This window comes from Oncorhynchus mykiss, chromosome 9 (genome assembly GCF_013265735.2).
Source record: "Oncorhynchus mykiss isolate Arlee chromosome 9, USDA_OmykA_1.1, whole genome shotgun sequence".
In the NCBI taxonomy this organism is placed as follows: Eukaryota; Metazoa; Chordata; class Actinopteri; order Salmoniformes; family Salmonidae; genus Oncorhynchus; species Oncorhynchus mykiss.
The window spans coordinates 44,876,423-45,164,780 of NC_048573.1; the positions used below are offsets into that span (position 1 = coordinate 44,876,423).

Consider the following 288,358-nt stretch of genomic DNA (forward strand, 5'->3'; position numbering starts at 1 on the left):
AAATGTAATACATTTCAACTCTATATCTGACATGTTACAGGTGTCTACTTTTTGAAGCCCATAACCATGTGTGTGAGTTGTATACTTTTGTTTCAAAGTCGATGTATTTAAGACTACCAAGAATCACTGTGGGTTAGGGTTTTACCCCACTGCAGTAAAAGGTTTAAATGTTGCATTATGCATCATATTGCTTTATGTCAAACAGACAATCTAGACATCCATCCTAAATCAACGTTGTTTTATCACCAGGTGGTGCATGGGAAACGGTGTATCAGACATCCGCTTGCTTCAGGGAAAAATATCTGTTTGATTACGCATGGCAGTTTACGGTGACATGGGTCTGGTCCATTAGCAATACCTTGTCCCAGTGATAACAGCTATATCATAGCCCACATGTCATTTAGTAACTGGAATACAAATACTGCTGTATCACTGTAATTTATTGGTTGCTGAGGTGTGGGGGCTTGGAGGCGGGTGGAAGGGAGGGGTCAAGTACAGTAAGAGAGGTAAACTTCCTTTAATAAACGTCCTTATCCTACCTGGAATTTGTGTGTTTGCCCATAAATATGTTGCGAGGCAGGAAAATGTGTGACTGAAAGGAAGATAAGCGTCAACGCACACAGCCACCAATAAGAAAGAAGGCTGTTTTATCCATTGGTTGCTAGAGGTAGCTGGTGCCCCCATGTGAGTGGACAGTTATGGTTGATGGTTACTGAAACTCATCCTGAAACTCATCCAACCGTTTAAATACTTTAAAGCAATAGCCGTGTGTGGTCAACTATAATTTCAGCATAGTTCTGATTGGGACAGTGTTAGCGCACTTCTTTAAGACAAGCGTGGGGACTCATGATAAATGATAAATCAATCAATGTCCAATTTTTTTTCTCACATAATCTAGGTTTTGATATTTGGTTACAATTAGGCAGAGAAAATGTTAGCCAAATTGAGATGAGTGCTCATGGTGATAATCTTTAGTCTAGTTTGCTAATCTAACAGTGTTCTCAGAACATTTAGCTAGCATGTTAGCTAGCTATGTAGCCTATGCTAGCCTAGCATAACAGGTGGGTTATTTTTCTCTTCACTCGCGTAGTAGTCTAAGCTATAACCAGACCTTGACTTGTCTGATGATCAATCAATGTGATTTTGTTTCACTGAATCTCCGTCTGTATATTTGGTTATTTGATCTCAGCCTGGGCAAATAAGTGGAGGGGGCAGCTCATCTATTTGTTTGCTAATATCTGATCAGACACATTTAGCATGCTATGTAGCATAAATCAAGTACATTATTTTGCTATCAAGCATAGGCAACTCGAAAAGCCTGTAGAGCTTATGAAACATGAACACTAGACTCACCATTTTGAAAATATGTATATTATTTTCTGTGCATGTCATGAAAGAACAATCCCATTTTAACACCTTACGCCAGCTCCCTACTGGGTGTAGGGTCTACGCCCAGGTGTAGGTCATTGAAGGGCCAGGCGGGTGCAACCAGCCCCTGGAGAGGGCAATAAAACAATATTATGTTTACTGTCTACATGGCCGTTTACTCTGGGCCTGTTGGAGAATTTTCTTAAAGCAAGATAGGAAGGAAGCGATTTGGTTTCAGTTATCACAAGTCACAAGTGTCTTGTAAAATATTGTCGTGTTAGTTTTTTAAAGCCAATTTTGGTGGGATACACTGGGGCATTCAACTTAGTTTGAGTGCTTCAAGATCTGTATATTTAAAATATGAAATATGCCTTGCTACAAATACAAGAAGCGTCACGGTAAGTCAATCAGTCATGACTATTTCTGTGTATTTTATAGTTATCCAGGAATGCATGGGTCATTAATACTCAGTCAATGCAGCATGTGATTAAATTAGCCAGCGCTGTCAACCGAGGGATTTGATGGTCAATGTATTACTAAACTCTGAACTGCTCAACTCAAAAAGCACCCAGGCTACCATTTATACTGAACAGCATTTCTCTGAATTGATAGAGTCCAACAGATCAGAGGTGGAAAGAAAATCATACTCTTTAAGGGCATTTCTTCTCCACCCTCCATTAACCAGCAGCTACCTGTCTTTGGTCTTTGCCCCACCTCCCCCCCCCCTCCCCTCAGTCCACGGTTCAGCACACACCATGAATAGATTAAACCATTCCAGTAACAACTAAACTATAAAACCCTGGCACTGAATCATGGGCCACTGACAAGGGAAACCACAGATACAATGCATCTCAATTCAAAGACGTTGTTTATTTTTTTACAGCGCTTCCTGGGCCTGTGAATGGAGCTAACAGATTATTTTAGTACAGTGAAGGCCAACGCAGTGGTCCTATTCTTCTATTCCATGTATCTCTGATGCAATGAACGAGACTCTCCGAGATGTAAGTGCCAATCCGAAGTTCCACTTGCTTATGTTGCATTTTCCCTCCAATGTAATGGACTGACGTCAATGGGAAGTTAGAATTCAACCCTTATTGAATAGCATATTAAACATACTAATTAACTATTATTTAAAATATTCTGAATTTTCTCATGTAAGCCTATATTTTTGCACTCAAACATTTGGTAACACTTAACTTGACACAGTGTTATAACACGGTCATAATCATGTCATAATATGTCATAACCCGCTGACATAACGTGTCATAACCTGTCATAATATGGTCTTAACACTGTCATGACCCATATATTTACACCTGTTGTAACATATGACGAGACAGCTTACAGGAGAAGGTGAGGGCCCTGGCAGAGTGGTGCCAGGAAAATAACCTCTCCTTCAACGTCAACGAAACAAAGGAGCTGATCGTGGAATTCAGGGGACAGCAGAGAGAGCACCCCCCATCCACATCGACGGAGCATCTGTGGAGGTGTAAAGCTTCAAGTTCCTCGGCGTACACATCACTGACAACCTGAAATGGTCCACCCACACAGACAGCGTAGTGAAGAAGGCGCAACAGATCCTCTTCAACATCAGGAGGCTGAAGATATTTGGCTTGGCCCCAAAGACCCTAACAAACTTTTACAGATGAACCATTGAGAGTATCCTGTCGGGGTGTATCACCGACTGGTATGGCAACTGCACCAACCACAACCGCAGAGCTCTCCAGAGGGTGGTGCGGTCTGCCCAACACATCTCCAGCGGCACACTGCCTGCCCTCCAGGACATCTACAGCACCCGATGTCACAGGAAGGCCAAAAAGATCAACAAGGACATCAACCACCCGAGGCATGGCCTGTTCACCCTGCTAGGCGAGGTCAGTACAGGTGCATCAAATCTGGGACTGAGAGACTGAAAAACAGCTTTTGTCACTAGCTGGCTTCCACCCTGCTACTCAACCCTGCACCTTAGAGGCTGCTGCCCTATGCACATAGACATGGAATCACGGTTCACTTTAATAATGTTTACAAACTGCTTTACTCATTTCATTTGTATATACTGTATTCTAGCCAATGCCATCCTATTCCGCTATTGCTGTGTATAGACTATTCTATACTACGTATTATACAGCTATACAAAATATTCTATCCACAAACTGTCCATAATGTCTCTACATCCCATACACATACTGTGTGTGTGTGTGTGTGTGTGTGTGTGTGTAACGGATGTGAAACAGCTAGCTTAGTTAGCGGTGCGCGCTAAATAGCGTTTCAATCAGTGACGTCACTTGCTCTGAGACCTTGAAGTAGTAGTTCCCCTTGCTCTGCAAGGGCCACGGTTTTTGTGGAGCAATGGGTAACGAAGCTTCGTGGGTGACTGTTGTTGATGTGTGCAGAGGGTCCCTGGTTCGCGCCCGGGTATGGGCGAGGGGACAGTCTAAAGTTATACTGTTACATATATATATATATATATATATACACTGCTCAAAAAAATAAAGGGAACACTAAAATAACACATCCTAGATCTGAATGAATGAAATATTCTTATTAAATACTTTTTTCTTTACATAGTTGAATGTGCTGACAACAAAATCACACAAAAATTATCAAAACCCACACTTAAACAACACAATGTAACTCCAAGTCAATCACACTTCTGTGAAATCAAACTGTCCACTTAGGAAGCAACACTGATTGACAATAAATTGCACATGCTGTTGTGCAAATGGAATAGACAACAGGTGGAAATTATAGGCAATTAGCAAGACACCCCCAATAAAGGAGTGGTTCTGCAGGTGGGGACCACAGACCACTTCTCAGTTCCTATGCTTCCTGGCTGATGTCCAGATATCCTCATGACATGGTACAAATGGAGGGGTGGGGCCTTTCGTTCTCTATTGCTTCTCTATTGTTCCTCAAGCAAGGGGGGGCGATGACATCAGTTGGGCACAATCAGAACAGCTCCTTGAATGGCCTACTCCATGAAGTTTTCACTTGTCTAAAAAACACTATTTTGCTCAAAACAAGTGTGTTTACATTACTGTATTTATACCTGGGATACTGTTTTTCAACAGGAAACATTCCAAAATAGCTGGAGTGCATCTTTAAGTCAGAGGTCAAATGAAGCAACAACACTGACCAAGGTGTTTACTGACCACCGAGGCTATATGGGGTGTCGCTTGTCAGGTCAAACTGGTTCTCTTTTCAAAAGATAAACAATGACTCCGAAAGAAGATAGGTTTACTACCAACAATTACAACGTTTTCTCTAAACAGAATTTGATCAAACTCATATGGGTTGTTCTTGAATTACAGTGGCATTGGCGTCCCTTGGCTTTGCAACCATGAAAACACTTTAAAATGACAAATAGTAATACATCATTTTTGTTTATATTGAACTATTTATCAATGATAAAACATAATGCAAGTCATTTATACTGCAAAACTTATTATTTATTTTTTTACCCCCTTTTCTCCCCGATTTCGTGATATCTAATTGGAAGTTACAGTCTTGTCCCGTACAGACTGGGAGAGGTGAAGGTCGAGAGCCATGCATCCTCCGAAACACAACCCTGCCAAGGCGCACTGCTTCTTGACCCGGAAGCCTGCCGCACCAATGTGTCGGAGGAAACACCGTACAACTGGCTACTATGTCAGCATGCCTGCACCCGGCCCGTCACAGGAGTCACTAGAGTGTGATGGGACAAGGGAATCCCGGCCGGCCAAACACTCCCCTATCCCGGACAACGGTGGGCCAATTGTGTGCCGCCTCGTGGGTCCAATGTCCAGCCCAGGATCGAACCCAGGTCTGTAGTGACGCCTCAAGCACTGCGATGAAGTGCCTTAGACTGCTCCGCCAATCGGGAGGCATTCTGCAAAACCTTAACCTTTCTGTGATGTTACCACCTTGAAAATCACTCATTACAAAGATATACAAGGACCTTGAGCATTTCCTCCAATGGCAAACTGTTATCGGGGGAGGCGTCTCTAGATATATTTTTAAATAGCTTGTAGTATGTCATACATTTGAGGATTCCATTGACCTTTAGTGTGTCTAAATACAAAGTGTCACTTGGTGTTATTCAATTTAAAGAAAGGTCAATTACATTGTGAGCTAAATTATTAAGCATAACTTGAGTAAATTCTTTTTTGTGTTAATGATCTTAAATTTAAACATATGTGAAAATCCTCAATAACCTAAAATGTCTCAATGGTGTTACCATCATTGGTGTTATCCGAATGGTAAACCTTTTTTTAAAGTCATTAACCTGCAATAATGAATTAGTTGACTTGGAATGGGATGATACCCAAACACATTTAAATAAAACCAATCTAGAAAAACATGACTTTTTTCCCAAAATGCCACCGCAATACAAGAACTATCTATATCTTTATTGCTGCCAACTGGTAAAATGGTCATTGCAAATAATCTTTGCCCACAGAAACGTGCTTGTCAAAATGGACGCCGCTTTAAGGGGCCTTCACATAGAAAAATTATTATTTTTCATAGAGCCCTTTTTTTGTTAACAAGCCAACGTCATGTTTGAGTGATGCGCGCATCCCTGAACCAAAAACCATTGTTGCAGGATAGCTGTAGTGGCTAAAATGTCCGATATAATTGTCCCAATACAATTTATATTCTAATCCTTTAGCCACAAAAGAGAGTGGTGAAATCTTCATCTTGACGCAAACTGTACATATCCAATGTCCAGAGTTTGATTCAAGTTGAAAAAGAATAATACATTTATATGTTGTTTTTCTGGATACATCCATTGGCCTGTAGAGGGGGTATACACACTTGATGCATTTAACACAGCAAATTTGAGGAAAACGCTACTGAAGTTCTATCAACACATTGACTGTAGTACTCGCGCTGCTAAAACACTCAACCACTGCTACTCCAACTTCCGGGATGCCTACAAGACCATCCCCAACCCTCCCTTCGGCAAATGTGATCACAACTCCATTTTGCTCCTCCCTTCCTATAGGCAGAAACTACCCGTTCTAAGGACTTCAACGTTGGTCAATGTTCGTCTGACCAATCGGAATCCACGCTTCAAGATTGTTTTGACCACGTGGACTGGGATATGTTCCAGATAGCCTCTGAGAATAACATTGGCAAATACACTGATACGGTGACTGAGTTTATCAGGAAGTGTATAGAATATGTACCCACTGTGACTATTAAAACCTACCCCAACCAGAAACCAGGGATAGATCAAATCAAAGTTTATCACGTGCACCTAATACAACAGGTGTAGACCTTACTGTGAAATGCTTACTAACCAATAGTGCAAAAAAGGTATTAGGTGAACAATAGGTAAGTAAAGAAATAAAAACAACAGGGAAAAAACAGTAGTGAGGCTATATACAGTAGCAAGGCTATAAAAGTAGCGAGGCTACATACAGACACCGGTTAGTCAGGCTGATTGAGGTAGTATGTATATGTAGATATGGTTAAAGTGACTATGCATATATGATAAACAGAGAGTAGCGGCAGTGTAAAAGAGGGGTTGGGGGGGCACACAATGCAGATAGTCCGGGTAGCCATTTCATTACCTGTTCAGGAGTCTTATGGCTTGGGGGTAAAAACGGTTTAGAAGCCTTTATGTCCTAGACTTGGCACTCCGGTACCGCTTACCATGTGGTAGTAGAGAGAACAGTCTATGACTGGGGTGGCTGGGGTCTTTGACAATTTTTAGGGCCTTCCTCTGACACCGACTGGTGTAGAGGTCCTGGATGGCAGGCAGCTTAGCCCCAGTGATGTACTGGGCCGTACGCACTACCCTCTGTAGTGCCTTGCGGTCGGAGGCTGAGCAATTGCCGTACCAGGCAGTGATGCAACCAGTCAGGATGCTCTCGATGTTGCAGCTGTAGAACCTTTTGAGGATCACAGGACCCATGCCAAATCTTTTTAGTTTCCTGAGGGGGAATAGGCTTTGTCGTTCCCTCTTCCTGACTGTTTTGGTGTGTTTGGACCATTCTAGTATGTTGTTGATGTGGACACCAAGGAACTTGAAGCTCTCAACCTGCTCCACGACAGCCCCGTCGATGAGAATTGGGGCATGCTCGGTCCTCCTTTTCCTGTAGTCCACAATCATCTCCTTAGTCTTGGTTACGTTGAGGGATAGGTTGTTATTCTGGCACCACCCGGCCAGGTCTCTGACCTCCTCCCTATAGGCTGTCTCATCGTTGTCAGTGATCAGGCCTACCGCTGTTGTGTCGTCTGCAAACTTAATGATGGTATTGGAGTCGTACCTGGCCATGCAGTCATGGGTGAACAGGGAGTACAGGAGGGGACTGAGCATGCACCCCTGGGGGGCTCCAGTGTTGAGGATCAGCATGGCAGATGTGTTGCTACCTACCCTCACCACCTGGGGGCGGCTCGTCAGGAAGTCCAGGATCCAGTTGCAGAGGGAGGTGTTTAGTCCCAGGATCCTTAGCTTAATGATGAGCTTTGAGGGTAATATGGTGTTGAACGCTGAGCTGTAGTCAATGAATAGCATTCTCACATAGGTGTTCCTTTTGTCCAGGTGGGAAAGGGCAACGTGGAGTGCAATAGAGATGGCATCATCTGTGTTGATGTGAGCCCTTACCAGCCTTTCAAAGCACTTCATGGCTACAGAAGTGAGTGCTACGGGTCTGTAGTCATTTAGGCAGGTTGCCTTTGTGTTTTTGGGCACTTGGACTATGGTGGTCTGCTTGAAACATGTTGGTATTACAGACTCAATCAGGGACATGTTGAAAATGTCAGTGAAGACACTTGCCAGTTGGTCAGCACATGCCCGGAGCACACGTTCTGGTAATCCGTCTGGCCCTGCAGCCTTGTGAATGTTGACCTGTTTAAAGGTCTTACTCACGTCGGCTATGGAGAGCGCAATCACACAGTCGTCCGGAACAGCTGATGCTCTGATGCATGTCTCAGTGTTGCTTGCCTCGAAGCGAGCATAGAAGTGATTTAGCTCGTCTGGTAGGCTCATGTCACTGGGCAGCTCTCGGCTGTGCTTCCCTTTGTAGTCTGTAATAGTTTGCAGCCACATAAGACGAGCGTCAGAGCCGGTGTAGTATGATTCAATCTTAGCCGTCTATTGACGCTTTGCCTGTTTGATGGTTCGTCACAGGGCATAGCAGGATTTCTTATAAGATTCCGGGTTAGAGTCCCGCAGCTTGAAAGCGGCAGCTCTACCCTTTAGCTCAGTGCGAATGTTGCCTGTAATCCATGGCTTCTGATTGGGGTATGTATTAGAGGTCGACCGATTAATCGGAATGGCCAATTAATTAGGGCCGATTTCAAGTTTTCATAACAATCGGAAATCGGTATAAATGTTATTTATTTATTTATTTTACTTTTTTTTTATAGCTTTATTTAACTAGGCAAGTCAGTTAAGAACACATTCTTATTTTCAATGACGGCCTAGGAACGGTGTGTTAACTGCCTTGTTCAGGGACAGAACGACAGATTTTCACATTGTCAGCTCGGGGGATCCAATCTTGCAACCTTACAGTTAACTAGTCCAACGCAATAACGACCTGCCTCTCTCTCGTTGCACTCCACAGGGAGACTGCCTGTTACGCGAATGCAGAAAGCCAAGGTAAGTTGCTAGCTAGCATTAAACTTATAAAAAACAATCAATCATAATCACTAGTTAACTACACATGGTTGATGTTATTACTAGATATTATCTAGCGTGTCCTGCGTTGCATATAATCTGACTGAGCATACAAGTATCTAAGTATCTGACTGAGCAGTGGTAGGCAGAAGCAGGCGCGTAAACATTCATTAAAACAGCACTTTCGTGTGTTTTACCAGCAGGTCTTCGTTGTGCGTCAAGCATTGCACTGTTTATGACTTCAACCTATCAACTCCCGAGATGAGGCTGGTGTAACCGAAGTGAAATGGCTAGCTAGTTAGCGCGCGCTAATAGCGTTTCAAACGTCACTCGCTCTGAGCCTTCTAGTAGTTGTTCCCCTTGCTCTGCATGGGTAACGCTGCTTCGATGGTGGCTGTTGTCGTTGTGTTCCTGGTTCGAGCCCAGGGATGAGCGAGGAGAGGGACTGAAGCTATACTGTTACACTGGCAATACTAAAGTTCCTATAAGAACATCCAATAGTCAAAGGTTAATGAAATACAAATGGTATAGAGGGAAACAGTCCTATAATTCCTATAATAACTACAACCTAAAACTTCTTACCTGGGAATATTGAAGACTCATGTTAAAAGGAACCACCAGCTTTCATATGTTCTCATGTTCTGAGCAAGGAACTGAAACAAGCTTTCTTACATAGCACATATTGCACTTTCACTTTCTTCTCCAACACTTTTTTTGTCGGTATCAGCTTTTTTGGTCCACCAATAATCGGTATCGGCATTGAAAAATCATAATCGGTCGACCTCTAGTATGTATGTACAGTCACTGTGGGGACGACGTCCTCGATGCACTTATTGATAAAGCCAGTGACTGATGTGGTGTGCTCCTCAATGCTGACAGAGATGGCAGCATTTGCGCAATACTGAAATTGCGAACCTCCAACATGTAATTCAGGAAACAGCAGAAGGAGCACGGGGATAAGGGATTGGCTGTTGACCTGGGCACACAGAGCTGTCGTCGCTGAACATCCAGGTATTTCTCGCACTACCCAATCCATCTCTGAGAAGTACTGGTGGCCCACCTTGGCGCAGGACGCCACTCTCTACGTCAACTCCTGTTCCGTATGTGCCCAAACCAAATCCCCCCAGAAAGCTCCAGCAGGGAAACTCTTTCCCCTTCCCATGCCTCAGCATCCCTGGTCCCATCTATCCATTGACTTTGTTACTGATCTCCCCTCCTCTGATGGCTTCACCACCATTTTGGTGGTTGTGGATAGATTTTCAAAATCCTGTTGTTTAATCCCTCTTTCTGGTCTCCCTACTGCTCTCCAGGTTGCTGAGGCACTATTCCAGCAGGTCTTCCGGCATTATGGCCCCCAATCCACATCACAGGTATGGAGAGCCTTTATGGAGAAGCTTGGGGTCACGGTCAGCCTCACTTCTGGGTATAGGCCTCAGTCCAAAGGGCAGATGGAGAGGAGGAACCAGGAGCTGGGGAGGTTCCTGAGGAGTCACTTCAGGACCGGCAGGGAGAGTGGGCTCGATTCCTTCCATGGGCGGAGTACGTTCAGAACTTGCTACATCACTCCTCCACTGGGTTGACCCCCTCTTCCAGTGTGTTCTGGGTTGTCAGCCGGCCCTGGCTCCATGGACCCCAGGCCAGATCGAAGCTCCTGCGATTGATGAGTGGTTCAGGCATGCAGAAGAAGTCTGGAGTGATGCTCACGTGAGACTCCAGCACACCGTCCACCGTCAAAAGGGGCTGGCAGACCGCCAACACAGTGCGACTCCCGTGTACCACCCTACCACACTTCAATCAGTGCAGGGAAGGAGACTGGTTAAAGAAGGATTTTTAAGCCATGAGACAATTGAGACATTGACTGTGTATGTGTGCCATTCAGAGGTTGAATTGGCAAGACCAAAGATTGAAGTGCCTTTGAACGGGGTATGGTAGTAGATGCAGGACGGACTGGTTTTTGTCAAGAACTGCAACGCTGCTGGGGTTTTCATGTTCAACAGTTTCCTGTGTGTATCCAGAATAGTTTACCACCCAAAGAACATCCAGCCAACTTGACACAACTGTGGGAATCATTGGAGTCAACATGGGCCAGCATCCCTGTGGAACGCTTTCGACAACTTACAGAGTCAATACCCCAAACGAATTGAGGCTGTTCTGAGGGCCAAAAGCGGTGGGTGGGATGGGGGGAGTACTCTGGACAATGCAATTTATTTTATGTTGCATGTGTAAACATAATCCCTAAAAACCATGGTTGGAATAAAGAAAGGTCTGAATGTGAGAGATTGTTTCAACTAATTGGTTGGCATTTTTGATTGTTCAGCAGTTTAGCTAGTGTCCTTTGCAGCTGCTCTGGAAAGTTAAACTTTTCCTCTGCAGTGAAAAACACACATTGTTCAGAAATCACATCCAGGGCTGGTTCTAGGAGGGTGCTGGATTGGGCTTTGCCCACCCTAAATTGAATTTTATTTAAACGTAAACCATAAAGCAGACGAGCAAGATGTTGGTAAAGATATTGTCCTTAATGTGACACATACTGTATTTCAGTATTTTACAACTTGAGGTTAGATGGTTCCTTATCGTAAAAGTAGTCTATGGGCCATGATTAGTTTTTTCTTAAAACAGCCATTAAAAACTTCAGCCTCCTTTTGCCACTGTTAGCAAAACATGCAATGTAAAGTGCAATGTAAATAAACCAGTTTTTTTTACGTTTTCTTTTTTCCCCCCAGGCAAATAATTGAAAGTGAATGACAATATCAATCAATCAATCAAATGTATTTATAAAGCCCTTCTTACATCAGCTGATGTCACAATGTGCTGTAAAGAAACCCAGCCTAAAACCCTAAACCGCAAGCAATGCAGATGTAGAAGCACGGTGGCTAGAAAAAACTCCCTAGAAAGGCCAGAACCTAGGAAGAAACCTAAAAAAGAACCAGGCTATGAGGGGTGGCCAGTCCTCTTCTGGCTGTGCCGGGTGGAGATAACAGAATATGGCCAGGATGTTCAAATGTTCAATGATGACCAGCAGGGTCAAATAATAGTAATCACAGTGGTTGTAGAGGGTGCAACAGGTCAACACCTCAGGAGTAAATGTCATTTGGCTTTTCATATCCGATCATTCAGAGTATCTCTACCTGTCTTGCTGTTTCGTATACGTATGTAAGGCAGGACCAAATCGGAAAGATAAGTAGGAGCAAACCCATGTAAAGCTTTGTAGTTTAGCAGTAAAACCTTGAAATCAGCCCTAACCTTAACAGGAAGCCAGTGTAGAGAGGCTAGCACTGGGGTAATACGATCAAATTGGTTGGATCTGATCAAGATTCTAGCAGCCGTGTTTAGCACTGACTGAAGTTTATTTAGTGCTTTATCCGGTTAGCCGGAAAGTAGAGCTTTGCCGTAGTCTAACCTTGTGATAACGTGCGCCTATGTGAGAGGTGTAGGAGTCAGGCGCAGGAGAGCAGGGATGTCGGAGAAGCGTGTTTAATCAGACAGTCCACCAACACAAAAATGACACAGTCGAAAATACAAACTACGCTCTCGATACTGAGAACTCGTGCAAACGCACCGAGGAGCAAACACAGTTCCGACACTCAAATACACGTGCGTAACCGTGAAAACAACAAACTGTAAATACAAATCTAATCCCGCACAAACTAAGGCAAGCAACAGGTTACCCTTATTCACACAGAAATTAACGCAAATGAAACCAGGTGTGAAACTTAATCACAGACAAAACAAACAAAAAAGGGATCGGTGGTGGCCAGTAAACCAGCGACGCCGACCGCCGAGCGCCGCCCGAACGGAGAGGGGTTACCTTCGGTAGAAGAATTCGTGACAAAAGCATGGATGAATTTTTCTGCATCATTACTGAGAGAACACTGCACTTCTCCTTTAAGGAGACAGGGCCTTCCATTAGGTTGCTGCAGTACACTTACAAGAGGGATTCTTATCATAAATCAGTAGGACTGTAGTTATTGCACCTGACCCACATGTCTTGTGCTATAAAACCTCTTGGTTTTTTTTATACCCCAATCCAAATAATTGAAAGTGAATGAGAATACTGAACTTCTCCTTTAAGGAGACAGGGCCTTCCATTATGTTGCTGCAGTACACTTACAAGAGGGATTCTTATCATAGGTCAGTAGGACAGTAGTTATTGCACCTGACCCACATGTCTTGTGCTATAAAACCTCTTTTTTTTTTTTTTTTTTACCCCAACCCAAATAATTGAAAGTGAATGAGAATACTGAGAGAATACTGAACTTCTCCTTTAAGGAGACAGGGCCTTCCATTATGTTGCTGCAGGACAGTACAAGAGGGATTCTTATCACAAGTCAGTAGGACAGTAGTTATTGCACCCAACCCACATGTCCTGTGCTATAAAACCTCTTGTAGTTAACGTTTGTGGTTTGGTATTTCTGGAAAAACATGAAATGCATCCTAAAGTGCCCCATTGTAAGCATGAGCAGTCAATTAATTATCTTGCCAATCTCCAACAGTATTTGGGGATAGATTGTGCCTTTTACCACTGTTTAATTCTGGTAAATGACTGGTGTAGTTATTTGATTTGTTTAATAACATCGATAAAGATTCTGGAAATAATATCTAATCAATAATCATAGTAGAGCTTACAAAATCCCAATCAGTATGTTCTAGTGAATAAAGAGCTCCTCTACCAATCCTCTTACATCACCACACAACCTATGGTGACATCGCCCTCCCGTGGTCCACTATGCAACATACACATATGTGTATGACATCATGGTTTCGAGGCCCATTTATTCCCATTATCGTTCCTTCTACAACAATAACCAGTTCTGAGAAGAGACATTCATTGGAGCTGAACATCAGTTTGATACTTCAGTTCACCTCAGGCCCAACTTGAATACACGTTGATCCTCTTCTTATGTGGTTTAACCTCTGGCAAAAATGTTCGACAAAATCATTCCTTGTTAGGTTCTACTTTTAGCTGGTGGGTAACACTGGAAAAACGTTATACAATATGTTGCTGCTTTTAGGGTTGAGGCATTTTATTTTTATTAGCTTTTATATACAAATACATAGTTATATATAATACAGTATGTATGTTTTTCCAGTTGGTGCCTTTAGGGTTATAAATATTATAACCCTAAAAGCGCCAATTTGGGTAATATATTTAAAAGAAATCACACATTTTTTGTCAAAGTTCATGTTTAAAAACATATGTTTTTGTATATTTTTCATGTTTGGTACAGTTATTTTGATCAATTTCATCCATAGCAATTTGTATAAAATTGTTGTTATTTTTATTACATCACAGAAACACAAGTGTTGTGTTTCTGTGATACTCAGAGGCTGTACTGTACTGTAGAATACTATACTACACAATGTAGTATCCCTCATTCATTTGCAGTACTTAGTATATCATTTTGTAGCATAATGTAAAATACTATAGTAAATACTACAGTATACTACAGACTGCAAAAACACTACAGTAAATATTACTGTAATGTCCGCAAAAACACTACAGTCCGCAAAAACACTGCATATTACTATATTATATACCAGGGGTACTCAACTCTTACCTTACAAGGTCCGGAGCCTGCTGATTTTCTGTTCTACCTGATCATTTATTGCACACACCAGGTGTCCCAGGTCTAATTCAGTCTCTAATTAGAGGGGAACAATGAAAAAATGCAGTGGAAATGGCTTGAGGTCCAGAGTTGAGTTTGAGGGGTATATACTACAGTATTTAATTTGCATAAACCCTGCCCATTCCCCTCTCCCATATCCCAATTTGTGCCACTGTCACGACTCCCACCGAAGGTGGCTCCTCTTCCTGTTCGGGCGGCGCTCGGCAGTCGTCGTTGCCGGTCTACTAGCTGCCACCGATCCCCTTTTCCTTTTCTGTTTGTTTTGTCTTATTGGTTGCACCTGTCTCTTATTTTGTTTTTGATTCAGGACTATTTATTAAGCCTGTTAGGCCCGCCTGTTTTTCTGCGGGTTTGTTTTCTGTTAGTCATGGTTGTGCGTGTAGTGTTCCTGAACGTTTGTGCTCTGTGTTGGGTTGGACATTTTTGTGATTATTTCGCCTGTTGGTTTGGGCAATTAGCATTGGAAAGCGAAATAAAGTCCAGTTTCCCCAGTATCCTCTGCTCTCTGCGTTTGACTCCGCACCCACCACTCCAGGCGTTGTGACACCCACCCATAAGTGAGAAACCTACATGTCATGTATAGACCATACACAGTAACCCTGCAGTTTATAGAAAAGAGCAGAAGCTCTGAACTACTGTACCAGTTCAAACCTCAGTCCTTCCTTCCTACCTACAGGTTACGGTAAATTTGCTCATTGAGTATTTTGTCCAGTAGGTTTCCTCAAGGAGAAAGCCCCCACTGCCCTTACAAAAAAATAGTAGTCAGGGTGCAGTGTAACTGCAGCACACTGTAGTTAGAGTGCAGTACAACTATTCTGTTATTGCAGTTATTCTGCAATTACTGTGTACAAAATATCATAGTCGACTTCAATTGCTGCACTTTTACTGCAGTTTCAAAACTGTAATATTTTTTTGTAAGGGTGCAATGTCAAAGATAATAAAACAAAAACACTATAGTAAATACCACAGTAATGTCTGGAAAAACACTACAGTAAATACTACAGTATACTAGTCTGCAAAAACACTACAGTAATTACTATACTGTATGTATATTATAGTAAACTGTACTACAGTCATGTCCGCAAAAACACTGCAGTTAATACTATTTATAACATAGTTATCATGGCTCAGGAGAAGACAAAGATGCAGATAGTTCAAAGTAACACATTTTATGACAAAAACAGGGGGCAGGCAAATGACAGGTCAAGGGCAGGCAGAGGTCACTAATCCAGAGCAGAGTCCGAAAGGTACAGAACGGCTGGCAGGGCCAGGGCAAGCAGAATAGTCAAAACCGGGAAAACAGGGACTAGAAAAAAAACAGGAGTACGGGAAAAACGCTGGTAGGCTTGACGAGACAAGATGAACTGGCAACAGACAAACAGAGAGCACAGGTATAAATACACTGGGGATCATGGGGAAGATGGGCGACACCTAGAGGGGGGTGGAGACAAGCCAAAGACAGGTGAAACAGATCAGGGGATGACAATAGTGTACTATAGTATTTTTTTATGTGGGGATCTGCTCAAACAGAGGGCATGATCACTCATTTGACTAATTGCATCCTTTTTTTTTTTTTACATTTTAACACTTTTTCTCCCCAATTTCGTAGTATCCAATTGTTGTAGTAGCTACTATCTTGTCTCATCGCTACAACTCCCGTACGGGCTCGGGAGAGACGAAGGTTGAAAGTCATGCGTCCTCCGATACACAACCAACCAAGCCGCTGCTTCTTTAACACAGCGCACATCCAACCCGGAAGCCAGCCGCACCAATGCGCCGGAGGAAACACCGTGCACCTGGCCACCTTGGTTAGCGTACACTGCGCCCAGCCCGCCACAGGAGTCGCTGGTGCGCAATGAGACAAGGACACCCCTACCGACCAAGCCCTCCCTAACCCGGGCGACGCTAGGCCAATTGTGCGTCGCCCCACGGACCTCCCGGTCGCGGCCGGTTACGACAGAGCCTGGGCGCAAACCCAGGGACTCTGATGGCACAGCTGGCGCTGTAATTGCATCCTTTTGAGTGAAATGTACATAATATATCATAATGAGGGCAGATTCAATGTCAAGTAATGGGCCACAAAGACCAGTAATTTCACCAAGCATGCTCTTAGGTGTACTGTATATCCTTTCTGTGTCCTTCTTGCTGTGTGCAAATAAAACTATTTTCCACCAGCAATACATTCCATATTTTGAGTGTCCTATAAAAAAAATTCAGGGTCCTGATAATTCAATCGGATTTCCAGATTCAAAATGTATGAGAGCATGAGAGTGACCATAGATTAAATAATGTGTAACTTTGTTACTGGCGTGAGTAGTCTGTCATGTATTGTCATGTTGTGTCTTGTTTCTGTCCTTTCCCTTCACCCTGTCTCCCTCTGCTGGTCGTTATTAGGTTACCTTTTCTCCCCCTCTTTCCCCCAGCTGTTCCTTGTCTCCTCCTAACTACCTCGTCACCCCTTTTCCCACCTGTTCCCTTTTTCCCTCTGATTAGTCCTCTATATCTCTCTCTGTTTTTGTTCCTGTCTTTGTCGGATTCTTGTTTGTGTTTTTCATGCCTGAACCAGACTATCGTCATGTTTGCTGCAACCTTGTCCTGTCCTGTCGGAATCTGCCGGTCCATCTGAGCCTACCTATGTTTTGTTATTAAAGAAGTTCTGTTTACGTTAATTCGCTTTTGGGTCCTCATTCACGCACCGTAACAGAAGAATCCGACCAAGAATGGACCCAGCGACTTCGGATCCTCTCCACTCAGCCGTCGAGATCCAGGGAGCGATGCTAGGCAGACACGAGCAGGAATTGTCTGCTGCTCGACATGCCGTTGAGACCCTGGCCACCCAAGTCTCCAACCTCACAGAACAGGTTCACCATCTCCGCCTCGATCCACCGGCCACTTCCAGGGCTTTCGAATCTCCGGAGCCCAGAATCAATAACCCGCCGTGTTACTCTGGGGAGCCCACTGAATGCCGCTCGTTCCTCACCCAGTGTGATATTGTGTTTTCTCTCCAGCCCAACACTTACTCCAGGAGCACTGCTCGTGTCGCCTACGTCATATCTCTCCTTACTGGACGGGCTCGTGAGTGGGGCACGGCAATCTGGGAGGCAAGGGCTGAGTGTACTAACCAGTATCAGGACTTTAAGGAGGAGATGATACGGGTTTTTGATCGATCTGTTTTTGGGGAGGAGGCTTCCAGGGCCCTGTCTTCCCTATGTCAAGGTAATCGATCCATAACAGACTACTCTATTGAGTTTCGCACTCTTGCTGCCTCCAGTGGCTGGAACGAGCCGGCTTTGCTCGCTCGTTTTCTGGAGGGTCTCCGCGCAGAGGTAAAGGATGAGATTCTCTCCCGGGAGGTTCCTTCCAGCGTGGATTCCTTGATTGAACTCGCTATTCGCATTGAGCGACGGGTTGATCTTCGTCACCGAGCTCGTGGAAAGGAGCTCGCGTTCTCCGTTGCCCCCCTCTCCGCATCACTACCATCTTCCTCTGCCGGCTCGGGTGCTGAGCCTATGCAGCTGGGAGGTATCCGCATCTCGACTAAGGAGAGGGAACGGAGAATCACCAACCGCCTCTGTCTCTATTGCGGTTCTGCTGGTCATTTTGTCACTTCATGTCCAGTAAAAGCCAGAGCTCATCAGTAAGCGGAGGGCTACTGGTGAGCGCTACTACTCCTGTCTCTCCTTCAAGATCCTGCACTACCTTGTCGGTCCATCTACGCTGGACCGGTTCGTCAGCTTCCTGCAGTGCCTTAATAGACTCTGGGGCGGAGGGCTGTTTTATGGACGAGACCTGGGCTCGGGAACATGACATTCCTCTCAGACAGTTAAGGGAGTCCACGGCCTTGTTCGCCCTGGATGGTAGTCCTCTCCCCAGGATTCAGCGTGAGACGCTACCTTTAACCCTCACTGTTTCTGGTAATCATAGCGAAACCATTTCTTTTTTAATTTTTCGTTCACCTTTTACACCTGTTGTTTTGGGCCATCCCTGGCTAGTTTGTCATAATCCTTCCATTAATTGGTCTAGTAATTCTATCCTCTCCTGGAACGTCTCTTGTCATGTGAAATGTTTAATGTCTGCTATCCCTCCTGTTTCCTCTGTCTCTTCTTCACAGGAGGAGCCTGGTGATTTGACAGGGGTGCCGGAGGAATATCACGATCTGCGCACGGTGTTCAGTCGGTCCAGGGCCACCTCTCTTCCTCCACACCGGTCGTATGATTGTAGTATTGATCTCCTTCCGGGAACCACTCCCCCCCGGGGTAGACTATACTCTCTGTCGGCTCCCGAACGTAAGGCTCTCAAAGATTATTTGTCTGTAGCTCTTGCCGCCGGTACCATAGTCCCCTCCTCCTCTCCCGCCGGAGCGGGGTTTTTTTTTGTTAAGAAGAAGGACGGGTCCCTGCGCCCCTGCATAGATTATCGAGGGCTGAATGACATAACAGTGAAGAATCGTTATCCTCTTATGTCTTCAGCCTTCGAGATCCTGCAGGGAGCCAGGTTTTTCACTAAGTTGGACCTTCGTAACGCTTACCATCTCGTGCGCATCAGGGAGGGGGACGAGTGGAAGACGGCGTTTAACACTCCGTTAGGGCACTTTGAATACCGGGTTCTTCCTTTCGGCCTCGCTAACGCTCCAGCTGTCTTTCAGGCATTAGTCAATGATGTCCTGAGAGACATGCTGAACATCTTTGTTTTCGTTTACCTTGACGATATCCTGATTTTTTCACCGTCACTCCAGATTCATGTTCAGCACGTTCGACGTGTCCTCCAGCGCCTTTTAGAGAATTGTCTTTTTGTGAAGGCTGAGAAGTGCTCTTTTCATGCCTCCTCCGTCACATTTCTCGGTTCTGTTATTTCCACTGAAGGCATTAAGATGGATCCCGCTAAGGTCCAAGCTGTCATTGATTGGCCCGTCCCTAGGTCACGCGTCGAGCTGCAGCGCTTTCTCGGCTTCGCAAACTTCTATCGTCGTTTCATCCGTAATTTCGGTCAGGTGGCAGCCCCTCTCACAGCCCTTACTTCTGTCAAGACGTGCTTTAAGTGGTTCGTTTCCGCCCAGGGAGCTTTTGATCTCCTCAAGAATCGTTTTACATCTGCACCTATCCTTGTTACACCTGACGTCACTAGACAGTTCGTTGTCGAGGTTGACGCGTCAGAGGTGGGCGTGGGAGCCATTCTTTCTCAGCGCTCCCTCTCTGACGACAAGGTCCACCCTTGCGCGTATTTTTCTCATCGCCTGTCGCCGTCGGAACGTAACTATGATGTGGGAAACCGCGAACTGCTCGCCATCCGCTTAGCCCTAGGCGAATGGCGACAGTGGTTGGAGGGGGCGACCGTTCCTTTTGTCGTTTGGACTGACCATAGGAACCTTGAGTATATCCGTTCTGCCAAACGACTTAATGCGCGTCAGGCGCGCTGGGCGCTGTTTTTCGCTCGTTTCGAGTTCGTGATTTCTTATCGTCCGGGCTCTAAGAACACCAAGCCTGATGCTTTATCTCGTCTCTTCAGTTCTTCAGTAGCCTCCACTGACCCCGAGGGGATTCTCCCTGAGGGGCGTGTTGTCGGGTTGACTGTCTGGGGAATTGAGAGGCAGGTAAAACAAGCACTCACTCAAACTCCGTCGCCGCGCGCTTGTCCCAGGAACCTTCTTTTCGTTCCCGTTCCTACTCGTCTGGCCGTTCTTCAGTGGGCTCACTCTGCCAAGTTAGCCGGCCACCCTGGCGTTCGGGGTACGCTTGCTTCCATTCGCCAGCGTTTTTGGTGGCCCACCCGGGAGCATGACACGCGTCGCTTCGTGGCTGCTTGTTCGGTCTGCGCGCAGACTAAGTCCGGTAACTCCCCTCCTGCCGGCCGTCTCAGGCCGCTTCCCATTCCCTCTCGACCGTGGTCTCACATCGCCTTAGATTTTGTCACCGGACTGCCTTCGTCAGCGGGGAAGACTGTTATTCTTACGGTTGTCGACAGGTTCTCTAAGGCGGCTCATTTTATTCCCCTTGCTAAGCTTCCTTCTGCTAAAGAGACGGCACAAATCATCATCGAGAATGTTTTCAGAATTCATGGCCTTCCGTCAGACGTCGTTTCGGACAGAGGTCCGCAATTCACGTCTCAATTTTGGAGGGAGTTTTGCCGTTTGATTGGGGCTTCCGTCAGTCTCTCTTCCGGCTTTCACCCCCAGTCTAACGGTCAAGCAGAACGGGCCAATCAGACTATTGGTCGCATCTTACGCAGTCTTTCTTTTCGCAACCCTGCGTCTTGGTCAGAACAGCTCCCCTGGGCAGAATACGCCCACAACTCGCTTCCTTCGTCTGCGACCGGGCTATCTCCTTTTCAGAGTAGCCTCGGGTACCAGCCTCCGCTGTTCTCATCTCAGTTCGCCGAATCCAGCGTCCCCTCCGCTCAGGCTTTTGTCCAACGTTGCGAGCGCACCTGGAAGAGGGTCAGGTCTGCACTTTGCCGTTATAGGGCGCAGACTGTGAGAGCTGCTAATAAGCGTAGAACTAAGAGTCCTAGATATTGTCGCTGTCAGAGAGTTTGGCTCTCCACTCAGAACCTTCCCCTTAAGACCGCTTCTCGCAAGTTGACCCCGCGGTTCATTGGTCCGTTCCGTATTTCTCGGATCATTAATCCTGTCGCAGTGCGACTTCTTCTTCCGCGATATCTTCGTCGCGTCCACCCGGTCTTCCATGTCTCCTGTGTCAAGCCCGTTCTTCGCGCCCCCGCTCGTCTTCCCCCCCCCCCATCCTTGTCGAGGGCGCACCCATCTACAGGGTCCGTAGGATTTTGGACATGCGTCCTCGGGGCCGTGGTCATCAGTACCTAGTAGATTGGGAGGGGTACGGTCCTGAGGAGAGGAGTTGGGTTCCCTCTCGGGACGTGCTGGACCGTGCGCTGATCGATGATTTCCTCCGTTGCCGCCAGGTTTCCTCCTCGAGTGCGCCAGGAGGCGCTCGGTGAGTGGGGGGGTACTGTCATGTATTGTCATGTTGTGTCTTGTTTCTGTCCTTTCCCTTCACCCTGTCTCCCTCTGCTGGTCGTTATTAGGTTACCTTTTCTCCCCCTCTTTCCCCCAGCTGTTCCTTGTCTCCTCCTAACTACCTCGTCACCCCTTTTCCCACCTGTTCCCTTTTTCCCTCTGATTAGTCCTCTATATCTCTCTCTGTTTTTGTTCCTGTCTTTGTCGGATTCTTGTTTGTGTTTTTCATGCCTGAACCAGACTATCGTCATGTTTGCTGCAACCTTGTCCTGTCCTGTCGGAATCTGCCGGTCCATCTGAGCCTACCTATGTTTTGTTATTAAAGAAGTTCTGTTTACGTTAATTCGCTTTTGGGTCCTCATTCACGCACCGTAACATAGTCAGTCTGTCAGACAAGATAGTAGTCAGACATCTGTCATTGGAGAGAAAGTTACAGTAATTCTCAACGGACACAGACAAAGTTGCCGTGACCTTCTCCTCACAAACGTTACTGGTAAGGGCAAGGAATGATGATTACAACAAATACAAATCAGTATGTGCTATACATTGGATAGAGAGAATACAATGTAAATGAACATACATGAAAACAATGTGCACCATTTTTCCAACAACGATATATATTTATTTCAGAGAGCAAGAAGAATATGAACATCTACTGAATAACTTGCAGCTGAGAGCGAGAACATAGAGAACACTCATAGTGGCTGGCATTGTAAGTAATGACAAGTGTATTTAATAACACACTGAGAACATCTTACAATCACATGACAGATTATATCTCAATAAAATGATTCATAACCATTTTGTCTCCAATGAATTACATGTGGCGTAAAGCATCCATGTGCTGTACTTCCTGGAGGTAATCACTGATCTCTAAGTGGATGAGTGTAGACATGGTGTCCATGTCATTGCTCTCACCAATCATACAATGGCAGATCAGTGATTTCTTTGACAAAAGAAAGAAGCAGGGGTCAAATTCTTAAGTACTCAAACTTAGTCCCCCTGGACTAATTCACTCTGTGTGATTGATAGGAGAAATTACCAATTCGGCTGTGTTTTTATCAGAACTATAAACACCAGGGCTGAAGTATGGATAGAGCTTCTCAGTGGCTGCGTTTCAAAATCATAAAAGACACACCCTCGTCCACTTACCCTTGCCTTATGCCCTTGGGGGAATCCCATATTTGTTGTCGGTTCAAATGATTAGCCAAGCAAGGGAAGTTTGCAACGAAAGCCCCTTAATTTTATAGCTATCATACAGTAGGCATATATTAATAATTATATACTTAATATAAGTAGACATGCAATCGTAATTGACTGTAGTGCATATAAAGCACCCATAAGCTACCGGTGGCTGAAAACACAATCATCACGGCATGAACAAGTGACAAGACTCCGGGCAAGGGCGGTCCATTTAAAAATCATTCCTTCCTCCCTCGCCCCTTGCTCTGCAAGTGTATACTCGTCAGACGTATTGATACGTCATCAGAAGTGTCCACTTAATTTGAGGGCTGAGGGGATAGGGTGTGTCTGTTAAGTGTTTGGAATGCAGCCAATGAAGGCTTAGCCTGTGAAAGAGTAAATATGAGACCTGGCCTTCACATCATAAAAGGAGTTTCAAGTTTCAAGTTTTATTGTCAAGTGCACAAGTACAGTGAAATGCCTTTCTCGCAAGCTCTTTCCCAGTAATGCAGTAATCAATATCAGTAGTACTATCAAATAAAGTAAAGTAGAACAAAAACACACAATAAATATAAATAAGACCATGAGAATATATGTAAGCTACACAGTGCCTTCAGAAAATATTCATACCCCTTGACTTATCCCAGATTTTGTCGTGTTACAGCCTGAATTTAAAATCGGTTAAATATGATTTTTTTTTCAAACGACAAAGTAAAAACATGTTTTTAGAAATTTTAGCAATTGTATTGAAAATTAAATAAGAAATATCCAATTTAAATAATGTAAGAATATTTTTAAATAAATACACAATGCAGAGGACGAGCGGTCAATAGATGATCAATGGAAATAGTGTTTTTTCTGTAATAGGGAAGTATTGATCAATGGGTCAGAGACATAGGAGGAATTTCAGTCCGGGACTCATAGCTACATGGCAAGTTCTCATTGGTCCAAATTGTTTATACAGTACATTGAACCTGAAATAGGATACTTGTTATTTGGCCATTGGCCCAGTTTTATTGCAAGGAATTCTAATTGGTCAACCACAGGCTAGGGCTGGGTTATAAAACTACATTCTGTCCCATTGTTCTGTGGAGAGAATCACTGAGGACAGGGGAGCATGAACATCTACCATCTATGTCACGTGTGCTCCCTCTCCAGCCTCTAGGTCATCAGGCTGCTCATTATCCTGCACACCTGTCATCATCGTCACACACGTTTTAATTTTAATAGTCAGAATAAAGATGTCGCGTCCGGGAGCCGTTACAGGCTCTCATGTCTCAGCCAGATCGCCAGGCTCCCCTGCCGGATCGTTGTGCTTTCATGTCTCCGCCGGATCACCTGGCTTCCCTACCTCAGCCAGATCGCCAGGCTCCCCTGCCGGATCGTTGGGCTTGCATGTCTCCGCCGGATCGCCTGGCTTCCCTACCTCAGCCAGATCGCCAAGCTCCCCTGACGGATCGTTGGGCTTTCATGTCTCCGCCGGTTCGCCTGGCTTCCCTACCTCAGCCAGATCGCCAGGCTCCCCTGCCGGATCGTTGGGCTTTCATGTCTCCGCCGGATCGCCTGGCTTCCCTACCTCAGCCAGATCGCCAGGCTCCCCTGCCGGATCGTTGGGCTTTCATGTCTCCGCCGGCTCGCCTGGCTTCCCTACCTCAGCCAGATCGCCAGGCTCCCCTGCCGGATCGTTGGGCTTTCATGTCTCCGCCGGATCGCCTGGCTTCCCTACCTCAGCCAGATCGCCAGGCTCCCCTGCCGGATCGTTGGGCTTCCCTACCTCAGCCAGATCGTCAGGCTCCCCTGCTGGATCGTTGTGCTTTCATGTCTCCGCCGGATCGCCTGGCTTCCCTACCTCAGCCAGATCGCCAGGCTCCCCTGCCGGATCATTGGGCTTTCATGTCTTTCATGGTTCTTGTTTTGTATTATGTTCTGTTTATTTATTAAAACATTCACTCCCTCTACTTGCTTCCCGACTCTCAGTGCACATCGTTACATAGTTACAATCTACCTCCCCACATGATTTGTTCTCTTTGAATTAAACCTATTTTTCCCCCCCTGACCTGCTTTGGGATCTGTGTTATTGAAGAGTAACATCAACTGCTAACATTTGGTGCCGTGACCTGGAAGAATTGGTCTGAACAACAACAAACAACTCAACTGTATGTTGATCCAGAAGAAAGAGAGAAGGCTGAGCGCAACCCACTTTGGGGAGTCAACTCTTAATCTCCGGATTGACGGCATAAATGCTGGGTGAGTCTAGACCAATGTAATTTTAAAAGAAACAAATCAGGTTAACATTAGTGCATGCAATGAGTGATACGCATCTGTGATGTATAAGGATCAAGTCCTTTGTTTTCTATAACAGGCGTTCAAGTCCTATATTAAAAGGTTTGAGTCCTTTCTTTTTGTGAAACCTTCTTGTTGCATAGAAGTGAATTGCTAGTTGAGTTGCAATTTTTACACTTGTGGTTAATGTAAGTCTTCAACAAGCTTTTTGAAGTGAACACAGATTTTATGAGAAGCCAGGCCCTACAAAGACAATGTGTGTTCTAGAAGAGGTCTGAGTACTCAAAAGGGGTTATACATACACTACCATTAAAACATTTGGGGTCACTCAGAAATCTCCTTGTTTTTGAAAGAAAACCCTTTTTTTGTCAATTTAAATAACATCAAATTGATCAGAAATACAGTGTAGACATTGTTAATGTTGTAAATGACTATTGTAGCTGGAAACGGCTGATTTTTTAATGGAATATCTACATAGGTGTACAGAGGCCCATTATCAGCAACCATCACTCCTGTGTTCCAATGGCAAGTTTTTTTTATTTTTTTTATTTATTTCACCTTTATTTAACCAGGTAGGCTAGTTGAGAACAAGTTCTCATTTGCAACTGCGACCTGGCCAAGATAAAGCATAGCAGTATGAGCAGACAACACAGAGTTACACATGGAGTAAACAATTAACAAGTCAATAACACAGTAGAAAACAAAGGGGGAGTCTATATACAATGTGTGCAAAAGGCATGAGGTAGGCGAATAATTACAATTTTGCAGATTAACACTGGAGTGATAAATGATCAGATGGTCATGTACAGGTAGAGATATTGGTGTGCAAAAGAGCAGAAAAATAAATAAATAAAAACAGTATGGGGATGAGGTAGGTGAAAATGGGTGGGCTATTTACCAATAGACTATGTACAGCTGCAGCGATCGGTTAGCTGCTCAGATAGCTGATGTTTGAAGTTGGTGAGGGAGATAAAAGTCTCCAACTTCAGCGATTTTTGCAATTCGTTCCAGTCACAGGCAGCAGAGTACTGGAACGAAAGGCGGCCAAATGAGGTGTTGGCTTTAGGGATGATCAGTGAGATACACCTGCTGGAGCGCGTGCTACGGATGGGTGTTGCCATCGTGACCAGTGAGCTGAGATAAGGCGGAGCTTTACCTAGCATGGACTTGTAGATGACCTGGAGCCAGTGGGTCTGGCGACGAATATGTAGCGAGGGCCAGCCGACTAGCGCATACAAGTCGCAGTGGTGGGTGGTATAAGGTGCTTTAGTGACAAAACGGATGGCACTGTGATAGACTGCATCCAGTTTGCTGAGTAGAGTGTTGGAAGCCATTTTGTAGATGACATTGCCGAAGTCGAGGATCGGTAGGATAGTCAGTTTTACTAGGGTAAGCTTGGCGGCGTGAGTGAAGGAGGCTTTGTTGCGGAATAGAAAGCCGACTCTTGATTTGATTTTCGATTGGAGATGTTTGATATGAGTCTGGAAGGAGAGTTTGCAGTCTAGCCAGACACCTAGGTACTTATAGATGTCCACATATTCTAGGTCGGAACCATCCAGGGTGGTGATGCTAGGCGGGCATGCGGGTGCAGGCAGCGATCGGTTGAAAAGCATGCATTTGGTTTTACTAGCGTTTAAGAGCAGTCGGAGGCCACGGAAGGAGTGTTGTATGGCATTGAAGCTTGTTTGGAGGTTAGATAGCACAGATAGCACAAAGTTGTGTTAGCTAATCCAAGTTTATAATTTTAAAAGGCTAATTGATCATTAGAAAACCCTTTTGCAATTATGTTAGCACAGCTGAAAACTGTTGTCCTGATTAAAGAAGCAATAAAACTGGTCATCTTCAGACTAGTTGAGTATCTGGAGCATCCGCATTTGTGGGTTCAATTACAGGCTCAAAATGGCCAGAAACAAAGACCTTTCTTCTGAAACTCGTCCGTCTATTCTTGGCAAGAAACTGAAGATCTCGTATCCGGGATGCTGGCCTTCTAGGCAGAGTTCTTCTGTCCAGTTTCTGTGTTCTTTTGCCTGTCTTAATATTTTATTTTTATTGGCCAGTCTGGGATATGGCTTTTTCTTTGCAACTCTGCCTAGAAGGCCAGCATCCCAGAGTTTTGCTATTACATTCCAAATTGAGATCAGGTATATACAATTTCTTTTGATCATCCTAGAGATGTCACTACAACTTGATTGGAGTCCACCTGTGGCCAATTCAATTGTTTGGACATGATTTAGAAAGAAACACACCTGTCTATATGTAACTGATGTGAAATGGCTAGCTAGTTAGCGGTGGTGCGCACTAATAGCGTTTCAATCGGTGATGTCACTCACTCTGAGACCTGAAGTAGTTGTTCCCCTTCCTCTGCAAGGGCCCCGGCTTTTGTGGCACTATGGGTAACAATGCTTCGCGGGTGTCAGTTGTTGATGTGTGCAGAGGGTCCCTGGTTCGAGCCCAGGTTGGGGTGAGGAGAGGGACGGAAGCAAAACTGTTACATACTGTATATAAGGTCCCACAGTTGACAAGTCCAAGAAACTGTCCGCAGATCGCCGAGGTAGAATTGTGATGAGGCATGCATCTGGGGAAGGGCATAAAACAATTTCTAGAGGATTGAAAACATTCTGTAGTCTGATGAGGAAAAAATGTAAACATTTCTCCTGAATGCAAAGCGCTACAGTGCCTTGCGAAAGTATTCGGCCCCCTTGAACTTTGCGACCTTTTGCCACATTTCAGGCTTCAAACATAAAGATATAAAACTGTATTTTTTTGTGAAGAATCAACAACAAGTGGGACACAATCATGAAGTGGAACGACATTTATTGGATATTTCAAACTTTTTTAACAAATCAAAAACTGAAATATTGGGCGTGCAAAATTATTCAGCCCCTTTACTTTCAGTGCAGCAAACTCTCTCCAGAAGTTCAGTGAGGATCTCTGAATGATCCAATGTTGACCTAAATGACTAATGATGATAAATACAATCCACCTGTGTGTAATCAAGTCTCCGTATAAATGCACCTGCACTGTGATAGTCTCAGAGGTCCGTTAAAAGCGCAGAGAGCATCGTGAAGAACAAGGAACACACCAGGCAGGTCCGAGATACTGTTGTGAAGAAGTTTAAAGCCGGATTTGGATACAAAACGATTTCCCAAGCTTTAAACATCCCAAGGAGCACTGTGCAAGCGATAATATTGAAATGGAAGGAGTATCAGACCACTCCAAATCTACCAAGACCTGGCCGTCCCTCTAAACTTTCAGCTCATACAAGGAGAAGACTGATCAGAGATGCAGCCAAGAGGCCCATGATCACTCTGTATGAACTGCAGAGATCTACAGCTGAGGTGGGAGACTCTGTCCATAGGACAACAATCAGTCGTATATTGCACAAATCTGGCCTTTATGGAAGAGTGGCAAGAAGAAAGCCATTTCTTAAAGATATCCATAAAAAGTGTTGTTTAAAGTTTGCCACAAGCCACCTGGGAGACACACCAAACATGTGGAAGAAGGTGCTCTGGTCAGATGAAACCAAAATTGAACTTTTTGGCAACAATGCAAAACGTTATGTTTGGCGTAAAAGCAACACAGCTGAACACACCATCCCCACTTCAAACATGGTGGTGGCAGCATCATGGATGGGCCTGCTTTTCTTCAGCTGTGACAGGGAAGATGGTTAAAATTGATGGGAAGATGGATGGAGCCAAATACAGGACCATTCTGGAAGAAAACCTGATGGAGTCTGCAAAAGACCTGAGACTGGGACGGAGATTTGTCTTCCAACAAGACAATGATCCAAAACATAAAGCAAAATCTACAATGGAATGGTTCAAAAATAAACATATCCAGGTGTCAGAATGGCCAAGTCAAAGTCCAGACCTGAATCCAATCGGGAATCTGTGGAAAGAACTGAAAACTGCTGTTCACAAATGCTCTCCATCCAACCTCACTGAGCTCGAGCTGTTTTGCAAGGAGGAATGGGAAAAAATTTCAGTCTCTCGATGTGCAAAACTGATAGAGACATACCCCAAGCGACTTACAGCTGTAATTGCAGCAAAAGGTGGCGCTACAAAGTATTAACTTAAGGGGGCTGAATAATTTTGCACGCCCAATTTTTCAGTTTTTGATTTGTTAAAAAAGTTTGAAATATCCAATAAATGTCGTTCCACTTCATGATTGTGTCCCACTTGTTGTTGATTCTTCACAAAAAAATACAGTTTTATATCTTTATGTTTGAAGCCTGAAATGTGGCAAAAGGTCACAAAGTTCAAGGGGGCCGAATACTTTCGCAAGGCACTGTATGTCTGGAGAAAACCAGGCACAGCTCATCACCTGTCTAACACCATCCCTACTGTAAAGCATAGTGGTGGCAGCATCATGCTATGGGGATGCTTTTTGGCAGGGACTGGGAGACTGATAAGAATTGAGGGAACATTGAATGGAGCCAAATACAGGCACATCCTTGATGAGAACCTGCTTCAGAGTGCAAGCGACCTAAGACTGGGGGTGAAGATTTGTGTTTCAACAGGACAACGACCCCAAGCATACAGCCAAAGCAATGCTGGAATGGCTTTAGAACAAGAATGTGAAAGTCCTTGAGTGGCCCAGCCAAAGACCAGACTGGAATCCCATGTAAAGACTTGAAGATTACTGTATACCGGCGCTCCCCATCTAACTTAACAGAGCTTGAGAAAATCTGCAGGGAAGAATTGTCGAAAATCCCCAGATCCTGATGTGCAAAGCTGATACAGACATACCCAAGACGACTCAAAGCTGTAATCACCACCAAAGGTGCTTCTACAAAGTATTGACTCAGGGGTGTGAATACTTATGTAAATGACATGTTTCTGTATTTCCTTTTCAATACATTTGCAAAAATTTCTAAAAATATGTTTTCACTTTGTCATTATAGGGTATCGTGTGTAAATGGGTGAGAAAGAAAAAATACATGTTATCCATTTTGAATTCAGGCTGTAACGTAACAAAATGTGGAGTAGGTCAAGGGGTATGAATACTTTCTGAAGGCACGGTATTTACAGGATTAGTAACAGGGTCAGTGCCAATAGCATATTTACAATGTCCAGGGATACTTGAGTGGTAGGGGTAAGGTGACTAGGCATCAGGATATATGATAAACAGAGTAACAGCAGCATATATGATGATTGTATGTGAGTGTGTGAATGCATGAGTGTGTGTAGAGTCAGTATGAATGTGTGTGCGTATTATGTGTGTGTGTGTCAGTGCGAGTAAGTCTGCATAGGCAGTGCCATTTTGTTAGCTAGGGTGGGTGGAGTCTTTAACAATTTTCCGGGCCTTCCTTTCACACCGCCTGAAATAGGATGGCAGGGAGCTCGGCCCCAGTGATGTACTGGGCTGTCCGCAACACCCTCTAGCACCATGTGATTTAGGACTTTATCGCCCCTAGTGGCGTGAGGAGACGTGTTGATGGAAGTTGGGCATTACGTGTCTTAACGACTCGGAATTAAAATCACCGGCAACAAGAAAAGCAGCCTCCAGGTGCATGGTTTCCTGCTTGATTATAGCCTCGTACAATTTGTTAATGGCCAGATTGTTGTTTTTCTTCTCCTGAGATAGAATATAAACAGTAATTATGATAACAGCTGAAAACTCTCTCGGGAGATAGAAGGGTCGGCATTTGGCCATCATGTATTCCAAGATAGGTGAACAATGGATAGAGACTTACGCTGTGCTAGTTAGCACACCATTTGCTGTTGATGAAGAGGCATAACCCTCCCCTTCTCGATTTACCTGAATCCAATGTCCTGTCCGCCCTGTTTTCCCTTGGCCCTAATCTTGCCAGGACCCCCCTCTCCTGCCTCTTATTTGCAGGCTTTTCCTCTTGGGTAGCCCGGAAATTGGGTGGGAATTACAGTAAGAGAAAGGAGAAAAGGAGACCATACCCTTCTCATAATCCACAAACACCCTCACCTTCACCACAGTCACCCTTTTCTTGACGAAGCCCCAGAAGTGTTGGCCTCACACGTATCCCCATCCAGCCGACTGCAGAGTCATTTTCAGCCGGGTACCTTTTTAATTTTGTTTATCTAGGCTACATTTTCAATTCGGTAGTCAGAAAAAATTCCTCTCCCGCTAGAATGAACGATATGCATCTTCTAGCAATCTATTGATAGGACAGGCGCCTGTCAGTCACAAAGTGAGCAATGACAGGGAAACACTGCTGGGTTGACAGTCTGCTGTCTGTCCCGGCTCTCGGTAACTGGGTATTTGTGTTGTGTGCTACGGTTGTTGAGGAGTATTTTTCTCTACTTTCATAATAAAGGTCTAGTCCACTATTTTTTTGTCCAAGGAACTGCACCCTCAGGACCTCTACTTTCCATGGCTATGCTATTTTTCTTGGCTAGCCTAATGTAGCCATGTCATATCTCTTTTGGAAAGTTTGTCTTAAATGCGCAGCATACTATTTTACAATATTCTCAAAATGACATACTTCAGAAACAAAAAATTAATGCAATTAATACAATGCTATTAATACAATAGAGTAATGACTTACATTGCTAAATTAATTATATTACACAGCTTTTTAATACATATCATAATAACCAAATGTAGCCTATTAATAGCTGAACATAGAGAGAAAGCATGCCAACCAATAGGCCCTGTGTAAACCCAATGCATTTAAGAACTACACCATGTCTGGGCCAGTAAAATTTGGTTCGGACCAGTAGATTTTTGTCCAACTTGCCCGACCGGACCAGTGAGAAAAAAAGTTTACATTGGACCCTGGAGGTTTTCATATACTGTACTATTTACTGTGTTTTAATTTACGAAGAGCAAGCTTGATTATGTTATAAAAGGTGTCGAACTGACTAAATAAAGTCAAATCTCATATCTTTGACATTCATAAATCATACAACGTAGTTATATGTCCATAGTTTCACATCGGGATAATTAAACTAAAGAGCTTGTTTGTATTTTTGATATGAAGTCCATTAGGACTGCCTCTCAGTGACATTAAAATGTGTGACTTGTCAGTAGCCTTCCGAATCGCATCGGTAAGGGAGCTGTTAATTCGATTCCCTAATTTACATACTGTTAGGCTTTTTAGCCATTATCTGTAGATAAATTATGAAAACATTCAATGAAGATGGTGAATCATCCTCACTGCAGGGACAATAGGTAGGCTCGTGGAGTGAAAGCCTCACTCTGGTCCAAAATATGATAAAATAAAACAGGTTGAATTGTTATGTAAGATAATGATACTTACATGGTATTTTCAAAGACATTGATCTAGGTCTAGAGATTTAATCAAAGTGTTAACAATGGAGCAGTCAACTGCTGCTTTCTGTGTAGCAAAGCCCATGATTAACACCAGCTTCTTTAAAGGCCCAGTGCAGTGACAATTATGTTGTGTTTTATATCAAACTGTACAACAGCTCTTGAAACTAACACTGTAAAAGTGTGAACATATTTGATAAGTGTTATTTCCTAATAGTTGCTGGTTGAAAATACAATCTAGCATTACAATGTACCAGAGACCAAAAAAAATAATCACACCACCCAAGCCCGGGGGAGCCTGTCTGGCTACTTTTTCTTGTGCTTGTGGAAAGCACTGCCATCACTCAATCTCACAGTCCAGCATCACACACTCAGGGATCAGTAAAACAAAAAAAAAAAGCAGGTTGATTTTGGCCACTCCTAACCTCCATACACTTTCCCCTTCACCTGCACCTCATAGTAGTATCTCCCCGAGGAGAAAGTAAGCCATCTTTTCCCAGGACAGACAGTTAACATTTAATTATCTTTGGGTTGTCAGGGAATTCCTTCTGTGTGTTTCCATTTCTCACTTGTTTTCTGTCCTCAGACAGGATGAGATAATAATTTGCTGTGTCAGGGTTCAGAGCCACATCCACTGACCACTGCTGAATCCACTTCAGCTCAGGATCATCACACAACTTCTCAACTTCTCTATATCTTTATGAAGAGTCTCCTCCAGCAGAGAAAGACCCTGCCTCACTCTCCTCTCATTCAGACTTCCGTGAATCCTGATCTCAGACCAGTCCTCGTGTGTGGAAGGGTACAGAGGGATGGGGAACTCGGGAGGACGTGGAGGAGGTACTCAGTGTCTGTGAGCTGCTGCAGCTCAGTGTGCCTCCTCAGTTTGTCAGTGATTTCCATCTCCAGCTCTTTGATGATCCCTTCAGACTGCCTCTAATGCTTTCTGCTTCTCCTCAACCATTTTAATGAATTCACTCTGGATTCTCTCAATGGGCCACAGCAGAGCAGTGAAGACCTGCACACTGTCTGCTAGCTTTCTCTCTGCGTCTTTCTTGCTGTTCTTTTCTGAGTGTTGGATCTCCTACACTTTCTGCAGTCAATCCTGGATCATCTGCTGCGCTTGTGCCTTCCTATCTCGGCACTGTTCCTATAGTAGAGGGACATGGTGGTGAGTCCTGTGGTCCGTCACAGTGCAGAACTGACACACACACATCTGGTTTGTCTCACAGAACAGCTCCACAAATATGTTGTGCTTCTTACACATCCGGTCTCCCAGTTTCTCCACAGGGTGTATCAGATATGTGTCTTTTCAGGACAGGGGCTATCTCATGAGGCTGCAGGTGAGTCTCAAAGTAAGAGGTGAGACATTGCAGGCAAGACTTTAGGGCCTTAAGCTTCCTCACTGTGCAGACTTCACAGACCACTTCTCCGGGCTCGGTAGGGGACTGATCTCTATCTCTCATCTTCTTAAAATGATCTAAAAGATCTCTGAATGCTGTAATGAGTTTTAGCTCTGGTATTCTGTAGAATGCCTGCTTACACAGTGGACATTGACACAGGTCAGTGGTATCCCAGTATCTGCTGATACAGACCATACAAAAGTTGTGTCCACATGCAGTGGAGACTGGCTCATTGAACACATCCAGACAAAGGAACTGATCTACAGACAGAAGACTACTGGGGGGCTCCATTTCTGAAACACAATAAAATAGAATCCATGAAATTACTTCAGGAATGAGTCAGCTTTAATAAGAGTCATGTCATGAGTCAGTGTAATCAGGGAGAAAGAGGTGAAGCGAGAGGGTCCACTCCCATCAAAATCTGTCCACATTGGAATACAGCGATAAGCAGACCACGTGCCTCCCAGCCTTTGGGAAAATGACTCCCATTGTTATTATTATATCTCGTCATTTATATACAGTATCTCTGGTATAATTCACTTTGAAAACCACATGTATCATGATTTCTAGAGCCATTTAAATGATTCCTCACGAAACCCAGACAAAAAAGAAAATGTAATCTACGAAATGTAATCTATAGAATAGTCCTTCGGAGGTAGGATTGTTGACATTGATATTTGACATTTGTATCTGATAGCATTACTGATAAATAATTGAGCAAAGTTAGCATATTTATTACATTTTGACCTTACCCAGGCCTCCTTTAACACTCCATAGTGTTTCATTTGTAGGTGCTACAAAGCAAACATTGGTGTCACATGAAGCTTTACTGCTTGCTCTGGTAATATGAGTAGTATTTTGATTTCTCCCCAAAGAATTGACATTCATTTATGAATATTGAAAAATGGAAACATGAATATTCAAAATATAAATGTTTTAATTTAGGTCGTTTTTCAATAGATTGTTGAACATAATATACTCTAAGGTACATCAAAGTTCCACTGGGATCTCTGCTACTTTTAGAGTTATGATCCAATTTCCAAGCATTATCAACAGTGAATGTGTAATTGGATCCAAAATCGTCGCCCTCTGCTGGTGATTTGTAAGATGTGCAATGATACAAGTAAAAGCAGAGCTCTGATTGGTGATTGTGATTCTATGCCAATTTCTCTGTATAAAATAGGCCATAACCTTAAAACTAGCAGAGATCCCACTCTGGAACTTTGATATGCCCGTAGATTATATTATGTTCAACAGTATATTGGAAGATTTGCCAAATAAAATATTCCATATCCCCCCATCACTCTACTCACCTGAGTAGTTACTCTGTCTCGGTGTGGTCTCGACACTCTGTAGATGTGTTGTTATCTTTACAAAGAGCGAGTTTGTTCTGCATGCAGTTCCAACTGCACTGAACAAAAATATATACAAAACATGCAACAGTTTCACAGATTTTACTGAGTTACATTTCAGATAAGGAAATCACTCAACTGAAATAAATTCATGAGGCCCTAATCTATGGAATTCACATGACTGGGAATACAGATATGCATCTGTTGGTCACAGATACCTTAAAAAAAAAGTAGGGGGGCGTGGATCAGAAAATCAGCAGTATCTGGTGTGACCACCATTTCCCTCATGCAGCGCAAGACAACTTCTTTGCATAGAGTTGATCAGGCTGATGATTTTGACCTGTAGAATGTTGTCCCACTCCTCTTCAAAGGCTGTGCAAAGTTGCTGGATATTGGCGGGAACTGGGACACACTGTCGTACAAATCGATCCAGAGCATCCAAACAGGCTCAATGGGTGAGATGATCGAGGACTACAGGAAAAGCAGGGCTGAGCACGCCTCCATTCTCATCGATGGGGCTGTAATGGAGCAGGTTGAGAGCTTCAAGTTCCTTGGTGTCCACATCACCAATGAACTAGAATGGTCCAAACACACCAAGACAGTCGTGAAGAGGGCACGACAAAGCCTATTCCCCCTCAGGAAACTAAAAAGATTTGGCATGGGTCCTCAGATCCTCAAAAAGTTATACAGCTGCACCATCGAGAGCACTGGTTGCATCACTGCCTGGTACGGCAACTGCTCGGCCTCTGACCGCAAGGCACTACAGAGGATAGTGCGTTTGGCCCAGTAAATCCCTGGGGCCAAGCTTCCTGCCATCCAGGACCTCTATACCAGGCAGTGTCAGATGAAGGCCCTAAAAATGGTCAAAGACTCCAGCCACCCTAGTCATAGACTGTTCTCTCTGCTACCGCACTGCAAGTGGTACCGGAGCGCCAAGTCCAGGTCCAAAAGTCTTCTTAACAGCTTCTACCCCCAAGCCATAAGACTCCTGAACAGCTAATCAAATGGCTACCCATTTTTACGCTGTTGCTACTCTCTGTTTGTTATCCCTTTACCTCTACCTACATGTAAATATTATCTCAATTACCGGTACCCCCTGTATATAGCCTTGTTACTGTTATTTTATTGTTGCTCTTTAATTATTTGTTAATTTTTTAACATTAACATCCAATTCACTGGTGGACATTCCTGCAGTCAGCTTACCAGGTAAATTGACTATTTCAGCTCATGAAACATGGGACCAACCCTTTTATGTTGCATTTATATTTTTGTCCAGTGTAGTTTAGGCCTATATATTTTATTCACCTGTGAAGTTCCTAAACACACTATTATTTGTGGGGTGGGCATCTACCATTATGTGTGTGTGCCGTCATCTGCACCTATCTTGGATGACAGCCATTTAACTTGGAAGTTGCTTAGACCACATTGTTCTCAGCGCAGGGAAAGTTCACAAGGAATGAAGCCACTCGTTGTCCATGTGGACAACCTGTTTTCGACTTCCCCACATGGGGCGCTCATTCAACATCGTCTTCCTCCGGTTGCCAATGACAGCAGTCAGCTGAGGATTTTGCATTACTTGATTCAGTGTAGCCGAAGCAGCACCGTAGTCCTCTAGCCTTGACATTGTTGGAGAATGCCTAAATTGGGATAGCTGGTGTTGTGAAGACAAGTCACCTTGTTATGAAAACCATTTTCCTTGGAGCAGGTAAATGCAAAATTCCCGTAGCTTGCTTCAATTGATCGAGCAATACGTAACTTAGCTAGCTTGCTACCGCTAACGTTAGCTAGCATTAACAGTAGGTAACTGGTGCTCTTTCAGTAAATGCTAAATTAGCTTACCCTTTACGGGAATTCGTTAGCTGGTAAACATGAATAAGCTGGTAAGATTTGATTATTTGGTTACCGTCACAACGAATTGGTTAGCTAGGTAAATGGCAGTGCTATCAGCTAGCCGTTAGCGGTTAGTATTATTATTATTGATGAGCGGAATAGAGAGGTTAGCTAGCTAGCGTTGCAGATGCTTCCTGGTTTGAGTTGCTACGGTGGGGTTAGCTCAGGTTAACCAGTTAGCTAGCTAGCTAGCATGCTGTGTTTCCATAACGTTTCAAGTATGAACCATAACGTTACCTAGCTATCTACGCGTATGCTAATATTTAGTTGGCTGGGTCTTAACTGTGTAGGTAACGTTAGCTAGTAACGTTAAGGTTAATGCATGTATTTTCTCCATGATACAGGTAGTTATTTATCTCTAACGGGTATTGACGTCCACTTTTCACTGTCTACCTTTTAGCTTGCTAGTTATGGCTGGAGTCAAATTATGAATAGTGTAAGGTCTTGTACTGCCTTGCACCTACCAATTCCTTCTCCTCACACAAAGGCAAAATGACAGTCATGCAACATCTTCACCATATTACTGGGAACCTAGCTAATGAGCTATATTTATGCTCATTGATTGTGCAGGTGGAAACAGTAGAGTGGAGCCGCTACACAATGTACTCAGACTGGCGCTCGCTGCACCTAATGGTGCAGAGTGACCAGGGCCACCTCAGTGTCCTTCACACGTATCCTGGAGGCGTGGGGTTGGAGGTGGCCAACGCAGTGGTCAAACCCCTGGGGACGGCCGCCATCCCCATGGCCACCGAGAACATCCTCAAGACGGACAAAGAGGTGAGGGATGGACAGAGAGCATTGTCATTGATGTGGGGTAGAGTTAATGGGGCCTTTCTGCATGAGGCTAGCCTGGGTGACGTCTGTCTGTTTCTGCCTTAGCCAACTTGTTGTTGTCTTGCCAAGCATAGGTAGCATTGTTGGATGCAGAAACAGTTATTCGACCCCAATTTGTCACATTAGCAGTGTCAAGTGGATCAGAGGGTAGTAGATGCCTCATGACCATTTCACACTACAGAGCTGAGCCGAGCTGTACTGTGCTGGCCCGGGATACACTTCCTGAAACCGTTTTGCATTGGACACTGAAAATAAAATATGTGAGCCATCACAGTACGGTTTGGGTTGGCTCACTAGCGTGAAGGGTAGCCTATAATACCTGATTCACACTTGGGCTGATCTGAACCGTACTCTGCTGGCTCAAATGTTTTCTTTACGCTGTCCATTGCAGCACAGTAAGCACAACTATGGTGGATACGTTACCAGGCCAGCCCAGTACACTTGGGTTTGGCTCGTTTTGGAGCTATAGTGTGAATCGGGCAGAACTGTCTCTTTGACTGTGGTTCCAGGTGAAGTGGACCATGGAGGTACTGTGCTATGGCCTAACTCTTCCCCTGGAGGGGGACACGGTGAAGCTGTGTGTGGACGTATACACAGACTGGATGATGGCCCTGGTGATGCCCCGGGACTCCATTCCACAGCCGGTGGTGAAGGAGCCCAACCTGTACGTCCAGACCATCCTCAAACACCTCTACAACGTCTTCTTACCCAGGTACAGCCACAGTTGAGCTGAGCATGCACACAAAACACACACACATAAGGGTTTCCGTTATGAAAATGTATCTCCGGTCATTTGACCGGCAGCATTTTAATTTACCGGACGTTTGAGAAATGTACCGGACCCATATGCATTGGGTGCGTAATCTGATTAGGGCGTCCACCCACGGTGCTCAGAATGACTGAAATCACATTTCGATGATGGTAATTAATCTTAACAGAACATGCAAGTAGAGGATATAATGACTTGTGTCCTTACCGTACACTTTGAAGATGTTAGATAACCTGTCCACATTTAATTTTCCTCAGCCAACAAGACGAGTAACGAAAAGCAACTATGTCTTTGGGGAAGCACATTTTCACCATTAAAAAGGCACCTTTATAATAAAGCATTACATGCATCATCGCGATTTATGTAAAATAGCATACTATTCATAATGTGATGACTCGATTGGATCATCATTTAGGCGAATAATATAACTTAATCACTGGTCGCAAAAAAAGATGGCTGAGCGCGTGTCGTGTAGAGGCCTCGGCTGTATCAGATACGTTTCTGCTTTCTTTGTACTGGAAAAACACATTTTCATGCAATTCTACCACACTTTATATGACTGGAGATATTAGCAGAATCTTTTTTAATATGACAAATTACAGGGTAGCCTACTCTGCCAACACTGACATACAATCAATAAAAAATAAATTGTACATTTTATAGGCCTACGAGAAAGGGAGACACAAATAGAATATGATGTCCATCTAAACCGGAGGAGGAAATGATTGTCCAAAAACAAACTTAAGTAGAACTGACCCAACATTGTTAAAGAGTGAATATGCACAGTGTGCACTCACCTGGGATATGGCCGATGCTCTCCGCTGATGCCAATAGGACAGGCTATAGGTTTTCTGTTGTTCGCTCAATTAAGTTGAGAATTTTGTTAATTTAAAGACAGATGAGTCTTTTCATTGTCTTCTCTTTACAGCAATAGCCATTTGCTTTCCAAACTACACTACATAACCAAAAGTATGTGGACACCTGCTCGTCAAACATCTCATTCCAAAGTGATGGGCGTTAATATGGAGTTGGTCCCCCCCTTTGCTTCTATAACAGCACCCACGCTTCTGGGAAGGCTTTCTGTTATATGTTGGAACATTGCTGCGGGGACTTGCTTAAGCTGCATTAGTGAGGTCGGGCACTGATGTTGGGCAATTAGGCCTGGCTCGCAGTCGGTTTTTCAATTAACTTCAAAGGTGTTTGATGGGGTTGAGGTCAGGGCTCTGTGCAGGCCTGTCAAGTTCTTCCACACCGATCTCGACAAACCATTTCTGTATGGATCTCTCTTTGTGCACAGGGGCATTGTCATGCTGAAACAGGAAAGGTCATTCCCCAAATTGTTGCCACAAAGTTGGAAGCACAGAATTGTCTAAAATGTAATTGTCATGAATATCATTAAAATGTCCCTTCACTGGAACTAAGGAGCCTGAACCATGAAAACATCTCCAGACCATTATTCCTCCTCCACCAAACTTTACAGTTGGCACTATGCATTTGGGCAGGTAGTGTTCTCCTGGCATCTGCTAAACTGAGATTCGTCTGTCGGACTGCCAGACATCACTCCAGAGAACGCATTTCCACTGCTCCAGAGGCCAATGGTGGCGAGCTTTACACCACTCCAGCTGACACTTGGCATTGCGTATGGTTATCTTAGGCTTGTGTGCGGCTGCTCGGCCATGGAAACCCATTTCATGAAGCTCCCAATTAACAATTATTGTGCTGACATTGCTTCCAAAGCTAGTTTGGAACTCGGTAGTGAGTGTTGCAAACAAGGACCGCTTTAGCACGCGGCAGCCCTGTTCTGTCTGTTCTGTGCGCTTGTGTGGCCTTCCACTTCATGGTTGAGCCGTTGTTGCTCCAAGACGTTTCCACTTCACAATAACAGCACTTACAGTTTGCCCGGAGCAGCTCAAGCAGGGCAGAAATTTGATGATCTGACTTGTTGGATCCAATGACGGTGCCACGTTGAAAGTCACTGAGCTCTTCAATAAGGCCATTCTACTGTCAATGTTTGTCTATGGAGATTGCATGGCGGTGTGCTCAATTTTAAACATCTGTCAGCAACGGGTGTGGCTGAAATATCCAAATCCACTCATTTGAAGTGGTGTCCACATACTTTTGTATAGTAAATGCCTGGCTGGGCCTCTACAGTCGCAACTGAACAATCATCTATTTTGTATCGGACAATGAATGAAAGTTAATAACCAATAGAACATGAGAGAAATAGGCTACTGGTTTCAATGGCATCTGGAAGTCTAAAACAATTGCGTCCGGATATGGTAGAATTTTTCCTGAGCTACTTTGAAGCCTAGGAAAAATATATGTAATAAAACGTTCAGGTTTCAAATAATTAAGTAGCTATATGTTTTCAAAATGCATACTGCCTCCATCTCATTGCAAAGTGGTGTGACGCACTGATGAAGCCTGTTCTTTCCTTGCCTATGCATTTGACTGGCAAATGGGAAGTGCACTTCAATTACCAGTTGAGAAATACAAATATTAGCTATTTTTAATCGTGGCCAAAAAACTATTTTTAACATAAGATTACATTTAGAATTGTTGTGCAATGATTGGGCTTATAAAGGGCCTGTCTGACAGATTTTCCGCTAAATGCATTGTGTATATATTATATATACATTTATTTCCACAAAATTATTCAAATTAACCCCATAGATAAGCATGACCGGTTAAATGTTTTTCAACAAATGAATAGCATAAAAAGCATTATTTCGCCATGGAATGTTTTTTGGGTGACAATGGGCCAGTACCAATTTTATTTATCAGCTTTTTTAACAGATTTAAAAAAAAAATTTTAAAAAAAAAAATTACATCCAAAAGCCGGCTATTACCGGTTAACTGAAACCCTGACACTCACACATGAAACGCGTACACACTCACTCCCTCAAACACTCTCCTCTTTTTTTCTTCTACCACATCCCCCTTCTCATACCCCCACACACCCTTTCTTCCCTCTCCCTCAGGCCGGAGCAGTACAGTCTGAGCCACATCCGGCTGTGCCAGCAGGTGCTGACGGCAGTACAGAAGCTGGCCAGGGAGTCCGTCTCCATGGTGAGAGAGACCTGGGAGGTACTGCTGCTCTTCCTGCTCCGGATCAACGACACGCTGCTGGCCCCGCCCACCATTGGAGGTCAGCCCCGTCTCCTCACCACACCACAACTCACTGGGTTTCCCAGGGTCATGTTCATTAGGGCACACAATGTTTTAAAACATTTTGTAACAGAAAATGAATTTTTCTTGTAGGACAAGTCCAGGTAGTCCCTCCCTGTTTCTGTTTGTTTTCTTACGTTTGGTACTTTTATCAGATTGTTCACATCTTATCACTTTTAGAACTTTGGAATAGATGGTCTAAACATGGCCCCAGTAAAGGCGTAGTATAGCAGGGGTTTGACTGACTCTAGAATTAGACATCTGTTCCACTGCATAACATGATTTATCTGTGTACTGAAAGTCCCACATTACACTACTTTTCAGTTTAACCGCTGACTGCATCTGTTGAGCGAATTGATTAAGTGTATCCGATTTGAAATGGCTAGCTACAGAGCCATCAGAAAGTATTCACACCCCTTGACTTATTCCACATCTTGTGTTACAGCCTGAATTTTAAAATGGATAACATTTAGATTTTTATGTTCACTTGCCTACACACAATACCCATAATGTCAGTGGAATTATACATTTTTACAAATTAATTAAAAATGAAAAGCTGAAATGTCTTGAGTCGATAGGTATTCAACCCCTTTGTTATGGCAAGCCTAAATAAGTTCAGGAGTAAAAAAATGCTGAACAAGTCACACACAATAAGTTGCATGGACTCACTCTTTGTGCAATAATAGTGGTTAACATGACTACCTCATCTCTGTATCCCACACATAAAATTATCTGTAAGGTACTTCAGTCAAGCAGTGAATTTCAAACACAGATTCAACCACAAAGACCAGGGAGTTTTTCCAATGCCTCGCAAAGAAGGGCACCTATTGGTAGATGGGTAAATTAAAAATTAAAAAGCAGACAGATATCCCTTTGATCACGGGGAAGTTATGAATTAAGCTTTGGATGGTGATCAATACACCCAGTCACTAAAAAGATAGACGTCCTTCCTAACTCAGTTGCCAGAAAGGCAGAAAACCGCTCAGGGATTTCACCACGAGGCCAATGGTGCCTTTAAAACAGTTACACAGTTTAATGGCTGTGATAGGAGAAAACTGAGGATGGATCAACAACATTGTGGTTACTCTACATTACTAAACCAATTGACAGAGTGAAAAGATATAGAACAGAATGAAAATATTCTAAAACATGCACCCGGTTTGCAACAAGGCACTAAAGTAATACTGCAATTGTTTGTTGTCTTGAATACAAAGTGTTATGTTTGTGGCAAATCCAATACAACACATTACTGAGTACCACGTTTCTAATTTTCAAGCATAGTGGTGGCTGCATCATGTTATGGGTATGCTTTTATTCGTTAAGGACTGGGGAGTTTTTCAGGATAAAAAATAAATGAAATGGAGCTAAGCACGGGCAAAGTCCTAGAGGAAAACCTGGTTCAGTCTGCTTTCCACCAGAAACTCAAAGATTAATTCACCTTTCAGCAATACAATAACCTAAAACACAACGGCAAATCTACACTGCAGTTGCTAACCAAGAAGACAGTGAATGTTCCTGAGTGGCTGAGTTACAGTTTTGACTTAAATCAGCTTGAAATTCTATGGCGACTTAAAAAGGGTTGACTAGCAAAGATCAACATCCAATTTGACAGCCCTTTAAAGAATTTAAAAAATAATAATGGGCAAATATTGTACAATCCAGGTGTGCAAATCTCTTAGAGACTTAACCCAAAAAGACTCGGCTGTAATCGCTGCCAAAGGGGATTCTAACATGTACTGACTCGGGTGTGAATACTTATTTAAATGAGATTTTTGTATTTCATTTTCAATACATTTGCAAAAAATGTTCACTTTGTTATTATGGAGTATTCTGTGTAGATGGGTGAGAAACAATCTGTTTTTAACCTATTTTGAATTCAGGCTGTAACAACAAAATGTGGAATAAGTCAATGGGTATGAATACTTTCTGAAAGCGCTGTAATTACCTGCGCTAGTATTGTTCAATTGGTGACGTCACTCTCTGAGACCTAGAAGTAGCTCTGCAATTCAACGTCAGTAAGACCAAGGAGCTTATTGTGGACTACAGGAAACCGGGGGTGAGCACGCCCCCATTCACATCGACGGGGCTGCAGTGGAGCGGGTCGAGAGCTTCAAATTCCTCCGTGTCCAAATCACTAAGAACTTAAATGGCCCACATGCGTACAGTCGTGAAGAAGGCATGTCAGCGCCCCCCGGAGGATGAAAAGGTTTGGCATGGGCTCTCAAATCCTCCAAAAGTTATACAGCTGTACCATAGAGCCAGTCAAAATCTCTCAATCACTGCTTGTTATGGCAAAACCGCCCTCGATCGCATGGAGCTACAGAGTGTGGTGCAGACAGCCCAGTTCATGTATTTTATTCTTATTTTTGCTCTGTCTCTATGCACACTCAGGGCTCTACACGCTACGCACGCTGATGCTCCAACACACATACAAATGTGCCAGGCACTTAACCCTAATTATTCCAGTGTCACATTTGATAATGGCTGATCCTGGCCATGATCCACACTTCAAGGGTGTCTCAGGGGGAGGTGGGATAAACAAACAATACATTTCCATTTCACACATGCGTATAATACACACTTATACATGTGTGAAACAGGACTAATATAAGTTATTGATGTGTTCAGAGGGTCCCTGGTTCGAGCCCAGTTTTGGGTAAGCCAATTGACAGAAGCAATACTTCTAGTATTCATTTGATTTATTTGAGTAACTAGAAATAGATGGCCTTGATTTTCATTTTGAGTATTTAAACATAAATGACTCTCAGCATCCTGTTAACCTTTGACCCTCTCCCACTTTTGCCCCCATGCCTAGTGGGTGTGGCAGAGAAGCTGGCGGAGAAGCTGATGGCGGTGCTTTTTGAGGTGTGGCTGCTGGCGTGCGCCCGCTGCTTCCCCACGCCGCCCTACTGGAAGACTGCTCAGGAGATGCTGGCCAACTGGAGGCACCACCCACCCGTGGTGGAGCAGTGGAGCAGGGTGGCCTGCGCCCTCACCTCCAGGTGACTGACTTATCCTGATTGGGAGAGTGATGTAACCTGCTCTTAGATCTGTTTGTGCTCTTGCAAACTCCATTGCTGTCATTGCAATGTTTGGCATGACAATTCCTTAAGGAGTTGGCTGGAGGGGAGAAACAGACTGGCACCCAAGCTTAGAGGGTTGAGGTTCACAAACCGAAGGGCCCGGTTGCGCCAGCATTGCTAAGGAAAACCAACGCTAGCAGGTGACTGACCCACCCACTTTGGGGGGGGCGCATGGAACGTGGGGATTCTTTTCATTCCCACTTTCTGAAGAAGAGCTTATGTGTTGTGTTCCTTTGTTGGTATTTATTTAGACACTCAAAAAATACAAAACTTGAGTACCATTCTGTTCAATTAGTTTGGATTAAAGACAAAGACCGTTTTGTTCGGTGAGCACTATAGTATAGGTGTCGTTCGACGAAATGATTCGTTTTGATATTGTAAGTAGAAATTGTGCACCAATATAGAATTTTAAAAGCCTGTTAAATTAAAAGAAGGGCCTTTTTAATTTAGACCACACGGAAAATTCAATACATCTGCAATAAAGACTTGCTAAAGTGCCAAGATTCAGCTTTTTGACATGTCCCTCTGACTTTTAGAAGGATTTTAACCCACTTAACCCCAACATTTCGAGTTTTCACCGTCAGTGTAAAGCCGTAGTAATTTTGTCTCTTTGACAGTCATTTCTGAAGATAATTTCTGAAGTCAAAAAAGCTTGTCCCTTCTTTTTAAGGTCAACCCTGTTACGTGAACTGAACTCTCGTTTTAATATGGTAAAAACATTCCATTCAAGATAAACATTCAACATTTTAATAGTCAAATCATAGTGTAAAAGCAGGTGACCTGGTTCTGCTTTTTTAGAAAATGTTCAGGTAGTTGAAAACTGAATGGGTCCAGCATAACACGTCAACCCTGTGTACAAAACATTAGGGACACCTTCCTAATATTGAGTTGCACCCACCCTTTTGCCCTCAGAACAGCCTCAATCCGTCAGGGCATGTCGAGTGTTCCACAGGAATGGTAGCCCATGTGGACTCCAATGCTTCCTTCAGTTGTGTCAAGTTGGCTGGATGTCCCTTGGGTGGTGGACCATTCTTGATACACGGGGGAAACCGTTGAGTGTGAAAAACCCAGCAATGTTGCAGTTCTTGACACAAACCGGTGCACCTGCTAACATACCCTGTTCAAAGACACCCCCTGAAAGGCACATGTACACAATCTGTGTCTCAATTGTCTAAAGGCCTAAAAATCCTTCTTTAACCTGTCTCCTCCCCTTGATCTACACTGATTGGAGTGGATTTAATAAGTGACAACTGTAAGGGATCATAGCTTTCACCTGGATTCACCTTGTCAGTCTGTCATGGAAAGAGCAGGTGTCCTTAATGTTTTGTACACTCAGCGTATAGGCAGGCTAGAAATGTTTTAACATTTTTGTGAAGTTTTGGGGGGGAATTTCCCCTCCATGTTGCACTCAACAAGCTTCCATTCCCCCTGTCACAAGGGGATTTATGGTTGATTTAAGATTATTTTCAATCCTGTTACTTTATTTGGTGCTTAAAGATGCATTATACAGAAATTGCTTCACCATTTCCTGGTTGCTACAATTCTAATAGTTTGCCTAGTTTCAGTTTGTGACAAAACAAGCAAGTATAGTGTAGATAATACTTTTACCATTTAAACTACAGTGTAACATCTTTTCAATATCCAATAATATTGTATTTTCAGCTGTTTGAAGCTGGTGTACAGAAGCGAAAGTAAAAGACGGCTAAAATGAAACTTCAGAATGGGAAGCATAGAAATGGCACACAAGAACAGATCTACCACTTCTTAGACTTGTTTTCAATGAGAATGACAGATCTATGTCACATTTCTATGTGAATTTGGTTGGGTCGCCCAAAAAGTTAGATATTGCAGGTTGTATCTTTTTTTAAATTCACTTATAATTTTTTTTTTTTTTTAATTTGAGATTGAAAAACAAGTTGAGCATGTGCTCTTCACAACAGAATGTAAAAATATGTATGTATATACAGTACCAGTCAAAAGTTTGAACACACCTACTCATTCAAGGATTTTTATTTTTACTATTTTCTACATTGTAGATGTAGAATAATAGTGAAGACATCAAAACTATGAAACAACACATATGGAATCATGTAGTAACCAAAAAAGTGTTAAACAAATCAAAATAGATTTGAATGTCTTCAAAGTGGCCACCTTTTAACTTGATGACAGCTTTGTACACTCTTGCCTTTCTCTCAAGCAGCTTCATGAGATAGTCACTTGGACTGCATTTCAATTAACAGGTGTGCCTTGTTAAAAGTGAATTTGTGGAATGTCTTTCCTTAATGCGTTTGAGCCAATCAGTTGTGTTGTTTTAACTAGGCTAGTCAGTTAAGAACAAGTTCTTAGTTACAATGACGGCCTACCCCGGGGCAAACCCGGACGATGCTGGGCCAATTGTACGCAGCTCTATGGAACTCCTATCACGGCCGGTTGTGATACAGTCTGAAATCGAACCAGTGTCTGTAGTCACGCCTCTAGCACTGAGAAGCAGTGCCTTAGACCGCTGCGCCACTCGGGAGCCTGGTAGGGGTGGTATATAGAAGATAGCCCTATTTGGTAAACGACCTAGCCCATATTATGGCAAAAACAGCTCAAATAAGCAGAGAGGAACGACAGTCCGTCATTACTTTAAGACATAGTCAGTCAATCCTTTGAAAGTTTCTTCAAGTGCAGTTGCAAAAACCATCAAGCGCCATGATGAAACTGGCTCTCATGAGGACCGCCACAAGAAAGGAAGACCCAGAGTTACCTCTGCTGCAGAGGATAAGTTCATTAGAGTTAATTGCACTTCAGATTGCAGCCCAAATAAATGCTTCACATAGTTCAAGTAACAGACACATTTCAACTGTTTATTTTATTTATTTATTTTACCTTTATTTAACCAGGTAGGCAAGTTGAGAACAAGTTCTCATTTACAATTGCGACCTGGCCAAGATAAAGCAAAGCAGTTCGACAGATACAACAACACAGAGTTACACATGGAGTAAAACAAACATACAGTCAATAATAAAGTATAAACAAGTCTATATACAATGTGAGCAAATGAGGTGAGAAGGGAGGTAAAGGCAAAAAAGGCCTTGGTGGCAAGGTAAATACAATATAGCAAGTAAAACACTGGGATGGTAGTTTTGCAATGGAAGAATGTGCAAAGTAGAAATAAAAATAATGGGGTGCAAAGGAGCAAAATGAATTAAATACAGTTGGGAAAGAGGTAGTTGATAGGGCTAAATTATAGGTGGGCTATGTACAGGTGCAGTAATCTGTGAGCTGCTCTGACAGTTGGTGCTTAAAGCTAGTGAGGGAGATAAGTGTTTCCAGTTTCAGAGATTTTTGTAGTTCGTTCCAGTCATTGGCAGCAGAGAACTGGAAAGAGAGGCGGCCAAAGAAAGAATTGGTTTTGGGGGTGACTAGAGAGATATACCTGCTGGAGCGTGTGCTACAGGTGGGAGATGCTATGGTGACCAGCGAGCTGAGATAAGGGGGGACTTTACCTAGCAGGGTCTTGTAGATGACATGGAGCCAGTGGGTTTGGCGACGAGTATGAAGCGAGGGCCAGCCAACGAGAGTGTACAGGTCGCAATGGTGGGTAGTATATGGGGCTTTGGTGACAAAACAGATTGCACTGTGATAGACTGCATCCAATTTATTGAGTAGGGTATTGGAGGCTATTTTGTAAATTACATCGCCAAAGTCGAGGATTGGTAGGATGGTCAGTTTTACAAGGGTATGTTTGGCAGCATGAGTGAAGGATGCTTTGTTGCGAAATAGGAAGCCAATTCTAGATTTAACTTTGGATTGGAGATGTTTGATATGGGTCTGGAAGGAGAGTTTACAGTCTAACCAGACACCTAAGTATTTGTAGTTGTCCAAGTCAGAGCCGTCCAGAGTAGTGATGTTGGACAGGCGGATAGGTGCAGGTAGCGATCGGTTGAAGAGCATGCATTTAGTTTTACTTGTATTTAAGAGCAATTGGAGGCCACGGAAGGAGAGTTGTATGGCATTGAAGCTTGCCTGGAGGGTTGTTAACACAGTGTCCAAAGAAGGGCCGGAAGTATACAGAATGGTGTCGTCTGCGTAGAGGTGGATCAGAGACTCACCAGCAGCAAGAGCGACCTCATTGATGTATACAGAGAAGAGAGTCGGTCCAAGAATTGAACCCTGTGGCACCCCCATAGAGACTGCCAGAGGTCCGGACAACAGACCCTCCGATTTGACACACTGAACTCTATCAGAGAAGTAGTTGGTGAACCAGGCGAGGCAATCATTTGAGAAACCAAGGCTATCGATGAGGATGTGGTGATTGACAGAGTCGAAAGCCTTGGCCAGATCAATGAATACGGCTGCACAGTAATGTTTCTTATCGATGGCGGTTAAGATATCGTTTAGGACCTTGAGCGTGGCTGAGGTGCACCCATGACCAGCTCTGAAACCAGATTGCATAGCAGAGAAGGTATGGTGAGATTCAAAATGGTCGGTAATCTGTTTGTTGACTTGGCTTTCGAAGACCTTAGAAAGGCATGGTAGGATAGATATAGGTCTGTAGCAGTTTGGGTCAAGAGTGTCCCCCCCTTTGAAGAGGGGGATGACCGCAGCTGCTTTCCAATCTTTGGGAATCTCAGACGACACGAAAGAGAGGTTGAACAGGCTAGTAATAGGGGTGGCAACAATTTCGGCAGATAATTTTAGAAAGAAAGGATCCAGATTGTCTAGCCTGGCTGATTTGTAGGGGTCCAGATTTTGCAGCTCTTTCAGAACATCAGCTGAATGGATTTGGGAGAAGGAGAAATGGGGAAGGCTTGGGCGAGTTGCTGTTGGGGGTGCAGTGCTGTTGACAGGGGTAGTAGTAGCCAGGTGGAAAGCATGGCCAGCAGTAGAAAAATGCTTATTGAAATTTTCAGTTATCAGTGGTGACAGTGTTTCCTATCTTCAGTGCAGTGGGCAGCTGGGAGGAGGTGTTCTTATTCTCCATGGACTTTACAGTGTCCCAGAACTTTTTTGAGTTAGTGTTGCAAGAAGCAAATTTCTGCTTGAAAAAGCTAGCCTTGGCTTTTCTAACTGCCTGTGTATAATGGTTTCTAGCTTCCCTGAACAGCTGCATATCACGGGGGCTGTTCGATGCTAATGCAGAACGCCATAGGATGTTTTTGTGTTGGTTAAGGGCAGTCAGGTCTGGGGAGAACCAAGGGCTATATCTGTTCCTGGTTCTAAATTTCTTGAATGGGGCATGTTTATTTAAGATGGTTAGGAAGGCATTTAAAAAAAATATCCAGGCATCCTCTACTGACGGGATGAGGTCAATATCCTTCCAGGATACCCCGGCCAGGTCGATTAGAAAGGCCTGCTCGCTGAAGTGTTTCAGGGAGCGTTTTACAGTGATGAGAGGAGGTCGTTTGACCGCTGACCCATTACGGATGCAGGCAATGAGGCAGTGATCGCTGAGATCTTGGTTGAAGACAGCAGAGGTGTATTTAGAGGGGAAGTTGGTTAGGATGATATCTATGAGGGTGCCCGTGTTTAAGGCTTTGGGGAGGTACCTGGTAGGTTCATTGATAATTTGTGTGAGATTGAGGGCATCAAGTTTAGATTGTAGGATGGCTGGGGTGTTAAGCATGTTCCAGTTTAGGTCGCCTAGCAGCACGAGCTCTGAAGATAGATGGGAGGCAATCAGTTCACATATGGTGTCCAGAGCACAGCTGGGGGCAGAGGGTGGTCTATAGCAGGCGGCAACGGTGAGAGACTTGTTTTTAGAGAGGTGGATTTTTAAAAGTAGAAGTTCAAATTGTTTGGGTACAGACCTGGATAGTAGGACAGAACTCTGCAGGCTATCTTTGCAGTAGATTGCAACACCGCCCCCTTTGGCAGTTCTATCTTGTCTGAAAATGTTGTAGTTTGGAATTAAAATGTCTGAATTTTTGGTGGTCTTCCTAAGCCAGGATTCAGACACAGCTAGAACATCTGGGTTGGCAGAGTGTGCTAAAGCAGTGAATAGAACAAACTTAGGGAGGATGCTTCTAATGTTAATATGCATGAAACCAAGGCTATTACGGTTACAGAAGTCATCAAAAGAGAGCGCCTGGGGAATAGGAGTGGAGCTAGGCACTGCAGGGCCCGGATTCACCTCTACATCGCCAGAGGAACATAGGAGGAGTAGAATAAGGGTGCGGCTAAAAGCAATGAGAATTGGTCGTCTAGAACGTCTGGAACAGAGAGTAAAAGGAGGTTTCTGGGGGCGATAAAATAGCATCAAGGTATAATGTACAGACAAAGGTAAGGTAGGATGTGAATACAGTGGAGGTAAACCTAGGTATTGAGTGATGAAGAGAGAGATATTGTCTCTAGAAACATCATTGAAACCAGGAGATGTCATTGCATGTGTGGGTGGTGGAACTAATAGGTTGGATAAGGTATAGTGAGCAGGACTAGAGGCTCTACAGTGAAATAAGGAGACTGTTCAGAGGAGACTGTGTGAATCAGGCCTTCATGGTTGAATTGCTGCAAAGAAACCACTACTAAAGGACACCAATAAGAAGAGACTTTCTTGGGCCAAGAAACACGAGCAATGGACATTAGACCGGTGGAAATCTGTCCTTTGGTCTGATGAGTCCAAATTTGAGATTTTTGGTTCCAACCACCGTGTCTTTGTGAGACGCAGAGTAAGTGAACTGATGATCTCCGCATGTGTCATTCCCACCGTGAAGCATGGGGGTGTAATGGTGTGGGGGTGCGTTGCTGGTGACACTGTCAGTGATTTATTTAGAATTCAAGGCACACTTAGCCAGCATGGCTACTGCAGCATTCTGCAGCGATACACCATCACGTCTGGTTTGTGCTTAGTGGGACTATCAGTTGTTTTTCAACGGGACAGTGGCCCAACACACCTCCAGGCTGTGTAAGGGCTATTTGACCAAGAAGGAGAGTGATGGAGTGCTGCATCAGATGACCTGGCCTCCACAATCACCTGACCTCAACCCAATTGAGATGGTTTGGGATGTGTTCGACTGCAGAATGAAGGAAAAGCAGCCAAGAGTATGCCAGGAGTGCAAAGCTGTCATCAAGTCAAAGGGTGGCTACTTTGAAGAATCATTTGAATTTGTTTTACACTTTTTTTGGTTATTACATCATTCCATATGTTTTATTAAATAGTTTTGATGTAGAAAATAGTAAAGATAAAGAAACTCTTGAATGAGTAGGTGTGTCCAAGCTTTAGACTGGTTCTGTATTATATTTTTACACTTGCCAAAACGTTACACTACCCAAAAGGGACGGTTTCATGAAACGACCCATAGGGCGACTTAATTCAATTTAATTTTAGTCGCCCTCTTTGGTGGTATTATTTTAGCAGTTTTCCAATTCCACTCTCCTGGCTTATTGTGTGGGTGCTCTGGTGTTGACTTAGTAGTTGTTCTAAAAGCTACTATCTAGACATCTTGTCCCTTGATTTGCATATCTAGTGAGTCAATTTGACTATTGGATTACTGTCTGGCATTGTACTTTCCCTGTAATGTAGCTAACCAGTGGTGGAAAAAGTACCCAATTGTCATACTTGAGTAAAAGTAAAGATACCTCAATAGACAATGACTCAAGTAAAATTGAGTCCCCTGGTAAAATACTACTTGAGTAAAAGTCTAAGTATTTGGTTTTAAATATACTTAAGTATCAAAGGGAAATGTAGTTACAAAAATATACTTAGCATCAAAAGTATGAATAATTTGAAATTGCTTATATTAAGCAAACCAAAAGGAAATTATATATATTTTTTATGGACAGACAGGGGCACATTCCAACACGCATTTGTGCTTAGTGAGTCCACGAGATCAGCGGTAGTAGGGATGACCAGGGAGGTTCTCTTCATAAGTGCGTGAATTGGACCATTTTCCTTTACTGTTAAAAATAAAAAATGTGAAGAGTACTTTTGCGTGTCAGGATAAATGCATGTAAAAAGTACATAATTGTCTTTAGAAATGTACTGAAGTAAGAGTTTGAAATATAAATAGTAAAGTACAGATATCCCAAAAAACTACTTAAGTAGTACTTTAAAGTATTTTTACTTAAGTACTTCACACCACTGTAGCTAACCTCTGAAGTTTTCAGTTGGTTCAAAAAGAACTGTGAGAGCAGAGAAACAGTATCTGCTATTTCATTTTGCAGGAAGTACCACTATCAATTTAAAACATCATGACAGAGAGGAGGAAATGGGCATACTAAATTGTGTGTGTATGTGTGTCTGCATGTGCGTCTTGTCTGTGTGTTGACTTTTCACCCAGGCTGTTACGGTTCACCCATGGCCCCTCGTTCCCCCCGTTTAAAGTCCCTGATGAGGATGCCAACCTGATTCCAGTAGAGATGGACAACGACTGTGTTGCCCAGACCTGGTTCCGCTTCCTCCACATGCTGAGGTAGAGAAGTTCTGGGCCTATATCCACAAAGCATCTCAGAGTAGGAGTGCTGATCTAGGATTTTTCCACACAATCTTATTCATTGTGATCTAAAATTCAAAACTGATACTAGATCAGCACCCCACCTTTTGAGACGCTTTGTAGATACGTGCCCTGGTGATGTCCTTACATGCCCTCTTTTCCTCATCTACTTTATTTCTTGGCCACATAATATTGGGTCGTATTAATTATGCACCAAATGGAAGAAATCGAACTGAAACATTGAGGGAACTGGACCAATAAGAACTTTAATTAAAAAAATATATATATTTTTTTTTTAGCAAAAATGTTGTCTTTTGCCTAATGACTACAACCCCCTTTTTTTGCTGTGGCTAATGCCATTCAATGTTCTAGACATATTTTCCCAGCACATTGTCAACCCCACCCATTAATACAGGTCTGTGTCAGTGAATGAGGCCCTCAGTGTGTGTCAATCCATCCTCACTTCTCTCTCCTGTCCCTTGTGGTTTCCGCAGCAACCCCGTGGATCTGAGCAACCCGACATTGGTTAGCACCACACCCAAGTTCCAGGAGCAGTTCCTCAACTCGAGCGGCATCCCCCATGAGGTAGTGCTGCACCCCTGCCTCAAGCAGCTTCCCCAGATCTTCTTCAGGGCCATGCGGGGGGTCAGCTGCCTGGTGGACGCCTTCCTGGGTGAGAAGACGACCTCCGTCACTCAGGGTCAAGTGGTGGTGCAACACGGTGCACCTCTAGTCTGAATCCGCGTTGGGGTCAACAAAAATCCGCGTTGGGGTTAACAAATTCCAATTACACTTTGCTTTCCTCATTGAAAGGCAATTAGGAAAGTTGTAATTGGAATTCAGTTTACTCCCTGAAATGGATTTGACCCCAACCCTGGTCTGAATTTGTTTGCATACAGTATTTGTCAGCAGTTTGAACTTATAAAAGTGTCAATTTGTCCTTAAAGGGATAGTTCACCCAAATTACAAAATGACATGTTGTTTTCCTTACCTTATAAGAAGTCTATGGACAAGGTATGACATCAATCTATGCTTTGTTTTAATTTTGTCACTGTTTCCACATGCTAATGTGCACATTAGCATTTGTGGAACAAATCCCATTCAAGTCATGGGACTAATTTTAGCATTTTTCGTGCATGTTCAAAACACCTGCAAGTGATTTTGTTGAGCTTCACAATCGGTTTTTGCTTGCTAATATCGGTACCATGACTTGAATGGGGTTTGCGCCACAAATGCTAAAACGTTAGAATTTGTAAACCGTGCCAGGGAAACTAAACCAAAGCATGGATTGCATACTGGGTAAGCCCAGTAAACGGGATGTCCTGAGGACATTCAGCGACGTTCCCATTAGGTTCCTTAAGGGGTTCTGCGCGACGGTATCCCACTGACGTTCTAAGAACGTTGCTTGATGGTCCCATGGGAATGTTCTCTGGGGGCCCTTTGTCTATTTACCTCTATTTACAAGACGACATTGAGGAACATGTAGGGCCTTTTTAGGACAATCTTAGGACTTTAATTTTACTGGGCCTTAGAACGTTGCATGATGGTCCCAAGGGAACCTTTTTTATAGTTCCAGGGATGTTCTTGGGACGTTGTGTCATGGTCCCCTGAAGGTCACCTTAACATTCTTTGGACATTGTGTCGTCGTCCCCTGGAGTTTTTTTTTCTAGTACCCGATTTGTCCCGAGGATGTTTTTAGGCCGTTCTGTCATGGTCCTCTGGAGGTATTGGCAAGTCAAACTGGGCTGAAGGGCTCGCTATTACACTCAAATGGGCTGTTTCGGTTGATTTGATGGTTCAAATGGTTTATAAAGAGCTGCAAGTTGTGACTTGTACTAGTCAATGACAGCCAGTTCAACAACTGATACCACAGTAGCATTGTTCTGTTGTTTGGGCATAAGTTAATTGATACCCCCTAATAGTCTTATGTTTTAAGTGTGTCAATGAGTCCTGAAAAAGCACAGGCACAAGTAATATCTCTATAATCTGCCTATTAACACCTATTGGCTGTGCGGTTGGACAAACATGGGGTTAACACAATCCTGTTTACATGGGATGTTGCTTTCTTACCTCTTAAGAAGTCTTGAAGTTTTAACCTGAAGGGAAACCAGAAAGAGGTATTCTAAAATGTGCACTTTTTTTCTCTTCCATTTCCTTGAGGTAATCACTGATCTGATCACTTGAATTAGGGAAGGCGATAGGGTGGAAACAATTCCTTTGCAAACAGATCAGTGATAACCTCAAGGAAGGAAGGGAGAATCAATGGCATTTCAAAGGTATTGGAACAGAGGCTTGTTTTTCCACTGTAATAGAGGACATTCTATCAGAGGCAGGACACGCCACAACCGCTGGTTATTCAGACTATTGGGTGTGTCTTGTTTTGGCACCTGCCCCCTTCTCCTCTGCAGGCATATCACGGCCCAGGGTCGACAGTGCCCCGCCCACACCGGTCAACAGACTGAGCATGTCCCCTCCCTCCTCCAACAACACCACGCCCCCACACAGCCGCAAGCAGCGACACACCGTGGTCACCAAAACCGCCAGCAAGAGTTTAACGGTAAGTCAACTGTATAGCCTACAAATCATGTGCATACGTCATCTTGGCCTGTGTACTGTGCTTACATCAGCAGACCTGGTTTCAAACCGAATTTGTTTTCTTTCAAGTACTTTGAGTGTTCAATCTCGCTTGTCTGGAGTGCCGGACAGGGTGGGGTTTACACTTTCGTCGACTACTCCATTGGTTCAATCTCGCCAGATCAAGCTCAATGCAGTGGCGCTAAAGTATTTGAAATAAAAAATTGTTAGTGGCCCGGATTTGATTGCCTGTGCTCTAACTCAGACTAAACCCTCCCCTTACAGGGCAGTGCAGCCCAGCCAGCCAAAGTGTCCGCGTCCCAGCAGCTGTCGTCGTCACCCACCATGCTGGCCAGCCCCACCCAGAGCAGTTGGGAGATGCAGCCGCTGCCCGCCCCAGCCAGGCCTAAGGTCAACAGCATCCTCAACCTCTTCGGTCAGTGGCTGTTTGACGCGGCGCTAGTGCACTGCAAGCTCCACAGCGGCCTCAGCCGAGACCCCAGCATGACTGGTAAGCAATGACTGATCTGACTGACTGACTGATTGCCTGCCTGACTGGATGGACAAGCTTCTACCATTTGTGTGTGTGGGGGAGGTTGGGTTGGATGCATGTCTTTGTGTTGGGTTAAGGGTTGGACTTGTGTGCGTTTTGGGTGGAGTGGGCTGGGGTCAGAGGACTGTGGTTTTTCTTTTTTCTCTCGCACTACTTTTCACATCTGCTAAAGCACTGTGTGGAGACCACTGATATCAGTTAGTCTAATTGACATTCCACTCCACTGAACACTGTAGGATGGAGAATTCAATCTAGATGCGCCTTTGCGCATTTCCCCAGTCAGTACATTCAATGTCTCCATCTGCAGTGTTTTATTGCAGTGGTCACAAGATTTTGCTGTCAGAAAAACACAATGAACTTCTGCATGTGTCTGTGTAGTTCCGTCTTGTGCCTTATGATTGTAGGAGATGACGGCACTATTGTAGGGTTGATTGTCAATCCTGCTCCTGGAGAGCCATAAGCTCAGTAGTGATCTGCCCGATTCGGCTCATCAAGGGCAAGAAGAGATCAGTTGATTTAAGGGTGGTATTCATTAGGGCTCTCAGTCGCACAATGTTTTGCTAAAAATGGAAATGGGTGTTTCTTATTGGACAAGTTCAGGTAGTCAGTCCCTGTTTCAGTCCATTTTCTTCAGTTTGGTGCCAAATAAATGCGACCCTGGTGTGATGGCACTAAGCTGGGAGAAAGTCCTGCAATACGGCGGTTCTTCAAGAACAGGATTGGGGAACACTGATTAAGCACATGTAAAAAGGTAGAAAAGGATCATTATGTCGAGGACTGTCTCTTATCTTGTGTTTTGGTGCTTGTGTCTGTCCTGCATGCTGACTCGTGTCTACCATGTCTGATGTTTCAACAGTTTCAGGATGAAAGGTCATCCATTGAGGAGTAAAAACACAATTCATGCATTTAGAATGAATTGAGAGAATATTGATATGCTTTGATTTCTCTCTCCACTATTTCTGTTATCTTGCAGCCTCTTTTATCCAAATTCTCCTTTCTTATAAATCTTGTAAGTAGGAGCTGCGGCTTTTCTCTTGACTCGCAGTCAGTTCTTTGAATCCTGCTTTGGTTTAATTTCTCCATGGTCATCATCGCCCATCATCGTTACCTTTTACCCCCACCACCGTCATTTGAGCTTTGCGCCAACGTTCTCTCAATGTTCTGCGGGTTGGAAATGGAATGGGAGCACACAGCCTCGCCACTGTCCCGACATAGCGTTGCCAGTTTGTGACCACACCACCATATTCCATTGACTTTATATCTATCGTGGCACTAATGCTTTTTGGTTTGCCCTGAATTCAGCGCATTGTTCTCATATTGTTTCCCCTTGTGTTGTCAGTTCACTTATACGTTTATAGAATTTTGGTTTGGTGCCTCAATGCATGAAGTAAATGTCTGTACCTTGAGTGACGTCATCATAATGCAAGTACAAGGGAGCTGAGCTGACAGAGATTTTGTGCCGACGTCTTCTCACAACTTGTGTTGGGAAAAGATGTTCACGTAAAAGTTTCAAACCTTTAATTCCATTCACTTAGCCCATGATAAAGACAACACTTTTTATGGCAAACTCTGTGTCAGACGTCCCTCTTTGTGCGCCTGCTGATTTACGTTCGTACGCGTAAATGTGTGTGTGAGTCTGTGCGTTTTGTAGCCATTTAGGTTTGTTTTCCTTGTCTCATTTTGTGTCTGCACAGTTTGTGTACAGTATTTACCTCAGTTTGTGTACTTTTAATGTGTATGTGTGTTTGGTCACTTTTCAATGTGTTGTACGTGTGTTTATGTCTTCGTTTCTATTTGTGTGTTTCTATCTGTTTTCACGCGTTCACGTGTGAGGATGTCCCATTCCGGGCTCCTTTCACTCCTGTGTCTCCTTCTGTCCCCTCAACAGCCATAGCCACTCAGGTGGGTCTGGAGCTGAGAAGGAAGGGATCCCAGATGTCCACCGACTCCATGGTGTCAAACCCCATGTTCGACACCAACGAGTTCCCCGAGAGCTACGAGGCGGGCCGTGCCGAGGCCTGCGGCACCCTGTGCCGCATCTTCTGCAGTAAGAAGACTGGAGAGGACATTCTCCCAGTCTACCTGTCCAGGTAAAACGGCAGTTTCATCCTAGCGTGCTGCGCTGCTGTACAGTGGGGCAAAAAGTATTTAGTCAGCCACCAATTGTGCAAGTTCTCCCACGTAAAAGATGAGAGAGGCCTGTAATTTTCATCATAGGTACACTTCAACTATGACAGACAAAAAGGAGGGAAAAAAATCCAGAAAATCACATTGTAGGATTTTTAATGAATTTATTTGCAAATTATGGTGGAAAATAAGTATTTGGTCAATAACAAAAGTTTATCTCAATACTTTGTCATTGCCAACAAAGGGTATATACCAGAGGTCAAACGTTTTCTGTAAGTCTTCACAAGGTTTTCACACACTGTTGTTGGTATTTTGGCCCATTCCTCCATGCAGATCTCCTCTAGAGCAGTGATGTTTTGGGGCTGTTGCTGGGCAACACGGACTTTCAACTGCCTCCAAAGATTTTCTATGGGGTTGAGATCTGGAGACTGGCTAGGCCACTCCAGGACCTTGAAATGCTTCTTACGAAGCCACTCCTTCGTTGCCCGGGCGGTGTGTTTGGGATCATTGTCATGCTGAAAGACCCAGCCACGTTTCATCTTCAATGCCCTTGCTGATGGAAGGAGGTTTTCACTCAAAATCTCACGATACATGGCCCCATTCATTCTTTCCTTTACACGGATCAGTCGTCCTGGTCCCTTTGCAGAAAAACAGCCCCAAAGCATGATGTTTTCACCCCCATGCTTCACAGTAGGTATGGTGTTCTTTGGATGCAAGTCAGCATTCTTTGTCCTCCAAACATGCCAAGTTGAGTTTTTACCAAAAAGTTATATTTTGGTTTCATCTGACCATATGACATTCTCCCAATCTTCTTCTGGATCATCCAAATGCTCTCTAGCAAACTTCAGACGGGCCTGGACATGTACTGGCTTAAGCAGGGGGACACGTCTGGCACTGCAAGATTTGAGTCCCTGCGGCGTAATGTGTTACTGATGGTAGGCTTTGTTACTTTGGTCCCAGCTCTCTGCAGGTCATTTACTAGATCCCCCCGTGTGGTTCTGGGATTTTTGCTCACCGTTCTTGTGATCATTTTGACCCCACGGGGTGAGATCTTGCGTGGAGCCCCAGATCGCGGGAGATTATCAGTGGTCTTGTATGTCTTCCATTTCCTAATAATTGCTCCCACAGTTGATTTCTTCAAACCAAGCCGCTTACCTATTGCAGATTCAGTCTTCCCAGCCTGGTGCAGGTCTACAATTTTGTTTCTGGTGTCCTTTGACAGCTCTTTGGTCTTGGCCATAGTGGAGTTTGGAGTGTGACTGTTTGAGGTTGTGGACAGGTGTCTTTTATACTGATAACAAGTTCAAACAGGTACCATTAATACAGGTGGAGGACAGAGGAGCCTCTTAAAGAAGAAGTTACAGGTCTGTGAGAACCAGAAATCTTGCTTGTTTGTAGGTGACCAAATACTTATTTTCCACCATAATTTGCAAATAAATTCATTAAAAATCCTACAATGTGATTTTCTGCATTTTTTTTTCTCATTTTGTCTTTCATAGTTGAAGTGTACCTATGATGAAAATTACAGGCCTCATCTTTTTAAGTGGGAGAACTTTCACAATTGGTGGCTGACTAAATACTTTTTTGCCCCACTGTATGTGGGCCTATGTGTGGAGGTATCTTAACTCTGCATTTGTGTTACCTTTCAATTATTCACTATTTGTTAGTCTTGAATCTGTCAGGCTCCTCATATAGCTACCCAAATTAATATTTTGACCCGCTGCAAGTTCAAGCGCTATGGTTCCTATTTTGATCTGATGAAACCTCTGTCTTTTCCCCTCAGGTTCTACATGGTTCTGATCCAGGGCCTCCAGATCTCTGACTTCATCTGCAGGCCCGTGCTTTCCAGCATCATCCTCAACTCCTCCTCTCTGTTCTGCTCTGACCTGAAGGGCGTCAACGTGGTGGTCCCCTACTTCATCTCAGCTCTGGAGACCATTCTGCCAGACAGGTGACAATACAATATCTATTGAAACAGACCCAATAGTATATTTTAAATAAAACCTGACTTTATTTGTCAGGTGAACAGGATATAGCAGATGTAAAACGGTACAGAGAAATGCTTACTTGAACGCTTTTCCTAACAAATGCGAAAGCTAAGTCAGATTAAAAAAATAATAATCACGCATGAATAAACAATTTAGCTGTTTAATAATTTGGGTACAATGACCAAAAACCAGACCATTCTGGTGCTGTGACCATCTGAATGCCATGGAAGTTGTCCCAGGGCTAATAATATCTGTAATGTTAGCTAATGCTATTTAATGGGTATTCCTTGAGCAACCATAGCAAAACAATTCAGATCATTTCTATGCTCTAGAAATTATAATTATAGGGTACTGTCCCCCTCTGCTACAGGGAGCTGTCTAAATTCAAGCTGTACGTGAACCCCACTGACCTGAGGAGGGCTTCTATCCACATCCTACTGGCCATGCTGCCACTCCCACACCACTTTGGCAACGTCAAGTCCGAGGTATGGAAATTGTTACAACCTTGGCTTTTTTTTAAGTGTCTGGTGACTACATTACATCATCTAGTCTAGTAAAAATGCTTTTTAATATATATTATTTCCCAATACACTTTGATAAGAGTGATACCAGGGCGGCAGGTCAGAGCATTGGTCAGAGCATTGGGCCAGTAACCAAATAGGAATTTGTTCTTAGCTGACTTGCATTGTTAAATATAATGTGGTGGACACCAGTTCTGTTAACTTCAGTTGTAGTAATGCTAGCTTGATTTTGTGTTGTGGGTAAGATCAATAGGATTGACTGATTTGATTGATGTGTAGGTTCTTCTGGAGGGGAAGTTCAGTGATGATGATGGGGCACTCCACGACCAGTCCCTTTCCTTCCTGTCCCTGAGGCTACGTCTTGTCAACGTCCTCATCGGAGCCCTGCAGACAGAGACGGACCCCAACAACACCCAGCTCATCCTAGGTCTGCCACTCAGTACCATTCTCTCTCTCTCCCTCTTGCTCTCTCTTGATTTCTTGTCTCTTTTTTTTTGTCCCTTACATGTATTTAATCTATACATTTTCATCCTTTCAGGTGCAATGCTTAATATTGTTCAAGACTCTGCTCTGTTGGAGTCCATAGGTGCACAAACTGAAACGGTAAGGCCTTTATGATTTCGGTCGGTGTTGATATAAACCAAACTACCGTCATTGACTCAAACAAACAAATGGCTCAATGGAGTTGAGTTTGGAGGCTTTGCTAACGCGCTCTGTCTCCCTGTGTTTGTACGGTACCAGGGCAGTGTGGATGGGAGCCACGCGGGGCTGAAGGGCCACAGCCGCACCAGCAGTAGCTTCAGCTTTACTAGCGGGGGCAGCACTGGCACTGAGGCCACCAGCCCAGACTCAGAGCGCCCGGCCCAGGCGCTACTTCGGGACTATGGTAAAGCTAGTCCTTTAAATTATAACTAGCTTTCTTTAGTACGATAACCATTACTATGATAACTGATTGTAGCCACGTCCCAGACTACAATAAGGACTTACTACATGCTAACTAGCTAGCAATAGCACAATTGCTATATATACTGTTACTATGATAACCGATTGTAACCAATAGCCATTTTCACAAGCAGGCTGTGGTAAGGTCAGACTAGGCATGCTATGTATTGTTTAGCACGATAGCCATGCTACAATAATTTTATTTAGCGTATTCATTTCACTCAGATGTTGAATGTTGTTGCTGTTTCCATTCACAAGTACTGACACCTGGTCAATGTTCTAGAAATGCAACTGTCTCAATTAACATCACTGTATTTGTCCATAGCCAACGTGGTGAAAGTGATATACAGAGTTAAAAAGCGCTGGGTAAAAATGATCTGTATGTGATGCAAGTACTACACTTGTTTGCTGTGATGCTGTGCTACTGGTCTTGAACTGGAAAAGACTATCCTTCAACACTATATTTGTTATAACTTTATCGCTCTCTAGGCAGTTATCTTAAATTCATTTTTTTGCTACTGTGTGAATTCTGTTTTCACCTGTTGAGTTTAACGCTTACTTCCGGTTTCTCACTGCATCTGATATTTCACATGATTAGTGTATCTTCTGTGTGCTGTGTTATGGAGGGCTACCACATGATCAGATCTTATTGAGGTCATTATTCAGATAACGAGTCATGGGGTGGTCCATCTGTGGTGGTGGTGTTTCGGGGTTTATATCCTCTAGCTTTTACAGATACTGCGGCGGGCCTCCTGGTGCGCAGCATACATCTGGTCACCCAGAGGCTCAACTCCCAGTGGAGGTCCGACATGAGCATCTCATTGGCCGCCCTGGAGCTGCTGGCTGGCCTGGCCAAGGTGACACCACAACAACGCATGCTAGACCTAACTACACTACACTAAACCTAACTACTGTACACTATCCTAACACAAGCTAGACCTTACTTCGAGATGAGGTTGGACTTTAATATATTCCAACTTTTCTTTCCCACCCCATCTCTAACCTAAGTACCCAAACACATCCCAGCTTTAACATGACCGGCCCCATGACCATACACCGGCCCCAACTTCACCCCAACACACAACCTACCTTCATTACGTATAAATCCATTATATTTTTATTATCACCACTGCACATGCTGAGACTTAACACCAGTCCACCACACCAGACCCAGCCACTACCCAACTTCCACCCAGCTGTAAAACACTCTTCTGCAAGGGATAACCCTCAATAAAAAGATAACACATTGAAAAGGAGGTCTAAGGTTTAGCATCCACCCAACCCACTGTACATGCACATTTAAAGTGTGTTTCTGGCTCTGTGTCCTCAGGTGAAGGCGTGTGTGGACTCTGCGGACCGTAAGCGTGCCGTCAGCTCAGTGTGTGGTTACATCGTGTACCAATGCAGCCGGCCAGCCCCCCTTCACTCCAGAGACCTCCACTCCATGATCGTAGCAGCCTTCCAGTGTCTGTGTGTGTGGCTGACCGAGCACCCAGACATGCTGGATGAGAAGGTCGGTCACCTCAGTCTAGACTGGATTCCAAACCAGATTGTAAAAGTAAAATGATTCAGCAGATGGCCATATGCCATCTGGACAGTAGGGTGGAAAAAAGTCCTCGTGTTTTCTTGCGCTCACACCTGCACATGTTTTCTTCCTGGCACTGATTCTGCTGATAGCAGCTATTTTAAAGGAGGGTCTCCTTGTGTTATGAAACTAATATGTAGCTTGCTAATATTGATACCCTCGCCAATTCTAGGGGTCCGTAACCTGATTTAAGGTGTGTATGTGAGAAATCAGTGTATGAGGACTGTGTTGTATGTACCCAGGAGACTGCAACCTTACCTCAGGTCCAGAGCCAGCTAGCCCAAGCGTATTATTGTTTAATCAAAATGGTGACCGATATACATATACAGTTGAATTCGGAAGTGTACATACACTTAGGCTGGAGTCATTAAAACTTGTTTTTCAAGCACTCCACAAATTTCTTGTTAACAAACTATAGTTTTGGCAAGTCGGTTAGGACATCTACTTTGTGCATGACACAAGTAATTTTTCCAACAATTGTTTACAGATATTATTTCACTTATAATTCACTGTATCACAATTCCAGTGGGTCAGAAGTTTACCCACGCTAAGTTGACTGTGCCTTTAAACAGCTTGGAAAATTCCAGAAAATGATGTCATGGCTTTAGAAGCTTCTGATAGGCTAATTGACATAATTTGAGTCAATTGGAGGTGAACCTGTGGATGTATTTCAAGGACTACCTTCAAACTCAGTGCCTCTTTGCTTGACATCATGGGAAAATCAAAAGAAATCAGCAATCAAAATTGTCTGGTTCATCCTTGGGAGCAATTTCCAAACGCCTGAAGGTACCACGTTAATCTTTACAAACAATAGTACGCAAGTATAAACACCATGGGAACACGCAGCCATCATACCCCTGAGGAAGGAGATGCGTTCTGTCTCCTAGAGATGAACGTACTTTGGTGCAGAAAAGTGCAAATCAATCCCAGAACAGCAGCAAAGGACCTTGTGAAGATGCTGGAGGAAACCGTTACAAAAGTATCTATATCCACAGTAAAACAAGTCCTATATCAACATAACCTGAAAGGCCGCTCAGCAAGGAAGAAGCCACTGCTCCAAAGCTGCCATAAAATAACCAGACTATGGTTTGCAACTGCACATGGGGACAAAGAGGGTACTTTTTGGAGAAATGTCCTCTGGTCTGATGAAACAAAAATAGAACTGTTTAGCCATAATGACCATCGTTATGTTTGGAGAAAAAAGGAGGAGGCTTGCAAGCCGAAGAACACCATCCCAGCATCGTGGCAGCATCATGTTGTGGGGGTGCTTTGCTGCAGGAGGGACTGGTGCACTTCACAAAACAGATGGCATCGTGAGGTAGGAAAATTATGTGGATATGTTGAAGCAACATCTAAAGACATCAGTCGGCAAGTTAAAGCTTGGTCGCAAATGGGTATTCCAAATGGACAATGACCCCAGGCATACTTCTAAAATTGTGGCAAAATGGCTTAAGGACAACAAAGTCAAGGTATTGGAGTGGCCATCACAAAGCCCTGACCTCAATCCTATAGAAAATGTGTGGGCAGAACTGAAAAAGCGTGTGCGAGCGAGGAGGCCTACAAACCTGACTCAGTTACACCAGCTCTGTCAGGAGGAATGGGCCAAAATTCACCCAACTTATTGTGGGAAGCTTATGGAAGGCTACCTGAAACATTTGATAATGTTAATAAGGCTTAACACCCGCCACTGACCCGGTTGGTGCTGCCACCTGGGTATGGTGTGTGGAAGTGTATCCTGGTAGTGTGTTGCCTAACTGTGCTAACACTAAACTACCCACCATATCATAAGTATAACACTTGCAATAACTGAGATATGTGGTTGTTTTCCCCCTGCTTAACCTAGTGGGATGCACTTACTGCAAGTAGCTCTGGATAAGAGGTTCTGCTAAATGACTAATGACAAATGTGTCATAACTGAACTTTTACACAGTAAAATGGCTTTGGCAGTAGGTCTATACTAAGTCCATTGTGTTTTATTCAACAGCAATGTGCCAAATTGCAATATGCTTTGTGTTACAGTGGATTTTAGAGTAGACTAACATTTTGTATACACTACCGTTCAAAAGTTTGGGGTCACTTAGAAATGTCCTTGTTTTCCATGAAAACATACATGAAATGAGTTGAAAAATGAAGAGGAAATATAGTCAAGATGTTGACATGGTTGTAAATAATGATTTTTAATTGAAATAATAGTGTCCTTAAAACTTTGCTTTCGTCAAAGAATCCTCCATTTGCAGCAATTACAGCCTTGCAGACCTTTTGGCATTCTAGTTTTCAATTTGTTGAGCTATTCTGAAGAGATTTCATCCCATGCTTCCTAAAGCCCCTACCACAAGTTGGATTGGCTTGATGGACACTTATACAGTCAAGCTGTTCCCACAACAGCTCAATAGGGTTGAGACCCGGTGACTGTGCTGGCTACTCCATTATAGACAGAATACCAGCTGACTTCTTCTTCCCTAAATAGTTCTTGCATAGTTTGAAGCTGTGCTTTGGGTCATTGTCCTATTGTAGGAGGGAATTGGCTCCAATTAAGCGCCGTCCACAGGGTATGACATGGCGTTGCAAAATGGAGCGATAGCCTTCCTTCTTCAAGATCCCTTTTACCCTGTACAAATCTCCCACTTTAACACCACCAAAGCACCCCCAGACCATCACATTGGTTCCACCATGCTTGACATTTCTGCGTCTCACAAATGTTTTTCTTTGTGATCCGAACACCTCAAACTTAGATTTGTCTGTCCGTAACACTTTTATCCAATCTTCCTCTGTCCAGTGTCTGTGTTCTTTTTCCCATCTGCTGCCATTTGAGGACTTGTGAGGCGTCTGTTTCTCAAACTAGACACTAATGTACTTGTCCTCTTGCTCAGTTGTGCACTGGGTCCTCCCGCTCCTCTTTCTATTCTGGTTAGAGACAGTTTGCGCTGTTCTGTGAAGGGAGTAGTACACAGAGTTGCAATTTCTCGCATGGAATAGCCTTCATTTTTCAGAACAAGAATAGACTAATGAGTTTCAGAAGAAAGTTATTTTGTTTCTGGACATTTTTTTTGCCTGTAATCGAACCCACAAATGCTGATGCTCCAGATACTCAATTAGTCTAAAGAAGGCCAGTTTTATTGGTTCTTTAATCAGAACAACAGTTTTCAGCTGTGCTAACATAATTGCAAAAGGGTTTTCTAATGATCAATTAGCCTTTTAAAATGATACACTTGGATTAGCTAAACATGCCATTGGAACACAGGAGTTCCATTAAATATCTGCCGTTTCCAGCTACAATAGTCATTTACAACATTAACAATGTCTACACTGTATTTCTGATCATTTTGATGTTATTTTAATGGACAAAGAATGTGCTTTTCTTTCAAAAACCAGGACATTTCTAAGTGACCCCAAACTTTTCAACGGTAGTGTATGTGGAGTTAAATATGTGTAGCGTGATGCCTGTGTTTGACGTGCGTCTCTGTCAGGACTGTCTGATGGAGGTATTGGAAATTGTAGAGCTGGGTATCTCAGGCAGCAAGTCCAAACAGGAGCAGGAGGTGAGACACAAGGGAGAGAAGGAGCACAACCCCGCCTCCATGAGGGTCAAGGATGCAGCAGAGGCCACCCTCTCCTGGTGAGGCTCTAAATCCAGCACAATGCACTAAACACCTTGGATGTGTTCATTAGACACCAACTGGAAGGAAAGTGGTTGATACAGGGTGGGACTACCCATACTTGTCCAATAAGAAATGCTGATTTTTGTTCTGATTCCAAAGGTTTTGCTACAGTGTGCTCTAAAATAAATGACTGCATTTATGCTCAGAATTACACATGGTCCATTAATAACTAATCAAACAAATAATTAATGTTTGTTGGTCCCATCTGGGGATCAGTCTAGACTCTTTGAAACCACTATCAGTCCCTCCCCTTCCTCTCTTGTTGTTGTCCAGTATTATGCAGGTCCTGGGGGCCTTCCCATCCCCAAGCGGCCCGGCCTCTACCTGCAGCCTGCTAAACGAGGACACTCTGATCCGCTACGCCCGGCTCAGCGCCACGGGCCCCAGCAACTTCCGCTACTTTGTCCTGGACAACTCGGTCATCCTGGCCATGCTGGAGCAGCCACTGGGCAATGAGCAGAGTGAGTGTGGTGCGTGTCAAACCGTTTTCTAAAGCAATAATTCATTTTGGTTATGATTTACTGTGGTACTAGCACGGCTGTGGTGGTAGACGGTACGAGGCGAAAACCGCACCGCAGCCTTGTTTATAACCACAATAATTCCCACTCATGTATTATTGCTTTAGTAACGTTGTCCTTTATGGTATTGATGATTCTTGTCGTTCTTTATATTTATTTACAGTTTGTAATATTGTTGTATTTGATGTTTGTGTTACTCAATTTGACTCATCTTGTAAAGTGAACAGTACTGAGACTGATACATAAATGCAAATAGGATAGTGTCGTATGACAGTGAGTAAGCATCTCAGTGGCAGGTGGCTAGTCAGGCGGCAATTTTGGCTCAAACTAGTAGTTGGTTTCCACTTTCACTGGGAGCCCGGTGTAACTGCTTCTGCTGTCTTCTCAGACCCCAGCCCGTCAGTGACGGTCCTAATCCGGGGCATGGCCGGCCGACACGCTTGGACTATGCAACTCTTCCACCAGCCCAGAGGAGCACGGGCCAACCAGAGGGTGAGAGGAGTTGGCCCACTGTGCCACCTTGGTCTGCCAGTTTTACACACTCACTCCGTACTGTGAGTGTGCTAGCATACTAAACTAATGGAGCCAACTCCAGCAACACCATCCAACAGCAGAATAGAGGCCTTCACCAAGAGCAGGCACCATCTGAAGCTGTCAAGATTAGACTACTCTCCTTCTTTTTTTTTTTTTTGTATAGACTTTTTTGTCTATACACTGCATGCTGTGAATGTGTTCAAGACAGCCTAACTAATTTTATTATTATTATTTATATATATATATATATATATATATACATACATACATACATACATACACACACACACACACACACACACACACACACACACACACACACACACACACACACACACACACACACACACACACACACACACACACACACACACACACACACAGAGTGCCTTGCAAAAGTATTCATCCCCCTTGGCGTTTTTCTTATTTTGATGCATTACAACCTGTAATTTAAATTGATTTTTACTTGGATTTCATGTAATGGACATACACAAAATTGTCCAAATTGGTGAAGTGAAATGCTCCAGAGTCTGCAACACCACTAAGTAAGGGGCTCCACCAAGCAAGTGGCACCATGAAGACCAAGGAGCTCTCCAAACAGGTCAGGGACAAAGTTGTGGAGAGTTGTACAGATCAGGGTTGGGCTATAAAACAAATTCAGAAACTTTGAAGGTCCCACGGAGCACCATTAAATCCATTATTAAAAAATTGAAAGAATGTGGCACCACAACAAACCTGCCAAGAGAGGGCAGCCCACCAAAACTCACAGACCAGGTGCAAGGAGGGCATTAATCAGAGCGGCAACAAAGAGACCAAAGATAATCCTGAAGGAGCTGCAAAGATTGGAGTATCGGTCCATAGGACCACTTTACGCCATACACTCCACAGAGCTGGGCTTTATGGAAGAGTGGCAAGAAAATAGCCATTGCTTAAAGAACAAAATAAGCAAACACACTTGGTGTTTGCTAAAAGGCATGTGGGAGACTCCCCAAACATATGGAAGAAGGTACTCTGGTCAGATGATACTAAATTTGAGCTTTTTGGCCATCAAGAAAAACACTGTCTGGCACAAACCCAACACCTCTCATCACCCCGAGAACACCATCCCCACAGTGAAGCATGGTGGTGGCAGCATCATGCTGTGGGGATGTTTTTCATCAGCAGGGACTGGGAAACTAGTCAGAATTGAAGGAATGATGGATGGCGCTAAATACAGAGAAATTGAGGGAAACCTGTTTCAGTCTTCCAGAGATTTGAGACTGGGATGGAGATACACCTTCCAGCAGGACAATGAGCCTAAGCATACTGCTAAAGCAGCATACCCCAATAGACTTGCAGCTATAATTGCTGCAAAAAGTGGCTGTACAAAGTATTGTCGTTGGGGGGGTGAATACTTAAGGTTTCTTGTTTTTTTTTGTCTTATTTCTTGTTTTTCACAAAAAATATTTTGCATCTTCAAACTTCAAATCTTCATCTTTACACATGTTGTGTAAATCAAAAAATATATTTTAATTCCAGGTTGTAAGGCAACAAAATAGGAAAAATGCCAAGGGGGTTCATACTTTCGCAAGCCACTTTGTGTGTGTGTATATATATAATCTCAGCAAAAAAAGAAACGTCCTCTCACTGTCAACTGCGTTTATTTTCAGGAAACTTAACATGTGTAAATATTTGTATGAACATAAGATTCAACAACTGAGACATAAACTGAACAAGTTCCAAAGACATGTGACTAACAGAAATTGAATAATGTGTCCCTGAACAAAGAGGGGGAGGTCAAAATCAAAAGTAAAAATCAGTATCTGGTGTACCAGTACCAGCTACCAGCTCCTCCTCGTGGACTGCAACAGATTTGCTAGTTCTTGCCTTCCACCAAGGCACCTGCAAGTTCCCGGACATTTCTGGGGGGAATGGCCCTAGCCCTCACCCTCCGATCCAACCGGTCCCAGACGTGCTCAATGGGATTGAGATCCTGGCTCTTCGCTGGCCATGGCAGAACACTGACATTCCTGTCTTACAGGAAATCACGCACAGAACGAGCAGTATGGCTGGTGGCATTGTCATGCTGGAGGGTCATGTCAGGATGAGCCTGCAGGAAGGGTACCACATGAGGGAGGAGGATGACATCCCTGTAACGCACAGCGTTGAGATTGCCTGCAATGACAACAAGCTCAGTCCGATGATGCTGTGACACACCGCCCCAGACCATGACGTACCCTGCACCTCCGAAACGATCCCGGTCCAGAGTACAGCCCTCTGTGTAACGCTCATTCCTTTGACGATAAATGCGAATCCGACCATCACCCTTGGTGAGACAAAACTGCGACTCGTCAGTGAAGAGCACATTTTGCCAGTCCTGTCTGGTGCAGCGACATTGTTGCCGGAGATGTCTGGTGAGGACCTGCATTACAACAGGCCTACAAGCCCTCAATCCAGCCTCTCTCAGCCTATTGCGGACAGTCTGAGCACTGATGGAGGGATTGTGCGTTCCTGGTGTTACTCGGGCAGTTGTTGTTGCCATCCTGTACCTGTCCTGCAGGTGTGATGTTCGGATGTACCGATCCTGTGCAGATGTTGTTACACCTGGTCTGCCACTGCGAGGACGATCAGCTGTCCGTCCAGTCTCCCTGTAGTGCTGTCTTAGGCGTCTCACAGTACGGACATGGCAATTTATTGCCCTGGCCACATCTGCATCCTCATGCCTCCTTGCAGCATGCCTAAGGCACGTTCACACAGATGAGCAGGGACCCTGGGCATCTTATTTTTGGTGTTTTTCAGAGTCAGTAGAAAGGCCTCTTTAGTGTCCTTAGTTTTCATAACTGTGACCTTAATTGCCTACCGTCTGTAAGCTGTTAGTGTCTTAACTACCGTTCCACAAATGCATGTTCATTAATTGTTTTTGTTTTTTTGAACAAGCATGGGAAACAGTGTTTAAACCCTTTACAATGAAGATCTGTGACGTTATTTGGATTTTTATGAATTATCTTTGAAGGACAGGGTCTTGAAAAGGGATCTTTTTTTTTTGCTGAGTTTTTATTTATTTATATATATATATATATATATATATATATATATATATATATACACACACACACACACACACACACACACACACACACACACACACACACACACACACACACACCCCATCTTTTTGGTAGATGTTTACACCAGCAGTTAATACTAATACTAAACAGTAAAGAATACACCACTGTTATTAAAATTAACGCAACTGTATATAATAATTCCTTGCTCTCCTACAGCAGGTGTTTGTCCCTGAGGGCCGCCCAGCGCCTAACAATGACGTGGGGATTCGCTACACTGTCAAGCAGAGGCCCTTCCCTGAGGAGGTGGACAAGATCCCCCTGGTCAAAGCCGACGTCAGCATCCCAGACCTGGACGACATCGTTAACAAAGAGGTGAGATGGACCGAACCGCACCACGACCCCAATAGTTAGGATACCATAGGGTAAAGTGCCAAAACTCTTGATAATCCTACTTTTCTTATCCTCTCCTTCACGACTAACAATTTGAAAGTACCTTGATAGGTTTTCATGTTAGTTCTTTCACCTATCCAGTTCTTTCAACTATCCATGGTCATGAAGGAAGGAAAGAATGCAAGTAGAGGAGGGTAGGTGAGTGTATTTGAACACAGTCCTTATCAGTGCTAAAATGTAGTGCAATATAAGCTATTTCTAAAGTGAATGACTTTTTAAGAGAAAATTTGGCACAGAGCATAAAGAGAGTAAAATGTGTTTATGGAGACTTAATATTATTTGGGTATATTGTTGTTGTGGAGTCAAGTGTCTTCTATGAACTGACAGGATGAAGCGAGTGTGACATACACACTGAAGAATAATCACCCACATGTGAGTTGTCCCATCTTTCAGGAGTCTGAGGCACGTCAAAGGTTAACCAGATCACTGATGGGTGGAAAATGGAGAATACTCACATTATGTTACTCCCTAACTATCTAATCTGGGTTACTGGGGGCTCTATTATATCAAAGCCAGAACACTGTTGTTTTGCCTTAATTATGCCACTCAGATATTAATAGAGCCCTTAGACTAACATTGATCTGTTCTTGATTTCAGTGGTTTTGGTAGAGGTATGGTTGTGGCAGAACTTGGTTTACTTGCATTGTTTAAGATTATAGGGTGGGTACAGTTTCAGGTACATACACTAATATATTTACAACCCTTATACAATGTGAGGTTTGAGTGTGTGTCAGGATTGGGGTCAATTTCATTTACATTGTGACTCACCACCTGGATTCGGTTTTATGTTGCAACATTTTACATTTTGTTTTTTACATTGGATAAAAGTAGAGACTGCTACAAAATGGTATATCACACTGCATTTTTGAGGAACAATGGGAAAGTAATTCTGCTTTGAATGTTGATAAACTTGTAAACTCACTTTTAAGAAAATGGCCTTTGAATGTTTTGGTATCTAGTGAAGAGCTCTTTGTCTACACCCATTCAGCATTGTTCACACCCTCTTAAGCTTTAGCCCCACCCATCTCGTTTCGCTCGCGGAGAGTTTTTAGAGTGCAAACTTGATGCTCTGGCGGATGATTTGTTTACCTCTGGATAAAATGAAAACAGCCTGAGCAGCTCTGCTAGCAACAATTTCATTACGCTTTTTTGCGACGTTTACTGACACCGGCCATATTCATCGGGTGTTGTACACTTTATTTTATTTATTTAACCTTTATTTAACTAGGCAAGTCAGTTAAGAACAAATTCTTATTTTCAATGACGGCCTAGGAACAGTGGGTTAACTGCTTGTTCAGGGGCAGAACGACAGAACAACAGAACAGATTTGTACCTTGTCAGCTCGGGGGTTTGAACTTGAAACCTTCCGGTTACTAGTCCAACACTCTGACCCTAGCTTAAGATATGTACAGTGGGGCAAAAAAGTATTTAGTCAGCCACCAATTGTGCAATAATTTGCAAATAAATTCATTAAAAATCCTACAATGTGATTTTCTGGATTTTTTTTTCTCATTTTGTCTGTCATAGTTGAAGTGTACCTATGATGAAAATTACAGTCTCATCTTTTTAAGTGGGAGAACTTGCACAATTGGTGGCTGACTAAATACTTTTTTCCCCCACTGTAGCTAGCTAGCTAGGTAAACAATGAACCTTGCTAGGTAAACAACGTGTAAGATCACACACATCACGTAACGTTAGCTAATGACTGCTAAGGTTAGCTAGTTAAACAACAATTAACACAGTGGCAAATCATGCCGTTACTACCCTGCATGAAAATGCTGGGAGCTAACCAACCAGGTTGAATGTTATCTAGCTAACATTAGGCTCTAACTAGAAAAGCAAACGGCTCTGGGATACGAATAATATCAGATAGGCAGCCAGCTAATGTTAGCTAGCTAGCTAACAAACTTTAGCTTGAATTAAAACCACTTCCTGTCAAAATGAGAAACGTGTAACATCTGAGAAATTAGCTAGCTAATGCTAGCCTATCTTACCTGTATACATCATCATGCGTGATGGATGCGTTTCCCTGTCACGAATGCCATGCCACAATTGCCCTTAGTTTGAAGATGTAATCCGGAGGCAGATAGGTATCATTAGGTATCATATCTTTAGGTATCATACTCTAATTCTGCAGATTTCAAAACGTAATCCTCCAGAAAGTGGAGAGAAACACTTATGCAGCTCCACTACACACTACATTAAAAAAAGGCTGCATTCGACAGGATTACCAACACAGACCGACCAGCTCAAATAGACAGAACCTTTTCTATATGGCAGATCAATCCTCTCTCCTCTCTCTGCATGTCCAGCCCGCTCATTACCTCAGCCAATCATGGCTGGTGGGAAAGTTGTCTTTTTCTGTGGCTTAACCAACAAGGCTCATAATTTAAATATTGTTATTCATATTTACAGATGACATACAAGTTTGTTATTAAGGCACATCAAAGTTCACATGTTCGAGAAGGCATTTCTGCTAAAAACCACATTTTTCATTTTTTTTTACCGTCTCCTGTGAAGTCGTGACCTGCGACATACGCCTAGTTTCCTGAATCGGGTCACAATTCAGTTAAGACATTTTGTTTCATAGGAATTTCAGTTTACTTCCTGAATTTAAATCCAATTTAACCTAACCCTGGTGAGTGCTTTGCATCCTTATAGTTGCCTCCAGTCACACAAACTTGACCTTGTCCGACCTCCTCTCAGCTGGGGATGCAGCATGATAGGCTGCGCAGCATGATGACCAAGCAGATTGAGTATGAGTGTTCCCTGGAGCGCCACAGCGAGGACGTCTGGAGTTCCAAGTCATTCCCAGACCCCCTGACTGACTGCAAACCCCCTCTGCCCGCCCAGGAGTTCCAGACAGCCCGCCTCTTCCTCTCTCACTTCGGCTTCCTATCTCTAGAGGCACTGAAGGTTTGGAACTGTAGTTTCATAGTGTTCAGAACTGAAGTTTATGTCAGTGGTTGGGAACTGTAGTTTGTCAGTGGTTGGCCACTGTTGTTTATGGAAAATGTTATAATTTATCTCAATTCTATGTTTGGTCTCTCTGCCTAGCCTTCTGTCAGCTACCGTCTTGCCTTCACCTATCGCAAAATCCAGTTTCTGGGTTTGATTGAAAAGGGGCCATAGCTCTAAAGCATGACCTGTTCACGTTGTACTGACTCTCTTACTTCAGGAACCGGGCAACAGCCGTTTACCCCCTCACCTCATCGGACTGGAGTCCTCAATGCCAGGGTTCTTTGATGACATCGCCTACTTGGACCTGTTGCCATGCCGACCTTTTGACACTGTCTTTGTGTTTTACGTGAGGGCGGGACAGAAAACCAGCCACGAGGTGAGAACTTATTACTTTTGATTAATTTTCTCATGCCAGTTTACACTGTTTGTATTGATCCACTGTGTTATGCATTGTGATTGGTAGATCCTGATCCACTGTGTGAATGATACATTGTAATTGGTAGATCCTGAGGAACGTGGAGACGTCGTCCAGTGTCCAGCCCCACTTCCTGGAGTTCCTGCTGTCTCTGGGCTGGCCTGTGGATGTGGGCCGGCACCCCGGCTGGACCGGACACCTGGACACCAGCTGGTCCCTTAACTCCTGCAGCAGCGACAACGACTCACAACAGATAGGTGTGCCACTCACCACGCTATAGATACAGCATAACAAAGATTATTATTGTAATTCTATGTCTCGGTCAGGGTGAATAGGTAATGCTTCATAAAGCCAGGGTGATAGCCAAAAGATGTCTTGGTTAGCCCGAGCCATAGTACACATTTTCTTATTCTAATTCTATATCTCAGACGAGGTAAGTATGTAATATTTCATATTTTGCTCTGTCGCCATAGAGGAGGCAGCTCCACCGGGGGACACGGGAGGTTCTGTATTCAACGGGGAGAAGAAGGTGCTCTACTACGCCGACGCTCTGACTGAGATCGCCTTTGTCGTTCCATCGCTGACAGACTCCGGTCAGCATTTACAAATGCTTGTATTTTGTATTTAAATTGTCATTTTATTTTGTCTTAAAGGGACATTACATTAAGGTTTGTCAGATGTTTTCAGACCTCGAAAGTACTCTGTCAAGATGAGTCCACTTACCTATTCCATTAATTTTGGATTGTGGCAGAACAGATGGCCTGGGACGTGGTCTTATGTTAATGGTAGATCCCTTTTGAAGTGTAAAACATCTGACAAACTTTGATGTTGTTGTTGTGTAATGTCTTTTTAATGCAGCCTATGTGAAGATACAGTTTTGCCCATCCCTGGGTGGCTGATAGCTGTTTTTGTGTTTACAGAGGATTCCTCGGTGCACAGTGACTCTACAGTGGAGGCGGACACACACACAGACCTGCCTAGTTTAGTAAAACAACCCAAGCTAACACTGGAGCTCTTCCCCAACCACTCAGACAACCTAGCAGCTTCCCAAAGGGTAATTAACCCACAATCCTACATTAATAATAATATATACCATTTAGCAGGCACTTTTATCCAAAGCAACTTAGTCATCTGTGCATACGTTTTACGCCATGCTCTACCAACTGAGAGGACTGATTCAACAGGGTTTTTGTAGTGGCATGAACCATCAAGTCTAAGATTTGTCAGTTTTTTTCTGTTCTTGATATATATATATATATACATACATACATACATACATACACACACACACACACACACACACACACACACACACACACACACACACACACACACACACACACACACACACACACACACACACACACACACACACACACACTCTCCAGGCTTCAAACATAAAGATATAAAACTGTATTTTTTTGTGAAGAATCAACAACAAGTGGGACACAATCATGAAGTGGAACGGCATTTATTGGATATTTCAAACTTTTTTAACAAATCAAAAACTGAAAAATTGGGCGTGCAAAATTATTCAGCCCCTTTACTTTCAGTGCAGCAAACTCTCTCCAGAAGTTCAGTGAGGATCTCTGAATGATCCAATGTTGACCTAAATGACTAATGATGATAAATACAATCCACCTGTGTGTAATCAAGTCTCCGTATAAATGCACCTGCACTGTGATAGTCTGAGGTCCGTTAAAAGCGCAGAGAGCATCATGAAGAACAAGGAACACACCAGGCAGGTCCGAGATACTGTTGTGAAGAAGTTTTTAAAGCCGGATTTGGATACAAAACGATTTCCCAAGCTTTAAACATCCCAAGGAGCACTGTGCAAGCGATAATATTGAAATGGAAGGAGTATCAGACCACTGCAAATCTACCAAGACCTGGCCGTCCCTCTAAACTTTCAGCTCATACAAGGAGAAGACTGATCAGAGATGCAGCCAAGAGGCCCATGATCACTCTGGATGAACTGCAGAGATCTACAGCTAAGGTGGGAGACTCTGTCCATAGGACAACAATCAGTCAGTCGTATATTGCACAAATCTGGCCTTTATGGAAGAGTGGCAAGAAGAAAGCCATTTCTTAAAGATATCCATAAAAAGTGTTGTTTAAAGTTTGCCACAAGCCACCTGGGAGACACACCAAACATGTGGAAGAAGGTGCTCTGGTCAGATGAAACCAAAATTTAACTTTTTGGCAACAATGCAAAACGTTATGTTTGGCGTAAAAGCAACACAGCTGAACACACCATCCCCACTGTCAAACATGGTGGTGGCAGCATCATGGTTTGGGCCTGCTTTTCTTCAGCAGGGACAGGGAAGATGGTTAAAATTGATGGGAAGATGGATGGAGCCAAATACAGGACCATTCTGGAAGAAAACCTGATGGAGTCTGCAAAAGACCTGAGACTGGGACGGAGATTTGTCTTCCAACAAGACAATGATCCAAAACATAAAGCAAAATCTACAATGGAATGGTTCAAAAATAAACATATCCAGGTGTTAGAATGGCCAAGTCAAAGTCCAGACCTGAATCCAATCGAGAATCTGTGGAAAGAACTGAAAACTGCTGTTCACAAATGCTCTCCATCCAACCTCACTGAGCTCGAGCTGTTTTGCAAGGAGGAATGGGAAAAAATGTCAGTCTCTCGATGTGCGAAACTGATAGAGACATACCCCAAGCAACTTACAGCTGTAGTCGCAGCAAAAGGTGGCGCTACAAAGTATTAACTTAAGGGGGCTGAATAATTTTGCACGCCCAATTTTCCAGTTTTTGATTTGTTAAAAAAGTTTGAAATATCCAATAAATGTCGTTCCACTTCATGATTGTGTCCCACTTGTTGTTGATTCTTCACAAAAAAATAAAGTTTTATATCTTTATGTTTGAAGCCTGAAATGTGGCAAAAGGTCGCAAAGTTCAAGGGGGCCGAATACTTTCGCAAGGCACTGTATATATAAAAATTTGTTGGCCTATATAGCCAAAAAATATTTCAAGACTTAAAGGCCCAATGCAGTCAAAAATGTGTTTTTTTTCGGTGTTTTATATATATTTCTACACCGTGATTGCAATAATACTGTGTAATTGGGAAAATTATGATGAGCTGTTTGAAAAAAAATCCCACCTGTTTTGGTGGGATTGAGTTTTGGCATGCCTGGCATTAAAGGAGATAATAGACTGATGAGAAAGAGCTCCAAACCTCTCTGCCAATAACAGTTAGTTTTCAGTTTTTCCCTCACCGCTTAGACCACTCCCAGACAGTCCTAGCAAAATTCTTGCTTGAGAAATGGCTCTTTGCAAGGAATACATTTTTGTTTCCTTTTTGACCATTTGAATTGAAAACAATAACATTAAGGTACTTAATTGTTACCTAGAAATTATTTGATATTGAAATAAAAATGGCTGCATTGGCCCTTTTTAAACTAATGCATTGGATACAGTTTACATATTTGAATGCTGGTTTCTTGCATTCTTTTGAGGAATAGATTAAATCTCACGGTGTCTTGACAACCCTATGCCTGTGTATTTATATCTCTCTCCTCTAGCATAATTCTATGGTGAAGACTAAGAGGTCCTCCACAGGAAAGACTGCCCCTCCCCTGGGGCCTGAGACTAAGGTGCTAGTGGTCTGGGTGGAGCGCTACGATGACATCGGTAAACAACCTCCGATAACTTCCCCTAAAAACCATTGTGCGTCCCCTAGTACAGTTTCACTTTACGTCATCATGGCTCTGTGTCATTTCTGATGTCTGTCCTTGTACAATGTTATGAGACCACTCATGATTTTTTTTACTGTTCCGTTAGGACCTGCCTTTTGAAAGTGAGAAACCAAAGTGAGAAACTGTTGAAGGTGTTTCCCCTCAAATGGCCCCGTTATTGTTTTTCCTCTAGAGAACTTCCCTCTGTCTGATCTCTTGGCGGAAACCGGTACTGGTTTGGAGGCGAACAACAGCACTTCCTGCAGGTAGGCTACTAAGACCCACGCCCAACCAAACACTAACCCTAAACACTTACCAAAAACTATTGTAAATTAAGCTTGAGTAAGTGTTTCAATATTGTGTCAAATTAAAGTTAGGCCACTCTAAAATCCACTGTCACATTTTCAGTAGGTTAGTTTACATCACACTGTGATAGTGAAGACCAAGTCTCATATTTCCTGTTGAATAGAATGGAAATGTCATGTCTTTCTTCAAACCCCACCGGCCTCTCTCTGCACCTCTTTCCCTCCTCCACTTCAACTCTCCCCCTCTTCAGGTCTGGGCTCCTGGAGAAGGACATGCCCCTGATCTTCATCCACCCCCTAAAGACGGGTCTGTTCCGGGTCAGGCTCCACGGGGCCATGGGCAAGTTCAACATGGTCATCCCCCTGGTGGACGGCATGGTGGTCAGCCGCAGAGCACTAGGTGACCAAATCATCTCTTTTTCTCTAATCTCTCATTTCTCTGTTTCTCTCTCTCTTTCTACCTCTAGATTAATTTCAACGGTCTCTCTCTGGCTTAGTCATTTATGTTATGCTTCCTTCTCTACCCATTGCCGTGTTGCCGGTTTTGTCATCCTGCCCCTGGGATATTACAAACTACAAATATGACTAAATTCCACTCCTATTTTGTTTGGCTCATTGTCACATTCTACTTGCTGTTTTCACCCAGGGTTCCTGGTGCGCCAAACGGTCATCAACGTGTGCCGGCGGAAGCGACTGGAGAGCGAGACGTACAGCCCGCCGCACGTGCGGCGCAAGCAGAAGATTGCAGACGTCGTGCACCGCTACCGCAACAAGCAGCTGGAGCCCGAGTTCTACACCTCACTCTTCCAAGACGTGGGGGAGGGGAGGCCAGTTCACCTTTGACCTCTCCCCTCCCTTTGAAAAACACTAACAGACACACACTCTCACACACACACACACACACACAGCCCCAGATTCTCTATATTTATACAGTTCTATTTTGTTATTTATGTCAAACGCTGCCATTGACGTCGAGAGCAGTGTCAAAAAAATTGTTACCAGGTGCAAGCAGTACATTTGTAGTACGAACACATCTGAGCCTGTCTTTTTGGTGGCTATTAAGCCCCAGTTATGCTCGGGACACTTGGCATTGAAAATATACTGCACATCCTTATCAGTCTACTCTATGCTTTGTGGCACCAGTTTCTGACACTATAATTTGCAATAGGATAATCTAATTTTGGTCTTTTTTTAATATTATGATGAAGAGTGGACAACGTTATTGGCCTTTTAATTCTCCATTTTAGAGTTTCTGTTTTTAATGAAGATGTAGCCTCAATGTAGATGGACCAGACTCCTAGTATAGGGTTACTTGATCATTTTACATGTATCATATCAATACAGATGGGGAGAGGAAGGAGAGACTCTGGGATTTGGATGCAAATCTGGGATTTGGGCCGATAACGTGCGGGTGGTTGTGGTGAGAGATTTGGTGAACTGCAGTTGGATCAAGACATTTTACGCGAAGGATCCATATATTACTTTGAAAGTGTTTACATCTTATCTATAAACGATCGTTTAAAAAAAAAAAGCATTCTCCTCTCATGTATCTGTCCAAAGTCTTCCATGTCATTGAGAAAATGGAGTTGAACATTGCAGCAATATTAGGCATTGGTCAGCTTACTTACTGAGTCTCAAAACATGGAAAAATAAGCAAAGACATTTAAAGGGGTACTTCACCCCCTTATCTAAATTCTTCTGTTTTCATACCAGTTTTAGGGTGTAGTGGTGAACTATCCCTTTAATGTTGGTCAGCTGCTAACTGAGAGATTGCATAGATATTGTTCTTACAATGAAGTAGACCAGTGTTATTCGTTCCAGCACTGAACCATTTTGACATATAGGTCATATTGCACTGTTTGTGTGAGACTGCAGATGTCAACATTGCATCTGAGGTGTTTCTGGTCTCGTCTGCAAGTCTAATCAGATCAGTCACTCCATCCCACGCAACGGCATGTCTATACTGGATGCGTGATGCAACACATGGAAGTGATGGAAGATGAGCATACGGTTCTTCTCCTTTCTGCTGATGGCACATGGTACTTCTCCATTCTGAAGAAGGCACACTTTTTGTCAGATGTGTCTAGGCATTGCTCTTCTTTATCAGAAATGCATCTCCTTGTGTACGGAGAAACGGTGTTGGTCTCTTTGAATGTGTGAGATTGTCTCAAGATCTATTATGTTTTTTGTTGTATCTTCTAAAAGAAAACGTTATGTGAAAATACACTTTGTTTCATTGGATGGCAAGTTGACTGATAGGCTAGTTGTATTAAGGAAAGGTCAAGTACATGTGATTAGGAATCAGAAAATGATTAGAATTAACAGATTTTCATATTCACTGCAAATTAACAGTTTTATTCCATCTATACAATCGTGAGTTTACTTTGCGTATTGCAATTGGTTTACCGATTTTTGTTTACTTACTGTGCTTTTAAAAGCCCTGAAGCGAACCCTTTACTGTCTGCCTGTAATAATGTGCATTTATTTATGGCAATGATTGAAAAGGATAAACCTCCATACATATTTATTTGATCTTTAGTCTTTATGCACTGAGCACATTTTTATATAGATTTTTTTTTAACTTACTATTTTTTTTTTTTTTTACAGTGGTCTGCAGTTTGGAAATATACTCAAGGAATAGTTTTATCTTGTGAAATGTAAATGACGAAAAGACTTAGGGTCTATTTTAACAAACCTAACGCAATGGGGCGGTAGCACTATAGGTCCAGGGGTGTGTCAGAAATATTTTAGCTATTTTCACAGTGGGAATTATGGGTACAGTAGCTGGCGGTGGTGCGAAAAGGCTGGGTTTTGATGAATAAATAAGTTCTAGATGTGTTGAGGTGCTCCCTGGCTAAATATGTGGTTGCTTCAAGTTGTGTATTTCCTTTATTTTGTTATCCAATCCAATTGGACATGCCAGATGTTGTCAAAAAGCAACATTCAATTTACTATTGATAAGACCCCCAAAAAAACAGTGAATAATTCTCGTCAAATTCGAATAAAAACAAAACTTGTTTGTAATAGGCTACATCTAAATCCAGTTACAGGCACCAATTACTCCCCGTGGGCATATAATATTCAGACAATGTAGACAATGGAGGGTTTTACACACACTTTTCACAGGAGCTGGAAAAAATTTGAATAGATATTTATTTGTCTGAAATAGACCCCTTAGTCTATGACATGTTTAATCTATCATTGAATTAGATTGTCTTACTTTTTGACGGTTTTATGAATGTATGTGCTTTTGCACATAGCCTACCTTTTTTTTGTTAAGGAAAAAAGTATGGAATATTAATTAATCAAAGCAATTGCATACAATCAATAGCTAATCTTATCCTGAATTACTTATTTGTTGTTTGGTAATATTTAAGAACTTGTGTTGTACAGAAAGGAATAATTATATGTAAAATATAAGAAATGGTGAGGTTTGTCTGTTGCATTCCTCTTTTAAAAAGGCAAAAACAATATGTATGTATGTATGCAACTGTCTGGGAGAATCACAGTGGAACATGAATGTAACCTGCATTGATTAAAACTTATCTTTTCATTTAATCCTTTTGATCCCCAACCTTTGTTTACATGGTGTCTGAGGAATAAAGTTGAATCACACTTTTTAATGTTCTCTGCATGAGTGGATTGTTTGAGTTTGATGCTGTGCTACGAATGAGTCCACAAGAGGTCCCCTTGCGCTGACATTTATAAATCGGACACTGCTGCTGTTGGCGTTCAACTACAGTGCTCGAGTCCGTAGGAACTTGGTGGTAGCAAATTGTTTCTCAGACCCTCTTCATAATAATGACAGTCCTCTAAAATATTAAATTGAATCCATAAAACAGTCGACTTCATTTGCAGCCTGTTCCATTGACTTGCCCATCAATTTGTTCAATAGGCCTGGTTTGTGCCATGCATAAAGTAAAAATAAGTAGGCAGCCTTATTGAAAGAATGACTGGGCATATGTAATTAAGAGGTGCAGAATTAATTATTTGATGTTGAACTTAATTAAATTCGCAATGTTAACGTAAAGACAGTCCCTACACTGCTGCACTTCTGAAAGCGACCACTGGCACGTTGTTGCATTGCTCTCATTCCCCACAGAAGCCAAGAGGACAACAAGCGCTTTTCAGACTGCCTTCTGAGAGTCTGTGAAATTACTGCTGCCTGCATCATGTGCTGTCGTCTCCTCAAAACTTATGTTGACACACAACTAACCATCTCGAGAACATGTGATTTAGCAATCCTCAGCCTTTAATGTGAGCTGTACATTCTCAGCTGAAGTTATTTTCTTGTCGCAGAATCGGATCTCGCAAATCGATCAGCAGTCATTCGTCGTTTATTGCAGTGTCTCTGTCTTTTCTAGAGAGAAAAAAATCAGAATAAAGACGCATGTTTTTGTTACTTTTGTTGAAGTTTATACGCATTGCGCATCATTGCATTGGGGTTTGAAGATACGGTGTTGAAAATGGACTTAAACTGCAACTAACTCGGAATACTTTTGCAGTGAACCAAGTATAAATAATAATTGAACGTGTTATTTTCCTACTCTTTGGATAAATATAAATTATGGAAGAAGACGGGCAACATGATAACGGCGGTGTTCACGGCACCAAAGATTCGGACCGCCAGCAACGCTTGAGGCTCTGTGTTTTAAATGAAATTTTGAACACCGAGAGGGATTACGTTCGGGTATTGCTTTTCCTTCAATCGGTAAGTTTTTGATCGCTCTTTCTTTGCCTCAATTGAACCCATGGCTACTTGCCAGACAGGATATTTATATTGTTCAGCTGTTGGCAAGCAGTTGTATCATTGTATCACAAATTGCTGGCAACAAACACCCTTGCAGAAAGTGAAGTCATGGCCAGCTTTCTACAGCTGCTGCTGGCTGAATCACATTCCAATTTTTGGTCTTAATGTGTAGCGACAGTTCACCATTCTGTTGATGGCAGCCTGTAGAGTGGTGTCCATAATAATGATTAGCTGCATTTTATAGTTTCCGTTGGGGGAACGGGGACTTCACAGGCTTGGGCTAGTACAACACCGTTGATTTTGGAACGTCTTCCGCCATCATTCATCAGTCTGTTCATCTTGTAAGTTCTGATAAAACCCCAGTAGAAACCGTGAATTTAATAGAAGCGCAATTCAAATGATGTAGCCTGGTTTCCCGCTGATTCGCGACAGTAATGGTGTGCATTTATTCATTGATAATTGCGAGCCAATGTATCACTTCATAGTAAGTGTTAGGTATCACGTTTTCTATAATCACATCTGAATAATGAATGGGCTCATTTTTCACGCGTCACCCGAGAACACACCGCTGTGCCCGAAGCTCGAGTCTAGACCAGCTGCAGGTGGCAATTCAATTTGTCACCTCTCCTTGTCATCTCTTTGTTTCCAGTCTCCTGTGTTGTCTCCTCCCATTATCCGGGCCGTCGTCTCTATGCACAGTGCAGGTGGCCTCATTGATGGATGATGACAGCCTAACCTTGAACCATGGCTATTGCAAACTGCTATATGACAGGGTTTCCCAAACTCGGTCCTGCCCCCCCCCCCCCCCCCCTTGGGTGCACGTTTTGGTTTTTGTCCTAGCACTACACAACTGATTCAAATAATCCAAACTTGATGATGTTGAGTTGGTTATTTGAATCAGATATGTTGTAAGATACAAATGACCACATGTGATTGATAAGCATCCAAGGGCTGGAAAGAATGATGACATGTGCCCAATGGATTTGACACATTTGAAAAGAGGGCTGTCAGTCAATAGGCATTCTGTGCTGGGGTGAACTCAATATTTTGTCCTCTTACACACTTCCCATGGAGAGCCTGAACATGGAAGGGGGCTATGCATGAACATGAAGGTGGGGTTGTTCTATGGGAATAGTGTATGAAAGTAGAGTAAGTAATGAACAAGCATTAAACTAATCAACTGTTCATTTTTAGACCTGTATGACTCTTCACGTTTAATCCCCAATACTCTTCACGTTTAATCCCCAATACTCTTCACGTTTAATCCCCAATACTCTTCATGTTTAATCCCCAATACTCTTCACGTTTAATCCCCAATTTATTATTCACTTTATGTGGAGCAGCGTTGCATAACGGTCAACAAACCTCATTAACTGGTGTAAAGCAACCGGGGACTAAACACACACCATGACTCCCAACTTCTATGTATTTCTAAAACATACAGGCAATGTCTGAATCTCATCCTCCTACTTCCCCTCACGGCAGCCTCTTGCCTCCCATTACATCATGTAACATCTCTTAATTTAACCCATGCTTGCTCAGGTGAAGATGGGGCCAGGGGGTGGATAGCCCCAACAGCAGCACACTGCTGTCCACTTAACTAACCCGTTCACGTCACTCCAGGGGTTAGACTCTAGAGACTTACGTTTATGGACAATTGCAGAATCAACTGTCTGCTGTTGTAATGATAAGGCTGATAATACTATTTACAACTGTTGTAAAACTCATTTTCATGGCACCCGGGTTTTGTGTGAGTGCATGTGGCAGTGCATGTGGCTATATATGTGTGTCTGTGTATGATCTTGTGTGCTTCGCATGCTACCCAAAGTCCATTGATCTAGTGACGGCCATGGCGTGGCATCAATGGCTCAGCGGATTGTGGAAAGTCTCCAACACATCCATAAAATCAGTTTCGCTCCAATCCTGGCTAATCCGATAATGCTATGCTACTCCCTTCTCCCCTCCCTGCCGGGAATCCAAGCTTTTGTCGTCAAACAGCCAATCTGGTGTTGATAAGGACTGTCTGGCTGGGGGTTAGATGGGCCAGGACTGAGGCCATATGTTTTTAGTAAAGATAGCCCCAGTCTCTCTCTATCCCCCCATTGAAGACACCTGAGCCGATAGATGGGGAGTCAGTGATCACCTTGGGGGAGATTGAGAGTGTAATCTGATACTGTACTGACCACTAAGCCTCACAGCTTTTCCTCTTTGAGAGACACTTGGTCGGTCGGTTGGTTGTTTGTTCATAATCTACGCTGGTTATGAGAGAGGCTGGGGTGAAATGGAGGCGCAGCGGTTGATGAAAGAATACCCCCCCCCCCCCCCCCCCCCCCCCATTGCTCTCGCCATCGATTCTGTTTCCTCCACCTTTTGTGTTGCAACTAGTCTGCATCAAACACACAATCGATACACGTACGAGCGGAATGACACTCAGAAATGTTTATCGAGCTTTTGACATCTCTAACCCACGTCCCTTATCTCTTGGCAATTACCGAAGCCAGCGAGCATATCAAATTGGCTGGGTGGGGATAACAGGATTCGTTTTGCGCCACAATGTCATTCCAGATCTCCGGTCCCATTTTTGGGGGGGACTAGTAGAACCGATGCTTTGCATTTGGACAGCTCACTTTAATTTAATTTCAGTCTTTGGTGGTAACTGGTATCTACTCATGTTTGTTAAATGGTACGGTGCTTTATTTGCGTTGATCAGCTCTCTGAAGAATTGGAGTGCGGCGCTAGTTTTTTCTGCTCACATCAGCTCGGATTTTCCCGACATTATCCTACAAAATGTAGGATATGGCATGAATATGGTTAGTGACATCATCCTGTGTGGATGTGGTGTGGGATTTCCACAACATTTAAGCAAACCTTAGAAAAAAGGAGATGCAACTTTTACAACGATTGGTGTTTTTGTAAATGAGATGTCTTTTTGCATCCTGACCACTCGTCACAACATTGGAGCCTTGCAAAAAACAAATTGGCCATAATATCCACCCAAACCTCGACACGCTTCTCCCACAAACCTCCACCCGACCTGGGTTGTGTTCAGTAGGGAGAGAACGTTTTTAGACAAAGTTTAACGAATATTTACCATCTAGGACTTGTCCAATTAGAACACTTATTTGGTTTTCCGTTTCAAAGCATTTTGCTACGGTCTCCAACTTAACTCAACCCTGGACATCTACATGGCCTTAAAACTCTGTATTATCGTAATGTTCTGATTAGCTGGGTGATAACCTCTGTCATAACCACTGTCTGTCATGTGCGCATGTGGAAAAGATGGAAGTGGTTCAGGGATGACTTTGAAACATTTGATACTCCATAACCTATAATAGGAAACATCTGGAGATGTGCAGCCCTTTGTAACCCGCCCCTGGCCACACACACACACACACACACACACACACTAGATAACTTACTCGTAAGGGGGTTCATCTGATTTGTGTGTGTGCTTGAGTGTTCCTTCCCATGCCAGTGAGTATATGACCGAGGATATGTCTGTGGTTTCCTCCTTAAAGGTGAAACCTTCAAATCCTCTTTATTTCCCCTTGCTGCCAAGCTGGTGTTGACTCCTGTGGCCAATCCAGCTGTGGTGGGGCCAATGACAAGCCTGGTTGAACAAACAGGATGACCCACAAGGCTGTGCTCATTACCTTGGAAGACACACAGGAAGTCAGCCTTGAGCTTCCTCTCTAAGCTGCTCTCTCCATCATCCCGCCATCTCTCCACACTAGGATACACCAGCATCAGGTTTCTCTGCCCTGGTGTCTACTACTATAAATAGGTCCGTTTATAACTCCCGCCTGCTGCGCCGGTGGCTTCAACTCTGTAACCCCAACTCCAGGGCTCTAACTAACAAACCAGACTCTACTCTGCAAAAGGGAAAACGCCCCGTCGTGTCTTTATGGAAGGGTCTGGAATAGAAGCGCTGGGGGGTTGCTGCTGGGTCCCGACTCCTGCCAAGTAGTTTGTTTCTGGCCCTTTTAAATACGCTTCTTAATAAGACTTCAAAGGCCTGACACGAAAGCTCATCATGTGCCTCAACTTGATGAGTGACCAATAAGGAGCCAAAGGCCCAATATCTTTACCTGTCTACTCACCCTGAATTTATTCCCGCTGCTCTATTGATCGTTTCATACAACCAGTCTGAAACTTCCATCTTTGAAGTCGTTTGTGTTACTTGAAAATGAGAGGAGTTGTACAAAACAAATGTATCAGTGATTGGATCGTCTCTAATCAATCAGAGTATCAAAGTTGATAACGTCATCATGTAGGCCGGCTCTGGCCCAACCCATCGGTTTCTGGGACCAATCAGAGTGGTCGGAATGTGTTCGCGTTCTAGAACTCATTGGGGAGGGAGGCCAATCCAAACTCATCGTGGAGAAGAAACGTCAGTTGGCCAGAGCGATGTGGATGGGTAGCCAGGCAGCCAATATCTTGTAGAGTCTGACGAACAGCAGTCCTTCTACACTATGAAAATGTGCTTACATATCCAGTTGTTTCTTTAGATTCTACGTGGTAAGCATTGTTTTATTGATCTAAAATAGTCCAAATACACATTTCAGTCTTACCCTTGAAACTGGCTCAAGGTTTTGATTGAATAAAATCTTAAGTCTCAGCATATCCAGGAGACCTCTACTCCTCCCCAAAGCTCACGTAAATTGCCCCCCATTGGGCCCTGTCTTTGTATCCCATCCTGTCTTCCAACACTGTGACAATTCCGTTACACAAGCCCTACAGTTCTGTCCAAACCCAGGGCCAAGGCTTAACCCTCCAATGGGAGGTATGCATTTGATGTCGTGCTCCTTAAGAAGTCACAGCGCTCGGTCTCCCTCAAGACAATTAGTACCTTATTGCAGCCGTTATGTTGCCAAGCCAACAGATTACAGCCACACCATGACACAAAAAGAGGAAAGTGTCAGGCCCAACTAATCTTGGTTTCATTTCTAGTCATGTGTGCTCGTAAGCCATTTCTTTCCGAAGCATAAGACTGCATCAGGAATTTGAGGAATCTAGTTAACGTGTCTAAACCTCTGGAGTAGCGCAGTGGCATAATGTCACATACCCTGTGGCTATGTTTTCAAAATGTTACAGATATTTCTGAGCGGATTAGCATAGGAGGGAAGCACATATCGAGCTACGTGTTTGGCATTGAACTGTCTATATTGGACTGATCACCCTGTTTTAATCCTACTTGGACTGCCACATACATACATATACAGTTGAAGTCGGAAGTTTACATACACTTAGGTTGGAGTCATTAAAACTCTGTTTTCAACCACTCCACAAATTTCCTGTTAACAAACTATAGTTTTGGCAAGTCAGGTAGGACATCTACTTTGTGCATGACAAGTCATTTTTTCCAACAATTGTTTACAGACAGATTATTTCACTGTACCACATTTACAGTGGGTCAGAAGTTTACATACACTGTTGACTATGCATTTAAACAGCTTGGAAAATTCCAGAAAATTATGTCATGGCTTTAGAAGCTTCTGATAGTCTAATTGACATCATTTGAGTCAATTGGAGGTGTACCTGTGGATGTATTTCAAGGCCTACCTTCAAACTCAGTGCCTCTTTGTTTGACATCATGGGAAAATCAAAAGAAATCAGCCAAGACCTCAGAAAAAGAATTGTAGACCTCCACAAGTCTTGTTCATCCTTGGGAGCAATTTACAAATGCCTGAAGGTACCACGTTCATCTATACAAACAATAGTACGCAATTATAAACACCATGGGACCATGCTGACATCATACCGCTCAGGAAGGAGATGCGTTCTGTCTCCTAGAGATTAACGTTCTTTGGTGCGAAAAGTGCAAATCAATCCCAGAACAACAGCAAAGGACCTTGTGAAGATGCTGGAGGAAACCGGTACAAAAGTATCTATATCCACAGTAAAACGAGTCCTATATCAACATAACCTGAAAGGCTGCTCAGAAAGGAAGAAGCCACTGCCATAAAATAACCAGACTATGGTTTGCAACTGCACATGTAAACAATAGTTGGAAAAATTACTTGTGTCATGCACAAAGTAGGTGTCCTAACCAACTTGCCAAAGCTATAGTTTGTTCACAAGAAATTTGTGGAGTGGTTGAAAAATTAGTTTTAATGACTCCAACCTAAGTGTATGTGAACTTCTGAATTCAACTGTATGTATGTGTATATATATATCTCTTTCTTCCTTCTAGCTTTTAAATTCTTTGTGGTGTTAAATCATTTTCTGTGACGCCGTAATTATTGATTTAATGCAGAAGCATTTGCTTTAGGAATTCAAGGGGTAAATGGTGGTTCATGAGATCAGATAAACGTGGATCTCTCTGCATAGTCGCGGTGAATACAATACCATAGGCATAGCAGCACTGTCTGTTGAAAGACTGTTCTCTCCCTGTCAGGAGTCAGTGACGTTCTCAATTGGCCTGTGTGTTTGTTTTCTAGCACACTGAAGTACGTAGACAAAGTGAAGTCTATCCAGATGTGTTGTTCAGTTTGAATGAGGACACTTCGGTGACACAAGCCTTCAATGTAAAAAAGTCACGACAAGGAATGTTAATGGTCACACAAAGTGTTTTCGAAATAGGTGATATATGATGAATTAGTTACATGGCCTCCCTTGTAAAAGGCAGCAATGGGAGACCATCAATGCCCGCTTGACATCTTGACCTGAACAAAAGCGAGACAAGTACTTTCCCAGAGCAAGCCAATACCCATTAATTGAACAGGGCGTTTTCTTTTCTCCTCCCAAGTGAAAAGGTAGAATGGAAGGATGCCTGTAAAAGTTTGGATTTGAACCCAATGGCATGTCAGCCAGTCACACAGAGAGAACTATCCAGGAATTCCCATCAGCGCCCTTTGGGAATTGCCTGGAACAGTTTGTGGACAGAGGCTGCTGGGCAGCGAAACGTTTGTCAGGATTGTCAAACAGAACCAGATGTGTGGGGGATTGACGGGGGCGAAGGTCACCATTCTATTGAGAAACATTGACCACAACCAAACGCTACGACCGTAGTAGACCTTCCATTCTGACACACTCTCCAACCATGAACAGCGCCAAAGGGTTTTGATGAACGTTGAATTGTAGTTCCGATGTTGAACTTTCTGCACCCCGGCCTAGTTGAAGACTAATAGAAGGTTGATTTGTGACAGTAGTGATGGATGGGGTGTGTGACTCCTTGTGGTTTATCTTAAGACCTCTAATTGACTGTGCTCCGTGTCTACATGCGTGCTTAAATATGAGAATATGTTGGAATAGTGGGCGAACACTCTATGAGTGTTTTGAGGGAATCCTAGTTCAGGGACGAATCATGCACTTACGTTGAATGTTCGCTTTGTCATGCATTGATAAGTGAACATTTGACTAGGAACTTAGGATTTACCCCAATGTCTGTACAGTCATGTACAGGTAACTTCCAAAATAAAGGAAACACCTGAGTAAATGAGGGATACAAAGTATATTGAAAGCAAGTGCTTCCACACAGGTGTGTATACAAATGCTGGGCAGACCTAGTTGGCAATTTTCTAGCCACAATGGCTAGAAGAAGAGATCTGTGACTTTGAAAGAGGGGTGATTGTTGGGGCACATTTGGCAGAAGACTGCTCAACTTGCTGATGTTTCACGATAGGGCCGTCTGTCACCAGATCTCAACCCAATTGAACACTTATGAGAGATTCTGAAGCGGTGCCTGAGACGGCGTATTACACCATCAACAAAACACCAAATTATGGAATTTCTCATAGAAGAATGGTGTCGCATCCCTCCAATAGCATTCCAGACACTTGTTGAATCTATGCGAAGGTGCACTGAAGCTGTTTTGGCGACATGTGGTGGCCCAACGCCCTATTAAGACACTATGTTAGTGTTTCCTTTATTTTGACTTACCTGTATTTTTCTACTGTTGTAAAACTAGTCTCATTGGGTTCAGTTAAAGATGGCATGGTACCATCTGATCAGAAGATGTGTCATGGTGGAGGGGTTCTGACTTAGAATATGTGGACAACTACAAATACCTAGGTGTCTGGTTAGACTGTAAACTCTCCTTCCAGACCCACATTAAGCATCTCCAATCCAAAATTACATCTAGAATCGGCTTCCTATTTCGCAAAACAAAGCATCCTTCACACATGCTGCCAAACACACCCTCGTAAAACTGACCATCCGACCGGTCCTCGACTTCGGTAATGTCATGTATAAAATAGCCTCCAACACTCTACTCAACAAATTGGATGCAGTCTATCACAGTGCCATCTGTTTTGTCACCAAAGCCCCATATACTACCCACCACTGCGACCTGTACTCTCTCTTTGGCTGGCCCTCGCTTCATACTCGTCGCCAAACCATTTGGCTCCAGGTCATCAAGTCTTTGCTAGGTAAAGTCCCGCCTTATCTCAGTTCACTGGTCACCATAGCAGCACCCACCCGCAGCACGTGCTCCAGCAGGTATATTTCACTAGTCACCCCCAAAGCCAATTCCTCCTTTGGCTGCTTTTCCTTCCAGTTCTCTGCTGCCAATGATTGGAACGAACTGCAAAAATCACTGAAGCTGGAGACCCATATCTCCCCCACTAACTTCAAGCACCAGCTGTCAGAGCAGCTCACAGATAATTTCACCTGTACATAGCCATCTGTAAATAGCCTATCCAACTACCACATCCCCATATTGTATTTATTTATTTAGCTCCTTTGCACCCCAGTATCTCTACTTGCACATTCATCTTCTGCACATCTATCACTCCAGTGTTTAATTGCTATATCGTAATTACCTCGCCACTATGGCCTATTTATTGCCTTACCTCCCTTATCTTACCTCATTTGCACAAACTGTATATAGACTTTTTTTCTACTGCATTTTTGTTTATTCCATCTGTAACTCTGTGTTGTTGTATGTGTCGAACTGCTTTGCTTTATCTTGGCCAGGTCGCAGTTGTAAATGAGAACTTGTTCTCAACTAGCCTACCTGGTTAAATAGAGGTGAAAAAAAAAATATGCCATTGGCTGTTCTCTCATCAGTTTTGGTGACTAACTGGCTGGGAACAATGCTTCACAGAGAGAACACCGTTCAGCTGAATCGGGACTGTTTATTGGCTACGGTACTGTCTCTGCCTGGTTCCGCTCCTCTTGTCTGATTCAGGACCAGTGGGTGTCTGCTTTGATCCCATTATGGCCGTGATCGTATGCCAGGGTGCTAATGCACTTTCCCCCACGAGCCATCTCCTCAGCGGGTCTCAATGACGCTGCTTATGTCGAACTGATTGATACACATGCACACACCTCATGTTGTACCACTAGGATTAATATGGTTAACCATTTCACTACATATTGAAGCTATAATTCCATTGCTGTCAATAACTCCCGATTCCTCTACATTAATCAAATGTTAGGTAATCTTATCTAGCGAACAGCAATAAAATGGGCTGCAGTATGGAGTGGAGATCCACAAATTACCCAATCCATTTGAATTCAATCTCTTTCTGACAGTACCCATTTTGACTTGAATGAAACCTTCCATAATGTATTTGTTCATTGTATAAGTGATCAGAAGGTGACTTTTTGGACATGAGTTTCAAAACATTCAAGAGACAAAGACATTCAAAGTTGACAAATTTTGGCATACCATGAGACATCCATGTCTTCATCGCTGGAAAAGATAAATGGTTGAGATTGATATCATTTTAAAAGCATATTTATTTATTTCATGTCAATGATCTAAAATGCTTCTTCATGTTTGCATGTTTTGTAGCTTAGACCCTATTTTGCATCAAGGTTTTGTTGTGCCGGCCATCGGTTCAGACACATTAACACAAGTTATTTTCTTAGATCAATGCACACATTGCACAGTTTTTTCTAGGGCTAAATCAGATCCAGTCTAAACTGTGCGATCTAATAGGGAGTTGTAGTTTCCAACAGGCCAATAGTCTACATATTTTAATGCATAAAACATGGTCATTGACTACAATGACCATAACCCATTGCGCATCTACTTGTCCGGTCTGTTTTTCTTTTACGCCTGTGGTAATTAACTGATAATTGGTATTCAGCAGTCATAAAAGTATGCCTTATTTACTTTGAAGAAGCACTAAAATAGTGATTATTGTCAGACAGCATAGGGCAGCAGCTCTATAGAGATGATGACGTGGAATTGAAATAAAGTCATCAAATAAAACAAATGTAATATACACAACTGAACAATTTTATTAAAGTAAAGTGAAATAAATGAGTGATGAGCAGTAATGAGACTACCATCATGGGACTTTTACAGCATTCAACCCAAATCATCTAAACCAGAATCAAAATTAATTTAGTATTTTTTAATAATCAAACCGAAGCCGAACCGTCCTCAAAAAGCACTAATTTCTCAGCACTACTGATACATCTACTAAAATGGGAATAGATTTTAAATGTCAACTTTTTAAAATGGTACCACAAAGATGGTTGGAGGTCCACACATCAGAGAATGTTGACTTGAATGGGAATATCTGTTTTAAATTATACTGTTATAGGAAACCTATTGAAATCTAGATAATAGATATGGCCATTTTAAGTTGACATTCAACAGTGGGTGGACCGTTGGCCGTCTTTGGGTAGTAATTAGAAGTAGAAATGTAAATTTTAAATTGACATTTTCAGTGGTGTGCCAGCTAAATTGCAGTTGTCTGAAGGGATGGGTCCTATTTCTATGATTTGAAATAACACCCACCCTGTGTACAAGAGCGTGTTATGTCTCGGCCGATGGCGGGCACAGCACAAACACCTCAGATGATGTACAGTGGGTCTAAACTGAGTTTTTAGAGGAATGAATAATGTCAATGTTTTGACAACCCATGGTTGACAACCCATGGTAAGCTTTTACAGATTTACAGATGGACTATGTACAGCTGCAGCGATCGGTTAGCTGCTCAGATAGCTGATATTTAAAGTTAGTGAGGGAAATGTAAGTCTCCAGTATGGAAAGTTTTGTTTAAATTAAAAGGGATGCTGTCAAAAAGTGATTGAATTTAAATGGATTTACATCACCGTCAGACAAAGGCCTGTATCATAGTGGAACCTTCCAGATCTCTGACAGCTCACCCTGTCCCACTGATCCCTTTCACAGTGGACACACATCCAGACGGCCTCTCCACTCTGTCCCTAGATGTTATCTCCAGTGCCACACGTCCCCACTACTATGTACTTCTCACGCAAACGCACATTATAGAGTTGGCTTTGGAAGTCTGTAATTATTGTTTAGAAGTGTGTGTGTGTGTGTGTGTGTGTGTGTGAGGGGACTGTCCATAATTATGTGGCAGCAACGGCGGATCGACTTGAAAGAGCCAAGAGCTCATAAAAGGATATTTATAACCGATTCATTACACGTTCAGCGACTGTTAAGTCGGGAACACTTACCCCCAAATGAGATGGTTAAAAAGACCCTCCCCTCCAATTGGACACGCTTCTTTTCCACTGGGCCAATAAAAAGGCCCTGGTTCAGAGGACGTGCTGTATTTCATCATTTCTGCAACCCAGAGGTATTTGAATATTCAGGCTTCTCACTTACAGGCAAGTAGCAATATGAGATGCATTGTACACTGTACCCTGTCATGATAGAAGCCTCCATTCTCACAGAGTCGTGTTTAATTATGGGTTCTAGCAGCACAGCTGCAGGAACTCATTTGTTTTGGTTAGAATTATTATTATTATTATTATTATTATTATTATTATTATTATTATTGTGATCCCATTCCTTCTAGACATTCAATAACCAATTAGTACAACGTTTTACGTTGGTTTTTCAGCTATGTTAGAAAGCACAGCTTCTTGCAGGATTTCTGACAACCCCCAGACAAAGTGTCATGTATGGAGAGACTTCTTGTGTGTGACGAACGAGCAAATGTTTCTGAAGTCATTGGTTCCATTTAAATGACTGACAATCTCCTCAGACCTTCAGAGAAGACCGCACAGGGTCTCTCTTGTCTTTGAGAGGAAGATTCTGCTCTAGTCTTCCTGTCTACAGCACCACTTTAATCGAATGGAGGAGACCGACTCGTCCCCCGTAGCGAGCCAGCTTCCGCCCGTGTGAGCCACTCAAAGAACCATGAACTCTAAAGCCTTTTAAAGCGGAAGTGAGACGGGGAGAAAAAGGAGAAGACTCAAAGGGGACTTTGTGTTGGCGATGAACTTGGCCAAGAGGGTCGCTTTTGGGAGAGAGTTGGCTGGTGGGGGAGAGGGTGAGATTTTAGAGGGGGGTCAGATAATTTACGTCTTGAGAGAAAAGGGGGTTTGTTGGGGTTCCCTTCATGGTGGTGACACGATGGGGCCCTTTCTCTCGCTCTGCTGTGGCCCGGCCACAAAGAGGGGATTTCTTCATTTATTTCTTCAATTTCATGCCATGTCGACCCAAAAGGGCCTCTCGGCCTCCTCTCCAAGACTACCCTGTCCACCCTCACTGCCAAATCTTTCCCTCCCTTCCCAGCAAAAAACCAAGAGCCCCTTTTTTGGTGGACACTACTGTTTTTAGCTTGTTTTCTTTTGGGGGGGTTGTGGGCGGTGAACTGCGATGTTAGGCTACTTGGACAAAGCTTGGATCTGCAATTCACTCAGGAACTTCGTTTTTACTGGTGTGGGAACTGGAGCGAATTGAAAAGGGGGGTTGGGTAGAGAACCTGACAAGTGTATTTAGTGCTTGGCTATGTTATTGATACACTGGGTTCTCTTGTGACTGAGCTGGCCTGGTGCTCATCGACGACCATAGCTGCTGAATGCTGATGTAGCCATCGCTGGTGAGCAAACAGGAAAATTCTCCAGCTTTGTACCAGTCTCTCCCCTGACTCCCACCCCAATGCTTGGTTATGTAAGACCTGCTAGACTACCGTGAGAGAGTTCTGCCCCATTACGAATCATGAAATGGGGTTGGCAGCATGTATTTAGAAGTATATGCAGTACCTGTTTCTTATGAGTATTTCCCATATCATTTTCTCTTGCCCAGTAGACTGCCTACAAGTGGAAGACTTCCAATCCTGTTAGATTTTGAAAGATTCCTAAATGTATTCACCGGTGCCGATTTGCGTTTTTATTTTTCCTCTCCATGTGTTTCCTGTTCACACCCACAGTTGTTCATTGACCCATGAAAGGGTTCCTACCAGAGAAGGTGAAATAGGGATCTTTCTCCTCAATTGACTGACCTCTTTAACAGGTGCACACGCACACACAGGGAAAAGAGAACCATAATAACGCACATACTTTCTTCACTTTGCCCATGGTCGTACCCAGATGTAATTCCTGGAAACCAGTGATTGATTTGCTTTTTCATCATACCACTAATACTTTAGGCCACTTCCCCTACAGCCACCCATCACAAAATAACAGCATTTTCATTTGCTTAATAAAGGCATGCGTGAGACCATGCAGGAGTTTAGTGGCAAAATGTACCTGCCACCCTTCCCCCGGCCAACCTTCTGCCCTCCTCCTCCATCATGTCTTCTGCCCTCCTCCTCCATCATGTCTTCTGCCCTCCTCCTCCACCACGTCTTCTGCCCTCCTCCTCCACCACGTCTTCTGCCCTCCTCCTCCACCACGTCTTCTGCCCTCCTCCTCCATCACGTCTTCTGCCCTCCTCCTCCATCACGTCTTCTGCCCTCCTCCTCCACCACGTCTTCTGCCCTCCTCCTCCACCACGTCTTCTGCCCTCCTCCTCCACCACGTCTTCTGCCCTCCTCCTCCACCACGTCTTCTGCCCTCCTCCTCCATCACGTCTTCTGCCCTCCTCCTCCATCACGTCTTCTGCCCTCCTCCTCCACCACGTCTTCTGCCCTCCTCCTCCACCACGTCTTCTGCCCTCCCCTCTCTTCACAATGGACGAGCGCTCCTTTTGTGACTTCTGCTTTTTCTTGCCCCTCCCCCTCTTCTCCCTCTTCCTTTCCCCTCAGCCCTTGGCCCTGAGCTGCAAAACATCTGACTGTCAGCAACAGCAATCACATGAGGTGCAGAGAGAGGGCTTAGAATTTTATTCAAATGCACACACTTATTTTTTTTTAAGAAACCCCCGTGCTACTTTTAGCATCACGTTCTTTTTTTCTGCCTACCCCGCTGCCAGATTAGCGGCATGGGATCCACAAAAAAGCTCTCCTGTCTGTGATTGAATGAAGGACTGAAAAAGGCTTATCCTTTTTGGCTCCTTGTTTAAACACCTCACTGATGTGGAGAGGGAACGTGGGAAGATGAATGACGGTAACTCAACAGTAGGACTTTTGACAACCCCAGTCAGACGTTTGGTTGTTATTGTTGATGTTTGGAGAGTGTCACTATGTCAATGTGACTTAGCAGTGAGCACACTCCATGAGTTGTGCAAAAAATGTCGATACACGGACAAATGTGATGTTTAGTTCAACGCCAGTTAACTGCCGAAACGGAACAGAACATCCTTTGAGACATTTAACAAATCAGCCGAGAAGGGCCCCCTCTTCAACCCCCTGTGTCATTCATAAGGTTGTGAAGTAGAACATTCCTAGTCAAGGTGCCGTGAATCTCCTGATTAATCCTGTTAAATGAATCTGGATAACCTTTTCAGAGTGTCTATAACCCCATTAAAGGGATCCCTTTCCTCTCGTGAATCCACGTGTGTATTCAGTGAGGGGAAACATTCGGAACATTGCAGATAGAAATGTAATGAGTAGAGATGACGCCAGTCCCTGTTCTACTCAAAACATTTCTAGCTGAACGTGCTGTAACCTCCTGAACAGACCCCACGTGCTAACAGCGTGATGGCACTTCCAGCATCGCCACTACAGCTGACTGACTTTGTGTGAGGATCTCTGATTTTTACCCCACTTTCGCAACTTGGAACGCTCTCGCCGGCTGTTATGACATAGCAAAATGATCCACTTCTCTATCAGTTAATCCCCAGCTGAATGCACCACTTTTTTTGGGTTTCTTACTGAATGTGCCAATTTAGATTTCCCCATCAGATTGATGTTGCTTGTTATTTCACAATGTAAAGAGGAGATATAGCTGAAGCACTTCCTCCCCCATGTCCTTATGGACACAACTGCATCACAGGGACTATGGGGTTGATTTGGTCCACACGACCAGTGGAAGTCGAGCTTTAATGGATGTAGTCTGGTGTTACCATTACCACTCTCAACAGAATTGTCTCAAATATGAGCTGATTTGAAAGCGGCCTTCTTTCTACGTCCGTATTTAATGTGATTTTAGAATTTTGAACACAATCATGTTTAGATTGGCGAGCTTAGCTCAGAGGGACCACTTGTCGTCAGACTGGCTTAGGGTCAGAAAATAGTGTGTTTAGAATCAGTGTTGTGTTCCGTAGGCATGAAACGGGCGAGAGCGTTTTAAAGTGGAGGAGGTCGCCAACTACCTTCCAATAAGAAAGGTTCATTGCTCCATTTCAGATATGTTTTCTGTGGCATACCCAGTGAACCCGACCCAGGCTCTTCAATCAGAGGGCAGACGTTGGAGGCAGCAGGCCTTTTCACTCTCCAGTCACTTTCCAGTTGAGCGAATGGAGAGCCCGACGCCAGCATATGGTCCGTCTGCTCGTTCACACCTCTCGGTCTGGCCCCTCCTCGCTTCGCTAATTCACAACAAACGGCGAACCCGGTCACCAACCCACATCTGACCCTTTGGCTGTTGGTCATACAAGACTGGACCACGTTTGGCTGAGCATGCCTCCGGCAGCTTGTGGCAGAGAAAGGCTATCTATCTGTCTGTAGTGATGGTTGGGCGTTGGCTACTAGCTCTCATTGCGCTTCCTCTTCATCTATGACATAAAAAGAGTATGGAAGTAGAAATAAATAAAACCCTAACAAACTCATTTTATGAGTAGTAGTAGTAGTGCAGCCTTATGTCTCTTATGGTGACGTCCAAGGTTTTGTTGGGGTTCCTAACCAATCAAGCATTTGATGTAGCCTGTGTTCAGAATTCAACTGCATTAATCATATCTGTGGGCCTAAGACTTTTGGGCCTAATATGTTTAAATGTCACAGTAATGCAAAGTTAGTCTTAATGCAATTATAATTTCCCAACTTTCAATTCTCCAACAAGAACTTATTAATTTAGCGGTAGCCCACTACTGAACACTGCAGCTCTGTCTTAACTTCTTACAGTGTGTTGTTAGCACAAAACCAGCAGTTCTGTTCATGCATGTCCTGATTGGAAATATTCAAACCGACATGTCACTCGCACACTTCCTCTCTTCACAAAGCTTCACTTCCTGTCGCAGGACAACCTCCTTGCAGCTTTTGTGTTGCGAGCCAGCCAGCAGATCTTCACTCACTCTGTGTGCATTGTTTGTTTATTTCCCCTTCCCCTCTGAGTCCAGCCACCGCATATCTAACTTGAAAAAAATAAACACTTTTTAATAGATTTAGACAAAAGAAGTTTTCATTTCCTGTTTGCACACCACAGAGGCACCAACAAAGAAAGAAAATAAACAGCAGCAAATCCTTTGTAACTGGGCTTCTGTGTACTAGACCTAAGTGGGACTTTTGTCAAATGTTGTCTAAACTAATTGACTTGTAGTAGTGTTTGTTAATGAGGAGTAACAGGAGTGCTGTTTGTGAAAATGGCAATGAAAAGCTAGCATGCAAATGAAAAGCTAAGCGCTCTCGTGTGAGGAAATGCATTGCCATGGGCTTATTAAAGGGGGTTCACTCAGAATTATACACAGACTTAGTGCCTCTTGAAGGTGTCACAAAATGGTTGTTGTGGCGCTGTTAACCCTCATTGTTTAGGGAAGTGAGCAGTTCCCTTGCACGTAGTCTTCTGACCATTGAAATAACATATTGAAGCTAGGTCTGCAGCACCAGCTTGTGCATCAAAGTTGATTTTAATGTAATAAGGATCCCCATAAGCCGACGCCAATGGCGACAGCTAGTCTTACTGGGTTCCGACACCGAATGAAAAAGACATTGCAGACCAAAGACTTGACAGTTTACATACAAAGTGATAAAACATTAATTTTATTTATTTTACCTTCATATCATCCAGTCCACACAATTACCATGTTGCAAGTGAACATTCTGCATGAACTAATTATTAATATGTTGTCACTGAGGCTGTACTGTGATTCGTATACCTAGCGTTCCCCCGACTCTCTCGCTAAAGCATGGAAATAACCAGACCCAGCCAAGATAGATAGGTTTAATATTGGGTGGCATTTTTCTAATACCTGGTTATTACGGGTGGGATTTAATCGTTTCCTCTTCCACAGACCCCAGAGTCGGGCTCAGTAATGAGTTGAAAGCAGGTGGGCTCTTAGGAGAGGGGGAGGGGGGGCAGAATGTATTCAGACCAGAGAGAGCAATAAAAGCACATCTCCAAGGCAATCCTGACAAAGCCCTCAGTGGCTCATGAGGGGCACAACAATTAGAGGTATGGCTGCCTGGAAGAGAAGGGGTTTCGTACGGGGAATTGACGATTGGGGCCTGGGTGATGAATCATTCATTAGTGTTATTGTACCCCTTTGGTAGAAGAATTAATGGTTTGGTTTATTTAGCATTCAAAGTTGTTTGTGGCTTATGGTGTATGACTGAACAGTTGTGTAGAGGTGTGTGTGTGTGTGTGTGTGCGTGCACATGCACGCTGAGTGTGTTGGCACTGGCAGCAAGCCACCAGAAACACAACAGTGACAGAGTGCGCAAGTCTCTTTGGAGATCCAACAATCAATCAAGTATGCCTCTGTCCAGATCACACACTGGAAACCAAGCCCTGACTGAGACAGTGCACACAAGGTTGAAGACTCAGCAATTACCACAAGTGATACTCTCATCCCTACTGTATAACCTATTGCTAGCAAACTGGATCGTGTATTTATATCTCAAGACCAAAGCTAAACTACAAGTTGAGATATTGAGTCAGGCATTCAGTGGTTTAGCTGTGATTAATAGTATTTGCATGCTACTTAAATACTTTGAGATTTGGCTTTTCAGTAGGAAAAGTAAAAACATTTCTGGAGTGTCTAATACTGGACCGTCTGGCGGTCATTTGTCTGGCAAGCCGAGTTTAAGAATGAACTGATCTCCTTTGGGAGTGCCATATGAACAAATTCACCCTTCCAGCCCATAGCCCCTCTGGCTACAGACCCTGGATTTGTAATATTGATCCTCTGCTCCATTCACCAGCTGTGCCTGACCTTGCACCGTACAGTAGCAGACGATTAATCACCGAGATGAATCTGAGGATCTCCAAAATGAAATTTGTGTCCCTGGTCGGTGTATCATTTGACGTGCTGTTATTAGCACATTATGTATTGACGATTTACCTAAATGTAGTCTGCATGCTATTTTTAGCTATCAGTAAGAGCACAGTGGATTACATATGCAGTGTCAGGTGTCTTGCCATCAGGGTTGGGGTCAATTCAAATAAAATGTTTTCTATGACAATTCATGAATTAAAATGTATTCAATTCAATTGACACAAAATAACTAACTGAATTGACCCCAACCTTGCTTGCTATTTATGACTCGCTTAGTTTTTTTTTGTTGGCATGCATACCTTGCGTATTGTACTTTTATAATGAATTTATAGAGCATACCCCAACCACAGTGGGGAGTGCCCAACAGAAATGCACATAATGCTTTTTCTTTCTCGTCCCTGAGTTTTCACCAAACGTCACAGCCTATGGGGGTCAAGTTGTGCCCTTTGACTCCTAGAATGCCGGTTTCACCCAATCACAGCAGCTCTAACTGTGGGGTCAGTCGAGTCCTCTGGCAGCTTGCCTTCCACCTCTCTGTCACGTTCCCCTAGCGAGAAACGACAACAGTAACCATGGTAGTGTCCTCCCTTACCTTGATTTGCCTATTTACAACAAGAGAAAGGTTAATCTTACCGAAGCGGAAAACCAAAGCCCCGATGCCTGTTCACTGACGTCAAAAACCTGCATAAAGGGCAACCTGAGCCCTGGACATATGAAAAACAACAGTGTCAGACGTAATCTACCACCTTAATTGATTTGGAAATAACAAGTGAATAGTCATCTTAGAAGCATGTCCAATGGAAGATTCCTGTCAGCATGAATCTGTGATGTCTACTCTCTACACATTGTTTATTGTTTTGTCTGCTTTTTTCCTTGCCAGCCACCTGTTTTTACATTTATTATAATTTTTGTTTAAATTTAAGGATACTGACTCCTCAATATTCAGCCATGCCCCCCCCCCCCCGCCAATGTGTTACCTGATCTGCACCCCCCATTCTGTGATGCTGGTAGCGGCGCATGGCGATTTGAGATGGACAAAGCTGCCCCCTCTTGTCTTAAAATAAACAAGTGCAGTCGTTTGGTGACGGAACACTGCCGATAGCCAATACAGCCCAGGTGAGAATCACTGGTGTCTGGATGTAACACACCGAAAGGACCTCTTTGTTGCTTGCGGCCTCGCACACTTATACAAACCCCCTTCCTCCACATCTTTGTGGCACATTTAGACATTTTAAGAGCAAGACCGTCCATGGTGCAGTTGTACGAACTACGAAGTTGTGACTCGAGATACTCTCGTTTTCCCCTCCTCTCCCATTCTATACCAACCCTAACCCCCCTCCCACCACTCCTCCATGCCCATCCCCCTGTCCTCCTCACCATGTAGTGTGGAAGTCCTTGTTTCTTGCCCCCCCCTCCTTCTAAGATGCCAGGGGGCAATCTTCCACATGAATGGACTCCTTCAACATGGACATGGTACAAGTCACCATATGGGAGGATTAATGAGTATATTATGCCTGGAGCACAATTCACCCGTCCTGAACCATCCCAAAGCAGAACAGCACCAGACCTGGGTTCAAGCCCTATTTGAAATCTTTCCAAGACTTGGAGCATTTGTTCTAGTCTGCCTGGAGAGCCAGATGGGTGGGATTTGCAGTAAGGGGATTATTTTATTGCTACATATTTTATTGCTACATAGTTTATTGCGTGTGTGCATCTGCCTGCTCTGTCATTGTGGATATGGATGAGGAGATGTAAAGCAGTGCCTCCAAACCCCACAAGAGGTTGGGGTCCACTTTGCAAATGCCGGATGAGCAATCTGCTTCCTTGTGGACTGTCTATTAGGCGTCATGATCAAGTTCCACATACATTTTCTTTTACACACACTGCTCCTATTTGGCAAGCGTATGCTTCGTAGAAGTTGTGAGAGACATTCAAAGACAGACAATCAACCTGAGAGGAAGTGAGGTGGGAAGAAAGAGACAGAGGGGGCATTCTAGTACCGCTCCCTTTTTTAGTTTTCTCTCGTCAGGATTTGAGTGACAGGTCAGCTTTCTGCAGGGAGACGCAGTGCTCACAAACACACTGTTGCGAGCCACTGAGCAGCTGATCAGTCTGACGTGGGCTTATCACCGCACAGCTACATCGAGGAAATGGAAAAAAGTGTGATGCTCAATAATTGAGGTATTTATAGAGGTGTCGCCGACGATTTCCCAGGTACATTGGTTTAAGTGTCTTCTATAGCAAGGGCTTACAGTATACATTAGTTACACGTACCACGGGGATTCTGTATGCATGTAAGGTATTTGAGGCAGAGCTTAAGCTAAACACAGGTGAGACCATAATATTTACGAAGCTCACCGGATGAAGTTCACCCCCAACCTAATCCTTAAATCTAAAGTAAACTGATGACTGCAATCCCCCATATCATATATTGCTGTACATATACCACCTAGTGTATGATACATGCAGTATGAACCTAACCACTATCTTTCTCTTTTCTTTTTTTCCTCATGCAGGCCTTTTTGCACAGAATCCGACAAACTGCCGAAGAGCAACAGTGTCTGTCGCCTGAGCATGTCAAGGTAAATATAGCCGCCTATTAAAAACTATCCTAATGATGCTTTGACAAAAATTACTATGCATAAAATATTTTTTACAAAATGTGGCGAGGCCCTACGGGCCCTCGTCCAAATAAGTGCACTATATAGGGAACAGGATGACATTTCAGACGCACCCTCTCTCTGCTACCACAGATCCTGTTCTCCAACATTGAGTCAATCCTGGACGTTCACAGAGAGGTGCTGTCTGCAGTGGAGGCCAGCCTGCACCCGGAGCCACAGCCAGGGCATTCCCTCGGACAAGTCTTCCTCCAGTTTGTGAGTGACACACACTTCCATGCACACACACGCTTGCAGTGCACATATATATGGACACAAAGACCGGCTTGAGCATAAACGCCCAGCTACGCTCTGACGCTACTTCTCACACCCTATCCACTGTTTCAATGACCTGCAGTTAGGATGAAAGATCAAAACTGATGGGAAAGTGGCCTTTGACAACTTTCATATAATAATATACACACAATCCACTCCCTCTCTTCCTCCCTCGCTAATTCCCCCTTCCCGCTCCCCCCTCCCCTCGAAAAAGCCTGCATCCTGTCAGCCAGAAAGACCCCTCTATCCGTTCCTCGCCAACCCCATGCAAGGCCCCTGTCACTTGCATCCCCTTCAGCAGATTGCTTTCCTCCCTCCGTCCCTCAGTTCCCGACACCCCCCTCCCCCCTTTTGAACTCGTTTGGCCCTTGGGAACAACAAAGAGCTGCCTGTGTCGGGGGAAGAGATGGTGTGTCAGTCATCAATGGGACAATGGCGGAACTAGTTGCTCTTGCGCACACACAGACACATGGACACACACGCAGAGACACGCATCCACACACATACACACTTAGGGGACTCTGTAGAGCGAGGTATTAGCTTGAGGATTGTCACTTGACAGAAAGCATATTGTAAAGGGTGTTTGTTCAAACAGAAAGCTCCTGTAGTCAAACTAAAACTATCAATATTCTATTAATTGAAAGGATGTTGAGAGTAGCCTCCTCAAGGAGGTGGTAACCAAGCTTTGTTTTCTAATTGGACTACTATACTGTAGAATATTCCAATCAAGAGCTCTCAGAATAAGTTGTGTGGGGGGAGAATCTTCACATGGCCACTGGCATTGTAGCTCCGTATTCATTACAGGGCTCTCTGTCTGTGACCTCTCTCTCCTTCAACACCGACACCTCTCGCCCAATCAATTGCCCCCGTTTGGTGCACTCCGCCTCCTGCCCTTGACCCCAGTGACAGCAGACACCCCTGCTGAGATCTGATTAACCCCCAGCATTGTTCTGCTGTCAATCAAAGCCAAAGAAATACATCCTGATTCTCCTCTTATCTCTCTCAAGCTCTGTCTATTCCAATGTTGCTTAGATCACACTATAACCCAGCATTGTTGAGCGGGCCATTCACTGTCAATCACAATCGCAGCATACAGATTCTCCTCTCTCTGAAGATCTGTCTTATTTCAGTGTTGCTCAGAGGCCACAGTATAAACCAGCACAATGGCTTGATTCCAATTCAAAAGCATACTCCCAGTGCCTGATAAAGCTTACATTCATCAAAGGGAGAGAGGAAGTGAGAGTGGAAAATTGGATTGGAATCCAGCCTATAGTAGCCAGTGGGCCTCAAATATCACCCGCCACCATGTTGACTTTTAAGGCGTGCATGTTCTTGAATCATTGGGGGGTGTTCAACGACCGGCAGACTAAACCAAACCTGGGTAGAACCTTTGGCTGACGTTTGAACCATGTTGGCGTGAGGAGGAGGATTACACAAACCTACCCCCAAAAAACTACTAGAGAATGTTAATTCGGAAGGATACAGATGTCAATATTTGCTCTATTTCTGGGCTGTCCCCTGACCAAGGCCTCTTTCTCCCAAGCTAACAGTCATCATATTATGGCCCTTCTTAAATAGACTCATTATGCTTTGACACTCCTATTTGCCCTGTGTTTGTTATTGCCCCTCTTATCCTGCTGAAATTCCACTGATGGAAAAGGAAGAAAACCAAGTGTTTATCAAAGACACAAACACACTCTTTGAGCTATTCTGAGCACAAGTGGAGCCCTTCAAATCAGGCCCAGTTTCTTCAAGGCTGACCTGGCTTTGGAATTGTACAGGTCACATTCAGGAACTTAAAGAAATGCCCATAAGGTAAGCTTATAGATGGATTAATGTTCACTTTTAGAAGTCCTTAAAGGTCCAATGCTGCTGTATTTATCTCAATATCAAATCATTTCTGGGTAACAATTAAGTACCTTGCTGTGATATTTTTGTAATATTTTTTTTACCAGTGTAATTTAAAACAGAAACAAAAAATTGCAAGAAGTTTGCTAGGACTGTCTGAGTGGGGAGGGGGAAACTGAAAATTAGCTGTTATTGGCTGAGAGGTATGGAACACTTTCGTATTGGTCTATTAACCCATTTACCGCCTGGTGATATCACCAGGCAGGCCAAAACGTAATTCCACCAAAACAGGCTGAAAAACAGTCTTTTTTTCAAAAGGCTCTTACACTAAATGCATAATCATCCTTTTAACATTATTATTCCAACCTCATGGTGTGGAATGAATATATATTTATTATTTAACCTTTATTTAACTAGGCAAGTCAGTTAAGAACAAATTCTTATTACAATGAGAACCTACCCCGGCCAAACCCTCCCCTAACCCGGACGACGCTGGGCCAATTATGCGCCGCCCTATAGGACTCCCGATCACAGCCTGGGTTGTGTTACAGCCCAAATCAAATTTTATTGGTCACATACACATGGTTAGCAGATGTTATTGCGAGTGTAGCGAAATGCTTATGCTTCTAGATCCGACATAGCAGCTGTATCTAACAGGTAATATCTAACAGTTCCACAACAAAACCTAATATCTAACAAATTCCACAACAAAACCTAATACACACAATCTAGTAAAGGAATGGGATAAGAATATATAAGTATAAAATATATGGATGAGCAGTGACAGAGTGGCTAAGATGCAATAGATAGTGAAGGATACAGTATACATTATACACATATGAGATGAGTAACGCAAGATATGTAAACATTATTAAAGTGACCATTTATTATAGTGGCCAGTGATATGAAGTTTGTAGGTAGGCAGCCACCTCTGTGCTAGTGGTGGCTGTTTAACAATCTGATGACCTTGAGATTGAAAAACAGCTTCAATCTCTCTGTCCCAGCTTTGATGCACCTGTACTGACCTCGCCTTCTGGATTGAAGCGGGGTGAATAGGCAGTGGCTCGGGTGGTTATTGTCATTGATTATCTTTTTAGCCTTCCTGTGACATCGGGTGCTGTAGGTGTCCTGGAGGGCAGGTAGTTTGCCCCCGGTGATGCATTGTGCAGACCGCACTTCCCTCTGGAGAGCCTTTTGGTTGTGGGCGGTGCAGTTGCCGTTCCAGGCTGTGATACAGCCCGACAGAATGCTCTCAATTGTGCACCTGTAAAAGTTAGTGAGGGTTTTGGGTGACAAACCAAATTTCTTCATCCTCCTGAGGTTGAAGAGGCTCTGTTGCGCCTTCTTCACCACACGGTCTGTGTGGGTGGACCATTTCAGTTTGTTGGTGATATAAACACAGAAGAACAAAAACTTTCCACCACCTCCACTGCTGCCCTGTCGATGTGGATAGGGGGGTGCTCCCTCTGCTGTTTCCTGAAGTCCACGATCAACTCTTTTGTTTTGCTGACATTGAGTGAGAGGTTATTTTCCTGACACCACACTCTGAGGGCCCTCACCACCTCCTCCTCCCTGTAGGCTGTCTCGTCGTTGTTTGTAATCAAGCCTACCACTGTTGTGTCGTCTGCAAATTTGATGATTGAGTTGGTGTGCATGAACACGCAGTCATGGGTGAACAGGGAATACAGGAGGGGGCTGAGAACGCACCCTTGTGGGGCCCCAGTGTTGAGGATCAGCGGAGTGGAGATGTTTCCTACCTTCACCTGGGGGTGGCCTGTCAAAAAGTCCAGGACCCAGTTGCACAGGGCAGGGTCGAGACCTAGGCCCTCCAGCTTGATGATGAGTTTGGAGGTGTAGTCAATGAACAGCATTCTTACATAGGTATTCCTCTTGTCCAGAAGGGATAGGGCAGTGTGCAGTATGATCGCGATTGCATCGTCTGTGGACCTATTGGGGGGTTAAGAAAATTGAAGTGCGTGTAGGGTGGAGGTGATATGATCCTTGACTATTCTCTCTAAGCACTTCATGATGACAGAAGTGAGTGCTACGGGGCGATAGTCATTTAGTTCAGTTACCTTAGCTTTCTTGGGAACAGGAACTACAGACCCCTGGGATTGAACCAGGGTCTGTAGTGACGCCTCTTGCACTGAGATGCAGTGCCTTAGACCGCTGCACCACTCGGGAGCCCATATATACAGGGCCTTCGGAAAGTACTTGACTTTTTCCACTTTTTCCACATTTTGTTACGTCCTTATTCTTATTTTGTTACAGCCTTATTCTAAAAGGGATTATATAAAACATTTTAAACTCTTCCTAGAGCTGGACACCCGGCCAAACTGAGCAATCGTGGTAAAAGGAGAAGGGTCACTCTGACAGAGCTCTAGAGTTCCTCTGTGGAGATGGGAGAACCTTCCAGAAGGACAATCATCTCTGCAGTACTCTACCAATCAGGCCTTTATGGGAGATTGGCCAGATGGAAGCCACTCCTCAGTTAAATGAACATGGCAAACTCCAAATGGGCTGTCAAAAGTCAACTAATGACTCTCAGACCATGAGAAACAAGATTCTCTGGTCTGAAGCCACGATTGAACTCCTTGGACTGAATGCCAAGCGTCACGTCTTGAGGAAACCTGGCACCATCCATATGGTGGTGGCATTTTTTTATTTTTTTATTTTACCTTTATTTAACCAGGCAAGTCAGTTAAGAACAAATTCTTATTTTCAATGACGGCCTGGGAACAGTGGGTTAACTGCCTGTTCAGGGGCAGAACGACAGATTTGTACCTTGTCAGCTCGGGGGTTTGAACTCACAACCTTCCGGTTACTAGTCCAACGCTCTAACCACTAGGCTACCCTGCCGCCCGCATCATCATGCTATGGGGATGTTTTTCAGCGGCAGGGACTGGGAGACTAGTCAGGATCAAGGCAAAGATGAATGGAGCAAAGTACAGAGATCCTTGATGAAAACCTGCTCCATAGCGCTCAGGACCTCAGACTGGGGCGAATGTTCACCTTCCAACAGGACAATGACCATAAGCACAGAGCAAAGACAACTCAAGAGTGGCTTCGGGACAAGTCTCTGAATGTCCATGAGTGGCCCGGACTTGAACCTCAATCGTACATCTCTGGATAGACCTGAAAATAGCTGTGCAGTGACGCTCTCCCATCCAACCTGACAGAGCTTGAGAAGAATGGGAGAAACTCCCCAAATACAGGTGTGCCAAGCTTGTAGCGTTATACCCAAGAAGACTATGCTGTAATCACTGCCAAAGGTGCTTCAACCAATTACTGAGTAAAGGGTCTGAAAACGTATGTAAATGTCATATTTAAATAGTTTATTTTTGATAAATTAGGAAAAAGGTCAACCTGTTTTTGCTTTGTTGTTATGGGGTATTGTGTGTAGATTGAGATTTAATCAATTTTAGAATAAGGCTATAATGTAACAAAATGTGTAAAAAGTCAAGGGGTCTGAATACTTTCCGAATGCATTGTATATGTATGTGTTATATATATTTATTTTTATAACACACAGGAAATCTAGTTTTTGACTGCACTGGGCCTTTAGGAAGTTCTGTTCTAAGCCTAGTAGTAGTCTAAGAGGGTCAAAGACGTTTCATGGTCTTAACTTTCTTGTGATGTTCCATGGAAACTCAGTCAAGAAATGTTGATTGTTATGATGAGGTGGCCATGAGCTTAGAAGTTTGGTATTTTAAGCATTGCATCAGAAAAGTTGAATGCAAGTGTCCGGGAAGACATGCACACTCACTCACTCTCTCTCTCACACACACCAGGTTTCCGTTTTCCGGTAATAGCCGGCTTTTGGCCAAAATTTCTTTTGAGAAAAGCCAATAAATTAAATTGGCACCGGTCAAATGTCCAGGATTAAGAAAAAAAATCCCATTGCGAAATAATGCTTTTTAGTCTATTCATTGATGGAAAAGGCAGTCGATGTAAATACATTTGTAAAACGGCATCATCTCAAACAGGCTTCATCAGCGGGTCACACAAGTGGGCTGGAGGCAGTAGGCTATCCAAAATATACTTGTTTGAAACCGGAACGTTTTAATAGATATTATGAGGCATGTCTTGCCTTGATTTAAAGTAACATATTAGATCTCCTCTCTTTCAAAATTCGTAATGGAAATGTATTTTAATCTCACTTCTTTTTGACATCAGTGTTTTCCCGCTAATTGCATTATAGAACGAACATTTGCGCCAAGTTTACTGCCTTGTGTGCATGGCTGCGTGTATAATGTGACGGATAAAAAAAGGTTAAACTGTTTTTTTTAAGATAAACGTTCTGATCTGTTACATCAGACCTTTTTTATGTAGCCTAGGGCTACTAGTTGTATGAATGTGGGATCTACCTTCCCACAATTGTCCCAGAGTCTGTTTGGAATAGGCTCTTTTTTTTCTCTCAACAAACTAACCAATAGAATAGGTCAACTTTTCTACTATGGAGTATAGTAGATTGACATAGGCTAGTGATTTTGCTGTTCGTAAGGCTACTTGTCTTGAGTTTTTTTAATTCGTTTTTTCTGTTGGTGTTTCACACCATATACTGGGCTAGCTGTTGCTCCCGGTGATGCCTCGGACTTTGTTGCCCTGCCAGCCAGCGGCTTTGTCTGTGTGTGACAGTGGAGCCCTGGGCTACGCTATCCCTCTGTTGCTTCGCCGTTTACAGCCGCCAAACACGGTGACACACTTTGAATCTACCCTCGTCATGGGAACCGGAGAGATTGCTGAACGTACTGTAATGTTACATACAAGCCAGATTAGTTCTCTCTTCTTGCTGCGTTGCCATGTGGACCTGACGCATGCATGAGAGGAGGTGGAGGATGGATGGCTAGACTAGTCTGTAGCGTCATGGCCTCTTGAGGTTGACTTTGATATACTGTTTCCAAAGAGCTGTGAGAGTCGACATTTAGAATGGGGAGAGGAGAGCAAGAGGGAGACACTGAGACCAATGGTGCACCTGGTAGAGATTGTTACCCTGTGAACCTTTTATGGTGCTTGGCCCCATCAGTTTTACAGTGACCTCGTGTATTTAACGTTGGATGCCTGATAGAAATGCTACGCAGCATTCTTACCTCATGCTCAATATTTGAAGATTCAAAAACAAACTTAACAGCATCAAAGGAGTGACTCGGTGCCTCCTATATTGATCTGCCTTTTAAGTCGCTACCTAAAATGCACACGTCCAGCTTTTCAGAGAGAGCGAGTGTAGCGTTTCTCTGAAGGTTGTGAGGATATGCTAGCCTCGCAGGCACGAGCTAAGATTTCACTTCCTGCCGCTGTTTCGGGTGACCGCAGCACAGTTTTGGTTACAGTACCAACCAGAGCAGAATGAGGAGGCCCTACACTGAAGCTGGTTTCACTTCCTAATGACTTGAAGGCCTATATATCGGGTTTTGGGCTGAAGCCTACATTTAAATTCTGAGGAATAGATTCCTTAGGCCTATATGTTGTCTCTAGTGGTGGGTAAATAATGCATTGAACCTATGCGCATAGTGATCATGAGGAAAGTCTTCAGTGGCTAAACCTATACAGTGCAGTATATCCACATAACTATGTCAGTGTGAATAGAGGGCTTTCTCAGTTCAATATTTACCCAAATAAGGAAAGCACATCCCATCAGAATTGTAATCTTAATTGTTTGGAATTATGTGTATAGGAGTTAATCTTCAATTCAACTGATGTTGCAACATTATCACTAGATATCTGTGTTTGACTAAAAGTTGTTCTGTTCCAGAATATTCAATGCCAAGTTTTTCTATTCGGATCAGATCAAGTCCTGACTGAATTGTGTTTCTTCCATCTTTCAGAAGGGGCGGTTCTCGGTGTATGGGGAGTACTGCAGTAACCACGAGAAAGCCCTGCGGCTGCTGATGGAGCTCAACAAGATCCCCGAAATCAGGACCTTCCTCCTGGTGAGGATCTTACCGCTGACACCAACTCTCACCGTCTTTTTACATATCTCATTCTCTCTGAAGAAAAATAATCTTATCTTCCTCTTATCTATTCTTCCTCCCATTCTATTCCTCTTACACCATGCTCTCTCCCTCTTCCTTTACCACCTCTTCTTGTCCACCTCTTCCTCCCACTTTCTCCCTGATCCTCTTCCCCTGTGTCATCATTTTCCACCTCTGTCCCAATCACCATCCTTCTCTCTATCCTCTTCATAATGTCACATCTTCTTCTGTTTACATGTTTATGTTTGTTATAAAAAATAACAGGTATTAGAAAAAGGTCGCTCTGGCAAACTCACGACGTAACCACAGGGTCGTTTTGTCACCAGAAGTCCAGCTGTTTCCTTGTTTTGACAACCCTTCTTGCCCCTCAACAATGAACACAGGAACTGCCTTTGATTGCGCTTCCAAAGATGATGTCATGGTTGGTGTGAGCTGTCCAGCTGCGGTACATTGGCACGGCTGGCTGGAAGATCTGAGCCTTGTTGACACCGATGTGTTTCCTCCGTCTCATTATTGACTGACCTGAACTTGTTCTAGTTGAGTTCTGTACATTCTATCCCAGGCTGCTAGTGGAACATCACAACTTTCACAAGTCAAATGCATTGATGTCAATGGGAGACTTAAGATACATTTGACATATGTGGATGTTAGGATTCTCCCCATACATCTCAACTTTTAGCGGAATGACCCTTTACGCTACAAGTCTGAACTCTACAGGTTGAAGCTGTAGGCTGGTTTCAACCCAAAATGCATGGTAGTCCACAGTGCTTTTTGTGGATGATTGGGAATGTGGTGTAGTCCGTTGATGAACTCTGGCATGGAGACGATGCCTTCTGTAATCGCAGGGAGCCTGGAGGCTTAATGAATAATCACATTTGGATGTAAGCTTTGCATTAATTAGTCATGATTTATAAATGCAAATCGTTATTAGTATTATAATGATATTTGAGGGTGGTGCGGCGTGAAGAGCCATCGGTGCATCTGTTTCCTCTCTTGAATTTCATTCCATTTCCATGTTTTTGCGGTATTTGAGCTGATATTTCCATGTTAATTGACAAGCACTGAATATGTACGCCGTCTCTCTCTACACGGACATCAAAACAAAGCTGTACAGCTGAGAGGAGTAAAGTGAAAGTATGCTGAAAGGAGGTCAAAGAGAAGCTCTCGGAGGGAGTTTGGCTGCAGGCACGCTGATGGAAATAAGGTTCAGATTAGAAGACTAGAGAGAGAGAAAGAGAGAGAGGGGTGGAGAAGGGGATTGCGTCAGGATTGCCAAGCCGGCTGGAATCTGTGGAATCACACAATTTTGCAGTCAGTTTTTGCGCTCCTCTCCTCCCCCCAGCCCCTAAGCGTAAGCTTCAACCAAAAAGCTGCATGAGCACAACACTGCTGTTTCTTCTCAGAGTGCCTTATGAAGTTGAAAGTGGTGGAATGTGATTTCAAATGAAATATGTGCACTATACCGACCAATGATGTGCTTTCTGTTTTCTACACCAAAGTATTTTCATGTGGCATATCTAGTTTGGCCTTTGATCTTGTGGTGAATGCTGCTCATGCTTGCCCTCTGGGACTTCACATTTGACAGACCTGGTTACTGGAAAATAAAGCACAGAGAAGGGAACCCACCAGCTTTGTCGCTCTCTCGCTCTCTCTCGCTCTCGCTCTCTCTCGCTCTCTCTCGCTCGCTCTCGCTCTCTCTCGCTCTCTCTCGCTCTCTCTCGCTCTCTCTCGCTCTCTCTCGCTCTCTCTCGCTCTCTCTCGCTCTCTCTCGCTCTCTCTCGCTCTCTCTCGTTCTCTCTCGCTCTCCCGCTCTCTCTCGCTCTCTCACTCTCATCTGAAGAACCCTCAGTAGGGTTTCACCACCAAACTGATTTCTTGGGTACATTTTTCAAAGCATGACTTTAGTTCCAGTTTGCCACCCGATCCCCATTGAGGCTGTTAATGCAACACTGAAGACATGCTGTGGTGTTCTGGATTTAGCTTCTTGCACTCAACCAATTCACATCATCATTTTAGTGGAGTTACCAACTTACATTTCTAGAAGAATCACAAACAAGATGGAGGATGTGTCATAGGCCACAGATGTCCCTGTTTGATAAATGACAGTTTTGTTAACATCTGTGTCTTGTTTGTGTTCCAGCACTGTATGCTGCTGGGAGGGAAGAAGAGCACAGACATTCCCCTGGAGGGGTACCTGCTATCGCCCATTCAGAGGATCTGCAAGTACCCCCTCCTACTGAAGGTAAGGCCCTTGGACCCGAGGAGAATGACACAAGCGCATACACGAACATAAACACACGTTCCGACCTTGTCTGCCACACTCATACCACGCACAATCTTTTATTCTCCACCCCATGTCCAATTTCTCCCTTTTTTCCAATTTCTCCACAAAACTCTATCCGCACTCTCCGTCCCACCACTTCATCCTCACTATCCTATGTCCGACCTCCACGCTCCCCCCTCCAGCCTAACATTCCCCCAGTACTCTGTTCATCCATCATCCCGCAATCTTAACTGACCTCTCCACTTCTAAATGCAACTCCATCCACCGTTGACTCTGCAGAATACTGTTGAGATGATTCCTAATAATGAGCATTATCAATGGCTGTTTTATATTCTGTAGTTCTACTGAAGACGTCTTGACTTTGGCTTTAACCCGTTAATGACCTGACCAAGTGACCACTCTACTCGCCTCTCCCCCGCCTCTAGGAGCTGCTGAAGCGGACGCCCAAGAAGCACGCGGACTACCCTGCGGTGGAGGAGGCCCTGCAGGCCATGAAGGCAGTGTGCTCCAACATCAACGAGACCAAGAGGCAGATGGAGAAACTGGAGGCCCTGGAGCAGCTGCAGTCGCACATCGAGGGCTGGGAGGTGAGGGATTCTATTCTATTCTACTCTAGACCATGGCTAGGATGCACCCTATAGGTCACCATTGAGGGGAGGGGGAAGGGAGGGGAGGGAGGAGAAAAGTACTGAAAGGTGAAAAGAGGGGGAGAGACGTGTGCGTTTAAAGATGAGCGGCGCGACAGAAGGGTGGGGGGTCAGAGAGCGAGAGGAGGGAGGGAAGGGGTGCTAGAAAGATGAGTGAAGTGTGCGATAAAGATGAGAGGAAGGAGAGATGGAGAGGGGTGGGAGGTGAGAAGATTGAGAGAGGAGAAGTAAGAGAGAGAGAGGATAGTTAGGAGGGCGAGGGAGCAGAACGGTTCTCCTTTATATAGAAATGGTTTGAATGACAGGAAAGAGACGGAAAAGGGAAGCTCAGAGTTTAGATTTGTCAATGGTTTACACACACACACATACACACACTGTCCTCCTCATTGACTCAGTCACGGCTGTGGCGAAAAAGCTTAGGCCAGTTTTCGAGAGTCCACTAAATACTGAGCACCACTTCATTTTCTGTGACAGTAAAACCCTCCTCCAGCTTCCCCCAGATTACCAGTGTGCACAGGGCACAGACAGGTCTTGGGAGCGGAGCGGAGTGCCCAGTGCGTTTTTCACGCCTCCCTCACCCTCCACAACAGAGCCCTTGTCCCCTGACTCTCCTCGGGCCCCCTGGGCCCCGGAGAGGACAATCTGCCCGCTCAGGAGCCATGGGAAGGCCAAAGGGCACCCTGCCCAATCGGCAGAGCCCGATGAGGCAGGGCCTAGTCTCACGCGGGACCCTTTGAGGAAAAAGCGAGGGCCTCACAATGGCATCCTACACACACACACACACATACACTCAAAGCCTGCCAAGATTTGCCTCGCTCTGACAAAATATGCCACCGTTTCACCCCTGCTATTGTCCTCTGTCAAAAATGTGACAAAACAAGAGACTGTTGTGTGTTTAACAAGGATAAACGATGTGGGGGAAAAAATTACACCATGTCATCTGTTCCTTCCACAGATCAATCAGACTTGTCTTGATATAGGATTGTTATTGGCATTTTTGTTAAATGACTCTCATTTGATTCCAGCCACTGATCTGGGGGCAGTTGGACATCTGTTTTTGGGATTGGTTCTCTGATTCACTTTGCGTTGACCCCTAGAGGTCAAAACATATCTGAGAGTGAATGAGTATTGGGACATAGAGCCTCTGTCTACTCACTCTGTATCACAGTCCGTCCTCATGAAAGACAATACCCCTCTCCCTACCTACTTCCCTCTCTTTAGCCCATTATTCCTACTCTCTCCACTCCTCCACTCAGTGTAATCACCTCTCCACTCCTCCACTCTCCAGTGTCATCACTGCTCCACTCCCCAGTGTAATCACCTCTCCACTCTCCAGTGTAATCACCTCGGCACTCCTCCACTCTCCAGTGTAATCACCTCGGCACTCCTCCACTCTCCAGTGTAATCACCTCTCCACTCCTCCACTCTCCAGTGTAATCACCTCTCCACTCTCCAGTGTAATCACCTCTCCACTCTCCAGTGTAATCACCTCTCCACTCTCCAGTGTAATCACCTCTTCACTCTCCAGTGTAATCACCTCTCCACTCTCCAGTGTAATCACCTCTCCACTCTCCAGTGTAATCACCTCTCCACTCCTCCACTCCAGTGTAATCACCTCTCCACTCTCCAGTGTAATCACCTCTCCACTCCTCCACTCTCCAGTGTAATCACTTCTCCACTCCTCCACTCTCCAGTGTAATCACCTCTCCACTCCTCCACTCTCCAGTGTAATCACCTCTCCACTCCTCCACTCTCCAGTGTAATCACCTCTCCACTGCTCCACTCTCCAGTGTAATCACCTCTCCACTCCTCCACTCTCCAGTGTCATCACCTCTCCACTCTCCAGTGTCATCACCTCTCCACTGCTCCACTCTCCAGTGTAATCACCTCTCCACTCTCCAGTGTAATCACCTCTCCACTCTCCAGTGTAATCACCTCTCCACTCCTCCACTCTCCAGTGTAATCACCTCTCCACTCCTCCACTCTCCAGTGTAATCACCTCTCCACTCCTCCACTCTCCAGTGTAATCACCTCTCCACTCCCCCACTCTCCAGTGTAATCACTGCTCCACTCTCCAGTGTAATCACTGCTCCACTCTCCAGTGTAATCACCGCTCCACTCTCCAGCGTAATCACCGCTCCACTCTCCAGCGTAATCACCGCTCCACTCTCCAGCGTAATCACCGCTCCACTCTCCAGCGTAATCACCGCTCCACTCTCCAGCGTAATCACCGCTCCACTCTCCAGCGTAATCACCGCTCCACTCTCCAGCGTAATCACCGCTCCACTCTCCAGTGTAATCACCGCTCCACTCTCCAGTGTAATCACCGCTCCACTCTCCAGTGTAATCACCGCTCCACTCTCCAGTGTAATCACCGCTCCACTCTCCAGTGTAATCACCGCTCCACTCTCCAGTGTAATCACCGCTCCACTCTCCAGTGTAATCACCGCTCCACTCTCCAGTGTAATCACCGCTCCACTCTCCAGTGTAATCACCGCTCCACTCTCCAGTGTAATCACCGCTCCACTCTCCAGTGTAATCACCGCTCCACTCTCCAGTGTAATCACCGCTCCACTCTCCAGTGTAATCACCGCTCCACTCTCCAGTGTAATCACCGCTCCACTCTCCAGTGTAATCACCGCTCCACTCTCCAGTGTCATCACCGCTCCACTCTCCAGTGTCATCACTGCTCCACTCTCCAGTGTCATCACTGCTCCACTCTCCAGTGTCATCACTGCTCCACTCTCCAGTGTCATCACTGCTCCACTCTCCAGTGTAATCACCTCTCCACTGCTCCACTCTGTGTAATCATCTCTCCACTGCTCCACTCTGTGTAATCATCTCTCAACTGCTCCACTCTGTGTAATCATCTCTCCACTGCTCCACTCTGTGTATTCATCTCTCCACTGCTCCACTCTGTGTATTCATCTCTCCACTGCTCCACTCTGTGTAATCATCTCTCCACTGCTCCACTCTGTGTAATCATCTCTCCACTGCTCCACTCTCCTGTGTAATCATCTCTCCACTGCTCCACTCTCCTGTGTAATCATCTCTCCACTTCTCCACTCTCCAGTGTAATCGCCTCTCCACTCTCCAGTGTAATCGCCTCTCCACTCTCCAGTGTAATCGCCTCTCCACTCTCCAGTGTAATCGCCTCTCCACTCTCCAGTGTAATCGCCTCTCCACTCTCCAGTGTAATCGCCTCTCCACTCTCCAGTGTAATCACTGCTCCACTCTCCAGTGTAATCACTGCTCCACTCTCCAGCGTAATCACCGCTCCACTCTCCAGCGTAATCACCGCTCCACTCTCCAGTGTAATCACCGCTCCACTCCAGTGTAATCACCACTCCACTCTCCAGTGTAATCACCTCTCTACTGCTCCACTCTCCAGTGTCATCACCGCTCCACTCTCCAGTGTAATCACCTCTCCACTGCTCCACTCTGTGTAATCATCTCTCCACTGCTCCACTCTGTGTAATCATCTCTCCACTGCTCCACTCTGTGTAATCATCTCTCCACTGCTCCACTCTGTGTAATCATCTCTCCACTGCTCCACTCTGTGTAATCATCTCTCCACTGCTCCACTCTGTGTAATCATCTCTCCACTGCTCCACTCTGTGTAATCATCTCTCCACTGCTCCACTCTGTGTAATCATCTCTCCACTGCTCCACTCTGTGTAATCATCTCTCCACTGCTCCACTCTGTGTAATCATCTCTCCACTGCTCCACTCTGTGTAATCATCTCTCCACTGCTCCACTCTGTGTAATCATCTCTCCACTGCTCCACTCTGTGTAATCATCTCTCCACTGCTCCACTCTGTGTAATCATCTCTCCACTGCTCCACTCTCCTGTGTGATCATCTCTCCACTGCTCCACTCTCCTGTGTAATCATCTCTCCACTTCTCCACTCTCCAGTGTAATCGCCTCTCCACTCTCCAGTGTAATCGCCTCTCCACTCTCCAGTGTAATCACCTCTCCACTCCTCCACTCTCAGTGTAATCACCTCTCCACTCTCAGTGTAATCACCTCTCCACTCTCCAGTGTCATCACTGCTCCACTCTCCAGTGTCATCACTGCTCCACTCTCCAGTGTCATCACTGCTCCACTCTCCAGTGTCATCACTGCTCCACTCTCCAGTGTAATCACCTCTCCACTGCTCCACTCTGTGTAATCATCTCTCAACTGCTCCACTCTGTGTAATCATCTCTCAACTGCTCCACTCTGTGTAATCATCTCTCCACTGCTCCACTCTGTGTATTCATCTCTCCACTGCTCCACTCTGTGTAATCATCTCTCCACTGCTCCACTCTCCTGTGTAATCATCTCTCCACTGCTCCACTCTCCTGTGTAATCATCTCTCCACTTCTCCACTCTCCAGTGTAATCGCCTCTCCACTCTCCAGTGTAATCACTGCTCCACTCTCCAGTGTAATCACTGCTCCACTCTCCAGTGTAATCACTGCTCCACTCTCCAGTGTAATCACCGCTCCACTCTCCAGCGTAATCACCGCTCCACTCTCCAGTGTAATCACCGCTCCACTCCAGTGTAATCACCGCTCCACTCTCCAGTGTAATCACCACTCCACTCTCCAGTGTAATCACCTCTCCACTCCTCCACGCTCAGTGTAATCACCTCTCTACTGCTCCACTCTCCAGTGTCATCACTGCTCCACTCTCCAGTGTAATCACCTCTCCACTGCTCCACTCTGTGTAATCATCTCTCAACTGCTCCACTCTGTGTAATCATCTCTCCACTGCTCCACTCTGTGTAATCATCTCTCCACTGCTCCACTCTGTGTATTCATCTCTCCACTGCTCCACTCTGTGTAATCATCTCTCCACTGCTCCACTCTGTGTAATCATCTCTCCACTGCTCCACTCTGTGTAATCATCTCTCCACTGCTCCACTCTGTGTAATCATCTCTCCACTGCTCCACTCTGTGTAATCATCTCTCCACTGCTCCACTCTGTGTAATCATCTCTCCACTGCTCCACTCTGTGTAATCATCTCTCCACTGCTCCACTCTCCTGTGTAATCATCTCTCCACTTCTCCACTCTCCAGTGTAATCGCCTCTCCACTTCTCCACTCTCCAGTGTAATCACCTCTCCACTCTCCAGTGTAATCGCCTCTCCACTCTCTAGTGTAATCGCCTCTCCACTCTCCAGTGTAATCGCCTGTCCAGTGTAATCGCCTCTCCAGTGTAATCACCTCTCCAGTGTAATCACCTCTCCAGTGTAATCGCCTCTCCAGTGTAATCGCCTCTCCAGTGTAATCGCCTCTCCAGTGTAATCGCCTCTCCAGTGTAATCGCCTCTCCAGTGTAATCGCCTCTCCACTCTCCAGTGTAATCGCCTCTCCACTGCTCCACTCTCCAGTGTAATCGCCTCTCCAGTGTAATCGCCTCTCCAGTGTAATCGCCTCTCCAGTGTAATCGCCTCTCCAGTGTAATCGCCTCTCCACTCTCCAGTGTAATCGCCTCTCCACTGCTCCACTCTCCAGTGTAATCGCCTCTCCAGTGTAATCGCCGCTCCACTCTCCAGTGTAATCGCCGCTCCACTGCTCCACTCTCCAGTGTAATCACTCTCTCCAGTGTAACCACTCTCTCCACTCTCCAGTGTAACCACTCTCTCCAGTGTAACCACTCTCCAGTGTAATCACCTCTCCACTCCTCCACTCTCCAGTGTAATCACCTCTCCACTCCTCCACTCTCCAGTGTAATCACCTCTCCACTCCTAATGGGGAGGTAATAGTGCAGAATCGGGGCTCAGACGCATTAGCTTTGCTCTAATAGACAGACAGCCCTCCTGCTTCCACCACACCTCCTTCTGTCATCCTCTATCCATTCCTCCATCCCGCCTTCCTGCACAGTTAAACATGGAATTTGATCGATCGGGTGAAATGTAAAACCGTCTGCTAGGCCGACTGGAATGCACCTGACCTACAAGAGTGAGGATAATCTTGTTTTTCGGGCGGAGCTATGCGCGTCTGTCAGAGATGTAGTGGCCAGAGGAATCAATTATGGATGGTAGTGGGGGTCTGGTTTTGGGCGGCTACAGTGGTTTGCTCTCAATGACATCAAAGAGACAGTTACATTTGGTAAAGTCCAACCATAAAAGAGTGTTTGGTGTCTCTACCAAAAATGGGGGTGGGGCAGGAGATCCAGAGTCCACACATGGGCACGCTTAGTTCCGGTTGATTTAGATTGGTGCGTTCCATTGAACAATGATGTTTTGTTATGGCTACGTGTATGGCATCCATGCACATGCACTCTATATTACCAATCATTACTTTACGAGGCATGTGTGTGGTTAATTGCAATGGTGTAGGTTTGATTGAATTCCTGTCTGAAATGGCACCCTATTCCCTATATAGTGCATTAACTTGTGATCAGAGGCCAAAGGGGAGGTCCCATATGGCTCTGGTCTAAAGTAATGCACTATATATGTAATGGTGCCATTTCTGAAACACCCCCATCCATAATTAACGTCACAGCTAGAATCCCATAGGTCAACCTTAAGGAATCCCTTTAGGTTTCTTGTTTACAATGAGCTAATGTAAAACCCTGCAAATACAGCTTTTAAAATGACTTCATCTAATGACTAAATAGTGACTCATGACAAAGTCGTGGCCTAGGATCGTTAAAAGGTTTTAATTGGCTCTCGTACCTTGCGGTGTGAGTTGACGTCCATGCATACTTGATGACGTCAACCAGCAATATGTACACCCCCCCCCCCCCCATTAGGAAAACCTAATGAATTATGAAACGAGATGCATCTTTCAATTTAGAACTTGCGTCAGATCGTATATATAGAAGGGACAGTGTTTGTGTGCATGCTCATACATGCGACTACATACATTTTGTTTAAGAATCTGTGGTTCTCATCCCATGGCTGCAGAGGAGAAAGAGTCCACGGAGTGCACGGTCAACTCACGTTTTACCATCCAGATTCGAGCAACACTTCACATGAAGTACCCTGCCACTAAACTGTCATTACAGTGGCTTTCCACCGGTCATAACGCGAGTCCCAACACTGCCATGACATTACATATCAGGGAAGCGTTGGGAAATACCTGGAATGCTTCACGTGTTACGTCTCAGCTCACCGTACGAGTGGTATGTGGCTTGCAGGGGAAAATAAACAGGCTTTGTCTTAAGTCTGACCAGATGTCCCTTTGGGACCCAGAGCTGGCACTATTTAAACAAAATCTTGTTTCCTCCCCATTTTAGACTAGTTTCCTCCAGTTCAGTTCAGTTCGGGGGCCAGTTGGAAACTTGTCTAACCACTGTGGGATGAAGAACAGTGCACAGCTGACTTTTGTCTTGTGTTAAGGGTCACTGGCAAAGTTTAGGGAAGGACTGTTGTATACACTATTGTTCTGTTGTATAACAGTAGGAGTGAGGGTGTCGTCTGTTGTTCATTCCATCCTATTAGCACAATGAAACTATTAGTTTAGTATAAACCGAATCCAATGTCATCTGATGTGTGAATTCTCACAGCTGCAATTTGTTGTTCGACTGGGGTTGTGCACTCTGAAGGTAAACACATGCTGTGTAAAATAGAATCATTGTTATAGACACACGTACACACACAAAGAACCCCCCCCCCCCCCACACACACACACACACGCACGCGCGCGCGCGCACACACACACACACACACACGTCAAGTTGAGAGATGACAACAGGCACCAGCGGTTAACTGCCGTCCTTTCTTGACTGTCCCCAGGGCACCAATCTGACAGACATCTGCACCGAGCTGCTGCTCCACGGTAACCTGCTCAAGATCTCAGCCGGCAACATCCAGGAGAGAGTCTTCTTCCTGTTCGACAACCTCTTGGTCTACTGCAAGAGGAAGTCCAGGTGAGAACGAGGGAGGGAGGAGATGTAGGGAAGGGGGAGATGGGGGAGGGAAAGCAGGGGAGGTTGTGAGGGGGTGAATGAGAGGAGAGCGAGATGGTGGAGAGGTAAGTGGCAGGAATGAGCACAACGTGTGTTCACTCAGTGGCAGAAAGAAGCCAAACATGGAAAAACCGAGTGAATCCCCAAATCCTGTTTTGTGTAGTGTGTACCAAGCTCATTTTACATACAATCAAAACAAGTCCACCTAACGTGTGTGTGTGTGTGTGCGTGCGTGCGTGCACGTGCTTCAGGACTGGGAAGTTGTTTTTAAAATGTATTTAGTTATAAATATTTTTAGCAACATTTTTATTTTTTTCTGTGCAGAAAAAACAAACCATTTTCCACAAATTTCTGTTCAATTTCCTAGGGTTTCTGGGAAGAAGTCCACCAAAAGGACCAAGTCCATCAACGGTCCCCTGTACCTGTTCCGAGGAAGAATCAACACCGAGGTGATGGAGGTGGAAAACGTCGAGGACGGAACAGGTTTGTGCCAGTCTCACCAGTCTTCATTTACTGTACAGTGCTGTGAAAAGGTATTTGTCCCCTTTCTGTCGTCCAGGTCCTGAGGCAGCACAGCATCCCCAAACCATCACACTACCACCACCACGCTTGACAGTTTTAAGGTTCTTACTGTTGAACGCAATGTTTGGTTTTTGCCAGGCATAATGGCGACCCATGTCGTCTTTGTAAACTCAGGTTCCCTTTATCGAATATTACGCTTTGGTTGAAGCTCTGATAACATTCAGTATTAAAAATGTGCAAAAATAGAGAAAATCAGAAGGAGGGCAAATACTTTTTCACCACACTGTAGGAACATCATCCCGCTATTCACCCCTTCATTTATTCATTCATACAATCATCCCTTGCTCTAATCATTCATCCATGTTTAGTCATTTTACACCATCAGTTGATCATTGAATTTTCTTTCTATTTATGTGGGATTATAACTCTCTAAAGGTCTGGCTGATGTAAAATCCTAAACAAATTACACAATCTATTCTATCTATGCTACAGTGTTACTTTTAGGCTTCAAAACCTAGATAATGAATTCACTGATGGAGTAGGTGATACAAATCTGATGAGAGCTAATAGTTTGGGTGTAACTATAAAATCTTGCATAGGTTTCTCACACTTTGAACGACTAACGGTAGATAGGGAGGTTAAATGGATTTGACGAGTGCTTGCTCGCGGTGATAATGTCTTACATTGGTTCGGGCAGGATGCACAACCTGTGTTTCTCACCTTTGAACTTCTGGGATAGCTGCTGCTGCAGGAACTTACCAACTTACCACACTGTTCTGCTCATTTTGCTCTAGAGATTTGTTGCACACTAGCCTGTTTTTGCAAGACCTGGGTTAAAGTAGTATTTGAAATGTTTTAAATATTTTAGCTTTGCTTGATTGAGTTTCCCAGGCTCATAGAAACAATAAAATTGTCCCAAAACTGCCAACCCCACATATCTTGCATTCCAGGCAGGCTCAAGCAAACATTCAAAGTATTTGAAAGATTTCAAGTACTATTCGAACCCAGGTCTGATTTTGTTTTCTCATGTAGCTCTTGCTTTAGGGCCTTAGGGGTAGAAATGCACTTCTTCCTCTCACATGCCTCCTTTCTGTGCCCCGGGGCTGTTGCCTATCGCCTGGTACGTTCAGAGGTAACCACAAAGAAAAATATGTTCTCTCTGTGTTTCTCAGAGAGACAATATAACCTAATAGTGACACTAAGGTCATGTGCCATTTTTACACTGCCAGTTGTATGTGTCTAACTTGGATGTGTCTAAGGGTATTAATGTGTTGATTTGTAGCATTGTAGAAACCCTGAAATATCTGTGCTTTTTATACCGTTCAGTTGACAATTTTAAAGCAGGGCTCTCTAACCCTGTTCCTGGAGAGCTACCCTCCTGTAGGTTTTAACTCTAACCCTGTTCCTGGAGAGCTACCCTCCTGTAGGTTTTAACTCCAACCCTGTTCCTGGCGAGCTAACCTCCTGTAGGTTTTCACTCCAACCCTGTTCCTGGAGAGCTACCCTCCTGTAGGTTTTAACTCTAACCCTGTTCCTGGAGAGCTACCCTCCTGTAGGTTTTAACTCCAACCCTGTTCCTGGAGTGCTACCCTCCTGTAGGTTTTCACTCCAACACCAGTTGTAACTAACCTGGTTCAGTTTATCAACCAGCTAATTATTAGATCAGGTGTGCTAGATTAGGGCTGGAGTGTGAACCTACTGGGCGGTAGCTCTCCAGGAACAGGGTTGGAGAGCCTTGATTTAAAGTAATATGTTTAGAGTAATAAGGATATTGAATCTGTTTGAATGAGATTTGTAGTTTGTCTTGTCGGGCCTGTGTTCTTCCACTGAAGAGCACAACCTTGAAATGCTCTGACGGTAGGTTTCCCATTCACACGAAGAGCAATTCAACGAGTGTTTTGGCGTGAATGCATTCATCACACTCAGATGAATGCAACAACATTACCCTCCTCCCACGTCCACTATTGTTTGATACACGCACACCTAGACACCATTAGCCCTTTTTTTTTTATGCTTCCTCCCCCCTCGGGGCCAGGTGGTTTCACATCTATTTATATGACCTTTTAACATTACACTAATGTACTTCCATTACCCCCAGTCCATTCATTATGCATTACAGTCACCTAGAGCCAAAGAGCTGGTCAAATTGGAATGGAGCTGAGAGGAGAGGAAGACAAAGAGAGGGAATGCGAGGGCGGAAGCAAGACAGACCTTTCTGTCGAGTCAGCGGAAAGATGTCTTTTACTAGTCAGTTATTGTTTGTTATTTTAATTAGCAGTACTTACAGTCTGATGGATATTTGAACTCTGAGGTATTTCAAGGACAAGTGAAGCTTGAGAGTGTTGTGGCTGGGCTGTATTACCTTCCCAGTTACTTCTGAGGTCAACACGAGTTCATGAACACTGCATGTTTTATCCCCAAGGAAAGCTAATACAGTATTCATATCAATGTCCATCAACAGCATTGAGATTAAATGTAATAAAGGTTATTTCTAGAAGAGGAGTCACATGTCGGGTGTGTACCATGGTCCGTTAATTGTTTTTTTACCTCTTGTTTTAGCCGACTACCACAGCAACAACTACACGGTGACCAACGGCTGGAAGATCCACAACACGGCCAAGAACAAGTGGTTTGTCTGCATGGCCAAGAACTCGGAGGACAAGCAGAAGTGGCTCGACGCCATCTTGAGGGAACGAGAGCAGAGAGAGAGTGAGTTTAACAAAAAAGGGGCATGTCCTCGCTTTTGGAGCCCTGCTCCCACCTCCCTTGAGAATGTAAGGCTATCATGTTTTCCGATTGTGCTCTACTTTCTGACCTCATAGACTTCTACAGTATCTCAACAACGCTATGCTATGGTGAGCTAACACAATTAAGGTTCAGATAAATAAATGGTTAGCTTTGCAAGAGGTTACAAATGGAGTCCCTCTGTTGTGAGGGATCATACAATATGCATGCAAATGAATGCCTCACTAGGACGGTTGTGGTATGCTTATGGTATGTGGATTATGGTATGTCTTGCTGCTCTTTTTGTCTCTCTCTCTCTGGCTTTTGTTTTATAAATACATAAAGATTGTGGTATAAGGACCTAGAACTTTAATACCAAATGAATGCAGATGAACAGTCTGGAGTTTACCATTCAAAAGAAAGAGCCAGCCGCCTCTTACCATGCAGTACGAGACCCATGTTTGCTAATCAACACTCCCGAGAGGAGAACACACTCTATACAACAGTTCATTCACAAACAATCTCAAGATGCGCTAAAAACAGAATCTTCGATCCAGCAAGAGCCTGAAATAGAACAGCCAGTAGCAGCTTGCCAGAAACGGCAGCTCACTAGAGAGTATTGCAACACAGTCCCGGTCACGGGTTGTTGTCAGTCTGTGACACCACTCTGTTCTCTCTCTGTTTTGTCTACCCATCTATACCGTGGCATGAAAATGAGGCCCCGTAACACACTTTGTATGCCATTTCGCGACTTGGTGTGGAGTGATTGCAGACGTTTGGCATGAATTAGCAGCTTGGGAGCAGTTTTCAAGAACTGTGCAATTTTAATAGTGTGTTCAAATCGAGTCACACCCAAAACATCCTGGCACTGGAATAAAATGATATTTTGGTCCTCTCTAAAAAAAAAAGAATGGCACTAAAATACCTCTTTCTCTAGTTAAAATGTGCTATTTGCGGTAGTGTTTGACTACACATTGAAAACATGTATTTTGGGGAAGATGGATTATTTGTTCAAAACGTCATTGTAAGCCGAGCACTCTTACTCCTCTTGTTTAATGACTTTGCCTCCACTCCCCCCCCCCCCCCCCCCCCCCCCCCTCTTTTGACTTCTAAAGTGTCTCTACATGAGGAGTAAGGACACCTGTTCAGCACTGGCCACCTGTCTTTTTGTTTGCGTGCGCATTGGGGCGGGCTAATAAAGCTTGAAAGGCTTTTACTGACTTCTGTGCCTGTAGGCATGGTGACACCTGATAGCATTGGAGGCAGAAATCACCACTGCTTCCCATCCAAGCTGTAAGTGTATGGGAAGGATTCAACTTAAACAGCTGAGGGGTTTTGAACGTTCAACCATACCTGTGTTCTAGCTGTTTACAAAAACTGTAGCTTTAATATTGCAAATATAGCAAATGAGCCTTCCACATGGACTTGTGCGAGTGGTCACCTGGTCCTGTGGCTAAAATGAAGACATGGAGCTTTGCAGAGTACCAAGGGCCATGTTGGGTATTGGGTTACGGCAGGCGGAAATTGACCTGAGGCTAACAGATGCCAGATCAGTCACAGTGCAGCCAACCCCCCCCCCCCCCCCCCCCCCCCCCCAACCACCAGCCTGGCCCACATCTGGAAGGCTTGACCACATCCCTTTCATCCCCGTTTCACTATTGATACCTAACCCATTGTTGAATCCCAGTTTCCACCAGCACACCTCTTTTAAATGTACCCCTGTTTTGCCATGGCACTGGCTTTAGTCAGCATTTTGGTTGTGGCCCCTTTTTTAAATACTCCCAAGACAGATCCATTATTATTGCCCTGCCGGCTGGATGGGGCTGGGATTGTCTTATCAGTGTTTTCGTGGAGGCTGAGGGGAAATGAGTGGGCTAACATGTTAGCCTGTTTGCCTGTGCCTGTGAGAGTGGGAAGAGGGGGCCTCTGGACAGGCTCTGACAGCTGGACCAGCAGGCCAGGGCCGGGGGCCCCTTGCACCAGGACCAGACCCCATTCTGTTCAATGACTCTTTGTTTGAATCCACTCCAGCTGCTGTCAAGTGTAATCCAACCCCACCTTCATCAGCGGCACCCAGCTCTGGCACCCCCGCAAATTTTGTTGGAATTGTCTGAGTCCCACGGTTTAACAGGACCGAGAGGCTGACAATGGAGTTGAGTTAGTCAGAGAGCCTGGTGATGGAGCTCCAAAGTTCAGAGAGCCCAACAGTGTAGTTTAGCAGCTAACTGAGCTCCACTGTGGAGTTAAGCCAGTCAGAGAGCCTCACAGTGACGCTCCAAAGTTCAGTTAGCCCCACAGTGGAGTTAAGCTGCTCAGAGAGCCCCATGTTGGAGTTACGGTTTAGAAGCTCTATGAGCATGCTGGACCTTCAAAGGGCTCAACATCAACAGACTAGTTTTGAATTGTCTGTACATATTTGTCATCATTTAACATATTTCTCACTCAAGGGTGTTGCAGCTTGGTAAACACAACTGCTGCTCTACACTAAAGATAAAGAACTCTGTGGCGTCACAGTACATTAGCAGGCGACACAGTACATTGTTCTAGACCTGGACAGACTAACTTCTGGCTTTCCCTCCATAGGAGGCGGCAGATGCGAGCCGCCATGCTCCGTTCCTCTCCTACCCCTGTACCGTGTCAGAAACCCCAACGGGACCCTACAGGCAGGGGCATTGTGTCTTCTCACAGCCCCGTGACAGGCTCTTCCCCCCCGGGGGCTGAAACGCATAGATGTCTGAGGGCAGACTGGAGGAAATGGAGTCCCTCAGGGCTCGGTGTTGGGCCCTCTTTTGTTTTTGCTGGCACTGTGGGACAATAGCTGCTGCCCCCCCCCCCCCCATACCAGCCAGAGTGTCAGACATGTGAATCAGCATGATGTCTTAGGCAGTGAGAGGGATGATCTGTAGTCTTTAACTATTTCTCTCTCACACACACTCATACACATTCTCGGACCACACAGTTTATCGTTACCCCTAAACAGTTTATAGTCAACTCAGGCTTTCGATAATGAACGTCATATGCTTTGGTGTCTGACCCCTTGAGTGTTTGTCTGTTGCAGGTCTGAAGCTGGGGATGGAGCGGGATGCCTATGTGATGATCGCCGAGAAGGGCGAGAAACTCTACCACATGATGATGACCAAGAGCCGCCACCTGATCAAGGACCGGCGTCGGAAGCTGAGCATCGTTCCCAAGTGCTTCATGGGAAAGTGAGTTCTTCCACACTGAACAGTCCATTGCCTTTGTGCAGGCTAAGCTTGAAATCTCAAATGGTACAGTGGTTGGATGACAACAATAGGTGCTCAGTTGAGGGGGTGACCTTTCAACTGGGAACAAGGGTACTTTTAAGACCTCTTCGAGGTACAAATACATGAAAACTGTGGGATTCTTCCACTGAACCAAAACTTCTGCTGTTAATAGTGATCATATTATATATACATTGATAATAATATTTGAAATCCCTACATTCTGTAGTTCTGAGGGAGGTGGATCACAACAGGGATGTTGTGTTGAAAAGGGCTCCATCCATTCTATCGAACCATTCCATGACTAATTTCTGTTGCATATAATTACCGGCCACTGAGAAGTAGAGGAGGAATTGAATGGCAGAATGCCTAACCTGGCCCTATCATTACATCTCTCCTAGCCTGCCATAATGATACCTACTGTAATCACCCTTGCATATGGAACGGCCTAAGTTGATTCCCTTACACACCGTATCATTAAGCAGGCGCTTCCTGAGTCTGCCGGCCTTTCCTCATCCATGTGCACACGTGCTCGCGCACACACACACACACACACACACACACACACTAACACAATCAGTTTCCCAACCCCAACTGATGAGTGAGATGACTGGGAGTTGTTTTCCATCCTGTGTTAGGAGCCACGAACTTGTTGTCGGAGGCGACTGTTTTCAACCGACACGTATAGAGCTTCCTTAAGGAAGAGACCTTCCCTTTAACTGCTAGGACATCATTAGACAGACCCTTCAACAGCGAGCTGCTGGACTAAGCAGCTCCCCCCCCCAGTCTTTCAATGCTGTGAATGAACAATGAGGGCCTAGTTTGCCTCCAGTAATGCATTTTCCATTATGCCCCACAGCTCCACACAGTGTTTTGCGAGATTCCGAACAGTTATTAAAATTATTTATTATTTGGCAATTTTTTTTTTTTTAGGGGGGGGGTGAATATAAAAAAGAGGGTAAACTCGCGATGGTGATCACTGGAGCTTAATTTATGGAGAGTCAGCATCCAAGGGAAATATTTAATGAGTTTCTATTGAACTGCAACCTGCAATGAAATTTCAGGGAGGTAAGATTCGATGGGCATTATAGGTGGGGCTGTTTTCATTGTATCTTCAGCTTTCAGTATTATTTGAGAGTACACTGACAGGTAGTGTAGTTTCCTGTATTCGATTAGTAAAGGGTTAAAGTTCACTATCCCCAACGGGCAAAAATACATTGAGCCAACCAGCATCTATCGACGTCATCTGTCAAAATAATGACGTTGGAAATCAATGGAGTTTTTGGTTGATGACACCAATAAGTGGTCAACGTACACATTCTAACCTGTTTTCAACCCCACGAATCAACGCAAGCATTTCAACGGGCGGGCGATTTATTTCAAGAAGAATTCCCGTTTGTTGACAACTCAAATATTAACCAAATATGGCCGTTAAATCAAGATTTTGTCCCGGAAGGTAACTACTATCATATCGAAGACGAGGTGCTATAAAATGACAATAAAATAACCCCTCCTTTTCTTTCCCCGAAGATGTTTACTCTACTGACTGTCTCATACCCAGACAAGCTCAGTGTGTCAAGCCATCCATGTTTTCTGATTATTTTGTATTTTTGCTCACTCTGCTAGACATCTAGTTCGGACTCCTAATGTATCCTTTTCCAGGAAAAGCACTCTACCTCTTAATGCAACCATATAGGCTGTTTGTGTTTGAGTGTGTGATCGCACGTGCGAGCGTGTGTGTGTGCGCGTGTGCGCACTTGCTCTCTCTTCTCCGTGGCTGTCTGTGAAAAGCGATCCACTAGGGGTTTTTCAGCACTCTTACCTCCTGCCACACCTCACTGTAGAGTGAACAAGAGTCTCTCACTTTCCCTCCCTTCCTGTTTCTATTCCTCTCTAACCGCTCTAGTTCTGATTTTATTATAAATTAGCATAGCTCACTTCGGGAGACGGCATTGCTCACTAAGTGTGGTTGTTAGATTAAATGAATCTCATGCAGAATGCCGATTTGGTAGTGCCTCTTATTTACGCAGCTCCCTTAATTCCACCATTTGTCAGCAGCGTATTTGGGTGGTTGGTCACACTTTGGTTCTTCTTTTAGCCTTCCTCATTCTCACCCCATTTGCTGCTGTGTTTTCTGTTGTTGTTGTGTGTCTGCCCACATTTTGGGCCTGTATTGCATCATGGGTATGACAATGCACCAGGGTCAGGTCTGTATTCATTAGGCACGAAAGGAAGAACCATGGAGGGAACCATGGTTCTTCTTTCTTATTACTTGTGTAATTACAGAGTTTACAAAACATTATGAACACCTGCTCTTTCCATGACAGAGTCTGACCAGGTGAATCCAGGTGAAAGCTATGATCCCTTATTGATGTCACTGGTTAAATCCACTTCAATCAGTGTAGATGAAAGGGAGGAGACATGTTTAAAGAAGGATTTTTAAGCCTCGAGACAATTGAGACCTTGTGTATATGTGCCATTCAGAGGGTGAATGTGCAAGACAAAAGATTGAAGTGCCTTTGAATGGGGTATGGTAGTAGATGCCAGGTGCACCGGGTTGTGTCAAGAACTGCAATGCTGCTGGGTTTTTACACTCAACAGTTTCCCGTGTGTATCAAGAAGGGTCCACCACCCAAAGGACATCCAGCCAACTTGACACAACTGTAGGAAGCATTGTTGTCAACATCCCTGTGGAACGCTTTCAACACTTTGTAGAGTCCATGCCCCGACGAATTGAGGCTGTTCTGAGGGCAAAAGGGGAGGGGTGCAACTTAATTAGGGAGGTATTCTTAATGTTTTGTATACTCATTGGTTGTCACAGCAGGCTTACTTGTTTTTCAAATGATCCTCACTTTCCAGCCACACATTTCCTGAACAAAGTTATTTTACACTGCATGTGTAAACATAACCCCTAAAAACCAGGGGTGGAATGAAGAAAGGACTAAATGTGACAGATTGTTTGAAACTAACTGGTTGGTGTTTTTTTCTGTGTGTCTTTTGCAGCTGCTCTGGAAAGTTAAACTCTTCTTCTGCTTTGGAAAACACACACATTGTTCAGAAATCACATCCAGGGCCGGTTCTAGGAGGGTGCTGGATTGGGCTTTGCCCACCCTAAATTGAATTTTGCCCACCCAATCAGAAATAATGGAACATATTTAAAATAAAGTAAAATAAATTCATGCTTATTTAAAATTTAAGCCATAAAGCTGAATAGCAAAATGTTGATAACGATATTGTCCTTAATTTTACACTTCTGAGGTTGAAAGAGGGGTGCAACTCAATAGTAGGAAGGTGTTTATAATGTTTCGTACACTTAGTGCCCTATTTCGCAAAGGTACCTACTTGACATTTTTACCTCGGGTCCCTTGTTCAAGAGGAAGCAAGGCTCTTGTTGACTGACTGATAAAAATATTTCCAATAGCTAATTTGGAAGACCTCATTCTAGCATGCTGTAGGTAAAGAATTTATGAAGCTTCAGATACACACGTGTACACACACGCGCGCTCACACACACACACACACACACACACACACACACACACAGCCTCTGTATTCTCATCATTAGCAGTGATTTACTCCTCTGTGTGACCGCTCCAGTGTCAAAATGAACCAGAATGCTTACGTAACACCCCACCTGGCCAGAGTCCACTTGAGCCTTCTGCCAATGTCAATCAGCAGCATGTCTCTTTGAAAAACACACGCAGCCGCACACACTGTCACACACACACACACATACATACACAGTCGGAAAAAAACACATTTGTGAAGGGCGCACTACACAGATCTGGCTGACAATCACCTCCACACACATACCACCAACACCACCACATGCCAAAAAAAGCAGTACCCCAATTCAGTAGGTCATGAGTGACTCTTTTATTTATGGTAAAATATTCCCATTGTTAGTCAACCGGACAGACGAGCTCAGGTGGGAGCAGATGGCTCAAGGTGTCTGTGTTCTAGCAAGAAGACACACGCCACAGGAATCACACGTTTACTGCTTTCTCAGTGATACCCACACACATTTTGGCGTGAACACGCGGGAATCACACTTTTATTCTGCTTTTGCAGCAGGGCACATAAGCATGCTTACACAGACCGAGGCGCGCACACACTTGTTTTTCTATCCTTGTGGCTACCTCATTGATTTCCATTCAACATCCTATTTTCCCTAAACCCTAACCTTTACCACTAAACCTAAATGGAGGACCAGACAGTGAGGACAGACACGGTTGCCCTGTTTTTATCTTCTAGCCAACTTTGTAGTATGTCTTTTTTTGTGTGTGTGTTATTTCTCAGAACGTTTCTTGTATTATTACCTACAGCCGGAAATAATAACTTTAGGATTTTACATCCGTGGTCACTCACCAGGAATTCAAGCAAAAATGAGACCTGGATCCTTTCCGAGGCAGCTCTGTTCATCCCGGGGGCTGTACCAAAACATTGACACCGGAGAAGAGGTAGAAGCATACCATCCACCGCTTCCAAGTATAAAACTTGCTAATGTTCAGTCCCTGGACAATAAAATAGACAAGCTGATGGCAAGGGTCTATTTCCAGAGAGACATCAGGAACTGTAAAGTACTCATGGAATCATGGCTCTCCTGGATATATTGTCCCCGTTATTCGGTCATTGTCACATGCAGTGTATATTCCCCCCGAAGCCGACACCGCGACAGCTCTTAAGGAACTACACTGGACTACATGCAAACTGGAAACCGCATATCCTGAGGTCACATTTATTGTAGCTGGGGACTTTAATAAAGAAAATTTGAAGGAAACTGAAATTCTATCAGCGGATGTCCTGTGCTACATGTGCAACTGACTCTGGATCATTGCTACTCTCCCTTCCAGGATGGCTGCAAGGCCCTCCCCCACACTCCCTTAGGCAAATCAGATCACGCCTCCATTCTACTTCTCCCCACCTGGGCAGGAACTTTAACGGGAAGCTCCTGTGGTAAGGACTATTTTAACGTTGGTCTGACCAGTCCAAATCTATGCTTCAGGCTTGTTTTGAACACGTGGACTGGGAAATGTTTCGGGTCGCCTCTGAGAATAGTATCGAAGTATACACTGACTCGGTGACTGGGTTCATCAGCTAGTGCATAGATGGTGTTGTTCCCACTGTGACGATTAGAACTTATCCTAATCAAAATCTGTGGATAGATGGCAGCATTCACGCAAAATTGAAAGCGCAAACCACCGCATTTAACCATGGCAAGGTGACTGGGAACATGGACGTGTACAAACAGACCAGCTACGACCTCCGTAAGGCAATCCAAGAGGAAAAACAGCAGTACAGGGACAAACTGGAGTTGCAATTCAATGACTCAGACACAAGACGTATGTGGCAAGGACTTCAGACGATCACAGATTATAAAGGGAAAGCCAGCAACGTTGAGGACACCTCGCTCCCGGACGAGCTAAATACCTTTTGGCCGCTTCGAGGAAAACACCTTAGAGCCGCCGGTGTGGGCCCCTGACGCTCATGAGGACTGTGTGCTCTCGTTCTCCGTGGCTGACGTGAGCAAGTCATTTAAGCATGCTAATCCTCGCAAGGCTGCCAGCCCAGACGGCATCCCAAGCCGCGTCCTCTGAGCATGTGCAGACCAGCTTGCTGGAGCGTTTACGGACATGCTCTATCTCTCCATATATCAGTCTGCTATCCCCACTTGCTTCAAGCTGTCCATTGTTCCTGTACCCAAGAAAGTGAAGTTAACTGAACTAAATGACTATAGACCCATTGCATTTTGTCATTATGAGTGCTTTGAGGCTAGTTAAGGACCATATCACCTCCACCCTACCTGACACCCTAGACCCAATACAATTTGAATATCGCCTCAACAGATCCACGGACGACGCAATCGCCACTGCACTGCACACTGCCCTATCCCACCTGGACAATAGAAATACCTATGTAAGAATGCTGTTCATCTTCTACAGCTCAGCCTTCAACACCATAGTGCCCTCCAAGCTCATCATTAAGCTCAGGGCCCTGCATCTGAACCACTCCCTGCGCAACTGGGTCCTGGACTTCCTGATGGGCCGACCAAAAGTGGTGAAGGTAGGCAACAACACCACCGCCACGCTGATCTTCAACATGGGGGCCACACGGGTGCATGCTCAGCCCCCTTCTGTACTCCTCGTTCACTCATGACTGCATGGCCACGTCTCCAACTCAATCATCAAGTTTGCTGATGATACAACAGTGGTAGGCCTGATTACCAACAATGACGAGACAGCCTACAGGGAGGATGTGAGAACCCTGGCGGAGTGTAGCAAGAAAAATAACCTCTCCCTCAAAGTCAACAAAATGAAGGAGCTGATTGTGGACTACAAGCGACCGCATAGAGAGCACCCCACCCACAGCGACTGGGCTGCAATAGAGCGGGTCAAAAGCTTCAAGTTCCTCCGTGTGCACATCACTGACAACCTGAAATGGTCCCTTCACACAGACAGCGTGGTGAAGAAGGCGCAGCAGGGCCTCTTCAACCTCAGGAGGTTGAATACATTTGTCTTGGCCCCTAAGACCCTCACAAAATTAAAATTAATCAGATGCATTATTGAGAGCATCCTATCGGGCGGTATCACCGCCTGGTATGGCAATTGTACCATCTGCAACCACAGAGGGTGGTGCAGTCAGCCCAAAGCATCACCGGGGGCACACTGACCTTCAGAACATCTACAGCACCCGGTGTCACAGGAAGGCCAAGAAGATCATCAAGGACCTCAGCTATCCGAGGCATGGCCTGTTCACCCCGCTACCATCTAGAAGGCTGAGACCGTACATGTGCATCAAAGCTGGGACCATCAGGCTGTTAGTCTCCACTATCCGGCCTCCGCCAAGTACCCTGCCCTGAAACTTAGGGCAGCATTCTATCTACAGAGTCATTGAACAATGGTCACATTAACAATGTTTACATACAGTTCCACTCAATTCATCTGGAAATACTGTATTCTAGTCATGGCTCATCTTATATAACTTATTTTTTTATTTGTCTTGGTTATGTGTGTATTTTTATTGCTACTGTAGGTATTACTGCACTTTTGGAGCTAGAAACGCAAGCATTTCGCTGCACTTGCGATTTAAAATCAGCAAATCTGTGTACGTGACCACAAAACTTTGATTTGATAACACTAACGCCTAACCCTAAACCTAACCCCTAAACTTAAAATAGCCTTTACTGCTTGTGGGGATGTGATACTTTTTCTTGTTTTACTATCCTTGTGGGGACTTTAGGGGATTTCAGGTCCGAGGATAGAACAAGACCACACACACATTGCATGAACACACACACATTGCATGAACACATGCATACATACATTTTGGCATTAACACACACAGAAATCACACATTTGGCCTGCTTTCGCAGGAATGCTCATGAACACACGTACACATTTATTATGAAAACAAATGCACAGGAATCGCACGTCAAGACTGCTTTCGCACCAGAGCAAACACATGGGTCGTTCCACGAAATGAGGGCCTTTTGCGTCCCTTTGATATTTTAAATAGAAATGTTCTATACTCACAAAAAGCTTATTTCTCAAAAAATGTTCTGCACAAATTTGTTACATTTGTTAAAAAATGTGTTAATACATCCACCTGACAGAAGTGTCATATCAAGAAGCTGATTAAACAGCATGTGTGCTGGGGACAATAAAATCCCACTCTAAAATGTGCAGTATTGTCACACAACACTGCCACAGATGCCTTAAGTTTTGAGGGAGTGTGCAATCGGCATGCTGACTGCAGGAATGTCCAACAGAGCTCTTTCCAGAGAATTGAATATTCATTTCTCTACCATAAGCCACCTCTAATGTCGTTTTAGAGAATTGGGCAGTACATCCAACCGGCCTCGCAACTGCAGACCATGTGTAACCCCGGCAGCCCAGGACATCCACATCCGGCTTTGTCTGAGGAGGGGTGGTGCTGAGGAGTATTTCCGTCTAATAAAGCCCATTTGTGGAAAAACATCCGATTAGCTGGGCCTGGCTATCCAGTAGGTGTGCCTGGCTTTTTTTTTTTTAAATGATGATTTTCATTGCATCAGGGATAGCGTACCTGTATGGTTCAGCTTTACAGCCTTTCAGTGTGTAGGAACATTTTTATTTGAATTCAAAACAGAATTTGTAAAGAACAACAAATGAGCAGCGGGTGTTCTAATCAGTTGCCACTCATCTGCCAATCAGGGATGTGGATTTTCTGGTCTACCTGTATACAAATTAGTCACAAAGAAATACAGAATTATAGGGTAAGGGAGTGGGCACAAAGGGCAACTCACTATGCCCTCCCAGGGCCACCCGTGGCTGCACCCCTGCCTAGTCGTATAAACCATAGATTAGGGCCTAATGAATTTATGCCAATTGACTGATTTCCTTCTATGAACTGTAGCTCGGTAAAATCTTTGAAATTGTTGCGTTTTAGGTTTTCGTTCAGCATACATCTAATAGTTCAATCATATTTGAGAAGTAGGTGAGCTGGTTCTACTCTTTTTGGCCATTTTCTGGTGTTTTGTGGTGGAAAACTGATAGGCTCTATCGTAACACGGCAACCCTGTTACCCATAGTCAGGCTAGAAATATTTGACTAATGACATGTTTTTTGTGAAGCTTGCATTCAATTGCCCCTGGCTGTTGCACACAAGCTTCCATTATTTCCTGTCACAAGGGGATATATGGCAGATTTGTTTTTATTTTTATGAAATCGTCAACCTGTTACTTAATTTGACATTTCATAGGCACTTACTATAGTCATTTATTTAATTTAACCTCTTGATGGGAGAAATGTGCTCTTTATTATGTTGTTTTTGTTTGTTGAAATCACACTTTTTTTCCCCCTTTTTTTTTATACCGTGTTACACATCTCAAAAGGCACCGAATTGGTGGAATGACCCACATACACACATGCACGCACGCACACACACATTTTGCATGAACATACACATAGGATTCACACATTTAACCTGCTTTCGCAGGAATGCTCGCTCAAACACACATTCACACAATCAGACACACGCTCACATTCACTGTTCCTCGTTCTCCGGGGAATTGATTTTGCTCAGTGGCGTGGAAGATTGAGCAGAGGGAAATGTCATTTTCTCCTCTCCAAACATTTGTCCAACACTTGGTGTCAGAAGAGGGAGAATACACTAAGGAGAGAATCTGTATTTATGTGAGAGAGCTTCTGTATGAATGGCACCACACAAGCCATGAATTGGCACTTTTTGGAGCGAGAAATGAAAGAGATGGATGGATAAATGGAGAAAGATGGGGTTTAAGGCTGGTGGGAGGGGAGACAAGGGGAGCAAGGGAGAAGGAGCAGAGGGATAGAAAGTGGGAGGAAATGTGGGTTAGGGGATGACGAGGAAGAGGAGTGAAAGGGAGGGGAGAGAAGGCAGAAGTAGCTTTGGGAGAGCTTATGTTACAAAGGACTTTAAAGGGCTATTTATACCCTACGGAGACGGACCCTACAGAGCGTAGCACAATGTCGTTTTTCGTCACAAAAGGGTGCGCTCCGACATTCTACGTATTCCCGTGCAACATGAAGATTGTAAGGCACCGTATCATTCCTTGCGGGGTGTAGGCACTTGGTTCCTTGATCTATAGGCCATGCATCAAAGTAACCTATTTTGCATTGATAAATAAATATTATCTTAGCGAATGTTCAAACAGTAAACTAAACAACATTGTAGCCGTATTAGAACTCCCCTAAAAATGTATTTTGTTTGAAAATGAATAACTATTGATTTCAGGCTATTGGTAAAAACAGCTGCGAGAGATGTGCTTTTTCTCTGTGACCAAAACATGATGATATTCTATGTTTAGCTGATGTGGGAGTGAATACTTTGAAACAGCAAATCAAATGATGATCATGTTGTAGGTTACACCGGCAAGTGTAAGAATATTTGCCAGGGCGTATTATTTAATTATAAATCGGATTATTTCACATGGTGATGTGGGAATTTACTTCAAAATCACTTTATATTTAAGATTGCTGTCTTGGTTTAGCTTGGCATTAGACAAATAGCCTATGTTGCATTGATAACTAAATATTATAATCTCAGCGGATGTTCAAACAATAAACCAAACCACATTGTAGCCTTATCAGAATCCTCCAAAAAGTATTTTGTTTAGAAATAACGTTATTCTAGGCTATTTGGAAGCCTAAAAACAGGTGGCCATGTGCTTTTATTTCGTGACTAAAAATGATTTTCTATTTTTAGCTGATAAGGGAGTGAATACATTGAAGCAGCGTGTCAAACTGGGATAATATATTATGTTACACCGGCAAGTATAACAATATTTGCCAGGGCGTATTTAATTTTAAATCAGATTTTATTTCACATGGCGATGTGGGAAGCTAAAAGGCTAGCTAGCTGGTGTGGCTACCCAATTAGCACCGGCTACCCAATATGCACGGGGGCCATTGTCGCAAGAACCCATATCGACGAATGACACTGTTTTGATAGCTACATCACAGACAGAACAACGAGCTAGATGTTTCACCGGATGTATAAATCTGAAGCATCCAGTTGGCATTTCCACTCTCCACCAAATATGGTGATGAGAGGAAGTCCAATGGGGGAGAAGATGGCGCGAGATGGATTTTGGCAACATTGAGACACAAATCACATCTCTTTTTTTATTTTTATTTTGTGGGAATAATCGGTGAACAGATTTCCTAAATTCTGTAATTTTTTTGCTGAATTCCTTGTGATTTTAGTATTTTTTTTAACAGAAAACTTTAGACCTGTGTGGCTTGGGTTTGTTTCCTGCTGGGGCCACATACTGTTCACAAAGAAAGTATGCACTCACTTTCAACAGATAACATATGTCATTTAAAATATTTTCAATCTATCTACTGAACATAAATATAAACCCAACGTGCAACAATTTGAAATAGTTTACTGAGTTACAGTTCATATGAGGAAATGAGTCAATTTAAATAAATAAATGAGGTCCTGATCTATGGGTTTCACATGACTGGGAATACAGATGTGCATCTGTTGGTCTCCGATACCTTTTAAAAGGAAATTGACCTCACAATGGGCCTCAGGATCTCGACACGATATTTCTGTGCATTCAAATTGCCATCGATAAAATGCAATTGTGTTCATTGTCCGTAGCTTATACCTGCCCATACGTAACTTCACCGCCATCATGGGCACTCTGTTCACAACGTTGACATCTGCAAACCGCTCGCCCACACGACACCATACATGCGGTCTGCGGTTGTGAGGCCGGTTGGATGTACTGCCAAATTCTCTAAAATGACGGCGGCGGCTTATGGTAGAGAATGTAATATAAATGTATCTGCCAACAGCTCTGTTGGACATTCCTGCAGTCAGCAATGCAATTGCACGCTCCATCAATACTTGAGACATCTGTGGCATTGTTGTGCACATTTTAGAGTGGAATTTTATTGTTCCCAGAAAAAGGTGCACCTGTGTAATGATCATGTTGTTTAATCAGCTTCTTGATATGCCACACCTGTCAGGTAGATGGATTATCTTGGCAAATATACAATTTGAGACAAATAAGGTTTTTGTGCGCATGGAAAATATATAGGGATCTTTTATTTCAGCTCATAAAACATGGGACCAAAACTCTAAATGTTGCATTTATATTTTATTTCACTAATATATATACATATATATATTGTCTGTTTCCCCACAGTGAGTTTGTGTCATGGCTGATAGATAGTGGAGAGATCAGCAAGCCAGATGAGGGGGTCAACCTGGGTCAAGCTTTGCTGGAGAATGGCATCATCCACCACGGTGAGAGAACAGTCTCTGTCCTTCATATCATCCGGTCATTATTTCTGACTTTCTCTGTATCTGTTTCTAGCTCTCTTTCTCCCTCTGTCTCTGTATCTGTCTCTAGCTCTCTTTCTCCCTCTCAGTCTCTGTATCTGTCTCTAGCTCTCTTTCTCCCTCTCCGTATCTGTCTCCAGCTCTCTTTCTCCGTCTCTGTATCTGTCTCTCGCTCTCTTTCTCCCTCTCCGTATCTCTCTCGCTCTCTTTCTCCCTCTCCGTATCTGTCTCTTTCTCCCTCTCCGTCTCTGTATCTGTCTCTAGCTCTTTCTCCCTCTCCGTCTCTATCTGTCTCTAGCTCTCTTTCTCCGTCTCTGTATCTGTCTCTAGCTCTTTCTCCCTCTCCGTCTCTATCTGTCTCTAGCTCTCTTTCTCCGTCTCTGTATCTGTCTCTAGCTCTTTCTCCCTCTCCGTCTCTATCTGTCTCTAGCTCTCTTTCTCCGTCTCTGTATCTGTCTCTAGCTCTTTCTCCCTCTCCGTCTCTATCTGTCTCTAGCTCTCTTTCTCCGTCTCTGTATCTGTCTCTAGCTCTTTCTCCCTCTCCGTCTCTATCTGTCTCTAGCTCTCTTTCTCCGTCTCTGTATCTGTCTCTAGCTCTTTCTCCCTCTCCGTCTCTATCTGTCTCTAGCTCTCTTTCTCCGGTTCTCTTTTTCTCTCGCTCTTTCTCCGTCTCTCACTCTCCTTCTCCGGTTCTCTTTTTCTCTCCCTCTTTCTCCGTCTCTCACTCTCCTTCTCCGGTTCTCTTTTTCTCTCGCTCTTTCTCCCTCTCCGTCTCTCGCTCTCCTTCTCCGGTTCTCTTTTTCTCTCGCTCTTTCTCCCTCTCCGTCTCTCGCTCTCCTTCTCCGGTTCTCTTTTTCTCTCGCTCTTTCTCCCTCTCCGTCTCTCGCTCTCCTTCTCCGGTTCTCTTTTTCTCTCCCTCTTTCTCCGTCTCTCGCTCTCCTTCTCCGGTTCTCTTTTTCTCTCGCTCTTTCTCCGTCTCTCGCTCTCCTTCTCCGGTTCTCTTTTTCTCTCGCTCTTTCTCCCGCTCTCTGTATGTCTCTCGCTCTCTTTCTCCGGTTCTCTTTGTCTTTGGCTCTTGCTCTCTCTCTTCCTCCTACTATATACATTCTTAAACCATTTGAAATACCATGGCAATAATGATTTTAAATATAAAACATGTAATTTAGTAATATAACAAAATATAATAATAAAGATAGTGTTGCACCAAGACAGGAATTCATTTTCTGCTGAAATTCTCATTACCGCGACACGTCCAGCTCTGTCTGAATATATGTAATGTTGTAATTTAAACAGATATAAACAAATACAAATATAAAAAAATAAATAAATGGATGTTTTACTAGATGTTTTCAAATTACATAAAAATTAACAGAATTTTCATGTATAATAATAATACTTTTTAATAATAATAAAAACATTTTGGAAAAGTGTCAATGATTGATGTTCTCATCCCCCGCAACATTTTTGAAGGACTGTTTACAAACACACACACACACACACACGCACACGCACACGCACACACACACACAGAGACAATTTAAAATAAAGTTTGAATTTGAATGAAGCAACACATCTGCCAGTACCTTCAAGATGCCTACCAGGTAAGCAGATGTCTTTGTTTCTCCAGTTAAAAGTTAGACATTCTCCTTGTCAGGCTGCGTACACGGCACTATTGATTATCATTACAGATACAGGTAGGGTTTCCACATTTAGAAAAATGTTACATGTAAAATGTTCTATGAAAATATACTTCATTAATGTCTTGTGTACAATGAGTAAAAATGTGTCGTCATGGCTTCTCTATTGCTAGCAAAGCATGCTAAGGTTTGTCATCCTTCGCAACACCATTCTCACTTACCGCTGCTATTTAAGGCCAGTTGCGGTAGAGAGAACATCTGTTTCGGAATAGAGAATTTAATCATACAGACTATTTTTATATATATATATATTATGAACTATTTAATTTAAATATGATTTATTAACTGTTGATATTCTGCTTGATGTCCCGTTTTAATTGCAGACAGTCAGCAAGTGACAAAAAGAAAGCTTTAGCGAATCCTGACAAAATTCTGAGAAAAGGTTTACACCAACCCAGAACTGCTGGAAGAGTACAGAAGGAAGGAGAGAGAGAGGTCAGGGGTTGGAGAGGTTACAGCAAGAGTAATTAGCATATATATATATAGATATATCTATCTATCTTATTCCCTCATACAGTGTCTATAGGAAGTCAATACCCTACAGTGTTAGGAAGTCTACACACACGCGCGCGCACACACACACACAATCAGTAAGCCATTCAGTCTCTACTATAGGATGACGTGTCCATAACAGTAAGATTTTTTCCCATGTTTTGAGACATGCTCACTTCATGTCATGCTTCCTTTCCATTTCCAGGTGTAAAAAAAACTAAAGCAAAATTGTAAAATCAAGAGAACTCGAGATCTGACAAAGAAGCAACATGAAAAGAAGACAAAACAGTGGTGGGAAAACTCAAAGGTATTACAGGAGAAACAGCTAAAAGCTGTATTGGACGTGACACCATCAAGCCAGGAAGATGATACACTTCAACATGTTCAAGAAGCAAATGAAGTTATTCAAAATCTTCAGGAAGGCACAGCCTCCCCAGGAGAACAGCCATTCTCACCTCAGCGGGTAAATGTCCCTGCCATCAACAGACATCTGGACAGACACCAGGACCAATGAAGACATCTACCCCAAAGGAATTACCCAAAAAGAGGAACAGTTTCTTCTATCAAGGTCAAAGTTGCAATATTTAGAAGAGAAGCTTTTGGGGAGGACCAAAGAGCTGGTCAACCTTGAATAAAAGACTGAAAAGACTAGAGATGATGGCCAAGAGGAAGCAGGTAATTGTCAACATGGAGGTTGGTCTGCCAATCTGCCATTGGTCCAGAAAACTACAAAGAGAGGTCCTCAGAGAACATTACCCAATAACAGCCAGAGAAGACTAATGCGCACACTTGTTAGCCACTTCCTTCATCAAGATGAAGTCTCCACTGTAATACATGGGAACTCCGGAAAAAGAGCCAGATATTCTGTAAGAGAGCCTTAACGAATGGCAAATCTTCATAGAAGATTTATGTCTGAGAATCCAAGGCACAACCTTTCCAAGGCTCAATTCTTTAAACTCCAGCCATTTTGGATTGGTCAGCGAAGAGTCACAGACAGAGAAACATGTGCTTCAAAACATATATATGTTAACTTTGTCTTGAAGAGAAAGAAGCTGCACCAGCTTGGGGTCATAGAAACATCATCTCCAAGGGACACTGTACAGGCCAGTGTGTGTCGTGACGGTGACATTTACAGGGCATACAGCAAATTCAAGCATAAGACATTTCACACAACACTGGATCCTTCAACGAAAGGAAACATCATCGTATGGGAGGAGTGGGTCACTAAATCTGTACCAATAACAGAGAAATGCGAAGATGGGTCCACTGAAGAGAAAGAAGTGAGGAATGGGTTTCTTGAGAAGAGGCATACCTCCATTGAAAAGCTGGTGGGCCTCAAACAGGACCACCTCTCAAACTTCTCCAGACAAATTTGTAACATCAAGCACCAGTTTGAAAAGACTGTTGATCGAGACCCTCACCCAGAATGACGTAATGGTTCACACAGACTACAGTGAGAACTACGTTTGTAAATACACCAGGGAAATAAAAGAAACTCCCTTTGAAGGTGGAAATCAGCAGGGGACCCTCCATACGGGAGTTATTTATCTCGGTGGGGGCAGGGTGGTCCTTTCCATCGCTGTCAGCCTGTCTTCAGCACACAGCCACATGGGCTCACCTTGACCCAGTACTGAGGAGCATATGAGAGGAGCATCCAAATGCCAGGATCATCCACTTCATCTCAGATGGGCCCACATCTCAATATTGGAATAGAACCAACTTTTACCGAGCCTGAACAGTGCCGTTCGTGCGAGGATTTAAGCTTGTAACCTGGAATTTCACCGAGGCGTCCCATGGAAAGGGTGCTCCTGATGGAAAAACCTGGCTGATAGAATTGTGTCCTGTGGTACCAGCATACCAGATGCCAAAACTCCCTCTTCAGCAGCTGAAACTGTGTTCGCTCTTTTCTGTTTTTGTCCGTGTTGTTTTTGTTCTCTGTTTTTAGCCTACGTATGTCATGTACTTTTTGAAGCACTGCGAAATGAAAATGATTGAATTTGAATCCATGATTGTGCCAATGTTATCTCATTTATATTCAACATTAAATGTTAAGTTTTTATCCATACATCAGTCTTAATATGCTTACTGTCATTACCGAAATCATCAACCTCCTTTCCGAAACCTGTGTATCATTAGCGCCACAGGTGTTCATTTAATGTTCATCTAATGAATGGGAAAAATAGTGATTTGCTTTGAAATGCATGTGCAGAATCTATAGGTTATATTCTTTCAGGTTTGTCACATCATTATGAAAATATGTCAGGTTTCAATGCGATATCAAAAATATTAGGTTGTAGATTTCGGAAGGTGTTGCGGTAATGAGAGATCAGCCATAAAAAGACTTGTTGATGCAAGTCTTATTAAAGATTTCATGTTTGAAATCTTTGAAACCAAGATTCCGTGAGAATCACCCAATTTATGCATTGAAAACAGAAAATAATAGACACGTACACGCAGACAAATAGTGTATGAATGGCGCTGACAGAGAATCACTGCGTCTAAGGCAATAACAGACTTGAATTTTGAAAGCCGTCTCACTCCGAAACTGAGTGACCCCTGCATATTTCTGACACCGCCTACGGTGGCTCAGTAGGCCCACAGACTTTGACTGGATTAGGGGGGTTGTTGGATTGCGGAGGCCACTGACGGTGATGGCTTTGGCCTCCGGGGGACAGGGCTGTCACCCATTAGGCACTGACCTTAAGGGGGGAGGCGATGGGGGACAGGTAATGGTGACTGAGATTCAGCGTGACAGCAGAGGGTTGCGGGGAAAGAAGGCAGGAGAGCGAGAGATACATGCTTTGGTCATTGGTAGCTCTGTGTGTGTCGAGTCTCAGCATCTCAAAACCGCACACCGATTCCCCCCTGTGTTTTCCCCTTTGGACTCAACGGGTCTCCCCTTGCACTGGCTCAGTGGATGTTCTGTAAGTGTTTATCTATACTCAACGGGTCTCCCCTTGCACTGGCTCAGTGGATGTTCTGTAAGTGTTTATCTATACTCAACAACAACCCTACTGGTTAAACTAAGTGTGAGAGTGATGAATGTTTAACTATTACACCAATCAGTTGTTGACATCTCACTTTCTTCCTTATTTCTTTCTTGACATTTCAGTGTCCGACAAGCACCAGTTCAAGAATGAGCAGGTGTTGTACCGTTTCCGCTACGACGACGGCACCTATAAGGCCAGGAGCGAGATGGAGGACATTATGTCAAAGGTACCGTATCTATCTACAGTGCCTTCAAAAGTATTCGTACTCCTAGACTTATTCCACATTTTCTTGTTGCACAAAAATATTTTGTGTCCCCAATCTACACACAATATCCCATAATGACAGTGAAAACATGATTTTAGACATTTTTGCAAATGTATTGAAAATGAAATGCGTAAATATCAAATGGACATAAGTATTCACAGCCCTGAGTGTTTACAGCTGTGAGTCTTTTTGCGTTATTCTTTTCTAAATTCTTAAAGAGCTGTCAAATTGGTTGTTGATCTTTGCGAGACAACCATTTTCAGGCCTTGCTATACAATTTCAAGTAGATTTAAGTCAAAACTGTAACTCGGACACTTATCAACATTCACCGTCTTCTTGGTAAGCAACTCCAGTGTATATTTGGCGTCGTGTTTTAGGTTATTGTCCTACTGAAAGGTGAATTAATCTCCCAGTGTCTGGTGGAAAGTAGATTGAACCAGGTTTTCCTCTAGGATTTTGCCTGTGTTTAGCTCCATTCTGTTTCTTTTTTATCTTGAAAAACTCACCAGTCCTTAACGATTACAAGCATATCCATAACATGGTGCAGCCCCTACTATGCTTGAAAATATGGGCAGTCCTGGTTGTATTGGATTTGCCCCAAACCGAACACTTTGTATTCAGGACATAAAGTTAATTGCTTTGCCACATTTTTTTTGTTGCAGTATTACTTTAGTGCCTTGTTTCAAACAGGATGCATGTTTTGGAATATAAGTGCCTTCTTTTCACTCTTGTCAATTAGGTTAATATTGTGTAGTAACTTCAATGTTATTGATCTATCCTCAGTTTTCTCCTATCACAACCATTAAACTTTGAGCAACTGTTTTAGTCACCATTGGCCTCATGGTGAAATCCCTGAGCTGTTTTCTTCCTCTCCAGCAACTGAGTTAGGAAGGACGCCTGTATCTTTGTAGTGACTGGATGTATTGAGACACCATCCCAACTGTAATTAACTTCTCCATGCTCAAAGGGATATTGAGTGTTTTTTTTTTTTTTTTTTTTTACCCATCTACCAATAGGTGCCCTTCTTTACAAGGCATTGGAAAACCTCCCTGGTCTTTGTGGTTGAATTGAAATTCACTGCTCGACTGAGGGACCTTACAGATATTGTGTGGGGTACAGAGATGAGGTAGTCATTCAAAAATCATGTTAAACCCTATTATTGCACACCGAGTCCATGCAACTTATGTGACTTGTTAAGCACATTTTAGACATTTCAGCTTTTCATTTTGAATGAAATGTCTTAACGTATTTCCACTTTGACATTCTGGGGTATTGTGTGTAGGCCAGCGACAAAAACATCTCAATTTTAATCCACTTTAAATTCCGCCTGTAACACAACAAAATGTGGAAAAAGTCCAGGGGTGTGAATACAGTGCCTTCAGAAAGTATATATGAGGGTTTGGGTCAATTCCACTTCAATTCTACTTCAAATCCTATGAGAAAAATGTGGAATCCTCAATTATCTCATTTTTCCATTTGATATCAAATGGAAAAACGGCAATAGTGCACTTAGCAGCGATAGCCATAGATGTAGAGAGATCTGCAAAGTCGTTCTGGGATGTAGGACTTGAGGAGGGCAAGAGATCAGTGCTTAGTGATACTTTTGATGTCTGAACATATCTGACTGACTCACATTTGTTTGGTGTGAACTATCACTTCGAACGGGCAATCTGCAGTTAGAAAAACAACAAAGCTGTCACCCCCCCCACTTAAACTGGTAAACAGCTAAGGGATGGGGCTAGAGAAATGTAACCACTCTCAAATCTATAGATCAAGCTATGGATGCACTTGAGATCAAAATGGTAGTTTTATCCAAAACCATGTTTTGAAGCTAAACAGTGTTTGTTTACTATTGCATTGTTTACAAACAATGGTGTGAAACACTTATATGTTGGGTTATGATGATAAGACAGTTGAACTAAGTTTATTAGGCATTCATAAGTTATATTATTCAAGAATCAATGGCTATATATCATTCATTTAAAAGTCCAAAAATGTATGTACTGATTGCAGATTGCCTCTTTTTAAGAAGTCAACTTCTGGCAGATGTCTCTAGCCGACATACTACAGAACTGCTTCTGCTTTTGCAATCTCTGGGTTAATCCTAACTGTCTCTTAAGTAAAATGGTCACATTTTACATTAGACTTATAGTACCTTAAACATTAGACTTATAGTACCAGTCAAAAGTTTAGACACACCTACTCATTCCGGGGTTTTTCTTTATTGTGGAATTGCCCCTGAGTTTGAGGCTTTCCCGTTGAGGATACAGTGAATCAAATCTCATTCTCTCTCTTCTTCCCGTAGGGTGTGAGGCTCTACTGTCGCCTGCACAGCCTGTTCACCCCTGTTGTCAAGTAGGTATCCCTCCTCCTCCTCTTCCCCCTCTGTCCAGGTGCATCCGTATGCATATTCATACAGGATTCATATTCAGCCCACACCGCAATCTATGAATGACTGAACAAACATGAGTGCTGCTGCCATTCACACCTTTCCCTCCCCGCGCCTAATCTGGCAACCGTCCGCATCTCGTTCTGCTCCGTTGCTGTTGGTTAATGTGTCAGCCTTCAGCTTGGAGTTGCCCGTTTGAAGTTTCGTAGACAGTTCTGAGAGGGCGGCTGTCGCGTGTAAGCAAACCTAAACGTCGGCCTTGCTGAGTCAGACAAATTTATTTAACATTATTTTTGTTGAAGTACATAATAAGCACGCACACCCAACCCACGCACTCGTTTACTCTCCCGTCCCACCTCCCTTGACAAACACAGCACTCCATCAATCTTAATTTTACCCCACAAGTCACCTTCACCAGTAGCACTGAAATTGGAGAAAGGACGTCAAGCAAATCAAGACACACACAGTGCCAACGCCTTTCCCTTTTGCTCTGGGGCACTGATTGTTGTTGCCAGGGAGTCCTGTCATTTCAGACAAAACATCAGGGGTTTGGAAAAAATCACACTGATAAAAATATGTCGGCCTGCCACTCTCACATTATGTAACACTGTTGGACGCGTTTGATATTTGCAATGTAGTTTTGTGATTACCAGCCTGCCAGTTCTGAATGGCTATCGTTAACTGGGTCGTACAAGGTTTTAGTTAAGGACACAGATTTTTGTTTTCCATTGCAAAGCATTGTGCAACGGTGTGACTGACTGAACAGGACCATGCAGCTGTATGATCATTATAGTACCTGTGAGTGACAAAGCACCTCACTCTCATTTAATATCCCATTTGGGTCAGCGTGCCATCATTCATACAGTAGGGCAGTAGAGATACACCCTGTACATAATTCACCACTTTGAGATTCACAGGCAAACGCAATGATAATGTTCTCCAAACGTTCCGCCGTTCACGTGACTCAACCATCCAATTTATTTTCAGAGCTTCCTGATTCGCTTATCTGCTTCCTCTACAAGAAGAGCCTAGTTTAGATGGTAGGAGTTACCACTAACTACAGATTTATGTGACAAAAAGCTATCTTTATTTCTCTACCCCAAATCCTAATCTTATCCTTTTAGGGGGATGAAGAAATACCTGATCCTAAATCAGTCTAGGGATCAGCTTTTACCATCTCCAATGCAATTCAAGCAGCCATTCCATAGAAGTTCACAGCAACTTGAAATAAATGTCACTGGTAGTACACCCACTGACCTGAGCTTTCACACAACACTTGTGTGTCAAGAACACAACAGGTGCTGTATGCATTGGACATTACCGGACATTATTCAAAGCAATCAGACGCGATTCGTAAAGGGAAGATGTACTGGAGACATTAGACATTCTACTAGAAATAATTGAAAACTATTGAGAATACAAGGAAACCAGGAATAATTTTTATAGCAGATTTTGAGAATCCTTGGATACGGTATGTCTAGAATCTTAATGTGCCCGGATTTTTCCAACTTTGGAGATTCTCTCAATAAGATGGGCGAAACTCATGTAAAACAATCCTATGTTAAAATAAAGGTCACTTCTCAGAGAAAGCCTTCAGTACGTCTAGAATCTAAGTACCTGGATTTTTTTCAATTTTGGATTATCTCTCATAAAATGGGTGAAAGTCATATAAAATAAATAAAAAACGTAGGTTCTCTGAACTTTGAATTGTCAAGAGGCGTAAAACAAGGTTGCCATATTTATTATGGCCATTGAACTGATAACTATAAACATCTAATGATATAAGATTTTAAGGGCCAAAGAATGTATGGAGTACATAGAAAAGTATCAATGAACGCCGATCATTCAAGTTTTCATTTGAGTCCTAAATCTTCAACCTTGAAGGGCCTTATTGGGGAACTGGATACATTTTCAAGTTTCTCTGGACTAAATCCCAACTATGATAAGTGTACTACTACAGTTGAAGTCAGAAGTTTACATACACTTAGGTTGGAGTCATTAAAACTTGTTTTTCAAAAACTCCACAAATTTCTTCTCAACAAACTATAGTTTTGGCAAGTCGGTTAGGAAATCTACTCTGCATGATACAATACATTTTTCCAACAATTGTTTACAGACAAATGATTTCACTTATAATTCACTGTATCACAATTCCAGTGGGTCAGACGTTTACATACACTAAGTTGACTGTGCCTTTAAACAGCTTGGAAAATTCCAGAAAATGATGTCATGGCTTTAGAATCTTCTGATAGGCTAATTGACATAATTTAAGTCAATTGGAGGTGTACTTGTGGATGTATTTTAAGGCCTAAAACTAAAGGCCTAAAACTCAGTGCCTCTTTGCTTGACATCATGGGAAAATCAAAAGAAATCAGCCAAGACCTCAGTAAAAGAATTGTAGACCTCCACAAGTCTGGTTCATCCTTGGGAGCAATTTCTAAATGCCTGAAAGTACCACGTTCATCTGTACAAACAATAGTACGCAAGTATAAACACCATTGGACCACGCAGCCGTCATACCGCTCAGGACGGAGACGCATTCTGTCTCCTAGAGACAGAATCAAATCAATCCCAGAACAACAGCAAAGATCCTTGTGAAGATGCTGGATGAAACCGGTACAAAAGTATCTATATCCACAGTAAAACAAGTCCTATATCGACATAACCCGAAAGGCCGCTCATCAAGGAAGAAGCCACTGCTCCAAAGCTGCCATAAAATAGCCATACTATGGTTTGCAACTGCACATGGGGACAAAGATGGTACTTTTTGGAGAAATGTCCTCTGGTCTGATGAAACAAAAATAGAACTGTTTGGTCATATTGGAGGATAAAGGCTTGCAAGCCGAAGAACACCATACCAAACTTGAAGCACGGGGATGGCAGCATCATGTTGTGGGGGTGCTTTGCTGCAGGAGGGACTGGTGCACTTCACAAAGTAGATGGCATCATGAGGAGGGAAATTATGTGGATATATTGAAGCAACATCTCAAGACATCAAGTTAAAGCTTGGTCGAGAAATGGGTCTTCCAAATGGACAATGACCCCAAGCATACTTCCAAAGTTGTGGCAAAATGGCTTAAGGACAGCACATTCAAGGTATTGGAGTGGCCGTCACAAAGCCCTGACCTCAAGCCTATAGAACATTTGTGGGCAGAACTGAAAAAGCGAACTCATTCAAGTCAGGACTGGCAGCCATTGATAGTGTACCCTTTGAGTTTAACAGTAAAAGTGCCAGGGTTAGAGGTTCCAAAATCCTTCTATGGCCACAACGCAATAAGCTGTTCTATATTTGGCGCTTGCTGCCCAAATTGTGATCTTCCCGACTGTAAGTACTTGTGATCCAATTTAATCCACCGCTAAATGATGCTCCCTGGTGTAGTATTTTGAATAGTTTTATTCATATCTGTTCAGATGGGAGTAATGTAATTTTGGGCAAAGTTATTTCAATTTATCAGTGGGTGCTGCAACACCCCCAGCACCCAAACTTCCCTCTGTGCGCCCTACAACACTTGGACGCGTCTCTCCGTCTTGAACAAAACATTTTGGAACACCTTCCTAATATTGAGTCACACCCTCTTTTACCCTCAGAACTGCCTCAATTTGTCAGGGCATGGATCCTACAAGGTGTCATGTTGACTCCAGTGCTTCCCTCCGTTGTGTCAAGTGTGCTGGATGTCTTTGGGTGGTGGACCCTTCTTGATGCACACGGGAAACTGTTGCGTGTGAAAGACCCAGCAGCATTGTAGTTCTTGACACACTCAAGCTAGTGCGCCTGGCACCTACTACCGTACACCGTTCAAAGGCACTTCAATCTTTTGTCTTGCCCATTCACTCTCTGAATGGCACAAATATACAATCCATGTCTCAATTCTCTCAAGACTTAATTGTTTTATTTTTTATCCTGTCTCCTCCCCTTCATCTACACTGATTGAAGTGGATTTAACAAGTGACATCAATAAGGGGTCATAGCTGTCACCTGGTCAGTCTGTCATGGAAAGAGCAGGCGTTCCTAATGTTTTGTACAGTGTACTATCCTAATGGGGAAAGAAAGGGCCAAATGAGAGAAATGAATGACAACATATGAAAGGCAAAAAGCACAAATGATGATAGCTGGCTTGCATGCAATCCGACATGTGGATCTGAATTTCAAGATTCATACTCTAGGAAGTTTACAATTTCTTGAACATTTTTTAAGCTACTGCACACATCTGAAGCTTTCGTTTTAAAGGGTATTTTGGTTTTATATGTGACAGATTGGATTTATTTCTATCATTGCCATAACATTGTTAACAGACAAGTAATACAGAATATGCCTTATTTAATTGCTTGTCGAAGGAAAACGGAAAACTAAGCAAACATATTTTTGAAGATGTTTCTTGTTTTTCTGCCATAGCCTATCTAGGCCTGTACTCCATGATCGCTCAGATCCTTTTCTACATGTTGGAAATGGTTTGAATTGTGCTCTGTCTGGATGTCTTGACTCGTGAATATTTAGTTATGCTGCGATCCAAATGGCTCACAGCATTTAAAAATGTGAGGAAAATGAGTGAAGACAATGTGCTGTTACATGAAGTCAGTTTGCTTAGGGACCTCTGCTAAAACCCAACCACCGCCTCAGGGTGAACTCGATTTCCAAACCTGTAATTGTATAGGCTTTGATGCGGAAACTGTTTTTATATTATGTATTTTTTGATGCCTCTGAATAGAAAATGGTGGTGGTGCAAGTTATTCCTATTTTAGTTAATAAAGTTATTTTACATGTTTAAAAAAAACTTTCTATAACGCATAATGTCATTTTCTTCATGTCATGTAATAACATCTTTAAGGTTCTGGGAAATGTCTTTTGTGTGCACCTGCTTGCTTGAATGTGTTTTTGATGCCTTTAGCTTTGAAACCATATCCTTATTCCCTCCGTTTCATTCTCCCTTTCAGGGACAGAGACTACCATTTAAAAACCTTCAAGTCTGTGGTGCCTGCCAGCAAACTGGTTGACTGGCTTCTGTCACAGGTACAGTGTACACACACAGGAGCACACGCAACACACACGCACACACACGCACACACACTGGAGTGGCGGCCCCAGCCGTGCTCCCCACTGTGTCTAAGAGGTGAAAACAACAAGTCTAAGCTTGATTTGTACCTCCATTCTGTTTCCCAGGGTGACTGTTCCACACGTGAGGATGCGGTGACGTTGGGGGTTGGACTGTGCAACAATGGCTTCATGCACCACGGTCAGTGCAGCACACACGCGTCACGTGTTCCATGTGTTACACGCGTCACGTGTCACGTGACTGAATGACATACGGTACATCGGGGATATTGCGTAACATTTTTCATCAGGCTTATAATTCCCCTGAGCCGATGGTCGGGGACTGCAACATAATTTCATAGAATTCATTTATGCCAGCACATGTTACACATCACTGAGTGATACACTGTATATATACACACACACACACCATGCTACAATGCTTTTACAGCCACAAGGAAAATTGGGTCTGCAAAACTAGTCCTTATTTGACCACTTTTGCATGAAGTTTCTGCTGCTTGGGTTCAAGTGTTTCTCTGATTTTCGCCAGAGTACATAATAATACTCCTTGTTATTAGATTCGGTTATTAATCATGTTATAATCAAAACATAACATTCCACGTTAACCATTTCCTTCCTCACACAGTAGGTGTCAGTTGTCATTCCTGTACGGTTGTTTTCTTGTAAACCAGTAACACTCGATTATTGCATGATATTTTTCCTAACTGTCATACTGTAACTGTCACTTGAAAGGTGTTCCTATTCACTTTGGGACGAACCCTAACTTCCACTTATGTCAAATTCTCACTTAGTCATGCAATGATGAAGTGAAAATTCCACCAAAATGGAAGTTAGGACGTGCCCAAATTATGACAGTCAGTCGGTACACGTACAGTCGTGTCCAAAGGTTTTTAGAATGACACAAATATACATTTTCACAAAGTCTGCTGCCTCAGTTTGTATGATGGCAATTTGAATATACTCCAGAATGTTATGAAGAGTGATCAGATGAATTGCAAAGTCCCTCTTTGCCATGCAAATGAACTGAATTCCCCCCCCCCCCCCAAAAAAAAAAAAATATATTTCCACTGCATTTCAGCCCTGTTACAAAAGGACCAGCTGACATCATGTCAGTGATTCTCTCGCTAACACAGCTGTGAGTGTTGACGAGGACAAGGCTGGAGATCCCTCTGTCAAGCTGATTGAGTTCGAATAACAGACTGGAAGCTTCAAAAGGAGGGTGGTGCTTGGAATCATTGTTCTTCTGTCAACCATGGTTACCTGCAAGGAAACACGTGCCGTCATCATTGCTTTGCACAAAAAGGGCTTCACAGGCAAGGATATTGCTGCCAGTAAGATTGCACCTAAATCAACCATTTATCGCATCATCAAGGACTTCAAGGAGAGCGGTTCAATTGTTGTGAAGGCGGCTTCAGGGCACCCAAGAAAGTCCAGCAAGCGCCAGGACCGTCTCCTTCCCCGCGATCGGGGCACCACCAGTAGAGCGCTTGCTCAGGAATGGCAGCAGGCAGTTGTGAGTGCATCTGCACGTACAGTGAGGCGAAGACTTTTGGAGGATGGCCTGGTGTCAAGAAGGGCAGCAAAGAAGCCACTTCTCTCCAGGAAAAACATCAAGGACAGACTGATATTCTGCAAAAGGTACAGGGATTGGACTGCTGAGGACTGGGGTAAAGTCATTTTCTCTGACCAATCCCCTTTCCGATTGTTTGGGGCATCTGGAAAAAATCTTGTTTGGAGAAGACGAGGTGAGCGCCTCCATCAGTCCTGTGTCATGCCAACAGTAAAGCATCCTGAGACCATTCATGTGTGGGGTTGCTTCTCAGCCAAAGGAAGTGGGCTCACTCACAATTTGCCTAAGAACACAGCCATGAATAAAGAATGGTACCAACACATCCTCCGAGAGCAACTTCTCCCAACCATCCAGGAACAGTTTGGTGACGAACAATGCCTTTTCCAGCATGATGGAGCACCTTGCCATAAGGCAAAAGTGATAACTAAGTGGCTCGGGGAACAAAAGACCGATATTTGGGGTATGGCCAGGAGACTCCCCAATCCTATTGAGAACTTGTGGCCAATCCTCAAGAGGCAGGTGGACAAACAAAACCCCACAAATTCTGACAAACTCCAAGCATTGATTATGCAAGAATGGGCTGGCATCAGTCAGGATGTGGCCCAGAAGTTAATTTACAGCATGCCATGGCGGATTGCAGAGGTCTTGAAAAAGAAGGGTCAACACTGCAAATATTGACTCTTTGCATCAACTTCATGTAATTGTCAATAAAAGCCTTTGACACTTATTAAATGCTTGTAATAATACTTCAGTATTCCATAGTAACATCTGACAAATATCTAAAGACACTGAAGCAGCATGCTTTGTGGAAATTAATATTTGTCATTCTCAAAACTTTTGGCCACGACTGTAGAAAGTTTTCCCACATCCATACGATGGATTCAAGTCCGATGACCATAAATCACAATCAGACCACACTGTTGTCAACATCAACAGTATTTGCAGTGTTCCTTGGCATTCCCACGTTCGCAGTCTTGGTCGCAGAATTGAACCACGGAACACTCTTTCCTTAGCCTGGTTAAACCAGACTGAATGTTCTGCTCACCAGTGAAACAATGGTGAGTGCAGGGCTCATTCTGATTTGAAATAGGCTAGACCTTCCATAGCTTGCCAGCTATATCCTTGTGAACTTTGAATGCCCTCGAACCAGCACAATCTACTATACATCCTACGCATATACACACACACACACACACTTATAAACTCAGCCAAAAAAGAAACGTCCTCTCACTGTCAACTGCGTTTATTTTCATCAAACTTAACATGTGTAAATATTTGTCTGAACGTAAAAATATTCAACAACTGAGACATAAACTGAACAAGTTCCACAGACATGTGACTAACAGAAATGGAATAATGTCTCTCTGAACAAAGGGGGGTCAACAGCTGTGGCCACCAGCTGCATTAAGTACTGCAGTGCATCTCCTCCTCATGGACTGCACCAGATTTGCTAGTTCTTGGTGTGAGATGTTACCCCACTCTTCCACCAAGGCACCTGCAAGTTCCTGGACATTTCTGGGGGGAATGGCCCTAGCCCTCACCCTCCGATCCAACAGATCCCAGATGTGCTCAATGGGATTGAGATCAGAGCTCTTCGCTGGCCATGGCAGAACACTGACATTCCTGTCTTGCAGGAAATCACACACAGAATGAGCAGTATGACTGGTGGCATTGTCATGCTTGAGGGTCATGTCAGGATGAGCCTGCAGGAAAGGTACCATGAGGGAGGAGGATGTTTTCCCTGTAACGCACAGCGTTGAGATTGCCTCCAATGACGACAAGCTCAGTCCGATGATGCTGTGACACACCGCCCCAGACCATGACGGACTCTCCACCTCAAATTCAATCCCGCTCCAGAGTACAGGCATCGGTGTTACGCTCATTCATTTGATGATAAACACAAATCCGTCCATCACCCCTGGTGAGAAAAAAACGCGACTTCTCAGTGAAGAGCACTTTTTGCCAGTCCTGTCTGGTCCAGCGACGGTGAGTTTGTGCCCACAGGCAACATTGTTTCGGGTGATGTCTAGTGAGGACCTGCCTTACAACAGGCCTCCAAGCCCTCAGTCCAGCCTCTCTCAGCCTATTGCAGACAGTCTGATTACGGATGGAGGAATTGTGCTTTCCTGGTGTAATTCGGGCAGTTGTTGTTGCCGTCCTGTACCTGTCCCGCAGGTGTGATGTACGTGGTCTGCCACTGTGAGGACGATCAGCTGTCCGTCTCCCTGTGGCGCTGCCTTAGGCATCTCACATGCCTAACGGACATTGCAATTTATTGCCCTGGCCACATCTGCAGTCCTCATGCCTCCTTGCAGCATGCCTAAGGCACATTCACGCAGATGAGCAGGGACCCTAGGCATCTTTCTTTTGGTGTTTTTCAGAGTCAGTAGAAAGGCCTCTTTAGTTTCCTAAGTTTTCATAACTGTGACATTAATTGCCTACCGTCTGTAAGCTGTTAGTATCTTAACAACCGTTCCACAGGTGCATGTAACATTAATTGTTTATGGTTCATTGAACAAGCATGGGAAACAGTGTTTAAAACCTTTACAATGAAGATCTGTGAAGTTTTTACGAATTATCTTTGAAAGACAGGGTCCTGAAAAAGTGCAGTTTCTTTTTTTTTGCTGAGTTTAGTAGACACACACACACAATCTCACACACACACTAATACAGTATTGACACACAAACACACCTCCCGATGCCATCTGCTGGCTAGTTCTCCTTTTCAAGTTCACACGTCTCTTCTCTGCCTGCTGAGTGCATAGCATGTCTCTTCTCACCTCAGCTGTCCCGTCACATGCCCCAGCTCAGTCAGTATGTCTGTGTTTTTTCTCTTAACTTCTCTTTCACCCACTTCCTCGTAAGCACATTCTCTCTGTCCCTTTTCCTTTCGTCCCCTCTCTCTCTCCCTCTATTTCTCTCGTGCACATGCTCTGTCCCTGTATCATTCTCCTTTCTCTCCCATCTCTCTCTCTCTCGCAGTACTGTACATCAAGCAATGCAGCATTCTCCTAAATATTTCATCTTAGGCGGGTCGCAAGTGCCCTGCAACGCTTCATACAATGAAAGGCTGCAGACCAACATCAACATTGTCTGATTTATGTAATAGCAGGGGAACACCGCTATAAGTAACAGACGCTATTCAAGGGTTCAGAGCTTTCCTGTGGTATTCACTTCCCCAATTGAATTCACACTCATAACAGCAGTCACCAATTTCAATGGGACACCAATTTAGTGTCAGTGGTAGTGTGCGTGTCTCTCTCTCTGTGGGTTGGGTATGTGTGTATATTGGGAGTTTCTTGACAACTTGAATAGGTGGTATTAAAGGTATTCAAAGGATTCACCGTCTGACCGATTGGAAATGCCCCCTAGGCTTAAATGTTTTGGCATAGTGCCAGACTGTGTGTGTGTGCAGCACAAATCCGTTTGACTGATTTTGTTCCGCTTGGCCTCCCAGATGGTCTCCCATACAGCTGTGTGCCTTTACCCCAGATACCACTGTTCTTTACAACCCTTCACTCTGACAGAGAGACAGACAGGTAGACAGACTGACACCTGTCACAGCCACCATCGACCACTGTTGGCTCGATACAATAACATGGCATCAGACTCCAAGTGCACAGTGCGCTGTCTAGTCATGGAAAAACTGGGGAAGCTGTTTTCATGGAAAGATTGAGACGGACAGGATCAGAGAGGAGAACAGAGTGTCCTTCCAACATGGCTATGAAAACACTTTTTTGAGTAACACGCACACACACTGTCCCTTTCTGATGAATGACAGTGGGGTTGGGTTACCCGAGTGAAAGAATTGACGGTAATGTTTCCACTGGCATTTCCTTGGTATATCCTAGGAAATGATATAACTAACACACACACACACACTGCAACCTTTAAGCAAGTATTTCACCCCAACCTGTGTTGAATTAGCAGCTAGTCACTTGCCTGTGAATGCATGTCCAAGTAGGTGACTAAAGGTGTATTATATATATATCCAGCACTACTTTTGACCAGTGGTAGGTAGTATGTGGCTAAAGGTGTATTATTTATATATATATATCCAGCACTACTTTTGACCAGTGGTAGTATGTGGCTAAAGGTGTATTATTTATATATATATCCAGCCCTACTTTTGACCAGTGGTAGTATGTGGCTAAAGGTGTATTATTTATATATATATCCAGCCCTACTTTTGACCAGTGGTAGTATGTGGCTAAAGGTGTATTATTTATATATATATCCAGCCCTACTTTTGACCAGTGGTAGTATGTGGCTAAAGGTGTATTATTTATATATATATCCAGCCCTACTTTTGACCAGTGGTAGTATGTGGCTAAAGGTGTATTATTTATATATATATCCAGCACTACTTTTGACCAGTGGTAGTATGTGGCTAAAGGTGTATTATTTATATATATATATCCAGCCCTACTTTTGACCAGTGGTAGTATGTGGCTAAAGGTGTATTATTTATATATATATCCAGCACTACTTTTGACCAGTGGTAGTATGTGGCTAAAGGTGTATTATTTATATATATATCCAGCCCTACTTTTGACCAGTGGTAGTATGTGGCTAAAGGTGTATTATTTATATATATATCCAGCCCTACTTTTGACCAGTGGTAGTATGTGGCTAAAGGTGTATTATTTATATATATATCAAGCCCTACTTTTGACCAGTGGTAGTATGTGGCTAAAGGTGTATTATTTATATATATATCCAGCACTACTTTTGACCAGTGGTAGTATGTGGCTAAAGGTGTATTATTTATATATATATCCAGCCCTACTTTTGACCAGTGGTAGTATGTGGCTAAAGGTGTATTATTTATATATATATCCAGCCCTACTTTTGACCAGTGGTAGTATGTGGCTAAAGGTGTATTATTTATATATATATCCAGCCCTACTTTTGACCAGTGGTAGTATGTGGCTAAAGGTGTATTATTTATTTACTTATATAGCCCTACTTTTGACCAGTGGTAGTGCACTACATAGGGAATAGGGTGCCATTCCTTTTCAGAAGCAGACTTTACTTGAAGCTGCTGTGACCCACATTTCTCTTTAGCTCACCACTTCTCTCTTTTCTTTTCCCTTTCTTTCTCACAGTCCTGGAGAAGAGCGAGTTCAAAGACGAATCGCAGTTCTTCCGTTTCTATGCCGACGAGGAGATGGAGGGCACGAGTTCCAAGAGCAAGCAGCTGCAACGCAATGACTTCAAGCTCATTGAGAACATCCTGGCCAAGTCCCTGGTGGTGAGCGTGACTACACACACACATGAATGTGTACACAGGCACACACGCATGTATATACACACACACACACACACACACGCACACGCATGTATACACACACACACACACACACACACAGGAACGTGTATATACACACACACACATGAACAAACACACACACAAATGTATACACACACACATGAACACACACACGCATGAACGTATATACACACACACACACACACGAACAAACACACACACATGAACACACACACGCATGAACGTATACACACACGCATGTACACACACACACAAACGTATACACACACACACATGAACGTGTACACCGAAACGCACATGAACACACACAAACGTATACTCACACACACATGAATGTACACACACACTTACATGCATGAACATTATACAGTACACACACACGCATGAATGTAAGTAAACACAGGCATGAACACACACTTGCACACACTTGCACATAAATGAACACCTGCATCTGTGTATGATCATAACAGCACTATACAGAATAATTTGCCAGTAATTCATTGCATGGTTTATCCACTGCTGTACCAATAAGCTACCACTCAGTGTTATTTAGAGGACTAGGTTTTCGACTTGTGGTCTGGGCATGATTTGGAAACAGCCATGTCCTGTCCTCCGCTCCACAAGGCCTGTGTGTACACGTGACGGCGTGAACCACATCTGGATGTGGGTCTCAGAGAGCACTTGAAGATGTCTCATCCCCCGTGGCTGTTGCAGCTCAAAAATCTCCTCCTCACGCCTTTGAAGACGAGACAGGGCTTTGAAGTCCTTCTGATCCAACAGCGTATTAATGGCAGTTGTCTTTTACAAATCGTGTGTGTGTGTGTGTGTGGGTGGAGGTCTCATAGGAGGCGAGCGTCAGGAAGAACCATTTTAAACTGATGAGATCAGTTTGATGGTTTGCCCGTAGTCAAACCGAAAACAATCGCTAACATTTGTTCTGTTTGAATGCTAAAAAGCTAAGAAATAAATATAAATCAACAATATGTAAGGAATGTCACGTATCGACACCCACAAACGCTCATGAGTTCGGTTGAAATGCATAGGAGGACGTGGTGGAGACTTTTTGAAGAAGATGGTCCTCAAAGAGGAACCATCACATACATGCTTCCATGCGTGAGCTGCAGTTAGACTTGACATAGCCTCTTCACACACAGTAGGGGGGTAATTACAAAGTTCTCTGAAGGCCTGCCAGAAATGTCTCTCTGACCTTTAACCATCTCACCCTTGATTGGACATGTCCGTTTGTTGCCATAAAGGGACCCCTCCCCCCACGAAGCACTCTGAAGAAAAGCTGTCTCATTATTTGAAAAGTAGGGTCCACAGCAGAAAGGAACATGGCGGTGTCTCTGTTCGACTGTTGATTTTGTGTGTCTGAGATAGCCTTGCCTGTGTGGCACTCCATCTCTCCATCTCTCCTCACATTCTCTCTCGCTCTCTCTCCTTCTCACGTTCTCTCTCTCTCCCTCTGTCACTCTTTCTATATTAGTTTCTCTTCATCTAATGTTCTGTCTCTCTCACACTCTTTCTCTCTCTCGGTCCCTTCCTCTCGCGCTCTTGGTCTCTCTTGATCGATGCATCAACACCGTGCGACTCGCCGCTGTGACATCCACCAACAGGTGCTAGAAGAATGAGAGTAAAAGGTCAAACCCACCTCAGAAAAGGGTGGGAAACTGGGAGCTACATCGAGTTACGTTGTGTCCAGCTAACATAAGTGCGTTAGCTTTTCCAAGCGTTTCGTCAGCAGAACGAACGAGGAAGTGGACCATTTTTATTTTGCCTAGGAGACGCCCCATCCCTGATGATTAGCTCAAATCCTTCCCATTCCCTACAGCTATGACTGAAGTGATAGTCCGACACACACACACACACACACACACAGCTCCTTGATGCTGCAGAGCCCATTGTTTAGTCTTTCTCCTTGTAGCAGTCTCCTCAGACGGGTGTTAGCGATAGCCATCTTATCACAACTCTGCAGTAGGGAGATAACCCCCACCGTGTGACTGTTAGTGCTCGGTAATGGAATCGTCCCAAATAAACCCACATGTGACGTACGCATTTGACCCAGGTCTCTTCATTGCCATTGTGTCATTCGGTTGTCATTGACCTGCGCAGTGATTGCCAGACAAAATGTCCAGATTTTGTTGGTTCCTTCATTTTGCGCAATGGATGAATGAATTAGTCAATGTCAATCAATGCCTTCCAAGCTCCTTGGTCGATGTTGTGTTGTTTGTTTCTCTCCCCACAGATCCACCCTGAGGAGGAGGACTACGGCTTTGAAATTGAGGAGAAGAACAAGGCCATCGTGGTGAAGTCTGTCACCAGGGGCTCTCACGCCGAGGTGAGGAGTCTACATACACACACACAGACAACACACACGTCTGTGCTTCTTCCTTCTCACTGACAGAGTCCATTAGTCCCAGTGATTCAGGCGCTGGTGGTTCTGTCACTCTCCTCAGGGCATCTATTCTCAGTGTGGGGATCAGATCAGCCGTATTACATTAGACATGCCTGCTCACATTCTCCTCAATGCCACCACACGCCACAACACGACATCCCAGCTCTTTGTGTGTGTGCTTACGTGTGCGTATGTACGCGCCTGCACACGTCTCCATCTGTCTTTCTGCCTGCAGCCTTATGGGAGGACAGCCTTCTATCTCTACTCTCGCTCTCCTCTCTCCTGACTCAACTAATCAGGGTCTTGGTATCTTGTTGATTGGTTGAATCAGGAACTAGTGTTGGGATGGAATAATGACTGGGGATCTCTGAGTGAAGGGATTGGGGGAAACAGCCTTACTGCACTCCTTCCCTAACTGTCACTAACTGCCCCTTACGGTCTTTCTCGCCTCCCTTGTTCCCTGTCCCCTCCATCTCATTCCACAGCCCCCTCTATCGCCTCTGCTTCTCTGCTCCAGACAGTGCCAGTTTAGTTCGGTCCTGGCTGACACAGAGCGTGTGTGTGTGTGTGTGTGTGTGTGTGTGTGTGTGTGTGTGTGCCAGCATTGTGAATGAGGCTCAGCTGATTCACAGGGCCCAGTGAAAAATCCTGGGAGAGCCAGGGACTCTAAGAGGGTCGGGGGGAGAATACCAAACATGCGCACACACATATTCAGAGGGCCACTGTGCCTGGCTGTCCCTATTCTGGTCTGTCCTCCAAAGCCAACCCCGCAGGCAACCAAAGCCAAGCGGATCTGGTCCCTGGGTCCTGGGCGAGCCAGAGAGGATATAGAGGATGCATTATTCTCACGACGTGACCAGACACATGCACGCAAAACCCATCACAGTTCAATATGCATTAATGCCCCGCAAATGGCGGGCAGATGTGCAAAGCTCATATCGTTGAGCTTCCCTTCTTCATTAGCGTTTTTTTTTTTTTTTAAATGTATCATTAAGATTTCACCTGAATGCCTTTCCCCATTATTTAACCAGGTTTTATAAGCGAAATCTGTTCGCAAGCATTTTTACATTTGCAAAGCAAAATGGCCGCTGATCTAGCATGAAATGATGAGACAACCTATCCGGACACTTCACCGGTGTTGTTTCCACTCCGTCCTCCCTCTCCAGATGGCGGGGCTGCAGGCGGGCAGGAAGATCTTCACCATCAACGAGGACCTGGTGTTCCTCAGGCCCTTCCAGGAGGTGGAGACCATGATCAACCAGGCCTTCTGCATCCGCCGCTCCTTACGCCTGCTGGTTAACACTAAGGCCAAGGAGTGAGCTACAGTAGTACAAGCATGGACACGCACATATACACATACCCAATTTCATTACACACACACACTTAACTTGACACACAGGCTGTGTTTGGCCAGTCTCTAATTCACTCCCTTGTTGATTTAGGATCGTGAAGGTTCCAGACACTCCAGATCCCCTGTCCTTCAAACTCTGTGGCTCCGCCCCACCTCATGTACACGCAGTAAGGAAAGGTGAGTATCAACCGCTTTGATTGGCTCTCTCTGAATGTCACCTTGAGTCTTGGGGTTCACTCATTGGACGTGACACCACACACAGGAAATATGTACTGCGTCGTATGTTAAATGGCTCGTGATTTAGTCACGTCTTGTCTGCTAATAGACCATTTATGGGAGGGAACCTGGAATGCTAGAATACATGCCAGAAACCTGTCTTTAAATTATAGGAGGAGGTAACGTTACCTTCCAGCTATGCACCTGTCAGCTTCAGTTCCCTTTTACTGAGGCTCTGCTTTTTTGGACCACATGTTCACTAGGGCTCAAAGTTAAAACCCTAAAAGACGGTGCTCCCCCCTACACACACACACACACAACTTAACTCCTCTTTGTTAATACAACCACCTGGGCCACATTCTCCCGGTACACTGCCTGCTAGGCAGATGTTTATACTATATAAAAAGAAGAAGCGAAAGAAGAGCATGGGGGAGATTTACGGCTATCGAGTTGCGAGCGAGGGATTGGTCCAAATGTGTAAAACAGCTGGAAGAGGAGGTCGGAAAAAATGTCTGACTCCTTTCTGTAGCATCCAGGGATGAGGACAAACACACACACGCAGGCTGCGGAGCGTGGGGTTCCTTCCAGCTACCGGCCCCATATGAGTTGTCTCTGAATGATGTCAGACTCTCCAGGCACACTCTCATCTCCTAAATCAGGTCCCTACTTGACGGCTGGGAGCGGTTGCTGCTAAACTGAAGTTATGGCGCTGTGTGCTTTGTGTGAGGTGGATGACAGGGAAAGGGATGCTAGGCCCTGGGACAGGAATATCTGTTTAGTGCACAGCTAAAGTGTTACCAGGAGTTATTAGAAGTTTTTCCACCCACGTATGTCTTCATTGTGTGCTTATCTCTTTCTGATGAACCGATTCTTCATTTCAATGGGATGAAGGTTACATTGAATAAAATACATATTTACATGAAGGACTAGATTTAAAAGAAAAAATGCATTGCACCCACAGTATATTACAACAATTTGTAGAATTTTTGTTTGGGGGGGGGGGGGGGTGTGACTAAAAGTATGACCGCATTGCAATTACAATGACGACCCTGCGGCATATCCAAATGTGATCCCTGACCCCTGTGTGACCCCAGGGTCGGAGGCGGCGGCAGCGGGCCTCCAGCCAGGTCAGTGTATCCTGAAGGTGAACGGCAACAGCATGAACCTCAGTGACTACCAGGAGGTCCTGGAGCACTTCACCTCCTCCCAGCAGGAACACCCCGACATGGTGAGAGACCTGGCACTTCCATTGGTTTAATTCTGACTGCATAGCGTTAGGGGAAACAAATGTTCGGAGATGGTGAGATTCAACCACAAAGGCATGGCCCAGTCTTCCCCTATCCTGGTCCTGGGGGCCCCAAAGGTCCTTTTTACCTTATCACTAACATACCTGATTCCACTTGTTGAATCAAGTGCCTAAGCGCCAGGATTGGATTGGAGAACACTGCCATAGCCTAATGTAACTTTAAAAAGAGCCTTAAACCATTGCTACTTTTCTACCCGTGTCAAGATGTTTTTCTACCAAACTAGTATGTTCCCTTCTACAGTGTCACATGCAAGGTTTTATTTTTATTTGTTGCGTCACAACTAGGGTTCTTCCTGATTCTCAGTTTCAGTCTTCTGCCAGTAGACCTCTTTCCCCCCCCCCTGTTTTTATTTTCCTACTGCGTCAAATACTGTTTTGGCTTTATCCAGCTTGGGACCCAGCAGGATGTACCGTGGTGCTTTTTTATTAGGTGATGTGTTGATATTTACTCTTGCTCCTCTCCTCCTATCCAATCCCCTGCTTTGTTGATGTTTACCCTGGATTCTCTTGTCCTATCCCCACAGCTCTTGCCCAGTCAAATCTCCTCAGAGCTGCTCTGTTTGGACCATGTCTCTGTTAGTTCATTCACACAGCTGGTTAATTGCCAGTGTGTTTCCTGAACCAGTGCCATGTTCTCTGAGAGAAAATGCATTATACAGGGCCTTCAGAAAGTATTCACACCCCTTGACTTATTCCACATTTGGTTGTTACAGCCTGAATTCAAAATGGATTCAAACGTTGTTTTATCTCACCCATCTATAAACAATACCCGATAATGAGAACGTGTAAACATATATTTATTTTACATTTTTGCACTTTTATTGATCCCTAATTTACATATGTATTCCCACCCCTTTGCGATGACACTCCAAATTGAGCTCAGGTGCCTCCAATTTCCTTTGACCATCCTTGAGATGTCACTACTACTTGATTGGAGTCTATTGTGGCCAATTCCTGTGGCCAATTCAATTGTTTGGACATGATTTAGAGGGTCCCACAGTTGACAGTTTATGTCAGAGTGGAAACTATATCATGAAGTCCAAGGACCTGTCTGTAGATCTCTGAGAACTGTGATGAGGCATATATCTGGGGAAGTGTATATAACAATTTCTACTCTGTAGAAAGTTTCCAAGAGCACAGTGGTCTCCATCATTGGGAAATTGAAAAAATATGTAACTACCCAGACTTTGCCTAGAGCTGGCAGTCCGACCAAACTGAGCAACCAGCCAAGAAGGACCTTGGTCAGGGAGGTGACCTAGACCCCAATGACCACTCTGACAGAACTACAGCATTCCTTGGCTGAGATGGGAGAACCTGCCAGAAGAACAACAGTTTCTACAGCACTTCACCAATCTGGGCTTCATTGGGAGAGTGGTCAAACAGAAAGCACCCCAGAGAAAAAGGCACATGACAGCACGCCTGGAGTTTGTGAAAAAGGCACATGACAGCACGCCTGGAGTTTGTGAAAAGGCACGTGAAATATTCTGAGAGTGTAAGGCAAGAGATTCTGTGGTCTGATGAGACAAAATGTTAACTCTTTGGCCTGAATGCAAAGCGCTATGTCTGGAGAAAACCAGGCCCAGCTTATCACCAGTCTAACCCCATTCCTACCGTGAAGCTTGGTGGTGGCAGCATCATGCTATCAGAATGCATTTCAGCGGTAGGGACTGGGAGACTGGTAAGGATAGAGGAAACAATACAGGCAAATCCTTGATGACAACCTGTTTCAGACTGTAAATGAAGATTTCCGTTCCAACAGGACAGTGTCCCCAAGCATACAGTGAAAGAAATGCTGGAATTGCTTCAGAACAAGAATGTGGAAGTCCTTGAGTGGCTCAGCCAAAGCCCAGACTTGAATCCCATTGAATCTGTGGAAAGACTTGAAGAGTCACCGCCACTCCCCATCTAACTTAACAGAGCTTGAGAAAATCTGCAAGGAAGAATGGGAGAAAAATCCCCAAATCCAGATGTGCAAAGCCGATACAGACATACCAAAGGTGGCAGGTAGCCTAGTGGTTAGAGCGTTGGACCAGTAACTGAAAGGTTGCTGGATCGAATCCCCGAGCTGACAAGGTTCAAATCTGTCGTTCTGTCCCTGAGCAAGGCAGTTAGTTAACCCACTGTTCCCCGGGCACCGAAGACGTGGATGTCGATTATGGCAGCCTCCTGCACCTCTCTGATGCAGAGTGGTTGGGTTAAACGAGGAAGACGCATTTCAGTTGAATACATTCAGTTGGACAACTGACTAGGTATCCCCCTTTCCCAAGACGACTCAAAGCTGTAATGGTCGCCAAAGGTGCTTCTACAAAGTATTTACTCGGGTGTGAATACTTAAGTAAACTGTATGATGGCATGTACAGAAACACACACCAATGTTTGACTCCAGTGTGTCCCTCTCTGTGTCCTATAAGTATCAGTGGGTGTATCGGGCATTTGAGGATGTTGAGGAGGACAGGGGGTCGTTCAGGGCCTGCCCAGCAGAGAATGGCTCTGAGACAGAGGAGGAGAATGCCAGGAATGGAACAGGTACTGTAGTGTATACTTACCTCACTGTGGGTTTGTATGTGTGGGTTTGTCTCTGTCCATCTACCCATCTATCCAACAACAGGTGTGTACTTAAAAGCGTCCTGTATTTTGTGTCTCATCCAGACTATAGCCTGAGCAGGCTGTCCATGTCTGATGACTCTGTGCCTCTGGTGAGCATGATGGTTGACAACGTGCACCTGGAGCATGGCGTGGTGTACGAGTACGTCAGCACGGCCGGCATCAAGAGCCACGTCCTGGAGAAGATGGTGGAGCCCAAGGGCTGCTTCAGCCTCACCGCCAAAGTACATGTCCATTGTTGTTGCTAGCATTAGCATGCTAACACTGCTCAGCAGTTTGTGGTATACTGCTGGAGCAGGTTGGCCACAATACATATATATTGTTGTTGTGTTCTTCTAGCATTGGCACTATGGGTTTCTGTTCTTAGCCACAGCCAACGACTCGTTAACATTAGCATTTATGACAGACAACAATGGGAGTGAATGCTTCCCAAGTTACATGCTGTTCAGTTCCATGACTTAAATCATTCGTTTTCACCTGTCAGATCCTGGAGGCCTTTGCCGGTGACGACAGTCATTTTGTGCGCAACTGCAGCCAGCTGATCTCACAGAGCGACCGCGTGGTGTCGATGCCTCAGTTTGAGTTCAGGAACATCTGTGACACCAAGCTGGAGAGCATCCGCCGACGAATCAGCAGCTACCAGCAGGTACAGGAACTACAGGATCTCTCTGTCTCTCATAGCCCCATATGCAGTGCAAGAGCAGCTACAAACACGGACTGCTTGCCGCTTGTCTTCAACTCTTTAGTACACGCACACTCACTCTCTCCCTTTCTTCCTCAAGCATACACGCTCGCGCACACACACCCCCCCCCACTTCAGTAATTCAGCACCAACTACACCCCACTCTCACGCACACACTCACTCACTCACTCACTCACTCACTCACTCACACACACACACACACACACACACACACACACACTTCAGTAATTCAGCACCAACTACACTCACACACACTCTCACACACACACACACACACACACACACACACCCCCCACTTCAGTAATTCAGCACCAACTACACCCCACTCTCACGCGCACACACACACTCTCACGCACACACACACACACACACACACACTTCAGTAATTCAGCACCAACTACATCTCACTCACACATACACACACTCACACACACACACACCCACTTCAGAAATTCAGCACCAACTACACCCCACTCACACAGACAACGCACACATATCAGCAGTGAGCATTGAGCCATCATTATCTTATAGCGGCGACGGTACCAATTTCAATCTCCTTCATTGTGTGTGTGTGTGATTGTTTTCAGTTTGCCCAGGAGTTGAGGAACAAGGCGTGTCCCACGTTCAAGCAGGCGGGTGTGCGGCCTCACCCACTGGGCTGCATGGACTTTGTGCCCACCAACTGCCACGTCAACCTGATGCAGGTATCTTACCCCAAGACCACCACGGCCACTGGCAGGGCCTTCAGCATCCGCTTTGGACGCAAGAACTCCTTCTTCGGCCTGGACCCCGACCAAGGTGGGGCGAGCAGACGTGTGTGTGTGTGTGTGTGTTTGTGTGTGTGTGTGTGCGTGTGTACACACATGGACGCATAAGACGCACGTGCATGTATGAACTGAGACACACACACACATACCTTTTGCTTACACATTGAGAAGAACAGCACGCAAATACGACAATAGAGCCCAGTTGGAATCATATCCATGGCTAAGTTCAGTTTTTCTGTGTAAGTCAAGTCACATTTGAGTTTTGCCAACAATAGCCAATATCCCCTTATTAACAACATTACGCTGTCAGCCTTTAAGGCTTCAAACAATGAGATCATTTCAACTAATTACCCTCTCTGACCAATGAAATCCCATTGTGCAAATGACTATGAGCTCTTGTGATGAACCAAACCTTGTTAACCTTGAGCCGTATATCGGGACAATTCCCACAGTAAATTAGCAGTAATGTAGTTGTAATCCCACCACTAATCGTCCCCGCCGGTCGCCCATTAAAAACCTCCATTAGCCTCAGGTGACCCTCCCTTCCACGCCGTCACGTGTAGCCTTCTTCTCTGTGGGGGATGAGTGATGTCACCAAAGCGGGCCCTCCAAGGCACCACGGGTAGGATATTCTCCAGAGATTAAGAGGGTGATGAGGAGATGGGGATCATCAGATTACTTTACTGTAGACGGTGTTAGGTCAAGGGACAAAGGGACAAAGGGCGAGGGACAGAGAGGGAGTGAGAGAAAGTGAGCGTGAGATAAACAGAGAAAGGACAGAGACGGTTATAGAGTCAGAGAGAGCGAGGGAGGGAGAGATCTTAACAGGTGTCGCCCTCGGCCCATCCACAAAAGGAAATAGAACATTATACACTGAGTATACAAAACATGTAGAATGCCATAGACTGACCAGGTGAATCCAGGTGACAGCTATGATCCCTTATTGATGTCACTTGTTAAATCCACTTCAATCAGTGTAGATGAAGGGGAGGAGACAGGTTAAAGAATGATTTTTATGTCTTGAGACATGGATGGTGTATGTGTGCCATTCAGAGAGTGAATAGGCAGGACAAAAGATTGAAGTGCCTTTAAACGGGGTATGGTAGTTGGTGCCAGGTGCACCGGTTTGTATCAAGAACTGCAATGCTGCTGGGTTTTTCACGCTCAACAGTTTTCCCTGTGTATCAAGATTGGTCCACCACCTAAAGGACATCCAGCCAACTTGACACAACTGTGGGAAGCATTGGAGTCAACGTGGGCCAGCATCCCTGTGGAACACTTTGGACACTTTGTAGATTCTGTTCCCTGATGAATTGAGGCTCTTCTAAAGGTAAAACGGGGGTGGTGGGGGGGGGGGGGGCACTCAATATTAGGAAGGTGTTCCTAATGTTTGTTATACTCCGTGTATACAGTTGAAGTCGGAAGTTTACATACACCTTAGCTAAATATATTTAAACTCAGTTTTTCACCATTCCTGACATTTAATCAGAGTAAAAATTCCCTATTTTAGGTCAGTTAGGATCACCACTTTATTTTAAGATTGTAAAATGTCAGAATAATAGTAGAGATTTATTTCAGCTTTTATTTCTTTCATCACATTCCCAGTGGGTCAGAAGTTTTTCAGGTAGCCTTCCACAAGCTGGCACAAAAAGTTGGGTGAATTTTGGCCCATTCCTCCTGACAGAGCTGGTGTAAATGAGTCAGGTTGTAGGCCTTGCTCGCACAGGCTTTTTCAGTTCTGCCCACAAATTTTCTATAGGATTGAGGTCATGGCTTTGTGATGGCCACTCCAATACCTTGACTTTGTTGTCCTTAAGCCATTTTGCCACAACTTTGGTCATTGTCCATTTGGAAGACCCATTTGGGACCAAGCTTTAACTGATGTCTTGAGATGTTGCTTCAATATATCCACATAATTTCCCTTCCTCATGATGCCATCTGTTTTGTGACGTGCACCAGTCCCACCTGCAGCAAAGCACCCCAACAACATGATGCTGCCACCCCCGTGCTTCACTGTTGGGATGGTGTTCTTCGGCTTGCAAGCCTCCTCCTTTTCCCTCCAAACATAACGATGGTCATTATGGCCAAACAGTTATATTTTTGTTTAATCAGACCAGAGGACCTTCCTCAAAAAAGTATGATCTTTGTCCCCATGTGCAGTTGCAGACCGTAGTCTGGCTTTTTTATGGCGGTTTTGGAGCAGTGACTTCTTCCTTGCAGAGCGGCCTTTCAGGTTATGTCGATATTGGACTCCTTTTACTGTGGATATAGATATGTTTGTACCTGTTTCCTCCAGCATCTTCACAAGGTCCTGTTGTTCTGGGATTGATTTGCACTTTTTGCACCAAAGTACGTTCATCTCTAGGAGACAGAACGTGTCTCCTTCCTGAGCGGTATGATGGCTGCGTGGTCCAATGGTTTTTATAATTGTGTACTATTGTTTGTACAGATGAATGTGGTACTTTCAGGCGTTTGGAAATTGCTCCCAAGGATGAACCCGACTTGTGGAGGTCTACAATTCTTTTTCCGAGGTCTTGGCTGATTTCTTTTGATTTTCCCATGATGTCAAGCAAAGAGGCACCTGAAGGTAGGCCTTGATATACATCCACAGGTACCCCTCCAATTGACTCAAATTGTGTCAATTAGCCTATCAGCCTTCTAAAGCCATGGCATAGTTTTCTAGAATTTTCCAAGCTGTTTAAAGGCACAGTCAACTTAGTGTATGTGAACTTCTGACCCGCTGGAATTGTGATACAGTGAATTAATTATAAGTCTGTTAACAATTGTTGGAAAAATAACTTGTCATGCACAAAGTAGTTGTCCTAACCTACTTGCCAAAACTATAGTTTGTTAACAAGAAATTTGTAGGGTGGTTGAAAAACGAGTTTTAATGACTCCAACCTAAGTGTATGTAAACTTCCGACTTCAACTGTATATATCTCTATGGGCCCATGTGGTCCTCCTGTCTGTTTTGTCTCTCTGTGGTTTCAGTAGCCTGCCGTTTGGCCTGTCATCCGGCTGCCGCTCTGTGCCGAGCCACAGAGACACTCAGACAGCCATGGGGGAGGAAGCTGCAACAGACAGCCAGCCGTCTGAGATAACCATTAGCATTGTTTCAACCTGTCTCTGGCAGAATGATTTGACATCTACTCTCTAGTTGTGCCTTTTCAACATGTGCGAGACTTGGCAATTGCCCCAGCAACCGAGTTTAAAGTTTCTTTACCAGGCTAAAAAAATCAGTTTTTTACAACTCCAAAGTGACGGCTTCATTGGCTTTGCGGTCAGAAATGCATGGACAAAATGTTTGCTTTTTTAGGGCATTTAGTAGCCTCATGGAGTGCTCAGGGCTGGAATGTGCACAAAGTATAGGAGCTCCTCGACTTAATGGTAGGCTATGCTAACGTTACACCCTCAGGCTCCACAAACAGGACATAGAATTAGACCACAATACCAAATAACAAATAAAACATATTTTACTGTGTTTTTGTCACGTTCTAGGCATTTCTTCACGACTCGCAAGGCAGTATAATTTTTTTACATTTATTTTTTATTTAACCTTTATTTAACCAGGTAGGCAAGTTGAGAACAATTTCTCATTTACAATTGCGACCAGGCCAAGATAAAGCATAGCAGTTCGACACATACAACAACACAGAGTTACACATGGAGTAAAACAAACATACAGTCAATAATACAGTAGAAAAATAAGTCTATATACCTTGTGAGCAAATTTTCACCAAATGAGGTGAGCTAAGGGAGGTAAAGGCAAAAAAAGGCCATGGTGGCGACGTAAATGCAATATAGCAAGTAAAACACTGGAATGGTAGCAGTGCAGTGGAGTGGAAGAATTTGCAAAGTAGAAATAATGGGGTGCAAAGGAGCTAAATAAATAAATACAGTAGGGGAAGAGGTAGTTGTTTGGGCTAAATTATAGATGGACTATGTACAGGTGTAATAATCTGTGAGCTGCTCTGACAGCTGGTGCTTAAAGCTAGTGAGGGAGATAAGTGTTTCAGAGATTTTTGTAGTTCTTTCCAGTCATTGGCAGCAGAGAACTGGAAGGAGAGGTGGCCAAAGGAAGAATTGGTTTTGGGTTGACCAGAGAGATATACCTGCTGGAGCGCGTGCTACAGGTGGGTGCTGCTATGATGACCAGCGTGCTGAGATAAGGGGGGACTTTACCTAGCAGGGTCTTGTAGATGACATGGAGCCAGTGGGTTTGGCGACGAGTATGAAGCGAAGGCCAGCCAACGAGAGCATACATGTCACGGTGGTGGGTAGTATATGGGGCTTTGGTGACAAAACAGATGGCACTGTGATAGACTGCATCCAATTAATTGAGTAGGGTATTGGAGGCTATTTTGTAAATGACATCGCCGAAGTCGAGGATCGGTAGGATGGTTTTACAAGGGTATGTTTGGCAGCATGAGCGAAGGATGCTTTGATGCGAAATAGGAAGCCAATTCTAGATTTAACTTTGGATTGGAGATGTTTGATGTGAGTCTGGAAGGAGAGTTTACAGTCTAACCAGACACCTAGGTATTTGTAGTTGTCCACATATTCTAAGTCAGAACCGTCCAGAGTAGAGATGCTGGACGTGCAGGCAGCGATCGGTTTAAGAGCATGCATTTAGTTTTACTTGTATTTAAGAGCAGTTGGAGAGTTGTATAGCATTGAAGCTCGTCTGGAGGGTTGTTAACACAGTGTCCAAAGAAGGGCCAGAAATATACAGAATGGTGTCGTCTGCGTAGATTTGGATCAGAGACTCACCAGCAGCAAGAGCGACGTCATTGATGTATACAGAGAAGAGAGTCGGCCCAAGAATTGAACCCTCTGGCACCCCCATAGAGACTGCCAGAGGCCCGGACAACAGGCCCTCCGATTTGACACACTGAACTCTATCAGAGAAGTAGTTGGTGAACCAGGTGAGGCAATCATTTGAGAAACCAAGGCTAATGAGTCTGCCAATGAGGATGTGGTGATTGACAGAGTCGAAAGCCTTGGCCAGGTCAATGAATACGGTTGCACAGTAATGTTTCTTATTGATGGTGGTTAAGATATCGTTTAGGACCTTGAGCGTGGCTGAGGTGCACCCATGGCCAGCTCTGAAACCAGATTGCATAGTGGAGAAGGTGCGGTGGGATTCAAAATGGTCGTTAATCTGTTTGTTGACTTGGCTTTCGAAGACCTTAGAAAAGCAGGGTAGGATAGATATAGGTCTGTAGCAGTTTGGGTCTAGAGTGTCTCCCCCTTTGAAGAGGGGATTGGCCGCAGCTGCTTTCCAATCTTTGGGAATCTCAGACGACATGAGAGAGGTTGAACAGGCTAGTAATAAGGGTTGCAACAATTTCGGCAGATCATTTTAGAAAGAAAGGGTCCAGATTGTCTAGCCCGGCTGATTTGTAGGGGTCCAGATTTTGCCGCTCTTTCAGAACATCGGCTGACTGGATTTGGGAGTAGGAGAAATGGGGAAGGCTTGGGCGAGTTGGTGTGGGGGGTGCAGTGCTGTTGACCGGGGTAGGGGTAGCCAGGTGGAAAGCATGGCCAGTCGTAGAAAAATGCTTGTTGAAATTCTCAATTATAGTGGATTTATCGGCGGTGACAGAGTTTCCTATCCTCAGTGCAGTTGGCAGCTGGGAAGAGGTGCTCTTATTCTCCATGGACTTTACAATGTCCCAGAACTTTTTTTGAGTTTGTGTTGCAGGAAGCACATTTCTGCTTGAAAAAGCTAGCCTTGGCTTTTCTAACTGTGTATATTGGTTTCTAACTTCCCTGAGAAGTTGCATATCACGGGGGCTGTTCGGTGCTAATGCAGAACGCCATAGGATGTTTTTGTGTTGGTTAAGGCCAGTAAGGTCTGGAGAGAACCAAGGGCCATATCTGTTCCTGGTTCTAAATTTCTTGAATGGGGCATGCTTATTTAAGATGGTGCGGAAGGCATTTAAAAAAATAAAAATAACCAGGCATCCTCTACCCACGGGATGAGGTCAATATCCTTTCAGGATACCCGGGCCAGGTCGATTAGAAAGGCCTGCTCGCTGAAGTGTTTCAGGGAGTGTTTGAATGTACATAGAACAGCTATATATATATATATATATATATATATATATATATATATATATATATATATATATATATATATATATATATATATATATATATATATATATATATATATATATATATATATATATATAAAAATATAAGGCCCTTCATTTAAAAGCACAGTTTTTGTCAAAACGATAGGCCGTATATTCACCAGAGTGTTATTGTGCATGAAGACTGAACATCTGGTGTAGATATGGGTCTCTGGAAGTGAGAGTTGATTGTCTCTCCTCCTCTTTCCCTTTCTTCCCTCCTCTATTTCTACCTCTGCTTTTCTGTGTTGTACAGCTGCTTTCACTTCATTTACCTTTCTTTACCTCTTTATTTATCTATCTATTTATTTTCTCTCTCCCCACAGCTAACCTGAACCCAATGTCCCACACCCAGCACTGTGTGACAAGCATGGGTGCCCCGTCCTACAGCTGCAGCGGTCTGGGAGAGGAGGGGGAGTGGGACATCGAGGGCTCTGTAGAGGGCACTCCAGACAGGAGGCAGCAGGCCCACCGGGGGAAAGGCCTCAGCTTCCTGCTCAAACAGGAGGACATGGAGATCCAGGACGCATACATCCGCCTCTACAGCCGCCTTGACATCGCTGTCCGAGAAATGAGGCAGTACGTCACCCAGATAGATGTGTAAGTACACATATGTGACAATCCTCGCTAAGTACCCATGTCAGCGATCTCAAACTGGTGGCCCACGAGCCAGACACGGCCCACGAACCAATATAATGCGGCCCGATATACTGTATGTATGAGTATCATTGCTAAATACCTGAATTTCAATGTTCAACTTTACCCAAGGTACCCCAATAGTGTGAGTACCCAAATAATACACATGTAGGCACCCAAAATGACATGAGTGGTTTTAGAATCGCCAAATTATATATCACCATCGTTTATTTTTAGTTCCTGTAGTCTATTCGTTGACATTTTCCTCTGAAGATCTGTTATTATTCTGCATGAATATGGAAAGCTGGAAGGCCAAGATATTATGAAACCATTGTCCCCAGGCAGCCTTCCTGAGACCCACGCCAAACCCCCTTTGTCTGACTGCCCTTTTTGCTTGTTTAATGTGGATACTTTCAAAACAGGGGAATTTGTCACTCCAAAACTGTTTATGGACTGGGCTAACAGCAACAGGCCGTGAAGCCACTACCCCATTGGAAGGAGGGGAAATCTTCTCTACTGTGTGTGTAAAAGATATGTGTGCACATATAAAAGCAATAAATATTAATGTGTTTTCTCCTCGTATGTGACGGTCGATAACTGCAGCCTGCTGTCGTCCATCACGGAGCCCACCCAGCCGCAGGGCAGCGAGCCCCCAGCCTACGAGGCCAGCCAGCCCCCCTCTGTGGCCCCTGAGGAGGGGGACCAGGAAAAAGCAGAGCACGGGGGCATCAAGAGGGTCTGCTTCAAGGTGACTGAGGAGGACCAGGAGGACTCGGGCCACGACACCATGAGCTACAGGGACTCGTACAGGTAAGATAAGATGAGAGTTGAGATAAGATTCACTTTGTTGTCCCCCAAGGGAAATTTGTCTTGGACATTTTAAATTGGTGCTTCTTCCCAATCAGATGTACAATACAAATCACCATAATATTAAAAGTAGTGCAATGGGTTAAAAGGTGGAGGTGGAGGAGGTGATGGAGATTACCCCTAACCATGTTTAGATATGTCTTCATCCACTGTAATGGTTGAGGTTAGTATTAGGGGGAAGGATTATCTGATTTTATTTCTGCTGTGGGCAATTAACTTGTGGGTGAAAGACAGAGGAGAGGTGTCACTTATCCAATGTGACCTCACAACAGGGTCCGTCATTCCAATGCTACTCCGTTTCCCTTAGGCACTGATCTTGGATCAGCTCCCGAATGGCGCAGCGGTATAAGGCACTGCGTCTCAGTGCTAGAGGCGTCACTACAGACCCTGGTTCGATTCCAGGCTGTATCACCGTGATTGGGCGGCGCACAATTGGCCCAGCGGCGTCCGGGTTTGGCCTCCATTGTAAATAAGAATATGTTCTTAACGGACTTGCCTAGTTTTTTTTTTTTAAATAGTTATTTTTTTTAATTCTCGCAACTGAGAATGTGCTCTGTTTCACCATGGTAAAGTAAACATAGAAAACTGAATGTATTGTAAAAAAAAAGATGGCTGTTTCCGTGAGCCAGCTTCATGTGAAACCAACAACAAAGATCTCCCTCTCTTTTTATTTATATTTCCCACTGTGATGGCATCGGGTTCCTTCCGACTCTCCCAATAAGTTCCAGATGTGGGGAGTCGAGTCACGCGTAAAAAAAAAAAAAGGAATCGGGGAGCTCAACATGAAATGTATTCAGTGATGTCACTGTGCTACCTCCTCGCTAGCTTGAGTTCATTCAGATGGTTGTTGGCAGCGGTGGTAGTGTCTTTCAGGCACCGGTCCACGGCCTCCGCCCACTACCACCCACTAAGAGCAGTGGTCAGCTCCTGGCGAGAGTGCAGTGTGTAATAGAGGCTAAATGAGTAGCTTGCGCTTCTCTCGCTCTCTCTCTGCCCAGTCTGTCATTACAGCAAGAACAGCAAGCGCAACTCCTTCTAGCCAACAGCCACCCACAGTACAGGGTTTAGTGAGCTCCCTCAGGTTGCATCTGCAGTGACACCCTATTCCCTATACAGTCCACTACTTTTGGCCAGACCCTCATGGGTTCTGGCCAAAATAAGTGTACTACACTGAGTGTGCGAAACATTATAGACTGACCAGGTGAAAGCTATGGTCCCTTATTGATGTCACTTGCTAACTCAGTGTAGATGAAGGGGAGGAACCAGGTTAAATCAGGATTTTTAAGCTTTTAGACAATTGAGACATGGATTGTGTATGTGTGCCATTCAGAGGGTGAACTGGCAGGACAAAATATTGAAGTGCCTCTTAACAGGATACAGTAGTAGGCGCCAGGCACACCGGTTTGTGTGTCAAGAACTGCAACGGTGCTGGGTTTTTCATGCTCAACAGTTTCCTGTTTGTATCAAGAATGGCCCACCGCCCAAAGGACATCCAACCAACTTGACACAATTGTGAGAAGCATTGGAGTCAACGTGGAACGCTTTCAACACCTTGTTTAGAGTCCATGCCCCGACGAATTGAGGCTTGTTAGGAAGATGTTCCTAATGTTTTGTTTTTAATCTTTCCAGAAGTAGTGCACTACATAGGGAATAGGGTGCTAACCTCGCACAGAAGAGGCTGGGAACAGTATTTGCATTTAGCTTGTTAGTAGAAATATATATGGAGAGGGTGTTATAGGTTTGATACGGGATGGGATGAGTTGTCCGGTCGTCCAATGTGCTCTGGGACGAGAAGCACTTTATAAATGCGTTCTCAAGGCGTTCATGATGATTGGAGAGAAAGACACAACGATAGGTGGGGAGAGATGAAGTGAGCCAGACAAAACACAAAGGAGGAAGGATAGGGTAAGGTGAAGGTCAACAGCAAAAGGCTTGGGGAGAGTCTTGGAGAGGAAAATAGAGGGGCGAGGTCACCACAGTGAAAGACGGCGAGTGAAAGGAGGAGGAGAGGAATGAGCAGATGGATGGGTGGACGCAGACAGAGAAAGAGGTAATTGTACACCCACCACCAGTCTGGTTTGTTTGTCTCTTAGACAGTCAGTCTCGTCACATCTGGTGAGGGTGGGCCGCTCCAAACCTGCCACGAGATGCGACTAAATTTAGAACCCTCTCCCAGGAGAACTTGTGTGAGTGTGCACGAGTGCCTGAGTGTGACCGTGTGCGTGGAGGAGAGAGTCAAAGCCAAAGCCCTGGGTGTATTACGTAACGGTTGGCACTTCAGTCCCAGTTTGTCGGGAATCATCCAGCAGCCCATTTAGAGACACAATAAGACGCAAACAATGTCAGAGACAAGACTCTGACTCACTAAGAACTCCCTAACCCAGGGATGGGCAACTTTGATGGGGATGGGAGCCCAAAATGCTGAACTCATCATGAGGGGCCGCAGTTGCCCGTGGGTCTGGGTACCCACATGTGCGTAGCCCCCCCCCCCCCCACACACACACACTGTGAGGAAAAACATTTTAGCAGCCCCCCTATTAACAGTGGAGAGAACATTTTTACATGATGGTGTTAATTTCCTCCAATTCTACACAATTTGCCATGGGCCGAGCAAACGTTGCAGTTTTAATGCAATTTGACACATTTTACCAATGGGCAAAGAGAAGATTTGGCCATTTTATAACACATTTCATGCAATTATACAAATTTTGCCATGGGGCAGAGAGGAAAATGTTCTGTTTTAAAGCTAATTTCATGCAATTCAACAAATGTTTCCATGGGGTGGAGATACATTTTTGCAAGATTTAATGAGACACAGCATGGCTGTGGACACCTGCTTGTAAAGTATGTGGACACCTGTTTGTCAAAGATCTCATTCCAAAATCATGGGCAATAATATGGAGTTGGTCCCCCTCCTTTGCTGCTATAGCCTCTACTCTTCTGTGAAGGCTTTCCACTAGATGTTGGAACATTTCTGGGTGGTCGACAAGATTGTTAGTGAGGTCGGGCAAGGATGTTTGGTGATTAGGCCTGGCTCTCAGTCAGCGTTTCAATTCATCCAAAGGTGTGCAATGGGGTTGGTGCAGTCAAATTTTGTGAGCTTGTGTAGCTTACTACTTTGCGGCTGAGCCATTGTTGCTTCTAGACATTTCCACTTCACAATAACAGCACTTACAGTTGACCCGGGCATAGCAGGGCAGAAATTTGACGGACTGACTTGTTGGAAAGGTGGCGCCCTATGACGGTGCCACGTTGAGTGTCACAGCTCTTCAGTAAGGCCATTCTACTGCCAATGTTTGTCTATGGAGATTGCATGGCTGTGTGCTCAATTTTATACAATTTTTTTTTTCATCAATCTACAGACAATACCCCATAATGACAAAGCGAAAACAGGTTTTTAGAAATGTTTGCAAATTTATGAAAAATAAAAACAAGTTATTTATATAATTATTTAGACCCTTTGCTATGAGACTTGAAATTGAGCTCCGGTGCATCCCGTTTCCATTGATCATCCTTGAGTACACCTGTGGGTAAATTGAATTTATTGGACATGATTTGGAAAGGTACACACCTGCCCATATAAGGTCCCGCAGTTGACAGTGCATGTCAGAGCAAAAACCAAGCCATGGGGTCAAAATAATTATCCGTAGAGCTCCGAGACAGGATTGTGTTGAGGCACAGATCTGCGGAAGGGTACCGAAAAGCTTCTGCAGCATTGAAGGTCCCCAAGAACACAGTGGCCTCCATTCTTAAATGGAAGAAGTTCGGTGAAGAAGTTCTGATGGTCACTCTGACAGAGCTCTGGATTTCCTCTGTGGAGATGGGAGAACCTTCCAGAAGGACAAACATCTCTGCAACACTCCACCAATCAGGCCTTTATGGTAGGGTGGTCAGACAGAAGCCAGGCCTGTTTTGGAGTTTGCCTAAAGGACTCTCAGACCATGAGAAACAAGATTCTCTGGTCTGATGAAACTAAGATTGAACTTTTTGGCCTGAATGCTAAGCGTCATGTCTGGAGGAAACCTGGCACTGCTCATCCCTACAGTGAAGCATGGTGGTGGTAACATCATGCTGTGGGGATTTTTTTCAGCTGCAGAAACTGGGAATCTAGTCAGGGTCGAGGGAAAGATGAACGGAGCAAAGTACAGAGAGATCCTTGATAAAAACCTGCTCCAGAGCACTTAGGACCTCATACTGGGGCGAAGGTTCACCTTCCAACAGGACAAGCACACAGCCAAGACAACACAGTGTGTTCGGGACAAGTCTCTGAATGTCCATGAGTGGCCCAGCCAGAGCCCGGACTTGAACTTTATTGAACATCTCTGGAGAGACCTGAAAATAGCTGTACACGATGCTCCACATCCAACCTGACAGCGCTTGAGAGGATCTGCATAGAAAAATGAGAGAAACTCCCCAAATACAGGTGTGCCAAGCTTGTAGTGTCATGCTGTCCAAGGTGCTGCGTAAAGGGTCTGAATACTTATGTAATTGTGATATTCCAGTGAATATATTTATTTTTGCAATGATTTTGAAAAACTGTGTATAGATTGTTTAGATTGTATTGTGTATAGATTGAAAAAATAACATTCACCCATTTTTAGAATAAGGCTGTAACGTCACAAAATATTAGTATTTATTATTTTTGTTTGTTTGTGGAAATTGACCTGAGGGCCTTCAAAAGGGGGGTGGTCCGCGGGTCGCCCCTCCCTGCATTATGCTGGCGTTGCATCCAGTTCACATTGTGGGCCTTCTTTTTGTTGCCGAGCTCGATGATTATAGGAACACAAAACAAAGTGATTATTGTAACGGGAAGCGCGATGACAATGCTACTTCTGTCTCCTTACATTCGTATGATTCAGCATTGACATCATAATGCCAAGACGTACACACACGACATTCACAAAGAGTAGCTGTGTAATCTGCAATTTGCAACACAGTAAATGGTCTCTGCGCTCACACTCATCATCTTTTTAAGACCTTCCGTTGAAAATATCCAGCAAAGCCATCCAAAGGCATTTTAGGCAAGATGAGACGCATATCTAGCTATTAAAATGCATTGAAAACGTAGGGGTGATAGGAAGAGAATAAATCTTCAGCGTCAAAGGTGTAGTTCAGTGAAAGCACATATGTTTTTCCTTACCATAAGGACAAGGAGTGACAGCAATCCACTCTTTGGTTTTGTTAAACTAGCCACTGACTACAAATGGAAACACATTTCTAAATGTATATGTTTTTCGAACCCTTTAAGGCAAAACTATATGTTAAATCTTTTGGGATGGTGGAGGCATCGCCTTTAATGTTTAACTATCATTTGACTTCAACTTACCTGGTGTTTATTAATCACATTATTGTTTGGCACACTGGTGTAGCCACACGTTACAACAGTTCGGTGGAATGCATTTTAGTCACGCCAATGAAGTAAGTTGATGTTGTTTGTGAGAAGCATTTGATTACTGCTTTCTCTGACTATATTTCAGACAGTCAGTCGGATTATTTGACTGGATAATTACAAGACAGACTCCACATTTGACTTGGTGTTTTTGTCTGTAGGGAATGAACTCTGGTTTGTTATTCAACTGTTTCTCTCTGTGTCTCTCTCTCTCTGTGTGTCTCTCGCTGTCTCTTTCTCTGTGTGTGTGTGTGTGTGTGTATGAACTCCTGTCTGTGTGTGTTGCAGTGAATGTAACAGTAACAGGGATTCTGTCCTGTCATACACAAGTGTGCGTAGCAACAGCTCTTACCTGGGGAGTGACGAGATGGGTTCAGGTAAGAAACAGTTCATGAAGACTAGACTAAGATGTTCATACCCCTCTAGCATTAAAGAAGCCACATTGGTTTGCCTTATGTGGGAAAATGTTCAGAATCTCCTTGTAAATGGTGTCCAGTTTATTCTTTATTTATTTTTCTTTCTTTCATCCGGTCTCTTTCTTTCCTTCTTTCTTTCTTTCTTTCCTTCTTTCTTTCTCAGGTGACGAGCTGCCCTGTGACATGAGGATTTCCTCAGACAAGCAGGACAAGCTGCATGGCTGTCTGGAGCACCTTTTCAACCAGGTGCAGCATCTCTACCACTATCCTCTGTGCAATCAGCTTCAATGGCTTTGCCAACCCACATCTCACTCTGTTTTTGTAAGCCATGCTTTTAATGGTTACCACGGTGTTATGTGTAATGTAAACACTGCTTGGCACTAATATCATACACCAACATGCGTACACACACTTACAGACGTTCTCTTTCTCTCACACACGTACTCACTCTCACTTTCTCTCCCCCTCTCTCTCTCTCTCTCTCTCTCTCTCTCACACATACACACAGCTTTTCCATTAGCCTTCAGAAACATTTGGCACAGATCATGTTTATCGTAATCAGTAGTAGTAATCATCTGCAGTACTTTGTTTTGCAATCTCTTTGTCATCTTCCTCGCATCTCCTCTTACACATCTTATGCCCTTTGACCTCTCCCATACTCCCTGAGGGACACGGCCATTTTGGCTTCCGTCAATTACCCGGGGCCCCAGTTTCCTGTTGTTGTTGAGGGACTGAGGTCAGCCTCTGTCTGACTGGTTGTGACTGTCATCTGCAGGTGGATTCCATCAATAGCCTGCTCAAAGGGCCCGTCATGACCAAGGCCTGCGAGGAAACCAAGCACTTTCACCCCGACCACACTCAGCCAGGTGCCCGCCACATTTAGTGTGTCTGAGTGTGTAAGGTGTGCATGTTTGTTTAGAGAGAGAAAGAGACTTGTCTGGGTATCACTGAGAAATGAGTGTGTGTGTGTGTGTGAACAGATGTGTGTGTGTGTGTGTGTGTGTATAGATAGATATGAAATGGTGTTACACTGAAGAATTGTCCTAGAATTTTATATTGCTAATTCATTGACACATCATGTTTTCTGAACAGAGTTCCGTCACACTGAGGACTGGACGGTACGCTGTCGCTACATCATCCACAAAAACATCCAGGAGGACCCTTGGAACCTGCCCAGCTCCATCAAGACACTGGTGGAGAGCCTACAGAGATTTGTGGATGGTCAGTAGAAAACGCACACATGTAACACATGCATCGCACACACAAACACATAGCTACAGTAGAAACACATGCGTATCACTTAGGTAATAAAATCCAATTTTTTCTGTAGATGGGAAGAACCAGCTGCTTCTGGCCCTGCTCAAATGTACAGGTAAGCCTTATGTCAGCCTTGTGTGTGTGTGTGTGTTCCCTTTAAAGTGTGCTGTGCCATATGGCGGCTGTTAATGGTCCTGTCCTCATGAATGAGTCAGTGTGATAGAGCAGATTGTAAACCCCCTGGCTATGTTTGATTAGAGTTTACACACCACTCTGAGGACAGTCCGGTTGATGGTAAGAACGGTTGTCAAAAAGCCCGTCTACCGCCCGTTTCGTGCTCTTTCTTTCCCCTCTTTCTTTTACGCTTCCCACCTCTCTCTCTCTAGAATGTTCTTTTTCAATTTGCTCCATTCCTCTTGCCTCTCCTCCACCCGCCTATCGCTCACCTCTTTCCACTATTCTCCTCTGTGCTCCTCCCTCTAGTCACTTGGAAAATTACCTGTATAGTCTATCCCCTGCCTTCCATATTGTTTGTACGTTGCTGATTTTGTAAATGTCCTGTAATAAGTTAGTAAAGCAAATTTCTCTGAAAATAAAATGCTTATCTTATTTTCCCCTTCCTCCGAGTAGCGTAGCGGTCTCAGGCACTGCATTTCAGTGCTAGAGGCGTCACTACAGAACCTGGTTCGATTCCAGGCTGTATCACAACCGGCCGTGATTGGGAATCCCATAGGGCGGCGCACAATTGGCCCAGCGTCGTCCGGGTTAGGGTTTGGCCGGGGTAGGCCGTCATTGTAAATCAGAATTTGTTCTTAACTGACTTGCCTAGTTAAATAAAGGTTAAAAAAGAATCCTCCTCCCTACCCCAGACACGGCTCTGCAGCTGCGGCGGGACGTGATTTTCTGCCAGAGTGCGGCGGGTGCCGTGTGCACTCTGGCCGAGCAGCTCCTGGCGGCACTGCGTGCCCGCTTCAACAACGCCGGCGAGTACGAGGAGGACAGCAAGGAGACGAGCCGCAAGTGGCTGGAACAGGCGGCCGCCATTGGCGTGCTGCTCAACTTCCAGGCCTCACTGGCGCCACACGTGGTAAGAGACGGCGACTGTAAAGCAGGGCTCCGCGACTGTAAAGCAGGGCTCCTCGACCCTGTTCCTGGAGAGCTACCATGTTGTAGGTTTTCGCTTCTACCCTGATCTATCGCGCCTGGTTCTAATGGCTAGCTGGTTGATAAGCTGAAACTGGGGTTGGAGTGATGACCTACAGGAGGGTGGCACGACAGGAACAGGGCTGTAGAGCTCTGCTGCTTTGAACAAATACTTTAAACCTTTACTGAGGTGATTTATTTACCTTTGGACAGTCTGCAGACTTGGGTCACAATAGTGGAGTTGTGCTTGATTTAAGTTTAACCAATAATATTAAACTATTTCATTTCTATTTGAACTTTTGTCTTACTCCGTTGAGGTCAAAATACCTGTTTTTCATAGATGTTTTATCTCCAGTAAAAAAACAAACATTTTTAAAAATACACATTAAAAACACAATTCAAAACAGCAATGTACCATAGGCACACGGGCACCAATGTAGAAATGTCTAGCCATCAAGGAATCACCAATAGAATAGTATAAGGGTGTAACTATAATGGCTCTGTACTGTGTTGATCCAGAAAGAAGGGTGCCATTGACTGTCTGAGTCCTCTTTCCACACTCCGCTGTCTCCAAAGGCCGCTAAGCTGAAACAGTGAGCCCTGGGCTCATATTCACTAAGAGTCTCAGAGTGCTGATCTAGGATCAGGTCCCCACTGTCCACACAATCGTCTTTATTAGGATCTAAAAGGAAAAACCGATTCTACATCAACACTCCTAATCTGAGACGCTTTGTGAATACTGCCCCTGGCCTGTTAGCTGAGCTCTTTGGTTTCTCTCTACCGTGTAGAAGGAGGAGAGGACGATGCTGGAGGATACCAAGGCGGCCCTGTTGGACCTGGACAAAGTCACTGTGTTCTTCCGCCAGCTGGAGGATGAATGCCTGGTCGCAAGTAAGTAGACCCTTTCCTATAGCAACCACATATTTTCTTAGCAACGGTGGCCAGTCAACGGAGTTGTCAGTGGTGATTACGTGTGGCGGTTGGAGACACAGACACACCTTGCATGTCAACCACAACAACGGGCTTTGTTACTGTAGACCCAGAGTTTTCACCCTCATACAATTGCAGCTTAATTTCGAATGAAACACCTCGGTCAAACCCAGCTTCGCTGAAAGACTTTCCAGTCTGTTCCTTTTCCAGAACCGCAGTATGGTGAGCTGAGATTGCTGCTCTAAGCACATCAGTTGCATTTCACATTCTGGGGGAGAAAGCCACGGATAAAACAGGGATGTACTATTCTAGGTTACTGCTCGGCAGTAAGCATAACTGTATATGCACACACACACACACACACACCCCTTCCTCCCTCCTTCCTTTAAAAACCTTTTTACACTGAAATCGCTTTTTGGAAAACATGCCCACTTCAGCAGAATGGCGCGGCCGTTGCTTAGGCAGTCAGTCTGTTTGTGGCTGTGAGCTCGCCTGACAGTATTGATTTGATAAAAGGCTGTTCAGCAAGCAGAGAGGAAGGGTTCGTCTAAACCATCACACTCAATCCAAAAGGATTATGGGTAGATTTTCTTCAGGAGGCGATGCGCTGACCTCACAGGGGGTTGTGTTGTTCTTAGGGTTTCCCCCATAGCTTTGGATGGTGTTGGTGGGCCACTGAAGCAAGAATCCATACCAATGATGCCTATGTCTGATTAACTACCAACCCATCAAATGAAAAATGTAATGGATCGGTGGATGTTGCCAAGTATAGAACGCCGAGTACTAATGTTGTATTTGTGTAACAGGATTTAAATGCAACATTCTGATCGCTGTTATCTGTAAGTAAAACCGTCGTGCTACGTCAATCAGTGGTCCAGTGTGTACTAGTCACCTCATGCCTAAGTGAAGGGAAAAGCAACCAGGGCCCGTATTTATCAAGCGTCTAAGAGTAGGTGTGCTGATCTCGGATCAGCTCCTCCCTGTCCATAATAATCTGCTTCTGTTATGATCTGAAGGGCCAAACTGATCAGCGCTCTGCCTTTTTAGACGGTTAATAAATACAGCCACAGAACTCTATGAACTCATTTAACATTAAGCCAAACTAAGCAGTGTTGTGTTGTGTTCCCCAGACACGCCGGTGTGTTACCACGTGGAGGGCAGCCGGCAGGCCCTAAAGGTCACCCTGTATCTGGACAGCTGCCACTTCAGTGAGCTCCCCACTCGCTTGCAGAACGGGGGCAGCCTCAAACTGCACACCGTGCTCTTCACCAGGGGTGAGTAGGAACAGAACAGCCCTCTAGTCTACCTCCACGCAAAGGTGGCTGAACTCAATTGAGTCGACTCGAGTCAAATCATCAACCAATCAAAGTTTGCTGAGTTGAGTCGAATCATCATTGACTCAAAGTTAGCTGAATTCATATGAATCACAGTTCACTGAATTGAGTCGAGTCAAGTCAATTGGCATTGGATGGAATTTGATGAAATGCACTAAGCAAACATTAAGGAAATATGTTGCAGGTTCACAAATACACAGATCTTCACAATGTAGAGGCATTTACCCTATCAATTTGCAATAATCTTGACTATGCACACAGTGTTGCAGATGTATGGAACAATTTCTTCATTTATTCACCTGTAACATTCCCGGAGAAGTCCTGCCAACCTCTCGGTCTACACTATGATCATGTCTGCATCCCAAATGTGCACAAAAGTAATCTATCGAAAAATGGATTAGGGGGCTGTTTGGGATTTAGCCCCATATATCTATAATAATTTACAGTACATTAACAGAGGGCATTGAATCAGTATCTCTTAATCTCCTAACTGATTAGGTGCTAAATGTTCTAGTGAAAATGCCAGCGTGAAAGTGGCTATAGAGTTTCACAAACAAAATACTAATTCTACAGGATTTGCTATATACAGTACATTGTCGTAACTACCATTTGAGTGACGGACTGTGTAAGTCTAACCGGGAAATGTATTCTGTGCTTATCTAGCCGCTCCCCCTCTTCTTTCACTGCGGCGCTCTTTCGACCTGCACCGGGTCAGCAAGTGGCTGGAATAATGCTTGATTCCCTGTGCTAGGGAACCATTCATTTTCCATACACGTGCCAATTGGGACAATAACCCTGTAGGGAAGGCTCACGTTGTTAAGTGGCTGCCTCAAAGAAGAAGCCTGTGATGAAATGTAATACCGTACTGCAGTCAGAGAACTAGGAATAAACGGGCTGTTAGCGCCACCTATAGGCCGCTTCTATGGAATACAGTTGTTGACTTGAATACAGATTCACTTGTCAGAGACGGACTTTGGTAGAGCTGTCACTTTTAGATGTGAAGTGTTATCGATGTATAGGTCACAATGTGGTTACTTGTCCCACATACACGCAAACCTGCTGAGCGCAGGTCATAGAATGTGAGCGCAGGTCATAGAATGGATGTATGTGTGGGTGGGTGTACTGTGTTGTTAATGTGTTACCTCTGTCCCATGGTCAGCCCTGGAGAGGCCAGAGGGAGTGTCCCAACAGGACTGCGTGTCCATGGAGGAGTTCCAGCAGCGTACCAACGCCGTCTCACTCGAGAAGGTTAAAGCCTACTACCGAAAACTCAGGTAGAAATCGACACACGTTATATACAGTCATATTCATTGTACTACCCACTGACATAGTCAAACCCAGGTAATATGTATTGTACTACCCACTGACATAGTCAAACCCAGGTAATATGTATTGTACTACCCACTGACATAGTCAAACCCAGGTAATATGTATTGTACTACCCACTGACATAGTCAAACCCAGGTAATATGTATTGTACTACCCACTGACATAGTCAAACCCAGGTAATATGTATTGTACTACCCACTGACATAGTCAAACCCAGGTAATATGTATTGTACTACCCACTGACATAGTCAAACCCAGGTAATATGTATTGTACTACCCACTGACATAGTCAAACCCAGGTAATATGTATTGTACTACCCACCACTGTATTGAACTACTTTATTCCTATGCTGATTAGTTTGGCTACTGTATTAGCTGTAGAAATGGACTTTTGTCTGAAGTTTTTACAGAGTAAATAGAATATCAACAGGTCAATTCATTGGTCAATTGCGTTCATATTGAATAATAACTCATTGTGTTCTAACAGGGCTTTTTACCTGGAGAAGTCAAATCTACCCACTGACTCTAACACCACGGCTATGAAGATAGACCAGGTGAACAGAAATCAAGATGGCTCTCTGTTTACAAACGAGCTCGGGGGCAGTACTTAAATACAGTGCCTTGCGAAAGTATTCGGCCCCCTTGAACTTTGCGACCTTTTGCCACATTTCAGGCTTCAAACATAAAGATATAAAACTGTATTTTTTTTGTGAAGAATCAACAACAAGTGGGACACAATCATGAAGTGGAACGACATTTATTGGACATTTCAAACTTTTTTAACAAATCAAAAACTGAAAAATTGGGCGTGCAAAATTATTCAGCCCCTTTACTTTCAGTGCAGCAAACTCTCTCCAGAAGTTCAGTGAGGATCTCTGAATGATCCAATGTTGACCTAAATGACTAATGATGATAAATACAATCCACCTGTGTGTAATCAAGTCTCCGTATAAATGCACCTGCACTGTGATAGTCTCAGAGGTCCGTTAAAAGCGCAGAGAGCATCATGAAGAACAAGGAACACACCAGGCAGGTCCGAGATACTGTTGTGAAGAAGTTTAAAGCCGGATTTGGATACAAAAAGATTTCCCAAGCTTTAAACATCCCAAGGAGCACTGTGCAAGCGATAATATTGAAATGGAAGGAGTATCAGACCACTGCAAATCTACCAAGACCTGGCCGTCCCTCTAAACTTTCAGCTCATACAAGGAGAAGACTGATCAGAGATGCAGCCAAGAGGCCCATGATCACTCTGGATGAACTGCAGAGATCTACAGCTGAGGTGGGAGACTCTGTCCATAGGACAACAATCAGTCGTATATTGCACAAATCTGGCCTTTATGGAAGAGTGGCAAGAAGAAAGCCATTTCTTAAAGATATCCATAAAAAGTGTTGTTTAAAGTTTGCCACAAGCCACCTGGGAGACACACCAAACATGTGGAAGAAGGTGCTCTGGTCAGATGAAACCAAAATTGAACTTTTTGGCAACAATGCAAAACGTTATGTTTGGCGTAAAAGCAACACAGCTGAACACACCATCCCCACTGTCAAACATGGTGGTGGCAGCATCATGGTTTGGGCCTGCTTTTCTTCAGCAGGGACAGGGAAGATGGTTAAAATTGATGGGAAGATGGATGGAGCCAAATACAGGACCATTCTGGAAGAAAACCTGATGGAGTCTGCAAAAGACCTGAGACTGGGACGGAGATTTGTCTTCCAACAAGACAATGATCCAAAACATAAAGCAAAATCTACAATGGAATGGTTCAAAAATAAACATATCCAGGTGTTAGAATGGCCAAGTCAAAGTCCAGACCTGAATCCAATCAAGAATCTGTGGAAAGAACTGAAAACTGCTGTTCACAAATGCTCTCCATCCAACCTCACTGAGCTCGAGCTGTTTTGCAAGGAGGAATGGTAAAAAATGTCAGTCTCTCGATGTGCAAAACTGATAGACATACCTCAAGCGACTTACAGCTGTAATCGCAGCAAAAGGTGGCGCTACAAAGTATTAACTTAAGGGGGCTGAATAATTTTGCACGCCCAATTTTTCAGTTTTTGATTTGTTAAAAAGGTTTGAAATATCCAATAAATGTCGTTCCACTTCATGATTATGTCCCACTTGTTGTTGATTCTTCACAAAAAAATACAGTTTTATATCTTTATGTTTGAAGCCTGAAATGTGGCAAAAGGTCAAAGTTCAAGGGGGCCGAATACTTTCGCAAGGCACTGTATATATTTTTATTTTTTATGTTTACCCCCTGTTTCTCCCCAATTTTGGGGTTCCGTATGGACTCGGGAGAGGTGAAGGTTGAGAGCTGTGCGTCCTCCGAAACACAACCCAACCAAGCCGCACTGCTTCTTGACACAATGCCCACTTAACCCAGAAGCCAGCCACACCAATGTGTCGGAGGAAACACCGTACACCTTGCGACCGTGTCAGTGTGCGCTGCACCCAGCCTGTGGCGATGTGACAAGGACATCCCTGCCGTCCAAACCCTCTCCTAACCCGGACGACGCTGGGCCAATTGTGCGCCGCCCCATGGGTCTCCCGGTCAACGCTGGCTGCAAAAGAGCCTGGATTCAAACCCAGAATCTGTAGTGGCACAGCTAAAACTGCGATGCAGTGCCTTAGACCGCTGCGCCACTCGGGAGGCCCAGGGGCAGTACTTTTGAAAGGAAAGTTGGAGTACACCTTTAAGATTTTAACCCCTAAACCTCTGTCCCCCCCAGCTCCTACGACCCCTTAACACCCTGGACGACCTATGTCGCCTGATGCACTCGTACCTGAATGTGCGTCCCAACGCAGCGGGCCACCTGTCGGGCGTCAGCGTGCTGTGTGTGTCCTCGGAGCTGTGCAACCGCCTGGGCGCCTGCCACATCACCATGTGTGCCACCGGCATGCAAAGGTCAGTCGTTTGAACTTGAAAGTGACACATAAGGGCTGACAGTTTACGTGTCAGCTTGAGCAAACACTCATGAATGTCTATGCATTGCTGTGTCAGATGTATTGCTTAAACATGCATTATGCAATGTATGCCTTACCCACCTCAAAATGGTGTATTTTCAACCCCTTCTCCTATTAGCCTCCACACAGCAGCCTTTACATAACACTGTTCTCGCATGACACATAGTTAAAAGACCGTTGACCTACTAACCTCTGACCTTTTGTGTTGAGTAGGTGCACCCTGAGCGTGACCCTGGAGCAGGCCATGATCCTGGCGCGGAACCACAGCCTCATGCCCCGCTGCATCATGCAGACCATGGACATCATGCGGAAACAGGTGCCCTGAACACACCCATCAGCACTTTACATCCTTAGCAACAGATCTTGGACCTGGGTCGTAGTCATTAGGGCACACCGTAACAAAACATTTTGCAATGGAAACCGAATGTTTCTTATAGGACAAATTCAGGTAGTCCCTCCATGTTTCAGTCCGTTTTCTTCCGTTTGGTGCATAATAATTACAACACAGATCTCTCTATCACCTTTGTTAATATTTAATGGAAACTGAACATGAAAGGAGGCAACTTCCACCTACTGTATACCAAAGCCTTACCAAGCAGTACCGAAGTGGCAAACAAGACTTCACTTTTAACCTTGGTTCATTCTAAAACATTCACTACATATGATGCAGTGGAACGGGTACATTTAGTTTACACAGTTGTTTTTCACCAATAAGTGTGGGTCGCTCTTAACCTAAAGGCATTAAGTAGGAATACAACTTTAGGTACACTGTCTGAGCAGATAGATGATTTGGGTACAGGAGCTAGAACTACGTGGGCACTTGTCCTCAGTGTAAATATGTCAACATTGTCTCACCCTCTCTTCTCTGATAGGGCACCAGGGTAGAGATCTCGGCTAAAAACCTCAAAGTGATGGATCAGATGCCACCCGCAGCCCCAAGGTACAGACAATAGTTCCAAAGTAGTTTGAAAGTACTAACCTGGTTCCAGGTCTGTTTGTGCTGTTGGATTCGACAGCACAAACAGGTCTGGATGCAGGCTACGCTAAGTCCAGAACTTCATTTCTTATTTTTCATCCTTTCCCACAGGCTCTTCAAGTTGTGTCTACCACCCCAAGACGGAGATCTATAAAAGAAAGGGGTGCTGTGTTTTTATTCCTAGTAGAGCAATTTATTTTGTATTAGCGATATACTGAAGCCTCGGTGACTAGAGATCATGGATGAATGGGTAAGGTAGAATGGGGGAGGAGGGAGAACAGGGAGCTCTCTGCTCTCCTCTCCCATCCAGGAGTCATAGACACAAGTGTGGTACCCCCCCCAACCATGTCCCCGAATGGAACATTCCAGCACAGGAACATCAAGTGTCTGGATCCCACAGGGTCCGTGGTGTCCTGTATAGCCCCCCCCCCCCCCCCCCCCCCCCCCCCTCTCTGTGACATGAGACTGCTGTCACTGACCTGGCAACCCGTCACTAACCTGGTAATTCATTGCTGGGAATCTAGAGAGGAGTGTGGGAATGGTGACATCAGACAAGACATGACCTAACAAAAATATGTCCGCCACCACGACAATGCTCACACCGGGCTATTATCAACTGGATTAACGCAAAAACCGCTTGTAGCAGACATTCTTCTTTATCCACTTTGCCTTGGACTGCAACGCCAGTGTGTGGTATCTTCGTCAGACAGCATGTCTGGTATTGCAGCTAGGAACAGAAGGCACTGCATCAAGGAGGAGAGAAGGGTGAAATGATAGGGATGGATGGAAAGATGGATGGTAATGGGCTGCCCTTTGCCTTAGCCCCCCTTGCATGCGGCGAATGTGCAATTACTGTAGGCTAGTGTGAGTACTGTATTACTGCACTATGACGCATAGTGATTTATTGTATTACTCAATAATATCAGGTATTCAAGAATTGAAAGCATTCCAGCCTACGCATCATGCAGTATTTAATGGAGCAATGGCATGCCATGTTTTGATTTTTTTTTAAACTCCTTATCTATTTTTTTATGTTTTGATTTTGTCTTTGTTATTTCCTCGGGAGTTTGATGTGTTGACAAGTGTTAAAATGCAGGGAGTTTTGTTAAAAATGAATAGGAAGGGGAGTTTTAATCTGAGTCGGGGAAACAAGCTAACTTTATCTAATCTCAAGAGTTTTTTTGTGTTTTCCAATCTGCATCCCGAGTCAACAGGTTGGCATTTTTTAAGCCTTTTAAAGTATTAATATATATTCAGTAATATTAATAGTGGGAGATTGCCTCCTGTTGACCCAGCCAACTCACAAGACCTCTTTGCGATTTGATTTTAATGTTTCGATATTTAAATGAGCACACGGATTCATCTAATTACTCTGAAGTGTTAGCACAAAGTACTGTAAACTGTCCCGAGGATGATGACAACAAAGGGATCAGTGAAGTTAACTCTTGATAAACAGTAGCATTATTTTATTGAAGATGTTATATTTCTTGTATATACTTACTGTAACCAATGTCTCTGTCAGAGAAAATAGAATATGGTCTATATCTATGCCATTGGCAGCAGAGTTAATGCTATAATTTAAATGTGATTATTTTTATGGACATAATATAGTATGTAAAATGTTTGAACTTTTGGGGGTATTCATATTGTACATTTGGACAGGGACGGATTTTGGTGTCGAGGTATATATCCACACTGACGACGTTGTTGACCGTTAAAATGGCTCCACTTTCGTTTTTAGCTTGGTTTGTATCTGTGTCTAGATGCTGCACTCTGACTAGTTGCTCAGTCCTTGTTATTTATTTAGAAGCTCTTGTCAGGTCCCAGTTGAGGGTCATGTTCATTAGGCACCAAATGTGTAAAAAATGTGGCACCCAATGTTGAAGAAAAAAAAAAAAGTAAAACAGGAAGGGACTACCTGGACTTGTCCAATTCGAAATGCTTACTTTTGTTTTCTGTTGCAAAACATTTATTTTTGTATGTTTTCCGAACACACCCAGGTTTAAATTCTCTTTGCAGCCTCTGGTGTTGGCATAGCTGTCATTAAGTGATCAATTGATAAATTGTTCCACTCTTACCAGGTCACCTATTGATAGAAATGTAACATTTACTTGTTTTAATTTCTCATCGCTGTACATACTTTATTTGCAATTTTATGTTGCCTGAAAATAATTGTACAAATACGTTTTTGAATATTTCTTTCTAAAAATACCATTTGTAAATTGAACTTTAACAAGCTAGTAAAATAAAATGCTATTCACAAAACATTGTTGAATTCTAAGAAGTATTGAGGTACCCATACAGTTTCTTAATTCCAGGTAAATACATTGATACTAATTATGACTGTAAAAATACGTGTTACCCCAAATTGTGATCCACCTTTCTGTTAAGCTGACTTTTTTTTCTTAGGGGACCCTCCCAAGAACACCTTCAGGCTCCATAATCATGGAGTCCACCACTTATTGCATTTAATCCAGTTGTGTGAGTGAAGGTCCATCATTGGCTAATAGGCCAGGCGTATGTGGTGGTTTTGTAGTGGGTGCACAATGGTGGTTGTGGTTGATTGTGTTCTAATTCATAGTCTGTGGTCTCACCCTGGTCATTATGATGATGATGATATGGAAATATAGACACGTACCCACAGACACCATTACATCTTCACTCTTGCATATGTGTAAGATTCTGTTTTGGATCAATCATGTCAGCCCCCTCGAATGATGTGAAATGAAAACACTGATGCCATGTTGGGTTGCTTTGTACAGTCATGGCCAAAAGTTTTGAGAATGACACAAATATTAATTTTCACAAAGTCTGCTGCCTCAGTGTCTATGTATTTTTTTTTAGATGTTACTAGGGAATAGTGAAGTATAATTACAAGCATTTCAAAAGTGTCGAAGGCTTTTATTGACAATTACATGAAGTTGATGCAAAGAGTCAATATTTACAGTGTTGACCCTTCTTTTTCAAGACCTCTGCAATCCGCCATGGCATGCTGTCATTGAACTTCTGGGCCACATCCTGACTGATGGCAGCCCATTCTTGCATAATCAATGCTTGGAGTTTGTCAGAATTTGTGGGTTTTTGTTTGTCCACCTGGCTCTTTGAGGATTGACCACAAGTTCTCAATGGAATTAAGATCTGGGGAGTTTCCTGGCCATACCCCAAATATCGGTCTTTTGTTTCCCGAGCCACTTAGTTATCACTTTTGCCTTATGGCAAGGTGCTCTGTCATGCTGGAAAAGGCATTGTTCGTCACCAAACTGTTCCTGGATGGTTGGGAGAAGTTGCGCCCGGAGGATGTGTTGGTACCATTCTTTATTCATGGCTGTGTTCTTAGACAAAATTGTGAGCGAGCCCACTCCCTTTGGCTGAGAAGCAACCCCACACATGAATGGTCTTAGGATGCTTTACTGTTGGCATGACACAGGACTGATGGTAGCGCTCACCTCGTCTTCTCCGGACAAGCTTTTTTCCGGATGCCCCAAACAATTGGAAAGGGGATTCGTCAGAGAAAATGACTTTACCCCAGTCCTCAGCAGTCCAATCCCTGTACCTTTTGCAGAATATCAGTCTGTCCCTGATCTTTTTCCTGGAGAGAAGTGGCTTCTTTGCTGCCCTTCTTGACACCAGGCCATCCTCCAAAAGTCTTCGCCTCACTGTACGTGCAGATGCACTCACAACTGCCTGCTGCCATTCCTGGTGGTGCCCCGATCCCGCAGCTGAATCAACTTTAGGAGACGGTCCGGACGCTAGCTGGACTTTCTTGGGCACCCTGAATTCTTCTTCACAACAATTGAACCGCTCTCCTTGAAGTTCTTGATGATCCGATAAATGGTTGATTTCGGTGCAATCTTACTGGCAGCAATGATTACAAGCACCACCCTCCTTGGACCACCCTCCTTGGAACAATGATTCCAAGCACCACCCTCCTTTTGAAGCTTCCAGTCTGTTATTCAAACTCAGAATTAGCATGACAGTGATCTCCAGGCTTGTCCTTGTCAACACTCACACCTATGTTAACGAGAGAATCACTGACATGATGTCAGCTGGTCCTTTTGTGGCAGGGCTGAAGTGCAGTGGAAAGGTTTTTGGGGGATTCAGTTCATTTGCATGGCAAAGAGGGACTTTTCAATTAATTGCAATTCATCTAATCACTCTTCATAACGTTCTGGAGTATATGCAAATTGCAATCATACAAACTGAGGCAGCAGACTTTGAAAATTAATATTTGTGTCTTTCTCAACTTTTGGCCACGACTGTACATTGATATTACACAGCCGTTTTCTATCTGAGGGAAGTCTAATTGCTCTCTGTCCAACTGCCCCTATCACCACTTCTACCATTAGGCCTGTCTCTAGAGGGCTTCCAGTCTTCCATACAGGGGCCCTCCAAGACTTACCTTAGTAAGATATTCAGGGAGGGAGCCTTACTGCTGTAGCATGTATACTTTACTCTCAATCCCAACTGTGAACATGTTAGGGAAGCAACATACAGGATGATTAGGTTTGTTTCTATTTTCTTGACTAAGGAAGACTTTGCATTACCTGTGTGCAAGATATTATGAAAGCCTGAGGCTATGCTCTACCCTGTCATAACTTGAAGGGAGTGTTGACTGAGAAGCAATACTTGAATGATGGCAAAGAGGGATATTGGAATGAATCCTTTTAGAATTTCTTAACAATCCATTGAGGCCTCTGTATTTGCATACACGAATCTTGTTTACAACTTAGACTTTAAATTAGCAAGTTCTAAGGTCATCCTAAACCATCCATTTGCCAGTTGTTCCACTCACAATGGCGTTCTTACAGACAGAATTACTCCTCAGTTACATCAGCTGTCCGGGTTGCTGGTCTCAGACGATCCCGCAGGTGAAGAATGCCAGATGTGGAGGTCCTGGGCTGGCGTGGTTGCACGTGGTCTGTGATTGTGAGGCATGTTAGACGTAATGCCAAGTTCTCTAAAACAACGTTGGAGGCAGCTTATGGTAGAGAAATTAACATTAAATTCTCTAGCAACAGCTCTGGTGGATATTCCTGCACTCAGCATGCCAATTGCCCAAGCCCTCAACTTGAGACATCTGTGGCGTTGTGTGACTAAACTGCACATTTTAGAGTGGCCTTTTATTGTGTGGCATATCAATAAGCTGATCAATCAAATATATTTATAAAGCCCTTTTTATGTCAGCCGAAGTTACAAAGTGCTATACAGAAACCCAGCCTAAAACCCCAAACAGCAAGCAATGCAGATGTAGAAGCACAGTGGCTAGAAAAAACTCCCTAGAAATGCAGGAACCTAAGCAGAAATCTCGAGAGGAATCAGGCCCTGAGGGGTGGCCAGTCCTGATTTTAAACGGCATGATCATTACACAGGTACACCTCGTGCTGGGGAAAATAAAAGACCACTCTAAAATGTGCAGTTTTGTCACAATGCAACATGTCTCAAGGTGCACCTGTGTAATGATCATGCTGTTTAATCAGCTTTGTGATATGCCACACCTGTCAAGTGGATGGATTATCTTGGCAAAGGAGAAATGCTCACTAACAGGGATGTAAACAAATCTCCGCACAAAATTTGAGAGCAATAAGCTTTTTTTGTTTATGGAAAACTGAGGATGTTTTATTTCAGCTGATGAAACATGGGGCCAACACTTTACATGTTGCATTTATATTTTTGTTAAGTATATACATTTTTTATATAATTTAGCTTAGGCCTACGTGTATAGATTGTTAAATATTTAAAGCGCATTTCCCCCTACCCAAGCTTGTCAGATGGCCGGAAGGAGCTGAGAGAGAAGCCTATACAGTATAGGCTACACATTGCAGATTCGCAATCGCATGGACATTGCAATTGCTATTCCAGAGGGACACCGACTGCATTTACGAGCACACACAACACTCACCAGTGATGCCAACCCGCAACGAGATTGAAAACTCCCGGTTTGAGTCACCTCGACTGTAGAATGGTGCAGAAAAATGTTAACGGTGGGGTTTACCCAACTCAAGCCGGAGAGAAGAAGCACAAAGTCGGCTTTGTCGGATTGGACCCCGGGGCTCCAGAATCTAGCAGGGACGGGGCGCAGCTGATTGCGGGCTCGGAAAGCACAAAGCGGACCAGTATCCTATGCAGACGGAGGTCCAGTGCCATAAGAGGTGGGAGAACGCCGAAGAAAAACCCCAGCTATAGGAAACTACAGAATTTTCTATATAATGCACTTGAAAGACCGCGGGGATGGGCGTTTATTTACCACGCTTATGTGTAAGTATACCAAGCTACTCGGATATGGAACTCAGCCTAGAGGCTAGACAAGCATGATTAATATTATGTGGCCCCGAATGTAGTGCCATAGGTTGGGGTAAGACATATCATGCGTAGGTATTTGGGGTGTGAAGTTGGACTTGTAGCCATTGTTCTTCAGTGATGCGTTTTCTGCAGATAAAAAAGGGTTGAGCAGGAGTAGACTAGTGTGAATCACCACCACCACAGCCCTTATCTGCATAGGGAAACAATATTTAGGCTAATCCACCCCCTGCATAACGTCCATGCAATCATTCACATGCATAGCAGGCCTATTTGCCAACTTTGTGCCAAACCTTTAGTAACCCCCCCCTCCCCCTCCAATTGGCGCTCCTATTTTCTTTCAGCACCTTTTCCTGATGGACAGCTCCCGTGCGGCGTCTATACTTTAACTAATTGACGTTGCAGTCATGCATGGCCTGTATAGTCCGGCGGGCCAACACATACACACACGCTTCTCGATACTAAGCGGCACTGTATCAGGAAATATGCATGACAACCGCATCAACCAAAAAAAGTATATTGCCAAATGTATTAGACTAACGCGCAAGCAAGCAAGTCATTGTCTCTGAGTCATTCAAATTGATCAATGTAGTAGTTATGAGGGCGTCCAGCACCCTGGGACTTCACTGCTGAGGCTCTAGTTAAAAATCGGATACATTGTAAAGGCCTAATGAGCGATTGTGATGACATGAAGTTGCTCTGCACCTTAACTGCTTCATTTGTTTGTAGACCTATTTAATAGAGAGCCAGCTTTGTTGTGTAGTAGGCCTACGTGCTGAAATTGGAACAAAGCTAGGAAATCTGTGTACAAATCTCAGAAATTGAATACCCCAAAATTTGCCTCGTTAAAATACACTTACAGTAGCCTAACTGAGTCTTGCCTGTTGGGGTTTGTCGTCAACCAATAATAATGGGATACTGTAACAGCTACTCAAAGCTCAGCCCTCATTTGACCCTGGTTAGCTTTTGGGGGTCATCATTGAAATTAGCTGCTAGTGGGTAGTAGACTCGTAGAGGATCATCTAACCTAGACAATGCCTTACTTCCATGTAGTAAGCTGTCATATTATATGGTAAGCATGTAGCCTGTAGGCATGTGATATGTTACCAATGCCTCCAATCAAATTCTTGTTTAGACAGGATCTATGTTGTTAGGACATCGTGCTTGTGTCAAAGGCAACCCACACACGCCACAATGGCAGGTTAAATAGGCTGTTGAATTCTAATCACATGACTGCTGTGGAAGCCCGAAAGCCCATAGTGAAAATGCAGTGGACCTCCTAGCAAGATGGTATCAAGGCACCTGTGAATGTATACACAGTATCCACCCTCTCAAAATGGGAGCTAGTAAAGCAACTACAGCTCTGCTTCTATCCCATTTGTGTGCTCGCCGTGATGCATCATTTATACCATCCACCTCATTTAATCTATTTAGTCTTGTTTTACGTTCAGGCCAGCTGATTTATATAACTGGCATGTGCTGTCTTCAGTTAAATCTTGTCCTCCTGCACATCTCGAAATGCAGAGATGGCACTTTGTCTTGTTTTCCATCTTCTTCTTCCAGGAGCTGAAGTAAAACTTTGCTCATATTTGTGTCGGCTAGCCAGCTGCATGCTGGTCTTGATGTACAATCCAGAAATGTTAGGCTCGGTCTATGGTCTTATTGGGATTTTATGTGTGAAGGATCAATACCTGGAAGTGGTGGTATTCTCTCTCTCACTCCCTCTTTCTCTCTTGTGCGCTCTCTCTGAGGACATCTTACCTCCTCTTCTATCCTGTCAGTGTTCCAACACCAGTCAAAGCGAAAACAAGAGAGGGCTTGTCCATTTTTAAACAACAACAAATTCCACACTGTGCCCCATTTCTCAACCAGGAGAGTGTCAGTCAAGGGATAGTCCATGGGCACTGCATGTTAAGACCTGTATATGTACAGTGGAAGTTGAAAGTTTACATGCACCTTAGCCAAATACATTTAAACTCAGTTTTTCACAATTCCTGACATTTAATCCTAGTAAAAATGACCTGTCTTAGGTCAGTTAGGATCACCGCTTTATTTTAAGAATGTGAAATGTCAGAATAATAGTAGAGAGAGTGATTTATTTCAGCTTTTATTTCTTTCATCACATTACCAGTGGGTCAGAAGTTTACATACACTCAATTAGTATTTTGTAGCATTGCCTTTAAATTGTTTAACTTGGATCAAACGTTTCAGGTAGCCTTCCACAAGCTTCCCACAATAAGTTGGATCAATTTTGGCCCATTCCTCCTGACAGAGCTGGTGTAACTGAGTCAGGTTTGTAGGCCTCCTTGCTCGCACACGCTTTTTCAGTTCTGCCCACAAATGTTCTATGGGATTGAGGTCAGGGCTTTGTGATGGCCACTCCAATACCTTGACTTTGTTGTCCTTAAGCCATTTTGCCACAACTTTGGAAGTATGCTTGGGGTCATTGTCCATTTGGAAGACCCATTTGCGACCAAGTTTTAACTTCCTGACTGATGTCTTGAGATGTTGCTTCAATAAATCCATATAATTTCCCCCCCTTGTGATGCCATCTTATTTTGTGAAGTGCACCAGTCCCTCCTGCAGCGTGCTTTTGCCACAACATGATGCTGCCACCCCCGTGCTTCACGGTTGGTATGGTGTTCTTCGGCTTGCAAGCCTCCCCCTTCTTCCTCCAAACCTAATTATGGTCATTATGGCTAAACAGTTCTATTTTTGTTTAATCAGACCAGAGGACCTTTCTCAAAAAAGTACGATCTTTGTCCCCATGTGCAGTTGCAGACCGTAGTTTGGCTTCTTTATGGCGGTTTTGGAGCTGTGGCTTCTTCCTTGCTGAGCGGCCTTTCAGGTTATGTCGATATAGGACTCGTTTTACTGTGGATATAGATACGTTTGTACCTGTTTCCTCCAGCATCTTCACAAGGTCCTTTGCTGTTGTTCTGGGATTGATTTGCACCTTTCGCACCAAAGTACGTTCATCTTTAGGAGACACAATTTTTTTTCTGAGGTCTGATTTCGTTTGATTTTCCCATGATGTCAAGCAAAGAGGCACTGAGTTTGAAGGTAGGCCTTGAAATACATCCACAGATAAACCTCCAATTGACTCAAATGATGTAAGTTAGTATATCAGAAGCTTCTAAAGCCATGACATCATGGTGGTTGAAACACTTAGGTTGGAGTCATTAAAACTCGTTTACATCATCTTACGACTTCAACAGTACCTTCCAAAATCTCCTGTGTGTTTGTATGGGCAGGTAACTTTTTCTAACACAGAACATGAGCATTAGCAGTAGCTTTTGAGCATCTCATTTGAGTCTGTTCAATCTAGCCTAGAAGCAGCTACAGCTACAATGTCGGCACAATGATATTATGTCTATACAATACTCTTGAACACAAAAACCTTATCAGTTGGCATCTGTGTGGTAAAATGAAATATACACCTTATTTAAAGCAGTATTCCTTTAAGAGCAGAGGTTAGTCATCACTATGGAGAAGGGAGGGGCTTACTACGTAATTTTGCTGAAGTGAAACTTAAGAGTATTTCCACGTAACTGTACCAAATCCCCAGTCACTGTTATCCTTTTTCTCTGATCCGAAGAGGAGAACGAACAGTCAACAACATACTGCACACTGAGGTGAGTAGAAAAATGAAGAGCTTTGCCTGGACAAGATTAGACACTAAACAAATGACAGCCCTAATTATTATCCTGTCTGCGTTTGACTCTCATGATATGATATGTTAAAGAATGGTTAAAATAGTTTAGTTTGACGTTACTACACGGGTTGATATCAGTGGCGGTCGGTGCTTTTTAAGATGAGGGAGGACGATTAAAAAAAAAAGTTTTAATTATGAACATGGCCTTATTTCTATAACCACATATTGGATGACTGTTATTCATATTCCATTCAGGCTCCTACATGATACTCACATTTTCCCTATACCCAGCTTATGAATGAATGAAAATTTACCTGATAGCCAGTGACACATGGACAGCCATTCAATACATTGACACATTCAATACCACTTTGCACACTCTTGCTTGCATCTAGCTGATTTAGGGTGTAATTATTTGTCCTACAGTTGCAAACAAGAGTTTCTATTGGACAAATTCAAGTATGTTCATCCCTGTTTCGTTCAGTTTTCTTCCGTTTTAGAAATGTTTTTCAACCGACTCGGCGGAATGAATAGAACCCTGATCACACGTAAACACAGTTCACTTTCATAGCACATACAAACAGCTCGCTGTATTCCTTCTCACATCTACGCGCTCTCCTCCTCACCTTTTCCCTTCGCGTGTGGACTTCAATGCACAGCACATCAGCTGTCTGTGACAAATGAAAATACCTTTCCAAGACACAACTTCATATCATAACCTCTAACCGCTACACACAGCCTACATTATTCTCACCGTATTAGCTCAAGTAACGTCATAGTCAACATAGCTAATGGAACTAACGCATTAGTAAACCTGTTAATATCATGCAGTTTAGCAGTTACACTGGCAGGCCTCAGAGGTAATAAATTATTAAAACCAAAAGCTTACCTTGACTTGGAAGAGTTCCGGTGTTGGATAGTCATTGCCAGCTAGCTAAAATAGCATCCCTCTGTTTGAGCCAGGTGTTTGAGTAGGCTAAACTATCTAGCTGCATTATCTAGCTAAGTAAGTGAAAGTGGGAAAAAATAGAATATTGCATTCTCTCTCTTTTGCTTCTTAATTTGTTCTAAACTGTTCAACGATTGTCTTTCTCGCTCTTTTGAGTCAACTACTCACTACATTTTATGCACTGCAGTGCTAGCTAGCTGTAGCTTATGCTTTCAGTACTAGACTCCTTCTCTGATCCTTTGATTGGGTGGACAACATGTCAGTTCATGCTGGAGGAGCTCTGAAGGTTGGAGGACGTCCTCCGAAAGTCGTCATAATTTCTGTGTAAGTCTATGGAAGGGGGTGAGAACCATGAGCCTCATAGGTTTTGTAATGAAGTCAATGTACCCAGAAGAGGATGGAGCTAGCTGTTCTCTGACTACACCATGGTGCTACCCTACAGAGTGCTGTTGAGGCTACTGTAGACCTTCATTGCAAAACAGTGTGATTAATCAGTTATTTTGTGACGTGAATATTTTTACTATAGTTTTCTTTAAAAAGGATTAACTTCACTATTTTTATGAAATTCACTGAGGAGGATGGTCCCCCCCTTCTTCCTCTGAGGAGCCTCCACTGACTGATATTGACACATGAAAATAATAACATGTTTTTTGGCCTCTTTCAGCTATGGCTTCCTCCAACAGTCTCCTGTCTGAAGAGCAGTTCCAGTGCTCTATCTGTCTAGATGTGTTCACTGACCCAGTCTCCATCCCGTGTGGACACAACTTCTGCATGGCCTGTATCGGAGTGTACTGGAACGCTAAGGGGCTATGCAAGTGTCCAATGTGTAAAAAGGCTTTTGAACAGAGACCAGATCTCAGTGTCAATACTTTTATTTCTGAAATGGCCGCCCACGTCCGGAAGCTAGCTCCAGCTGACAGCACACTCAAACAGCACCCCGCCAAGCCTGGAGAAGTGGCCTGTGATGTCTGCACTGGGAGGAAGTTCATGGCCTTGAAGTCGTGCCTGGTTTGTCTGGCTTCTTACTGTGAGACTCACCTAGAGCCTCATCAGAGAGTTGCTTCCTTCAAGAAACACAAGCTAATTGACCCTGTGGAGAACCTGGATGACAGGGTGTGTGAGAAGCACCAACGACCCCTGGAGTTGTTCTGTAGGAGCGACCAGACCTGTGTGTGTCAGTTCTGCACTGAGACAGACCACAAGTTCCACAAGACTGTCCCCATAGAGGAAGAGAGTGGAGTGAGGAAGAGTCTACTGTGGGAAACCAAGGGAAAAGTGCAGAGGATGATCAAGGACAGACTGCAGAAGGTGAAGCAGATGGAACACTCAATAGCACTCAGGAAGAGGGGTGCAGAGAGAGAGATAGAAGATAGCGTGCATGTCTTCACTACTCTGGTGCGCGCTATTGAGAATAGCCAGGCTGAGTTCATTGAGGTGATTGAGGTGAAACAGAAAGCAGCAGAGAGGCGTGCTGAAGGGCTCATCAAAGAGCTGGATCAGGAAATCACTGAACTACAAAGGAGACTCACTGATCTGCAGAAGCTGTCAAACACAGAGGACCACCTCCACGTCCTCCAGAGCTCTCCATCGCTTTGCACCCTTCCACGCACCAAGGACTGGTCTGAGATCAGGGTTCACAGCGGTTTGTGGGTCGGGACCCTTAGGAGAGCTGTGTCTCAACTGGAGGAGACGCTTTATGAAGAGATTGAGAAGTTGTGTGAGACCGAGCTGGAGAGAATGCAGCAGTCAGCTGTGGATGTGACTCTGGACTCTGATACGGCAAATCCCAAACTCATTTTGTCTGAGGATGGGAAACAGGTGAAGCTAGGAGACAGACAAAAGCTCTTCCTTGACAACCCAAAGAGGTTTGATCCTGTACCCTGTGTACTAGGAAATGAAGGCTTTGCCTCTGGGAGATTTTACTTTGAGGTGCAGGTGGAGGGGAAGACTAGGTGGGCTTTGGGAGTGGCCAGAGAGTCCATCAACAGGAAGGGGAATGTACAGCCCAGTCCTGTGAATGGATACTGGACTGTTGGGCTGATGAATGGGGATGAGTACATGGCTCACGCTGGGCCCAGTGTCCCTCTCTCTCTATCAGAGGAGCCTCAGAAGGTGGGGGTGTTTGTGGATTATGAGGAGGGGGAGGTCTCCTTTTATGATGTGGAGGCCGGGTCTCATATCTACTCTTTCACCGTCTGCACCTTCACTGAGAGACTCTACCCATACCTCTTTACAGGCATAAATAAGGATGATAAAAACTCTGCCCCATTGATCATTTGTCCGATTATGTCCGTCAATCAGTATGAGATTTTATCTCTCGATGATACACCTTAGATTTCAGCAATTGATTCAGTCAAGTGATTGTTGATACTTCTATACAGCTTTTCGAAAATGGTCACAGCATTGGAATGACACAGTGAGAAAGTTAGGTGTCTAATCAGGCGTGCAACTGACAATGTTTTTTTTTAGCTTTTCATTTAGATTGAATGGACAAAGTCCCCCTCATACAAAAACATATATTTTACCTCCACAATCATGTAGGAATTCATTATTATTTTGCCTATTTTTCTCTGTGGCATATATAAGTAACTGCCAAAATAAAGGAAACGCCAACATAGTGTCTAAATAGGGCGTTGGGCTACCACGAGCCAGAACAGCTTCAATGCACCTCGGCGTTGATTCTACAAGTGCCTGGAACTCAACTGGAGGGATGTAACACCATTCCATCATTTTGGGTTTTGTTGATGGTGGTGGAAAATGCTGTCTCAGGCGTCGCTCCAGAATCTCCCGTAAGTGTTCAATTGGGTTGAGATCTGGTGACTGAGACAGCCATCTCATATGATTTACATTGTTTTCATGCTCATCAAAACATTCAGTGACCACTTGTGCCCTGTGGATGGGGGCATAGGCATGGCAGCCAAAATAATGGCCTGCCCAGCATTTTTTATCATTTCCCTAAGCATGATGGGGATGTTAATTTGCTTAACGTGAGAAATGACGTTGCCACGAGCATCGCCGCAGATATTCAGATGAGAGAGATGCAAGACTTTGCTCTCACACAGTCACAGACAGTATCTGTTCATGGGTTCACTTCACACAGTTCACAATGTAACAGCCACGGGACTAAAACAGCCGAGAAGTTGAGCCTCACACTTCAACGCTCTTAGTTGTTGCAGAAATGTACTCACTATGCCGTTTACTTTGTGCATCTACATCATATCGCTGAGTCTACCTTTAATTAGCTCAGGAACCACACCTGTGTAGAAGCACCTGCTTTCAATATGTTTCATATCCCTTATTTACTCAAGTATTTTGGTAGTTACCTTGATATTCATTTCCTTGAAATGCGTAACGATGATATGTGTATAATCAATGGGCTACTGGAGAGGGAGTACTGCTCTGTATATTTGGAGGGTACGTTTTGGGGTGAGGTGAAAGGTTTTGTTGGGCGTTTTTCTTAAAATATAAAAAATAAATGCCACAGTGCTTTATGACAGTTTACACAGGTGCATGAGTTGGACTCTTTTAAATATTCAAAAGTTTACAAAGTGGTTGGAGATGCTCTGCAGCCTGCAGAGTATTGATGTTTGAAATGATGTTAACCGTAATTACACCGTCCTTTAATGTTGGAATTTAGCAAAAAAGGTTTGAACGACAAATCAATGTCCTGTTATCAAATAAACATTCAGCACGTATTCTTATTTGGTGTTTATTCCAAGGGAGAAGGACTGCCCCCTCTCATTGAAGCCACAAAGTTCAAGGCCGACCACAGTACTGCAGGCAGTTTGCAGAAAACAGTATCCCCCATTGTAGTGATTGGGAAGAAGGCAATATATTCATGGTCAATCTTTGTGTACAAAAATAAAAAGATAAATACATTTGAAAACAGTCTTGGTACCAATAATTGCTTCTATTACACCAGATGTATGTTCTTGAACCAATTATTTTAAGTTATTATTTTTAATTAGCAGAATAAGTTTTTAGTTGCTAATGGCAGAATGCAGTACCCCGTTCGGCCTCCAACTTGAGATACTCGGTGAGAGGGGGCAGCACTGAGTTTGCCTGCAACGTCACTTCCTGGAGTAGCTCATGGAGTAGCCCACCTGAGATATCTTAACCAACTTCTTTGGCTTCAAATGTGCAGAATCGCATAGGTGGGAAACCCAAGATTTCTGATGGCAGGCCTGGTCATAGCTAGATTTGTTTGATTCGTATCGGTAGACAATTTTAGCGTTTTAGCAAGCTTAACCCTTTTCCTAACCTTAACCTAATTCTACTAACCTACGGCGTTCATTTTCCTAGCCTGCTGCATAAATTATCCTAACTTGCTATGAAAAGTCACTTCTGCTAGTTAAAACTGGCAGACCTGCCTGGAGAGCAGTGTGAGTATCCACTAATAGTGCTTCAAATTCGCTATTAAGTCTACACATAGGAATGAATGGTGTCACGTAATCAATGGCTTTGTCCATTCAGATGTAAAGTAATTGGTTGATTCTCTTAACTAGCCCAATTCGTATTAAATTAATTCTGAATCATATTTAGTGTCCTTTTCATCATAAAATGGTCCTCCAACAACAAATCCATGGACTGTTTAGAGGAAATGACTTAATTGTCATTAAGGAACACAGGAAAATATTTGGTATGTTAGCAACACTATAGTATCTGCACTGTGTGTCAGATGGGCTCCTTCAGAACCTTCATCACATGTCTCCACAAGAATCAATAGTAGCAGAAGTGCAGCACTTGCATTAAATATATACATTTTTTAGCATAACAGACAATTGTTTTAATAAAAAAAAAGTATATTGCTACTGTGTTTCCTCTGTCATTGTATACCTCAGTTTGGCTTCTATTGGTTGCAATTGGCAGTTTTAGTCTCAGAAGGCCTGGATGTTGCTTTGGGGCCCTTTCTTCCCCATCTGGTAAGTCATCTGGGGGAATCTGCTTCAACTGCACTCTTAAAGTCCTCATAGACCCAGCCAGGCAGATAGACATGTCTGGGTCTGGACATCTTGCTGAGCGGGGCAGATCAATGTTTCTTTATCTGCAACTGAGTGAAAGTGCAGCTCTTTCGGGTTCCAAGAAACCATTTCCATATTGTTTATCAATTCCTGTCTCGCGTGAAAACTTCGAGACATCCGGCAACAAGCAGAGAGATGCCACGGTGCCTTTATGTATAGGCACAATCAGGAATTAATTAATGTGATTTTCTCTCTAATGTATCTTTAGTAGTAATGCCAATCTTGCAATAGCGGAGATGTTACGGAAATTGAGCTCTATTGACTTGTGTGTGTGGCTCTATCACAAGGTGACCAGATCCATTGTCTCTTCTCGTCCACAGTACAGCACAAACAGTAGTAATGTATCTACTGCACATATGCTGTGAGTGTAATCGCACACTGTCTATTCCACTATTAGGCATTATTAATTAGGTATTGTCACTACAAAAGTGACTATCTAGGGAAGTTGATTGCGCTCTTGTTGGCGGCTATTTGTTTGAATGAAAAATGTTACTGTGTTTAATTGGTTGGCTGCTTTGGAAAGTGTTCTATTCCACCCCTCTTATTAGGCATTGACCAGTTACAGCTGTGCTTGTCAGGGAGTGCTAATGAGCTTGGCAGCATCAGGTGTGTGTGTGCTATAATGAGCTACTGTTGAAATGTAAAAGGAGACGTGAAAAGTTTCATAAAATAATCTTCATTCAAGCTCCACTGTCTATACATTGAGGCTTTTCTAAGGTATGATGCTCGTCATGTGTTTAGTCTAGTGCTTTTCTCAGACCCAAACACGCTTATGTAGTGACTGTGTGTGGCCTAGACTCTCCTGACTACCACTGCATGCAGTGTCCGGGGTTGTAAGACCAAACGATTTATACTGCAGGTCGGGAGTGTCGTTTACTGTCTCTTGCGGCATAGCTGTGTGATTTATCTAGCTAGCCAGACTGCTTCATTTTCTGAAAGCTGCTGTTAAACCCCCCCCCCCCCCCCCCCCAATCTGCTTTCGTAAGGACATCTCCATTAGCCCCGAATTGGATTAGCTCCAAAATGGATCACCTTAAGAAGCTTCCCAAAGACCAGTCTCTGTCCATCTATTTCCAAGCACACACCCAATTCCTGCCTCTTCCTATCCCTCCCCAAACAGCCCCAGTGAAAGCTACTATACTGGGTTATGTGGGGATGGCCTAGAAAAAGTGGTTTCTGTAGAACTGCAGGAAGGTGGACTACAGTCTGCAGACTTGGAGCATTTCTCACTCTCGGGGGTGGTACTGACCAAGCGACAGAAGCAATAAATACTGTCTCACAACAGAGCTTTGGCACAGCAAGCTGATGGCATCGTTAGAGGATCTGGCCGCACACCAACACTGTGTTAACTTAAGACTGACCTAAAGTTTATAAATAGTGTGTGCAACTGCCAACAGAGGATGGAATTAGTATAACTGAGAAGCGCCTTAAATCAAATAAAAATCCAATTTTATTCGTCACGTACACAGTTTTACAGAAGGCATAAAAGGTGAAGTGCTTGTGCTAGTTCCCACAACATTGCAGTTTGATAATCAAACATAATAAGAGTTATCAAAAATAACCAGTAGTAGAAGAAGTAGTATGCTTAGTAGTAAGATACAGTGCCTTGCAAAAGTATTCGGCCCCCTTGAACTTTGACCTTTTGCCACATTTCAGGCTTCAAACATAAAGATATAAAACTGTATTTTTTTGTGAAGAATCAACAACAAGTGGGACACAATCATGAAGTGGAACGACATTTATTGGATATTTCAAACTTTTTTAACAAATCAAAAACTGAAAAATTGGGCGTGCAAAATTATTCAGCCCCCTTAAGTTAATACTTTGTAGCGCCACCTTTTGCTGCGATTACAGCTGTAAGTCGCTTGGGGTATGTCTCTATCAGTTTTGCACATCGAGAGACTGACATTTTTTCCCATTCCTCCTTGCAAAACAGCTCGAGCTCAGTGAGGTTGGATGGAGAGCATTTGTGAACAGCAGTTTTCAGTTCTTTCCACAGATTCTCGATTGGATTCAGGTCTGGACTTTGACTTGGCCATTCTAACACCTGGATGTGTTTATTTTTGAACCATTCCATTGTAGATTTTGCTTTGTTTTGGATCATTGTCTTGTTGGAAGACAAATCTCCGTCCCAGTCTCAGGTCTTTTGCAGACTCCCATCAGGTTTTCTTCCAGAAGGGTCCTGTATTTGGCTCCATCCATCTTCCCATCAATTTTAACCATCTTCCCTGTCCCTGCTGAAGAAAAGCAGGCCCAAACCATGATGCTGCCACCACCATGTTTGACAGTGGGGATGGTGTGTTCAGGGTGATGGGCTGTGTTGCTTTTACACCAAACATAACGTTTTGCATTGTTGCCAAAAAGTTCAATTTTGGTTTCATCTGACCAGAGCACCTTCTTCCACATGTTTGGTGTGTCTCCCAGGTGGCTTGTGGCAAACTTTAAACAACACTTTTTATGGATATCTTTAAGAAATGGCTTTCTTCTTGCCACTTCCATAAAGGCCAGATTTGTGCAATATACGACTGATTGTTGTCCTATGGACAGAGTCTCCCACCTCAGCTGTAGATCTCTGCAGTTCATCCAGAGTGATCATGGGCCTCTTGGCTGCATCTCTGATCAGTCTTCTCCTTGTATGAGCTGAAAGTTTAGAGGGACGGCCAGGTCTTGGTAGATTTGCAGTGGTCTGATACTCCTTCCATTTCAATATTATCGCTTGCACAGTGCTCCTTGGGATGTTTAAAGCTTGGGAAATCTTTTTGTATCCAAATCCGGCTTTAAACTTCTTCACAACAGTATCTCGGACCTGCCTGGTGTGTTCCTTGTTCTTCATGATGCTCTCTGCGCTTTTAACAGACCTCTGAGACTATCACAGTGCAGGTGCATTTATACGGAGACTTGATTACACACAGGTGGATTGTATTTATCATCATTAGTCATTTAGGTCAACATTGGATCATTCAGAGATCCTCACTGAACTTCTGGAGAGAGTTTGCTGCACTGAAATGTGGCAAAAGGTCGCAAAGTTCAAGGGGGCCGAATACTTTCGCAAGGCACTGTATGTACACAATAGGATATACAGTAGGGGAGAGTGGGGTAAGATGAGCCATCCTTGTCTCTCGGAAACCATACACAAAATGAATCATTTGACCAAACATTTAGGAAGAGGTCACCATTTCATGGACTCTGAAGGAGGAAACCACATGGGAAATGTGGTAAGCAAGTTAGGTGAGAAAAACAACAGATTTTCAAGTCAACTTAATTTAATGTGTTAAACGGTTTCATGATGCTTGTATCTACATTTTTGATCACTTTAAGAGTGTTCTATACATCAGTTGGGATCTCTATAAGCTTCAATATGAGGTCCTAAACCAAGTATGAAAGAGCATCCTTGTATCTGTCTGGGGTAATATAGTCAAAATGTTTGCCTTTGGGTAAGTTGAGCCAATAGCCATGTTTGCCTTAGGGTAAGTTGAGCCAATGCCCAGTTTTTCCTTCCCGGGCATTATGGGATATGAGGTATCAGGGCCTGCCCTATGTTAAATGAAAGTACAACGTGTTAGGTATTAAGCCCATGTTAAAATATGATTAAAAGACCAAAAGGGTGATTGTGTTTAAAGATAGACATTGTTTTAAAGAGAGAGTGGTAATATTTCATTCAGTACAGAAATTTGCCCTCAGCTGAACTTGTGACAAAATAACACTTAAAAAAAAAAAATTAACAAGCAATGTTTTTAAAACTGTAATGTTTATAAGAATTGGGATAATTTCCAGGAATACACAACATCCTGAAATATACACTACCATTCGCAAGTTTGGGTCATTTAGAAATGTCCTTGTTTGTTAAAGAAAATCTCTTTTTTCAAATTGATCAGAAATACAGTTGTAGACATTGTTAATGTTGTAAATGACTATTGTAGCTGGAAACGGCTGATTTTGAATAGAATATCTACGTAGGCGTACAGAAGCTCATTACCCATCACTCCTGTGTTCCAATAGCACATTGTGTTAGCTAATCTAAGTTTATAATTTTAAAAGGCTAATTGATCATTAGAAAACCCCTTTGAAATTACATTAGCACAGCTGAAAACTGTTGTTCTGATTTAAAGAAGCAATAAAACTGTCCTTCGTTAGACTAGTTGAGTATCTGGAGCATCAGCATTTGTGGGTTTGATTACAGGCTCAAAATGGCTAGAGTCAAAGACCTTTCTTCTGAAACTCATCAGTCTATTTTTGTTCTGAGAAATTAAGGCTATTCCATGCAAGAAATTGCCAAGATACTGAAGATCTCGTACAACTCTGTGTACTACTCCCTTCACAGAACAACGCAAACGGGCTATAACCAGAATTGAAAGAAGTGTGGGAGGACTCAGTGCACAACTGAGCAAGAGGACAAGTACATTAGAGTGTCTAGTTTGAGAAACAGACGCCTCACAAGTCATCAACTGGCAGCTTCATTAAATTGTACCCGCAAAACACCAGTCTCAATATCAACAGTGAAGAGGTGACTCCGGGATGCTGTACTGCTAGGCAGAGTTGCAAAGAAAAAGCCATATCTCAGACTGGCCAATAAAAATACATGTTTAAGATGGGTAAAAGAACACAGACACTGGACAGAGGAACTCTGCCTAGAAGGCCAGCATCCTGGAGTCGCCTCTTCACTGTTGACGTTGAGACTGGTGTTTTGAGGGTACTATTTAATGAAGCTGCCAGTTGAGGATAAGCAGTTTCCAGTTTGTTTGACAGGTTAGGCTACATGTGAAAGTAATGTGATTATTTTGTGTGCTTGTGAAATACGCAAATACAATTTCAACATACAGGGTATGTACATGTATTATTAGTGAAAGGTCCAACTGACTGCAAACTTGTTTCATGCACGTTTAACTTATGCATTTTATGAATGAAATTGTAAACTGTTTCAAGCAGATCTTCTTATTAAACTCTATGACCAAGGCTGTGACAGGTCCCAGTGTCCTTTGCAGTCATTAATCACTTACTATAAGTCCACCCCCCCGGCTACAGCCATAGATGTACAGATGGGGGAATTGGCTCATGTTTAAAAGTACCACCCGGGTCAAGGACTGTTGACAGCTAGCCAGCTGTTCAGGTAGCATTTATTGGGGATTCTACCAGGCCATTTTCGAATACCTCAGAAATAAACCCGTCCGTCCTTGAGTCATGGATTGGTAAGTAATAGGGTGGTGACATTGGCTTACACCCATCCAATTGCTTATTGATGTGTGTTTACCTCAAGCAAGGAAGGATGCATTTCTGAATGATTTGAACAGGAGCCTATAGTTTAATGTCCTCTTATTTCTTTCAGCTTCCTGTTGGTGTTTTCCTGTCTCATCCTCTCTGTTTTCGCTACCATCAACGAGTTCAAGAACAGTTCTGAGACTGCCTTGTACATTCTGGTATGTATGTGGTGGCCTGCTCTGAAAAGTACTGTGCTCTGTCCATGGTTTCCACGCTCGTTTTATGCTCAAGACGGCAAAGTGTGCCGCAATCAAATATGTGCAATATGTATTTTTAAATCCGACGTAATCCTAAAATGAATTATGTTCTCTCGGGTTCATATCTCTCACATTATAGCCACTCATATCTTTTATGTCACTTATCTTTTTTCGGAATCTTAAGTAGTTCCCAAGTGCTACTCTAGCCATCTGGTTGTGTTGCGCATGGTACTGCACTATGATAAGATTTGGGGTGTAGTGGCAGTATAATACGTCTGTGATTTGATGTGTCACAGGAAATGGGGAAGTGTGTGGTCATACGCACATCCCCCCAAAAACAGGTGCTGGGCAAGGAAGTACAGAAGTACTTGAAAATAACAAAGGCCCACACACTGAATTTGCTCCCAATTACCACAGGAAATAGTGACCATCGTGGTGTTTGGAGTTGAGTACATTGTGAGGATATGGGCGGCGGGCTGCTGCTGTCGCTACAGAGGATGGAGGGGAAGGCTGAAATTCGCCCGCAAGCCTTTCTGTGTTATCGGTGAGAACAGAAAGACTTTCTTCTCCTTCTACCTCTCACTTTTCCGGATGTTTCTTCTGTTCTGGCTTACAACTCCCCTGTCCTGGTCTTCTCTCCTCTTTCTCCTTTCTCATCACTCTCTCCTTTTATCTCTCTCTACCTCTTCCTCCGACTTTGCTGTTCTCATTTCCATAAAAATAAAAGTTATTCACATAAAGCAATATTTTTTTTAACCAAGAATTACTTTTCTATTTCTAAGGGTAGTCGGTTTCTCTCAAGTCTCCCATAGCTTGTGTAAGAAAAGGAAAAGCTAACATCAACATTCAACACAGCCTTGTTTTAGAACTACACCAGTTCACTAGTCGCATTCTCTGAAGTCATTTTGTTCACTACCATGTTATTAAATAGCAACACCTGAATAGTGCCTCATGGGATTGTCATGTGGGGTCGGCTTCTCAGTGTTGGAGGATGTCAGTAATCATTGAACACTATCAACGCAATCTCAACAGTGTTTGGTGATGCTGGTTGCCATGGAAACCCTGCTGACATTATGTGAATCCCCTTCCTTCCCCAGACATCGTGGGCTTGAGAGTGTGTGCGTGTGAGCGCATGGAACACCATTGACATGATGTGAATATCCTTCCTCCTCTAGACATCATGGTCTTGATAGCATCTGTGTCGGTGCTGGCTGCTGGCTCCCAGGGAAATGTCTTCGCCACCTCTGCCATCCGCAGTCTCCGCTTCTTGCAGATCCTCCGCATGCTGCGGATGGACCGGCGCGGGGGCACCTGGAAACTTCTAGGATCAGTGGTCTATGCCCACAGCAAGGTGATCGCTAGAAAGGCTATATGTTTAGCTGGGGTTTAGTTAGCCTCAGGAGCCCAGGTTTCTCACCTGCGAGATGAGATTTGGAAGGAAGGCTCTGCAAAAAAACAAACAAAAGCCTACGTAAAAGGCATTGGGTAGAAGTAAATTAATCTACACATTTGAATAAACTGTGTCTTCATGAATTTGATTACATAGTCCAGTCATAATCAGAAAAGGTGGATTTGGTGGATACAGATATTAATATGTATTATTTATAAAGGAGTGTTACCAAATTCTACATCTCATGCTCTGTTCCTCTTCTCCAGGAACTTATCACTGCTTGGTACATAGGCTTCCTCTGTCTCATCCTGGCTAGTTTCCTGGTGTACTCGGTCGAGAAAGATGACAACGACATGTTTGAGACCTATGCTGATGCCCTGTGGTGGGGGCTGGTAAGTTCAATCATATTTCCAAATTAGAAAGTGCACAAGGTATTGAATAGTATGTTTCTATTAGGACAGACTTACAGTTAGTTTTCCAATAATATATTTCCCTAATTTATCTGCAGTACCCAGCAAAATACGTATCTAAAACTGAGCCATAACGTCACTTGTGAAAGTATAATGTATTGTCGTGGAATGGGGTCTTGACTTACCAGCTTTGGCGGACCACTGTATTATATAAGGTATACATTACTGTAGGTGCTGTTGAAAATACCTCTTCTTTCTCTAGATCACCCTGACCACCATAGGCTATGGGGATAAGTTCCCAAAGACCTGGAATGGACGTCTGCTGGCTGCAATGTTCAGTATGATAGGAGTGGCTTTCTTTGCGCTCCCAGCTGTAAGTTTGAGGGGCATTTTAGGTGCTAATTCAAACCCTCATGGTGCAGAAGGCAACTTAATTTAACTGTATTATGTTTCTGAATATGAAGGAAATGTTAAACCTTTACTCACAGTTCTAGCCTTACGGCCAAGTGCATGAACTCCAATGGTTATATTCCGGAACATTTTGCAATGTTCTGTGTCATTAGTACACTTTAGAGTTGTTGTGCTCTTCAATTGTGCGCTTCTGCTTAGGCAAAACATGGCCTGGTACAACACTTGCATTTAAAACGTTCCGATAACCATTATTATTATGTTTTAATCTGTTAGTTCTACATTCTAGTTTCAGGTGTTCATATTCAAGAGGGTAGAGATATTCTGACGGTGTGTAAATGTTCTCTTTTATCCACACCTACTCACATGCGCAGGGTATCCTGGGGTCTGGTTTTGCTCTGAAGGTCCAGGAGCAGCACAGACAGAAGCATTTTGAGAAGCGACGCCAACCTGCTGCTGGTCTGATACAGGTGGCCAACACGCACCACCATTTAGTCTGGACACACCCACTGACACATTGTGTACCATTTTACTTTATTTGTTATTTTTTACCAGGTTCTTTCTGACTGATTTTATTGAATTATATATCACCTGTTGGGTCATTGAACATCCTCTGCATTATGACATTGTCTGCATCACTCGCAAATAACACCATTTGTCTCACAAATAGAATGCTTGGCGATTTTATGCTACGAATCTCGCTCGGACTGATCTGCTGTCGACGTGGGATTTTTATGAGGAGAACGTTTCTCTCCCAATGTACAGGTACAGACCATATCTGTTCTTTATACTTTATATACATTTATATCCTGGAAATGAAATTCCATTTATATCCTTGAAATAACACTAACCAGTCTGGCTTTCCAATTTGAAGTTGAACTCTAATACCTTTCATTTTGACATACTGCTGGGCTTTCAAAGCACAACTAATACAGGGCCTTCAGAAAGTATTCACACCCCTTGACTTTTTCCACATTTTTGTTGTTACAGCCTGAATTTTAAATTGAGATTTTGTGTCACTGGCCTACACACAATACCCCATAAATGCCGAAGTGGAATTATGTTTTTAGAAATGTTTACAAAATTGTATTAAAAATGAAAAGCTGTAATATCTTGAGTCAATAAGTATTCAACCCGTTTGTTACGGCACGCCTAAATAAGTTCAGGAGTAAGAATGTGCCTAACAAGTCACGTAATAAGTTGCATGGACTCACTCTGTGTGCAATAATACTGTTTATAGAAAAGTCTGTGGTCATACGCACATCCTTAAAAACATAGGTGCTGGGCTAATAAAGAATACTAAAGAAGAAGAAGACCCGGACACTGTTAAAGCTCCCAATTCACCGCTTTATTGACGTTTCCATCTGAAACGGATCTTCGTCAGGTCAAACAAACAAAGTGCTCACTTCCCCAAATATACACATTTCACCTCACATGATGCATGGTGTCTGTGGGAAAACTCAAATCAAATCTAATCTAATTCTATTGGTCAGATGTGCCAAATTCAACAGTGAGATGCTTACTTACAAGCCCTTAACCAACATTGCAGCTTTAATAAAATACCTAAAAATATATATATAAAAAAACGTTAGAAATAAGTAAGAGATGAGAATAACAAATAATTAAAGAGCATCAGTAAATAACAATAGCGGGGCTATATACAGGGGGTACTGGTACAGAGTCAATGGGTGGGAGCACCAGTGTCAAGGTAATTGAGGTAATATGTACAGTGGGGCAAAAAAGTATTTAGTCAGCCACCAATTGTGCAAGTTCTCCCACTTAAAAAGATGAGAGAGGCCTATAATTTTCATCATAGGTACACTTCAACTATGACAGACAAAATGAGAAGAAAAAAATCCAGAAAATCACATTGTAGGATTTTTAATGAATTTATTTGCAAATTATGGTGGAAAATAAGTATGTGTTCACCTACAAACAAGCAAGATTTCTGGCTTCACAGACCTGTAACTTCTTCTTTAAGAGGCTCCTCTGTCCTCCACTCATTACCTGTATTAATGGCACCTGTTTGAACTTGTTATCAGTATAAAAGACACCTGTCCACAACCTCAAACAGTCACACTTCAAACTCCACTATGGCCAAGACCAAAGAGCTGTCAAAGGACACCAGAAACAAAATTGTAGACCTGCACCAGGCTGGGAAGACTGAATCTGCAATAGGTAAGCAGCTTGGTTTGAAGAAATCAACTGTGGGAGCAATTATTAGGAAATGGAAGACATACAAGACCACGGATAATCTCCCGCGATCTGGGGCTCCACGCAAGATCTCACCCCGTGGGGTCAAAATGATCACAAGAACGGTGAGCAAAAATCCCAGAACCACACGGGGGGACCTAGTGAATGACCTGCAGAGAGCTGGGACCAAAGTAACAAAGCCTACCATCAGTAACACATTACGCCGCAGGGACTCAAATCTTGCAGTGCCAGACGTGTCCCCCTGCTTAAGCCAGTACATGTCCAGGCCCATCTGAAGTTTGCTAGAGAGCATTTGGATGATCCAGAAGAAGATTGGGAGAATGTCATATGGTCAGATGAAACCAAAATATAACTTTTTGGTAAAAGCTCAACTCGTTGTGTTTGGAGGACAAAGAATGCTGACTTGCATCCAAAGAACACCATACCTACTGTGAAGCATGGGGGTGGAAACATCATGCTTTGGGGCTGTTTTTCTGCAAAGGGACCAGGACGACTGATCCGTGTAAAGGAAAGAATGAATGGGGCCATGTATCATGAGATTTTGAGTAAAAACCTCCTTCCATCAGCAAGGGCATTGAAGATGAAACATGGCTGGGTCTTTCAGCATGACAATGATCCCAAACACACCACCTGGGCAACGAAGGAGTGGCTTCGTAAGAAGCATTTCAAGGTCCTGGAGTGGCCTAGCCAGTCTCCAGATCTCAACCCCATATAATTTTTTTTGGAGGGAGTTGAATGTCCGTGTTGCCCAGCAACAGCCCAAAAACATCACTGCTCTAGAGGAGATCTGCATGGAGGAATGGGCCAAAATACCAGCAACAGTGTGTGAAAACCTTGTGGAGACTTACAGAAAACGTTTGACCTCTGTCATTGCCAACAAAGGGTATATAACAAAGTATTGAGATACACTTTTGTTATTGACCAAATACTTATTTTCCACCATAATTTGCAAATAAATAAATTAGAAATCCTACAATGTGATTTTCTGGATTTTTCTCATTTTGTCTGTCATAGTAGTTGAAGTGTACATATGATGAGAATAACAGGCGCCTCTCATCTTTTTAAGTGGGAGAACTTGCACAATTGGTGGCTGACTAAATACTTTTTTGCCCCACTGTAGGTAGAGTTATTAAAGTGACCATGCGTATATAATAACAGAGAGTAGCAGCAGCATAGAAGAGGGTTGGGGGAGGGGGGCAGGCAATGCAAATAGTCCGGGTTGCCATTTGATTAGCTATTCAGGAGTCTTATGGCTTGTGGGTAGCAGCTGTTAAGGAGCCTTTTGGTTGTAGACTTGGCGCTCCGGTACCGCTCGCCGTGCGGCAGCAGAGAGAACAGTCTATGACTTGCGTGACTGGAGTCTTCCTCTGACACCGCCTAGTTTATAGGTCCTAGATGTCAGGAACCTTGGGCTCAGTGATGTACTGGACGGTACGCACTACCCTCTTGTGCCTTACGGTCAGATGCAGAGCAGTTGCTATACTAGGTGGTGATGCAACCGGTCAGGATGCTCTCGAAGGTGCAGCTGTAGAACTTTTTGAGGATCTGAGGACCCATTCCATGTAATGTGTATGCTTGTAATCATTAAGGACTGGGGAGGTTTTCAGGATAAAAAAATAAACTGAATGGAGCTAAGCACAGGCAAAATCCTAGAGGAAAAACTGGTTCAGTCTGCTTTCCGCCAGACACTGGGAGATGAATTCAACTTTCAGCAGGACAATAACCTTAAACACAAGGCCAAAACTACACTGGAGTTTCTTACCAAGAAGACAGTAGATGTTCCTGAGTGGCTGAGTTACAGTTTTTACTTAAATCTGCATGAAAATCTATGGCAAGACCTAAAAATGGTTGTCTAGCAACGATCAACAACAAATTTGACAGAGCTTGAAGAATTTTGAAATAACAATGGGCAAATGTTGCACAATGCAGGTGTGGAAAGACTCACAGCTGTAATAGCTGTCAAAAGTGCTTCTACAAAGTATTGACTCAGGGGTGTAAACACTTACATAAATTGGATATTTCATTTGTTTTTTCATCTAAAATGTCAGTTTGCCATTATGGGTTGTTGTGTGTAGTAGATAGGTGAGAGAGAAAAAAATATTGAATCCATTTTGAGCTCAGGCTGTAACACAACAAGATGAGGAATAAGTCAAGGACATATGAATGCTTTCTGAAGGCACTGTAGCTACTTTGAAAATGAATCATTCTGTTTACCTTCTAAGTCTGTTGGAATCATTGGGAAATTAATCTGCAGGCTGCAATATTTGGCTTTCTCAAAGCAGCTTTCTGGTTTTTATTTCATTTTAGAGCCACATACTGTGTTCTGTGCAGCAGTGTCTAAGGAATGGTTCTATTTTGAAACAGTATAATTTTAAGCTTCAATGCTCCAGACGAGAGGGCCACTGAACTTAAGAGGTCTTTTTTTTATTTTTTAGAAAGACATGCACTAGCCTTCCAGTGGGATGTATAAAAGATCATGAAAACCGTCTCATCTTCTCTCTCCAGACTCATACCCCCCCTCAATCAACTGGACCTCCTGAGGAATCTGAAGGCCAAATCCTTCAGCAGGTCTGAATACACAGTAGGAGGAGGATGATTATGTGAATGGAGAATTCTTTCTGTTTGGAGAATCTCACCTGAATGCATAGTCTCGTGGTGTCTCGGGGCTGCAGTAACTTACTGCTAATCACCCGATTAAGTCAGTGCCTTGACAACTCTGTTTCTCTTTTTTTCCCCTTGCTACTTGACAGGTGCTTGCTTACCCAAATGCTAAGTCCTGATGATCTTAATGACAAATAGCTACTGCTGTTGACTCTTTCAGATATTCACCCTTGTCCTAACCTCTCTGACTTTAATAACCTAAATAATGCTGCCCGTTGGGATTTGTCACGGAAATGCATGTGTGTGTGTCTCTGTGTGTGTCTCTGTGTGTGTCTCTGTGTGTGTCTTTTTCATTTGTCTGGAAACAAAGGAAGGACTCTCAGACAGAAGCCTCCCCCAGGTCTGTTATTCAACCAGCCTTTGTTGTTTTACCACACACTTCTTCTACCCCCTTTTGGCTTTACTTCAATTCTGCTCAAAGCTGCTGAGGCACTCTTCTTGAGGGAGTGTGTGTGTGTGTGTGTGTCCCGGGGCAGAAAGGACTGAGGTTTTGATGAGTCTTGTTTTTTTACAATGTGTGTCAGATATGGATGTACCTTTTTGATAAGATCCTCCTTCAAGAACAGTGACCTTACATTTACCCACAGTGCCCTAGCTCAGGGGTTCCCACACTTTTTTATTCAGGCCCCCCTTCCAGCATTGGGAAACATCCATCTATTTCTATGCGCACAGGCACCGTTCGGGACACGAACTGTTCACACACCTCTATATGTGCAGGTTCAAAGCTTATTTTCCTGTAATTCTACACGTTTTGCCATGGGGTGCAGAGAAAATGTTGCAGTTTTGAAGCTAATTTTCTTGCAGTGTCTAATGTGTATTCATGAGATATTTGAATGACTCTAACCTTACAACAACATCTATGGGCAAAAAACAAACTAGCGAAACAAGTTACCTGACTTGGGCTAGTTGATCTGGACATTCCTGACAAGTTATATATACAGTCGCTTTCTAAGGTAGGCAATGGCTGACACGAGAAGAGGATAACTGATTGTGCACAACCCAATTTCGAAATTGTACCTTGTTCATTCTACTATTACAACCTTCAAGATTAATTTGAAAGCAGGATGAGTTCCTTAAATCAATCTACCGTACCAGTCAAAAGTTTGGACACCTACTCATTCAATGGTTTTTATTTTATTTTTACTACAATGAAATAACACCCATGGAATCATGTAGTCAAAGGGATGACTTTTTCAAAAAAGTGTTAAACAAATAAATGTTTTTTTTTTTTTTTATATAGTTGAGGTTCTTCAGAGTAGCCACCCTTTACCTTGATGACAGCTTTGAACATTGTTGGCATTCTCTCAACCAAGCTTCATGAGCTTGTCACCTGAAATCCATTTCAATTAACAGGTGTGTCTTGTTAAAAGTTAATTTGTGGAATTTATTTCCTTCTAAATGTGTTTGAGCCAATCACTTGCGTTGTGACAAGGTAGGAGTAGAATACAGAAGATAGCCCTATTTGGTAAAAGACCAAGTCCATATTAAGTTAAGAACAGCTCAAATAAGCAAAGAGAAACGACAGTCCATCATTACTTTCAGACATGAAGGTCAGTCAATCCAGAACATTTCAAAAACTTTGAAAGTTTCTTAAAGTGCAATTGCAAAAACCATCAAGCACTATGATGAAACTGGCTCTCATGAGGACCGCCACAGGAAAGGAAGACCCAGAGTTACCTCTGCTGCAGAGGATAAGTTCAATAGAGTTAACTGCACCTCATATTGCAGCCCAAAAATAAATGCTTCACAGAGTTCAAGTAACAGACACATCTCAACATCATTTGTTCAGAAGAGACTGTGTGAATCACCAATAAGAAGAAGAGATTTTCTTGGACCAAGAAACACAAGAAATGGACATAGGCCAGTGGAAATCTGTCCTTTGGTCTGATTAGTCCAAATATGAGATTTTTGGTTCCAACCGCCGTGTCTTTGTGAGACGCAGAGTAGGTGAACGGAGGATCTCCGCATGTGTGGTTTCCAACATGAAGCATGGAGGAGGAGGTGTGGTGGTGCTTTGCTGGTGACATTGTCATGATTTATTTAGAATTCAAGGCACACTTAACCATCATGGTTACCACAGCATTCTCCAGCGATAGGCCATCCCATCTGGTTTGTGCTTAGTGGGACTATCATTTGTATTTCAGCAGGACAGTGACCCAAACACACCTCCAGGCTGCGTAAGGGCTATTTGACCAAGGAGGAGAGTAATGGAGTGCTGCATCAGATGACCTGGCCTCCATAATCACCTGACCTCAACCCAATTGAGATGGTTTGGGATGTGTTGGACCACGGAGTGAAGTAAAAGTAGCCAACAAGTGCTCAGCATGTGTGGGAACTCCTTCAAGACTGTTGGAAAAGCATTCCTTATGAAGCTGGTTGAGAGAATGCCAAGAGTGTGCAAAGCTGTCATCAAGGTAAAGGGTGACTAACTTTGAAGAATCTCAAATATTACATATAATTTGATTTGTTTTTTGGTTACTACATGATTCCATATGTGTTACTTCATAGTTATTCTGCAATGTAGAAAATAGTGCAAATAAAGAAAAACCCATGAATGAGTAGGTGTGTACAAACTTTTGACTGGTACTCTATATATATTTTTTTGAGGGGGTGGGGACCCCCGCGCCCCTGACAGTTTGGGAACCACTGCCCTAGCTAAGCTCACTTTGCCCTCACTGCCAACATTAAGCTTTTATCCACAATTCTAGGTCCTTTCCCAAGATCAACATTTGAAATGTGTTAATTACCCCACCGGCATAGAGAACATGGCCTTAGTGACCCAGTAACATATATGAATTTCATAATGGGTCACTGTAAGGCCATGTCTTTGCGATTTGTAGAACGATTACATTTAACAGCCAATGCTGTGGTGTGGACTGTAGATATTTCTGACTACTGTTTCTGATTGACAGAGGGCTTTGCATAGGCGCTTTGTTGCGTTTTTTTTTGTGGGACAAAAAAAATATTCTTTCAATGTTTATTTTCCAGAACGGTATGGATCACTTTTGTTCCAGGTTCTGTTTCTGTTCCTTGAACAAATAAATACAAATCCTATTGGAAACAAGTAGAGGGTGTTACATTTACAGTATGTGATGCAAGGTGCAACCTAAACGTGTAAACATCATTGGAAAGGAAAAGGCTCAACGCTCACTTTACCATTACAAATTCTTAGTTTTATTAAGTAAGTTTATTTTCCTGTTTTCCTGGTCTTGCATTAATAATGCAGTATTTTGGTCTGTGTTATTGTGTAAGGCCCCACTGTTATAAAATGATAACCGATTCGTCATATCATTCCAAACAGTTTTTTTTTCTCCCATTATTTTCTGATTAATCAAAGTACTTAGAATATGTTCTAAGTCTTCAACAATTCCTCATCTTCTACCATTGCTCATTCGTGCATCATATGCACCATCCTCTTACTGACCATTACAAGGCCAGCCACTTCATTTTTCAGATGCACTTAATTCCTCCATCACTGTTATCTTTTGTGTCTCCTCTACTGCCCACCATTCCACTATCTCGCTCTCCAATGTCCAGTATTGACCATTCACACAAAGACGACATGCTTTGTGGGTGCTGCCCGAGAACCTATAGGTACTGTTGCACAGATACTAACATCTGCACTGCAAGTATTTAAGTCTCTATATACCTGTCCTTACTTTCCTATCTGTTCTTATATTTTCCCACTTTTGACACATGTTCAGCTGAGTAGATGAAGCACATGACTAGCTGACTCTTTTTAATCCCCCTCAGCTATTGAGAATCAGTCAAATGTAACATTAAATTATCCACATAACATAACATTCTTTGAAGTAAAAAACTGAATATTTTCTGCACATTTACCTGAACAGCTTCCTAGAAAATACAGATGTACGTCTTAGTTTTTTGTGACAGAGCATTGATTTGTTGTTTCTCTTATGCAGTTTTTTTTCCCGCTTGTTGGCTTTTTGCTTAGTCATCCCTTTGACAACTGTTGTTGAAAAGCAAGAAAACAACATGCCTTTTACGTTGGTATCTAACAAGCATTTCCTTTGAAATGATTCCCACATACAGTACAGTGGGAGACATGATGGTTAACCCTGTCTGCATGACCTGATTTACTTTTTGCATAGAGATGACAACCCTTCTTTTTCTTTTTGAGGCCTATCACTGTGCTTCCCATGCATGCTTGCTTGTTGCTTCTGCTGCTTGCCTGACCGAATGCTCGACTATGTGCACACGGAAAAGGCTCCTTCCGCTGTAGGACATTGCCTCATTTTAAGTTACCGTAAGAGGTAAGACCTTTAATCGCACAGACATACCTCAGACATCACACTATGCTCACATCACATTACTACTTTATGTATAAGCAGGTATAGATATACAGTAAGTGGCTCCATGTTAACATGCTATATTTATGAGTGAGAATAGCCAACATAGTCAAGCCCACATCATTACTAAGGTTGACTAAAATGTATTCTTGATTATTTAACTACTTGTTGACACATTGACACTGCCAAGCTATTTTAGTTTCCCTACCCATATGATACTTGAACTAGACATAGTGAACACAGCCTAGACAATATGTCTAAAGTAACTCTTGTTCGACACAGCCCTATATTGCTCTTATACTGCACAGTATGCACATGAGTCATATCACCATGGGAACTCAAACCCACATGGATTATCCTTACATCACAGCAAAAGATGCATCATCCATACATATCTATCTCCCTCTCACTCCGTTCTGTATTTCCTTCACCGGTCCCTGTAGCCGGAAGCCTAGTCTAAAGGACAAGGTGCATCCTAGTCCTTCCAAGATGGCTGGGGCCACAGGGAGGTCCCAGTCCCCTGGGCCTGAAGATGGGGCAGAGGGAGGGCCGAGCTGGAGCTTTGCTGACCGGGCCCAAGGGGCCATGCATGCTTTCCGTGCCAGGGGCAGCACCTCGCGCCAAAACTCAGAGGGTGAGGAGATTCTAAATCTGCACCACTGGTTATATGACTAAGTATTCTGTGTGATTAGCTTATCTTCTTTAGATAGTAACAATATTCTAATATTCCTATATAGACATTACACTGTTGCAAAGTAGGCTATGCAGTACAGTACGCTGTCAGATATGCAAAAGACAAAGAAAACAGTGCATATGCTCACAATGGTATGACACATTCATTGGATGTTAGTCCAAGGAGTTGGACCTAATTAGCTTGGCAGATACCAAATATAATGCTAGGCAAGAAAATATATAGTCAAATAGCTTATTATCTTCTTGACAACATATTTTCAAATATAATGCAAGTCAAGAAGATAATAAGCTATCTTCTTGACCAGTATTATATTTGAAAATACGCTATCTGCCTAGCTAATTAGGCCTAAACCCTAGATCAATCGTCCAATGAATGTGTTTAACCATTGTGAGCAAGTGAACCTGTGAATTTTATTTGCTAACATTCTTTGACAAGTGCTAGCGTTCTGTTGGACAAGCTACTACCTGCCTACCATTCTGTTTGACTAGACATGTACCTAAATACATTCTGTGAAACTAGTTGTCTACATGACTAGCATTTCTGTTTGACTATTCATCTAACTGAATACTATTCTGTAAAACTAGTTGTCTACATCAGGGTTTCCTAAACTCGGTCCTGGGGCCCTCCCCTGGGTGCATGTTTTGTTTTTTTCCCTAGCACTACACAGCTGATTCAAATAACCAACTCCTCATCCAGCTTTGATTATTTGAATCAACTGTGTAGTGCTAGGGCAATAAACGAAACGTGGAATGAGTTTGGGAATCCCTGGTCTACGTGACAAGATCTCTGTTTGACTAGCCATCTAACTGAATACCATTCTGTAAAAATAGTTGTCTTCATGACTAGCATTCTGTTTGATTAGACATCTAATGGAATACCAATTTGCTTATCTTTGTCTACCTGACTAGCATTCTGTTTGACCAGCTGTCTACCTGGCAAGCATTCTAGCTACTTGACTAGCATTTTGATTTTGAATATCTGCCTGAAAGCCATACTGTTTTCTATCTACGGTATCGGACTAGCAATCTGTTTGACTAGCTACTGTATACCTGGCTAGCATTCTGTTGAACTACTATTGTATCTACCTGTACAGCTTTCAGGTTCACTAGCTACCTCCCGAGCTAGACATCAGTTTGACTATCTATCTGACTAGCATTCTGTTTGACTATAGTTATCTACTGGACAACCTTCTGTTTGTTGTCGTTAGCTCTACTGTATGTCCTCAACTTGGAGTTCAGAGGATGTGCAAGGACGTTTTACTCTGTGGCCCCATGCCAGCTGTCACCCAGCGTGCCAACTGTAGTCTTTAAGGGATGTGCCAATGGCACTTCATTAAAGTGATACTCCAGAACTTTTGTATAATTTCAGCCAGTAGTTTTGAAAGTAGTGCTCACAAGCCAAAAATGGTTCCCTGAAAATTGTGCACAATTGTGTACTACGTCATCCATTTTGTATGATATGTTACTTGTTGCAATTCATGTGATAGTTTACTAATTTCAATTCATTCAGTAAGTGCTTAAGATCCCAGCATGCATCTTTAATTGCGGTCTAGTGTCTGGAAGATGCACTAATGTTGCAGTCAGACAATGCAGATGGGATGCAGAGTAAGGTTGCCAATGTCAACGCCCGTTCGTCGGTGGTTGGTCAACGATACTACTCCTAGTAGAAGTGGGAACTATGGACAGGATTCTTCAATGAAGTGATTGGTGTCATTCAATGAGAGACGACTTGTTTTCATGCAATGTTTTTCACATGAGAAATACTACACCAAACATCTTAAGCCTTATTTAAACAGGGTTTGTTTTACTGGGGGTGGGTGGGTAATGTAAGTATGTGAACGAGCACAAACACCACCTGTCATTTTAGTCCTGTCCCAATCTGTCATGTCTTAATTTTTACATTTCCAGCCAGAATAACCTACTGTTTTTTTGGCGAACTCCTCTGGCAATACTATCCCCGTGCGAATCGACATCCCTGTGTTTTGAGAGAAATGTCTGCGTTTGACAGGTGTTGATCACGGTTTGAGGAAGAAAACAATAAGTTATTTGATAAATTGAACGAAGTGCTGCGCATAGCCTATGTATACAGTTGAAGTCGTAAGTTTACATACACCTTAGCCAAATACATTTAAACTGTTTTTCACAATTCCTGACATTTCATCCTAGTAAAAATTCCCTGTCTTCGGTCAGTTAGGATCACCACTTTATTTTAAGAATGTGAGATGTCAGAATAATAGTAGAGAGTTATTTATTTCAGCTTTTATTTCTTTCATCACATTCCCAGTGGGTCAGAAGTTTACATACACTCAATTAGTATTTGGTAGCATTGCCTTTTAAATTGTTTAACTTGGGTCAAACATTTCGGGTAGCCTTCCACAAGCTTCCCACAATAAGTTGGGGGAATTTTGGCCCATTCCTCCTGTCAGCTGGTGTAACTGAGTCAGGTTTGTCGGCCTCCTTGCTCGCACATACTTTTTCAGTTCTACGCACACATTTTCTATAGGTTTGAGGTCAGGGCTTTGTGATGTCACTCCAATACCTTGACATTGTTGTCCCTAAGCCATTTTGCCACAACTTTGGAAGTATGCTTGGGGTCATTGTCCATTTGGAAGACCCATTTGCGACCAAGCTTTAACTTCCTGACTGATGTCTTGAGATGTTGCTTCAATATATCCACATAGTTTTCCTCCTTCATGATGCTATCTATTTTGTGAAGTGCACCAGTCCCTCCTGCAGCAAAGCACCCCCACAACATGATGCTGCCACCCCCGTGCTTCATGGTAGGGATGGTGTTCTTCGGTTTGCATTATCATTATGGCCAAACAGTTCTATTTTTGTTTCATCAGACCAGAGGACATTTCTCCAAAAAGTACCATATTTTTTTCCCATTTGCAGTTGCAAACTGTAGTCTGGCTTTTTTATGGCGGTTTTGGAGCAGTGGCTTCTTCCTTGCTGAGCGGCCTTTCAGGTTATGTTGATATAGGACTCGTTTTACTGTGGATATAGATACCTTTGTACCTGTGAAGATGCTGGAGGAAGCAAAGTCCTTTGCTATTGTTCTGGGATTGATTTGCACTTTCCGCACCAAAGTACGCTCATCTCTAGGAGACAGAGCACGTCTCCTTCCTGGGCGGTATGACGGCTGCATGGTCCCGTAGTGTTTATACTTGCGTACTATTGTTTGTACAGATGAACGTGGTACCTTCAGTTGTTTGGAAATTGCTCCCAAGGATGAACCAGACTCGTGGAGGTCTACAATTCTTTTTCTGAGGTTGATTGGCTGATTTCTTTTGATTATCCCATGATGTCAAGCAGAGGCACTGAGTTTGAAGGTAGGCCTTGAAATACATCCACAGGTACACCACCAATTGACTTAAATGATGTTAAAAAGCCATGACATAATTGTCTGGAATTTTCCAAGCTGTTTAAAGGCACAGTCAACTTGGTGTATGTAACACCCTAGACCCACTCCAATTTGCTTACCGCCCCAACAGACGACTCAATCGCAACCACACTGCACACTGCCCTAACCCATCTGGACAAGAGGAATACCTGTTCATCGACTACAGCTCAGCATTTAACACCATAGTACCCTCCAAACTCGACCCTGGGTCTCGACCCCGCCCTGTGCAACTGGGTACTGGACTTCCTGACGGGCCGCCCCCAGGTGGTGAGGGTAGGTAACAACATCTCCACCCCGCTGATCCTCAACACTGGGGCCCCACAAGGGTACTCCCTGTTCACCCACGACTGCGTGGCCATGCACGCCTCCAACCCAATCATCAAGTTTGTGGACGACACTACAGTGGTAGGCTTGATTACCAACAACGATGAGATGGCCTACAGGGAGGAGGTGAGGGCCCTCGGAGTGTGGTGTCAGGAAAACAACCTCACACTCAACGTCAACAAAACAAAGGAGATTATTGTGGACTTCAGGAAACAGCAGAGGGAGCACCCCCCTATCCACACCGACAGGACAGTAGTGGAGAGGGTAGTAAGTTTTAAGTTCCTCGGCGTACACATCACGGACAAACTGAATTGGTCCGTGAGCGTTGCAACCGAGGACAGATGATTTTTACGTGCTTCAGCACTCGCCTATCTCGTTCTGTGAACTTGTGTGGCCTACCACTTCGCTGCTGAGCCATTGATGCTCCTAGACATTTCCACTTCACAATATAACAGCACTTACAGTTGACCTTGGGCAGCTCTAGCAGGGCAGAAATTTGACGAACTGACTTGTCGGAAAGGTGGCATCCTGTGATGGTGCCACGTTAAAAGTCAGTGAGCTCTTCAGTAAGGCCATTCTACTGTCAATGTTTGGCTGTGGAGATTGCATGGCTGTGTGCTTTATTTTATACACCTGTCAGCATCAGGTGTGGCTGAACTAGCTGAATCCACTAATTTGAAGAGGTGTCCACATACTTGTATGTATGTATGTATACATATGTATACATGTATCTTCTGTATGTATGTATGTATGTGTATATATGTATGTATGTGTATATATATATATCTATGTATGTATGTATGTATGTATGTATATGTTTATATTTATATATATATATATGTATGTATATGTTTATATATATTCATATATATATATATATATATATATATATATGTATATATATATATATATATATATATATATATGTATATATATATATATATATATATATATATGTATGTATGTATGTTTTTTTATATATATATATATATATTTATATATGTATGTATGTATGTATGTTTTTATATATATATATATATATATATATATATATATATATATATATATATATATATATATATATATATATATATATATTAGTACCAGTCAAAAGTGTGGACACCTACTCATTCAAGGGATTTTCTTTATTTTTACTATTTTCTACATTGTAGAATAATAGTGAAGACACCAAAACTATTAAATTATATATATATATGGACTAATGTAGTAAACGAAAAGTGTTTGAAGAATCTAAAATATATTTTGATTTGTTTAAGTAGCCACCCTTTGCCTTGACGACAGGTTTGCACACTCTTGGCATTCTCTCAACCAGCTTCACCTGGAATGCTTTTCCAACAGTCTTGAAGGAGTTCACACATATGCTGAGCACTTTTTGGCCGCTTTTCCTTCACTCTGCGATCCAACTCATCCCAAACCATCTCAATTGGTTCAGGTCGGGTGATTGTGAAGGCCAGGTCATCTGATGCAGCACTCCATCACTCTCCTTCTTGGTCAAATAGCCCTTACATGCCTGGAGGTATGTTGGGGAATTGTCCTGTTGAAAAACAAATGATAGTCCCACTAAGCACAAACCAGATGATGGGATGGCGTATCGCTGGAGAATGCTGTGGTAGCCATGCTAGTTAAGTGTGCCTTGAATTCTAAATAAATCACAGACAGTTTTACCTGCTCTGCGTCTCACAAAGACACTGCTTGTTGGAACCAAACATCTCGAATTTGGACTCATCAGACCAAAGGACCGATTGCCACCGGTCTAATGTCCATTGTTCATGTTTCTTGGCCCAAGCAAGTCTTTTCTTATTATTGGTGGTTTCTTAGCAGCAATTTGACAATGAATCACGTAGACTCCTGTTGCGATTGTGATAGAAAAATTGCGTATTTACCTAATTTGTTTGATATTAATAGCTAGCAATTAATACTTAACACATAGGAAGATGTTTCTATTCTGTTTAATTCTGTGTTTCTGTAAAGAGATGGTTTCCACTCTAGCTTCCTGCTGTTGGTCTGGGCATATGGTCAAGGAAATGGGTTTTGCTGGAGATATCTTGAGCTGACAATGACTTGGTGATTAAAAACCTAAAGTTTGAATTTCATAGACTATGTGGTGTGTGTGACACGAGATGGAGATAGTGTGAAGGAGTATATAACAATCTCTCATTGTCTCATCTTCCTGGCATCTGGGAAAAAACTAAGCCGGGTTGGGGGTAAAACAACATCCCGTGTAGATAACCAAGGTGGCTTATGGGAGTACTGTAACCAGCGCTGACCAAGCATTTTTAGGTCCTATATATCATCTGTTTATTCGTTATTAGTTAAGCACTCGGCAACACACTTCGGAGTGTGGGGTCGACGGTTTCATTATTGCAATAATTAATCGATGTTGAATAAAGATGATTGTTTGAAGAAATGACAAAGTCTCTCTCACTTCAATGGAATATTTCACGGCAAGATGTGTCTGTTACTTGAACTCTGTGAAGCATTTATTTGGGCTGCAATCTGAAGTGCAGTTAACTCCAATGAACTTATCCTCTGCAGCAGATGTAACTCTGGGTCTTCCTCATGAGAGCCAGTTTCATCATAATGCTTGATGGTTTTTGCGACTGCACTTGAAGAAACTTTCAAAGTTCTTGAAATGTTCTGTATTGACTGACCTTCATGTCTAAAGTACTGATGGACTGTTGTTTCTCTTTGCTTATTTGAGCTGTTCTTGCCATAATATGGACTTAGTCTTTTACCAAATAGGGCTATCTTCTGTATACCACCCCTACCTTGTCACAACGCAAGTGATTGTCTCAAACGCATTTAGAAGGAAAGAAATTCCACAACTGTTAATTGAAATGCATTTCAGGTGACTAGCTCATGAAGCTGGTTGAGAGAATGCCAACAGTGTTCAAAGCTGTCATCAAGGCAATTGGTGGCTACTTTGAAGAATCTAAAATCTAAAATATGTTTTGCTTTGCTTAACACATGATTCCATATGTGTTATTTCATAGTTTTGATGCCTTCACTATTATCCTAGAAAGTTGTAAAAAATAAAGAAAACCCCTGGAATGAGTAGGAGTGTCCAAACTTTTGACTGGTACTGTATACATTGAATGACCAAGCTGATCCTCATGAGTTGTGTTTGTTCTCCTCTGCGGCATGCACGTTAAAGTGCTGATTGAAATGCAGGATGAAGACTTTGGACTGAAGAGTTCTCCAGGTTAGATACAGCCCTGGCCTTTAGTATTTACTAGCTAACTGATATTTATGACGAGAACATTCTACATCAGTCTCTTAATCAAATGATAAGTTGTAACTAACATCTTAACACTTAGATTGCATCGCTTTTTTTTCACATTATGCCTATGCATTGTATGATACTATAGACCTATCATTGAAACAATGTCATAGTGAAGATTTTAATGGCTTAACATTTGCCGTCTTACGACTTTCCTTCATGTACTGTACCCATACATGAGAATTTACTGAGGATTCCATACGTGGGTTCACGTGTTGTTTTGGCATTGTTTTATAAAATGCCTTTCATTTTGTTTATGCCATTATTGTATATCTCTCCTCTCCTTTTCTTTGCAGCAATTGAGGGGTTAATAAGTAAGAACTAATTATGTTTTATTGGTTGGCTGTAGGGAAGAAGCAAAAGCACAGCGCATTTGTTTATATACACGTTTACAAATGACAGTACGCCTGGAAACCATGCATGTCCAAATTTGCTGAACTTTGCCAACTTAAATCCTCTGTCCATAGGAATTCTTGCTATGCTATAGTTGTTATGACTGCTTATGACAACTCATAAGTCAATTATCATCGAGTTAAGTTGCCTGTATGACAGAGGGTTCAAGTTAAGTGTTACCAACAAGTATAACCTAGAGGTAACTTGTAAATCATTCTAAAAGTAGTGCGGTCAGCTTGTTCCTGATTTAACATGCATGAAGAAACCTTAATTTCATCTCCTCATTTTTTCCTGAACCCTTTTAACAATGTACTCTATCCAAATATAGACCAGCATGTACTGTAATCAGTATGCACCACAGTACAGACCAACACCAAAAGGACTTAAATAGCCTGATTGTTAGCCTAGTTAGCTTGAAATTTCTATTGAGATGACTAGAGAGCCTGTTTTGCTAGCAGTGTAACGTAATGCATGGCTGTGGAGTCATTGGTGGTGGACGGAGGGGACCTCATCAGAAAGCATTCTTGACTTAAACTGCCTCTGTTCGGTAGTAGATCCCTCAATTCCTGCATTCAGTCTTTTTGTTGTTGTTTCACAAATCAATACCGTTGAATTCCACCAATGCTATGGTATGCTAACAGTGCCAACATTCCACACTGGCTTGGAAGCTCTGAACTGCACTGTTGATGCTAACGGCTATGCACCAACTTTGCTTGACTTAATCTGGACACAATAACGGTGTTACAGTATGTATGGGAGCCGGTGGTTGAAGCTTTGACATTGTGGTTGATGTGGTGTCCTTGTCTTTGCTCCATAGAGGCTTGCCTCCCCGGGGAGGACGTTGGGGATGATAAAAACTGCAACTGTGAATTCCTTCAAGATTTATCTCCTGGGTTGAAGGTCACAATTAGGGCAATAATGTAAGAGAGGATTTATATTCACTTCATACCAGAAGAACCCAGTGTCTTGTGCAGAAACTAGCACTTTAGAAATGAGTTCCTCTGATTTTTAAAGGCAGTTGGCCTGTTTATGAACATGCACGCAGTATAATTTGGTTAATACATTTGAAAGAAAATCTGATTCTATTCTTCTGAATGATTACCATACTAAAGTGTGTCAACAGCTGCTTTTGTTTTGAAAAAGACATATTTCTGTTTTCTTTTTCCTAAATGTCTGCTTCAGCATCATGAGGTTTCTGGTGTCAAAGAGGAGGTTTAAGGAGAGCCTACGGCCATACGACGTGATGGATGTGATAGAGCAGTACTCCGCAGGCCACTTGGACATGCTGAGTCGGATTAAGCAACTACAGTCCAGGCAAGACCTCCCCCATTCTTTCATTCACCGATCGTCACACACCCTTTCCCAGCATAGCTCACATCTATTGTACCTCAAAACAGACATGTGTTCGAACAGTGATTATTTTGTTCTTAATAATAGCTTAGCTGTGTTTGTTTGAGCATGTCTGGCACAATAGGATCAATGTGCAAACCCACCCATCTGGCACGGAAGGTTAGCTCAATAAAAACTCAAAGTATTAGAAAGTAAACTAAAATACTATTTCTACTATGTAGAAGAAAAAAGTATTCTACTATTAGAACCTCAAACATCGACAGACCCACCAGGTTTTTCATCAGTAGACACACATTGACAGCTGCCACTCTTCACCTCGGCAATTCAATTACCAGTCCTGGAGTGCCAAAGTTCTGCCAGGAGTATTTCTAGCCTGGTAGTTAAATGATACATATTTGTCATTGATTGGCCTGAGACATACATATTTGTCATTGATTGGCCTGAGACATTACGTACCTCGTGTCCCAGGTCTGAATTAGTCCTTGATTAGAAGGAAAAAATGGAAGGCTACGCTACCAAAGGTAACCGCCCCGTTCCGCCCCCCCCCCCCCACCCATTATGTTCTGCGCATATGTTTCTTTACCTCTACTTTACGCACAATTGTGTGTGTTCACCCTCCCCATCACTTTATATTTTCCATTTTACTCACCGTCAATTGTGAATGATAATTCTTCCAGGTTTACCAGTGAAATGTCCATGCAGCTTCTGCATGCCAACCCTTTGATCTCAGTCAATTTCATGGGAATATGCATTTTGGTATTTTTCTTGAATGATACAGGCCTAAGCTCCAGTGTTTTTGTATTATGTACAGTGAAATAATTTAACAAACTGTAGCCTACCTGTGTTTAATCCAAGCACATACTGTATATTGCCTAGTGGGGCATGCTGCGCAAAATGTTTGAAAAAGAATCATCCTAAAATCTCACAAGAAATGAGGTGGTGTTTTTCGTCTCATTATGCGATTATATTCAGTTCTGTTATGTCGAACATGAATGAATAATTTTGTGATCATGCAGACATGGATTCTGCTTTGATCTAACTTAATTGAACAAGCACCATTCTCAATTCAGCATTGAAATTCGGCAGTGTATCCTCTAGGCAGCCGTACAAATCCTGCACATGCGCAGAAGCTTCTATCGTAAAAGAGGCATCCAGAAAATGTTGCAACGCATCCACTCTGAAAAGGGAAACCAGAAATGTTTTGCCCTTCTTGGACCGTAATTGAATAGCCCTGCCTTAATTGTCCAGGCTTATTCAGTCTGGTGGACTATTGCAGATAGAAATGTAGAGCATAGATTTGACACGGTTTTGTCACTGTATATTTGTTGTGTCACTGGACACATGCATGTTGTGATGATCACTAAACTAACATCCACCCCTATGTGTGCTATGCCTTCTTCTGGCACGTATCCCGATGACAGACACATTTATGTGATGTTTCATAGCTTGAAACAACTTAATTCATTTGAACAGTATTTAACAAGTCAAGGGAAATGTCGATTTCATATATGTTTCTCCCTCAAATAACTACCACGTTTGTTTTCATTAGCTGTACATATGTGTTGGACATGTATCATCTATTCCAACAATGAAACTGTAGGGCCTGTGTAAATTTCTGTTAAAACAACAACCAATATTTCATAGCTAACGTGGTTCTTTATTTCTCTCGACAACCCAGTCACACAGCTGTGAGAAAGTAACAAATGTTAGATCTATGTTTGACATAAATAACCATGGTAGCTGCAAAGTGTTTGAGAAGCTAATATATTTTGACTTATTTGTCCATGTATTTGGTCAGATTCCCATGTGTTGCTTCATTTTGCGTTGCGCTCACATCTTCTCTATGTGCCTTGCCAGTGTAGATATGATTGTGTGGCCTCCTGGCCAATCTCCTCCTCGCCATAAGAAGTCTACAGAAGGTCCTAGGTTAAGTCACTAGACTGCACTTTTCCTATACGCAAATGACTGTAGAACGTAAGGAAATTCTTATGTCATGCTGACATAAAGGCTGCATAATGTGCATTAGCCACAAGAATGATAAAATGCCTGTCCTAATTTGTAACAATGACAGATATGGCACTAAATTGTGCCATAATTGAGTAGTAGGTTATCATGTCCTGTTATGACCGGTATTAGGTCACTCTGCTACACGTCTTTACGTCAATTGGGGCTCTAGTAAAGTGCCATCAAATGTATTTATTTAGATGAATAACAACCCTTTTGTAACTCCGGCTACTTGACAGCTCATTGTATCACTCCAACTAAAGCCCGATAGACCGAACCATGTATTTAGACAGTCGACATCTGAGTGGATTTGCAGTCTAGTAAGACACAAAAAAAAACAGAAGTAGTAGATTGAGCAATCCCTCACGCTCTTCTTTTGTAACGTTTGTGGATATTGTTGTGGGGGAAATGTTGCTCATAGTTTATAGTGATAGTGGTAATACTTTACTTAAAGCATCTGGGCAAAATGCATTATGATGCCATTACAATGTATTGTACGACTTGTCATGAGCAAGTATGACCCTACCCTTTATAATCTCTTACTGTATTCATCTCATAATGATACGGACTAAATGAGAGCCTGTTTGAGACAGTTTAAGTATTTATCCATAAAGAGACATAACATATTACAAACCTTGATATAAGACATTATCAAAGGCTTGAACATGCTTTAAACAAGTTATAAAGCATTATACCTGGATGCTTCAATAGTGTTCATGTGATAGCAATACAGTTATATAGATCTTTTCATTCTGAATGTCATTAAGAAGTGAATCAGCAGGGCATTTTCAAAAGTTTAAAATGGTCGCTGAATTGCTCATTTCATAGCCTTCAATAAGTTATTTCCATTGGAAATCAGTGTCTCATTCTTTCTGAAGAAAAGGCCAATAGCACACACGCACAGGCAATGGGCTGAGTCATGTAGCCTTACACAACAGGGGTTTGACACGGCTGCTTTTGTATCGGAGAAAGAGGGAGAGCTCCCCTGTTAGGAAGCTGTGGAAATGAAGCCTGAAACATAGTGAAGCATGCCACGTTGTCTCCTCATTTTCATAGTTGTCGTTTTTTCCCATCAATATTGTTGAGGCCTGGAACTCACCATTTTCAGCGTCAAAGAACATGATCATTCTACAGCACCAATTCCATATGCACTCTAAAAAGACCAATCTCTAACTTCACCGACATGATTCTAGTTTTGTCTTACCTTTCTAATTTTATACACCTGCTTCACTAATCCAGAGGGGGAGACGTAATTTAAATTGTGAAGTTAGTCTACTCTATAATGTTTCCTTTTGCTAAAAACACATCTCTTTGACTCTCTGAATCAAAGCAATAGCTTTATCCTCGATATCGCTTTCTCTAAATGCCAGAGTGGACCAGATTGTTGGTAAAGGTCCTCCAGATAAAGGTGCCAAAGGTGGCGGTGACGGGGAGAAAGAGGAGGTGGACCCCAGCATGATGGGACGTATGATGAAAGTGGAGAAACGGGTAAGCCATGTGTTCCTCTGACCTTATCTCAGCCTCTCTGTCCTAAACAGTCCCGGCTCTTGGTAGAAATGCCCTTAGAGACGAAACACACCGTGTCAACGAACAGTTAGAAGCAGGGGGGTGGCCGTTCTGACACCTGTCGCCTCTGACCAGAACATCGGCCATCATTTTCTGTTCATTTTCCTGACAATGCAACATGTTGAATCGCCACAGTTTGTCGACAACCAGCAGGTGATTCTAACCTGCTGTTTTTAGCCATTCATCTCTGTGGTGTGTAATCTGATCTAAGATCTAGGATCAGATTACCCTCCCCTCCCCAAAGCAGGTGATTCTAACCCATTGCTTTTAGCCGTTCATCTTTGTGGTTTGTAATCTGATTACCCTCCCCAAATCCTAACCCAAACCGTTTGGGTGTGAAAGGCCCAACTGACCTAAGATCAGTGTCTATGGGCAGTGCCGTGCTACACTACACATGCAGAGATTATATGGGACTCTCTCTCTTCCTGCAGGTGGGCTCCATGGACAGAAAGCTGGATTTCCTGGTCAACGTGTACGTACAGCGCATGGGCATCCCGCGCTCTGAGACAGAGGCCTATTTCAACTCAAAGGAAGCCTACCCTGCACCCCCTTACATTAGCCCCGAGGATTGCAAGGAGGAGAAGCAGGAGGAGGAAAAGACGGTGAAAGAGGAGGAGAAGAAGGAGAAGAGCTGCTCCGCTGCCGAGGTCCTCCGCTCCGTGGAGAGGAAGAAGTGCTCCCCAGAGCCCAGGTCTTTGGGCACGCCCTCCGGCAGCCGCAGCCGCCCCTGCACCTCCTGGGAGCACCAGCTGCAGCACCCTCTCAGCCAGCCCGCCTGGAACAGCAGTGTGGCCAACAGCCCCTCACCTATAGGGGGGGGCAGCGGAGAGCACTCCCCCTCTCTGTTCCGCCTGCCACCCCCTCCCCCACCCATCCACGAGCGCTCATCCTCCGGGGCAGGAGGGAGCAGTAGCCGGGAGGGCTCCTCCCAGGGCAGGAAGCGCAACAGGAGGCAGAGGCGTCAGCCAGACGTGGCCCCGCTGCCCACCGCGGAGAGTGACACGTCCCTGTCCATCCCATCAGTGGACCACGAGGAGCTGGAGCGCTCCTTCAGTGGGTTCAGCATCTCCCAGGCCAAGGAGGACTTCTTTGGGGCGTCGTTCTTCAATGGGGTGGCTGCAGAAACAGGGGCATCTCTCTGCGCCAGGGTTAGACCCTTCATTGCTGAGGGTGAATCAGACACAGACTCTGACCTGTACACCCCTGGCGGCCCCTCGCCCCTCTCCTTCAGCGGTGAAGGGGCAGGGGGGTATGGAGACAGAATCTGGCCACCTCTCAAGTAGGCTAGGATCAGAATAACTGGCCCCTAGTATGAGCTGGGATGGATTGAGATATGAGGGGAGGATCAAGAAGATTGCATATGTTAACGCTTGTCACTGAAACTTTCACAAACAAAAAATGGCCCAATTGAATCTGTCTTGTGTGATTGTATGTGTATGACCATTGAGGTATTCAGAGTTGTTTTAGATAGGGTGTCCAATCACCCAAATGCTTGAGTTGATGCTTTTCATGTGAACTGAAGCCGATTTTAAGTTAAAAGATTAATATCTACTGCGCTTTCTGAACACTCAGTGATTTCTCTGGACCAAAAAATGTGGGGGGATATTGGAAGATATGTCAGTACAGTAGCCCATCAGTCGGCTATACCTACAGTACAAGTCACCTACTGTATGTTTAGGTTATGCTGAGCCTTCGAAAATGATCACTGCCTTGTTGGTTTTATTCCAGTATGACATTTTATTAGAATTGAATTGTTGCTAATAGTTTTCATTCTGAATATGGCGCTCAGTTAAATCAGTGGCATTAGTATATGATTTAATCATGAATTTTTGCGGCAAATTCAGTATAATTCTAAAAGCCAAACTGTAATGTGCTGATGGGTTGTGTGCTGTGGTTTATGTACTGTTGTCCTTGGTAGAAAACATTATCGCAAACAAATAGAGAATACTGTAGATGCCGCTGCACAACCCTTCTTAAGCGTATGGTCTTATTAAACACTGTACTGACTCCTGGAAACGCATGCCTTAAATGAGTTCTGCAGAGTAATACACAACGTACAGTTCTACACTCTTATTTAACCGCACGATGACAGAGCGAGATGACAAGATTCACATGACATGATTTTTAAGAGGAGGAGTTGTAGAACTGAGACACAAGCTAGTAGGTAGGCTTTCTACTTTTGAGTTTTCATCAATAATATCTTACTGGTGGTGTCTGTAAAATATGTCAAGTCAATTTCTTAATTTAAAAAAAAAACTGCACGAACATAATAATAAATGAACTGCATGGCATGTACAACAGAATAGTTGCTTTAGATAGGATGTGTATGACTGTGGCAAGTAGGAACCAAACTAAATTACATTCCTCAACCATTTCCTCAACCATTCCACAGATGATCGACAGAAAGTGGGCAGAACAGGAAAATAAAACCAAGCAACATTGCATGATTGACTTCAACTTAAATATATACACTGCCGTTCAAAATTTTGGGGTCACTTAGAAATGTCCTTGTTTTTGAAAGAAAAGCACTTTTTTTGTCCATTTAAAATAACATCAAATTGATCAGAAATACAGTGTAGACTTTGTTAATGGTGTAAATGACTGTTGTAGCTGGAAACGGCAGATTTTTTGTATTTTAATGGAATATCTACATAGGTGTACAGAGGGCCATTATCAGCAACCATCACACCTGTGTTCCAATGGTTGTGTTAGCTAATCCATGTTTATAATTTTAAAAGGCTAGTTGATCATTAGAAAACCCTTTTGCAAAGCTGAAAACTGTTGTCCTGATTAGAGGCAATAAAACTGGGCTTCTTTAGACTAGTTGAGTATCTGGAGCATCAGCATTTATGGGTTCGATTACAGACTCAAAATGGCCAGAAACAAATAACTTTCTTCTGAAACTCGTCAGTCTATTCTTGTTCTGAGAAATTAAAGCTATTCCATGTGAGAAATTGCCAAGAAACTGAAGATCTCGTACAATGATGTGTACTACTCCCTTCACAGAACAACGCGAACTGTCTCTAACCAGAATTGAAAGAGGATTGGACAGCCCCGGTGCACAACTGAGCAAAAGGACAAGTACATTAGAGTGTCTGGTTTGAGAAACAGACACCTCACAAGTCCTCAACTGGCAGCTACATTAAATAGTACCCGCAAAACACCAGTCTCAACGTCAACATTGAAGAGGCGACTACAGGATGCTGGCCTTCTAGGCAGAGTTGAAAAGATAAAGCCTTATCTCAGACTGGCCAATAAAAATGGAATATTAAGGTTGGCAAATGTACACGCACTGGACAGAGGAACTCTGCCTACAAGGCCAGCATCCTGGAGTCGCCTCTTCACTGTTGACATTGAGACTGGTATCAAAAAATGTGCAGTTTTTTTTTCCAAAAACGAGATTTCTAAGTGACCCCAAACTTTTGAACGGTAGTGTATGTAATGGCGCTAAGAATTTGGAACATCTCTGTAAATGCAGTCTTGCTTGCAAATGTTTGTCTCTTTTCAGGCACATTATCAGATTCATTCAAAGAATATGCAGACTTTAGTAGTTGCTAGTTATAATTTCATGGCACTGAATGAGACCCGAAGAAAAACATACATTTGAATGTAACCCCAATGCACTTTAACTCACACGTTTTCTATGTTGTTATTCAGTTTCATGTTCATAATTCAAATGAAGAAAAGAGAGCAGAACTAGAAATGCAATTTAAAAAGAATAAGGTCAAAATAAGCAGTCAAGCATTGTCAATATGTTTAGTAGCATCAGAGGTCCATCATCAAAGCCTTAATTACTTTCCCCAAATGAGACATAAATGTTACTGTCAGAACCACCCTTTTGCCTTTTCTGTCTATGCCATTTACATGAAGCCAAAATACTGCAGTCTCAGAACCACCATACTAGGCACTGTTCACAACTAAAGATAAAAGAGCAATGTTATTTGTCCAAATATATGCTTGCCGGAATGTTACAACCCAAAGAAATTACCACAGCTTTTACATCTGTAATATCTGTAGTTATGTACCTGCGTTGACAAAAATAAACGTTGTACATCACTGGGATTGTGTTGAGGAGGATTCTTTCAGTTAAAGGATGAGGGTCACCAATGACCATAGGTCAGAATCCAAACTGAATATTGCTCTGTTTCATTAGTTTCACTTCATAATGAAACAATAATTTTTGTTTTCAATTCCTGGCTTCAACAATCCATAGAACCAGAATGGTGTAATGATAACCAAATATCACTAGAGGGCAATCAAGTCCTCTAGTTGAGAAGCAGACCTGGATTCCATTTGTATTTTGGCATTCTCTCCCCCATCAGTTCACGTTAAAATGTACACTTCATGTGAAGAAAATGAGAATGTTATCTGACTGACAGTCATTTGAAGTGGGTGAAGGGGAAGCTGGTTAGTATGCTCAATCTGCACCACAATAATACATTTTTCTCCAGTGTGCACTTGTTCGTTCCTTCCCACGTGTGAAAGCATTGGATTGGTGTCCAACATGGACCATTAGAGGGAGTTTCCACTATCTTTCTTATAGGTCCCACAGAGTCATTGTTTTTCCCAAGTAAAAACAGCCTTGTAGTGACCGAAACGTCACCTATAATCTTTTTACGCAGTTAAAATGCTCATAATTGTACCTTTTTATCTCATCTCCATCTATCAGGAAGCCTGAAAGAACAGGTTGAGTGGGCGGGGCACCTATATTCATGAGTTTACCTTGACTGACAGCTCTCTGAAATCGTTGTGGTCATTGCCAGGTAACTAGGTAAACAATGGGCCACATTATTGATTACTTGACTTCCAAGGCTAGATAGTATATTTGTGTTTGAATACCCATACTAACATACAATATACTACATACCAAATACTATCAGTTAATTTTAGTATAATGTAAACTTAACGCTATCGTTTCAGTTGAGCGTACCAGCACTTCACCTGTCTACTGGAAGTTGATGATGTTGCTATGCAACCTCTTGCTAGCTTGTTAGCATAAAAAATGACTATCCAGACATTTTACAATTTCAGGTGTGTTCGTAAATTCAATCTTGAGTGCCAGAGTGCACTGGCTAACGTTGGCTAGCTACTTCCAGACACAAATGAAAGAACACCTCACTCTGACCATATTCCTCAGCCTAGCAGAGCTGGTTAGGCTGTTTTCATGTTATCCAGAATGTTGGTGACTGTAACTGTGCTGCTAGCAACAGTTGAATTATTATTTTTATTTTTTGCAGACGTTTACTGACACCAGCCATGTTCAACAGGTGTTCATCAGTTATTCTGCGCTTTGGCACACTCAGATGGGAGTGCTCTGAAATCGGAGTAGATAGCCAGAGTGAATTTACGAACGCACCCGGAGTAGATATCCAGAATTAACCATGTCCATTGGGAAAGCAAAACGACTACACCACTTAGCTAAGAATGACATGGATAATCAAGTCAATAAACGTTGGGTAGTTACATAACTATATGCTAAGGTCAATAAATGTTTGGTAGTTAGTTAGATGGCTAATATACTGCCTCGCAAGTTCGATGTATTAGTAGCCAACTAACGTTTGGTAACTAACTAACATACTGCTGTAATGCTCTGCAATTCGTAAGGATAGCGTAGCTAACAAATTGTCGGCCAACATAACGTCTAACATAACTTATTTGAAAAGTCTACTTTATTACATTGCTCTACATTTTCTTAACATTTGTAATAATTAGTTAAAGCAATGAGTTTGTATCCACTCTCGTTGGACTTTGGCTGTATATTTTCCCCCATTTTCTTCAAATCTGAAAACGTTCTGAAGCCACGCCCATTTTCTGAACAATTGCATTATGGGCCCCAAAAGCATGGAAAAAAGTGTCCACTGCTTGTAAACTTCGTATTTTGCCGAATTCAGTACTATATCCTGGAACTTTTGGTATACTAACTATATCCATACTATGACCAATAAGCATACACAATTTCTGTCACAAATAGTATGGTTAGTGCAGTTAGTATGAGAATTCCAACAGAGCTTATGTCTCAACCCATTTTCTCTCAAATGGCCTAATGGGTTAACAGAGTTGTTCATGGACTGTTGTGTATTGCTGCTGTTTGTCAGATACCTAATTGCCTTTCAATTGTTTTGTAACTAATTACAGAATACAGTTGATACACTTCTTCACAAGAAATTAGTCAAGCCTGAGTAAGCTTTGAAGCTAGGACATGAGGGTGAAAACAACGTACAAGAAATGTACTGGACAATGTCTTGGTGCCTCTGCATTAGCATTATAAATAACATTTCTTTGATCATTTACAATAGGCCAGCATATTCTAAATAGTCATCAAAATAATGGTGTCATCAATTATTATTAGAACCTGAAGCCGAATGTAGGACCCTGGCCCCCTACTGTGTGCAGGACCCATTTGTACAATTTGTAAAACTCATCTCTCGTCCCAATGCTAGAAAAAAACAATACAATTTATTGATATTTTTTATTATCACTTAAAAATGAATTACTTGGTTGCGTTTCCAAAAAGCACCAACTACAGAGATTGATGGGGAGAGGAGGGTAGGGGGACCCATGTACCCCGCTTAATTTAAGCAGGCTTCAGTCACGCACTGTGCGATTGAAATGGGAAACAAATTCAGCCTTGTCAGGCCTCTCACACTGGGCAGACGGGTCCTGGGATGGACAGCTCGCACAGCTTCGCCACATACGGTGCTGGTTCAAGGGTGACCTTGTTGAAGAGGAGATCCAAGAGTCTGTCTACGTTGCCTGTAATGTAAGGTAGTGAATTATATTTTCTTTACTATACTGAGTTTTGATGCTATCAATTCAATGATGTAGTGAGCCACTTATTCTGCAATGTGTTTTCTGGTGTTGTAGAAGTAATAATTTAGAAATATGCAATATTTACTAGTATTTAGAATTATTGTGTGCCTGAAATGCTAAATTGATGCAGATTTGGAATGAAAAACTATGACTTACATTATGTTGGATCTGTCTTCACAGGAGTCACAGCATATCCCCCTTCTTTGCTTTGGGAATGCTGATATTAAATCGCAGCATTCCTGCTGCGGTCGGCATTCTCATTGAAATGCATGGCGGCCAGGGACAGCGATAAGGGTTTGTTTCAAGTTTTAATGCCACATGCACATTTGTTTAGGAAAAACTATACTCTTGTAGCCATTATTCATTACACGTGATGATAAAAAAACATGTTTTTTTGTGATGTACAGTGATTCTTCCTTTAAAAGTTGCGTCATACTGCACCTTGTGGGCTGCTGCAGCATTCTATGGCACGTTATTTCATTGTCAGCCATTTTTTACATTAATGCAAGTTAGTGCTAGTTTGACCACCAGAGAGTAACTTTGAGAAGCATTTGCTAGTTTCCCATATTGGCATTACTAGAGATTTTTTATTTTTTTTGTAATAATATAGTACATGGGATTGATTTTAAGAAATTTGGCTAAATTAAATTTAATTAATATTATGGTGTTTCTATTCCGAGAAAAAACAAAAAACTAAAACATCAGAGTTTCACTTTGGATGGAATGGAAAATATTGCGCTGTACCTAATAAATATTTTTTTTCAATGATGTGACTCTCAGCCAAAAATTACATTTAGAGAATTGGAGGATTCTAAATTAATATCGAAGTGGAATTTTCCGTTAGGATCTGTGAGAATATTTAAGCGGATTTTATATAATTATAAATAAATTAATAATAATAATTGCGTTGTTTAAAAAGTTACGAAATTGTGGAGATTTCATTTAACATAGAGTGAGCCAAGAAAAGGCAATTCTTGAACATGGGGTGAGACATTCTCACAAATTTGTAAATAAAGCCTGTTATTTAGAATGATTTATTTCTGGAGAAACCTAACTTGATTATTTAGCAGACATCACTTGCTTATATTCAGTCACCAATATATCTTAAGAATATCATGGAATATAATTGAACATTTTAGTTTCTCCATGCTTGTCTCAGAACAGTGTGAAACGGTGCTGAAATAGACGCCCACAGCGGGAAGGCTATATACAGTGCCTTGCGAAAGTATTCGGTCCCCTTGAACTTTGCGACCTTTTGCCACATTTCAGGCTTCAAACATAAAGATATAAAACTGTATTTTTTTGTGAAGAATCAACAACAAGTGGGACACAATCATGAAGTGGAACGACATTTATTGGATATTTCAAACTTTTTTAACAAATCAAAAACTGAAAAATTGGGCGTGCAAAATTATTCAGCCCCTTTACTTTCAGTGCAGCAAACTCTCTCCAGAAGTTCAGTGAGGATCTCTGAATGATCCAATGTTGACCTAAATGACTAATGATGATAAATACAATCCACCTGTGTGTAATCAAGTCTCCGTATAAATGCACCTGCACTGTGATAGTCTCAGAGGTCCGTTAAAAGCGCAGAGAGCATCATGAAGAACAAGGAACACACCAGGCAGGTCCGAGATACTGTTGTGAAGAAGTTTAAAGCCGGATTTGGATACAAAAAGATTTCCCAAGCTTTAAACATCCCAAGGAGCACTGTGCAAGCGATAATATTGAAATGGAAGGAGTATCAGACCACTGCAAATCTACCAAGACCTGGCCGTCCCTCTAAACTTTCAGCTCATACAAGGAGAAGACTGATCAGAGATGCAGCCAAGAGGCCCATGATCACTCTGGATGAACTGCAGAGATCTACAGCTGAGGTGGGAGACTCTGTCCATAGGACAACAATCAGTCGTATATTGCACAAATCTGGCCTTTATGGAAGAGTGGCAAGAAGAAAGCCATTTCTTAAAGATATCCATAAAAAGTGTTGTTTAAAGTTTGCCACAAGCCACCTGGGAGACACACCAAACATGTGGAAGAAGGTGCTCTGGTCAGATGAAACCAAAATTGAACTTTTTGGCAACTATGTAAAACGTTATGTTTGGCGTAAAAGCAACACAGCTGAACACACCATCCCCACTGTCAAACATGGTGGTGGCAGCATCATGGTTTGGGCCTGCTTTTCTTCAGCAGGGACAGGGAAGATGGTTAAAATTGATGGGAAGATGGATGGAGCCAAATACAGGACCATTCTGGAAGAAAACCTGATGGAGTCTGCAAAAGACCTGAGACTGGGACGGAGATTTGTCTTCCAACAAGACAATGATCCAAAACATAAAGCAAAATCTACAATGGAATGGTTCAAAAATAAACATATCCAGGTGTTAGAATGGCCAAGTCAAAGTCCAGACCTGAATCCAATCGAGAATCTGTGGAAAGAACTGAAAACTGCTGTTCACAAATGCTCTCCATCCAACCTCACTGAGCTCGAGCTGTTTTGCAAGGAGGAATGGGAAAAAATGTCAGTCTCTCGATGTGCAAAACTAATAGAGACATACCCCAAGCGACTTACAGCTGTAATCGCAGCAAAAGGTGGCGCTACAAAGTATTAACTTAAGGGGGCTGAATAATTTTGCACGCCCAATTTTTCAGTTTTTGATTTGTTAAAAAAGTTTGAATTTTCCAATAAATGTCGTTCCACTTCATGATTGTGTCCCACTTGTTGTTGATTCTTCACAAAAAAATACAGTTTTATATCTTTGTTTGAAGCCTGAAATGTGGCAAAAGGTCGCAAAGTTCAAAATTCAAATCAACCAATTTGATGAAAAACAGGATTTTCACTGTTTGGAAACTTTAACATTAAAGATCCCGAACATCTAATATCATGGCCCAGTCAAGTTCATTCGAATCCATGAAGGGGAGTGCACAGAAAATGATACATTATTTGGACACAGTGGTTGCGAAAGTGTGAGTGAGGGATAAGGCCATGCTAGAATCCACCTTGAAATGAAGACATTGACACATCAGGATCTCAATGGGGATTCCCCTATGTGATTAATCCCAAAATAAAAAGGAATTAGGCTAGCTTGTATACTAATACCGGTTTCCTTTTTATTGGGTTCCTTACCTTGCCCCCTGTCATTCATGACCGCTGTTCGGTGAAAGGTCTGGTTAGACTTTCAACGTATTGCTATCGCCTATAAATTCCTGAGGAGAGGAAGTGATTGATAGGCATAATGGCAGGAAGCGGGTTTTTGTCATACTCACGAAAGTGATGCTGGGCCAGGCAATTTGTTTAAGTGTTCTGAACCCATTGGAAGGGCAATACGAAGAGAAATTGATTGCATCATTAATACAAACCCCTGTAGGGATATTTACTCACGATGGTACATAGGGAGTTGCAGACACTTAGTGTAACCTTGGAAAGCCAACCCGGTCATCTCCCTGTGAGTAAATGCACGTAAAGGGGCAATCTGTAGTTCAAACAATAACAAGTTTTGGTAGACAGCTGAGGGACAGAGCTGGAGAAATGTAACCACACAAATGGATAGACAGAGCTACGGACGCTGTATCTACAGTGCATGCACAAAGTATTCAGACCCCTTGACTTTTTCAAAATGTTGTTACGTTACAGCCTTCTTCTAAAATTGATTAAAATCGTTTTTTTCCCTCATCAATCTATACACAATATTATAGCCTTGAGTCTTCTTGGGTATGACGCTACAAGCTTGGCACACCTGTATTTGGGTAGTTTCTCCCATTATTCTCTGCAGATCCTCTCAAGCTCTGTCAGGTTGGATTGGGAGCGTTGCTGCACAGCTGTTTCCAGGTCTTTCCAGCAATGTTCGATTGGGTTCAAGTCCGGGCTCTGGCTGGGCCACTCAAGGACATTCAGAGACTTGTCCCCGAAGCCACTCCTGCATTGTCTTGGCTGTGTGCTTGGGGTTGTTGTCCTGTTGGAAGGTGAATCTTTGCCCTAGTCTGATGTCCTGAGAGCTCTGGAGAAGGTTTTCATCAAGGATGTCTCTGTACTTTGCTCCGTTCATTTTCCCTCGATCCTGACTAGTCTCACAGTCCCTGCGCTGAAAAACATCCCCACAACACGATCCTGCCACCAACATGCTTCACAGTAGGGACGGTGCCAGGTTTCCTCCAGACGTTACGCTTGGCATTCAGGCCAAAGAGTTAATTCAATCTTGGTTTCATCAGACCAGGGGATCTTGTTTCTCATGGTCTGAGAATCTTTGTGCCTTTTGGCAAACTCCAAGCAGACTGTCATGTGCCTTTTACTGAGGAGTGGCTTCCGTCTGGCCACTCTACCATAAAGGCCTGATTGGTGGAGTGGTGCAGAGATGGTTATCCTTCTGGACGATTCTCCCATCTTCACAGAAGAACTCTGGAGCTCTGTCAGAGTGACCATCAGGTTCTTGGTCAACTCCCTGAGTAAGGCCCTTCTCAGTTTTGCCAGGCGGCCAGCTCTAGGAAGAGTCTTGGTGGTTCCAAACTTCTTCCATTTAAGAATGATTGAGGCCACTCTGTTCTTGGAAACCTTCAATGCTGCCAATTTTTTTTGGTACCCTTCCTCATATCTGTCCCTCGACACAATCCTGTCTCGGAGCTCTACAGACAATTCCTTTGACCTCATAGCTTGGTTTCTACACTGACAAGCATTGTCAACTGTGGGACCTTTTATATAGACAGGTGTGTGCCTTTCCAAATCATGTCCAATCAATTTAATTTGGACATGTTGTAAAAACATCTCAAGGATGATCAATGGAAACAGGATGCACCTGAGCTCAACTTCGAGTCTCATAGCAAAGGTTCTGAATATTTGTTTCTATATAAATAAGGTATTTATATATTTTTTATTTTAATACATATGCAAAAATGTTTTTAAAAAACCTGTTCGGTTTGTCATTATGGGGTATTGAGTGTAGATTGATTCGGGATCTTTTTGATTTAATCCATTTTAGAATATGGCTGTAATGTAACAATGTGGAAAAAGTCAAGGGGTCTGAATACTTTCCAAATGCACTGTACATTGTAGTTGTAACCATGTTTTGCATGTTTTGAGGCGGTACAGTGTTTGTTTATAATTGCATTGTTTACAAACAATTGAGTAAGACGAGCTGATATTTGGGGTTCTGATGTGGTACGACTGTTAAACTAAGCTCACAATGCTTTTATAAGTTATACACTTCAAGAATCAATGAGTGTATATAGTACTAATTCAAAAATCTAAAAATAGATGTAGTAATCACAGATTGCACTTTTAAGCAATCGCTGCAATGAAAAGCTGATGTTTGAATTGTATGCTATTAAATGTATAGAAAATATTTATTTTGCCATGGAAAATGCAATGTGGGAATGAAGGTTCAGTGAAATCCTTTGAGTGTCCTTGCTGATGTAGATAGCAGAGGGGGTTTTGTGAACTATGCTCATGTGATGGCGAGTAACATTGCCAGAGACCGAGATTGTATTCATCAGTGCACACCATAGCCAAACCTTTTGCAGAGAAAAACGAAAACAAGTTTTACTTCTTGGATAAGTTCAGGTAGTCCCTCCCCGTTTCAGTCCATTTTCTTCTGTTTAGCACCTAGTGAGTACGACCCTGAAGTCCCGAATCTGGTTCTCGTGTGAGTCACAAGACTTCGTCAGTGAGCATTCGATCAGGGCCCTAATGTCTTTAGATCTCAGTGAGTCAAGGTTACTCATCGTTTGTGTGGTTCACCTAACCACCTCATTTATCCAACATTACGGATCCAACTATTGGCTGTTTGCGAAATAGATACACATCACATTTAATGAAAGGAAATATATTTATGTTTACATTAACTCATTAGGTGGAGGTAGGTAATTGACCTGAGAGCATGATAAATAACAACGACCAACAATCAATGAAGCCGTTAGCAATCACACTTTATTGGAAACCTGTCAAAAGAGAGACCATCCAGATGTGGATTTGTTTCTTTTAGTTTATGCTAGACCTAGAATGCCTGCCCGATGTGCTTTTTGATTGGCTGGTTTGAACAATGAACAAAGTTTTTTTTTGCTGTGTATCCCTTCCATTTGACCACATTGTGCAGCATTTAGTTTTATCAAAAACATTTTTGCTCTATGTCTTTATGTTTTGAGATTGGGGTTGTTGGGTGAGCATCAAATCAATATGTTCATCAGATGCACTATGAGACTGATCAAAAAACGACTACCTAACTTGTCATTCGTATTCATTGTCGTATAGAAATTCAAAGATATTATTATAGCATCGAACAAATGCTATTGATTGATTGTGGCGTTCTCTGTCTTTGATTATATGTTATAAACTCCACAGATGATGATGATGATAATAATAATAATATAAATATTGCGCACATCCCTTTTATAATGTAAAGAAATCCAGATAAATTGGGTCAGTTACAACAAGTTTAACAATCCATTACTATCTATCTGTTCTACAAATATTTAAAAGAGATTACCTTAGATTGTCCGTCAATGGTGTTTGTTGTCACTGACGCCTTTGTCTTTGGTTCCCAGAGCCATGTGTATCCCTGTGTCTAGGGGGCTTGTAAACATTTGATTTATATATAGCAAAATGCCACTAATGTGAACCAAGGGCAGCACACGGCAAAGATCCATGATGTTGGCGGTGCGCAAAGAAGGTTGTCTGTATGGCATTGATTAACATATAGCACCATTTACATTCATTACACATCTATTCCAGACGGAGGCTTTCTCATTGAAGGCGGGGTGGGGTGAGGTGGGGGCACAAAAGTAAAATGATAAGGGCAATTTGCATAGACAATTAGTCTTGCTCCAATTCGTGACTTAAATTGCTTCTTTGGTTAGGGTCACTTGTGATTTTGTCAAACCGTAAGAGTTTAACTGGCATGGTCGGCCAGGAATTTAAAAGGTTGTCAACATTATGTAAAAGTTGTGCATAAAAGTTTGTTTTTTTATCAATTTTGAGCTTTAGGCAGTTAATAAAATAGTTGTAAAAATTATTTTTTTTTTCTGATTTATTTTATAAATAAACAAGACACAATTATAAACACACAACTATTGAGTTAATCAACAATGTATGATATAGCTAAACTCTTTATCTAGGCCTTTTGAAATTGGTACGTATTGCACTATCCAAATAAAGTGATAGATTGTTGATTCAATAAGGGCAGCTTATCATACAACACCAGCCAATTATTGAATTGATCTAAATTCCCTGAGGACATTTACAAGACGCAACACTTGTGGCGAAATCCTGCACGGAGCCTTCACCGTGCGCTGCCACTTTAAGAGCGCATCAGCAGTCACAAAGGAGGAAATAAGATGACAGTCCCGGCTCTCTGTGAAAAGGCTTTTGGTTGGCGCGGCAGTTTGATTGTGTGTACAATGCTGCAGAAGTCTTGTTTATTTTCAGCGTGCTTAGGTTGCAAAGTGTTTAACTCGATCATCGGTGTTACCGCTCTAGGTCGTGGTTGTTATCTTATGGGACCGCAGCGGTTATGGATCGTATGGATTACATACAAACCATCAGACGGACAGACAGTGCAAATGCAAGTCTGAAGTCAACAGCTAAGACCTCTCGCTCTCTCTCTCTCTTTCCGCTATCGTTCCAGTGCTTTACACTGCAGCAGACTTTCTTTTTTTCAATGCACTTCCCTTTGATGTTCAGTGTCGCTGGACTCTTTCCACCATTACCCTCCCCTCAACCTCTTCCTGTTACTCTGCCCAGACAGACTGGGAGAGGAGGAGTCTGTGCTTACTGGACAAAGGGAACAACAATGGACACACACCAATCATAGTTTGACAATGCAGGAGAATGCCATTCACAAACTCAGTGAAAGTGTGGAGGCTCATCAGAAAGATATGCAGTGGAGGTTGGCTCACTTCGCCCGTCAAATGGAGGAAAACCAACAACAAACTGTTCAGAGACAGAAATATTTGCAAGATTCTCTGAAGCAGGATGTTCAAGGGAAAATGCAAAGTCTCAAAACACTCATAGAAACTAACTATCATCTAGTCATAACCTATCTTGAGGAGGAACAAAAACAGAGAGCAGAGTCAGCCTTTGTTGTGAAGGGAGTGTGTTCTTATCTGAAAGAGGTTATGGAGGACATGAAGAACTCTCTCACAGAGGAACTATGATGTTTGATTGAACAGACTTAAAAGGAGACCGTTAATGAGATGGAAAAAGCACAGAAGGCCACAGATCTTCAACTGGAGGAGCTGCACCAGGAGGTAATGCTGTGTCTTTCCCTTCTGGACAAATCCTCTGCATCTCCCTCGGGGTTTACCTCTTGTCTGCCATTAAGGGAATAGGAATAGGTACAGTAGACCTACAAAGACCCCTCTGAAGATATTGTTATACAGAACTCCCATTTCCCCAAGACCCCTTGCTACTGTCATGCCTCCTCTGAAGAGCTCTCTCCCGATCAAACTACTTTTCCCCACTTTTGGCAGTTCAGAAGATGATGTTGCTCCACTGATTTCCTTTCTATCTGGCCTTTTACTGACTTGGAGGTTATTGCTACCCTCCGCAGTGTTCTCCTTGGTACAGCAAGAGACTGGTGGGAGATAGCCCGCGAACATGTGTCAACCCTGGAGGAGTTAAAAAAAAATATTCCTCTCAGAGGTCTACGAGGATGAACTGGCAGGACAGGTCGTAACAGAGTCCAGGGTGAAGCAGAGCCAATACGGGACTTTGCCTTCTCCTATCGAGTTCTACGCAGGAGATGGAAGGCTGACATTACTGAGCAGGAGATGGTCAAACTCATTCTTAAGAACATGGATCCCCACCTTGGGAACGTGTGCAGAATGTGGATGATCTGGTGCATCTTGGGACTCAGTTTGAGAAGGGCAGGTTGCCTAGTGGTTAGAGCGTTGGGCCAGTAACCGAAAGGTTGCTGGATCGAATCCCCGAGCTGACAAGGTAAAAGGCTGTCGTTCTGCCCCTGAACAAGCCCCGGTAGGCCGTCATTGTAAATAAGAATTTGTTCTTAATTGGCTTGCCTAGTTAAATAAAGGTTCAATTAAAAATATATATAATTTTTTTTTAAACTCCAAACTCAAAACCCTGTTCCTTCAACCCAATAATTATCCTGGGGCTAAACAGTCTCAGCAGTTTGTGCCCAAGATTCAAGTCAAAAGTCCAGTGATGTCCTGGAGATGTGAAGTCCAACATCCTCCAGGCTCTTGCCCCCTCTATGGCCAGCGTCAGGATTCAGGAAAAGGACAGAAGACAAACAGTCTAGACAGGCATTGTGGCTTGCATACATGAAGCCTTCAGAAGGCACAACTAGCTGTCTTAGTCCTATTCCGCAACAACTATAGGTTCCTCTGACTGTTAGAAACTGGAGAGGGAAGTCCGTAATCACACAGGAGCAACTTACACCCTGATGCAAGAGCCCCTGTGGCGAAACATGGCATTACCTCATGAGGAGCCTCGAACCTGGACCATTGTACTTGGCCAATGGAGAACCCTTGGGCTGGATTGATATGACAATAAAGCTGCATGATGAGACTATTAACCTGCCGAGCAGAGCCAAGCCTTGCATTTGCTGTAGTCCTTGGCCTGGACTTTCTGTCCTTCAGTGGACATCTCAATGTCTGAAATATCTTATCGGCTGCGCTCTGACCATTCCCGGCCTCATCCATTTCAACCTGATACACTGATTTCAGGCTGGAGCCTGCTACCTTATTCAGAGTCCGGACTAGGTCAAGTCGAAGACAAAGACAGAGAAAATACAAAGAAGAGACAAAGACAAAAACACTTTCCACCAGTGAAGTCAGAGAACCCAGCTATCACCCTGATTACAGTCATACCCCCATTCCTATTCGAGAGCAAAATCAAACCTGATGCTGATTTCTACATCAAACAAGCAGTGGAACAGGCATGTCTGTCGGATGACGAGAGGTGGCAGCTCTCCCAGATGTTGGAGATTAATAGTAAGGTCTGTACGTTTTCAAACACAAAATCTACACCCGGCATGAAGTCCCCATTAAGCAGCGTCCCTACAGGCTGTCCCCTGCCAAACTGCCAATTCTCAATGAACAGCTCAAAAGCATGTTGGAGAATGGAGTTGTTCTTTTTCCGAAGGGGCTACTCCGGTTGTCCTGATTCCAAAGAAAGATGATGGTTATAGATCCTGTGTAGACTACAGGATGCAGAATGCCATAACAGAAAACAATGCCTACCCTCTACCAACCATCAATGACATACTGGAATCTCTGGCAGGAGCATCCATCTTCAGTAATCTGGATCTGAACAGCGGATATTGGCAGGTGGCAATGGATCCCGCCAGTCAGGACAAGACTGCCTTTGTCGGCCCTGCTGTTTTGTGCTCCTTCAAAGTCATGCCTTTTGGTTTTAAGAATGCTCCAGCAACTTTCCAAAGGCTGATGGAGACTGTCCTGGGAGATCTGAGGGGAAGAAATTGTATTGTGTGGAGTAGATTATGATCTGGATGACATCATAATCTACTCCTCCTCTGTCACTGATAGACTGCAAGACACACAGTCTGTATTTGACAGACTAAAGGCTTCAGGTTTGACCCTGAACTTGAAGAAGTGTAATTTCTGTTTGCCAGAACTAAAGTTCCTTGGTCATGTGGTTAATGCTGAAGGTATCCATGCAGATCCAACTAAAGTTGTAGTGGTGCAGGAATTCTCAATTCCAACATCACTCACAGCGTTTTCAGTGCTTTCTGGGTATGGCAGGATGGTACTGCAGGTTTGTGCCTGACTTTTCAAAGGTCGCCAAACCCCTCAACCACCTTAAGAAGAAGGGGGTGAAATTCCAATGGACCCATGCATGCCACCGATGATCGAATTAAACACTTCAAAAGCTAAGCACACTGAAAATAAACAAGACTTCCGCAGCATTGCATACACTATAAAACTGTCGCGCCAACCAAGAGCCATTCACATAGAGCAGGAAGAGCTATATTTATTTCCTCCTTTCTGACTGCTCATGCACTCTTAATGTGGAAACGCATTGTGAAGGCTCCGTGCAGGATTTTTCCACACTCCTCCCCCATGAAAAAACCAAGCCTGTAGAAACAGAGAGGATGCAGGCTTTGGCAGGTTCATGTTCCTGCTACACAAAAACCAGGGAAGTCCTCATCCTCAGTCCTCCAAGAAGACATCCTTCAGGTGTTGCTTTTGCCTGCAATCCCGCTCTCATGCTGGAGGGTAGCAGGGCTTTAGGTCAACAACATGCACCGTCCTGACATCAACAATGAATACCCCCTTTTGACAAGCTCCACGTGCAAATCGCCCCTCCGCCCATTTCGCTTCGCTTCATTGAATGGGACTCTGTTGTTTCATCACCCCCAACACGAAATCAGTGTGATCAAAGGATCATGGCCATTGAGACTGAAAAGCCCTATACGGATTGACCATGCCTCAGCCTTGACAATGCATGCTTCCAGCAGGATGCACAGCCAAAGGAAGGACACTAGTACCCTACCATGCAGAATAGGTGGTCAAATTTTGTTGTTCCCCAATGTTCCCCAAAGACCATAGACTGCTGGTTATGTATCTAGCTAGCTACCTAACTAACTAGCTAGCTACTGTAACTGGCTAACTTTAGCCTACCTCAATACAACTCAGATTTGGCTATTGTTATTCTGACATTTCACATTCTTAAAATAGTGGTGATCCTAACTGACCTAAGACAGGGAATTTGTACTAAACATTATATGTCAGGAATTGTGAATTGGCTAAGGTGTATAAACTTCCGACTTCAACTGTATATGCGTATAACTACCTCATCTATCACCAGTATCACTGAGATCGTTATTGATATTGTTCTTGTACATACTGTATATTATTTTGTTCTTTCTCTACTGGTATTGACACTTTTTGTTCTTATTTTTTTTGTTGACACTTTATATTTTCGATATTGCTAATACGCAAATGTGCAAGTGGCCGTGGGTGGTTATAGTCTCTCTTTCACATGACCCATCGCGTTAGCCAGGTGTGTCTGGGGGTGATTACTGCCATCTGTTATATTTCATGAACGTGTACATGTCTAGACAATAGTGACCCACCCACTTAGCTAGATGTGGCTAGGGGATTTATTTCACATGACCCATCAAAGTGTGTCATCTAATAATTATAAAATATTTATACAATATTTTCATCAGGACACTTTCTATTTTTTATATTGCTACTATGCAAATATGCAAGTAACCATTCCAATGTACCGTTTACACCATCTGTATCCTGTGCATGTGACAAATACATTTTGATTTTATTTGATACAGTATGTGTGTTTACCAGAGACAGTAATGTGAAGCACAACATGACCTGCACCAAAGTCAGATTAGGATACAGGCCAAGGACTAGATGAAATACTGCTACTTTCACCCCTTTTAGTCTTGAAATCTTTGGTTGTTTACTACACTACCTTACTCACTCTGTTTAGCACATGGCCTCACATGTGAATCCTTAAAGAGATGGGTGGGGCTAAGGCTTAAGAGGGAGTGAATGAGTGTAGACAAAGAGCTCTCCAGTAGGTGTACCAAAACGTTCAATTATAATTTTCTCAAAAGTGGAGTTACAGGTGTATCAACGTTCAAAGCAAAATTATACTGAACAAAAATATATATTCAACAATTTCAACGATTTTACGGAGTTACAGTTCATATAAGGAAATCAGTCAATTGAAATAAATTCACTAGGTCCTAATCTATAGATTTCACATGACTGGGCAGGGGTGCAGCCATGGGTGGGCCTGGGGAGCCCACTGGGGATCCAGGCCTAGCCAATCAGAATGAGTTTTTCCACACAAAAGGGCTTTATTACAGACAGAAATACTCTTTAGTTTCATCAGCAGTCCGGGTGCTGATCTCAGACAATCCAACAGGTGAAGAAGCCAGGAGGTCCTGGGCTGGCGTGGTTACATGTGGTCTGTGGTTGTGAGGCTGGTTGGACGTACTGTCAAATTCTCTAAAATGACGGAGGCGGCTAATGGTAGAGAAATGTACATTAAATTCTTTGTTAACAGCTCTGGTATACATTCATTCAGTCAGCACGAAAATTGCATGCTCCCTCAACTTGACGCATCTGTGTTGTGTGACAAAACTGCACATTTTAGAGTGGCCTTTTCTTGTCCCCAGCACAAGGTGTAACTGTGTAATGATCATGCTGTTTAATCAGCTTCTTGATATGCCACACCTGTCAGGTAGAGAAATGCTCACTAACAGTGATGTAAACAAATTTGTTCACGAAATTTTGTGAATATGGAACATTTCAGGGATCTTTTATTTCAGCTCATGAAATATGGGACCAACACTTTACATGTTACGTTTATATTTTTGTTCAGAATATATTTCCACTGTTCCTCAACTCCAGTCCATGATATACAATTTTACAGCTCTGAGTTGACTTTTATCCATTGTAAAAAACACTATTTCAAATTTAGCTACAAAATATTGAAAAGCAATGCTGGGTCACATTTGATTGTCCTTACACAACCTTATTCTTCTTCATTCCGTATGAGACATGAGGCCACAACAAGCTCCCTCCACTTCTTTCTGTCCTTGGTTGTGTCATGCTCAGAGAGATTTTAGGTGGCACTTCTGCAATCGGAATAGAGGAAGTTCCAGCTCGCCACTTCCAAATCAAAGATGACAGGTCCGGAGGGTCTTCATTTCATACATTAAAATTGATGATGGCTCAAGTCACTCATGCTTATCTCGATTCCTCTATCACTTCAATCGAATTACAGCATGGGGGTCAAGGATAGCCAATTACAAGGCGATACCTAACGAGCTGTATCATGGCACCGTTTCACACATTTCAGATCGGATCAGATGGTCCGCTTCTGACCGCTGAGATGCAAGTTACTTGCACAGACTTGCAATCTCATCACCCCTGGTTCTATTGTGCAGAGGTGCTGCAAGCCATACACTATGACCCCATGTCCCTCTAGCTCTAAAAGTGAGTGACAATCCCTGGCATTTCTTTCATTTGGCATAAATGACTGGGCTCTCATTAATCTATGTGGAACTGTCATCTTCTCCCAGGGGCATTCCTATCACAAAGCCAAGCAGCGGTGTGTTGGATGCCTCAGTAATAGAAGCATTTAATGAGCTGTTCCCAGTGGTAAAGCGTATTGTTGGTTTGGGCCGGATAATTTAGCAGTGTCTCGTCAGATTTTCTGACATGGTGGGAATGGTGTTCAAAGTACCTAATCTCCATTCAATAAAATGTATTTTCAATCAATCACATTTATTTATAAAGCCCTTTTTACATCAGCAGATGTCATAAAGTGCTTATACAGAAACCCAGCCTAAAACCCCAAAGAGCAAGCAATTCACATGTAGAATCATGGTGGCTAGAAAAAAACACATGGAAAGACCTGAACCAAGGAAGAAATCTAGAGAGGAACCAGGCTCTGAGGGGTTGTCATTCTTCTTCTGGCTGTGCCGGTGGAGATTATAAGAGTAGATGGTCATTAAGGCGAGATTGTTTTTCAAGAGGTGCAAATGTTCATAGATGACCAGCAGGGTCAAAACATAATCACAGTGGCTATAGAGGGTGCAACAGGTCATCACCTCAGGAGTAAATGTTAGTTGGCTTTTCATAGCAGAGAGAGAGGGTCGAAAACAGCATGTGAACAGGTCAGGGTTCCATAATTGCAAGCAGAACAGCATTGAGAATATTATAACTTAGTTGTCCAGTCAAAATCTAAAATCATACCCAATTAATGTTGTTGACATATCCTATACTATTATTTGGGGCCGAAGTAAACATTTTTGGGAAAAAAAACTTTAAAAAACATGAGAGTGAGGAGGATGAGCTGGCCAATCAGAGGTGTACTCACGTTAATATGTTTTGTGACTGGTATACACCCATACCATTCTGTTGGTGGGGTATGCCCACACCATTCTGTTGTTGGGGTATGCCCACACCATTCTGTTGTTGGGGTATGCCCACACCATTCCAACACAGAATAGTTGCTTTTTAACATACTTAATTAAAAATATTTGGAAGGAAAACGATTTCTCGTACTGTAATTCATTTTAGGTCATATTTTATAGAAATATGGAAACACTGGACTGTTACATAGAAGTTCATAGAAACCCTGGACAGTTACTTTAATTGTTTTTGATAGCTAAAATCTAGCTGTCACAACAACTCAACACAACAGTTCAAAGCCACAACACACGATTGATTTCCTTGTCGTTAAGTGCCACGCAACGTCAACTTCAACTGTCACACGTGGAATTTGCATTGGTCTCATGGCACGGCATGCTTACTCACTCCCCCAGAGCCATGTTTTGCAGGCCAGAAATGGAAGAAAACTACCCAAAATGGAGTGAAACAGGGAGGTACTATCTGAAATTGTCTGCTAAACAAATTTTTGTTTTTTCGTTGCAAAACATTTTGCCATGGTGTGCCCTTATGAATACACCCCAGATTTTGGAGCATGTGAATGTTACAAATTAAATGCAGATTTGTTCCGGCCTCCGTGACAGGAAAATTACGTAGACGATTCTTGGGCTGGATAAACCAATTGTCTGTCATCATTTATCAATAGCAGTTGAAATAAGGACACATAATAGCTCTTTTCAAATCAAATCAAAATCAAATCAGATTTATTTATATAGCCCTTCGTACATCAGCTGATATCTCAAGTGCTGTACAGAAACCCAGCCTAAAACCCCAAACAGCAAGCAATGCAGGTGTAGAAGCACGGTGGCTAGGAAAAACTCCCTAGAAAGGCCAAAACCTAGGAAGAAACCTAGAGAGGAACCAGGCTATGTGGGGTGGCCAGTCCTCTTCTGGCTGTGCCGGGTGGAGATTATAACAGAACATGGCCAAGATGTTCAAATGTTCATAAATGACCAGCATGGTCAAATAATAATAATCACAGGCAGAACAGTTGAAACTGGAGCAGCAGCACGGCCAAGTGGACTGGGGACAGCAAGGAGTCATCTTTTCTGACTGATCTGAATAAAAGTACATAATGGTGCTTGTCTGCTCAAGGTCTGGAGCGGGTCCAGTTGTACTATTCCAAGTACAAACAAAACTGGGGATAGGGAAGGGCAGGCATACTTTAGTATATTGCATTAATGAGTATGAAATAGTTATAGGCCTAGTATATTTTTCCCAGGCTATCCAAACTCCATGCTCCGGCCAAACGCTACACCAGCCTATGGACGACTAGAAGATGGCACCGACAGAGAAGGGAGACATTTTACGAGTTCCAACCCCATCTTTGCTATTTTGTGACTTATTCATATTTATCTTCTTTGTACAGAAACTTCATACTATTATCACATACTGTATGACCGCCAAGCACTTCTGGACATCAGATCGACAGTTACTAACTTTGATTCTGACTTCAAAAATCGACTTTGCCTCTGGCTCAGCTGTTCCCTTGTTCATACCGGACCCCATTTCTTTGTTTCATGGGCTACCAAAACGCTGCAGGTGTAGACGTGGTGAGATTGAGACCCAGAATATCAACCGGCACTCCCCTCCATTCAATTGGCAAATGTCCAGTCGCTCGAGGATATGATGGATGAGCTTCTTTGGAGAGTCTCCTATTAGAGAGACTTGAAAAGATGCCATATTATATGCCTTGCAGAGACGTGTCTGGATTACTCTATGTCGAGTTTACTGACACGACGATGGTAAGCCTGATCCCCGGCGGCGATGAGATGAGACTTGGCAGTGTGGTGCCATGACGACAACCTCTCTCTCAACATCAGTAAGACCAAGGAGCTGATCGTGGACTACAGGAGAAAGAGGGGAGAGCATGCCCCCATCCACATCCACAGGGCTGTAATGGAGTGGGTTGAGAGCGTCAAGTTCCTTGGCATCCACATCGCTAAGGAGGATGAAAAGATTTGGCAGGGTCAAGTGACTACACATTGACAGGGCTGTAATGGAGTGGGTTGAGAGCGTCAAGTTCCTTGGCGTCCACATCGCTAAGGAGGCTGAAAAGATTTGGCAGGGTCAAGTGACTACACATTGACAGGGCTGTAATGGAGTGAGTTGAGAGCGTCAAGTTCCTTGGCGTCCACATCGCTGCTAAGGAGGCTGAAAAGATTTGGGAAGGGCCATCGGATCCTCAAAAAGTTCTACAGCTGCACCATCGAGAGCATCTTGACTGGCAGAATCACCACTTGGTATGGCAAATGCACCACCCTTGACTGCAACGCACTACAGAGGGTGGTGCGGACTGCCGAGTACATCTCTGGGGCCGAGCTCCCTGCCATCCAGGACCTCTATATCAGGCGGTGTCAGAGGAAGCCACAAAAAATTGCCAAAGACTCCAGCCACCCAAAACACACTACCACATTGACACTCTCACAAAACCCATACATTCACTATATACACAGACACTACACTGACTCTGACACTCTCACAAAACCCATACATTCACTATATAAACACACACTACACTGACACTCTCATAAAACCCATACATTCACTATATACACACAAACTACACTGACACTCACAAAACCCATACATTCACTATATACACACACACACTACACTGACTCTGACACTCTCACAAAACTCACACACATTCACTACATACACCCACACAAATCACACACACCGAAACAAAACACAAACACGCACGCGCACACACACACACACACACACACACACACACACACACACACACACACACACACACACACACACTTTTACACATATCATATGCTGTGCTACTCTGTTCTTTATTATTACTCTATTATTATCTATCCTGATGCCAGGTCACTTTACCCTGCCTTCATGTACATACAGTATCTACCTCAAACACCTTGTTCCCTCGCGCATTGATCTGGTACTGGTACTCCCTGTATATAGCTCCCTTGCGTATTTATTACACTTGTGTTACTATTTTTATATATATATTTTTACTCTGCTTCGTTGGGAAGGGCTTGTAAGCAAGCATTTCACCATTAAGTCGTTAAGTCGACACCCTTAAATTTAGATGTATTAGTTTCTTCTCCACAATGAGTACCTTCCCTTCCCTACGATTTCTAGAATGGAAATACTTTTCTTATACAATATGTTCTGTTAAAATGCTACAGTATTAATATACATAAGTTGAAATGAACATGTCCAAAGACTCAACACCTCAACATATTTCAATAAGAACTGACAAGCATTTGTTTTGTAAAATGCACAGTCATGACTGATAAATCTGTGAATATAAAAAGTTGTCTTCTCAGCAGTTTTGCCATTTCACCTCAAAATCTCCATTAGCTGTGTCTCTTGGGTATGCACCTAAGAAATCAGATGCACTCTGACCCTTAATGCATTAGTGATATTTAAAAGAGCGTTGAGGTATAAAAAAAAAGACTGGAAATGGAACTCCATATAATTATGGCAAGATGTCTTGACTCTTTTTGGCAATAATTTGTATGCTTTTATGCTTTCAGAGACAGTTTTGAAATTGCTGTGCTGCTGAAATTCAACCACAAACTTCAGCTATTTTTTGTATTAATATTGACAGCAGTCCTGTGTCCACTCTACATGAGATGAAAAGACGTTGCATGATGTCTGTACACAAATCTTTAAAAAGACAAGTGGTACAACTGTATGTATTTTCACAGCACACCTCACCAGAGGTAAGAAGGTGGTCTCTGCAGGTGTGCCTCAAACCACTGAAGGTGGTGAGAGTGGTGGATCGTGAACACCAGTAAGTCTTGTCTGCCACCGCAACACAATTAATCGCTCATACATCTTTAATATCCCATCCATCTCCTCAGTCTCAACTGACAGAAAGGTACTCACCTCTTAATTATTATCACAGCTGGCAGGCCAATCAGAGGAAACAGATCTTACGCTAGTAGAATGACTGATGAGGCCGCTGTAGTAAATAGGGGAAGAAACAACCAAACCATGCCAGGACTTTTGTAATAGCCTGTACAACAGCCTGTAAAGTTGAAGTTTCAACTCTGATGGAGATCACCTGTACAACCATCAAAAACGGTAACATGATACAATGCATGTTTATTCAATGTATAGTTAAGAGGTCATTGTTTGCACAATACAATTATCATGTATTACACATAGCTAGCTACTGGACAAGTTGTTGGACAAATACCATGTAATGCCCAAATTTAACTTAGTTATGTAACTATTAATCATTTCTTCCTCTATGATTTATTTTTACGTGTGAGGATTGAGTTGCTCTTAGTTATTCTCACTGTCTCCACAAAGTTTATGTGGGTCTCCTAGTTTTTGTTGCTCTATAGGCGACAACATCATTATTCTTTATCTTCATATTCAATGTTACTGCTTAAAATCTTTCTTGTTTTGCTGTTTTTGCCCTTGTCCCTTATTGGACGCTGTAAGTTTGTGGGACTTCCTGGTCCACTTCGTCAACACCTGCACAGTGGACAGAAATGTAAGCAAAGTACAGCCACCTCTAAGCACTGGTCTAAGTTCAGCTGTTGCTTAAATGTAAACAGTAAGACTGAGGTCACTTCTTCTAGTCCAGCACAAAATAATGCCATAACCTGTGTTTTCTTACTAACTCTTGAATAACAGGAACAATAATCTTGAAACAGAGTAAACAAATGTTTACTTTATTTGAAGGTATCAAATATGAATGAATGTGCAAGACATAGCTTTGCAGCTTCAACTGTAGTCATAGATGTGTGGAGTAAAGAAGTAGGTCATGTTAATAATTGGAGCATGATGTAGCCAGAAACTGGCACATGAGGGTGGTGGTCCAGTGTCCAAGGCCTTCCTTCATTCCATCTGAGGCAGAGTCTGGTCAATCCAGTGATGATGGGTGCAGAGTAGAGGTTGATATCTGGCAGCTCAACACTGGGCTGTAGGGTCTGGTCAATCCAGTGATGATGGGTGCAGAGTAGAGGTTGATATCTGGCAGCTCAACACTGGGCAGGAGGGTCTGGTCAATCCAGTGATGATGGGTGCAGAGTAGAGGTTGATATCTGGCAGCTCAACACTGGGCAGGAGGGTCTGGTCAATCCAGTGATGATGGGTGCAGAGTAGAGGTTGATATCTGGCAGCTCAACACTGGGCAGGAGGGTCTGGTCAATCCAGTGATGATGGGTGCAGAGTAGAGGTTGATATCTGGCAGCTCTACACTGGGCAAGAGGGTCTGGTCAATTCAATGATGATGGGTGCAGAGTAGAGGTTGATATCTGGCAGCTCTACACTGGGCAAGAGGGTCTGGTCAATCCAGTGATGATGGGTGCAGAGTAGAGGTTGATATCTGGCAGCTCAACACTGGGCAGGAGGGTCTGGTCAATACAGCAATGACTGGCAGCTCAACAGTCGTTCTAACAGCTCGGGGTAGATGCCCGAGAGCCCAGGATGATAGAAGAGATCATGTATAGGACAAGAAATGTGTCATGACCTTTGCATAAGAGATATGTGGCACAGCTATGGCAGAATTAGATGTTACATAAATAGTTTTGCACACTTTGGCCCAATTTTAATAGTATTTTTACCTCTAGAAAAGTGCTGTGTTAACTATTCAAATACATGGAAAGCCCTATGAAGTAAACAATGCAATATGGGACCTAAACAGAGGACAAGTTTAGCCTCAGACTTCGCACTCTTAGTTGTTGCGGAAGTTGGCCTGATATGGCTGCTCAATTCGTGCATCGTTGACCACCTTTTAAGTCTAATTCATTCCCACTGCCACCCAACTAAATGGGGTACATTTTATTTATTTTCAATCAAGCTGGTATTTGAATAGTAGTTGAAACATGGTCTCTGTCACTGAGTCAGGTTTGTAGGCCTCCTTGCTCGCACACGCATTTTCAGTTCTGCCCACAAATTCTCTATAGGATTGTCCTTAAGCCATTTTGCCACAACTTTGGAAGTACGGTTGGGGTCATTGTCCAAAAAGTACGATCTTTGTCCCCATGTGCAGTTGCAAACCGTAGACTGGCTTTTTTATGGCGGTTTTGTAGCAGTGGCTTCTTCCTTGCTAAGTGGCCTTTCAGGTTATGTCGATGTAGGACTCGTTTTACTGTGGATATAGATACTTTTCTACCTGTTTCCTCCAGCATCTTCACAAGGTCCTTTGCTGTTGTTCTGGGATTGATTTGCACTTTTCGCACCAAAGTACGTTCATCTCTAGGAGACAGAACGCGTCTCCCTCCTGAGGGGTAAGATGGCTGCGTGGTCCCATGGTGTTCATACTTGCGTACTATTGTTTGGACAAATGAACGTGGTACCTTCAGGCGTTTGGAAATTGCTCCCAAGGATGAACCAGACTTGTGGAGGTCTCCAATTTTTTTTTCTGAGGTCTTGGCTGATTTCTTTTGATGATGTCAAGCAAAGAGGCACTGAGTTTGAAGGTAGGCCTTGAAATACATCCACAGGTACACCCCCAATTGACTCAAATTATGTCAATTAGCATATCAGAAGCTTCTAAAGCCATGACATCATTTTCTGGAATTTTCCAAGCTGTTTAAAGGCACAGTCAACTTAGTATATGTAAACTTCTGACCCACTGAAATTGTGATACAGTGAAATAGTCTGTCTATAACAATTTTTGGAAAAATGACTTGCACAAAGTGTCATGCACAAAGTAGATGTACTAACCCGACTTCCCAAAACTATAGTTTGTTAACAAGACATTTTTGGAGTGGTTGGAAAACAAGTTTTAATGACTCCAACCTATGTGTATGTAAACTTCAGAATTCCACTGTATATATATATATATATATATATATATATAAAACATTTCTTACCGAGCCTTTCCATAAATCCACGCACGTTTCTTCAACTGTCTTCTGACTGTGATTAGAGCGACGTTGATGTTGTGCCTTGAAGCCAGCAGATTACAGATGGCCTTTGCCGATCGCTCATCATCTTCATCCATCAGTGAGTCGATGGCTTGAATATTCTCTCTGGAAATTAAATACAATGTAAAAATGTGCTGCATACAGTAAAGACCAGCAGTCGATTTATTGAAGCATTATTTTTTAGCATTATTAGGCCTACTTTACAGTATTGTAGTACTGTACCTGTTAATTTTCCTGGGCTTTCGAGTTCGGCGTAAAACAGGCATCTGATGAGAGTGTTTGCAAATACCACTCTCTGTGACCAAAATCCCCAAGTCTACCAGTATTTTTGAAATGTCTCCAGTAGATTTTCCATTCCTCCTGAATGCCCTAATCTTCTCACTTAAATGAATAGAGATCCTGGTCATAGTGCTACAGTATGTTATCACAGCATAATCAAAGGCAATCGGGGATCTGCTGTGTACTTATTGTATTGTTGTATTATTGTAACCTGAAAGTCACACCTTTCCTCACTTTGCCCAAACTCTACCCAAAACTCAATTTAGAATTATATAAAAGCCCCTTAGATATTCTCACAGATCCTAAGGGGCTTTCATATAATTCTAAATGAATTAATAATAATAATAGCTTTGTTTAAAAGTAATGATATTTTGGAGATTTCGTTTTCATTTAAGCTAGAGTGAGAGAGAAAAAGGCAATTCTTGAACATGGGGTGAGACATTCTCACTCATTTGTAAATAAACCCTCCAATAATTACATTTAGAGGATTGTTCAGTTAAGAACAAATTCATATTTACAAGTACAGCATACTCCTTCCTCCCTATCTGGGATTTGAATCCCGGTCTCCCATGTGCCCTGCCTGCGCATGACACAGGGATTCTTTAGCTAAATAGCCCAATACTGTACTGCCCCTGTCAATCACATTGTACAGTGCCATATTTTCCATTCCATCCTAATGGGAACCCAGAGGGTTTTTCATTTTTCTTGGAATAGAAACACCATTAAATTAATCAAATGAATTAAGCAAGTACCAGTCAAAAGTACACCAACTCATTCCAGGATTTGTATTTATTTGTACTATTTTCTACATTGTAGAATAGTACTGAAGACATCACAACTATGAAATAACATATATGGAATCAGTTAAGAACAAATTCTTATTTACAAGGACAGCCTACTCCTTCCTCCCGTCGGGGAATTGAACCCCGGTCTCCCGCATGCTCCCATTCTCCAGTACAGACATGGCCTGCTCTCCCTTATGTAAGGAATTAGGCACTTTCCCATGTTTACTACAGTATGTATTGTAGGCTATGTTTACTTGTCAGACTGCACAGTAGCCAAGTAAACAAATGCAGGTGGTTTATATCTTTAATGCTTTAAATGCTTTATTATCCTAATGTAAAAGCATATACTGTACAGTACTGTATTTCTTCATCAGCATCTGTATGCTTTCATTAATAAAATAATGATAAAAATACTCTTTCAAAATGCAGATGTTGATTTAGTTATGGATCCATAACAAATTACTATGGGAATAAATATCACTGATTTACATACATATTGGAACAAAGTTGTCTAATGAAGGCAAACAATTTATAATCCTCCAATGTTGTACAGCACCATACTTTCCATTCCATCCTAACGGAAACCCTGAGGGTTTCGTTTAAAAAAAAAAAAATATCTGAAAAGAAACACCATAATATTAATCAAATTAGTTAAGCCAAATTTCTTACAATTAATCCCATATGCTATGTTATTACATAGTAAATGGGTTATTACATTTTTAAAAAAATCTCTGGTAATGCCCTCTGGTGATCAAATTAGCACTAACTTGCATTAACAGAAAAAATGGCTGACAATTAAATAACATTGTGCGGCAGACCGCAAGGTGTGCTGCAGAATGATGCAACTTTTAGGAGGAACCACTGAAGGTATCCAAATGTGCCGGCAGAACGGTGGGACTGATTAACAGCACCACCACTGCAGAGACACGAACGCATCTGAAACAAAGGGTTCATACAAATCTAATCCAAAATCTTGTTTAGGAGATAAATCAGTCCCAACCAGAAACTTAATGGGCTGGTGTGCTTCCGCAAGAAGCACTGGCGGATACGTAGAACCAGTTCTCGGACAATCCTTGTCTTTGGGCACTGTGGAAAAAGACTGATACCTCGTAGTAGAAGGTGACTTTGGATTACTTTTTGTGCAGGGATAAGTACTGGGTACTTTGTTTGTGAATGTAGTTCTATGTGTCAGCACAAACTCATCTACAAGGACAGCAGCTTTCTCAAAAGTGAGCTCCTTGTGCTCATAAAGTAGTACGAGTGTCTTTAACTTTTAGACGTCAAGTCCCCTATATTGGGGACTTTGAGTGGTTCTGGATCGGTTCCGCCTGACATTTTGGTGTACCAAACACTCTGTGAACATCGAAGGGTCCTGTGACTTATAGTGTCAGAAAGCCCCATCTATGTGCTCTCGCTACCACTCTCTCAGCGGAGCTGACTTAAGGTTTCAGACCCAACATTTGAATATGGAATGACGTGTCACATTTTCTAGTTTATCCAGACAAATAATTGGTTTGCTCTCTCTCTGAGCGACAGACACCCAACCGGGTAGACGGCATATGAAAGGCGACAATCTAGCAAATCCAACAGTTGTGGTTTCATTTAGCTGTGATATTCTCAGCTAAATGAGTTTCTCAACATGAAAAATGTATACTAATTTCATAGGATTGAAACTAGACCACTTTCTCTTGGTCACAGACGGACGAAGTCACTTCATGCTTAAAGCTAAAGTTGTATTGAGTGCACACATTTGAATGGTGTTTCTCTGCCACTCAGTGGATGTTTAGGAGAAAAGTCTCTCGTCAGTTATGTGAAAAGGTGCCAATATTGTATTGTCACTAAGTATGATCATATTTATTTTACAGTTATAAGAAAGGTGAAATATTATAGTAAGTCATTTATAACTTGATTGTTACTATATTTAGAAAGCATTTCAGTCATTTAAAGCCCTATTACCCCACTTTTGTTGAATAGGAAAAAAATCATGTTTTTTTCCAATGTACTTGAGCTTGCTATTCCTTAAGTGTATAAGTGAGTACACCTCAGCAATATATATATATTTTTTTACCAGAATGATGAGAACCAGCCCTTTCTAAAACTATGCAACATTACCAGTTATTATTTATGGAAATATCATGAAAAATAAAATTGAACAAAAATATAAACACTCACAAAAGTGTATTTCTCAAAAATATGTTGCACAAATGTGTTTACATCCCTGTTCGTGAGCATTTCTCCTTTGCCAGCTAATCCATCCACTTGACAGATGTGGCATATCAAGAAGCTGATAAAACAACATGGTCATTACACAGGAGCAACTTGTGCTGGGGGCAATAAAAGGCCACTCTAAAATGTGCAGTTTTGTCACACAACACAATGGCACAGATGTCTCAAGTTTTGAGGGTGAGTGTAATTGTTATGCTGACTGCAGGAATGTCCACCAGAGCTGTTGCCAGAGAATTGAATGTGTATTTCTCTACCATAAGCCACCTCCAAAGTCGTTTTAGAGAATTTAACCATACGTCCAACTGGCCACACATCCGCAGAGCACGTGTAACCATGCCAGCCCAGGACCTCCACATCCGGCTCCTTTATCTACGGGATGGTCTGAGACCAGTCATCCAGACAGCTGATGAAACTGAGGAGTATTTATGTCTGTAATAAAGCCCTTTTGTGGGGAAAACTCGTTCTGATTGGCTGGGCCTGGCTCCCCAGTGGGTGGACCTAAGCTCTCCCAGGCCCACCCAAGTCTGCGCCCCTGCCCAATAATGTAAAATTCATAGATTAGGGCCTAATTTATTTATTTTAATTGACTGATTTCCTTATATGAACTGCAGTGGAGGCTGTGAGGGGAGGACGGCACATAATAATGCCTGGAACGGAGCAAATGGAATGGCATCAAATACATGGAAACCATGTGATTGATGTATTTGATACCATTCCACGTGTACCGCTCCAGCCATTAACACAAGCCCGTTCTCCCCAATTAAGGTGCCACCAACCTCCTGTGATGAACTGTAACTCAGTAAAATATTTGAAATTGTTGCATGTTGTATTTATTTGGAAATCTAAATTGTATTTATAGTCAATAACACAACAGACAAAATCTATGTACAGTGTGTGCAAATGTAGAAGAATAGGGAGGTAAGGCAATAAGTCTGGCCACTACGAGGACTTGGTGATGCCTTATGGATTAGCCAATGCTCTGTCTGTGTTCCAGGCATTCGTTAACAAGGTGTTCCAGGACATGCTTGGGCACCAGTGGTCGTGTACATCACCGACGCCCTGGTCTACTCTGCCACCGTGCAGGATCACATCGCCCACGTCAGAGTAGTCCTGGAACACCTCCTGGAGAATCACCTGTATGTGAAAGCGGAGATGTGCCAGTTCCATCAGGCCACTGTCTCCTTCTTCGGATACCAGATCAGTCCACAGGGAGTGATGGAGGAGAGGAAGCTTTATGCAGTCAGGTTATGGACAGTCCTAATCACAAAGGGGCTATAACATTTTTTGGGGGTTTGCCAACTTCTACCGCCGCTTCATTAGGAACTTCAGCTCCATCGCCTCTTCTCACCTTTCTCCTTATGGGTGGTCCCCGTAAATTGGTCTGGAGTCCAGCAACCGATGAGGCCTTCTGTATACTGAAGGGGCGTTTCACCTCATTGCTGAAACACCCAGATCCTACGCTGTGGCGGAGGTGGACGCTTCAGATGTGGGCGTGGGGGCTGTCCTGTCCCAATGTCAAGGTAACCCACAAATTGTATCCATGTGTATACTTCTAAAAATAACTGTCTTCTGCACAGAGGAACTATGACATCGGTGACCAGGAGCTCTTGGAGACATTGACTGGAGGGCACAATGGACCCATTTCTCATCCTCACCGACCATCGGAACCTGGAGCAAGGCGGCTGAAACCGCGCCAAGCAAGGTGGGCCCTTTTCTTTGCTAGATTCGACTTCACCTTCTCATATAGCCCAGATTCAAATAGCATCAAAGCTGATGCAGCTCTCCTGTTTTGGGAGAGGTTCCTGTCCGGAGTGCACCCATCATTCCGCTCTCCCGAGTCGTTGTCCCCATGCTTTGGGACGTAGACACGATAATAAGGCTTTGTTTAACAACTTAAAGAGGAAGCGCTAAACAGCTGTGTTGCTCTTCCAACATCTCTCACGCCACCTGGAGCATTGGCTCTGCAGCTCTTAAATATCACCTGTGCCAGCACAGGTGCAACACATCCTGGACAACATGGATGATTCCAATCAGTGCGCGTCCACACCTATACTGAACAAAAAATATAAATGCAAAATGAAGTTCATATCAAGAAATCGGTCAATTGAACTAAATGAATTAGGCTCTAATATATTGATTTGACATGACTGGGCAGGGGCACAGCCATGGGTGGGCCTGGGATCACATAGGCCTACCACTGGGGCACCAGTCCCAGCCAATCAGAATAAAACATTTCCCCAGAACAGGGCTTTATTACAGACATAAATACTCCTCAGTTTCATCAGCTGTCCGGGTGGCTTGTCTCAGACGATCCTGCCTGTGAAGAAACCAGATGTGTTCCTGGGCTGGCATAGTTATACGTAGTCTGCAATTGTAAGGCTGGTTGGAGGTACTGCCAAATTCTCTAAAACGACTTTGGAGGCGGCTTATGGCAAATAAATGAACATTCAATTCTCTGGAAACAGCTCTGGTGGACGCCATCGGTATGTCTTAGTAGGTATGGGTTTTGTTCTAGTTTTGTCGTCTTTTATCATTTTTCTTCACCAACGGTCCTAATGTAAAAGTCCATCCTTTTCTCAACGTCTCTCTCCCTCTCTGTTTTTCTCAGGCCTCCCGTTAACCAAGTCCACTCTCTCATTGGCCACAGCTTAACAAGTGACCTTATTGGTCATAACTTAAACTCAAAAGTAAACCAACTCATTCACTTATACATTAAATAAATATTTCTTCAAAAGAAACATTACAATTTAGGAGCTATTCAATCACCTTTTAAATATAATACCAATTAATTATAACAAATAAACTCAATACTTGGTTTTAACAAGAATAAACTCAACACTTAGTTCAAACAAGGGTATTACACACCTGTGTAATGATCATGCTGTTTAATCAGCTTCTTGATATGCCACACCTGTCAGGTGGATGGATTCGTTTGGTAAAGGAGAAATGCTCACAAATTTGTGCACAATAATTGAGAGGAATTGTGTGTATGGAACATTTCTGGGATCTTTTATTTCACTTTACATTCTGTTGCATTTACATTTTTGTTCAGTATAATTAAAACCAAGCCTGTAACATACCTGTGCGTCATTTGACATTACATATAATTCAGTTTATAAGTCAAGGTGAAATATCACAGAGAAGAGCACAATTATCCCAGTCTGATCCCAGTTTAGAATAATCTGAACTTTCATATTAAGTCAGTGTAGAACATCACATATGTTCCCATTGATCTGTTTGAGAGATACATAACTTGAGCCATCAGGTGTGCGTGCGTGTGTACTTGCGTGATGTGATATAGGTTCCCATTGATCTGTTTGAGAGATACGTAACTTGAAATTCATAATTACATTGCTTGTGGGTTCAGCCAGCAACGACTCTCTGCATAGTGTGTTTACTTCTGGGCTCACCTGAGCCATCAGGTAGGTGTGTGTGTGTGTGTGTGTGTGTGTGTGTGTGTGTGTGTGTGTGTGTGTGTGTGTGTGCGCACTTGTGTGTAATAGTGTGTGCATGAGTATTAGAGATTATCTGAGTTTTCTCTGGTAGCGCATGTCTGAAGCCTGTCTTTTTGTGCCTCATCCATCAGGGCCATCTTTTCTGAGGATCCAGCTTCTTCTTCCGCCCCGTACCTATGAAAGCGATAGCCGCGACTGATGAGTGATGTCATCAACCGCCGCACAACCTGTGCCACTGTTCTCCCTAACTGGTACCTCAGTGAGAAAGGTAATGGTCTTTGTGTGTCCCATTCCACTGGAGTTGTCTCATCTCCTCTTATCCTTCAAATGACTTAATCATTTATATTTCTTGTTGTTAACAAATGAGATATTACCTGTTAGATACTGTTGGGTCTAGAAGCATAAGCATTTCGCTACACTCGCAATAACATCTCCTAACCATGTGTGTGTGACCAATAACATTTGATTTGATTTGGGTGTTGATATCCTTACTGTATGCCATCTTGTCCTCAAGTTGATGTAATGTGTGCTGCACTTTTACTAAATGACAAATCTGTATTCAGGAATGTGAAATAGGACTGCTCATTAGATTGTGTGAGTGAGACAAGGGCAAAACAGTTAAGGACTCATTCTGGACACCAATTTGTACAGCTTCCATTAGATTAAAAGAGGCACTGGATAAATGCCCAAAGGCGTCAGCGCCCAGACTCATCAAGTGAATTAAGAGGTGTGTATCAAGACGTGGGTAATCACGGGATATAATTAAATGGCACTTTGAATAGCACTCTCACTTTTCCCAGGGACTAAAAATACTCTGGACGGTCATTATTTGGCTGTCATTTGTGTTAAAGCCAAACCTTTGTTTTAAAGGAGTTGACTTGAAGATGGATGTCGATGTGCAGTGTTCCGAGTGAGACCTTGCTAATTGCGCCACAAGGGACAAAAGAGGCATTTATCTGTAGCTGGTGGAAGAATGGAGACAATAACTCAGTACTATCTCTTTGTACAGGGAGGGTGGTCAAAATAAAACAGCTGTACAACATAACTCAGTGAGGCTATGCCTAAATATTCAGATGTAATAAGGCATATTGCTGGGAACTATTGGCACAGCCCTCAGGTTGCAGCAACAGCAGATTAATATCCATTGTTTTCTTTAGATGACTGAACAAGGACCATTATTGGCAGACTTCGAAACTTAAAATATGCTATATACAAGCATGTGGACACCCTTTCAAATGAGTGGATTTGGCTATTTTAGCCACACCAGTTGCTGACATGTGTATAAAATCGAGCACACAGCCAAGCAATCTCCATAGACCAACACTGGCAGTTGAATGGCCTTACTGAAGAGCTCTGTGCCTTTCAATGTTGCAATGTCATAGGGTGCCACCTTTCCAACAAGTCAGTTCGTCAAATTTATTCTCTGCTAGAGTTGCCCCGGTCAACTGCAAGTGCTGTTATTGTGAAGTGGAAACGTCTAGGAGCGACAACGGCTCAGCCGCGAAGTGGCCGCATTAGCTCACAGAACGGGACCGACAAGTGCCAAAGTGCATAGCTCTTAAAAATCATCTGTACTCGGTTGCAACCCTCACTAACGAGTTCCGAACTGCCTCTGGAAGCAACGTCAGCACAAGAACTGTTAGTCGGGAGCGTCATGAAATGGGTTTCCATGGCCGAGCAGCCACACACAAGCCTAAGCTCACCATGCGCAATGCCAAGCGTCGGCTGGAGTGGTGTAAAGCTCGCCGCCATTGAACTCTGGAGCAGTGGAAACACATTTTCTGGAGTGATTAATCACTCTTCACCATCTGGCAGTCCAACAGGACAAATCTGGGTTTGGCGGATGCCAGGAGAACGCTACCTGCTCCAATGCGTGGACGCCAGTCCCTGCAGCAATGTTCCAACATCTAGTTGAAAGCCTTCCCAGAGGATTGGAGGCTGCTATAACAGCAAAGGGGGACCAACTCCATATTAATGCCAGGTGTCCACATAGTTTTGGTAATGTAGTGTCGGTATGCAGTTTAAGATGCACGTGCATTCAAAGTTATCCCTTTTTATGGTAGTTGGTAGTAATATTGTAGCAAAGGGCCTAGCCTGTGTGCCAGTCTGTTTCTGCTCTCTTGCCAATTCATGTTTGGCATGACAAACAGACTGGCACCCAGGTTAGCAAGGGCTGTGGGACATTCAAATACTTTTTGGTGTTTAAGCTTAATCAACTTGGACAGAAGACAGCATTTCTGCTTGATTGAATGGATTTCTCCTCCCAATGTAATCAATGTAATTCCAGATTCAAATCAAATGTTATGTTCTATAGTCCTCTGTTAGGCCAGATCCAAACAACTGTAGCAGTCCACCAGCACAGTGCACAGTAATTATTATTCATGTTGTAATGCAATAAATGGCTTACCCAAATTCAAAGAGGTCTTGGCATTTGAACCCAGTGATCTAATACAGTGATTGTAATGACATCTGAAAAGCACTGGTTCAGAGTAGGCATGGCACTTGTAAAGGTAAAGATATCAGCGGCCATATTTGTATGGAATAAACACTCTTCTACTACTTTTTTGAGTGGTAGAACTACTAAGGCCAAGAGGTGATCTGCACAATTGTTTTAAAGGTGCAGTCTGTGATTTGTACGTACATTTTTAAAAACTTTTAAATTAATCATAGTTCAGACAGGGAACACTACGTTCGTTTAACAATTTCTTCTAAATTAAATGGCAATACATTAGGTCTTGGCGTTAGGTTCTGTAGTTTCAGGGCATCTCACTGCCATAGCAAAGTTAAATCCTATACCAATCCCCCCTGGAACAAAAGCAGAGCCAAACCGGTTGCAGGCTTGGGTGGTGGTGGGCTAGCAGAAACAGACAATGCATAGAGAGTAACAACAAAGTTACAGCAGCAAGTGGTAAAGTGGTAAAAAATGTCCAACCCCGTGTCTCAGCTGTTTACCAAAAAACAGGCTGTTTTTTAAATTATTATTACAGACTGCAGTTTTAATTAACTGCCTTGTTCAAGGGCCTAACGGAATCTTTTTTTTCACACCTTGCCTGCTCAGGAATTTGAACCGGTGACCTTTCGGTTACTGGCCCAACCACTAGGCTACCTGCCGCAGTTTAGTCACAATGACTGCAACCAAACACTTCCTGTAGTTGTTGATCAATCTCTAACATCATTGTGTAGGAATTTTGGCCCACTCTTTAATGCAGAACTGCTTTAACGGCGACATTTCTGGGTTTGTCTCCAATGGTAACAAAATGTTTTGCTTTTAAGCCATTCTGATGTGGACTTGCTTGTGTGTTTTGGATCATTGTCTTGCTGCTTGACCCAGCTGTGCTTCAGCTCCAGCTCCAGCTCATGGACGGATGGGGTGACATTCTCCCGTAGAATGATCTGATACGGAGCAGAATTGATAGTTCCTTCAATGATGGCAAGTCGTCCAGGTCCCGAGGCAGCAGAGCATCCCAAAACCATCACAATACCAGTGGTGCAAAGAATATAGAGAGGAACACCCCCCAGCTTTCAACCTCCCAAAATGCTGAGACAGATAAATGACTTCCATCTAGATCTCTGAGGAGTTCTCTTGCCTTGAGGTAGCACACTGTACAGTACCTGATGTTCCTCCTGTATGGTGTTCATTAGAGCAAAGTACTACTTAAGTAGTTTTTGGGAGATATCTGTACTTTACTTTACTATTTATATTTTTGACAACTTTTACTTCACCATGTTCCTAAAGAATTTTCTGCCGAATGTGTTGCACTGATGTATTTTCTGTGAAACTATACATGCATGTCCCTGGTCACTCTATTGAGGCATAAAACACTGACTTTCAATATAAAATGTGACCCCTGTCAATACACAGCTGGACTCACCTGCTCTAGCTTTCTCCCATTGTGCTATGGTAAAAATCTAAATCATATCAAATTTATTGGTCACATACGAGTGTTTAGGAGATGTTATTGTGGGTGTAGCGAAATACTTGTGCTTCTAGCTCCGACAGTAATATCTAATAAGTAATGTCTAACAGTTTCACAACATATACCCAAAATATACGTAAATCTCAGTAAGGAATGGATTAAGAATGTCAGAGCGGCATTGGACTAAGATACAGTGACATAGTATAGAATACAGTATATGCATATGAAATGGGTGATGCAATATTTACACACAAATTAAAGTGACTAAGATACCACAGAATAGTATAGAGTACAGTTTATACATATGAGATGAGTAATGCAAGATACGGAGACATTATTAGAGTGGCTAGTGATCCATTTCTAAAAGTGGCCAGTGATTCCTAATTCATGTCTATAGGCAGCCGCCTATGATGTGCTAATGAATCCTGTCTAGCAGTCTGATGGCCTTTTTAATGTAAAGTAAACTAATGTTACAGGTGAAATGAAGAACACAATCTGCTTTCTCTCCTATTATATTGCACAAGTTGACTGCAGGTACAGTATTTACTTAAAAGTAGCTACAAACATGACAACTTATTGAAAAACGTACATGCCCCAGTATACGGTATACCGCCCAAGACTAGCACTCACTGTATTGTGTTGTGTTTGTAGTCTCAGTTTGAAAGGAATTAATAAAGAGTAAATTAAATGTATTTTTGTTAATACAAATAGTTGTAAGAAAGACTACATGTGCCATTACCAATCTGTAGCTGGCTGGATTGACACCAATGGGGGTGGCTTTGACCACCAAACTGAACACGCCACAGCCTCAACAATCAACAGGCTCGCACACACACCGTTGAGGTGCATAAGTGGTGACTGGTGATATATTTTCTCAGCGCTGATGATTTCATTGACGGATCACCTTTTGGGACAGTTGCACATGGCTGGTTGGGTAATGGTGTAAGATGAGCAAACTGGGATCAGAGTTGACACTTCACAGGCAGGTCCCTGGCACGTTCTGCCATGGTGGCCTGTCATGTTGAGTTGTGATGGATGAGGGAGTCATTCCCAACATGCGAGGGAAACCCAAATGCAAGCAGGCCAGTGTCAGCGTGTGGTTTGCACATAGCGGAGATAAATAGCTCTTATTATGCATTGGAAATCCTCTAATTTACTTGACATTTCGCAGTCGGCAGCTTCCTAATTCCTTGTTCTATTTCAACGTTTTATTCGTCAAGCCTTTTACTCATCTCGCCAGTAAGTCATGGGTGGTCGATACATACAATACAATATGTACAAATATTTCTGTACTATCTAAATGAATTTGTTCTTGATTTTAATTCCAACCAGACCCAGTTTCAAATACATTATTTATATAATACAAATATGATATTTAAAGTGTGCCAAAGCTTTTAACACGACACTAGTTTACGTTTACATAAGCCTAGCTTTCTTACACGCAAAACTTTTTTTTCTTTAGGAGAGGGGAAATATCCCAATATTTAGAATGTATTTGGAATAAAGAAGCTGGTCACACCTCTGACTCACTCAGACTCCCAGAGGAGCATCCTCAGCTCTTTCTCCCTCAGATGTCCTCAACACACCAGAGAGAGAGAACATACCATAACCTTAAACATAACCCCATACAGTTTATACCATGAATCACCATTAAACATATCCTCCGATCATAATTGCATTCTGCAGCCACATGATTGGGGTAAGGCCTGTAGCCTTATTTATCATCCTTATTCATGCTCAGATATTAATTATAAGAAGGTTATTGGAGGTTGATTAAAAGAAAAACTTAAGAAGTATTAAGACTACATTGGAAAGCCATAATATCAGCAAAATAATCTTCATACAGTACAGTAATAAACCAATATAAAACCTCAACGTTCTTCTCGATATGTTTGGTTATTTTCAATTCCATTACAAATAGTTTCCTGTTATCCAAGTAGAATATTTGAGTAGTTACACATATCAAACAATCTTTTTGTTATGATTACGTTTTGTAATCCTCACATTACGGGACGGGATACCAGTTTTGATAAAACTAAGACCCCCTTTTTTTTGTCAATCATGACAAGTACCCCACAGTAATAACTGACCAATAAGGATCTAGAAAGATCTCGCTGCTGGCTTCCTGTACCTCAAACACCATCTCCCAGGAGCTTTTGTTTCATTTAACATCACGCTACTTAAGGTCACTTATAGTGTTAAAAACAAATATGCATTGTGGGGGTGGGACCTCTATATGGGGGAATGAGATACCTTGGGGAGGGCAATGATCGCAGGATCCTTCCTGTCTGATGCGTTTCATTTCCCATTTGTAATTACGCTGAGACCACAGCACACACTATGATGCAAACAGTGTGTAATATAAAGTAATATTGTGTTTCCAACAGATTATACCCTCCAGGGATAGAGAGGGAGAGGGAGAGAACCATATTAATGAACTGGCAAAGTCATCAGGGTATTCTGACTCCTCACCTTTTTTTTTATTTATTTGGACATACAGTATTTTGTGTGTTTCTGTTGTCCTTCGTTAGCAAGAGTTAGTGTGTCCATGTCAAGAAGAAAACACTGACACAGCAATGCAAGCAGAATGGGGTAAATGCAATATCAAAAGGTTTAACAAATGAGTGTTTTTCAATTTTACAATAAGGCGACTTTGTAAACACTAACCTCTGTACTGTATCTTACACACCTTCAGATCAATAATGTAAGCTATGGCACATACTCAAGTAATTGGTGTCAGCTGAACGGTCAAGTAAACACGCAGTGGTAGATAATGTGACCATTTTTTAAGAAAGACATTTGAAGCGTTCCAAACTCAGAAAGCGGATATACAGTGCCTTCAGAAAGCCCTTGACTTATTCCACTTGTTACAGCCTGAATTCAAAATTGATTAAATACAATACCCTATAATGACAAAATGAACATAGAAAATTTCTTAAAATGAACACAGAAATAACTAATTTACATAAGTATTCACACCCAAGAGTCAATACGTTGTGGAAGCACCTTTGGCAGCGATGAAAGCTTTGAGTCTTTCTGGGTAAGTCTCTAAGTACTTTCCACACCTGGATTGTGCAACATTTGCCCATTTATTATTTTTTAAAAATGTTCAAACTCTGCCAAATTCGGTTGTTGATCATTGCTAGACAACCATTTTCATGTCTTGCATTCAGTGGCGACCCATCATTCAGGGCAGGTGTTTTTTTAATTTTACGTGTCACATGTCAGTGTCACATATCAGTTTGCAAACTATGTAAAAAAATATATATATATAATTGAATTAATAAAGCTGCATACAAACATGGTCTATTTTTTGTTTTCTTGAGTAAGGCAGCTTCAAAATGTAGGTGTTTCAGCCTATCCCAGTGCTTTCTGTGGTGGTAGAAAATAGCAGAAAATAGGAGCATAGCACCGGCTCAGTGTTCTGTCACTCATGGGGACACTACGCCACAGGCCAAGTCTAAGTCCTTAGTAAGAGTAGACATCAAAAACGTCTGCCCTTTGGGTCCTGCCGTAGAGTTATATTATAAGTGCCCTTCCCAGAAGGCTCAAGGTCATTGGCCACAGATAAAATGACGTCAAATCACGTTATATGTACAGTACAGTAGCTTTGATTGGACTCATGTCAACATCTTACTTTCAAAATCTTAGCTAGCAGTCATCATGAATCAAGTCGACAATCTACTGGTAAATCCTTTTTAATCCTTGTCATATGAAGAGAAATAATGAAGAGAATTTGCAGATAAAACGTATCGGTGCTCATCGGCCATTGGACATACCCATTACACAACAAGTTGAAAATCGCTAATTCAACAATGAGTGGTTTGGAAGTAATCAGTGGCTAACTGCAAGCATTGCAAAGCAATCGCTAGCCTGCTATTCAGTGGAGTGACTGTGTGTTTTTTCCCCCGAGTTCTCACCATGAATCCAGAGAATGCCAGACTTTGATGCCAAAGTTTGATTACAAAATTAGCCCACAAAGGATTGCCGAGCCACCTTCCTGCTTAAGTGAGCAAAGCCCGGGAGAGCCCGGGAGCCCGGGAGATATGCATACCATAACTAAGAAAGTAATACTAAGTGTATGTTGTGTAGTAAGCTGTTGGTAGCCTATGTGCCTTACCTTAATAATTTGGTCTATTTTCACCAACGCGGTATTGTAATCACATCGTTTGTGGCCGGTGTGTGATTGTTTGCAGACTTTTTTGGTACAGCTTTGACAGTGCTACTGATATTAGTGGTGGCGCTTGGCTTGCATGTGCAAATTCAGCACACACATCATTCTATAATATAATTGTGTTATTTGACGGTTCAATTTAAAAGCTTATTTAACGAGTAAAATAGTGTTATTTCTTTTTTTGACACGCAAAGACCCAAACGCCGTTCAGTGTGCCTCACCCTAGTAATTTGGTTTTCACCTCTTAATTTCACCTTCTGTTCTAACTTGGTGGTGCACATGTAGCCTATAATCTGTTTTAGAGAAATGTAATCATTGAATATTGTAAGAGCTTTCATTGTCTGCTTATATGCCCCCTTTATTTATCCTACGGTTCTGACTTGGTGTGCAGGGAGTACACTGTAAGAACGGCCCATATTCTGAATTCTGTCGCTGTACATTTCAAAAGTGCTGAACAAATAGTTATATTGACTACGTCCGTAGTCATTTCTTAATCGAAATGACGGATTGCCTCTTATCCACTTATCCACTTGTCGTCCCCTTATGCCGTAGCCATATCAGCTATGTTTTTTACAAGGCAGTAAATGAGGCTGAATTAACTGTTTCGCTGCCAGACAAGGCTCCGCTGATAGCCAGGTGTAGCAGTGGTAAGGTGTTGGGACTACTGTTGGGTCTTTGCTTTTGGGACAGCTTTATGTAGGCCCTAACAGTTTGTGGGCACTGTTTGTCACCGTTATAGTGCAATTAATGTATTGTTTAGTGTTGTGCAGTGGCTTCGCTAGCATGTATCCCACTTTTTTTTTGCACCACCACGATTTACATGCTAAAATCACCACTGCTTGCCATAGACTTTCAAGTAGATTTAAGTCAAAACTGTAACTCGGCCATTTAGGAACATTCACTGTCTTCTTGGTAAGCAACTCTAGTGTAAATTTGGCTTCATGTCTTAGGTTATTGTCCTGCTGAAAGGTGAATTTATCTCCCAGTCTTGTGGAAATCAGACTGATTCCTCTAGGATTTTGCCTGTGCTTAGCTCCATTCTCTATCTCGTTTTTATCCTGAAAAACTCCTGTCCTTTTTGTTACGGGGTGGATCAGCTTAATTTTGTGGAAAGATTGTTGCTTCCATCAATGTAATTGTCTGCATCATTTCCAATCGCCCATATATTTTTGGGGTAAATATATATGCCTACATATGCACATATATACATACACATACCTATATAGACATACATAACTTTTTAAGAATACACCTTTATTATTCCCTGCAAACCCTACCACCCTTCCCCCAATTGGAGTAAACTAATAAACACTTAGGCTTCTTCCTTCAGTTTATACATGTTATATACATTTTACAGACACAATCTATTTTACAATAGTTATGTTTGGTTTGTTTTTAGTCCTTCCTCTATTTCTGATGTCCATTCAGTTTGATTTCTATTTGTAACTGTGCTATTTCACAACATTTCTGAACCTATATACATTTTACAGACCCTGTATGTTTTACATTGGGTATCGTGTTATTAGTCCCACCCTTCAGCTCCATTCAACCTCTCCCATCTATCTCTCAACATCATCCATTTTGGAATTCTGTTTGCCATATATTTTCAACTGTGCTGTGATGCTTCACAAAAGTACTGAACCTTTCTATTCTCATAGCTTCTACAGATTGTAAATTAAAAATAATTTTTTTTGCTGAAATAATTATTATATTATTGATTGATTGACTATGTCTTTTCAAATTACCCAGTATTGCTATCTGCAGCGTTAGTTCTAGGCAAATGTTGCAATTCTTCAGCCATTCCTGGACCTGTGACCAAAAACGAGCTACAAATGGACAATAGCAATACAAATTATCTAATGACTCTGCTTCCTGACAACAGAATCTGCAGACCTGGGAAGATTGTATCCTTCATATATACAACATTCTATTGGTTGCAAGAATTTTGTATAGTAATTTAAATTGAAAAATTTGAAGTTTTGAATCCGGCGTTGTTTTGCGTATCAATTCATAAACCATGTGCCATGGAATGGGTACATCGAAAATCTCTTCCCAACTATTTTGCTATTTATATGGCACAGCTGTCAATTTTTGGTCCTTAAATGAAATTGGTATGTGTTTTTATTTATCACACTTTTCTTTAACAATTTATGTTCTTTAATACAGGGCCGACAAACAAGTTCCTTACTTTTTTCCCCTTCTACTTGCCTCTTCCATTTTTGTGGTAATGCTGCAATTAATTGGTTGTAATTTTGGGTAGAGCAGACATTTCCATATGTCTGTGTTAGCTGCATGTGTGACATAATTCCACCAGTCCTATTTATAATATCATTCACTAAAATGATACCTTTTTTAAAAATCTATTTGAAAAATATGTTTTTTTTAATCAATTAGTATATTTGAGTTTAACTACAGTATTTGTTGTATTATTTGTTCTGTCTTTTCAGTTGGATTAAACTGAAATTGCAACCAACTTTCTAAGGCTTGTTAAAAAAATAACGATATTTTTTAGATTATTTCCTTTTCAAACAACCGAAAGTGAGCAGGTGTAATCTGAATAAAGGGGATAAAAAGGCCATTCTTGAACATAGGATGAGACATTCCTACCAATTTACTAGATAACCCTTTTGGATTTAAGTATAACTTTTGTATGACTGATGCCTTTAGTCTAATGCTTTAATATTTAATCATTTCTGCCCTCAGAATTCATATTCGTTATAGAAATAGGCCCTTTTCATTTTGTCTGGCTTGCCATTCCAAATAAAATTGAATATTTTTGTTCACATAATTTAAAAAGCATAAGTAAATAGGTAAACTGTGATATGACTAAATAGTTAATCAGGGTGATTTTTCCACAAATAGACAGGTATTTTCCTTTCCATGGTAGCAAGATCATATCTATTTTTGCTAACTTTCTATAAAAATGTATTGGAGTGAGATAATTTATTTCTTTTGGGATTTGTATACCGAGTATTTCCACATCTCCGTCAGACCATTTAACTGGTAAACTACACAGTAATGTAACATTTTCATTTTTTTAGTGATCCAATACGTAATACACTTATCATAATTTGGTTTTATTCCAGAGAGGACAGCAAAAGTATCTAGATCTATGAGGCCGTGGAGTGATTGTAATTGTGGTTTTAAAAGAAAACATGAATCATCAGTGTACAATGACACCTTAGTTTTTAAGCCACGGATTTCTAATCCCTTAATATTATTGTTTGATCTAATCTTAGCAGCTAACATTTCGATGGCAGTAATAAACAGATATGCCGATAGTGGACAACCTTGTTTTACTCCTCTAGATAGTTAAAAACTTTCTGAGATGTAGCCATTATTTACTATTTTACACCTAGGGTTACTATACATAACCTTAACCCATTTTATAAGAGATTCCCCAAAATTGAAATATTCTAGGCATTTATATATAAACTCCAGTCGTACTTTATCAAAAGCCTTTTCAAAATCAGCTATGAAAACCAGGCCTGGTGTCCCCGATATTTCATAGTATTCTATCGTTTCCCGTATTTTGTCTTATATTATCTCCAATATATAGTCCATGTAAAAACCTGTCTGATTAGGATGAATAATTATCTGACAATACTTTTTAAAATCTATGCGCCAAGCATTTTGCTTGGATTTTTGCATCACAACACTGAAGTGTAAGAGGTCTCCAATTTTTTTTATGGACTGGATCTTTATATATACCACATGGGTCCTGTTTCAGTAATCCTGATATCAGACCTTCTTGTTGCGTGTCTGATAATCTACCATTTAAATGGGAGTGGTTAAAACATGCTAATAATGGTCCTCTGAGTACATCAAAAAAGGTTTTGTATACTTCCACTGGTATGCCATCCAGCCCTGGAGTTTTCCTAGCCTTATTAAAGGCCCCAATTGCATCAAGAAGTTCCTCCCCTGTAATTTGGCCTTCACATGAGTCTTTCTGTACAGATGTTTATTTGACATTATTATTAGGAAAAATATCCATACAATTAGTTTCAGTTAGGGGAGATGGAGGAGACTGAAACGGAAACATATTCTTAAAGTACTTTACTTCCTCTTTCAAAATATAATTTGGTGAATCATGCGTGACTCCATCATTAGTAACAAGTTTCAATACATTTTTTGGTAGCATTTCTATATTGAAGATTGAGAAAGAATTTGGTGCATTTTCCCCCATATTCCATCCAGTTTGCTTTATTTTTATAATATATTACACTGGATCCTTCTTGAATTAAGTTCCTCCATTTCTTTTTGTTTTTCCTCTAACTTATTCTGTGCCTCTATGGTACAGTTTTCATTGCTATCTAACTGTACTGTTAGTTCTTCAATTTCCTTTGTTAATATGGACTCTTGATCTAAATTGCTTTTGTTTTATTGATGAGTACTGAATTGCATGGCCTCTAAAGGCACATTTAAAAGTGTCCCATATAATAAGGGGATCTGCTGTACCTATGTTATGTTGGAAAAAGTCAGTTATAAATTATTCTGTCCTCGTTATAAACAATTTATCATCTAGTAGGCTTTGATTACATTTCCAATATCCTCGCCCACGTGGAAATTCTGTAAGAGTAATATATATGCCAATTATGTGATGATCTGACCACATTCTGTCCCCTATCAACACTTTTTAAACTTTTGGTGCCAGAGAGAATGACATAAGAAAGTAGTCAAGACGACTAGCTTGATTAAGCCTCCGCCATGTATATCTCACTAGGTCAGGGTCTCCATATATCCACTAATTCCAATATATCCATGACATTCA

The 288,358-nt window shown here is 43.1% G+C and overlaps 4 protein-coding genes across 16 annotated transcripts; all 4 read left to right on the forward strand.

Annotated features, from left to right (window-relative positions):
* Positions 1 to 36,541: 36,541 nt before the first annotated feature.
* On the forward strand, positions 36,542 to 82,700 carry LOC110532181 (ral GTPase-activating protein subunit beta). 5 transcript variants are annotated; one of them, XM_036988117.1, is made up of 32 exons: positions 36,542 to 36,741; positions 37,497 to 37,703; positions 38,270 to 38,472; positions 41,511 to 41,677; positions 44,513 to 44,699; positions 53,045 to 53,176; positions 53,692 to 53,870; positions 55,606 to 55,754; positions 56,057 to 56,282; positions 57,298 to 57,333; positions 58,213 to 58,414; positions 60,235 to 60,402; positions 60,810 to 60,924; positions 61,240 to 61,387; positions 61,499 to 61,563; positions 61,702 to 61,846; positions 62,638 to 62,759; positions 63,233 to 63,415; positions 66,955 to 67,103; positions 67,420 to 67,616; positions 68,053 to 68,156; positions 71,462 to 71,617; positions 72,023 to 72,067; positions 74,402 to 74,611; positions 74,874 to 75,032; positions 75,160 to 75,328; positions 75,545 to 75,664; positions 75,992 to 76,125; positions 78,620 to 78,728; positions 78,966 to 79,038; positions 79,329 to 79,477; positions 79,724 to 82,700. In XM_036988117.1, the coding sequence occupies exons 2-32, from the start codon at positions 37,527 to 37,529 to the stop codon at positions 79,918 to 79,920; spliced, it is 4,575 nt and encodes a 1,524-aa protein (XP_036844012.1). In that variant the 5' UTR covers positions 36,542 to 36,741; positions 37,497 to 37,526; the 3' UTR covers positions 79,921 to 82,700. The 5 variants fall into 5 exon arrangements, with proteins under 5 accessions (XP_036844012.1, XP_021471528.2, XP_021471529.2 ...); XM_021615853.2 differs by lacking the exon at positions 72,023 to 72,067 and having other exon boundaries at positions 36,544 to 36,741; XM_021615854.2 differs by lacking the exon at positions 72,023 to 72,067 and having other exon boundaries at positions 36,544 to 36,741; positions 71,465 to 71,617.
* Positions 82,701 to 83,153: 453 nt separating this feature from the next.
* Positions 83,154 to 196,637, forward strand: prex1 (phosphatidylinositol-3,4,5-trisphosphate-dependent Rac exchange factor 1). 2 transcript variants are annotated; one of them, XM_036988120.1, is made up of 40 exons: positions 83,154 to 83,788; positions 104,531 to 104,596; positions 104,768 to 104,890; positions 112,621 to 112,725; positions 114,908 to 115,009; positions 115,477 to 115,638; positions 123,428 to 123,561; positions 123,968 to 124,083; positions 126,682 to 126,831; positions 129,905 to 130,052; positions 141,766 to 141,866; positions 147,204 to 147,307; positions 149,652 to 149,701; positions 154,668 to 154,743; positions 154,894 to 154,966; positions 161,464 to 161,609; positions 163,894 to 163,986; positions 165,210 to 165,358; positions 165,486 to 165,571; positions 166,705 to 166,838; positions 169,328 to 169,442; positions 169,566 to 169,744; positions 170,005 to 170,166; positions 170,811 to 171,021; positions 177,454 to 177,727; positions 178,367 to 178,573; positions 184,308 to 184,396; positions 184,599 to 184,681; positions 185,211 to 185,301; positions 185,528 to 185,656; positions 185,766 to 185,807; positions 186,562 to 186,779; positions 187,624 to 187,726; positions 188,896 to 189,039; positions 190,259 to 190,373; positions 190,916 to 190,982; positions 193,162 to 193,337; positions 193,610 to 193,712; positions 194,269 to 194,336; positions 194,484 to 196,637. In XM_036988120.1, exons 1-40 carry the CDS (start codon positions 83,645 to 83,647, stop codon positions 194,524 to 194,526), a joined length of 4,881 nt encoding a protein of 1,626 aa, XP_036844015.1. In that variant the 5' UTR covers positions 83,154 to 83,644; the 3' UTR covers positions 194,527 to 196,637. The 2 variants fall into 2 exon arrangements, with proteins under 2 accessions (XP_036844015.1, XP_036844016.1); XM_036988121.1 differs by lacking the exons at positions 83,154 to 83,788; positions 104,531 to 104,596; positions 104,768 to 104,890 and adding an exon at positions 111,047 to 111,066.
* Positions 196,638 to 200,141: 3,504 nt separating this feature from the next.
* LOC110532183 (potassium voltage-gated channel subfamily KQT member 2-like) lies at positions 200,142 to 242,764 on the forward strand. Of its 6 annotated transcripts, XM_021615863.2 has the most exons (17): positions 200,142 to 200,627; positions 215,618 to 215,708; positions 216,165 to 216,291; positions 216,923 to 217,098; positions 217,404 to 217,529; positions 217,810 to 217,920; positions 218,330 to 218,425; positions 218,626 to 218,720; positions 222,675 to 222,737; positions 223,141 to 223,170; positions 227,584 to 227,774; positions 234,736 to 234,783; positions 235,158 to 235,175; positions 236,072 to 236,174; positions 236,437 to 236,568; positions 239,979 to 240,096; positions 240,606 to 242,764. In XM_021615863.2, the coding sequence occupies exons 1-17, from the start codon at positions 200,332 to 200,334 to the stop codon at positions 241,455 to 241,457; spliced, it is 2,673 nt and encodes an 890-aa protein (XP_021471538.1). In that variant the 5' UTR covers positions 200,142 to 200,331; the 3' UTR covers positions 241,458 to 242,764. The 6 variants fall into 6 exon arrangements, with proteins under 6 accessions (XP_021471538.1, XP_036844017.1, XP_021471540.1 ...); XM_036988122.1 differs by lacking the exon at positions 235,158 to 235,175; XM_021615865.2 differs by lacking the exons at positions 234,736 to 234,783; positions 235,158 to 235,175.
* Positions 200,489 to 209,153, forward strand: LOC110532184 (E3 ubiquitin-protein ligase TRIM39). Of its 3 annotated transcripts, none has more exons than XM_021615868.2 (2): positions 200,489 to 200,627; positions 205,938 to 209,153. In XM_021615868.2, the coding sequence occupies exons 1-2, from the start codon at positions 200,579 to 200,581 to the stop codon at positions 207,605 to 207,607; spliced, it is 1,719 nt and encodes a 572-aa protein (XP_021471543.1). In that variant the 5' UTR covers positions 200,489 to 200,578; the 3' UTR covers positions 207,608 to 209,153. The 3 variants fall into 3 exon arrangements, with proteins under 3 accessions (XP_021471543.1, XP_021471544.1, XP_036844020.1); XM_021615869.2 differs by lacking the exon at positions 200,489 to 200,627 and adding an exon at positions 204,189 to 204,304; XM_036988125.1 differs by lacking the exon at positions 200,489 to 200,627 and adding an exon at positions 205,552 to 205,597.
* Positions 242,765 to 288,358: the final 45,594 nt, after the last annotated feature.

Excerpts from the sequence above, each read along its gene's own strand:
- LOC110532181 (XM_036988117.1), top strand. The coding sequence starts at position 37,527 with ATGTACTCAGACTGGCGCTCGCTGCACCTAATGGTGCAGAGTGACCAG. Across the intron at positions 68,157-71,461 it reads GAGCACGGGCCAACCAGAGG|CAGGTGTTTGTCCCTGAGGG; the intron begins GTGAGAGGAGTT and ends GCTCTCCTACAG. Across the intron at positions 74,612-74,873 it reads TATCTCTAGAGGCACTGAAG|GAACCGGGCAACAGCCGTTT; the intron begins GTTTGGAACTGT and ends CTCTTACTTCAG.
- prex1 (XM_036988120.1), top strand. The coding sequence starts at position 83,645 with ATGGAAGAAGACGGGCAACATGATAACGGCGGTGTTCACGGCACCAAA. Across the intron at positions 193,713-194,268 it reads TGGACATCATGCGGAAACAG|GGCACCAGGGTAGAGATCTC; the intron begins GTGCCCTGAACA and ends CTTCTCTGATAG. Across the intron at positions 194,337-194,483 it reads ATGCCACCCGCAGCCCCAAG|GCTCTTCAAGTTGTGTCTAC; the intron begins GTACAGACAATA and ends CCTTTCCCACAG.
- LOC110532183 (XM_021615863.2), top strand. The coding sequence starts at position 200,332 with ATGGTGCAGAAAAATGTTAACGGTGGGGTTTACCCAACTCAAGCCGGA. Across the intron at positions 217,530-217,809 it reads ATGCCCTGTGGTGGGGGCTG|ATCACCCTGACCACCATAGG; the intron begins GTAAGTTCAATC and ends TTCTTTCTCTAG. Across the intron at positions 218,721-222,674 it reads GTTTCTCTCCCAATGTACAG|ACTCATACCCCCCCTCAATC; the intron begins GTACAGACCATA and ends TTCTCTCTCCAG.
- LOC110532184 (XM_021615868.2), top strand. The coding sequence starts at position 200,579 with ATGCACTTGAAAGACCGCGGGGATGGGCGTTTATTTACCACGCTTATG. Across the intron at positions 200,628-205,937 it reads TTTATTTACCACGCTTATGT|CTATGGCTTCCTCCAACAGT; the intron begins GTAAGTATACCA and ends GGCCTCTTTCAG.